Source organism: Aspergillus luchuensis, chromosome 1 (assembly GCF_016861625.1).
Source record: "Aspergillus luchuensis IFO 4308 DNA, chromosome 1, nearly complete sequence".
In the NCBI taxonomy this organism is placed as follows: Eukaryota; Fungi; Ascomycota; class Eurotiomycetes; order Eurotiales; family Aspergillaceae; genus Aspergillus; species Aspergillus luchuensis.
Window position 1 is genome coordinate 5365126 of NC_054849.1, and position 258219 is coordinate 5623344.

At 50.7% G+C, this 258219-nt stretch overlaps 87 protein-coding genes across 87 annotated transcripts; 42 read left to right on the top strand and 45 right to left on the bottom strand.

Moving 5' to 3' along the window:
* Positions 1–6468: 6468 nt before the first annotated feature.
* Positions 6469–6807, top strand: AKAW2_11807S (uncharacterized protein; the record flags this gene model as incomplete). The annotated part of the gene is made up of 1 exon (XM_041684332.1): positions 6469–6807. One exon carries the CDS (start codon positions 6469–6471, stop codon positions 6805–6807), a length of 339 nt encoding a protein of 112 aa, XP_041538527.1.
* Positions 6808–6830: 23 nt separating this feature from the next.
* Positions 6831–7788, top strand: sod1 (superoxide dismutase SOD1; the record flags this gene model as incomplete). Its single annotated transcript, XM_041684333.1, has 4 exons — positions 6831–6843; positions 7201–7532; positions 7598–7694; positions 7766–7788. 4 exons carry the CDS (start codon positions 6831–6833, stop codon positions 7786–7788), a joined length of 465 nt encoding a protein of 154 aa, XP_041538528.1.
* A 906-nt stretch (positions 7789–8694) lies between these two features.
* AKAW2_11809S (putative transcription factor (Snd1/p100)) lies at positions 8695–11569 on the top strand (the record flags this gene model as incomplete). Its single annotated transcript, XM_041684334.1, has 2 exons — positions 8695–8832; positions 9056–11569. 2 exons carry the CDS (start codon positions 8695–8697, stop codon positions 11567–11569), a joined length of 2652 nt encoding a protein of 883 aa, XP_041538529.1.
* A 590-nt stretch (positions 11570–12159) lies between these two features.
* Positions 12160–13645, top strand: AKAW2_11810S (SEC14 family lipid-binding protein; the record flags this gene model as incomplete). Its single annotated transcript, XM_041684336.1, has 4 exons — positions 12160–12422; positions 12508–12649; positions 12706–13083; positions 13142–13645. 4 exons carry the CDS (start codon positions 12160–12162, stop codon positions 13643–13645), a joined length of 1287 nt encoding a protein of 428 aa, XP_041538530.1.
* A 986-nt stretch (positions 13646–14631) lies between these two features.
* AKAW2_11811A (uncharacterized protein) lies at positions 14632–17618 on the bottom strand (the record flags this gene model as incomplete). Its single annotated transcript, XM_041684337.1, has 3 exons — positions 14632–14673; positions 14758–17002; positions 17065–17618. 3 exons carry the CDS (start codon positions 17616–17618, stop codon positions 14632–14634), a joined length of 2841 nt encoding a protein of 946 aa, XP_041538531.1.
* A 453-nt stretch (positions 17619–18071) lies between these two features.
* On the bottom strand, positions 18072–19568 carry AKAW2_11812A (DUF1479 domain-containing protein; the record flags this gene model as incomplete). Its single annotated transcript, XM_041684338.1, has 2 exons — positions 18072–19241; positions 19299–19568. 2 exons carry the CDS (start codon positions 19566–19568, stop codon positions 18072–18074), a joined length of 1440 nt encoding a protein of 479 aa, XP_041538532.1.
* Positions 19569–20305: 737 nt separating this feature from the next.
* On the top strand, positions 20306–21425 carry AKAW2_11813S (putative short chain dehydrogenase/reductase family oxidoreductase; the record flags this gene model as incomplete). Its single annotated transcript, XM_041684339.1, has 3 exons — positions 20306–20357; positions 20416–20663; positions 20766–21425. The coding sequence occupies 3 exons, from the start codon at positions 20306–20308 to the stop codon at positions 21423–21425; spliced, it is 960 nt and encodes a 319-aa protein (XP_041538533.1).
* Positions 21426–21554: 129 nt separating this feature from the next.
* Positions 21555–22886, bottom strand: AKAW2_11814A (uncharacterized protein; the record flags this gene model as incomplete). Its single annotated transcript, XM_041684340.1, has 1 exon — positions 21555–22886. The coding sequence occupies one exon, from the start codon at positions 22884–22886 to the stop codon at positions 21555–21557; it is 1332 nt and encodes a 443-aa protein (XP_041538534.1).
* A 1154-nt stretch (positions 22887–24040) lies between these two features.
* Positions 24041–25820, top strand: AKAW2_11815S (putative amino acid transporter; the record flags this gene model as incomplete). The annotated part of the gene is made up of 5 exons (XM_041684341.1): positions 24041–24096; positions 24175–24257; positions 24331–24685; positions 24736–24964; positions 25032–25820. 5 exons carry the CDS (start codon positions 24041–24043, stop codon positions 25818–25820), a joined length of 1512 nt encoding a protein of 503 aa, XP_041538535.1.
* Positions 25821–26685: 865 nt separating this feature from the next.
* Positions 26686–27658, bottom strand: AKAW2_11816A (Bax inhibitor-1 family protein; the record flags this gene model as incomplete). Its single annotated transcript, XM_041684342.1, has 3 exons — positions 26686–27280; positions 27355–27425; positions 27506–27658. 3 exons carry the CDS (start codon positions 27656–27658, stop codon positions 26686–26688), a joined length of 819 nt encoding a protein of 272 aa, XP_041538536.1.
* A 493-nt stretch (positions 27659–28151) lies between these two features.
* AKAW2_11817A (uncharacterized protein) lies at positions 28152–31465 on the bottom strand (the record flags this gene model as incomplete). The annotated part of the gene is made up of 7 exons (XM_041684343.1): positions 28152–29099; positions 29152–29241; positions 29292–29465; positions 29512–29655; positions 29704–31218; positions 31320–31374; positions 31452–31465. 7 exons carry the CDS (start codon positions 31463–31465, stop codon positions 28152–28154), a joined length of 2940 nt encoding a protein of 979 aa, XP_041538537.1.
* A 1254-nt stretch (positions 31466–32719) lies between these two features.
* Positions 32720–33311, bottom strand: AKAW2_11818A (DUF3759 domain-containing protein; the record flags this gene model as incomplete). Its single annotated transcript, XM_041684344.1, has 3 exons — positions 32720–32964; positions 33035–33163; positions 33296–33311. The coding sequence occupies 3 exons, from the start codon at positions 33309–33311 to the stop codon at positions 32720–32722; spliced, it is 390 nt and encodes a 129-aa protein (XP_041538538.1).
* A 699-nt stretch (positions 33312–34010) lies between these two features.
* On the bottom strand, positions 34011–34235 carry AKAW2_11819A (uncharacterized protein; the record flags this gene model as incomplete). Its single annotated transcript, XM_041684345.1, has 1 exon — positions 34011–34235. One exon carries the CDS (start codon positions 34233–34235, stop codon positions 34011–34013), a length of 225 nt encoding a protein of 74 aa, XP_041538539.1.
* Positions 34236–36304: 2069 nt separating this feature from the next.
* AKAW2_11820S (alpha/beta hydrolase) lies at positions 36305–37090 on the top strand (the record flags this gene model as incomplete). The annotated part of the gene is made up of 1 exon (XM_041684347.1): positions 36305–37090. The coding sequence occupies one exon, from the start codon at positions 36305–36307 to the stop codon at positions 37088–37090; it is 786 nt and encodes a 261-aa protein (XP_041538540.1).
* Positions 37091–37194: 104 nt separating this feature from the next.
* Positions 37195–39174, bottom strand: AKAW2_11821A (uncharacterized protein; the record flags this gene model as incomplete). The annotated part of the gene is made up of 3 exons (XM_041684348.1): positions 37195–38536; positions 38598–38733; positions 38808–39174. The coding sequence occupies 3 exons, from the start codon at positions 39172–39174 to the stop codon at positions 37195–37197; spliced, it is 1845 nt and encodes a 614-aa protein (XP_041538541.1).
* Positions 39175–39687: 513 nt separating this feature from the next.
* On the bottom strand, positions 39688–41623 carry CNA1 (3',5'-cyclic-nucleotide phosphodiesterase (PDEase) (3':5'-CNP); the record flags this gene model as incomplete). The annotated part of the gene is made up of 5 exons (XM_041684349.1): positions 39688–39751; positions 39802–40712; positions 40768–41025; positions 41084–41415; positions 41506–41623. 5 exons carry the CDS (start codon positions 41621–41623, stop codon positions 39688–39690), a joined length of 1683 nt encoding a protein of 560 aa, XP_041538542.1.
* An 809-nt stretch (positions 41624–42432) lies between these two features.
* AKAW2_11823S (uncharacterized protein) lies at positions 42433–43026 on the top strand (the record flags this gene model as incomplete). The annotated part of the gene is made up of 2 exons (XM_041684350.1): positions 42433–42448; positions 42503–43026. The coding sequence occupies 2 exons, from the start codon at positions 42433–42435 to the stop codon at positions 43024–43026; spliced, it is 540 nt and encodes a 179-aa protein (XP_041538543.1).
* A 595-nt stretch (positions 43027–43621) lies between these two features.
* AKAW2_11824S (Voldacs domain-containing protein) lies at positions 43622–44649 on the top strand (the record flags this gene model as incomplete). The annotated part of the gene is made up of 2 exons (XM_041684351.1): positions 43622–43896; positions 43989–44649. 2 exons carry the CDS (start codon positions 43622–43624, stop codon positions 44647–44649), a joined length of 936 nt encoding a protein of 311 aa, XP_041538544.1.
* Positions 44650–44981: 332 nt separating this feature from the next.
* Positions 44982–47528, bottom strand: AKAW2_11825A (uncharacterized protein; the record flags this gene model as incomplete). Its single annotated transcript, XM_041684352.1, has 1 exon — positions 44982–47528. The coding sequence occupies one exon, from the start codon at positions 47526–47528 to the stop codon at positions 44982–44984; it is 2547 nt and encodes an 848-aa protein (XP_041538545.1).
* Positions 47529–49137: 1609 nt separating this feature from the next.
* LXR3 (putative carbonyl reductase) lies at positions 49138–50137 on the top strand (the record flags this gene model as incomplete). The annotated part of the gene is made up of 3 exons (XM_041684353.1): positions 49138–49387; positions 49451–49834; positions 49890–50137. The coding sequence occupies 3 exons, from the start codon at positions 49138–49140 to the stop codon at positions 50135–50137; spliced, it is 882 nt and encodes a 293-aa protein (XP_041538546.1).
* A 1539-nt stretch (positions 50138–51676) lies between these two features.
* On the top strand, positions 51677–52302 carry AKAW2_11827S (uncharacterized protein; the record flags this gene model as incomplete). Its single annotated transcript, XM_041684354.1, has 2 exons — positions 51677–51828; positions 51894–52302. The coding sequence occupies 2 exons, from the start codon at positions 51677–51679 to the stop codon at positions 52300–52302; spliced, it is 561 nt and encodes a 186-aa protein (XP_041538547.1).
* A 1095-nt stretch (positions 52303–53397) lies between these two features.
* Positions 53398–54714, top strand: AKAW2_11828S (uncharacterized protein; the record flags this gene model as incomplete). The annotated part of the gene is made up of 1 exon (XM_041684355.1): positions 53398–54714. The coding sequence occupies one exon, from the start codon at positions 53398–53400 to the stop codon at positions 54712–54714; it is 1317 nt and encodes a 438-aa protein (XP_041538548.1).
* Positions 54715–55121: 407 nt separating this feature from the next.
* AKAW2_11829A (RNA dependent RNA polymerase) lies at positions 55122–59042 on the bottom strand (the record flags this gene model as incomplete). Its single annotated transcript, XM_041684356.1, has 1 exon — positions 55122–59042. One exon carries the CDS (start codon positions 59040–59042, stop codon positions 55122–55124), a length of 3921 nt encoding a protein of 1306 aa, XP_041538549.1.
* Positions 59043–59931: 889 nt separating this feature from the next.
* AKAW2_11830A (putative amino acid permease) lies at positions 59932–61803 on the bottom strand (the record flags this gene model as incomplete). Its single annotated transcript, XM_041684358.1, has 5 exons — positions 59932–61219; positions 61282–61439; positions 61486–61492; positions 61543–61600; positions 61656–61803. 5 exons carry the CDS (start codon positions 61801–61803, stop codon positions 59932–59934), a joined length of 1659 nt encoding a protein of 552 aa, XP_041538550.1.
* A 587-nt stretch (positions 61804–62390) lies between these two features.
* AKAW2_11831A (aromatic alcohol reductase) lies at positions 62391–63668 on the bottom strand (the record flags this gene model as incomplete). Its single annotated transcript, XM_041684359.1, has 4 exons — positions 62391–62771; positions 62828–63154; positions 63215–63499; positions 63582–63668. 4 exons carry the CDS (start codon positions 63666–63668, stop codon positions 62391–62393), a joined length of 1080 nt encoding a protein of 359 aa, XP_041538551.1.
* A 6391-nt stretch (positions 63669–70059) lies between these two features.
* AKAW2_11832S (putative MFS allantoate transporter) lies at positions 70060–72194 on the top strand (the record flags this gene model as incomplete). Its single annotated transcript, XM_041684360.1, has 11 exons — positions 70060–70311; positions 70373–70486; positions 70537–70570; positions 70621–70651; positions 70704–70970; positions 71028–71245; positions 71302–71390; positions 71439–71679; positions 71758–71851; positions 71907–72104; positions 72176–72194. 11 exons carry the CDS (start codon positions 70060–70062, stop codon positions 72192–72194), a joined length of 1557 nt encoding a protein of 518 aa, XP_041538552.1.
* A 389-nt stretch (positions 72195–72583) lies between these two features.
* On the bottom strand, positions 72584–73480 carry AKAW2_11833A (mitochondrial 54S ribosomal protein bL19m; the record flags this gene model as incomplete). Its single annotated transcript, XM_041684361.1, has 3 exons — positions 72584–72692; positions 72781–73156; positions 73264–73480. 3 exons carry the CDS (start codon positions 73478–73480, stop codon positions 72584–72586), a joined length of 702 nt encoding a protein of 233 aa, XP_041538553.1.
* Positions 73481–73810: 330 nt separating this feature from the next.
* On the top strand, positions 73811–74971 carry AKAW2_11835S (uncharacterized protein; the record flags this gene model as incomplete). Its single annotated transcript, XM_041684362.1, has 2 exons — positions 73811–73913; positions 73989–74971. 2 exons carry the CDS (start codon positions 73811–73813, stop codon positions 74969–74971), a joined length of 1086 nt encoding a protein of 361 aa, XP_041538554.1.
* A 291-nt stretch (positions 74972–75262) lies between these two features.
* Positions 75263–77119, bottom strand: AKAW2_11834A (uncharacterized protein; the record flags this gene model as incomplete). Its single annotated transcript, XM_041684363.1, has 4 exons — positions 75263–75358; positions 75411–76079; positions 76134–76522; positions 76579–77119. The coding sequence occupies 4 exons, from the start codon at positions 77117–77119 to the stop codon at positions 75263–75265; spliced, it is 1695 nt and encodes a 564-aa protein (XP_041538555.1).
* A 612-nt stretch (positions 77120–77731) lies between these two features.
* On the top strand, positions 77732–78682 carry AKAW2_11836S (uncharacterized protein; the record flags this gene model as incomplete). Its single annotated transcript, XM_041684364.1, has 2 exons — positions 77732–77952; positions 78019–78682. 2 exons carry the CDS (start codon positions 77732–77734, stop codon positions 78680–78682), a joined length of 885 nt encoding a protein of 294 aa, XP_041538556.1.
* Positions 78683–79179: 497 nt separating this feature from the next.
* On the top strand, positions 79180–82251 carry AKAW2_11837S (Hid1 family protein; the record flags this gene model as incomplete). The annotated part of the gene is made up of 8 exons (XM_041684365.1): positions 79180–79275; positions 79345–79963; positions 80013–80110; positions 80170–80412; positions 80466–80819; positions 80871–81114; positions 81162–81676; positions 81739–82251. The coding sequence occupies 8 exons, from the start codon at positions 79180–79182 to the stop codon at positions 82249–82251; spliced, it is 2682 nt and encodes an 893-aa protein (XP_041538557.1).
* A 656-nt stretch (positions 82252–82907) lies between these two features.
* On the top strand, positions 82908–84222 carry AKAW2_11838S (uncharacterized protein; the record flags this gene model as incomplete). Its single annotated transcript, XM_041684366.1, has 6 exons — positions 82908–83069; positions 83200–83219; positions 83288–83319; positions 83380–83441; positions 83497–83621; positions 83682–84222. The coding sequence occupies 6 exons, from the start codon at positions 82908–82910 to the stop codon at positions 84220–84222; spliced, it is 942 nt and encodes a 313-aa protein (XP_041538558.1).
* An 836-nt stretch (positions 84223–85058) lies between these two features.
* AKAW2_11839S (H3 histone acetyltransferase RTT109) lies at positions 85059–86744 on the top strand (the record flags this gene model as incomplete). Its single annotated transcript, XM_041684367.1, has 1 exon — positions 85059–86744. The coding sequence occupies one exon, from the start codon at positions 85059–85061 to the stop codon at positions 86742–86744; it is 1686 nt and encodes a 561-aa protein (XP_041538559.1).
* A 706-nt stretch (positions 86745–87450) lies between these two features.
* AKAW2_11840S (putative ceramide glucosyltransferase) lies at positions 87451–89209 on the top strand (the record flags this gene model as incomplete). The annotated part of the gene is made up of 2 exons (XM_041684369.1): positions 87451–87599; positions 87685–89209. 2 exons carry the CDS (start codon positions 87451–87453, stop codon positions 89207–89209), a joined length of 1674 nt encoding a protein of 557 aa, XP_041538560.1.
* A 164-nt stretch (positions 89210–89373) lies between these two features.
* On the bottom strand, positions 89374–90167 carry AKAW2_11841A (uncharacterized protein; the record flags this gene model as incomplete). Its single annotated transcript, XM_041684370.1, has 2 exons — positions 89374–89819; positions 89954–90167. 2 exons carry the CDS (start codon positions 90165–90167, stop codon positions 89374–89376), a joined length of 660 nt encoding a protein of 219 aa, XP_041538561.1.
* Positions 90168–90994: 827 nt separating this feature from the next.
* AKAW2_11842A (WW domain-containing protein) lies at positions 90995–91876 on the bottom strand (the record flags this gene model as incomplete). Its single annotated transcript, XM_041684371.1, has 1 exon — positions 90995–91876. One exon carries the CDS (start codon positions 91874–91876, stop codon positions 90995–90997), a length of 882 nt encoding a protein of 293 aa, XP_041538562.1.
* A 3219-nt stretch (positions 91877–95095) lies between these two features.
* On the top strand, positions 95096–95994 carry AKAW2_11843S (hydrophobin family protein; the record flags this gene model as incomplete). Its single annotated transcript, XM_041684372.1, has 3 exons — positions 95096–95750; positions 95800–95888; positions 95938–95994. The coding sequence occupies 3 exons, from the start codon at positions 95096–95098 to the stop codon at positions 95992–95994; spliced, it is 801 nt and encodes a 266-aa protein (XP_041538563.1).
* Positions 95995–97497: 1503 nt separating this feature from the next.
* AKAW2_11844A (uncharacterized protein) lies at positions 97498–98748 on the bottom strand (the record flags this gene model as incomplete). The annotated part of the gene is made up of 1 exon (XM_041684373.1): positions 97498–98748. One exon carries the CDS (start codon positions 98746–98748, stop codon positions 97498–97500), a length of 1251 nt encoding a protein of 416 aa, XP_041538564.1.
* An 898-nt stretch (positions 98749–99646) lies between these two features.
* On the bottom strand, positions 99647–100801 carry AKAW2_11845A (NAD(P)H-dependent flavin oxidoreductase; the record flags this gene model as incomplete). The annotated part of the gene is made up of 4 exons (XM_041684374.1): positions 99647–99790; positions 99840–100568; positions 100628–100710; positions 100759–100801. The coding sequence occupies 4 exons, from the start codon at positions 100799–100801 to the stop codon at positions 99647–99649; spliced, it is 999 nt and encodes a 332-aa protein (XP_041538565.1).
* A 908-nt stretch (positions 100802–101709) lies between these two features.
* trm61 (tRNA 1-methyladenosine methyltransferase subunit GCD14) lies at positions 101710–103251 on the top strand (the record flags this gene model as incomplete). The annotated part of the gene is made up of 1 exon (XM_041684375.1): positions 101710–103251. One exon carries the CDS (start codon positions 101710–101712, stop codon positions 103249–103251), a length of 1542 nt encoding a protein of 513 aa, XP_041538566.1.
* A 621-nt stretch (positions 103252–103872) lies between these two features.
* On the bottom strand, positions 103873–106634 carry AKAW2_11846A (UBA/TS-N domain protein; the record flags this gene model as incomplete). Its single annotated transcript, XM_041684376.1, has 2 exons — positions 103873–103974; positions 104043–106634. 2 exons carry the CDS (start codon positions 106632–106634, stop codon positions 103873–103875), a joined length of 2694 nt encoding a protein of 897 aa, XP_041538567.1.
* A 6973-nt stretch (positions 106635–113607) lies between these two features.
* On the top strand, positions 113608–115330 carry AKAW2_11848S (URC4/urg3 family protein; the record flags this gene model as incomplete). Its single annotated transcript, XM_041684377.1, has 3 exons — positions 113608–114529; positions 114586–115178; positions 115247–115330. The coding sequence occupies 3 exons, from the start codon at positions 113608–113610 to the stop codon at positions 115328–115330; spliced, it is 1599 nt and encodes a 532-aa protein (XP_041538568.1).
* Positions 115331–116309: 979 nt separating this feature from the next.
* GTR1 (Rag GTPase GTR1) lies at positions 116310–117385 on the top strand (the record flags this gene model as incomplete). The annotated part of the gene is made up of 2 exons (XM_041684378.1): positions 116310–116503; positions 116578–117385. 2 exons carry the CDS (start codon positions 116310–116312, stop codon positions 117383–117385), a joined length of 1002 nt encoding a protein of 333 aa, XP_041538569.1.
* A 226-nt stretch (positions 117386–117611) lies between these two features.
* Positions 117612–118151, top strand: AKAW2_11850S (uncharacterized protein; the record flags this gene model as incomplete). The annotated part of the gene is made up of 1 exon (XM_041684380.1): positions 117612–118151. The coding sequence occupies one exon, from the start codon at positions 117612–117614 to the stop codon at positions 118149–118151; it is 540 nt and encodes a 179-aa protein (XP_041538570.1).
* A 404-nt stretch (positions 118152–118555) lies between these two features.
* APM1 (AP-1 complex subunit mu) lies at positions 118556–120414 on the bottom strand (the record flags this gene model as incomplete). Its single annotated transcript, XM_041684381.1, has 6 exons — positions 118556–118636; positions 118774–119145; positions 119219–119708; positions 119773–120002; positions 120172–120300; positions 120376–120414. 6 exons carry the CDS (start codon positions 120412–120414, stop codon positions 118556–118558), a joined length of 1341 nt encoding a protein of 446 aa, XP_041538571.1.
* A 1173-nt stretch (positions 120415–121587) lies between these two features.
* On the bottom strand, positions 121588–122556 carry AKAW2_11852A (mitochondrial 54S ribosomal protein mL57; the record flags this gene model as incomplete). The annotated part of the gene is made up of 3 exons (XM_041684382.1): positions 121588–121743; positions 121866–122098; positions 122169–122556. The coding sequence occupies 3 exons, from the start codon at positions 122554–122556 to the stop codon at positions 121588–121590; spliced, it is 777 nt and encodes a 258-aa protein (XP_041538572.1).
* Positions 122557–123830: 1274 nt separating this feature from the next.
* On the bottom strand, positions 123831–124196 carry AKAW2_11853A (uncharacterized protein; the record flags this gene model as incomplete). The annotated part of the gene is made up of 1 exon (XM_041684383.1): positions 123831–124196. The coding sequence occupies one exon, from the start codon at positions 124194–124196 to the stop codon at positions 123831–123833; it is 366 nt and encodes a 121-aa protein (XP_041538573.1).
* A 2098-nt stretch (positions 124197–126294) lies between these two features.
* On the bottom strand, positions 126295–127056 carry AKAW2_11854A (succinate dehydrogenase cytochrome b560 subunit; the record flags this gene model as incomplete). The annotated part of the gene is made up of 3 exons (XM_041684384.1): positions 126295–126730; positions 126867–126957; positions 127017–127056. 3 exons carry the CDS (start codon positions 127054–127056, stop codon positions 126295–126297), a joined length of 567 nt encoding a protein of 188 aa, XP_041538574.1.
* Positions 127057–129078: 2022 nt separating this feature from the next.
* AKAW2_11855S (transaldolase family protein) lies at positions 129079–130531 on the top strand (the record flags this gene model as incomplete). Its single annotated transcript, XM_041684385.1, has 7 exons — positions 129079–129151; positions 129204–129247; positions 129309–129437; positions 129509–129617; positions 129698–129929; positions 130010–130352; positions 130469–130531. The coding sequence occupies 7 exons, from the start codon at positions 129079–129081 to the stop codon at positions 130529–130531; spliced, it is 993 nt and encodes a 330-aa protein (XP_041538575.1).
* A 732-nt stretch (positions 130532–131263) lies between these two features.
* LOS1 (Ran GTPase-binding protein LOS1) lies at positions 131264–134695 on the bottom strand (the record flags this gene model as incomplete). Its single annotated transcript, XM_041684386.1, has 4 exons — positions 131264–131290; positions 131346–131800; positions 131848–134446; positions 134684–134695. The coding sequence occupies 4 exons, from the start codon at positions 134693–134695 to the stop codon at positions 131264–131266; spliced, it is 3093 nt and encodes a 1030-aa protein (XP_041538576.1).
* Positions 134696–135298: 603 nt separating this feature from the next.
* AKAW2_11857A (xylulokinase) lies at positions 135299–137077 on the bottom strand (the record flags this gene model as incomplete). Its single annotated transcript, XM_041684387.1, has 2 exons — positions 135299–136513; positions 136583–137077. The coding sequence occupies 2 exons, from the start codon at positions 137075–137077 to the stop codon at positions 135299–135301; spliced, it is 1710 nt and encodes a 569-aa protein (XP_041538577.1).
* Positions 137078–138104: 1027 nt separating this feature from the next.
* On the bottom strand, positions 138105–139851 carry AKAW2_11858A (cation diffusion facilitator family transporter; the record flags this gene model as incomplete). The annotated part of the gene is made up of 2 exons (XM_041684388.1): positions 138105–138730; positions 138798–139851. The coding sequence occupies 2 exons, from the start codon at positions 139849–139851 to the stop codon at positions 138105–138107; spliced, it is 1680 nt and encodes a 559-aa protein (XP_041538578.1).
* A 929-nt stretch (positions 139852–140780) lies between these two features.
* AKAW2_11859S (uncharacterized protein) lies at positions 140781–141957 on the top strand (the record flags this gene model as incomplete). Its single annotated transcript, XM_041684389.1, has 3 exons — positions 140781–141198; positions 141251–141363; positions 141421–141957. 3 exons carry the CDS (start codon positions 140781–140783, stop codon positions 141955–141957), a joined length of 1068 nt encoding a protein of 355 aa, XP_041538579.1.
* Positions 141958–142887: 930 nt separating this feature from the next.
* On the bottom strand, positions 142888–144283 carry AKAW2_11860A (F-box protein; the record flags this gene model as incomplete). The annotated part of the gene is made up of 4 exons (XM_041684391.1): positions 142888–142950; positions 143017–143804; positions 143858–144148; positions 144199–144283. The coding sequence occupies 4 exons, from the start codon at positions 144281–144283 to the stop codon at positions 142888–142890; spliced, it is 1227 nt and encodes a 408-aa protein (XP_041538580.1).
* An 814-nt stretch (positions 144284–145097) lies between these two features.
* AKAW2_11861A (uncharacterized protein) lies at positions 145098–146957 on the bottom strand (the record flags this gene model as incomplete). The annotated part of the gene is made up of 1 exon (XM_041684392.1): positions 145098–146957. The coding sequence occupies one exon, from the start codon at positions 146955–146957 to the stop codon at positions 145098–145100; it is 1860 nt and encodes a 619-aa protein (XP_041538581.1).
* A 1218-nt stretch (positions 146958–148175) lies between these two features.
* AKAW2_11862S (CCCH zinc finger DNA binding protein) lies at positions 148176–149725 on the top strand (the record flags this gene model as incomplete). The annotated part of the gene is made up of 5 exons (XM_041684393.1): positions 148176–148253; positions 148309–148425; positions 148478–148525; positions 148572–148869; positions 148920–149725. 5 exons carry the CDS (start codon positions 148176–148178, stop codon positions 149723–149725), a joined length of 1347 nt encoding a protein of 448 aa, XP_041538582.1.
* Positions 149726–149982: 257 nt separating this feature from the next.
* Positions 149983–151140, bottom strand: AKAW2_11863A (S-formylglutathione hydrolase; the record flags this gene model as incomplete). Its single annotated transcript, XM_041684394.1, has 4 exons — positions 149983–150168; positions 150265–150459; positions 150544–150764; positions 150876–151140. The coding sequence occupies 4 exons, from the start codon at positions 151138–151140 to the stop codon at positions 149983–149985; spliced, it is 867 nt and encodes a 288-aa protein (XP_041538583.1).
* A 347-nt stretch (positions 151141–151487) lies between these two features.
* Positions 151488–157733, bottom strand: AKAW2_11864A (C50 family peptidase; the record flags this gene model as incomplete). The annotated part of the gene is made up of 1 exon (XM_041684395.1): positions 151488–157733. The coding sequence occupies one exon, from the start codon at positions 157731–157733 to the stop codon at positions 151488–151490; it is 6246 nt and encodes a 2081-aa protein (XP_041538584.1).
* Positions 157734–158052: 319 nt separating this feature from the next.
* On the top strand, positions 158053–158790 carry AKAW2_11865S (DUF5321 domain-containing protein; the record flags this gene model as incomplete). The annotated part of the gene is made up of 1 exon (XM_041684396.1): positions 158053–158790. The coding sequence occupies one exon, from the start codon at positions 158053–158055 to the stop codon at positions 158788–158790; it is 738 nt and encodes a 245-aa protein (XP_041538585.1).
* A 924-nt stretch (positions 158791–159714) lies between these two features.
* AGC1 (citrin) lies at positions 159715–161715 on the bottom strand (the record flags this gene model as incomplete). Its single annotated transcript, XM_041684397.1, has 3 exons — positions 159715–160265; positions 160326–160488; positions 160558–161715. The coding sequence occupies 3 exons, from the start codon at positions 161713–161715 to the stop codon at positions 159715–159717; spliced, it is 1872 nt and encodes a 623-aa protein (XP_041538586.1).
* Positions 161716–165748: 4033 nt separating this feature from the next.
* Positions 165749–166857, bottom strand: AKAW2_11867A (phosphatase PAP2 family protein; the record flags this gene model as incomplete). Its single annotated transcript, XM_041684398.1, has 3 exons — positions 165749–166450; positions 166518–166750; positions 166824–166857. 3 exons carry the CDS (start codon positions 166855–166857, stop codon positions 165749–165751), a joined length of 969 nt encoding a protein of 322 aa, XP_041538587.1.
* Positions 166858–169952: 3095 nt separating this feature from the next.
* AKAW2_11868S (DUF3433 domain-containing protein) lies at positions 169953–173577 on the top strand (the record flags this gene model as incomplete). The annotated part of the gene is made up of 2 exons (XM_041684399.1): positions 169953–171675; positions 171746–173577. The coding sequence occupies 2 exons, from the start codon at positions 169953–169955 to the stop codon at positions 173575–173577; spliced, it is 3555 nt and encodes a 1184-aa protein (XP_041538588.1).
* A 1245-nt stretch (positions 173578–174822) lies between these two features.
* On the top strand, positions 174823–175185 carry AKAW2_11869S (uncharacterized protein; the record flags this gene model as incomplete). The annotated part of the gene is made up of 1 exon (XM_041684400.1): positions 174823–175185. The coding sequence occupies one exon, from the start codon at positions 174823–174825 to the stop codon at positions 175183–175185; it is 363 nt and encodes a 120-aa protein (XP_041538589.1).
* Positions 175186–175793: 608 nt separating this feature from the next.
* AKAW2_11870S (N(6)-L-threonylcarbamoyladenine synthase family protein) lies at positions 175794–177269 on the top strand (the record flags this gene model as incomplete). The annotated part of the gene is made up of 2 exons (XM_041684402.1): positions 175794–175909; positions 175976–177269. 2 exons carry the CDS (start codon positions 175794–175796, stop codon positions 177267–177269), a joined length of 1410 nt encoding a protein of 469 aa, XP_041538590.1.
* Positions 177270–177725: 456 nt separating this feature from the next.
* AKAW2_11871A (uncharacterized protein) lies at positions 177726–178455 on the bottom strand (the record flags this gene model as incomplete). The annotated part of the gene is made up of 5 exons (XM_041684403.1): positions 177726–177817; positions 177895–177969; positions 178045–178053; positions 178121–178329; positions 178433–178455. 5 exons carry the CDS (start codon positions 178453–178455, stop codon positions 177726–177728), a joined length of 408 nt encoding a protein of 135 aa, XP_041538591.1.
* A 524-nt stretch (positions 178456–178979) lies between these two features.
* Positions 178980–182565, top strand: NTO1 (putative PHD finger domain protein; the record flags this gene model as incomplete). The annotated part of the gene is made up of 2 exons (XM_041684404.1): positions 178980–181435; positions 181485–182565. 2 exons carry the CDS (start codon positions 178980–178982, stop codon positions 182563–182565), a joined length of 3537 nt encoding a protein of 1178 aa, XP_041538592.1.
* Positions 182566–183288: 723 nt separating this feature from the next.
* Positions 183289–184469, top strand: AKAW2_11873S (RNA recognition motif domain-containing protein; the record flags this gene model as incomplete). Its single annotated transcript, XM_041684405.1, has 4 exons — positions 183289–183328; positions 183415–183514; positions 183600–183946; positions 184012–184469. The coding sequence occupies 4 exons, from the start codon at positions 183289–183291 to the stop codon at positions 184467–184469; spliced, it is 945 nt and encodes a 314-aa protein (XP_041538593.1).
* Positions 184470–186499: 2030 nt separating this feature from the next.
* Positions 186500–187087, bottom strand: SDC1 (COMPASS (complex proteins associated with Set1p) component; the record flags this gene model as incomplete). Its single annotated transcript, XM_041684406.1, has 2 exons — positions 186500–186835; positions 187070–187087. 2 exons carry the CDS (start codon positions 187085–187087, stop codon positions 186500–186502), a joined length of 354 nt encoding a protein of 117 aa, XP_041538594.1.
* A 296-nt stretch (positions 187088–187383) lies between these two features.
* Positions 187384–189985, top strand: AKAW2_11875S (fanconi-associated nuclease 1; the record flags this gene model as incomplete). The annotated part of the gene is made up of 2 exons (XM_041684407.1): positions 187384–187886; positions 187936–189985. 2 exons carry the CDS (start codon positions 187384–187386, stop codon positions 189983–189985), a joined length of 2553 nt encoding a protein of 850 aa, XP_041538595.1.
* A 245-nt stretch (positions 189986–190230) lies between these two features.
* RPS13 (40S ribosomal protein uS15) lies at positions 190231–191350 on the bottom strand (the record flags this gene model as incomplete). Its single annotated transcript, XM_041684408.1, has 4 exons — positions 190231–190404; positions 190468–190514; positions 191044–191076; positions 191149–191350. 4 exons carry the CDS (start codon positions 191348–191350, stop codon positions 190231–190233), a joined length of 456 nt encoding a protein of 151 aa, XP_041538596.1.
* Positions 191351–197862: 6512 nt separating this feature from the next.
* On the top strand, positions 197863–199606 carry gprM (the record flags this gene model as incomplete). Its single annotated transcript, XM_041684409.1, has 4 exons — positions 197863–197938; positions 198006–198322; positions 198375–198513; positions 198570–199606. The coding sequence occupies 4 exons, from the start codon at positions 197863–197865 to the stop codon at positions 199604–199606; spliced, it is 1569 nt and encodes a 522-aa protein (XP_041538597.1).
* A 3575-nt stretch (positions 199607–203181) lies between these two features.
* AKAW2_11878A (splicing factor u2af large subunit) lies at positions 203182–205214 on the bottom strand (the record flags this gene model as incomplete). The annotated part of the gene is made up of 7 exons (XM_041684410.1): positions 203182–203208; positions 203261–203472; positions 203519–203780; positions 203827–204440; positions 204494–205040; positions 205098–205123; positions 205187–205214. 7 exons carry the CDS (start codon positions 205212–205214, stop codon positions 203182–203184), a joined length of 1716 nt encoding a protein of 571 aa, XP_041538598.1.
* A 369-nt stretch (positions 205215–205583) lies between these two features.
* OGG1 (8-oxoguanine glycosylase OGG1) lies at positions 205584–206977 on the top strand (the record flags this gene model as incomplete). Its single annotated transcript, XM_041684411.1, has 3 exons — positions 205584–205678; positions 205752–206494; positions 206559–206977. 3 exons carry the CDS (start codon positions 205584–205586, stop codon positions 206975–206977), a joined length of 1257 nt encoding a protein of 418 aa, XP_041538599.1.
* A 2250-nt stretch (positions 206978–209227) lies between these two features.
* On the bottom strand, positions 209228–211934 carry AKAW2_11880A (uncharacterized protein; the record flags this gene model as incomplete). The annotated part of the gene is made up of 6 exons (XM_041684413.1): positions 209228–210051; positions 210110–210738; positions 210795–211365; positions 211435–211644; positions 211721–211749; positions 211915–211934. 6 exons carry the CDS (start codon positions 211932–211934, stop codon positions 209228–209230), a joined length of 2283 nt encoding a protein of 760 aa, XP_041538600.1.
* A 2062-nt stretch (positions 211935–213996) lies between these two features.
* On the bottom strand, positions 213997–217749 carry AKAW2_11881A (putative cellular morphogenesis protein (Rax2); the record flags this gene model as incomplete). Its single annotated transcript, XM_041684414.1, has 3 exons — positions 213997–214232; positions 214290–216542; positions 216597–217749. The coding sequence occupies 3 exons, from the start codon at positions 217747–217749 to the stop codon at positions 213997–213999; spliced, it is 3642 nt and encodes a 1213-aa protein (XP_041538601.1).
* Positions 217750–220760: 3011 nt separating this feature from the next.
* POB3 (FACT complex subunit POB3) lies at positions 220761–222896 on the top strand (the record flags this gene model as incomplete). Its single annotated transcript, XM_041684415.1, has 8 exons — positions 220761–220762; positions 220818–221040; positions 221118–221647; positions 221697–221936; positions 221988–222119; positions 222175–222408; positions 222462–222534; positions 222600–222896. Coding segments are annotated over 8 exons (1731 nt in total).
* Positions 222897–226167: 3271 nt separating this feature from the next.
* On the top strand, positions 226168–227863 carry aspB (septin AspB; the record flags this gene model as incomplete). Its single annotated transcript, XM_041684416.1, has 3 exons — positions 226168–226639; positions 226702–227168; positions 227228–227863. The coding sequence occupies 3 exons, from the start codon at positions 226168–226170 to the stop codon at positions 227861–227863; spliced, it is 1575 nt and encodes a 524-aa protein (XP_041538603.1).
* A 1704-nt stretch (positions 227864–229567) lies between these two features.
* AKAW2_11884S (uncharacterized protein) lies at positions 229568–230709 on the top strand (the record flags this gene model as incomplete). The annotated part of the gene is made up of 4 exons (XM_041684417.1): positions 229568–229635; positions 229694–229711; positions 229882–230105; positions 230159–230709. 4 exons carry the CDS (start codon positions 229568–229570, stop codon positions 230707–230709), a joined length of 861 nt encoding a protein of 286 aa, XP_041538604.1.
* A 908-nt stretch (positions 230710–231617) lies between these two features.
* AKAW2_11885S (putative mitochondrial carrier protein) lies at positions 231618–233039 on the top strand (the record flags this gene model as incomplete). Its single annotated transcript, XM_041684418.1, has 3 exons — positions 231618–231839; positions 231937–232234; positions 232291–233039. The coding sequence occupies 3 exons, from the start codon at positions 231618–231620 to the stop codon at positions 233037–233039; spliced, it is 1269 nt and encodes a 422-aa protein (XP_041538605.1).
* Positions 233040–233962: 923 nt separating this feature from the next.
* On the top strand, positions 233963–235170 carry AKAW2_11886S (uncharacterized protein; the record flags this gene model as incomplete). The annotated part of the gene is made up of 3 exons (XM_041684419.1): positions 233963–234042; positions 234144–234383; positions 234459–235170. 3 exons carry the CDS (start codon positions 233963–233965, stop codon positions 235168–235170), a joined length of 1032 nt encoding a protein of 343 aa, XP_041538606.1.
* Positions 235171–235490: 320 nt separating this feature from the next.
* On the bottom strand, positions 235491–236710 carry AKAW2_11887A (thiamine diphosphokinase; the record flags this gene model as incomplete). Its single annotated transcript, XM_041684420.1, has 3 exons — positions 235491–236225; positions 236423–236502; positions 236572–236710. The coding sequence occupies 3 exons, from the start codon at positions 236708–236710 to the stop codon at positions 235491–235493; spliced, it is 954 nt and encodes a 317-aa protein (XP_041538607.1).
* A 418-nt stretch (positions 236711–237128) lies between these two features.
* AKAW2_11888A (ankyrin repeat domain-containing protein) lies at positions 237129–237952 on the bottom strand (the record flags this gene model as incomplete). Its single annotated transcript, XM_041684421.1, has 2 exons — positions 237129–237868; positions 237922–237952. 2 exons carry the CDS (start codon positions 237950–237952, stop codon positions 237129–237131), a joined length of 771 nt encoding a protein of 256 aa, XP_041538608.1.
* A 501-nt stretch (positions 237953–238453) lies between these two features.
* Positions 238454–239541, top strand: MIA40 (coiled-coil-helix-coiled-coil-helix domain-containing protein; the record flags this gene model as incomplete). The annotated part of the gene is made up of 3 exons (XM_041684422.1): positions 238454–238655; positions 238801–239179; positions 239250–239541. 3 exons carry the CDS (start codon positions 238454–238456, stop codon positions 239539–239541), a joined length of 873 nt encoding a protein of 290 aa, XP_041538609.1.
* A 1244-nt stretch (positions 239542–240785) lies between these two features.
* On the bottom strand, positions 240786–244739 carry AKAW2_11890A (regulator of nonsense transcripts 2; the record flags this gene model as incomplete). Its single annotated transcript, XM_041684424.1, has 9 exons — positions 240786–240892; positions 240945–241089; positions 241137–241442; positions 241492–241767; positions 241814–241971; positions 242018–242309; positions 242365–244463; positions 244594–244638; positions 244721–244739. The coding sequence occupies 9 exons, from the start codon at positions 244737–244739 to the stop codon at positions 240786–240788; spliced, it is 3447 nt and encodes a 1148-aa protein (XP_041538610.1).
* A 541-nt stretch (positions 244740–245280) lies between these two features.
* Positions 245281–245589, bottom strand: AKAW2_11891A (uncharacterized protein; the record flags this gene model as incomplete). The annotated part of the gene is made up of 1 exon (XM_041684425.1): positions 245281–245589. The coding sequence occupies one exon, from the start codon at positions 245587–245589 to the stop codon at positions 245281–245283; it is 309 nt and encodes a 102-aa protein (XP_041538611.1).
* Positions 245590–246694: 1105 nt separating this feature from the next.
* Positions 246695–248277, bottom strand: fhdA (putative transcription factor Tos4; the record flags this gene model as incomplete). The annotated part of the gene is made up of 2 exons (XM_041684426.1): positions 246695–246721; positions 246769–248277. The coding sequence occupies 2 exons, from the start codon at positions 248275–248277 to the stop codon at positions 246695–246697; spliced, it is 1536 nt and encodes a 511-aa protein (XP_041538612.1).
* A 3327-nt stretch (positions 248278–251604) lies between these two features.
* On the bottom strand, positions 251605–253018 carry sun1 (SUN family protein UTH1; the record flags this gene model as incomplete). Its single annotated transcript, XM_041684427.1, has 3 exons — positions 251605–251646; positions 251721–252100; positions 252163–253018. The coding sequence occupies 3 exons, from the start codon at positions 253016–253018 to the stop codon at positions 251605–251607; spliced, it is 1278 nt and encodes a 425-aa protein (XP_041538613.1).
* Positions 253019–258219: the final 5201 nt, after the last annotated feature.

The following is a 258219-nucleotide window of genomic DNA, read 5'->3' on the forward strand; positions in this document are numbered from 1 at the left end:
CGTTGAGTCGACTATCTCCTCTTTGCTATTAAGAAGCAATAATAAAAAGAACAACCATCGGTTGATCCCAACTCGTCACTGACATTATCCGGATGATTATACTCATCATAACATCACACTTTCGAACATTGATCAGAGTTATAAGAACGAGATAATGATAGGGATAAATTCGCGACCAATAATTGTGGCAGATCGAATATGGCCGCGTTCTGAGCGAGCTGGACATGCAATAACAAGCATTTGCTGCTGCAAGCTCTGTCAAGAGATCATAATGTGATTATCATATTGATAACCCATATACCGGACTGATCAAAGGATAGAGCGATAGTCGCGACCCAATCTTTTTAGTTGATTGGGATTTTCGCATGATAGAAAACAAACACCATCCATGTTTTTTGAACTGCCAGTAAGCAGCAGCAATAATAATAGGGACAACACTTTAGTGGGAAGTCCGCCACGGATAATAATGTGATTATCACAAGTGATAACCCATATACCAGTCCAGTGCCTTTTTGCTCGCTCGCCTTATCCTCTGGGAAGCTTCGAAGAATGTTGGCAGGAGCCACGGTGTTTCAAGTACCAAATCATTGAAATAAGAGGTATCGAGACCACAGTAGATGATACAACAGTTGACGCTCAATCTTTGTAGTTGATTGAGTCTTAAGGCGAGTTTGACCCTCTCCTTTTCATTGCTTCAGTAAGATGCAGCAGTAACGGCAAGGTCAACCATCAATGGCTTAAACACCACCCCAGATAATAATGTGACTTTCATAATTATGAGCATCCCGGACCATGGACGGGAACGAGGTATTGAGGTCGTAAGAGATAAGAGTGACACTCGCGACCCAGTTTTTGTGATCGAGTAAGCCTTCTTGGAAGATAGAAAACAAAACCAACTCTTCTTCCTTCGCTGCTGGTGAGAAGCAGCAGCAGTAGTAAGAACAAACATCCGTTGCCCCGAGCTTTATTCTAGGCGATAATGCGCCGTGATCATCTCCATGCCCAATCGTCGACAGAGAAGCAGATGTAAATAAGAGGGTAAACGAAGTCAATTGAATCTTCCCGGCAGTCAGTTAGTTCAAGAGATCGTTTTCTCCTTGCCTTGATTGTTCGTAAGCAGCAGTAATAATAAGGACGACCAGTTTCCTCGTCTGATTCTCTGGTAAGTGCCATGTATAATGATATGACTATTATCAGGATAAGCGTCCACATAACACTCCCGACCGAGAAGTATCATCGTAGGATCGCTATCACGGCGTAATGTGAGTAGTTGATTGATCCTTTCGCGCTGCAAGTGAGCTCGACCTTTCTCTCATTCTTAGCAATAAGTGAAGGAGCCATGGACTGCTTCAGACGCTTGCGAGGTAACGTGCCGCAAGTATTAATGTGATTGTCATTGGTCCGTCGACAGATAGGCAGATAGAGATCATATGGGTGGCAATGTAGTTAAGAGGATCTTCTCTTGCATACGCATTTTCAACAGCTCTGTATATGCAACCTGCATGACGATTGTAGTGCCGTCATGCATGTTTTGAAGAATGACCGTGTACTTGGACTTTCTTACTATTAGGAGATAGCTCTTCAATAGACCACTTATTTTGTTTGTGTCGCTGAGAACATCAAAACAGAGAGAAGAAGGTTGTCCCATCGATCGAGCAAGTGATACATTCATCGTTCGTCGTATCATCGAAACCGATTAAATGTATAGTTCCCGATGGCTCGAGGTTTCGATGGTAAGCACCAAGATCGATCTTATGTAGAAAAGTTGAGCACGGTGCGATTTCCCGTGAACGATTGATCCTTTCAGGTGCTAGAAGCCCATCTAAGGATGATTTTCCTCGATGTTATTAGTTCGATAGTAAGCGTGTGACCATTCCACCCATCAAGTTCTGTTGGTTGAGGATAGTAGTTGATAACGATGTGGTTTCCATATGAGTAAGAAGCGCAGCATATACTCGACAGAGAATGGGCTATGCGATCGATCGGGCTGGTCATCTGAAGTGTCCGGTAGTCTATCTAGTCTTCTGACTTCTCTCCTTCTGAATTACCTCGATCAGTTTGCTCCGCACTCGAGGCACAATCATCTGTGTACACGCCTGTGCTTGCTTGTGAGCTTACCGCCCGCTCAGTCGCAGACGACATCACTGTCAACAGAGACGGGATGTCTGTTAAGCGTTCCTTCTCTTGTTATCATAATATTAAAAACTGAGCAATGACAAGCTCTCTGGGATAGTATCAACAAGGCCGACCGAAGAATGTGAGCTGAGACTGGCCGATCTGCAGATCTGAGGTCTCAAAGGTAAGCGTAGGATCATCCCACTCATCAGGTTGAGATCATCTTGTTGAGCGTTATCGAGAATATTGACTTCCCATGGAGCTCTGGGGTCGAAACTCGGGACTGTCTTTGATAATTTATGAGAGTCAGGCTACTCGAACGATGGAGCAATAGATCGTTTGGAGGATTTAATACCTGGTCTTCCTCATCGTGTGGGGGTTCGGGAGAAAGCATGACCATTCCATCTCATTATTAGGTTATTCAGGATAGTCGAGAATGGTGTAGCTTTCCATAAGGTGTAAAGTGCATTGCCTTTCACGAAGCTCTGCGGTTTGTTCGATCGACGTATACGTTGAAGTAGATCCTCGATGGTCTAATGGTCGCGATCGAAGTACTCTGTACTCGTGCAAGAACCGACGATGTGCAGAATTGCTCGCTCCAAGCATGTTCACATGAACTCTTGTTAGGGCTAGTCATGAGCCGAGAAGGTTCAGGCAAAAGATATAGCTGAGATTGCCCTGCAACGAGACAAACCAGCGATACTTCCTTGGCTATTGAGGTTCAATAGTAAGCGTATAGTCCTTCTTCCATCGAGTCCACTGCCATGCCCCCAGTTTGCCACATACCTAAGCTTCTGTTAACTCATTGTAATGTCCATCCTGAAGATTGGCAGCGATGCGGTAGTTTTGAGATGCGAACGCGTGGCAGAGTTACTAGGTTCTTCAGTATATTAGAATCCAGTGTCACCCCCCCAGAAAAGTACGAAGTACATACCAAACATGATCGATAGAGTATTTGAGTCATGGACTGATTGGCCATTCCAATACCAATAAGCGTTCTCTGAATGATACCTTTCAGTCTCTGGGATTGGGTGTTTCAAAGATAAACCCAGAGCTATGCCTTTGCGTCCACAGTCGCTTCGTGTACTGTGACTTGTATTTGTGAGATCTGAGGGTGTTCGTTTTCCGTAAGGTTAACGCGATGTGATGCAGCAATCATTTATCTTTGAGTGAATATTCAAGGCACTGTCAGGGACATTCTATCAGTTAATCCGATTCTAAGAGCAACCGAACATCAGTTGATAGATGGAACTCCCGATTGATCCTTCGGAGTATGATATTTCCTCTTTGGTGGAAGAAAGAGTGAGTATTGTAACTTCTCTCACCCAGTGTTCTGTTCTTCGTTCAAAGTCCAAGGAGAAGGCCATACTGACTAGGATAGCTGTAGTGAGATGAAGAAAAAGAAAAATGATGGGTTGAGATATTCTGTGAGCGCTTTCTCCTGCTCTGGTAAGACACGCTGCGAAGGAGATTGTGTAGTATCCAGTGTAAAGTACTCGAGAAACTGGCGATTTCAAGTTGTTGTGGGATCCATCATACCCCCGTTCCCTGTATCACCGAATATTTACCTCACCATCGCCTGCAGGTGCGTATCTTTGATGAGGTTTCGATGATACTTCTGTGAGATGATAAGAAAGATTATCCCACTTTGTATAGTATCGTCTGTTTCCTTTCAGATATTGATAGTAAGGTCCATCAGTGACAAGTTTGCTAGCACCAGAAACGCAATCTAGTAACAAAGGCCGATAGATAGACAACTGAGGTATAAAAGATAAAGCTCTAGTGTTGTAGTAGCTGTGGGTCACTTTGGTTGCCCAGGCGAGTCGATAAGAGCCCATTTAGTTCTCAGGATGTTGGGAAGGCGAGCTAATGTGCCAGTGAAGTGTTCGTTGGCATTTGAGCATCGGCGATTCGCTTGATCGGTGTATGCCTCAGAGTGTCACAGAGTGCAGCAAGCACATTATACAGTTCCCCTAGCTTATGGCGAATATCCATCGTGTAATGCATCTGAGATATTTCAGCCCACCTGTCCGCCAGTCGAGCGAGTTCAGAGACAAGCACCATGGCCGTGCTTAGTCTCTTTCAAACATGTTCGACTGATTCCAAAAAAGGAGGGTGTCTCTAGAGCTGTGGAACTCCTTTCTTATTTGCAGTCCTTGGCTGCTGACTTTGTTTGGAGCCATTTGAGTAATCTGAGCTCTAGCGGTTAGTGATAGCTCTGTAGATAGAAGACTCTCGGAATAAACCCCAGTAGCCGGATTGCTAAACTAAAGAATGAGATCTGGAGGATGTCTCTTCAACATACCGTACAACGTCATGGATACTACCCTGTTAATCTCTCCCTGTACGTCAGACGGAGAAATTAAAGCGTCGAGATTTATAGGCAGATATAGCGAGTCTCTTTTCGAATTCGAGTATGGACCGGATAGAGTAATACCTGTTGCCGAAGACTCTCTGTCATCTTCATTTTTGGTTGCTTTCGGAGGACATCATAAATAGGCCCCCGAGTTTCTTCTTCTACCTTCGACCGAGCTTTCTGCTTGAGATTTTCGTTCGCGGATGTTTCAGGGCACAAGGCCTTGCACCAGATAATCGGTGGATGTGACCATCATCTGAGTATGATAGACCAGGTAATCGGTCGATAATGAAAAATATTATATAAGTATAATAGAAGATTGTTATATATAATCGTCTGATGATTAGATGATAGAGAGAAGAGGAAAAGGAGAGAGCTGGGTGGAAGGAGAACGGGATTTATATAGCCCAGCAGAAAGCCAACAAGTGAACGCTCATATCTCAAAATTCCAAGGATTCAACATAAAAGGTGAACGAAAGGAGTGAACGGTAAGCAATATTTGAGTTAGTAGATCCTTTTGAAGCACTCGTTGAATATCAAGATGCTCTCGTGCACTGGGATGCGTGCACTGAGATGCATTCAACGGTTGGGCTTGATCAAGCCGCAATTGCCCTAACTTTGGAGGTAGTGAACGGCGTGTAAGAATCAAAGCATGAGAATAACAGGTTCAAAGGATTCTACTTCGGGAAACGAGCGGGTCATACACGATCATGACCGTCATAGCGAGTTAGGGTTGCGAGCTTGGATAACTGGACGGTGCCGGGTGACTATCTGTGAACCTGGAACGCCTGATAGAAGCACATAACGTTAGACTGCTAATTACCCTGGAACATTGTGCTTTACCTTATACTAGGTAATGACTTGGCTTAATGAGAATTTTACTAATATGTTCGAGGATCAGGCGAATTCTTCAAATAGAAATCCTACAGGAAAGACTCTCGGATCTTGCGGGTGATCAAAAACCTTCATATTCTCTGCCGTAACGGCTATTGTACTCAAAGAATTCGGCCTATTGCCATAACATACGCCGAGTGAACGGGACCAGGGCCTCACGGAGGTTGCACCACGCACCCTAAATGGCTTAAAAGGCAGGTACCTAGGCAAGTCCATTCGGACACAGTCCTTGGGGCATTGACGATCATTGGTTTTCGATGTTTGTAGCATCCTTTGACCTCCGGCTATCACAGAGCATATGAAGATTATTTACACCGATGGGATCGAAGCTGGTTGGAACGTCCTTCAAAGTAGGAACGACGGAGCAATGCTATGAATGAAGCCCCGGACATGATAGTATTCTCGTTGTGATCTAAAAAGGTCGCTGAAGAGCGATGCTTAGGTAGCGGCACCATGAGAGATGCCCATAATGTGCAGACTTCGAGCATCTACAGTATGAGATTTGTCCATTACGTTGTCAGCATGGGCAGAGGTTTATGAAAAGACCGTTGTAGCTTTTTGTAGATTTATGCCGAACTCTTACGCGAGGTCAGTACTATCGGGAGAGCTGTATTGGGACTACCTACCGCAAGCGGATAGCTTCAAGCGTCTTGATTTAGTAATGACCTACACGTAATGATACACAGTATTCCACGACAGCAACTCCGTAGTCCGGTAAACATTCCCAAGATAAGGACAAGCATAAGCGAATGACAAGAGCGATGAGGTGATTTGTGATAGTGGTGGTGGAAGTAGGGAGTTACGAGTAACGCGAGAAATAATACACACGGCAAGTGGGGTTTGCGTGATACAGATCGATACTTACTTTACCTTACCTTAGTTATCTGCACCTTCCGCTGCAGTTCGTTGCAACCCGCGGGAAAGGTCCAGGGTCTTGACAACAAAGTGAAAAGTACACAGTAGCATTCTGGAGGTGATCTGTTCCCCTCTTTCCCCATCCACGAGACAACTGAGCCTCGGAGAAAGCTTTCTCATTTACCCCCGAGTAACCTCAATGATACACCAATCATAATGTACAGAAGCAGTCTGGACCCGACCTGCTTATGAATCGCGGAAGGAAAAGCTACTGTGGTGCCCCCCCAAAGCTGGTTCGGGAAGGTGGAATACAGCAGCAAAACGTCATTCCGAAGAACCCCGCCAGGTGGGGGTTTTTTGGTGAGCTTCCGATGGAGGGAAAGACCGACATTGGAAGCCCATCGAATCCACTGGGGAGCAACGAGCGAGGCACTCTGACTGATTCGGTGTCCGCTGCTGCTCCTGCTGCTGCTGCTGCTGTTCTGTTGGGTCGCTCATTATTTACCCCTCGTTCTCTTCTTCCTTCTCCTCTTTCCCTCCCCATCATCCTCTCCAAAATCTTGAATTTACCCCTAGGTCCAAGGTAATCCAATCTTCAAAAACCGTCAAAATGGTCAAGGCTGGTAGGTACCTGCACTTTTCTTCAGCCCTTTTGGTTTTCCTATCCTGCTATTGGCCTTAACCCCCTCCACGGATCCACGATCGACCGTGGCCGGGGGACCTTGAGTGAGCAGATTTGAGCACCTTGCGATCCCTCCTGCACCTATCACGATCTGGGGACCCTGTTTGCCAGCCCAGCAAGCTCAGGGGGATTCGGTGACATCTGCCAGCTCATTCGTCCCCGTCAGCTGGAGCTTTGTTTTATCTTTCGTATTAATAGTACCACAATCAAACTCTGGTTGATGGCCAGTGATCGCTGGATCTCGTGGTTCTGGAAGGTTTCCATCGATGAAAATCATGGGCTGACATCCATCTCTTAGTCGCTGTTATCCGTGGAGACTCCAAGGTCTCCGGCACTGTCACTTTTGAGCAGGCCAACGAGAACACCCCCACCACCATCTCCTGGAACATCACTGGTCACGACGCCAACGCTGAGCGTGGCTTCCACGTCCACCAGTTCGGTGACAACACCAACGGCTGCACCTCCGCTGGTCCTCACTTCAACCCCTTCGGCAAGACCCACGGTGCTCCCGAGGACGACGAGCGTCACGTTGGTGACCTTGGCAACTTCAAGACCGATGCCGAGGGTAACGCCGTTGGCTCCAAGCAGGACAAGCTGGTGAAGCTCATCGGTGCCGAGAGCGTCCTGGGCGTACGTTTTCATCCCTGCCCTTCTTCCTGGCTGTTTCTGTAAAGATGCTAATGCAATGCATACAGCGGACCCTGGTCGTCCACGCTGGTACTGATGACCTCGGCCGTGGTGGCAACGAGGAGTCCAAGAAGACCGGTAACGCTGGTCCTCGTCCCGCCTGCGGTAAGCATGTCCCTACCAAGATACCCCTTCTCACTGAAATCAACATTGTTTACTGATCTCGTCTGTCACAGGTGTCATCGGCATTGCCGCTTAAGTGCCTAAATCAGTCTCCAAAGCTGTTCGACTAGGATGTGAAGGGCTAGAACAGAATGAGTAGTCTGCCATTATCTTGTCGACAACAGGAATAAAATGAATGCACGAATGACTTGATGCCAACTGTTATGATAACCGGCATTTCTGCCAGACTGTATCGAAGCGCTGATTACCTCTGCTGTGGGTAGTACAGAATGTAACAATTTCACTGGAAGAATTAGCTTTCTACTTTGACGTCCAAGTAGTACATGTCAAGATGCACAGTCTCATCATCGTCTCCTTTGTGGTTGTACTCGTTGCGGCCTAGGGTGATTCTAGCGCTTACAGCTACATACTTGGTGTCACGGAACACATGGACTAGAGGCGAGCCAACAGACATGCCCAAGTTTAATCAATTAGCACAGCGCTCGTCGCCAGAAACATTGAGTAGACAATTGTTTATGCTGCAGCTCAATTTAGGCAGTTGGTGAAGCATCTTTGGTGAAGTGGTTTTTCCTGCAGTGACGGAGATCCAGGGAAGCTTGTAGTTCAGTAAATGTGGTCGTGAAAGAGTCACTGATTATAGAAAGATTCACTCTTCTTGATCACTGGGATTCAAAAGCTAAACTATGATGATATGCAGACAACGGTGCGGATAGTTGCAGGAGCGAAGCTCTGTCGAGGCCGGAGTCGAACTCCCCCACAAAAGTCAGGTGCCCGCCCGAGCGCGATTGGCCGCTCGGACTGCTGTACCTGGCCTCAATGGAAGTAGTCCGACTGTCTTCTTCTCCCTTTCCCCTATCATTCATTCGGTCTTTTTTTCTTGTCCCCTTCTCATAATTCATTACTTACACCCCTTTCTCCTTAATTGCTTCTGCCTCTTTAACCCCGTCTCGTCAATTTCTGGTCTCGCCTGTCGCTTGCCAGCATGCCTCTGGAAGCCCGCGTGAAATCTGTCCTGTCCGGCGACACGGTGGTGCTGTCGCATATCAACAACCCAGGCCAGGAACGTATCCTCAGTCTTGCATATGTCTCCGCGCCGAGGCTACGCAGAGAGGGAGATGAGGTGAGTTCGTTATTATTCGTGTCTTCCAATACAATGTCAATGCGCGGTACAACCGTTTCTTTTCTGCCTGGATAGGTGGCCTCTACATTGGGGACAATTGGCTGCATTCCTTCCGAAATCTAACATTCTTGACTGGGTTGGACTCGACCTTGTCTTGTTTAAATTAGCACCGCTTAATTTATTTATCAACAACTTGCTAACTTCCGCTGTTCTCTTTCTGCAGCCGTACGGCTTCCATTCCCGAGAGTTTCTCCGCGAGCTCCTAGTCGGAAAAGTCGTACAATTTCAAATCCTGTACACCATCCCTACCGGTGCTAAGCGCGACTACGGTACAATCAAACTCCCGACCTTCGACGTCTCCCTCCCCGACATCAGCGTCCAGGAAGGATGGACTCGCGTCCGCGAAGAGGCTGGCAAGCGCAGCGACGAGTCTGAAGAGACTGTGGCGTACCTGCAACGACTCCGTGCATTGGAGGAGCATGCCCAGACGGAGGGCAAGGGAACATGGGCAGGCACAGAGAGTGGTCGCACAGAGACCACTTATGAGCTGTCTGACCCTAAGGCGCTGGTTGACGAATGGAAGGATAAGCACTTGGAAGGTATCGTCGAGAGGGTTCTGAACGGCGACCGCCTGATCGTCCGTTTGCTCCTCTCTTCGGAGGAACACCTGCAGGTTGTCGCTGCCATGGCGGGTGTTCGTGCCCCAGCAGCCAAGCGAGTGACGGCTGACGGCAAGGAACAGCCTGCAGAGCCGTATGGAGACGAAGCATTCCAGTTCGTCGAATCGAGGATTCTGCAGCGCAAGGTCCAGGTGAATCTTCTGGGCGTCACCCCTCAGGGTCAACTGATTGCTAGTGTTCTCCACCCGAACGGCAATGTTGCCAAGTTCCTGCTGGAAGCTGGTCTGGCTCGTTGCCACGATCATCACTCCGCCCTGCTTGGTACTGAGATGGCAGCTTTCCGCCGTGCGGAGAAAGTAGCCAAGGACGCCAGAGTGGGCATCTTCACTGGTCTAGTTGCTCCCAAGGGTCCTGCTGGCGGGGCCGAGGACTACGTTGTTGGCCGCGTGCTGAACGCAGACACGCTCTTTATTCGCAACAAGGCCGGTCAGGAGAAGAAGATCCAGCTCAGCAGTGTCAGGCAACCGAAGCCGTCTGATCCCAAGCAGGCTCCTTTTGCCGCCGATGCTAAGGAGTTTGTGCGCAAGAGACTCATTGGAAAGCACGTCAAGGTCACTATTAACGGCAAGAAGCCCGCTACGGAGGGATACGAGGAGAGGGAGGTTGCCACCGTTGTTCAAGGAAACACCAACATCGCTCTGGCCCTTGTCCAGGCGGGTTACGCTTCCGTCATCCGTCACCGCCAGGATGACGAGGACCGGTCTCCTGAGTATGACAACCTCATGCTTGCTGAAGCAGAGGCCCAGGCCGAAGGCAAGGGCATGTGGGCTGCCAAGCCCCCCAAGCCCAAGCAGTACCAGGATTACTCGGAAAGCGTTCAGAAGGCCAAGATGGAAGTTTCCATTCTCCAGCGCCAGAAGCGTGTGCCGGCTATTGTCGACTTTGTCAAGTCGGGATCTCGATTCACCGTTCTGGTTCCTCGTGAGAACGCCAAGTTGACTCTTGTCTTGTCGGGTATCCGCGCTCCCCGGTCTGCCCGTAACCCCGGTGAGGCATCCGAGCCTTGCGGCCAGGAGGCTCACGATCTTGCGAACAAGCGCTGCATGCAGCGTGATGTTGAGATCGACGTGGAGACCATTGACAAGGTCGGTGGATTCATTGGTACTCTGTATGTGAACAAGGAGAACTTCACCAAGGTCCTCCTTGAGGAGGGACTTGCTACTGTTCACGCTTACTCTGCTGAGCAGTCTGGTCATGCTACTGAATACTTTGCTGCGGAGCAAAGGGCTAAGGAGGCCCGCAAGGGTCTCTGGCATGACTGGGACCCTAGCAAGGACATCGTTGAAGATGAGGAGGAGCCTGCCAACAGCAACAACAACACTGACACCGAGGTTGCCCAGCGTCGCAAGGACTACCGCGATGTGATGGTCACCTATGTCGACCCTACTACTGGCCGCGTTAAGGTCCAGCAGATTGGCACAGGCACCTCTGCCTTGACGGAGTTGATGAGTGCTTTCCGTTCGTTCCACCTCAACAAGGCCAACGACACTCCGCTCCCTGGACCTCCCAAGGCGGGCGACTTCGTCGCCGCCAAGTTCACCGAGGACAACGAGTGGTACCGCGCTAAGGTCCGTCGCAATGACCGTGAAAACCAGCAGGCTGAGGTTGTTTACATTGACTTCGGTAACTCGGAGGTCCTGCCCTGGTCCCGTCTCCGGCCCTTGAGCCAGCCGCAGTTCTCCGTTCAGAAGCTTCGCGCCCAGGCGGCTGATGCGGTGCTCTCCTTTGTCCAGTTCCCTGGTGCCGAAGATTACCTGCAAGATGCAGTCAGCTTCTTCGAAGACCAAGTCTACAACCGTGAGCTTGTTGCCAACGTCGACTACGTGTCTCCAGACGGAACCCTGCACGTCACTTTGCTGGACCCTACCGAGTCCAAGAACCTGGATCACAGTATCAATGCCGACATTGTTCGTGAGGGTTTGGCCATGGTGCCCAGGAAGCTGAAGGCCTGGGAGCGGGCCGCTACTGAGACAGTGTCCCACCTCCGCAGCGTAGAAGAGGAGGCGAAGCAGGAACGACGGGGTATGTGGGAGTATGGCGACCTGACCGAGGACTAAATGTTACACTCATAGTGTTGTGTTTGGAGTGGTGGAAGAAGTCTGTACAATTATCCACATGGCGCTTTATGTCGATTCCCATGAGCGACGCAATTAGTGGCTTTGGGCATTCTTACATTGGCAGCTTTTAAGAGCTGTGCTACATTAGTCTAGGATTTCTCAAATATGTTTTTCTGAATAAGGATACCAAAAGTTGGATCTTTGGCAACGTTCCTGTTTTTTTGTGCTCTGCATAACTCTGTGCATAGATGACATAAGCGGATGTTATCTCCGCGACTGTCCGATGCGGCGAACTGCCTTTCCCGACTTTGCAGCGTCAGCCCAATTTTCTTGTCCTTTATGCCATATCCCCGCCATTCCCCTCGTGTTTGCGGCTTTCGCTCATTGTTGGACTATTTGTGATTAAAATCCGACGTAGCCGGCGCCTGCTCGACTTGAAACAAGGCCTCGTGACGGGCTTGAGACATAAGACTATAACCGACTTCCGCCGACGCCGAGCTCAGCTCGTCCAAGGACCCGCTTCATCTTCAATACTTCCTCCTTTGCAATCGCCCAATCCAAAGCACACCCAATCTCCTTAATCCAGCACAATGCCTTTCTGGGGAACGAAGTCCTCTCAACCTGCGGCGGAGAGCGACGCCAAATCTACGCATGATGCGACCGATCCTATCAACGATCCCGTTGCGTCGGCCTCGCAGGCGGCTGGCACGGCGTGGCTCGCTGGCCATCTCCACCACCTGACTGATGACCAGGAGAAGAAGCTGGAAGAGTTCAAGAAAATGTGTGAGGAGAAGGGTTACTACAAGCCGGAACGGGATGGAGAGAAGGCCAGCCATGATGATGCGACGATGCTGTACGTCTATTCGCGCTTCGTCTGCATAGACCTCGTCACGCTCGATGAACACGCATTGGAGAGGAGCTAATGATTATTACTTTAGGCGCTTCCTTCGCGCGCGCAAGTTCGACGTTGACGGCGCTTGGGGCCAGTTTAAGGACACCGAGGATTGGCGCCGGGATAATGCCATTGAGTCGCTTTACGAGAACATTGATGTGGACTCCTACGATGCTGCCCGGCGAATGGTTCGTGAGCTGATCTATATGTGTATGGCGATGGTCGCTAATGTGTTCCTGTCTAGTATCCCCAATGGACCGGTCGTCGAGACCGCCGCGGTATTCCCGTCTACGTTTTTGAGATCAAGCATCTAAACAGCAAGAACATGGCTGCATACAACGAGACCATGTCCTCTTCAGCCACGGCCGAAACGCACCAGTCCTCCACGGTCCCGCAGCGTCTTCTGCGTTTGTTTGCTCTCTACGAGAACCTCCTCAACTTCGTCATGCCTCTGTGCTCGAAGCTTCCTCGTCCTAACCCCGAAACTCCCATTGTCACCTCTACCAACATTGTGGATGTTAGTGGCGTTGGGCTCAAGCAATTCTGGAACCTGAAGGGCCACATGCAGGATGCTAGTGTTTTGGCTACTGCTCACTACCCGGAGACCTTGGACCGGATCTTTGTGAGTCCACCGCCTCCCTTCATCATTGATGAACCCGGCTAACCAGCTATCCTCGAAGATTATCGGTGCTCCTTCTTTCTTCCCTACAGTCTGGGGTTGGATTAAGCGCTGGTTTGACCCTGGAACCACTTCGAAGATCTTCATCCTCTCCGCCGCCGAAGTAAAGCCCACCCTGACAGCCTTCATGGACCCGTCCAGCATCCCCAAGCAGTACGGTGGTGACTTGGACTGGCAGTGGGGCGACATGCCTTATCTCGACGATGAGGCCCGCAAGGTCATCGGGGCCCTGGAAACTCCTCCCGCCGAGGGAGAGACCAAGCCCGATTTCATCAAGGGCCCAGTTCTGTTCAAGGACGACCACGTCCAAGTCCTCGGAAAGGTGAACGGCGAGAGCCGCAAATCCAACATCCCTGTTGGCGCAACTCCTGCTCAATCAAACACTACCTCCCCAGTGCAGGTCGAAAAGCCCACCGAGCAGGAGCAGACCAGCGAGAACGAGAAAATCCCCCTGCAAGAACCGGCTCCCGCATCGGAAACTGAGACGCAAACAGTGACTGCATAAGTCATACGTTCCTAATCTCTTCCTTCCACACTTTTCACTGATTTTTACTTCCCTTTCTTCGTCGAAGGTACTACTAATAGAACCCAACGCACGGCGCCAGCGGTTATCTCATTACCCTCTTCTCCCACAAGCTACACTACTGTTCTAGATAATATACCACTTTCCTACCATTGGTTTTCCTCTTCACATATTGTATTGTCCTTTCCCGGGCTTGAACAAGCATCATCATTGTCTTATATACTACTTTTCTTTTTCCATATTGTCATTTTCAGGATCTGTCATAGGTGTGACTTGGGTGTGTGCGCAGCAACCGTCATCATCATAGAAAGATGCATCTCTTTTTTCGGGTTATATTTAGATAATCATGGTCATTTTCAATACTTCTTCTAAAGTTTCTGCCAGTTGGCTTTTTTTTACTACTGTTCCGGGTTTCTTGACCAGAAGAAATCGCGTCGCATTAGTACTACTACATCACATTGAGGTGAACTTGGTTCAGGTTTGGTTTGCGGGTTCAATATATATATATATATATATTTCCCGCTGGGAAAGTTCTCGATCTACCTTCTTCGGGCTGATTTATAAGTGTATTAAGGTAGTAATGTTAAAGTGCCATATCATATAGTCTGTTCAGGCTCAGTACTGAACTCCAGTAGTACTATTGGTTAGTAGTTAGTAGTATACGGTGCGTTCCAATTGTATTGAATTTCAATCCATTTCTTACTAATGATGAGATGGATGAAAATTTGAATGAGATCATTATAGTAGTTCCTGGTAATGAATACTAAGAATAGAAATACTATAACTGTATATATGTTATATTACGTCTTTACATCGTATCGTATATCTAAAGTATAGTAGTAGGTAAAGGCAAGTAGGTAGGTGAGCAGCTCCATCTACTACCACCCCCAATTCCAGCCTATCCCATCCTAACGTTTCGCTATAATACATCAATCGCAACGCAACTCAAAACTAAATCAGACTAGTGTTTATGTAGATTTCCAGATCATGTTGATCTGCTTTCTCTTGACCTGTTCAACGATATCTCAGTTAGCCAGCTGTTTACTAGTCATGGAATACAGATAATCATGGGTAAGCTGAGGGGTGGAACGTACCATCGGAGCCAAAACAATCACACCAGCCGTCAACGCCACAATAGTCAAGACTAGTTGCAACTTGGAGAATCCCTTGCCTAGGACATCGAATGCCTGGCTGGGGGTTGCTCGCGTAGCGAAGATGTCTCCGCCAAAGGCGAAGATCAGACTAGTACTTTCGAGCAGCGTCGGGGCGGAAAGGACGCTCTTGATACCGGCAACGTCTCGGGAATGCGTGTGGTACCATTTGCCATCGAACTCGAGGAAGGGGTTGTACTTGAAGAGACCCTCTTCGGCTTCGGTGGAGGTGGGGTCCCGGCCGACAGGACGGCGGGGGTCAAGGACGGGACGGGGAATGCCGATAATGGCGTTGGAAGAGGGAAGGGTGCAGAGGAGTTGGCGAGTGGTGATGCCCTGGCGGGTCTGAGTGACGGCCATGTGAGAGATGGGTTCCGGGATGATGAAGGCTTGCGAGATCACATGGGGCAGAGGGAGGTCACTGATGCTGGAGTAGTTGGAGGCTGCGTCCAGCGGGCCACGGTCGTTAGGAACGGGAGACTCGTATAGCTCGGAGATCACCAGCTGGTAGCCCTTGGCACTGGAAGGGTCGACAGCGTCTGCCCAGAAGGAGTAGGCGAACCAGTTCTCCGAGACAACGGAGGAAATAGGCTTTGTGGGGTCGACTCCTTGGTGTGTGCTGGAGTGGAGGATCTTGCCGGAGATGGCATCAAGGAGATAGAAGGTAGCAGAGCTCTCACCCACGGCGGTGATGAGGGCGAGGTTGGGGTTTAGGTACTTGTAGAGAACAGACCGGTTGCCCAAAACTTTACCGATAGAGGCAACGGGATCGTGGGAGGGCCGCGCGGTGGCGTGGATGATCTTCTCGCCTGAGGTGGGCAGGAACTGCCAGACAGGATGCTTGTTATCGCGAGCAGCCCATCCGAGGACACGGCCATCATCGCTAAGCGTTATGAAGAAACCCGGCCCATCAATAGACTCCAAGGGTGTACCATTGTCCTTAATGCCGACGGTACGGGGAGCGGTGCCATCGTGGGCGACGGCAACCGAGCGGATCTTTGCAGTGCCGGGGGTGCGTGCCAGAATCTCGCCAGATGAAGTATCTAGAGTGACAGAGCTGCCATCATCGACATACACCGTAGCAGTGCCAGGATGGGCCAGAATAGCCTTCACATTCCACGAGTCCGCTTCCGCAGCCTTGACCTTCCAAGACACGGCGCCGTGCTTGGCGGCATCAAGGGCGTAGACTCTTCCGTTCTCTGTGGCCACAATAACAGACTTGACAATACCAAAACTATCGAGGTTGGAGACCTCATCGGTCAAGATACTGGTCAAAATGCGCTTGGGCAGCCCCTTCAGCCACCCGGGAAGATGCTGAAGGTCTCTGGCGTGACGCTTAACGCGGTGCACGTAGGCCCCGTAAAGGCTTTCGTGACCCTCAACTTCCAGTTGATGAGCCAGATCCTCCTGAACGGCCTCCTGGACCCAAGTAGCGGCCAGAGCACCCGACAGAGCTTCATATCTAGTCCATTCGGTCTGGCCATTGCGAATCAATTGCCAGTCGCCAGATTCCAAGGCAGCGGCCGTCCGAACAGCAACGCTCTTATCCTTGGCAACGACCTCCGATACAGAATGCAAAGCTTGCTCCATAGGGGGAGCTTGGTGGACCCATCTTCCCAATACTCCATGAGAGACAGAAGAAACGACAGTGGTCTCAGACTGAGTGATGCGGGTGAAGTAGACGTTGGCATCCTTGTTGCTCGTCGAGAAAACGGACCATCCCTGCAAGCGAGGAAGTTCGTAGGCCTTGGTTACCGAAGCGGACTTCAAGTCGACGTGATAAACTTCCGCCCAAGTGGTAGACTCCGTCTCGTAGTGCACCAGGAAATGCGGCAGCGACTCGAGCTTCTTGGGAGCATGAACCGTGATAGAGCTGACACTCTCACCACTTGTATTTTCAATATCGAACGAGTGTACCTGCTTCGTACCGATGACGTTGACCTTGAGCGTTTTGGTTGACTGATCCGCCCAAACAATCATGGGTGCGGCAGTGTTCGCACCCACGAAGAGGACGGAGTTGGTGCTAGACAAGTCGCTTTCCGAGCTCAGAATATGCTGTCGAGTTTGGCGACCGGTCAAGGGATCCAAAGAAGTAACCTTGATTCTGTATCCTTTCCGGGAGGAGGGCTGCAGAGCGACGTAGAAGACCTCGGTGGCCGATGACGACAATTGGAGGGGAATATCGCCGCTACCGGGAAAAGTGTCAGCGATGAAAGCTCCAACAGAAGTCAATTTCAAGTATAACCGTACCTTTCGTCCAAGTGCTCCCACTTCGTCCGACCCGAATCTCCATCCAGCCTTCGGACAACGCCAGCCTTTCCGCTCCAAAGCGCCACAGTGTCTTTGGTCGACGGAGCCGCACTGGCATCCTCCAGCTCCAAAAGCTCGAGATCAGCGAGCACTTCGCCCTCAAACCAGTTTTCCCAGATCAGTTTGCCATCCAGAGCAGTCCACGAAGAAATGTAATCGCCTAGCGCGCTGACCAGAGCGTTTGTGCCTTCGGAGGCGCGGAGAAGACCGTGGGGATTGCTTTCAGCAGCGGGCACATCAGATCGCGAGAGGTTCTGTCTCCAGACAAGAGAGCCGTCCCTAGGATTCACAGCACCGAGCAGCGACTTTTCCGAAAGAGTGTAGAGTAAGGAGGCATTGGAGGAAGCGGACGGTTTGAGGAAGAAGGTCGATTGGGAAGTGGGAAAGCCGAGCAGCGCGTGATGGTAGTCAACATGGTTGACCTCGTCCCGGTAGATGGCCAGGGACGAGGGAACGCACGAGGCGAGCAAGAGAAGCGTCGCCTGTAGCCACATGGTTATGACTGATGTTTCCGGTCGGGCATTGGAGGGCGACAGAGGAGAGAGGTAGCTGGGACGAGATGGAGGCCGACTAACGATAAGCTGCGGATCATCGATGACGGGCGGTGATGTATCATCGGGCAGAATCCCTTTCCCCCCGGTTTGTCTCCACTACAGCTTCAGCTTCTTGCTCGATTGCACTTCTACCAATTCTTCATTACCAAGAACAGCTTGTACGACATTATACTGATGGGTGCTACTATGGCTGAAATTGACGTGACTATGTGTCAATCAATTGAAGTGCGACACATGTCCTCTACCTAATTTTGATCGTTGTTTACGAGCAAGGTCCTTCAAGCTGCTACCAGAACGGTGATATAGTCCGAATTCTTAATATACATTTTGATGCTATTCTATGTACAAATACAATCTGGCGGATTGAAGTAATGCTTATCATATCCAAGAATCTCATGCTTGCCCGAAGCAGGTCTTGTTGGCAGCTCTGACAACCGCCTTCTCTCCCTCAGTCATGTCGTCGGTAATTTCCCATGGCTGACTTCCCATACCCATGGCGCGCAGGCCCTCTGCATCAACCGAGCTCCAGTCAAGTGCTCCCTGGAAACCGATCTCACCGGGTCCACCAGCGCCTGGGAAATCCCAAGGCGGGGAGTAAGCAAGCGCAGCCTGGCGCTGCTTGAGCAGGTAGTTCACGTTCATCTCGCACATAGGCGTGGCAGGGATGTAGAGAACGCTGGAGTCTCCCTTGCCGCGATGTTCCTTATCGACGGAGTGCAAGGAATCGCAGTGCCAGGCAACGTAGTCACCAGGTTCCACCTCAGGGACGGACACCATGGTGGTTTCCAGGTCCAGGTGAGGATGCGTGACGGGGTTGTATTCCTGGCATGTTCCGGGTACGGCACCAGGGAATGTGTTATCCAGCAACGGCTGCGAGGAGACTGGGTCGAAGAAAGGTCGGAGGATAGTGTAAGCGGTACTCTGAATGACCATGGGGCAAACATGCAGCGAGCCTTCGCCGGGAGCTGTGTTGGACATGGACAGCCATCCTTGGAAGAATCTCAGCATGGAGCAGGAACCAGCGCCGTTATACATGTCCATGTTGGCCGAGACACGGTGCTTGGCGTCCCATGGGTCGTATTCCTCCCATTTGCCCTCTAGAATTTTGGAGTAGACTCGGGAGTATTCAGGATCCTCCCAGCGCTCCAATGATCCACCGTCAATATGAGGGCCAAGGGTGAATTTTGCGTCGCCAGGTTGCCTGATGCGGAGTCTGTCTGCGTAGGTCAAAGGATTCCGAGTCGAGATCGGAGTGTTGGGATCGGACGAGTGCCAAAGGCGCTGCAGGAATCGCTGGGTACCGAGCATGCTCGGATGTGCTCGGGCCTCTGCTTGGGATGGAGTCCAGTACAGCTCATAGACTGCTGGGGAGTCGGGGGGGAAGGCCTTCACGCGCTCTTGGTTGGCAGCAGCATAGTCCTTGATCCTCTCCTTCCAGTCGAGGGCTTTCTCTCGAGGCACCACGTTTCTGATGACCACGGTACCTCTGTGACGGATCTCCGCAAGGAGATGGTCTGGGACAGTGCCATTGACGACGTCGGAGTATTGCACCGATGGGATGATCTGGACATTCGGTTAGTGACACTCCTCATACATATAGAAGATGCCATGGGAACTTACATCGCTTCCTTTGGTCTTGATCTTGTGCACTTCCTCTTCCAAGCTGGGAAGGAGTCGCTCCCAACTGTCCTTCAGAGCCTTTTCATTCTTTTCAAAGTATTTCAGCTTCAGATCCCTGAACCGCGGGGGTAGTGGCTCTGGCTTGTAGTCTGGTCTCAAACTTGGGAAGACGCTGGAAATATCGCCCGCGGCCTTGGTCATCGACGACGCTGAAGTCGACGTGGACGCGGCGCGGGCGGCCGTTTTTGAGAGAAATTTAGACATAGACATGATATCTATCTTTCCAATATGAACTGGGAATCTGGATTTTTCTGATCACTGGCAGACAGGACCTCTTGCGATTGATATACCTGCAGCTGGGGGCGGAATATTGTCGGGAAACCATATTCAGTAGTCGGCCCGAATACCATATACGGAAGTTCCCCGCCTCCCCCCGCAAAAGCGGCAACAAGAAAATGCGGGAATGTTGCTCTTTGCAGGATCCACATTGCCCCGGAATGAACTATTGCCTTCACTTGAGGTTGTCTCATACGTATTTCAGAGGCGAAAAATTGAAGGAAGCTGGGATTTATAGGTCATGGCTCGGGGATAAAGTTCAGACTAGCCATCGTACTTACCGATAAATAATTGATACGAAGGCACCCTCCATAGCAGGCCCGCTGCAAACCGCCCTTGCACGTCCTGCACAGAAAGCAGTGGATCAGGTCTCGCTGCCAATGACTTCAAGCGAGCTGATCGGCACTTTCACCGAGGGGAGCACCCCGAGAGACAGCGGTCAGATAGGAGTTGATGACTTGTCCTCGGTCTTGTTCCGGGTTTCTACCACCTTTAGGGCTCTCGTCCTCGGTCTAGTGATACAGCGACATGCCCATGGGGTAGGCCTGGGTCCCGTATCGAACCCCTCCGGAACAGTTATAATGTAGCACAGGGCCACTCGGCAGAAAGCCACCTAAACCACCAAACCACACTTGCCATTGCATCTCCCTGGGCCTCAATCACGCTTTAGAATGTCCTTCGCCGTTCAAGGCCGAGCTGCTATCGTGACGGGGGCAGGTTCAGGTTCGTCACGCATGGTATTCAGCCGATAAGCAAACCTCACTCTAAGTTGTAATTGTAGGAATTAACCTGTGCTTCGCCAAACTTCTCCTCGAACATGGATGCAATGTCCTGTTCGCCGATCTAGCTCTACGTCCAGAGGCAAAGACGCTAGTGGATCAATACTCAGCGAAGGGGAAGACGCCACGAGCCGTCTTCCAGCGGACCGATGTGACCGATTGGCAACAGCTCGAGCGCATGTTCGAGGTAGCAGAGCAGGAATTTGGAGAGCTCGATATTGTGTGTCCTGGCGCAGGTATCTTTGAACCGGTATAGTTTCCCTACCCACTGATACCAGTGTTATGCATCACGCAAGGGGTAGTAGTATGCTGCAGGCACGTTCAGTTGCTCACGCCCGATTTTACCTCACAGCACTGGACCAACTTCTGGCGTCCTCCGGGAACCCCTGAAAGCCGTGACCCGCGGTATGGAGGCCGCTATGCCCTCCTCGATATCAATCTCACGCATCCGATTCGTACGACACAGCTAGCCATTGCCCATTTTCTACGCCATGGGAACAAGCAGCGACGCAAGCACATCGTCCACATCTCCAGTATTGCCGGCCAGAACCCCAACTTCATCGCCCCGATTTATGTTGCCACGAAACACGGCATCAATGGTTTGGTACGGTCGTTGGCTGGCCTGGACCAGGAGTGCGGAATCCGTATCACAGCTGTTGCGCCGGGAGTTATCAAGACGCCGTTGTGGACGGACCATCCTGAAAAGCTCAAGGTAGTGAATGAAGGGGCGGATGCATGGGTAACTCCAGAAGAAGTAGCACAGGTCATGCTGGCGCTTATCCAACAGGACAAGGTGAGCGGTATCATTGGGGATCAGAGTGGTCGTGGTCCCCAGTACCCAGTCAGTGGTGGAACTATCCTGGAGGTCTCCAAGACAGTTCGGGCAGTAGAGCCTTTCAATGATGCTGGGCCTGGAGATCGTCCAGGAAATACGGTCTCCGATAACAGTGCAGTGATTAACGAGACACTTGGTCTGCTGTCGCAGCCTGGATGGGGAGTGCCCAAGTTGTAGATAGATGGAGATAGAAATAATACTAATACTACTTTGGCTTTCAAGATGCTGAAGGCTTAAGCATTCCGAAAACGAATGACCATTATCTACTCAAAATAGGTTATATAAGCCAGCTTCGCGTAGCTTCAACTACTGGAATCGAGCAGGTGGCGGCCATATCCCATCTCTGTCCTCCCTAAATTTCGCATTGACGGCCGCATGCAACCTGGTCAGCTCCGAGGTATGTCGATAGGGCTTCCGTCTCGCCTCGCCCTGGAGATCGCGCTGTACCAACCGCGCAAACAATGTCGGGGCGATATGCTTGATGTCGACTTTTAGGGGTTGTAAAGCCTCGGACTGAGCTCCAGTCGCAGCTCCAGTCCCGCTCCCAGTCCCGCTTCCCATCTTAATTTCTGGCTCTGGCTCTGGCTCTGGCTCTGGCTCTCTCTTTGCCTCTGACTGGGGTTCAGGCTCAGCTAACCAGATATACGGCCGTGTTGTTTCACGCGAGCGGAAAGCCTCGTCATTCACATAGAGGAAAGCATCACGTCGAAAGCCAGCAGGAATCTCGCCGTTTGGGAGCATTGTGCTGAACCTGCGCCGTAGTGCACTAGGGTCCATACTGTTATTCCGAGTACTACCTGGAACAGCCACCCAGTGCAATGCGAACCGGTCTCTCGTCTCGTTCTTAATCAACCTCGCTGAATAGTGTAGTCCATGGGAAACAGCCGTTCCGATTAGGGATTTATATTCTGGAAGGCGCCCTTCTTCTTCCTCCTCCTCCTCCTCCTCCTCCTCCTCCTCCTCCTCCTCCTCCTCCTCCTCCTCTTCTTCTTCTTCTTCTTTCGGGTAGAATACCACGAGACCAAAGCGACCACCTGCTTCACCAAGGCCAGATTCACAACCAGGAACAGAATCACGCGCTGAAGCTGAACTGGATTGCAGTACATGCTCCTGCCAGGGAACCTTCAAGGCAAACAGAATATTCCTAATGTCATCATCATTCAACGCGTTGGCCGCCGCCAATTCCACCTTTCGCCATCGCTGCAGAACCCTGTGCGCCACCTCCATAGCAGCCCGAATATCGTCTGTCCTCGCCGCTACTATAGCTCGAGCCTTAAGGTCCCTATCTTCGGGAGAAAGGCGCGCCACCTCGGACAGGATACGGCCCGATTGTCCCTCGACTACGCCGGTCGTTAAGAGACTGGCTTCCTCATGGCTTAGGCCGAGGCTGCTAAGTGGGATGTCATTGCCGGTGTTATTGCTGCTATTGATGGCTTTGGCAATTAGTTCGCCCATGGACAAGCCGCAGGCATTTCGACAGAGGGTGTCTTCCTCGTCTGGTGGGGGGCGGTAGGTGATGAGTCGACGTTCTTGATCTGTTAGTGAGGAGGGATTGGATATGGCGCGGCTGTAGAGGGTGCGTGTTGATTCATCTAGGACTAGAGGGGTGGTATCTCCAGCATTGATGGGAAGCCACATTATGTTGACAACTGATTATGTGATGATCTAGAAAGAAGAGGGTTATTGTGTGCAGAGATTTGGTTGTAGCAGAGTTAGACGGCTGTTGTCTCAAGCAGCATGGATAGTTTAACTTAAAATAGCCCTCATAGTAACAACTTATACCCCTATCAGATTTTAATTCATAGGGGTAAATTATAGACTTTGTAATCACCAAATTGAGATAGATTTAGTGCCCAAATGGTAGATACTAGATGAACGGGATAGAGCGCATAATACAATTCCAGAGGTCAAACGAATACATGTCATGCAAGCACGAGAAGTATTGATACCTATGCTTACTCCGTTAGTTAACTAATTAGTTACGGTGTGGCTGGGTTGGGTGACTCAGGCGAGATTCAGCCAAATATGGAAATTCTTTCCAGTCTCATCCTGTCGCCAGCTAGGAAAGATAATATTACGTATTACTGGGTCAAGGCAGGCTGGCACTCTGCAGATTGCGCGAGGGCACTAAGGAATGGTGTATGACCTGTGCTTCAGCCTGGAGTAGTAGTACTCCACTCACTGTCTCAGTAAGTACATGACCTGGCTTACTGTCCTTACCACAGCAGCAATTCTGTAAGCTTTTAAGCAACAAAACAATGCTTCAGTACCAGCCTTCTTCTCACCTTGATTATGGGCTTCTGATAACATTGCATGATACTACCAAGTAGACAACTAGTAGACAATAGGAAGGTGTAGTCGTGACAATCTGGGGAAAAGAAGTGAAGCCACCAATGGCGGAGGGCGATTAAGGGACTGACTAACCAAGACTCTCCACCGCCTCCGCTCCTTCGGCGGCATTTGGATTGCGCTGTTCATTCCCTTTCCCTTTTCCTTCTTCTTATCTCCGGATGTCTTTCCCTTCTCCAACCCCTCTTTTTTCTTAATTTCTCCTTTAATTCTCCCTCTCCAACTAACTTCTTCGTTGATTTGATTTCCGTTCCTTACCGTCTTCCGAGCACATCTCCCGCTGCACCGCTGGTTCGAGTGAACTTCAACCGACTATGGTTGGTTGATCACCCGCAATCTTTTGTCGTGTGGCCACCTTCAATCCTTATCTACCGCCTCCAAAAGAACTACTCCTACCACCTCCTCAACACAACTCGACTCTTCCTCCCACTTACTTCCTCACGATGATGGACGACGAAGCTTCCGTCGGGATTGGCTCCCCTCGAGCCGGTTCTCGAAGGTAACCTATAACACCTCCAATTCGGAGTACTTCCCCTGCTCTCAAGCCTTATCGCTGACAGGTACCCATCGGTCGCAGACACGGCGGCAAAGGGAAACGAAGCATCGGACATCATGGCGATGCCAGCTGGGTCAGCTGTGTGATCAACTTGGTCAACACAAGTGAGTCAGGCCGGATATCATATACCTTCACTCCGCAATCGTTACTGACTCATGCTCTGTCCTTGTCTGTTAGTTATCGGTGCCGGTGTTATGGCCATGCCGCTAGCCATCTCTCACATGGGAATCGTCCTCGGTGTCTTTGTGATTCTGTGGTCAGGAATGACCGCAGGTTTCGGTCTATATCTCCAGTCTTTATGTGCCCGATATCTCGAACGAGGCACTGCATCCTTCTTCGCCTTATCCCAGATCACCTATCCTAATATCGCTGTCATCTTCGATGCCGCCATTGCGGTCAAATGCTTCGGAGTCGGTATCAGCTACCTCATCATCATTGGCGATCTGATGCCGGGCGTGGTTCAAGGATTCGTTGGAGGTGCTCCCGACTATGACTTTTTGGTGGACCGGCATTTCTGGGTAACGGCCTTCATGTACGCTGACTACGGCATTGAGTGCGTCGGACAGTGCTAACTAGTTTCAGGCTCATCGTTATCCCTCTCTCATACCTCCGTCGCTTGGATTCGCTCAAATACACAAGTATTGCAGCTCTGGTCTCGATGGCCTATTTGGTGGTATTGGTCGTATACCACTTTGTGAAAGGGGACACCATGGAGGACCGTGGTCCGGTTCGAGTGATTCACTGGGCAGGCCCTGTGCCTACCCTCAGCAGTCTGCCTGTCATTGTTTTCGCGTTTACATGCCATCAGAACGTATGTTCCCGAGACCCACAACCCAAATCTTCACTTCCATGGTTCATTGCTCTGACGTGCACCCCAGATGTTCTCAATTTTGAACGAGATCGGCAACAACAGCCATTTCCGAACCACCGGTGTTGTCCTGGCCAGTATCGGTAGTTCTGCCGCCACATACATTCTTGTCGCTATCACTGGGTACCTCTCCTTTGGAAACAGTGTCGGCGGAAATATCGTGAGCATGTACCCACCGGGTCTTTGGGCTACGATTGGCCGCGCTGCTATCGTCATGCTTGTCATGTTCTCGTATCCTCTTCAGTGCCACCCGTGCCGGGCCTCCGTTGACGCAGTGCTGCGCTGGAGGCCCAAGTCCTCGTCCAATAGCGACACCTCCCCTCATCGGAACCCTCTTCTGGGCCAGAGGGGCGGCCGAACTGCGGAGCCGATGAGTGACCTCCGATTCTCGATCATTACGACTACCATCCTTGTACTGAGCTACATTGTGGCCATGACTGTGTCTTCTTTGGAAGCTGTTCTTGCCTATGTCGGCAGCACAGGAAGCACCAGCATTAGTTTTATCCTCCCGGGATTATTCTACTACAAGATCTCCTCTCCCGACTCGCCCCACCACCAGCGTCTGATGAAAGAAGACGACGAAGCAGCGGAAGGTATGCTGTCCGACGATAGCAACGACGAAGATGGAGAAGAGAGCGTGCAGGCACGCCCCCTAACCGACAGCGGCATCCTCCGCCGAGGAAAACGCCACTGGCGCCGAACCCTACTACGAAAGTTGAGTTTGGCACTCGTAGTATACGGAGTGGTGGTTATGGTCGTATGCCTGATCACGAACTCTGTTTTCATTGCTTCTCACTAGACGGGTTTTGGTTTGGTTTTGGATGCGGGGAAGGTGAAAAAAGATCTGGATGCGTTCCATTTCCGTCCATTAGCTTTTTGGCCCTCGTGTGAGGTGACCTTTTCCGCTTTCCTACTAAATTTAGACACTCCCTACCAATCTTCTTTTCTTAGGTTTATTTCTTTGTTTCTTGCATCTATTGGTTTCCTTTCGGGTTTGCGATCTAGATCTGGGCTCTTTTCATCCTACGGTTACAATGTTGGGGTTTCTGCACGCTATACCATTGCACCGGCGTTGGGGTTCGTGTTTGGTCCGGTTAGATCAACATCTTAAACATTGGAATATATTTCTCAATCTAATTGATGCCTTTACTTTCTTACCAATCCAGCTCTCTTACTTTTGGCCTGATCTTGTTAGCTGGTCTTGGTTCAGTTAAGTTACTACGTCCTATGAACCTGGTTTCTTGCTTTCCATAGACAGATACTCCGGTTCAGATAAATACAGAACTTATTGAAGTCGATCTACTAACCATAAAATACTACTTATACAAGCCAGGATGTCTTATCACAGGTCATTGCAACGATAGAATGGATGTAAATAAACAGGCTTGTCTGAACGAGTGAAGAGAAGTAAACAAAAAGACAACACAACCAAAACTAATCGATGAGTACAGTATCATTAGGCAATACAAGCAAGTCAGGTGAGGTATTTTATCACCGCATGAAACGTAGAAGGAAGTCCAGTCCATCTCACGGTCACTCACTGCAATTCCTCAACCACCACCACCACTACCAGCAAGTAGCACAATCTGTATCATGGCAAACTTACCCCCACTACCACCTGTCCTTCCTTCAACCCATCAAAATAACAACCAGGTCATCCCAACCTAGTTATTATTCTGACTATTCAGAATCCTCAAAATCGCCAAAAACAGATTCAAGATATCCAAGTACAGCGAAATGCTCGCGGCAATCTCCTCCTCAACATGGTAATGTCTCATCACCAACTGCGTATCAACAAGAATATACGCAGAGAAGATCAATGCCGCCAGGCCCCCATAAATCAGCTCGACGGTGCTATTGGCAGGGAAAAACACGGCCACGAAGCCAAACAAGATCAAGAACCACAGGCCACCGAAGAGGTAGGGCATCCAGTTAGTGAAGTCGTACTTGGTCTGGCAGGCGAAGAGGGTGAGAGCGACGAAGAGACCGAGGGTGAGGATGAGGGCTTGGATGACGAGACGGGCGTCGTAGAAGGAAGTCACGACGCTGATGGAGTAGGCTTCGAGGAGGGTGAATCCGGATAGGAAGAGGAGGTTGGCCGGGTAGGATTTGCGCTTCCAGTAGGTGACGAGCATGAAGCCTAGGGCGCCGAAGACAGAGACCATCATGAGCCAGAAGTTGGATTGGATCCAGAGGCGGTAGCTGGGGGAGAAGAAGGAGATGGAGCTGAGGATGGTGGTGAGGAGGAGTTGGGCCGTTCTGTTTGTGATTACTCTCTTGTCAGTTTCTTCTGATGCTATTCTTGATTATTGCTTTCTCGGGGTGGTGCTTACAAGATGGAATAGACCTTCCGGATGAACTGCATGCGGATGGGCAAGGTGCCCTCTGCGACGGTGCCGCCGAACTAATCATTCACATTTGTTAGTTGTTTTTGTTCCTCCCAGATGATGCAAGCTTCTTTGTTGAGAGTGGTGGTGTATGTACCTTGAAATCATCAGGAACATTGTCGTCCTCGCTGCGTGGCGCTGCTTGCGAGTAGTCGGCCGTTGCCTGATAAGACGGCGGGGGTTGAGGATAGGCGCGCTCCTCGAAGGAGTCGCGCTGCGGAGCAGGCTCGTATCTGGTGTTAGCTGCCATTTGCAACTGTGATGAGTTCAGTTGTCTCTGACGTTGTCAGACTAGTCGTATGGATGGAATGAGTTGATGGGACAGTCTGTCATATTAGAAAGTAGGATAGACTAATCGGGGAAAGGAAGGAGAGGAGAGAGGGCCGAGAACCGCTGCGGCGCCGCGGCTCAACGGCGCTCCGGGGCAGGTGACGTCGGTGGTGTCACCTGATGGTGTTAGTGCCTTAGGCAGAGATTTACTCTCGCCATCTAGTATGTTCTAGTAGTATGCATGAGATTCACTACGTTTACACCATCAAATTGGTCTATACTACATGACATGTGAGTGCTTGATTACGGAAGAAGCTTTTAGGCTCGAAGTATTCCTATAATGCTCCATTGACTCCAATCATATGCCTCTATTATGTTAGTATGTATCATATCTATCGTAATAAGTATATATATGCCATCAAAAAGAAATCGTAAAGCAAGTTGTCACGCATTAGTCACCGTCTGCTTCCCCTCTAGTTCCGCTCCTCGTGGAACGGAAGCTCTTCCATTATCACATCATCATCCAAGGACGCTCTGCCGTCGTGGTATTCATCGTCAGTGGAGTCATCCGGGGTATCCTCTGAGCCACGGAGTGGCTGATCGCCTGGATCTTGGCCCGGACGCTTCTTCCGCTGAAAGTCCTGTGCATGCGCCGAAGCCAGCAATGAGCCGACACGGGAGAGGCCGCGATTGCGGACCGACATGCCTGGAGTGGACGGGGTGCCGTGCTCCACATCGTGTGCTTGCGGTTGCTGCTCTTCCAGGGGCACACCATCTGCTTGTTGGTCAACCTGCGCTGGCGGGAGGGAGACCTGGTATGGCAGAGGCACATCCCTGGACGCCCGGAACAGCAGGACGTTGGTGCAGTGCTCATTCTCCACACGGAAGATCGTCCAGATACCTCGTCGGCAGACTTCTGACAGCGCCACGAAGAAGCTGAGTAACGCGGAGTGCTGCATATCCCTCGTGAAGATGGCATAGAAGATCCAGTTGAATCGCACGATGACGTCGATGACCATCGCAACATAGTATACCCATGCTTGACGGAACGCCAGGACATCGCGCAGCAACGGGCGCTTGGCGTAGGCGTTCCCCAAACTCCAATCCATGACAAGGTCCCAAACCGACACATACACGGCGTTGAGCAGCGCAAAGGTGATGAACGTAGCCTGGAAGCGTTCCGCTTTATCAATGCGGTACAAGCTCAGAGTGACATAGTATAGAATGGTGAACGTGTATTTGCCAAAATTCAGCAAATGCGGGAAGACGTTCCTCGTATCTGCGTAACGTCGCAGACACTGCAGAGCTCTCCAGATGCCCGGTAGGCAGGTAAAGAACCCAAGCAGCCTGGAATGCGAAGAATTGCACTGGGGAGGGTTGCCCCAATAATGTGCATAGAGACAAAAGAATAACTCGATATTCTAGCAGACATCAGCCACAGCACGTTATTCGTACGACAACCGGGTTACTCACACCCATGGCGTATGTCTGGGAGCAATACATGTCTCCCAGAAAGAAATCACGGAATTCAACAGGATAGAACCCTGCCAGAAGTAGACGCCACTAGATTCGTTAGCAGTGGCTTAGGGCCCGCTATGGACGGCTTCACTCACATTAGAATATGCCCACCATTTGCGGCTGCGGTGGTACAGTGTCCGCACGGGTAGGAAAAGAAGGACCGTGGTCAAGCCGACAAGGACAACAGGCCAATAAATATACATGCTATTAACTGACATGAAATTGAGCCACATGCAGAGGCCCAGCAGAAAGAAGAAAAACGACGGCAGCTGTTACAGTCAGACACAATCAAAAAATCACGATAAAGCACCATACCTCAGTAAGCTGACGCCAATCTAATGCATGCCTGGTATCATATTCAAACACAAAGACGTAGTTGATCTTGGCCCGAGTCCAGACCATACAGTCTAGGCAAAACAATAGGAAATGAAGTACAACGAGGAAATAGCCCCCATATATCTGCGCACAGTTAGCTAACAGCAGGCACTCAGAACGATGAATACTGACCTGAAGCAAGTAGCTTGTATGAGTCTTTAGTTCACCATCCCGATCATGAAGGTTCTGCACTGCATATACTAATGACTGAGCACTAAACAGGACACCACCCATCAAGAGCACACCGGCACGGAACGTGCACGGAGAATAATCGCCGGATTTATTGATAGTGTGGCGCAATTTTGAAGCGGCGATCTTGCGGTTGCCGCGCTCGAAGTAACGAGCGTACAGGTCTTCTGCAGCAGACAGCAAATTCTCAGTGACCTCGCTTTGAACGAACCACGACTTGTTGACTTTCTCAGACATGTATCTCTGCGCAGGACGCGCATTAGTAGTCTTGTCATATTTCTTGTTGATCTTACGGAAGGCAGTCCTGTTCAGGTAGGCGTACGCCTTGAGCAGCTCCACACCGCGGTAGTATTCCTGAAGCGCGTGCTTCAGCTTCCTTTTAGCGGAGCGGTAGGAGACATCGCTGTTGGTCGGGTCCTCGGGCCGACGGATGAAATCGCGACGCGACACTGTATGGTCGGGATCCTGTCCTTGTAAGGCTGCTGAAGGGGTGCCCAACTCTGCAAGGGCTTTAGAGTTCTTCCCGAAATGACGTCCAGTGAGAGCGCCGCGTATGCCGAAGCCAGCGAGGCCACCTAGGGGGCCGAATGCATGAGACTTTGGCATTCCTTCTTTCTCTGGCCGGGCCAACTTGGCACCTAGAACTTCCTGTGTGCGTTGGTCCCGCATGATATGCAGCTGATGACGAAGCACCTTGAGGCGTTCTGCGGCCTCCTCTTCCTTCATCTGATAGAAAGATTCTATCTTGGTCAACTCGTTATCCAAGAAGGCGAAGAACTCGTCCTGGCGCTTCTCGAACTCAGATGATCCATCCGCTCCACGCTTCTCGGGGGAATCCCAGTCCGGATAGGACAGGACGCGCTGGAGCAACGATCCTCTCCGGTTTGGAGGGCCTGGGGTTGCATTCCGCTTATGATCCTTCTGGGGCGTCGCAGGACTCCGCTGAACTATGCCCTTGGTCGCAGTTCGTGTGCTCGCATGTCGCGACATCACCGGCGACGGTGTCTCAGGTACACTGGTCTGCTCCGCATCCCTCTCCGACGAGTAGTCATTATGCTTTGGGTCGATCGCGGGATCTGGCAGTCGAAGGGAGGCGACATCCGATGATGCAGCGTTCAGCGGTGGAGAGGGAACGATACTTCCGTAGCTTCCAATGACGCCTGAAAACCTAGAGCCGGGTACACGCAGGGGCTGACGCTCGCTGCGGCTAGAGCCCGAGCGCGGTGAGCGTGGCGTAGGACCACTGCTTCTTATAGGGGTGGAAGGAATGTGGGAGGGATCATTGGCATCGAGTCTGCTACTGGAGCGTCGGAATGGGGACGGACCATCAGAACCAGCAGGACGGTCATCTTGGTCGTCATGCGCGGAAGCATTGTGTTGTTGAAGAGAGGGGTGACTGGGGCTTCGAGAGGTTTTTTGGAGAGCGCGAGAAATCGCTTTGACTTTCTTCTTGCCGGTCTAGAAGGTTTAAAAAAAGCAAGAGACCCGTTAGCATCCAAATTGTAGCTTGAATCAAAAGAAAAAAGGAAAAAGCGTCAGTACGGCAACGATATACTGACCTTATAATCTAGATATTTGGCACGCCACTCTGGAACCAGTTGCTGTTCCAGCTCCCTAATTTCAGCACGAACAGCTGGTTATTCTGGATTCTCAAACACAAGCTTCAGGTAGTTGAAAGGAATGAAACTAACTTGGCGAATTTCATCGTGAGCAAATGGAGCTATAGCCGGGCATGATACTAAACGCAAACGAGCAAACGGCGGGCACGAGAGTATATAGCAGAAGCAACGATCGCATTGGCGACGAGTCACGGCGAGAAAATGACAACTGGAGCTAGTAGTAGTAGTATCAAGACATATATAGTTAAACAGGCAAACGAAGGACGAGAGAAACTTTCAGCTCCCGTAGGAGCAGCCGACGCCTCGAAAACTTTCTTTTTGCTGCTCTTCTTTTCCTGATCGAATCAAGCGACCCAATAGTCTGGAACCGGGACGGTCATTATTATCTCGATTACGAGCCGGACCAACAGGAGGAAGAGGAGAAAGAGCCAACCAAGACAGGGCACACAAGGGGCAAGAAGCGAAGGGAACTGGGATGAACTTCCCAATCGACGCAGGAAAACCTTGAGATACGATTGAACTCGTCATCGTGCGAGACAAGCCAGCCAGCCGATTCATGCCATTTCCATTTGGTCAATCAGGCCCCAAATCGGACTGCGCGCGCATCTGATAGGCTGCGATGGCTGCACGTGCTGCATGCGATGAGCTCATTTGCTCGCCGCCGGATTAATCTGCCTATTGGAGTTTGGTTTCAGGATGAACCCGGTTCCGATGTGAGTGAAAGAGGTAAAGTAGGGCCAGACCGCCTTTCGCCGCCCCCTCCCAAGGCAATCCCGAGGTTTGATGTTTAATGTTTGCTCGTTGTTCCGTGGATAACCTGCCCGGCTTGGGTAATTACCCCTGTTGAGGTGGGCGACTTGCCTGGTTCGCGATACTGAATTGTTGATGTTGATGTTAATGATGTTAGCTGACATTAAACATTGTCTTACAACTTCTGAAGCCCATGTGGGTGATGCGCCCGTCGCCTTCCCGTACACCTTGCATCTATGCGTCCAAAACAGACCCTTGCGCCCACCGTCAACGCATGGATAATCCGCGAGCTTTCCTGAACGGGTGGAATCCTGCATATTCGTCTCCGGGGCAAGATCTCCATGATTCTACTGTTTGTTTGGTATGGATTACGAAGCGCAAGATAAGCGTTTGTTTCACATTTGAGATAATAAATAATTCATTTGGATATCTTGGTTTATTAGATAAGAATACATGCAGGGGAGGCCGTGTGTTACCAGCGCTCTCAATCCATGATCATATTCGTTTCATTTCCACCATCCATCTTCGTATCAACCCCTGATGATAGGGCCCAAATCCAGTTGGTTTCCCATCACACACAAAGAGGCTTCTTACCAGCCACCACGGCGGCCCTCGAAGCGGTCAGGGGGAGGGAAGCGGCCGGGGTCGAACTCGGGGGCACCGTGTCCGCGCTCGTAGTGCTCCTCATACATGTGGTGAGCGTTCTTCTTGGCGTGCTCGCGGGCCTTGATCTTGTCGACCTCGTCCATGCCCTTAGTCTCGGCGAGCTTGTCGACCTCAGCGCCAACAACGGCGGCGAGGGCCTCCTTGGCGAAAGCGTGGCTGACGGTCTTTCCTGTAGGTCAGAAGTGGTTAGCATGGCAAACTTCACGTGGCTGAAATGGCTCTGAATGGGGTATGCATACCCTGCTTGCGCTGGTGGTCCTCCCAGGCCTTCATGCCAGCGAAGGAAGCGGCACCGGCAAGGAGCTCGTGGGACAGGTGACCCTCGTGCTTGTTCTCGTACACCTGACGGTGAGCGTCGTCGGATTGATCTAAAGATCCATGTTAGTTACTGAAGGCCCTGATAAACGTCGTATCGGTGAAGGCACGAGGCCAATGACCAGACAGGGGAACCCTGTCAGGCCAGATGGAAAGGTGAAAGTGTAAGAAAGTATGTAACTTACCCCAGCCCCAGGCCATGATGATTGATGTATGAAGTAGTAAAGGGTTTTAGGTAGAGTAGAAAGTAGAGTGTTTGATGGGAGAGAGAAGAGAAGGTCTCGATGGGAGGGGACAGAGCATCTTATATATGTGCTGCCTAGACAACCCTACTCAGCATCTTCAGCTCTCTTGGGGCGCCCCTCCATCGACCACCCTCAGAGTGCCCCACCGTCTAATCTCACGGAAATGCATCGAAAGTCTTGAGGGGCGTCGGATAAAGAACAACATGGTTCGCTCCCGACTGTGAAAGGGTGGATCGAGGGGAAGATCACATCCAGTGAAGGGAATGGACACAGGCCAGCTGAAACTGCGCAAAGGAGGCAGCGCTTCGAGGGGATAGATGGATCGGGATTTGATTGGAACAGATCATCGCTTAGACGCTACGAGACCGAATAATTGAGCGGTAGTGAGGGCGAGAAGCACCCAGCCACAGCCTCGTGGAGCGATGTGATGGGCACGGAATTGTCCAGGAGGGGCAGTCGAGGGGTAAGTTACTAGCCTCAATAAGTTGAAACATCAGGTTCCAATCATGTAAGAGGAATCGTGTATCTCCGGTTGGGGATCCGTGGTCACGTTTGGGTGAGCATCGATCCTGTGCCCCTCTTTGTCAATTCTTACGGCCGAGGCAGCGAATGTCTGCACCGCGTACAGGCTACAATGGCGATAGGCTACCACCATCTATCTAGTGAAATGTTCCTGCTGTCGTTTTGGGGGCCATGCAGACGCCCTTGCGTGTTCTCCTGCAGTCCAGTTGGAGTCCTCATGGCCGGGAGTAACGACCATCCGGATCATCGCCTGAGCAAGAGTGCGTACGTACGCGTCCAGGGTCGGAACCACGATGTTATTGCTGGGCGACTGGGTCGAGATGGGGATCTCCTCAGCCTTAAGTCTGGGCGAATCCATTTTGGCCCATTTAGCGCCGCAGCCACAGTTTGCCCAGGCTTGGCGGGCGCATGATGAGCCGGTCGACCCGGTCAGCTTCTCGTCTTGGTGAGGCTTGTCTGAATATCAGGTGGAGGGTGAGTGATTCCCCCGCCTTTTGGGTGATATCTCTAAGTCTATCGACGGAGTATCGGGGTAAAGCTGTCACAGACAAGTGTCAGGGACTTAGTCTCAAACACTTTCAGCCGGCTAGAGAGCCTCCAACTTCACACCTAAAACTGGGATTCTATTTTGGGTCTCGGACAATCGGGCGAGTGGGCAAAAAGTGGTGGAATCGGTGGAATTCCCCCCACTGCCATTGCCCGATCTGGTCATTTCCTCAATAGTGCGAAAAGTAATGCCCCTCACTGTGGCGCAGTTTCATCCCACCGCGTGGTGGCGGTGTGTGGCTTGGCTAGATACCATCTGTCTTTTCTCCAAAATATTTACTCTGTACTAATAATATCCCTCAATTAATGGCATCCGCCTGCCGAGAATATTATGTCGTCATAGTCGGTGATGTGCTGTTTCACTTAGCGCTTGAGGCATTCGGTGAGTGTACTCCGTAGTCAACTTGAAAAGTATGCTATTCATTGCCTCATTTGCGTGATATCTTCGGCTCCGGGAAAGTGGTCATCCGGCAATAAATATACTTTCAACATGTGAAGTTTATGTCCTCCAATGATGTGCATATGTTGCGTGACAGGACACACTTGAATCTGGCATATGCAATAATGCTGTGCATGCATTTAATACTATAGACATGGTCTGGAATAACTGTCAGTGAGGGTGGGATTTACTCAGAAGTATGTCTTTCCAAACCGCTGCCTTACATGGCCTGATCGACTATACTCAGCCTGTCTTTTCCATAGCTTTTGAGTTAAATGAACAATTGATAGCCTGCGATGATTTCCGATACATACAAGAGAGTATTAGAATAATAACCATGGAATATTGCGAATTTATGACACTCATTGCAGTTTCAATTATACTATCTCAGTATTCAATCGATACTAGGAATATTGACAGTGCAACCTGTTATTGATATCAAAATTGACCAAAGCATAGTATATGATACTACTATCCGCGACTGCAGTAGTGTAAGTGCTATACTACTGTTACTAAAGAGCACCCAAGTCCATGCTTATCATGGCAACATGCTCATCTCCATTCCTAGTCGTTGCATACCTAACCAAATCTTGTAGTATTCCTCCAGTACTTTCGGTTTGGCTCCTAAAGAGCCTTTATTGACAGCCGCCAGAGAATTGGCAAATTAAAGGAGAACATAGCGTGAAGAGGAAGTTAAAGAGCTGGGGATGCAGATTGAAAAGGACAAGACATAAAGAAGATCAACATCTGGATGCCTGAAGGATGCCACCTAAATGTGTAGGCAGTGACCATGTCAAGTAATTCTGGACACTGATCTTAGTACAGCAGCCCTGTTCTCTTGAAGGATATTATTAAGGTGACGGGCCTAGTTACATCTCATGGCTGTGTTTTAGTCCAGTGATCAAGTTTATGAGTTGTACACACAAACAAGGATGCAATAGATATAGACAAGCCAAGGAAATTAGGATGACAAAGTAAACACTCATATTGAGTCATTTAAATGTGCATAAACGCTCAATTTAAGCCTGCACACTTGCGTCTTCGTAGACCCTAGTTAATACAATCAATTGGACCAACAAACTGTCCCTGACGCACTAGTCCCAAACAGGCAACTAACTGCTTGAGCTTCAAAACTTCAACCAACAACCTTCTATCAGACTTCTACATTATCACCTCTCTTGAACCACTCTGAAATCTACACGCAAACCACATATAATACACAGGATACCCTAAAGCTGCCTCATTATATCCTCCACGAAGTATCCACAACAACCACAACCACAACCACAACCACAACCACAACCACAAATACAACAACACCGAACCAACCCCGCCAACCTCACTACATCGGTATACCACCACCACCACCACAACATCACACCAACTACGACCACCTCCCCCTCTCTAAAGCCAAACGCCAAACTACCCAACTCCAATCCAAAATGCCACCCACCCCCCCTACCCCCTCCCACTTCCCCCCGCACCTAACCCTAACCATCACGCCCCCCTCATCCACCTCCACCTCCCCAAACACCTCCCCCAACATCCTTCTCCTCCTCCACGGCCTCGGCGACACAAGCCAAAACCTCACAACATTAGCCCGCGCCCTCAACCTGCCCGAAACCACCGTCCTAACGCTCCAAGCCCCCAGCCCGCTCCCCTTCGACCTGGGCGGCTTCCACTGGGGCGACGACATCGCATTCAGCCCAGCAGGGGACCTAGACATGGACGCCGGATTCACGCGCTCCACGAATACCATAATCAAGGAGGTGATTATCGACACATTGCTGAAGAAGTGCGGGTACCGGGGTAGGGATATTGTGGTGTTTGGGATCGGGCAGGGCGGGATGGTGGGGTTGGAGGTTGCTAGGCATTTCAAGAACTCCTCGGAAGGAAAGGTGGATGAGGAGGAGCTGGGAGGTGTGGTGTCGATTGGGGCGCCGGTGGGGTTATCTGGAAAGGCACCTGCGACTGGCAGTGGGAAGAGTAGGACGCCGGTTTTGATTGTTGCGGGCAAGGAAGATGGAGGGGAGAGGAGTACGGCGGTTACTGCGGCTGGGGTGAGGAGGACGAAGGAGTGGTTTGAGTTTGTGGAGGTGAGTAGGTATAAGAGGCGTGGGGATGGGATGCCGAGGAATGCGGAGGAGATGAGGCCTGTGATGGAGTTTTTGGCCAGGAGGTTGAGGAGTTATAAGGGGGTGCCGGAGGGGAGTGTTGAACTTAGTTGAATAGTTAGGTGAATATGGGGTGGAAGATGTGTTGTATGGATGTGGAAGGTGGATGATGAGTCTATTGTACATGACATGCTTCAAACTAGATACCTATCTGCTGGCTAGTTGACCTCCTCCAGAGCTGTGCGTGCGCGCTCAATCGTCTCTCTGGCGTCCTTCTCCGCCGTCACTTCTTCGACTTGTCGGCCACCCTCGCGGGCGGTCTCGCGCAGCTGCGTCTCGGTCTCCAGCAGCGCGGTGCGGCCGTCTTCGCGTACCTCGTTCTCAAACCAGTGTCGCGCGGACTCCCATTTGCGCTGCTGGTTGCGCAGCGAGTAGATCAGTCCGATAGCGGCCATCGTGCAGGTCTCGTAGATGGTGGCAGTCGGCAGCGAAACGTAGGTTAGCGCCGACAATGCCGAGGTCAAGGTGGTCGTGGACATGCTGAAGAAGACCAGACGCTGCGCCAATGCCTGCAGCGACGGCACTGTCGTCTCCATGAGCCGGCGACGACTAGTCGCAATCTGCGCTGGCCAGGACGTCTGCTCCTCTTGCATGGGAGTCGCATCGGTCAGCCCGGCCTGCTGGAACCGGCCGGCAGTCCAGATAACCTCCTTCTCGGCCTGGCGCAGATACTTACGGTCCAGGATTTCCGACGTGATCATCCCCACGTCGTCCACATGCCAGAACAGCTTCCACCACGCCAATCCCCGCCATGGCTTGCTGGCGAACCCTTCCTCGAGCGAGCTGCGGAGCTCCGTGTGCCCGCGCTCCGCCCACTCGGACACAGACCGCTCAAGCACATCGCGAGTCTCCCACGACACAGCGCCGCTTTCTTGCTCCAGCAGCTTCCTCTTCTCGGCAGCGGCGGCACCCGCTTCCGCAGCATCCAGAAGAGACGTGATCAACGTCCGCAAGGACGGATCCAGCGTCCCTTCCTCAGCTCGCAGCGAAGACAACCAGTCCACCACCGGCTGCACACCACTGCTGTTCCAGCCGCGTTCGTAGAGAGAAGCATTCTGCACCGACTCGCGGAACTTCGCCAATGCCTCATCCGCCTTGTCGATATCCACAAACGCAACCCGGCCATCGTACTTCTGTGGCTCCGTGACCGCCAGCTCAATAGCCCCAAAGACCGACACAGCTTCCTTCTTCAAGTCCGACCGCGCCATCAACCCGCTATACGCCAGGAAACCATCGACACCGCTACCGCACACGATGCTGCGATGCACGGGATACCGCACCATATTATGCCGGCCAGAATGCGACGTGCGGATCGTAACTGTAGGCACGAGGAAGGTGTCAGCCGTAAATGGGTGAGACTGAGTAGCGTCCGCGACGCCTGCCGACTCGGCACCAAGTGTCGTAACGAGAATTTCCAGATTGCCCTTTTTCAGGATGGGCGAGGGCACCGAGATCGTAGGGAGGAGATCGTTGGGGATTGTTTCGGAGACTTCGCCGTACCTGCACATAACTTAGCGCCTGCTACCCATCATACTATGCGTGTCTGTAAATGTAGACCTACCGAATCAGCAATCCCCTCTCCGTATCCTCACCATACGCATCCAACGCATCCTCCCAGCTCTCCCTCGAATTCAACGGGTCCGCCAACAGCAACCGAACGAGTCTGCGCGCCGCAGTCGCATCATTCAGACCCAGAACTGCCCCGATTATTAGCATTATCCCAACCAACGGTAACATCATTCACCGAAGAAGAGAGAAGAGGAAGACCTACCAGCAACTCGAACAACCGGCTTCTCACTCTCCAATCCCCTCAACGCAAGCTGCAACCGACTCAAGTTCACCTGTTCCGGCGCAACATCCTTGACCCGGTTCAGAGCTTCATGTAAATCCTTCAATCGGGGAGGGATATGTCTTGTGTGGACAACGGATGTGGTCGCAATGCCGCTACGCTGCAAGGATGCCCATGATTGTTGTTGATGTTGTTGCTGTGGTAATTGTAGTCGGGTTCGACGCGAGGAAAGGGAGCGGCGCCAGGTGGAACAGGACGGGCAGTAGAAGACTGATGAGGAGGATGAAGAGGAGGAGTCTTGAATCTGCGACAGGCTCTTGGAGAGCGTGCCACGGAGTTTGGGAGGCATTGACTGCGTGTTTGGTGAAGAGGGATGGGATGGGGGAGGAAGTGGTGGAGGATGTAGGCAGGGCCGGTCGGAGATTCTGGCGCGGGACTTTCGGCGGTCTTGGCGGAGCGTAGCTTATACCTTAGTTTATTATAAGAGTAGGCTATGGAGTCTGGGGTAACAATAATCGACGGTAATCAATTGACTATTTTAATAAACTAGCCTGTACAATACGAACAGCTCAATTCATGGTGTATCGATTCATCAACTCATGGTCGAGTCGTCACGGACGCTCGATTGCTGTGCAGGAATTACACAAAGCCCCCCGTCCACCTCTCCATTATGCAATACAGTAATCTTTCGCGACAAAGTATGGGAGCTACTCATTGCAACTGTCACCACGTTGACGTTTTTGAGGTGACAGTAAATAGTCCAACCATACACGGAGTAGTTCATACCCCGAATTGCAGTACCTCTGCATGCCGCTTCAAAAGATGCTGGTTCAGATGGAACACCCACTTACTTCCTAATCGCTCATGCTTCTCGAGAATCCCGAGTAGCATCCCTTTGTCGCCGAGTCTTGCCCGATCCCGCCGACCTGAAACTCGTTAGTATGATGGTCCGGAACGATCATTCTGCTTCACTTACATGCTAATCCGCCTGGCCACAGTCGCCAGCCCGGCGTCGTTCTCTGCCTCATGATGCGCCCGCTCAAAGGCAATGCGTCTGTCTTCTTCGCTGCGCCGGATGACCTCTTCCTGCGACGGGGGCAGACGTTCGTTTTGCAGATCGACCTTGCGAGCATCTTCGAAGTTGGTGATGGCCTGCTTGATACCCTCCGCTCCCAGCATCAGAGTACCCGCTGGGAGACGACCTCCCGCAGCGGTCTTGAGTTCGGTGACCCGCTCGGACTCTTCACGCAATACCTGGAACACACGCGACAGACGTCCAATGGCAAGAATCTTGTTCTTGATCGCACGTCGCTTGAACTCGCTGCTCTCGACATCCATCGCCGCAGGAGGAGAGGGGGGTGCGGCGGTGGGCGAGACCGATGTGGGGGTATCATCTTCAAGCTCCTCCTTGGAGCAGGTGTTGAGAATGGCAATAAGCATGTCCGTAATCTTCTCACCGACGAAGGGAAGCGACCAGGTGAAGACGTCCATGAAGTTGGGGAGCCAGTACGGGTGAGGCGTGCAGTTAAACTGTCGGATATTCATGACGTTGTTCTCGTATTTCAGGACGGCGGCCTTGTTGTTGTAGACATCCAGGTAGTTGGGAGCACTGAAGATGGTCATGACACTGGGGAAACCGGTCGTACGTGTCTTGCGGTACATGCGGTAACCGGCATCCTGTGCCTCGTGCGCCCGAATGATGGAGAGAAGATTGTTCTTTTCGAGGAAGGCGCACGCCGCGGGGTATGAGAAGAAATACGAGCATCCACGGACGCTGTTGTGGATGAAGTAGTCACCAGTCTTCTCCTGCCCAAAGTCTTCCAGAGGATCGGCCCAGAGGATGTCGCACATCAGGCCATGAGTCGGAGGCTCCCTAAAGCGATCAATCTGTCGCCAAGTTAGCCAGCAGTCCACCAGATTTAGTGTTCAGCCCATAGCATACCGCTTTGATATCTTCCAGAGTGTGCAGCTCGGGACTGAGACCTCCGTGGATACAGAGGAACTGCTTGTTCATGACCGCCGCCAGCGGCAAGGAGCAAAACGATTCGATGCATGCCTCGTAGATGCGCTCGCTGTATTTGTGTTTGCACTCAAGCTTGAAAGTGAAGTAGTCCGTCAAATGCCGACATTCGTGGTTACCCCGCAGGAGCCAGAGCGTATTCGGATACCAGATCTTGAGAGCCCAGAGATACAGGACACACTGTAGCACGCGAGTCAGTGGGTGTGGCAATAACCAGACAGCTTGCGATCACACGAACCTCAATACTGAAGTAACCTCTGTCCACATAGTCACCGAGGAAGAGATAGCGCGTCTCGGAAGGATCTCCGCCGACCTCGAAGAGCTTCATTAAATCGTAATATTGTCCGTGAACATCACCGCACACGGTGATGGGCGCATCCATTTCCAGCAGGTTGGGTTCAGCCCTGAGGAGCTGAGTACCGGCCTGTATAATCCATAGTGCCTGATCTTCAGTGAGACGACCTTCGCGGTAGAAGTGCTGCTTGAGGAACTGCAGGTTGGGCTTAGAAGGGTCTTCACGAGACCAGAACAGGTCGTCCGGCGGGGTGTTCAACGCCGGCGCTTGCACCTCTGAAAGATCATAGAGTGATTAGGAGAGCGCACATCCAGATAATTTAAGTAGAGGAAGGGAAGAGAGAGAAAAAGACATTGTGGCGTTACCTTTAATTACTCGCTCCATGGTCGACACCTGAGTGCCATCTTCCATAACATGTAACGTAAAGTCGATCTCCGGGACCGGCTTTTTATCCGTCACCGCACGCGCGATAGTGCGATCCATGGTGACTTAAGTGATAGGGAAGACGTAGATCTTGGATCTGGGGAAATCGCAAGAACGTCGTGCCCCGGGGGGTTGCGAGGAGGCGAAGAAAAGGGGAAAGACACCAGCGCGGAGGCCAGTTGTTGGTGGGGGGTTAAGCGGCGGCGGGATTGGATTTCACACGCGAGACAGGCGGAGATCGCGAGGACTGGCCGTTGTAAGGAACAAGCTGGACGGGAGGTCACCAAGAATTCCTACGAAGTGGCGATTCCGAGGATGACAAGGGGGAGGGGAGCGAAATAGGGTTGGGAAAAATTGAGGCTAAAGCGTGGGTCAGGGACAAGGCGAGAGGGACGAGCGAAGAGTGAGGGAAGATGGAGAGAGGCGCCGGGCAGTGCAACCCGAATAGGAGAGATGGTCGGCCTTCCAGCTCGATATCGTCAAGGCTGGAGAATACTAAGAGGCTGAAAAAAGACTGCCTGACCACCTTTTTTCTGCAGAGAACCACTAGTACAGATGATTCGGAAGAATAAGCCAATTATCGGGTAAGATACAAGCTACTAGGTAATTAGTTCCCCCTCTTCGTGTTGAGAGTATCATTCAATCTAATCTCTTTCTCTTCATTGCAAGAAAGAGAGTTTCACTCGACGTCAGACCAACCGTAATTACGGTAATTCTCAGCTGGCGGATCAATCCCGCTTCGTTACAGTCCCTGTAATTAATTACGCCGTCCGCGGGGAACCTGATTCATCCATCATTGATTACTTTTGTTTCCTCTCTGTCTAGCTTATCAGTTCCTACAATTTACAGCATACTACCCATCACTCATCATGTATGAATCCTATCGTCAGTACCCTCCTTCTTCTTCTTCTGTCTTGACACATCACTGACTCACGACAGGCCCTCATCCCCTACTGGCTCAGGTCCCCTTGACCGTTTCCCCCTTCATCAACCTCCCCACTTCCGTCACTCTTCCCTACACCTACAAGTCCGTTCCCTCGACCATCCCCCCTTCAGTAACAGTCGACCCAAGTAACCCCGATGTCAAACCCCGCTACGTGGTTTCATCCAGTGGCGAGCATGCCGCCTCTCCAGAAGAGATTCTAGCTTCCTGCAACGCCCTCGAGCAGCACCTGAACAAGACACGCGCCGACGCCGAGAAAGCAATCCGGGGCTGGGAGGACTCAATCACCCAGCGCGACCTCGCAGAGAAGCGACGTGTGGCTCCCGGATGGCTTGACAGAGATGAGAAACTACTTCAACCGAGCAACTCGGCCGCTGGCCCTAGAGGACATAGCCAATCTCAACCCAGTCTATTGGACAGCTCGTTCTCCGACCCCAGTGCGGCCGCATTACCCTCCATGGTACCGCGAGACGAAGGCGAAGAACTGGACAGAGCATTTGGCGGGCTGGACGTGAAATGAGAGCGGCGCGAACATGTTCTGAAGTACAATATACCGGGATAGCTTGGGTGAAGGCCATAAACCGCGCCATGGCCGCTGAAACCGCTGCAGGTGGATGCTATGGGCCCTTGCTTTGGCGGGGATAGTAGCGCACTTCCTTCGTCGCAAGCCACGATAAAGTTCAAGCTTGTGCGCACCGTATTCTGCAAAAGATCACCAGTGCAGGGCGCTCTGCATCTGAACCAGCTGAACCACGGCAGTGCGCGACCTGCGCCAACGAGAGCACAGCCATATAACCATCTGGTACCGCCGAGCAACTAGCTCAAACAATCTCCTAAGAAACAAATCTAGCATCAATCATAATACTATCATACATTCCCATTAACTTCCACAAGAGTGCACCTAATCAAATTATGAAACGACGTAGAAACCAACCGTGGTAGACAGAACCCCACCCGCCCGGCGGATATCAACTGCCATCAACCAGCAGCTACTGATAATCTAGCTTTTGCTCCGCCCGCAAAGCTCCATCCATCATCTCATTTTCCCACCCTTCACCACCAACCACACTTCCTCAACCTCCCACCTCGAAAACAACCAAATCCAAACCCTCAAAATGGAATCCATCACCGCACCCCCCGACACAACAACCTACATCCCCCTCGCCGAGCACCAATCCCGCACCCCAAGCTCCTTCCACTCCGGTCCTCCAATCCTCTACTCGCAGCACCAAAACTGCAAACTCGTGCTCCTGGAGCGCGAAGCCCTCGCAGTCCCAGCACTAGGCGCTCTGCGCGATGCCTCCACTGCAAACGGCACCACCGAAGAAGACGAAGCAGCGGAAGACAAAGAGATCGTCATCACCGGCGTGAACGTATGGGTTACGTCTGAGTGAGTAGCCTGGCCCTCCTCCATCCATAACGCAATACAATAACCAAAGAGAAAGCAAAACCATTACTAACGAGAATGAATCAACCAACTAGGAAATTCCTCCTCCACAACCCCACAACCAACACCGGTCTCTCAATCCCCTACCCCTCTATCTCCCTGCACGCCATCCAGCGCCTGCAGCTCCCCAACACCGAACCCCAAGCCCAGGTTCAAGGCCTATACATGCAAATCGCCAACCCAACGACCTCCACCTACTCCTCCGCCGACGACGAAGAAGACGCCCTTACTGTAACAGTTGTGCCCGAGACGCCCGCTCAAGAATCTTTTACCCCCGCCGCCGCCGAGGAAGGAGACGAAAAGCCCGAAACCCCTACCCAGACCCTCTACGCTGCTGTGTCGGCGTGCTCGAATCTGCATCCGGATCCGGTGGAGCCGGGCGATGAGGACGAGGATGATTACGAAGGAGAAGGAGGAGCGTTTCAGTCTGGGTTAGTGTCGATGGGGAGCGCGGAGGGTGGATTGCCGCCGCCGGTGGAGGGGAGTTCGGGGTGGATTACGGCGGAGAATATGCATGAGTTCTTTGATGAGGAGGGAAATTGGATTGCTGGTGGGGAGGAGCCCACGTTGCCTTTGGGGCCTGGGGCGGGGACGGTGAGGCAGAGGGAGGAAGAGGAGGGGGAGGGGGTGGATGGGGAAGAGGGTGTTAATGGGGATGGTAGCGGGGAGGAGACGAAGTGGAGGAGGACGGATTAGATTGTTTTATTGGTCTATCCAGCAACTCTTCTTGGTCTCTGCTTGTGTACTATCTCTACTACTTAAACCGATGGCGTGTGTGTGTGTTGTGGAATACATTTTGTAATGATAGATGCTACTTAGTTACTTGTTATGAAACGGATCAATTGCCAAGTACTACTTGTAGAAGTCTATTGACCATCATCTTTAGATTAATTTTTTATTAATCCTACCTATTACCTACGTTCATCTTTACAGTGGAGGGTAGACACGCCCGCACGCTAGCCAAGCAAAGGAAACAAGAGAAAACAATCAACGCCGCTGCCAACTATCAGTCCATCCATGCGCCTGCCCTATTCTTTCAGGAACCCATCTCCATCATACAAGCTTCCCGGCGTGGCAGCCCCAATTCCCAGTCCGACAGGCTTTTTCGTCGGAGTACGAAATCCTTGTCGGGAACTGCCAGGGCCGGGCTTCAATCGGTGGCTCTTTGCCCGTCCAACTTGGGCTGAAGGTTCGCTGGGCGAAGTAACTGAAGAATTTCTGGGACCCTTGCCCTTGGGTTCCGAAGCCCGGTCTTCCCAGATGGGAACTATGATGCCGCTATTCGCAGTTGGCGGTTTTGGCACAGCGGCCGCTGGCCGCCAGAGCTGCGCCTGAGAATAGCTGATTGGAGAAACAATGTGATGCGGACTACCCTGGTACCGCGGGGCCACCATGTTCTTGGGGTCGTTCTTCGGACGCAATGGTGATTCGGCGGTATTGCGTACCGGTTCCTTGCCCATACTGGGACCGCGCGAATGACGCATCGGCGGACTTGACTGCGTCATGGCATTATCATCGAGAGGGTTCAGTGAGCGGAAGCTGCCGCGTGCTGTTGACCGTGGTGGAGGTTGACGCGGTCCCTTGACGGCTGTACGGCGCGGACTGCCAGGGTTCGAGGAGTTTTCGAACCCCGTCGGCGAGCTGTTGTAATGCGGAATTATCCAGACCGGACTGTTCTTTTCCGGAGATGGCGTAGTCGACAGGTTGGTATCAATCCTGGGGGGCGGTAGAGTCGTCACAATATCGGGCAATGACTTCTCCATGTCCATGATACTCAGAGTATGATCCCCGACATCAGTAGGTGAGTTCACCTTGAGCTTCGGCGGTCCTCCCTGTGAGGGTTCATCTGGAATCTCCGTAACTCGCGAGTTTTCCTTCTGTTGCTCATCATAGCTGGCCCGACTCACTGTAAGGCCTGAACCGTTGGACTGAACTGAAATGTGGGAGATTGATGAATTGGGAACTTGTGCCCGGCTGGTATCAATTTCGTCGGTCTCCTCCGGCTCCTCGGCTGTAGGCGAGAAGACTGGGCCACCAAACGTGATTGGAGGATGTATCGAGATCCGAACGCAGTTCTGCCGCCGATGGCCTTTGCGGGTGCTACTGCTCCCTTTGAGTGCAGAGGGCAGAGGGGGTCTAAGATGACTGTTCGGGCCTAGCAGAGGACCATCCGGAATCCCAGTGGTACTAGGCTTCAATCGGGTGTCAGTGCTCGAGGCAGAATTGCTGATCACGTTGTAAAATGGATCGAGCTCGTTCTTCTGATCACCATACATCGAACGGCGTTGCATTTGACTGAAATGTGGCACTAAGGCTCCATTGGGTACTGGATTGAGGGAAGGCGGGCGGCTCAGATCCAGAGGCTTCACCCACAGGGATGAGTCTCGCTTGGCCTTGATTTCAGACAGAGACTCGGTTCGTCGTGGCGGTGGACTGACGCGTTCCGTCGAATGATTCGGGCTCCGTGTGGTCAAGCTTCGACGCGGAGAAGAGCGAGGTGATTCAAGTCTCCTGGCTTCCCACGCGGTGCCAGAATTTGACGGGAAGACGAATTGAGATGGTACGACTGGAGCTGGCCCAAGGCCTCTTCGATCATATTCCATCCGTCCAACGTCGTTGGCATCAAACGGGGCGAATGTGGGACATGGAGGCAAAGCGGGCGATGTGAAAGTACTGTCGACATTTGTCGACGTTCTTCTGCTGTCCTCCAGAATGGAGCTGTCTGCGGTTTCGAGACTCAGCGAAGAGAGACAAGTTGAGTCATTCCTTGACAAACGGAAGCGGTTTGGCGGATAGGCACACGGTGGTGGAGGTACAGGTTGCTCGGGCGCAGACCCGGCCGTTTGAGCAGTGATGCTTCCCCCACGTACCCGACCATTGGATGGGTTGCAACCGTCTTGTTTATCCTCCATGAGCGGGTACAGGCTGCCGGACCGCTCCCTATGATGCTTCAATGGCCATGTCCCCGAGCTTGGTCGGCTCGTGAGACTTGCCTTCAATTGCTCTTCTTCTCGGTCTGGGGTATGCCGCGGTGTGGTCTCCGTTGCTAGCTCGAACGCACCCTCGACAGCAGAGTTCGGTACGTTATCGTCAATTCCAGATACTGTCGGTGAAGCCGATTGCCGCTTCTCTGAATGCTCCGTCAGTGGAGACAGTGAGCTGAGTCGTTGTGGTCCTAGGAGGTGTCGTGACAACCGCGCAGAGCGGCTTGAAAGAGACCGGGATAGTGAACGACGCATGTCACGGGCTTTCTCGTCCAAGGGAGATGACGTGTCGGAGTCCGTAGGGGATAGAATGAGGCTCTCGCGAGATGAAAGGACTCCCCACTCAGACGGCTTTCCATATGGGAGCTGTCCATACTGTCGTAGTGCGGTGCCCTCCTCCCGCGAGAGTTCTGTCAGCGTCTCCCCCTGGTATTGTTGTAGAGCAAATCCATCCTGCTTCGCGTTTGCCACCGCCAGCGACAGGCGATCCTGACGGACTCTTATCCAAATGACCGTGCCAACTATCGCAGACACAATAAAGACGACGGAGCAGCTCACGGCTATCGCTATTAAGGTGGTCAATGGCGGCATTGTCGTTTCCTCCTGCTCTCGGTGCCAGAGCTGGCAGAACCTGGTTCCTTTAGACTTTGAGTAGATGCGTTAACCCATACACTCGAGCTGGTACTTGTCCCAGTGTCTATACCAATTCCGCGATGGTTCCGGACGGCATTCAACGGCGCCGAAGACCAGGCAAGAGTAGCAACTACTAGCCACGGAAACGCCAGCACAAGGATAATCAGAAAACAGAGAGATCCATGATGGATGGGAGGAAGCGCGCTCGTGAGGGAGCGTTGCGTTTGTTATGGCAGCCGGCTGGGGCATGGGAATGTTGGTAGCATTATTGTCGGCTCGCGAGGAATGCTGCGATGTCAACCAACCATCCTCCCCAGCGAGCCATTGACTGGCGATAGGGAGCCTTCATCAAACTGAAGCTCGGTCCCAGAATTCCTGTAATGTCCCAATTTAGAAGATAAGTCGAGAATAGACCATCGCCAAGATGCTAGCAGATCTACAGGAGGCCGCAGAGTTTCCACTGATAACTAGAAGAATGTTAGCGAAACAGTCAAGAATTGAGCACCCCTGGAGCTCGTGGAACATGGTAGATTCCAACGACTCCCTCTTCTTGGAGACCGTGATCGTGCAAGCTACTTTCGCTCACACTGTTAGTTTTCAACAGCAAACTACTACTTTGTAAAGGACTGTACGTCCTGGGTATAAGGAATCTAGTAATCCTTCTTGGCATGCCATAAGGCGCCGCATGCAGACTCAAGTCTGAAAAAAACCACGAGTAAGTATATCATAGAAGGCATGAAACACCTGCATTAGCAACGCAGCTCCCTGCGCGTGTCTTTCCTTCTTCCCAGCTTCGCGTGGTAAAAGCGCAAGTGGAGGTGGAAGTGGAGATTTCCGGGAAACCCCAATCGGGCAGGGCAGCCGCTGTCACGGGGGGTTGCGGGACGGAAATACGACGAGTCCGGATCCGCCGGCCTCTCGGATTGGGAGAACCAGACGAGGTTGATCAACTCCGAACTTACTCAGTGTTCAGGTCTCGTGTCTCCTGATATTTCCGAGGTCATCGTCTGATTGAGGCCGTCAGATGCCAGAGGGTCCCCGATCCCGATACCGATGGGGACTTCGGTGAGATAAAGAAAGCAAGCGAAAGCTGCAGAAGCAGGGCATGGGGCGCCTGTCGTCAACCCACGCCCGGATACCCCCAGCCTGGGACCTTTTCACCCGCCTTGGAGACTATGGGACCGCTTAGCGTTATTAGAACCCACCAGACGAGAAAGCTGGATGGAGTGAGCGTGGCCAGTCGGGGCAACTAGACTTATCCTCGATAGCCAACCCCAAACTCTGAATAATGCGAACTCCAGAGTAGGAGCCAACCATCTGCATAGAGGGGGGCAATGGCCCAGTCAACCCCTCACCGGCGCGGGGGGCTCCTAGTGGGCTTGCTGTCCTAATAGTGTTTACGTTGCTGGCCGTAGTGGTGTGTATATTTAAGCTCCAATCTACGATATAAAGCTGCCCGCCATCTGGCTAGGCCGTCTCACATCTTCACTTCGTTCTTTCCTAACTCTCCTGCGTATCCTCGAGAATCCCCTCTCTTTACACCCCTTCTCCACCCATAGATCCGATCATGGCTGCCAGCCCTCAGAAAGATGGACACTTTGTCCATGACAACACTACAGCTCCCGCCCACCCCGGCTTGCTGAGCATGTTCTCACTGAAGGGCAAGACTGCCATCGTTACAGGCGCCGGTGCTGGCATCGGTCTTGCCGTAGCTAGTGGCCTGGCTGAAGCCGGTGCAAATGTGGCCATGTGGTATAGCAGCAACCCTAGCTGCATCGAGCGGGCCGCGGAGATTGCTTCCAAGTATGGTGTTCAGGGTCAGTAGCTCAGACCATTTTCCCCACTTACCGCCTGGCATACTTTACTAATGCTCATTCCAGCCCAGGCGTACAAGGTCGAAATCACCAAGCCCGAAGCCGTGCAGGAGGCCGTTGACCAGGTTGTGAAAGACTTCAACGGCCGACTGGACGTTTTCATTGCCAATGCCGGTGTTCCCTGGACTAAGGGTCCCATGGTTGACGGTCCGCTGGACCACTACCAGAATGTGGTCGATGTCGATCTGAACGGTACCTTTTACTGCGCCAGGGCGGCAGCAACCCACTGGAGGAGACAGAAGGAGGAGGGTACCGATATCAACGGTAACGCACTTAACAACTTCACCTATGGCAGCTTTGTGGCCACCGCTTCCATGAGCGGTCACATTGTCAACTTCCCTCAGATGCAGGCAGCATACAATGCCTCCAAAGCGGCCGTTATCCATCTCTGTAAGTGAAGCGGCCTTGGAGAAATAGACTTGCATCGTACTAATTCCCAATGCAGGCAGGTCGCTGGCTGTTGAGTGGGTCAGATTCGCACGTGCCAACACCGTCTCCCCAGGATACATTGCCACAGAGATCTCGAACTTTATCCCAACTGAGACCAAGACCGTCTGGAAGGATAAGATCCCCATGGGTCGCGAGGGAACACCCGAGGAGCTGAAGGGCGCGTATCTGTACCTGGCATCGGATGCATCCAGCTACACTACTGGAGCAGACATTGTGGTTGACGGCGGCTACTGCGCCCCATAAGCTTTTGATGATATAGATGGCACCTTATGATCTGTACATTTGAACTTGCAGCGATACATACATATGAAAGATATTATTACACGATAGACGAAATGAACGACTGGACTTCTTCGCGATCAAGCCCGTTCGTGGCGCTTCTAGATACAACCACACCCGGTCAGGGCCAAGGAACCAGGCCAACCACTTCCAGCCAACCACTACCATAGATCCCTGCAGGAGTCGTGGCTTGCAGGTTGCAGGACATCAATATTCGGGATCGGCAGTGACGTAGGTCCACGATCGCGTGAGATGCCCCAGAGTAGATCGCAGTAATGTGACCACTTCTCACAACACGTGTTGGGTATTTGTTTTATCCCATAGCCACAAGAAGTGCAAACAATCAAGCTCAACTAGTAGAATCAGAAGAAGATGGTCCCTCCTGTACCTTTTCCACCACCCACTTCACCACTGAATCCACCACCCCATCAACCCATTCCCCTTCATCTTCATCTCCATACACAGAATAACAGTCCTCTTCCATTTCTGGAATCAATGGAAAGGGCGGCTCCATGACCTCCGGGTATATGACAGATGTATCCGGGTCAAAGTATCTCGAGAGAGGGGTTGCGGGGGGAGCAACATGGCCATTGGTGGTGAAATGGTGATCACTGCAGTAAGACGGTGTGTTCATGTTAGTCATCTTTCAGTTTTATGTCATTGTGCGTGGGATGTATTCCTCAAGGCTTGATGTGCTTGGTAAGTTCAGTAGGAAGGGTGAGATTTCGTGTAAGCAGTGGTAGAGTTGATTTGGTTGGTCGAGAAATGTGGGGGGTGTACAGCTACTTAGTAAGTAGTAGTACTGGTAGTATACATACCGGTGAAGGTGATCCAGTTCGACTTCGTGTTGGTAAACGGGGAGGCGGGAGTAATTCGGAGTAGTATATTTCCGCAATATAGAACGAATGCCCTTGCGGTGCTGAATGAGGAGGAAGAGGAGGGAGAGAATGAGACAGGTTGTTGGGAAGAGAGGGATCATGTTGATGGGGTATGTAGATGTTTCTTCTCCTGTTCCTTAGGCAGGAATCTGTTAGTGTCGAGGAGGAGGTTTTAACTAAGTGATGTGGATATATTACTACCATCTCAACAAACCAAACAGTCATTAACAACATCATTTTAACAGTGAATATTCCTTTCTGATAGTTGTTATTTATTGGTTTTTCCATCAGTTCTCGTCTGATCGAAATTAATTGAACCGGATCGTTAGTCCGAAGTGGTTATCAAGACTGACGCATCACTTCAGTCATGTCAGTCATGCCAGACATCCATAATCTAGAAGGTTTCAATAATCATTCCCACACTTCATTTTCTTGTCTACTATCCCCCGTTACTACATAATCCCAAGAAAGAGGAAATAAAAACCATGGCCGAACTCCCACTCTATGCTTCTCTAAGAGAAGAGCTGACTTCACCACCGAAGACGTCAATCCAAATCATAGGATCACATCTCACAGACGAACAGGCCAAGGAAATTGACTTTGATCTCTGGGTTGACTGTCGAAGATGGTTGGACTCAAGTCGATTAAAGCATCAACTAATACTGAAGAATTATGTCACACCTGGCAAAACCCATCCAAGAGCCAGGACAATCCCGAAGATATGCTGGAAAGATGGCTGAACTACTGGTTGAATGACTGTGCAGAAACAGACAAAAGGTAGTATTTATCTGCTCCTTCCCCTTGGTCCTCCCTATCTTATACTGATAATATGTTGTATCCAGCTGGACACTGCAGAAGTCAGTATCTTTCGCGCAGGAGGAGCTCGGCGCGATGAAATTCCGCATACTACTCCTGGCACGGGAAGCCTATTATCGGGGCTCACTTGAAGTGATTTTACATGCGCCCTCTTCTGAGCCCGATTATAATCCTCTGGGTTACGACAGCGCAGACAATGCACGGCTTCAGGTTGAATGGAGTTTTGAGTGCCCTTTCATGCCCACAGACCACAACTCGAATTCCATACTTCAGTATGCAATGCAACAGCGGAAGGAGGGCTGGGTGGATCTGAACGGACCAAAGCCCCTTTATGGGCAGTTCATGCGTCGAAGACCGCCCGCTTATGATAGTGCGGATGACAGCACAGTCAGAGATAGACTATTCTGGCTGTGGGGCTGTGATGGTCCGCCATAAATAGGATAAGTGGGCTTTTTTGATAGCTATTAGCCAGCATTGACGGTCTATTAAAATATTGATTGTTGTAATCCGGGGTCTTGTTTCTGATCTAAAATCTTGTGTATACATTTTCTGAGATGTCCTGCAGCACTACTGCGAGAACAGAGCTCCGTACGGCAGTTGGCTGTACATTACGCTTGCTATGTGAAAAAGAGAGCGTTAAAAAGAGGGTCGGCATGGCATTGCTAATGTAGCATACAGTCAGTTATACACCCGGTTCTAGAGTAGAATACAATATTATTGTTCATGTACTTTGATAGTTATATCATGTGACCACATAGGTGATACCAACTATTCAACCAAGAAATTCACTGAGAATCAGGCAAACCATGCGTGTTCCCAATATTTTTATTCTAGTAATTATCCATCCCAGAATCCCAGGGTAATGGGGTACTTCCTTCAAGTTTTCTCAGTCCTAAACCTTGCAAACTATAAAGGGCGATCACGACCGGCATCTACAGATATGTATTTCCATCACTACTATGTACCTACTACTTTTACTACTACTACTAGTAAGCAGCAACAGCCCTCACCTGACGCCCCCCAACCCGGATCACTTGACTCCCCTACAAAGTATGAACCCAAACCAGCTGAGTCCGTCCCAATCCCCATGATCTCCCTCTCTCATTCCTCTGATTTCGTCACTTTCATCACTCTACTAAAACCGAATACAGGATCCCCTCTTATCATCCTCCAATGACCCCATCACATTCATCTCAGCTCCGACATCATGCGCCCGGCCCCGGAAACCATATCTTACTACCAATATATACAAATGGAACAACCACCCATTCTTTCATCACTCAAGTATGAGGATATTCCGTCATGAAACAATGCGGCACTTGCCGATAATGGATTGTCGAGAATCATTGTATACTCTGTACTATATATTCTTGTTATGCCCTTGAGAAGATGGCATAGTAAGCTCGAAGCTATTTTTGTTCTGGATACTCTTCTCAACTCTCCCCTCTATACCACCATATATGGAACTAGTCTAGCACACCTCCCCTCCACCACACCCAACTGCTACTATCAGATCCAATATCGGAACCTATGATCCAAATGTACCAACCAACATCATGCCTCATGCTACACATCATCCTCCCCATGATGGAGAGGATATGGCAATGGTACGTTTCTCTGACTCTCATCCCCGATCCTCATCCTCTCGCACCCACACACACAACCAAACCAATCCCTTTCAAACCATCCCACACAGAAAGAGTTGAAGAGAAAACCATCCACAAAAAAGAACAACCAAAACCAAACCCCCAAAAGACTCTGAATTTGTCCCTGAGAGAACAAAAACAGAATGCCTCCCTCCAAGAAGCCCTCTCCTGTACCAGCTGCACAATCACCCGCATCCCCAAGGACATCTACTACGATGATCGCATAAAAGGCATCTACGATGCCTCCCGCGATCCACCGTTCCTGACCCCAGGCCTCACCACCACAGAAGAAGACAAGGAAATCCCACCCGACGAAATACCCCCAGCCCCCCAAGAAGGCAAAGGTAATAATAAACAAGAGCCATCACCCACATACACCCACCTCCTCACACCCACCCAAGAACAATCCTACAACACCCAACTCCAAATCTACCTCAGCCACGACCCGACAAACGACCACAAGTTCGCCAAATACCTCGTGGACTACCACATCCACATACATTACCTTTTGCGTCGCAGCATGCTAGGTCTCTGTCGGGACGTGACCGATCTATACGAAATGAAAGATTGGATGAAGAGGATGATGCATCCTGCCAATCATGAGGATGATGTGAGAGTATCTGTCAGTCCTACTGGCATTTACACCCCCCAGCCACAACTCGGACCGTCTCAAAATCTCTACTCCCTGAGAAGTCAGAATTACCGCAAGCGTCACAACCGACACCATCAATCCTACCAATCTCCCTTCTACCAACCACCCCAGAGACAACAACACCTCCCTCGCTCATCACTCTCATCCTCCGTCTCATCATCAACAGAGGATGACCGCCCAAGCGACTGGCCAGGCGACTCGAACAGACAAATGAAATATCAAGTGAAACTATGGGATAAAGGCGCAAGAATGAGGAGGAAGCGCTATAAGGAGAGCCAAGCCCGGTGGGCGGTTATACAAGAGGAGAGGGCCCGACAACGGGAGATGATGATGATGATGATGCGGAGTAGGAGGAATTTGCCTAGAAATACTAATGCGCGTATGAAAGGGGGTAGCGCTGGTGGTGGGGGTGGTGGTGTCAAAGTGAGGCTGTATTGCTCGACGCAGGTAGCAGGTGTTGGAGGTGATGGGTTATACTATGATGGGAAGAGGAGGTTTCTGAGGGAGGTGGAGGTCGAGGAGATGGCATTTGGGGAGGTTATTAGATGACTAGGAGCAATGAATTGGATATATGGAATAATGAGCTGTCTATCCTCCGGTAAAGTGTAGTACTTTTTTTCAGTTTCTTCTCAATCTCCTTTCTAAATTGCATGTGGTAAGTCAGGGATGAAAGTGGAATGTAGGCGAGTGACCATCCATTCTTGAAGCCGGATGGGATGGAATGTGAGCAAACCGGAAGCAATCAATAATGGTGCACCACCACTGCTTGACATGTGAGAGATACCGTAACCGTGTGTCTTTACTGTGTTCAACTGCACAAACGCAATCTATCTTCATAGCATGATTCATACTCTCAATATCCTATCATTAAAATCCGCCTAATATCCAAGTCATAATATGTCGTATCCAAACTCATAATATGTCCCCACAACGAGAACCCACCCCAAACCAAGAATTCACTCCACAGACAAGCAATCATCCGGGTCAAAGTACCCGCCTGACGACCGCATCCCAAAATGCATCGCTTCAATCGCCTCGTGCCCCTCATATTCATCTTCCCCATCTAGCCTCTCTTCACCTTCCTCGACCACATCCTGTGCGGTAAGCTGAGCGACCACCTTCTGATTGACGCGGTAGCAAGAAAGAATCTCCGATGTCACGGATCGTGCCGGTAGGGTGCTCGATTTGATCTGGCAGAGGACCTCGCCAAAGGCATGCATGACGAAGCTGGCGCGCGGATATTCGTTATATGTGTAAGACGCAAGGACCCGAAGCCATTCGTCACGGCAGTGCTGCCACACCAGTATCAAAGGGTGATCGCCTTCCGGGGGAGGAATGGATCTGGCCTCTCCTGCAGCGTCCAGCGCGTGAGGGGAGAACGAGTCCTGACTTCGGGAAATAGCCGTGTTCCATTGGATGTAGAGTTTTCTGATCTTATCTCTCATGCCCTTGGCGGCTGCGAATAATTGTCCGCGTTGGCCTTCGTTCTTGATCTTTTCGCGGATCGTACGCCAGGGCCGTGTCAGGTCTTCGTCTTTGCTGAAGGATGCCTCCTCTTCTGGGAATTCTGCCTCGAGCTTGGTAAGCATCTTGTCTCGCTCCTGCGTGGCGACTTCGAACCGGAGATAATCGATGATGTTGGATTTCTTGGGTCTCCGGCGGGGGTTCTTGTATGCGGGGAGTTCGCGTGCCCGGGGGCTGATCTTCTTGCGGTATTGCCGCCATGCTTGTTCGGATAGGTGGACTCCTGCTTTGCGGCCGTCGACTAGGTGACTGAGGAGACAGGCGAGTTCCTTCGCTTTGTCTGAGTCGATTGACTCCTCATCGTAGGCGATCATCTCATGCTCCACGGTACAGCGACCTAGGTTTGACAGGGTCAAATTGAAGGTGAATGAGCTCTGGAGGAACTCATCCATGGATTGGATGTCTTTCATGTCTACAGCGTACTTGGTAAGTCCGTAATGCTCTGGCGGAAACTCTGTATCTGGCAAGCCGGAATTGTAAAAGTTTCGAACGATGTTCTGATCCCAGCAGATCCAAGGAGTATCGCCATCGTAGTCACCACCAGAGAGCATATGTGCCAACGGTATGTTGCCAACACTGGGAAAGACAATTACGTCTTTGAAATGTCGTAGCTCTTGCTTCCACACGGCCGTCCGGCGTTGGATATCAGAGGGCAGATGGGCGGGCAGACGGCCGACGAGGACGTCAATGCCATCTAGTAGGATATCTTCAAATTGCCCCTTTCCATCGCGCCAGACGTTCGAAAAGCCGAAATGAACCTCATCCTCCTTCAAGACTCCGTATGGGTCAGCAATGCAGAAAGCGTATGTTGAGAGGGGAACTTCAATGCGAAGTTCGTCCACATGCCGCTTCAGAAGTTCTCGCAGGCACTTCCCTAATCGCTTACGGAGGAAATGGAAGCTCCGAGGGCAGAAGCCAGCTTCAGTAAGGCGGATTATGAACTCGGCATCATTGCTCATCCAATTTTCGAAACGCCAGGTCCTCTGAGACACCCGTCCAAAGCCATCATCCCCCGACGGGCGGATTTTCTGCACTAGGCTCCGGCAGAGCACTGCGCTGTCGGATTCGAGAACGTCCGCAAATTCCTGATATAACGATTGAATCCCTAATCGAGTGAGATCTGCGAGATGCCCCCTAATGTGCCCACCGTGATCCAATATGTTCAAAAGCTGTATAGTCTGATTTACGGGATGCAAAGGTTTAGACCATTTAACAACCTCAAAGGTAAGTTTCTCATCGTCTACCGACCCATCCCACTCGTGAGGATGCGGCCTTATCTTCAACTGCGAGTCGGATATTTGGATCCATACGTCATCGTCAGCTGTGACGTGAGATCGATGTTTGTCGACCATCCATAACCCTTTCGCACCTGCTATTCTACCCTGGAAGGCGCTTGGGGTGTATCCCGTCAGTCCCAATGAATCACAAATCTGATTGGCCAAGCTTCTAGACATCAGAGCGCAACCATCGTTCATGACAGGTTTGGATACATCTGGTAATGGTAGAACTTGCCGTGGATGTAGGACCACTGTAGCGTATGTTTTCGAGAGAGCCAATGAGAAGCGTTGAAACAATTTGCAGTTGGTTTGCATGAGGTTTTCTTCTCGAGGCATGTGCCAATCAATCAACGCATCTAGACTCATTGGAGTGCGGTTGCTACTGTCTTGATGGGGAGGTGCAACAAGAGGGACAGGGGAACTATGGTCAAAATCAATCCCATCGATTGCAAAGAAGTCGATTCGAAATTTGGGATCATCTGCTTTGCGTTTCGACTTGACCTCATCCACAAAAAAAGGCCTCCACGTCCTCCCTAAGCATTGATGAGCATTCTGCGTTAGCCATAAACCCAGGGTTTCTCGCAGGAGTGTAGGCTGTAAGGGGAACCGGAGATGCGATGGAGGCCGCGCCGGAGCTGGCACTGTCAGACTGAGAAATCTATCAGATCCAAATCGCCGGTGAAAGCGACAGGTCCGTTCAGTCTTCAATGGATTCAATCTTAACTTCAAGACCCCTTCTTCGGACCACTCCAAATCCCCAGTTAGTACGACAACTTCTGAATGTTTGTCAGTCTTGAACTTCCCAGTAGCTGCATCCCAAGCCTTGCGAGAGGACTTTTCGGGGAGCCGTTTCCCTTCCCGCTGACTATGCCCCTCTATCCAGCGCCAGAAATCATCAAGCGTCTTGAAAGAGATGTTGGGACCAACCAACATGCGGTCCAAGGATACACCCCACTCTCTAGCCACTCTCTCGAGTTCATATCTATATCGAAGCGTGACGGAACTTGGGTATTGATGATCGTGCGAGAATGGTCCGAATTGGAGAAGGCCTGTCATAATGCGCCCTTCAATTGATTCGCGAGGCTCCTGGCAAGCGAGTTGCTCTAAACTCTGTATTTCAGCAAGGTTTGTTGCTGTTGTTTGCTCACTCAGATGATGCCCCACTACAGAGTCCTCGTACATGGGTTCAGTTTCCAACATTGACTCATCGACTTCAGTGGTGCTCGACGTGAACGAGGTCTCGTAGGGAGCAGTAGTCGAATAAAGAAAGCTGGAAGAAGTATCAGCTACAGTGCTGAAGCTAAAATTCGCCCGATCGTTGGAGGTTGGTGTTGCATCATAACGCTGGAAACTGTCGGAACCCCTCAGGCGTTCCACGAATTTGGAGGGTTTATCGTTGTCGGTTTTCTTGGGGCTTTTGAATATATTAATTGGAACTGTGACATTTGATGGCTGGAAGGCCGGAAATCCGGCTCTGGTGACGTTTCCAATGGGAAGATCACAAGCGTCTTCCTTGGATATAGGCGATTGCGGCCTGTCTGGATCCTTGACCGGAGAGTTGGGAGCCGTGTGGAATTCCTCTTCCACAGAAAGCCTTCTCTTGAGCGAGTTTTCTGGTGGCGCAGGAGGCTCTTCTACCAGTTCGTCGACCTTCCTGGGAGCTGGAAAGGAGCCATTAAGCAGGTAGAGTTCGTCATTGATCAATCTTTCGAGATATCGTTGGCGCTCCTCCTTTGCAATAGTACTGCTCCCATTGCTGATAAAGATATCTCTCGAGGTGTTCGCGAATGAGCCTGGTATATGTCCCCATTGACCATCCCCAGCAGATAGCACCGTTGATTGGGAGACAATCCACTCCTCGAAGTCATTGAAGATCCGGTTCAAGTCCACCTTGCGGTTGAAGTATAGCACTCTGATCCGGCCATAAAGGCTCCAGCCAAGTGACTTATCATCCTTGCCAATAGATGGAGAGAATAAGAGGGGATTTGGGATGTCCAGATCGAATTGCTCGTTTATCGAATCGATCAACTTGTTCAATTCCTGACCAGTTCTGACTGGGGTACGGGGGAAAGTCATCTCGTGGTATAGATGGACAGGCGACGGGGTTCTTTCCCAATGCACGGGCAGTTTCTGAATTTTTACGTTGCAAACAAGCGATGCCTACCTCTCCTATCCAAAGCTCTGATTGAGTCTCCCCTGCAGTGTCCTGACGGAATGGGAAGCATACAAACAAATGATTGGCTCAATATATTAAAAGGGGTTTGATCTCAGCATCATGCACATAAAATGCATTGCCTTTCTGGTCAAAGGAGGGAAACTAGACTGATGCTGTTTAGAAATAGGGGTCGCAGAGGTTGAGACGAGGGACAGGGAGGGGCACGCACAACGGATGGAGATGCAGAAGAGAAAGAAAGAGGGCGAGGTGTTGAGCCCACACTAAGTAACAACATCCATGACAGCTCCCCCACCCCAGCAAATCATGACTGAATGTTTGGCGCCGATACCGCTAATCCTTGTGTGCTACAGCCTTATTAGTACTTATTTATACATCTACAAGGCTGGGAGCCTGATTCTGGTGATCCAGTAAGAGTGCTTGACAGCAACCGTGATTGTTATGATGATTCGAGGATGTCTCAATTTGACCGCGCACTTCTGACTCTATTCCAGGCCGTGATTGTATTTGTCGGTTGCCGTGTAAACGGACCCAGTAACAGTCCCCACTCCTTGCCCGATCAGAATGACAAACAATGAACTGGAGAAAAGAAAGCGAAAAGGAACATCTATCGCACCAAATCGGCCGCCGACGGATTCCACAGTGAATGCAATGGGGCGGTTATTTCGTTTGTAACAATGTGTATGGGGTTTCGCTCCACAACATAGACCCCCCCAGTTGCTTGGACATGATCTGTTGGGATCAGCAGCGGCACCAAGAGGAACTGTCCAGACTAAAGAGATCCTGATCGGTCTACGTCCGGAGCGATGGGACTGAATCGGGCCCTTCTTGTCCCACGGTATTCCCATCTGCGGAGTGCGGCTCTGGTATGGGTGTCAAGGATCCCATATCAACATCCTGTGGTTGTACATGCTTGCTTTTGGTGCCGATCTTATATCCAATCACGAGCGTGATATAGAGTGGAATGCCTATGTAGGAGGTCACAAATGCCATGCTGCGATCGATCCCTTTGGGGTAATATTCTGGGTCGACAAAGTCGAGCCCACGTATGACCGTAACAAAGACGCATACTACCAGTGCAACCCACGATCCGAACAGCCCAAGGGGCGCTCTGAAGGACAAGACCTCATCAGTGATCTTTTGAGCCTTTCTTGCTCGAATGAAAGAGAAATGGATCACGAGAATTGAAGCCCACGTCAGGATACTGAACATGGAAACCAGGTTGACCGAGTATTCAAACAGTCTCTTAGAGCCACTGGAGATATTCAGGTACGCCAAACACGCCAAAGCAGAGCATGTACCCAACGAATAGATGGGGGTTCCTCGCCTATTAGTACGGCACAGGAAGAAAGGGGCATTCTTGTCCAATGAAAGACCCTGTAGTGTTACGCTTGCCATTTGTAGAGCCTGGTTTGCAGCCGATAGCACGAATAGCAAAAGACAGGCGTTCAGGATGTGAGGAATTACCGAAGGGCCGGCTGATTGAGCAACAGCTACGAAGGCCGAGGCTGTCCGATGCTGGGGCGTATTGTGGGAAAATGCTAGCATGTGGGTGTCATGGGGAACAAGTATTCCCAAGAGCGTTATGTTGACAATGTTGAACACCAAGATGCGATAAAAGGTCACCTTGATCGCCCGACCTGCCGCTTTTCGGGGGTTTGGTGTGCGCAGGATTGTCATTCCCATCAACTCACTTCCAAGATAGGCGAGCGTAGCGGATGGGACTGTTCTGCAAATAGCACGGACGGTACCTGCCACGGCGCCTCCTGCTCCACTAGCAAATGCCCCAGGGTCTCTCCAGTAGCGAAAGCCTTTCATATCGCGATCTGGTCCCCCTCCAAGTGCAAGGACAATGGATAGAGCCATAAGCCCTGACATCACCAGTACCTTGAAGAATGACAAAATGACTTCGTACTTTCCCAGATATCGACCGCACATGGAATTGGCGGCTATGATGACCCCTAAAAAGGCTGTAGTCCAAAAAGCTGAGTATTTCGCTTCGTTATCTTGCCAGTACGCTATCAGCAACTCTCCTGCTGCCAGCTGGTTGGGGATGACGACCATGAACTTGAACCAGTATCTATCATTCTGTGGTTATTGCATGTTGGAGGTAGAGATCCAATCCCATACAAGGCGGCTTACATCCATCCCAGAGTGAACCCAAGCGCAGGATCACAGAGCCTAGTTGCATGGTCCGTCATGGATGGCTCAGGAGACCACGAGGCCACCTCACCTAGAGCGCAGAGAACCAAGTAGACAACTATCCCAACACCTGTATAGGAGATCAAAATCGATGCAGGCTAACCGTATTAGTAACAGTAGGTTGAAGAAGAGCGAGACGCTTACACCTGCTCTATTTCAAGTGTTAATTGTGGCTTTCGAGTTTGGGGATTGTTCTCTTACTTGGACAGTGCATTCCCCGCGCAGATCGTCAACCCTGTATTGATAGCACCGCCAATAGCTTGGAAGACGAAAGATCAGTTAGAAGTCTAAATATTTTTAATCGGAATACTGACCAACCATGGTTATCTGTTGGGGCTTCAAGACACCGTAGGAAGCCGCTGAAAGCCCATCCTGGCTAGGAGGGTGTGTTGAAAAAGCGTAGTGTTCATTCGTGGGGATAATTCTTTCAGATCCCTGTACTCCCTGGCTTGGTTGAGGCATGCTCACTTCGTGAGACGAGCATCTAGCTGAACACGCCATTAAATTGCAGATTCAGAATTTAGAGCAGTGGGAAAGTAGACAGCTCAGCTGAAATGGAAGGCGTGCACACGGAAGGAGCATGTCCCGGGAGCCATATGCGTGCTTTTCCGCATACACTCAGTAATTAGTTACTTAAAAGGGTAACGTGAGACGGAATTGTGGATCACGTCTTAGGTTGGATTGAAATGGCATGGGTATAAGTAGAAGTAAGTTCTGGCTTAAACGGAAAGATATCGTCCCATCAAGGCTGAAAGCCCCTCAGATACATTGGTAAATCAAAGAAATGAGTGGTGAGTCCTACACACTCAAGACGACCATAAACCATCATAAATACAAAAACGCCGGTCTAGAGCCCCCAGGGAATAGAAAAAGAAAACGGAAAATAAGCCGTTCGTGTAAGCGGAATAAGGCAGAGAAGAGAATGAAGCCATCATCGCATGGCGTGGCTTCGACAGATTGGTGTCATATACACATCGCGCCGGGTCCCAGGAGGCACGTCTAGCGTCGCCTCAAAATCCTTTTGCTGGAAAGTAAAATGCATATCCTGATTACCTCGACATGTAGAGGGAGTCGCTAGATTCCGTTCTTGGGAATATCCGGGTGTAAAGCGAGTCGCTCGATTCAGTCCGAGGGAACATCCGTTGGTGAGCCTTGGAGATTACCCGGTCGGTGTAGACACCCTTGGCCGTGCCTCGGACAACTTCCTCAAGATATTCCCGGAAGTCGTGAGGAGCGAAGTCGGGATAAAGGTCCTTGGAGGTCAAGTAGCCCAAGTACTTGGCGTACTCAGGATTGTTGTCGCCGCGGACACCCCATGACAGTTGGTTTTCGGCCAGGTATCGGGGAATGAACTTGACAGGATCGAAGGGATAGGTCTCACTGGACTGCCGAGCTGCAAGCACCCTTGTGTAGATAGTCTCTTCAGGGATCTGTGACAGATGAGGTCAGCTTACACCCAACAACCGCAGCGAGTCACTGTACTTACATAATTCCTTTGGATCTTTTCCTCGCTGATCTCCTCCAGAAGGTCATAAATCTGATTCTGTGTAAGGACCGTGTTGTAGGCGAAAACCATCTTGTTCAGTGTCCGGTCATCAACAATGATCTTGGCGACGTAGCGTCCAATGTCTCGAAGGTCCGTTAGGGCAAGAGGTGTGTTGCCATCACCGACTATTTCGTTGTTCGCCGTAGTCATGGCATAGTCGGTCCTTCCGGAACCGAGGCGGGGGTAAGAAAGCTGGTACCACCAACCGATGTCAATGATGGTGTAAGGAAGTCGGAGCTGTTTGATGTGGTTGTACACTGTTTCTTTCTGGAGGAGAAGTCAGCTGATGATCCACGGAAGGTATGGTGTGCGGCGGCGGCGACTTACCTCGTCCCTCAACCACATGATTCCACCAGGTGGTGCCACAGTGATGAAGCCACATGGGATGAATCGTTGAACTCCAGCACTCTTTGCAGCCTTAGCGAGAGGGATTTGGTCCTGCTGTTCCGCAGGACCGACACAGCTGACAACGACATCGATTCCCGTCAACACGTCGGCGAGAGACTCCTCAGGGCCCTTGAGATCGCCCTTGCGAATCTGTACGCCTCGCTCTTGGAGGGCTACGATGGCAGGCTTTTGAACCGACCGGGGACGGACGAGAGCATGAACTTCCTATATTAATGAGAAGCAGTGCAGAGGTTAGTCTTGAGCTCAGAGATGAGAGAAGATACAAGGAGAGCAGGGGGGTTCTTACAAAGCCGGGATTCTCAAGCAGTCCGTTCGCGATGGAGCCGCCCGTTTCGCCCGCAGCCCCGACCAGCAGAACTCTAGTTCGCGACATGATGGTTGCAGAAAGTGGCAATGATTCGTAGGGAGGGATACTGATCGTTCGAGGTAATGCAAGTTTGTTGGTTGGGAGGGTTGGGAGGGGGGTGGAAGGGATTTATCAAAAGGCGAAGAATTCAGGTTTTGTCTCCCTGCCGTTTCCCAAGTATGTATTTTTGACGTTAACGTTTCCAGGCCAAATGGAGGGTCATTCGACGTTATAAAGGCCAGCGTCCCACTGGAGGATGGTCACTACCCACTTTTTTTCTTATCCAGAAGTGGCCAGGGGTGGGTCGATTGTGGATGTTAAGCTCCCTAAGATACGTGCCCCCCTTGAAGGTGTGTGGAATCGGCTGGAGAAGGGAAGGGCGGCTGTCCTCCGTTCGTAGGCAGGCTGTCTGTCCTCCGGGGGACCCCATCATGCGTCATCGTATCTTGAATGCTACGATCGGTGCGAGTGCTCAGCACTGAGGGTCTTCTAGACCACACAATGGTGGGCTTTGTCTACCATGAAAATGATTTTTTTATTTCGCTGGAAGGAAACATACTTTGTAATAATTACATTTTTCTGTTTCCCTTTTTTGTCCTCGCGACCTGCAAGACCTTCACACTAACAGTATTGCTAGTACTAGTCGGAACATCGGCCCCAAAGAGGCGTTACTCTCTGCTGCGGCCCGGTGGCTCGGGAGTCAAACACCCAAAGGGAATTACGTCACTCGCCATTGCCCTGCCCGGGAAGCCGTAAGGCAAGTGACGATACTGGGGTTTCATGACCACTTTTGCCCGCGGCGGTTTTTGTTGCTTGGTGTCTCAGACCATTTCGAGCAAACACCACCATCATCTCCTCTATGATTCAGTCCTACCATCATCGTACCATGGCAGTGGATATCGAGTGCAGACGGTCACCCCTCCCCGTGTATCCTGGAGTCATTTCTCGCCCTGCTCGATCAATTCACTGGAAGCCACGTTATACCCATAACTCTGACCCCTTCATGGACTTTTGCAATTTTTCCTTTTTCTTTTTCTTTTTACCTGCGTAGAATGCGGGGAGTGGAGGGTCGGTTCCCCTCACAATCTCAGCATCAATCAGGTTGCATATTACTGCGTTTACTGCTTTACATAACCACCCCCCACGTCAGTGATCTTCGGATCTGCGTGGCGGCTTCATATTCATGACCATTTGCAACTCTGGGAGCATGACGACATGTGGCATCCCTCCTCTGGACCGATCATTGCCATTGGCGGAATGAGCATTTGGTCCCATGGTTACACGCATGGTCCGCCAGGTAAAGAACTACCGCCCAGTGCGTTGGAATCGGTTGTGGAGGCTAGAAAACGAGAACTTGCAACTTGAACAGCCTTGAACCTTTTTGCGCCATGACCGGGTGGTAGAGAAGTAAGGCAATAGCCGTTTATGCCACTGACCGGATCTTTGACTGCCCCTCACAATTTGTGAGCTTGCTTCCGGCGGATGACCTGGTGTTGACTGTCATCTGGAAAGATCCGATGCACACCACCTTTTCATCCACTTCTCGAATTTACATATTCGTAGACACTAGTTCATGCTTGCGGGGTCCAGGACAGATTCACCTTGCTGCAGACCATCCCGTCTCGCCGAATCTGACCTTCCGGATAAGGGCCGCGACATCCACTCATTTATCGTCGACTTGGGCTACCTGGAACTTCTTGGTTGCATTGTTGGCTACGCTCATTCCCTAGTCATATTGCCAGGAAAATCCGGGGTTTCGAGACGTGAGTAGATAAGCGTTCCCTTGCCGTGCCTGGCATCGGATCGGATAGCCACTCAAATTTAAAGTTGTGAATACTGGCTTGCTTCCCTACTAAGTTTATCGACAGCTAGCTACAAGGCCAATGATCTCTCGAGACTAGCGGCTTGCATCTTGAAATGAGACATCCCAAATTGACTGTCATGATGGACTACGGAAGTCTTTGACATTACAATCGCTGGATCAGAACGGCGTCCCACGCAATGAAACCAAATGTCGGAGCAATTGATCTTCACAGCACTCCATATCGAGTATTATTTAAACGAAAGGCAGGTTCCCCGAATTGAAGGTGCAAGCCGTACCCTTAGGATACGCTAGAAACCGCAGCCTGGTCGGCCAGTAGGCTGCCCATGCCTGCCTAGCGGTCGCACTACTGCAGTCATTCAACGATAATGGGCCAATGGATTGAAACGAGGCGAAGTGGATCAACCACTAGAGAACAAACCGCGCTGGACTAGCCGCGATCAAGCACGGCGAAGGATCGTGACTATTTATTGCCGAGTGATTTCTGGGGGAATTCCAGGCGGTTGTTGGGGCATGTGAGAATTTCAGACCCTCGTCTTCTGGCTCGATCTGCAGGTCCGTCACGGCCCTTTCCGCCAATTGCAACCAGGGCCGTCCGTACACCCGCAGCAGGCTGAGACGATGGTGCTATTCGACGGTGGGAAGTCGGTGTGAGAGTCAGGGAGAGAGGGTGTGTCCAGGGCCTCCTCTCCGGGAATTCTCTCTGCGGGTATTGGAGGAGGCGGGCAGGAGAGCTCCGAAGGCATGCAGCTAAACGGGAAATGGGTTAGCAACAAACCCCCACTTCTTCGGTGGTGGTCCAGTCTGAGCCTGGTGCCCCATAGCGTCCTTTTTCTCCAAACGGTGGGGTATGGAAATTGCGGGCAGAATGCTGAGAGGGAGGGTGTCGTGGGAACTGGAAATGTGGGTGAAAAGCATTTCAATGTAACCATGATCATGTTTCTCTCAGGGTTACGCTTTTTCCTTTTTTTTTTCACTTCCGCCGATGGTTGGAGGCGGAAGGTTGGCCTGTCCCAAAACGGCCACATGCCTTGAGGTCAATTACTGACTTACTTGCATTATTATATTGTTATTGGTCCCAGCGGAGTAGCATCAGATATTGGCAAACCCGTCAGAATCCAACGGGCGCACAATGGTGCCATGATTGCCATGATTGTTGGTTTTCCTCTACACCACGGCTACAAAAAGTTTAACGACCACCATTATCATGATTCATCTGAACGATCTCGACCATCATACTAAATGACTCTATCTGTCAGACGCGGTAGACAAGTGTGACCAGCTGATGACCTTAGTGGGGAGATTGATCATTCATCAATCAATCAATTCCTGCCAGGGAGCATGTGATTGGAGAGCGAGGAGTCTGTTCTCATCATCCCAGAGCTCCCAACGCAACCATTCCGCGTCCTTCAATTCGATTGATGTCGACAATTCCCTGTCTATACTAATCTCTTTAGCTCAACAATCCAACGAATGGTATACCATACCACTCCCGTCTGCAGATGGATTGGAACCTCGTCAGCAATGAAACCGCCGTCTGCTTGTATGGTCGCTTGGCAGTCGTTCGTCTATCCTACTCGATAACAAAAGCCACGCAGATTGGCGGCATTCCCGACCGCGCTGCTCTCGGACAATTACCTGTTACCGCACACCACCCCCTCCAACCACTCTTGGAGGGATGTTGAGCTCAGGTACAATTCCCTGGTCACCAGGGGAGATTGCTCAAATATCCGATCCATCTTGCCATCGTCCGGCCTCTGAACCAAGAACTCGGCAGTAAGACCTTGGTCTTGTCTTTATCCGGATGGTCTAACGGGAGACATCGGAAGCCCTGATCGCTTTTATTGTGCCTCCTTGGCGGTTACTGGACAGCCCTTGAATACGTCGACTCTAGGTTTCAATCGAAGCGCAATATACATCCAGGACTAACTCATACTACCGTGTACCCCTAAATGCTCATGGTGCACCTCTGCTAGGTATAATTCACATATAGCCTGCCTTTGCAAGGTTTTTCATGCGATTACTAAAACCACACTTCGGTTTGGGTGTATACGTGTGTGAATGTTCGTGTCATAACAATAATGATGGGCAATCTCATTGTAATTAGAATAATACAGTTACTATGTCAGACTATTCTTATGTTATAGATCTCTTGGGCCATCTATACATATCTTTGGATAAACCCAACAACTAACAGCATAAAAGCTAAGCACAGCAAACGGACTGTCAGATAATAAATTAGACTATGCTCAAGTCACTTGATGGGAAATAGCGGAATGATTGACAATTGTCCGCCCTTCAGTGCTTCCCAGCACCTTGATGCGGTCGTCACAACATGCCAGCATCATCACCCAACGGCCGGTTATTCGACGGTCTAAATCCTATCTCAACTACCATTGCACAGTTTTATGTTGGCGTCGACACTAGCCCCAACGACAAGTTACATTCTACCCCGGTGACCTCGCAGATCTCAGTGAAGAGCTTTGCTAGTGGACAGCTACGCAGGACCCATGCCATATAGTGGTCGATTTTGATTTAAGCTTCTTATTTCCGGCCCTACCTAAGCTATTAGACGACAAAGCTTATGGCTACTGGATCAGTTGAGTATCAAGCCGGGTGTTCACTTCGCTTTTCGTGCCCGGGTACTATTGGGCTCATTATGAACCATCTACCGACCCCTGTGCCTTTAGCAGCGACACCGGGCGGTTGGTTAACAGACAGTTAAACGACCAACGAAATGCCATTAACTAGACCGAAGGAGCATACGGCATACGGAATTCTAATCATTCAGGCGTTGCCTGCTACAATATAGGAACCACGTGTAACCATAAGAGTGGTCGTGAAAGCCTTCAATTTCAAGCTACTTGTCCTTCGTTGTTGCTAACGGCCATCTGGTACTCGTTGGTGGGACTACATGGCTGATAGCATTAGATAGGTCGGATTGCACGGAGATCATGATCTAGCTTATCGATCCTTCTAAGATAAAGTGAGATATTGATTAATGCGAACTAATGGCACGGTCTAGAAGCTTTGGGTGGGATCTCGCCTAACGAGCTAGTCATCGTCGGCTAGACTAGCAACCCCCGGTGTGTTTGGATAGTTTCAATTCGTCAGTTGCGGACCATGCCGGATGATAGGGGTATGGCATTCCGCTTATACCTCTTGTGTATGATGTCCATTCATCTGGGCCAATTACTCGAGGATGGGATAAATAGGTTAACATATAGGCACCGGCAGTGTGAGGTGCCCTGTACTTTTTCTCTCATGACCGTCCTATATCTGGCTGATGATCTGGCTATGGTTATCAAAAGCGTAGGTTCCTGAAAACGCCCATGATAGTAATATGGTCTTGATACATCCCCTTGCGAGTAAGGCACATCATCATGGTTCTAAGCTCCCCAACGGGGTCGTAGTTCCCTTATATGGCATGATCAGGATCAGCTGTGAAGTCGGGTTTCCTAATGGGGTGTAGCGTCTTCCTTCACAGTCCTCCGATTCTAGTAGTCTACAGACTACCTTCTCCATAGCATCAGATTCCAGCCCATTGTTTCCATTATCCATTATGCTGGTTCCTGGCCGTGAAGTAACCGCATTTACAGCACATTATCAAGCCTGATGGATCCCCCCCTCTCCTCCCTTCTCCCTCAGGCCTCATGACTTCTGCTGAGCGGACTTGCTCCGACGCCATGACGCCCTTTTTCAACCAGCTATGCCGGCTAAACAACCTCAGATGAACGTGCTAGATGTCTGGTTGCTAATGCCATATATGCGAAGTTCACATCCAGGTCCATCAAGTAACATCATGATAAGCATGAATGCAGATCAGAATCAGCATACAGTGGATTGATCGACTACTTATCAAGATTGATGGTGCTAGTACGTAGTAATGTGGGTAGAACTGGGAACTGGGGATACCCCGGATCGACGACCCCCACGCGGGGTCACCTCCACTTCTCCGCTTCATACTTAAAGTCTAGCACTATGAGGCATGCTCGAAGACATCATGCCTCGGGAACTCTATAGTTAATCCGCCTACCAGGTTTACATCCGTCTAAAGCCTGAAGCAGATCGTCATCAACACTTGTTCTGATCGGCTTTTCTCCGATACTTCTTGCCCCCCTATCGTCCAATCAAGGGCGCCAGATACAAGCTATACCCCGGATCATCAATGACGGTGAAGAGTATGTGGCTTGGTTTGCGTCGGGATATGCCGTGCTGGTCGGTACTCAAGGCCTGGAGACGAGATAAAGAATGTTTCTCTCGTCCAGACAGCTTCTGAGACCCCCACGTTGACACAAAACCCCTCCAATGATTGGTAGATGCCCATACCTTGGAAGCTAACATCCAGGACCGGGGCTGATGTGAAGGACAAAGCTCCTACTAGCGTTGAATATGAAGCAGGGGCCTTGTAGACATTATAACCCATCCTGTCTTCCGGGTCGCCCTTCATTTCATCCAGACTGAACCTTAAGCTCGAAAGTCTCTAGGTCAGCATCGATACAGCAACATAACTTCCGCGTTAGGGAATTCATGATTACTTCCGCTAGCTTCATCAATCATTAATATCATACAGATCCTATCACCCTAGCTACCAATATGGCGGAGATATCGCAGTCCAAACCAGAAATCGCTCATGAGGAAAATATAGGCCATCCTGCAAACAATCATGAAACAGACTGGGTTAAGAAGCAGACGTCTGATGGCGATGTTGCTATGACGCTTATTACGGACCCGGATGCGCTTGATGAGCCTGTTGATCCGGCAGAAGTAAGGAAGATACTGTGGAAGATCGATTTCATGATCCTTCCATATCTGGCAGTTTGCTATGCATTCTTCTACATTGACAAGGTACGCGGCTCCACTTTCCTTGCGATCTATTCTTGCGGCGGCTAATTGTAATTTGCGATAGACAACCCTGAGTTACGCGGCAATCTTTGGGATTGAGGAAGACCTCAACCTCCATGGCACACAATATAGCTGGCTATCGAGTATTTTCTACTTTGGGTTTCTGGCCTGGGCATTTGTGAGTTGTATCATCTATAATATGAGATCCAAATGCTAAAATTCTACTAGCCCACCAACTTCCTTTTGCAACGCTTACCAATTGGTAAGAGCGTCGTTTTCTGTAATGAGGTACGGGCTAACTGTGCCATCTAGGAAAGTATCTTGGTGCCAATATATTCCTGTGGTATGTCAGTAAACGGGCCGATGTTTTCGAAGAATATGCTAATCTTATGAAGGGGAGTATTCCTCATCATACAGGCAGCATGTCATAATTTCACCACGCTCGCTGTGCTGCGAGCCCTAGGTGGTGCAGCAGAGGCATGCGCGGACCCAGCTTTCATGCTCATCACTGGTATGTGGTATACGCGACGTGAACAGCCGGTACGCTTAGGTTTATGGTACACTGCCAATGGTTTGGGGATCGCGCTTGGTGGTCTTCTGGGCTACGGAATAGGTAATATCAGAGGCGCCCTTCCGTCGTGGAAGTACGAGTTCATCGTAATGTATGGATGTTTCTAAAACGTATGGTCCTTACCACAATGCTAACTTGTCTTCGTCAGTGGCTCTCTTTGTGCAGCCTGGGGAATCGTTATGTTCATTCTCCTGCCGGACTCGCCAGTTACTGCGCCGCTTCTCACCAAGCGGCAGCGCCGAATTGCCATCGAAAGAGTGAGGGAAAACCAGACGGGTATTGAAAACAAGCATATCAAGCCACACCAGATTTGGGAAGCTTTTACGGACTACAAGCTCTACATCTTCTTTTTACTGGGTGTATCTTGTGAGTGACGACTTTGTAGCATACAAAAGTTGGTAACGCTAATTTCCCATTAACAGGCAACATTCCCAACGGTGGTATCTCGAACTTTGGAACTATTATCATTCAAGGTTTCGGTTTCTCGACGCTCGTGACAACCTTGATGCAGGTATGGAAGTCTTCAAAGAGACGTTTTACCTGAACACTAACAGCATAGATCCCTTACGGAGCGATTATCGCACTCTCCATCCTCCTCTGCGTGTACCTCAATGACCGCTTCGAAAACAGGCGTTGCGTCTTCATCGTGATCTTCCTCCTCCCGAACATTGCAGGAGCCTTCGGGCTACGCTTCGTCCCACCGCATGTCAAAGTCGGTCGCTTGATTTGCTACTACTTGACCGGGCCATACAATGCTGCCTTCGTGCTGATTCTCAGTATGCAAATCGCAAACACAGCCGGTACATTACCCTACCCCTCCCCTCCCCTCCTCTTCCTCCTACTCTATCAAAGATATAATCAGGCCTAACGCTGCACAGGACACACGAAAAAGGTCGTTACCAACGCAGTCCTCTTCCTAGGTTACTGTACCGGTAACATAGCAGGACCTTTCTTTTACAAGGAGAGCCAAAAGTAAGCTTTCCGCTGACCATTGTAATGGATACCACTAAAAGAATTGGGATAACAGGCCAACCTATGATCTGGGAATCTGGTCAATGATCGTCTGCCACCTTGTCGAAGTCGTGCTTATTACGGCTCTCGGTCTTCTGCTTCGCTGGGAGAACAAACGCCGTGACCGAATCCAGTCCCAGTTGGCTGGTGGTTTGGAAGGAAGAGATTTAGATTCCACAGCATTTCTGGATTTGACGGACAGGGAGAATCTCAAGTATGCCATGCCTTTCCTCGCTGTCAGGGTCTGCCATTGTATATGTGATGCTAACTGCTGCCTTTTGATAGCTTCCGATATATTTACTAGCTTCTTTCTGCAACGCGTTCTTTCTTTTGGCAGTTCGTTCTGTCTGGAAATCTTATTTCCAGCAAGCCGTTGATCGGTATATCCTGGCGCAACATGGAATTAGAGCTTTCACCAAGCTCGCTAGAGATTCATATAGCGAGTCTCGAACCTTAGGCTAAACAATGGTAGACGATATGGGTAACAGGAAGGTCTACATGTCCCAATTCATTATCTTTCTCTTCACATGCCTCTCGCCTAGATATCATGATCTGCAACAAACGTCTCAAGAACCATCCTTATCCGCCCAAAAAGTAAAACCGGGACTGAAATTCAATATACACACATATGCTAGTAATAATACACATTCATTCGCGCCAAATATACCCAAGTCCAAACTATGCTGACCGAGTCTACCGTCTCTTCGTCTGGCCACCGCCCCTCTTGCCAGTAAGCGATCTCTTCTGTCGGAGGTAGTTGGCAACGAGGTTCTCGACGCTGCCCATATCGTGCTTGGGCTTCCTATAAACCCGAAGAGTAGATCTCGTTAGCATTCCCAAACCCAAAAACCAACTATTCACACAAGATGAAAAATGAAGAAAATACGCACCTCATGTAATACAACCTCGCGCGTCTCTTCCTCTTCTCCGCCCTCTGGACAATCTCCACACTCTCAACATTAGGACTGAACACCTTAATCGACATCTCAACTCCAACTCTCGTCAACTGGTTGCGCAACAAGAACGACGTATCAACACCGCGCAACCGAATGCTCAAACACACACCGGAGAACGGATCTCCATTCTTGAACGTCACCCGCAGGATATCGCCGACCTTGACACTGCGAGGACTCCGTCTGTAGTCGAAAAGAGCGCGGCGCTCGCCCGTGGGATCCAGCTGCGCCAATTGGGCCTCTTGCACGGCGTTCACGGGGTCCTTGCACTGAGGGGCGGGCGGAGGAGGAGGGATCTTGCGTTCTTTGCGCTCTGTATTTCCGTTTCATCAAACACATGTTAGATATATGATTCCGCATTGGTAAATCCGGGACGCAAGTCCAAGCAATGAATGGAAAAGAAGATTGTTCAATCCATACCAGGATTCGGCCGCATACGAAGCGGTAATTGACGAAGGAACTGCTCCGGCAGGTTCTTAGGAAGAGGCTTGGGCTCAGGTTTCGCGGAGTAGACGGTGCTGAGCGCACGGCGACCGATCTGGTTGTTGACGGTAGTGGTGGACGACAGCGACTGGGGCTTCAGGAGGAGGGAGCGGAAGCAGCCCAGCTGCTGCAGGATCGGGGAAGAAGACGCCATGGCTTGTTCCCTGGGTGCAATTCGACCACCTTGGCGTTTTGAGGAAGCAAGACACAGGCTTAATTGTGATGCTTAGGGAACTTGGGAGGGCGGATCGAGAAATTCGGACCGGCAGAATTTCCGCCAAGCCGCGAGTTGCCTGTTTGGGCCATCAGTCCCAGATTCGACGCTCGGGAACTTTTCTGCCGCCAAATAACTAATCTATCTACTTGCTCGACCCCGGTGGTTTTGTTTTTTTCGAGCGATTGAGTGAGAAGGTTTCCTCCGGACTGTTGTCTTCTTCTTCTTTTCTTTGTGGTCCGTTGAATATATAGTTCCTCCCACATAACGATGGCGCAAAACGCCGTGGGAAGGCTCTTCCGCAGCCAGAATTCCACGACTCTGCGTCAATCCATTGGGTCGCTCACACAGACGCGCAATGCTTCTAGAAATGGTATGTATTGTGTCTGATTTATATATGGCTTCGACTTGAGCAAGATGGAGGAAACTAACGGACCACCCTCCATAGCCGTCCCTACCTTCCAACAAACCTCATCCCCGGAGCTGGACCAAGCCCTCACCCGGTTCCGCGAAGAGCTCTTCATACCCTTCGGTCTCGGCCAGGACCAACGACGTCTCATGTTCCGCCAGAAGTATGCCGACCGACTGGAGCAAGAGCCCGTGACGGCCAACATAAGCGAGGACGAAGACTTCCTCCTGCGCCCGATGGACCCGCAATCACGACCGACGCTCAAAGAAGCCGCGGAGGTGATCAGCCTGATGCAGAGCAAGAATGACTGGAAGAACCTGGTGCCGTTCCTTTCGGGACTACAGATGGCCAAGCGGCACTTGAAGCCTAACCGGTTGGAGTGGCTGGTGCGGAAGGCGGGCGAACACAATGCGGTGAACTTCGTGGTGGAAGCCGCGAAGCAGGCGGACAGGACGGGCGTGAAGCTGAATGAGGTCGGGATTGTGCAGCGGTTGTTCTTTGAACTGCATCGCAAGGCTCAGAAGGCGGAGTTCCAGGGCCCGGAGGTTACGAAGGCGTTCAATTTGGCGACGCAGTTGGTTGGGTTGATGGAGCGGCCGCCGCATGTTCAGCATGATGTGATGGTTGATCCCAAGAGGAAGCCGTTTGTGGCGGGGACGTTGTTGGAGTTGAGTGCTGCTAGGGCGCTGAGTGAGTTCGAGGGTAAGGATCAGGGTGGTCTGGTGCGCATCTACAGTAGTCGGGTGCTGGGATGCTGGAAGATGGGTAACTTTGCTAGTGATGTCCAGGATTGGCGCGCTGTGGATAAGATGCTGCAGGAGAATGTGCCGATCTATAATGGTATGAAGCTTGCGCTGAAGGTGCAGGGCATTGCCAATGACAAGACGGTTGCTCCGGGCCTGAAGAACCGGCTGAATGAGCTGGGTCAGTTGATCGCCAAGCAGAAGAAGAGCGCTCTTGAGGAGATTCAGAAGAACCCTTCGCTGGGTCTGGCGCAGGCTCAGCTCCTTCATGAGAACTAGAGCCGGTGTCTTCTACATTTTGCCATTTTCAGCTGATTTTATCTTTTACTGTATATTACCATTTTGGATCGTTCGGAGCTGTATCTGTATTTGAAGATAGATGCCATTTCCTTTCATTCTTTCTGAGACAAACTAAGCTGTGCTTGCTAAGGTTCAATTGTTATGATGCAGGTGATGAGGTGATTTGCTGATGGGTTGTTTCAGGGATGAAAGGGTTGACAACAAGGAAGAAAAAAAAGAAAAGAACCCGGAATATATGCTCAAACGCTCATGACTTGCTTGTCAAGCGGACTAGGGAAGGAGTTCAAAGGTGTTATCATCGCGAATGCGAGCACGTCCTTCCAAGGTGGTCTTGCGAGAGATGACAGAAGGACCGGATACGGTGATCTAAGGAAATGGTAAGTGGATGAAAAAGGTGCATGACTGTTGGCTGGCTTACCTGGCCCTCTTGTTTTGCCTCATCGCCCGAGCCACCGGTCAACACAACTTCAACACTGCTCAGAGGCGCACCAAAGTGGCTCGAGCCTTGGAAGCGGCGATAGTCGAAAATATTGGTCTGGAAAACAGCACCAGCAACCCCGGGACCGGTCAAAGCGTACACCACGCGTGCTCCGGTGAGGATACGCAAGTCTGCGAGTTGCTCATAGTCCAGCTGAGCCTCACGGCCGGCATTAACACGGTGCGAAATGCACAGCAGACGCAGCTTATCAAGCGAGAGTTCGGCGGTAGGCCCGACGTTGGCCACCTGGTTCAGCAAACCGTGCGAGGGCATGTAGCCGGAGTCCAGGCTTCGCACCTGAATCCAGCGAGAAAAGAGAGAAACAAACCCGGAATGCGGCTTCATGAACTTGCTGTGGTATTCAGACATGGTGCGCGACGAAGCAATAATGACTGTTGGGGACAATCCAACAGTGGCGAGAGCAAAGTCAACGCTCTCTCCAGCAACAGAATTGAGGGCAACGGACGCATTCGAGTACAGTGCAGCCATGACTTGGCACAGAGGGTATGACCGTGAGAGGGAATCAATCGAGAGAACCAGATCGTTGGGGTTGAGCCGCTGAGGACGAGGGAGGGAAAACATAATTCCAGCAATACCCGCAATCAGGTTCTATTCCATGTTAACGCTCGATCGAGCCGGATGTGTTGACACAAGATTGCCTACCTCTGATTGATATTCGATGAACTCGCCTGCGGACGACTTGGAAGGCCAAACAGTGGTGAGGGAAGGCGCCGGAGTACTGGGGTCCCAGCTGGGAACATCAAGACCGGTAAGGTCCTTCTTTTCTTCAACCAGCTCGTGCCAGACACGAACCTCCAGAGTACCCTTGACATCTTCGGGGACATCGTTCCAGTCCATGTGTCTGCTTCCGAGCTTTGCAACCCAGATCACCTGCGAGAGCTGATCATTACCCTTGGCGACGAGAGATAGGTCAAGAGCGCCGGCCTCCGCGATAAGAGCCTCCGCTCCAGACTCCTTCAGAAGACTTGAAAGAGAGTCGGCGTCCAAGTTGTGGGGGATGATGATAGTCTTGAGACCGTAGAAAGCGCCCGCTAGAGACCTCGTCAGCAACGGATAGAGCCAGTGGACAGATGAAGGATTTTCGAACCGAAGATAGAAGCCAGAAGCTCAACCGAGTCTGTCAGACAGACGGCGACCGTGTTCACCTTGGAGGACTGCAAACGACTTCCAATGACATTGATTTCTTGGGTAACTTGCTCCAAGGAATGCTCGATTGCTTTCCTGCCGAGCACAGTATAGATTTTTCCTTGTTTACCAGAGCCCTTGCCGTCCTCTCCCACTGCACCCCGCACGGCGGCCTTCCAGATGTCGCGCAGATCACCCTTGCGACCGCTTGTCCATCTCGGAGCGCCGGGGTCCTTGACGTTGAGTCCGGATCGGAGGGGGAAACCGTGCGGAGTCTCGAGACTGCGGTATTGAGCAGTTTCACCGGGCTGTCGTACGGGAAAAGCGGTCGACTGGCGAGCGAGTAGAAAAGGGTGAATATCGGAATCTTTTGAAGTGACGAAGGAGAAGACGAGGAAGGCGACAATGCCGCCCGCGATCAAAGTAGTGTAGATGTTCCAGTCAGCCAGGAGCTCTGCCGCAAAGGCATCGAGCTTGGCCACGATGGACGGATTGGAGTCCATTATGGAGAGAGCGAGTGTATCTAGTGTGTAGTGTTAAGCATCCATGCACGAATTGAAAGAAAGAAATGCTTCTTCTTTAATGGATCGAGTGTGAATGAGGGAAGAGTGAGTGACGTGAGGGGGCTGAGCCGGGGCTGAGGCTAATGGCTTATGGAAGAATGGCTATGATGCCAGATGTGGGGAGCCGCGGCGCCTAAGCTGACTAGTGCCGCTGAAAGCTCCGGATTTGGGTTGGCTGAAAACTTCGCGCCAAAGGCGCTTGTGGTTGCCAGTGACCCTTACCGGCGCACTTATCATCAAAACAATCAGTCGCTGCCCCGTTCACATTCACTCTGTCCCGACTCCTGCCTGCCCCTCCCCTGTGACCATGATCCTGTCGGGACCCTCATTGTAATCCGTCAACCAGAGATCCCATAGTCACCGATGTGGTAGGACACGCGTATTTCCAATTTGCAATTGATTCAACTACAGGTAAGTCCAACGGCAATTTTCCTATTTCAGGTAAGTGATCATGCTCCTCCTTTGCCCATCTCTGCAACAAGATGCCATACTGACACGGTGTAGTGTCATCTTCATCCAAGCGTACACTATCCCCATCTTAAATATAAATCAATGGCGTCCCCTGCCCCTCCTTCTACCCCGAAAGCTGCATCTGCACCTGCAGCGACGCCTGATGGCTCTCAGACGCCTGGGAAGTGGCGTCATCCTCATCTGAACGAGGTCGTCCGTCGACAGAATGCTGGTACATTCGGAGATCGCAATATAAATAGGCTTGTGTGGAACACAGCCGCTTTGTTTGCGACATGGGTGTTTGGAGACACCATCAAGTCATAGTGAGTGCTGCTAGCAGGCGCATCCGGTGTGCGGTTCCAGGGGCCTTCTAACCAGCGTCGCAACAGTTTGCTTTGGCTTCAGAAAATTGGCTCGGTCTCTACATACCCCGATCTTTCATTGCTAGTCCTACGAGTCATCTTTGCTCTGAACATCCTGGTTGCATTGTACCCGCTTTTCCGCCCGAAGGACAACTTCTCCGATATTCCATTGACCCCTACACAACGCTCGCTTTTGGGACTGGATCCCTCTGCCACACAGTCGTTTACTCCGGGCACGACGTACGTTACTCCGCCTAGGTACCGACTTTCTGCGTCTCGGAACGCCAGTCCAGCTAGCAGATCCGGTTCCCCCTTGTCAGCAAGCGCTGGCGCTTCCGGGCACAGGCTATCGTCAGGACCTTCTTTCTCGCCCTCTCCGAGCCCGTTATTGCACAAAGTGGTCACAAATGGTAGCAAGGAAAGCGGGCGGAGGCCGAGCTTTGGATCTTCGTCTCCGCTCGGGCGCAGCTCATCCTTTTCGCCTTTCAAAGAATCTTCTTTTAAGGAGTCTACGTTCAAAGACTCTACATCCACATTCAGAGAATCGACCATGTCGACATTTTCCGGTATGTCCAGCATTGCGCCCGCGACTCCTTCACCGGTGGGTGGCAAGCGTGTGAGCCTGGGTTTGAGCAACAAGTGGCTGTATGAGCGGAGCCGGCGCCTGTCAGCAAGCAATGGTAGCCTTTGATTTGGACCAGATTATTGGTCTTGTTTTTGGTCTCAGGGAAGAATAAGAGACGATTTATGTAAACTCGTGTGTTTTCTAGCGGGGTGCTTCGGAAATACCTTTTTAGGCCGTATTTTGTTATGATGTTGCATGTTGCATGATGTACTTTTAGAAAGGGTCCGTTTCCTAAGAATAATCTCGAATAATCTCCGAGAGACTGCCACTCGATCGCGGCGTACTTTCAAATAGGAGACGGTGTGTTAGATTCAGCTGAGGTTCGTTCCCCAGTCGATCCTCCGGGTCTCCGCGGGCCTAGTTCCCGCTTCCAAGGCATTGACCCCAAGACCGCCAACATGCCACAAGTTCATTCATTCACACGCGGCCTCAAACTATTGGGCTTACGTCCCAAGCAAATCACCCTCGAGGATCACCCTCGTACCGGACATTCTTCCTGAGATCCTAGTGCTGCTTTACTGCATGAGGTCAATAATTCCGTGATCTTCGCTGGAGACTTCACCATGGGAGCTTCGGAGTCCAAGCTCGTCTTCAAGCAGGGCATCTTCCGTCTTTCAGAGGAGAAGGACATTCCTGCGGATGATCCCTATTGGGCCAGGGTTTGCCTTCCTTTTCCTTGCTCCAGCTTTTCTGTGACGCCGAAGTGGCTTACTGACCGATTCGTGTAGTTCTGGGAGCTCCCAGAGTCCTCAGAGGACGTCTTCAGCCTGTTCACACCTGCCGATATACGACGAACTCGCGATCATGCCTTATCCAACTTTGAAACTCTCTTGCTCTCAGTCACCTCACGTCTCACCGTATTAAAAAATCATCCATCTTTTCCTGACCCCGAACTCGCCCCCGACCGCGATGCGCTCAATTGTATCCGCATCCTCACCCGCCTCCTTCCCTTTGTCTACGAGGCTGAACACCTAGAGGAATGGGAGGAGAAATTTTTCTGGGCTCGTCGCAAGAAGAGGACCAGAGAGGCGCAGGTGGCTGCGGAAGTACTTTTCGATGAAGCGCAGGCGGAGGACCCAGACCAGACAGCCCCGCGATCGACGGGTTTTGAAGATGCGAAACCTTTAGCTGAGGAGTTGATCGACAATCTGCTGGAGCTTCTTTTCTACACCAACTTCACGATCCCACCGCTGCCCACCGCGAAGACCAAAGTGTCGTACTCAATCTGGCAGAGTGGTGTGGGTTGCAATACGTCAATGGGATCTACAAAAGAGCTGGAGAACAACCGCTGCGAGATCCTACGGTTATTGCTTACCTTGACGGGGAAAGCGATGTACATGCCGTCTAGTGAGTTATCGTCTTCGCTTTGCTGGGAGCTACTTGCTGACTATCGAAGGTCTACTTCCTGTGCAAGGCGTCAAGGCTATCACGTACATGACGACTTGCTCGGACAAGCAGGTGGTTTTAACTCTACTTTGCTCACTACTAAACACTGTACGTTCTGATAACACGCGGTTGTAAGGGTGTGGGTGGTGCTAACGAAGCTACGACAGGCTATCAAGTACAATCCTGCTTCATGGAGGGTGCCCTATGATCATGTTGTCTGGAAAGACCCCAAGCAGATATTGGTCATCTATTGTCTGCAGTTTCTCCTCGTGCTCCTTCTATATCCAGTACCAGAAGATGGTCGCGGAGCGCCGCCGAAAAACTATTATCGGCACTACTTTGGCAGATTACATCGGCCGCAAGACTTCCAATTCCTCACTGATGGCATGACCCGAATCTTGAATCAGCCGGTCAGTTTGCCCCTATCTCTACCCAGTTTCTCTGCTAACTCGCTAGTGAACAGATGCAAGCGACCAACTCTTATCTTCCGGGTAGCCAAAGATCGGTCAAATGGGCTCCTGAGATGCTCGTCTTATTCTGGGAGGCGTTGCAATGCAACAAGCGATTCCGGTCCTTCATCATCGACTCGAACCGCTCGCACGACTTTGTCATTCTCTGTATATTTTATGCTATCGAGTATAAATCCGACCCTTCTAAGCAGGGCGTGGTTAGAATGTGCATCTTCATCATGCAGACAATGAGCGTGGAACCCAATTTTGGCCAGAGCTTAAACACAAAGTTCGAGGCTCAAGAGACTCTCCCTCAGAGCATCCGTATTCCTGGCTTCCGGGGATCCTATGCTGATTTTTTGATCATGGTTTGTCGCTCACGGTTCGAAAACTAGTGGCATGAACTGACAGTGGTGTAGTCCATTCACACTTTGATCACTGCCAGCAAAGGAAAGCTGAACACAGTATACCCTGCGCTTCTTGCTATCATCAACAACATTGCCCCGCATGTCGAACATCTTTCTCCAAGCTCGTGCTCGAAGTTGCTGCAGCTCTTCTCATCCATGTCAGCGCCCAGCTTCCTTCTGGCTAACGAGACGAATCACTCCCTTCTTTCCTCGGTCCTCGAGTCTATCAACTCAATCCTCGAACATCAATTTACCAGTAGGTCATTTGTTGCAACCTCTGAGACAACATGCTAACTCGCTTAGAAAATCCTTTCCTGGTATATGCTATTCTAAAGTATAGAAAGCGTTTTGAGGCAGTGCGAGAATTCACTCTGGAGAGCGGGCAACAAGAGATAGAACGCCAGAATGAGCGAAGAAAGTCTTCAAGCGGTTCGCATGAATTTGTGTGCAGTCCCGTTCTTTCTCCCACTGAGGAAGAACCTCCGGTGCCTTCAGACACGCGGTCTCCATTGGGCCGCATACCAGAAGAGAATAGTCCTTTTGCCATTGGCGGAGACGAGGATTCGGATGATGAAGGAGAGGGACGCGACACACCGGCGCAGGATTCGCCATCAGTACAGACTTCTCGTCGACCATCGATTTCCTCTGTCATTGAAGAAAGCGTTCCCCTTCAGCTGCGCGGCATGTCTGAGAAGGCACGAGGCAAGATGCCTGCTGGACAGCCGTCCTTCTCGCGACAGAACAGCATGACTAGCCAGATTAGTCTTTCGGCGGCGTTTCCGACATCTTCCAGTGGTTTCACGCCGACTACAGCATGGGTAAGTGCCTCTCGTTACCTCAATTCCCGTATTACACCACTAACAGTGAATTCTTTTTGTAGCTCGAATCCTGGTTGGCCGAACTGCCACTTCATACCATTCTCACGATAGTCTCCGCCATTGCTCCTCACGTCCCTGAGGCTGCATTCCGATCCGCTTCAAGCCCTGAAGCTCGAACCTTGATTAGCAACCTCCCGTCCTTCTTGGAAGATCCCGCAATCCATACGATTGTTTCGGAGCCATCGCCGGTCCGCGTCCACTCGTTTGAGTGGTCCGCCCTTTCAATGGGCTGGTACGAATCTCTGCTCTGGGGATTCATCTTCTCGAGCGAAATGGTGGTTGGCACCGCCTCGGGCGCTACGCCGGGCACGGTTGGAGTTTGGAATGGAACCAATATCAAGCTGTTCAAGGTCCAGGAGGCGGCAGCGCAAGGGCCCACGTTACTTGCGCCCAAGGGAGCTGTGGATGCCGTAGGAAGCAACTTGGTTCAACGCATCGGGAACCTGAGCTTCCGGCGGAGCAGCACACAGGAGTCTCAAACTAGCTCTCGGCCGCCGTCGATTCGGGAGGTGTGAGGCTGCTATGCCGGACTTCTGGCAGCTTTGGTTTGCTGGGCTATGGTTCGTGTCATTACTTATGTTAGCTTTTCTTCTAATGATTCTTATGTTTGAATGATACCTTCCCGGCGTCTCGCAGATGGGCTGGTTTGTGTGCGGTTCATTTTACTTTAGAAAGCCAGCGTGAGGTGGAAGTTCATTTGTCCTTTCGCTTTGTATGTATGTTGTTGTAGTATCAAGTAACTTGTTCATGTCGAATTGAATGCTATTTTGAGACATTTCAACTGTAGTCAGGCATGACCTGGTCCACTGCCACCGCTCCCTACCACCACCTTTTACACCTGCCAACCAGACAACTATTATCTTGAGATCCAGGTGGATCGAATACGTACATTCAACCCTCTGTCTTAAAATAGAAGCTATCAATTTGCGCCGTTAAGATCTCGGTGGTTGCTCGTGTTTTCCACCTACATCCCATGGGAGTCACTGGCCGCCACGTGAGGCCGCGATTGGCTGACCTCCCTTTATTTGTCTCTCATCCTCAGCAACAACGAAAGAGACCGACTCCGACATCTTAGGAATTATTCTTATTATTTGTTCATTGTCATCTTGAATAACGACTATCCTTTTTACTTGTACTCATTGACTTGGTACTCTACAACCCTCTCTAGACCATGGTACACACCCGATCGCTTGCTGTCGCGGCGTCCGCGTTCCTGCTCGGCGATCCGAGACTGGCCGCCGGAGGATCCACGGAGCTCCAAAGCGTATTGAAGAACACGCATGGCAGCAATGATTATGGCTATCCCACGGATTTTACTAGGGGTATAATGCCTGTGAGTACTCCCTTGGATGGTGGGGTATCAGCTTGAAAAATGATGCTGTTCCTACTTCAATCATGATATTTCTTTCATATGATTTGTTCTTTCATATAATTTGAGTTGAAGCTTACTGCCCCATTATCAGATCCCAGTTCACTCGCATAAGTAAGTTCATTGCCTAATAGTAGTTTTACAAGTCCCATATCGTGACCCTTGGCTAATCTCTATGACAGTGACTATTGGAGAGATATACCTTTCTACACTGGTAGGCACGGCACTGTTAGCATAGCCAATGAGCATAGCTAACCGATTACTTCTACTAAAGGCCTATCCAAAGGATGCATTTCTACAGAAGCCGACGTATGGCTATATAACGACACCCTCTATGTCAGTCTACACGTATATCCCCTGCTCATGAACCGACTTTAACAGAGCAATACAGGTTGGCCACGACGAATCCTCCCTGACGAAAGACCGGACCCTTGAATCCCTCTACATTAACCCAATCCTGGATGTGCTTAAACTCCAGAATCCCAGTAGCCCATTCGTAACAACCCCAACCAACAAGTAAGTCACCTATAACACCTTTCACTCCATCCAGAAGCAGGCAATTAACAGCACCAACAGCGGCGTCTTCGACACCTCCACTTCCCAAACACTCTACTTCTTCATCGACCTCAAAACCTCCGGCCCGGAGACCCTCAATGCCGTGATCTCCGCTCTCCAACCTCTCCGCGACCAGGGCTACCTCACCACTCTTAAGGACAACAGCACTATCACCACTGGCCCCGTCACCGTCATTGGCACCGGCAACACCCCGCTCGACATGGTCGGGCCCGTCGCAGACCGGGACTACTTCTACGATGCGCCACTCGAGGCACTAGCTGAACCTGAGTACGCCGATATCACGGATCTCATTTCGCCCATAGCATCGACGAATTTCGCAGCTGCCGTGGGACCCGTCAAGGGTGAGAAGCTCAGCGATAAACAGATCAAGGCGCTGAGGGAGCAGATTCAGACTGCGGAGGAGAGGGGCATTGGTGCTAGGTATTGGGGCACGCCGTATTATCCGATCCGGACTAGAAATTTTGTCTGGAGGACGCTGTTGGAGGAGGGGGTTGGGTTGTTGAATGCGGATGATTTGGATGCTGTGGTGGAGTATTTTTGAGTGGATTTGTTGCTTGGTATAGTTACTGTGTAGTTAGGGTTGGGTTGTAGGCTTAGACTGAAGATGATGTTATCAAATATTGGGCAGATACTACTATTAACAGAGAAGAAGGTACAGATAAGGGCTACGACCGTGACTATCATTCCTATTGCTAGGGAATAGCAAGCTTCCTGTTCAAGCGACGGTTAATGCTTTTTACATGAATGAGATTACTACCATAGTACTACTTTGTTCATAGTTGGGGATCTTGACTTTGACTTGCATGACGAGAGTAGGGCACAGATTGGGGTATTGTGTCGTTCTGCAGAGTGTGACTTGAGGCCATTGCTTCCTATGGTGACAATCGTTACCCGACACTTTAATGCAGTGGATGGTGTGAAGTATATACCGAATGTATCTCATTCCCCTCGTATTTTATCAGTGGTAGATAATGGGGTGCTTCCAAGTCTCTATAGATATAGTGGTTCTTGTGCGGATCCTTGGTAGAGGCAGTATGTTAATCCGGGAGCAGCGCAGTAGTGAATACACTTGATCGAACAACGACTGACTTTTTCACTGACTTTTAGAGGGTAACAACATCTAGTACTTCTTATCATATTATAAAGCTATCCAATTGATCAATTTAAACAAGTGTAAGCAGCACATTGCAGACGCGGGGATTGCAAAGAAAGGCCGTCAGACTACCGGCACGTGATCGCCCGTGAAATGGAACGCGTCTGAGGGGGGGGAAAAAAGGAACAAGAAGGAAAGAAAGAAAGAAAAAAGCACTTGGAGAACGCCACAGGCGCTCGCTGGACAAATCCACTGGCCTTCATCCGCGGAAGCCACCATCCGCGATGTCTCAGGTTGATGTAGAATTGGGCGAACTGCTGGCCGAAGGGCTGCCGGTCCCCGTCCAGCTCACCATTCGCCATGTCTCCTCGACTCCCTCCCCTTCAACCGCGCTCTTCGCCGCGCCTCCCGGGGAGACGCCAGAACCGACCTTTTGCGAAAACCACTTTCTGTCGGCCTCGGTCAATTTAGAGGAGAAAGATGGCGCGGAGGTGATTGTCTTTGGCATGGAGGTGCTGGTGTACAGCACGGCGCACCTGACTACCATCTTCGTTTCCAAGGCCGACTCCACCGGCTACCTTCATCTCCTGCCCAATGCGCCCAAGGTTTCCATTCTGCGGCGCATCTCTCACACCTTTCTCTCCTTTTTGGTCAAAACTCATCAGAGACCGGGTGTCAGACTGCTAGTCTCGCTATTTGCCCGGGCGCAAAACCAGTATCTCTTCCCCGGCAGCATTGACAACCCCCAGAAGCATGTCCTAGATGACCGCGGCCTGATCAAATGGTGGTGTCGCGTCGTCGACCCCATCTTGCGCGAGTATGAGCCGGAGTCCGGTTCGCAGGATAAAGGGGCCCAGGACCATCAGACGGAGTCGGCCAAAAGCTCAGCAACCGCGTTCCTGATCGTCCCGGGATGTGATCGGTTCGAAACCAGGGGCTTCTTTCCTCCTTTGGCCAAATCGGACGACAAGGACCGTCCAAGATGGCTCACTAGCTATCCTGTGCACCAATTGTGTGACAATCCCAAGGCACCCCCGCGTTGCTTGGTTCCCCGGTTTCCGGATGACCCCAAAACACGCTTCTTGGAGGACTTGGATGATGAGCTTCCGAAGCAGGAAGCGGAGGGTGTAGTATCCGCAGAAAGTGCTGGTCAGTGGCGAAGCGTCAGGTCTCTGGACCAGTTCTGGGAGATGATGTCGTTCCGACAAGAATGCTCGGCTGGACGACTGGTTGGGTTCTTGTGGCTTGTTATCAATCCTCCGGGACTCGTGAACTCGGTACAGATGACCAGTTCTCGGTCTGTCCTTGGCGACTCCAAGAGCTTGACGGACCATGTGTCCCAGGTGATGTCTGGCGAAAGTGTGACAAGTACAAAGCCGGCTAGTGATGCTGCATCCACTCCAGAGCATCCTACGACAACAGACCATGATAAACAACTGTCATCAGACCCTACGGGTGGATCTACTTCTATTTCAGCACCCCAGCCAGCTGCTATACCATCTGAAGCTAAAACCCAGGCCCCGCAGCCCTCGGATGCAGATGCCTTTCATTGGCCTGAAGCTGGGCGAGGACATGCGGTTCTGAGTGAAGCAGACTACAAAACGGCGATCAACTTCCTGCTCGATCAAGATTTTGATACTGTGGAGGCCTCAATTGCTAGCACAAAGGCATGGGGTGAAAAGGTAGCCTCCCTCGCAGATCAACTCTGGGTTGGACAGCTGGTGGTGGGACAAAACACGAAGGATGAATCTTCCCAGAAACCTGTGGAGGTGAACACGCTCATGACCACCGGACTTGTTCGCAAGCGCAAGAAGCCCGATGCCGAGGTTGAGCAGAACAGCAAAACTGCTGATGAGGATGGTAATGCTGGAGCATCAACCCCGGCTCCTCCGGCATCTTCTGGGTCGGATCCATCGCCGGCTGTCAACGTTCTCCAAGCCAACTTGATCCGGAAGAAGAAGAAGACGTAAACAGACCCTACTCGTGTCGGTTTGGCTAGTTTTCTAATTGTATTCTTTTGGGGTCACCGACGAGCTCATGTAAATTGCATATGCGGAGTCGAAATTGGGTAGGCATTTGGCGATGGATGGATTTGCATTTTGTATAATAGGACAATATTTGGGAATTTCATTTTATATCATATTTACTTATTTACTGATCATATGACCGGTTGAACACTCTTCCGACAGGTTCGATGGAATAGATAATTAAGCGTGGAGCCACGGCATCCAAGCAGGCAGTGAAATATAATGTTTTATAGTAGAACTGTGCCTGAGGCCGCGGAGGAGGCAGTGCGGCTGCATCCGAGCATCCGCCGGTTTCAAACTAAACCAACTAAAGATGAACAGCGCAAAACCTCGCCGGTGAAACCCACCAGCAGCGCCCGAGCCAACCATCCGCTGGATCCGACTGGAACACTAGTGTCCTTCGGCTCGACGGTTCATTGCTTGTCTACCGTCTGTCTGTCGCTGCAGCTTGACGGTTTGCGTGGCCGTCGCTCCCCAGTCGAGGAAAAAAAGCAACGAATACGACTTGTGGCCCCGACCGCATTTCCCTCGTTCTCTCCACTTCGTCTTTCGTCTCACTGCCTGCTGGCTTGTCTACGTCTTTCCCTAGAATGTCCTCATCGTCCTGTTCTGCCTACTGCCAGATCTCCGCCTCTCGCTGTGTCCGCCTATGTTAGAGCCTCAGTCGCGGTCGCAACCCCCCGATGCTGAACCAGCCATCAACCATGGCGGTTGGCAGTGGGCTGTCGCGGCCGGTTGGGTGGGATTGATTTGGTATACCGTCGTGGTGGCTGTCTGCATGCTGGGTTACTTACAGCTGTAACTCTACCTTTTTTGTTTCTCTCCAACCCATCTTGATCAGGCTTGGCATCTTTGCTGACTTTCCACCTGTTATTCCCATCAGATGGCGCTTTTATTTGAGGAAACCCCGGAAATCTTCATCCGCATCGGCTTCGAACGCCCCCCACGTCACCGCGATCCGACCGGTGAAGGGTCTCGAGCCCCATCTCTACGAGTGCCTGGCTTCGACTTTTCGACAGGACTACCCTCGCGATAAGCTGACCGTTTGCTTCTGCGTGTCCTCCCGCAGTGATCCTGCCTATCCTATCCTTCAGAAACTGGTGTCGGACTTTTCGCAGTTTGATGTACGACTTTACGTCGAAGACGATGACCCGTTACTCCAGCCGGGCCACGTCCCCGCCTACGACTTGGGGCCCAACCCCAAGATTCGGAACATGAGTCGTGCCTACCGTGAAGCCAAAGGGGATATTGTCTGGATTATCGACTGCAACGCGTGGGTAGGCAGGGGGGTCTGTGGACGCATGGTGGACAAGCTATGCGGGACTGGTGCCGACTCGACAAAGAGATACAAGTTCGTGCACCACTTGCCAGTTGCAGTGGACATGACGGGAACCGCTGGCCTCAAGGAGGAGCAGGAAGCGCTGTTGGAGGCTCACACGAACCGGAACGACAGTCGCGACAGCAGCGAGACCACCATGGTCATGGACCACGGGGCTGGTATGCTGGCGACCGGTGGTGGCCGCTTGGAAGAACTGTTCCTGTCGTCCTCGCATGCGAAAATGTACACTGCCATCAACACCGTCTTGATCGCGCCATGCATCGTGGGCAAGTCGAACATGTTTCGCCGCTCGCATCTCGACTACCTCACTGCGCCGTCTCCGGCAGATCCTCACCGGCGGAACGCGGGCATCGACTACTTCTCCGACAACATCTGTGAAGACCACCTGATCGGAGACCTGCTTTGGAGAAAACAGGTCCGCGGGGAGAAAGAGCAAGGAGAGCGCTGGGGCAAACACGCCCTGGTGTTCGGAGATCTGGCTTTCCAGCCCGTCGCCAACATGAGCGTGCAGGCGTACGTGGCTCGCCGAGTGCGATGGCTACGCGTGCGCAAGTTCACCGTGGTCCTCGCGACGCTGGTCGAGCCAGGCACTGAGTCAATTCTGTGCTCATGCTACGGAGCATGGGGTGTCACGACAGCTCTGGCGCAGTACCTCGGAGAACAAGGGTATGCCATTGCTGAGGCACTATCCACCTGGACTGCATTCTGGGGCTTCTTTTGCCTGAGCATAGTGACATGGATTCTCATTGACTGGACCGTGTACATCATGCTGCACAGCGGCAAAACGGTGGAGTTGGACGAAGACACGCCGTCGTTCGCGCGGCCGCCCCGAGGCGTAACGCGGCGGCCCTTCCGGGCGTGGTTCACGGCCTGGCTGGGCCGGGAGATGCTGGCGTTTCCGATCTGGCTGTGGGCAGTGTATGGCGGCGTGACGGTGATCTGGCGGGATCGACAGTTCCGCGTGGGTTTGGATATGAAAGTGCGGGAGATTGGAGGAGATTCTCTCGCAGTGAAGGGGACATCATCTTCACGATCCAGCTCGTCATCATCTAAAGCCCGACGAGACTAACCTCATACCACTTACTGTATACAATATTTGTAAACTAGAAGAAAGACCAGACCACGAAAGACCAAGAGCGCAATGAACTTTTATGTATGATGCAAGTCTATACTATACCAAAGAACGAACCTCCTCCACCTATCATCATCATGACTATATATCGTAAACAGAAATTAATTCGTCGTATCCATCTTCTCCCCCTCCTCCTTCTCATCCTTATCTTTACTAGCAGCCTTCTCCAACGACTCCGCCGCCTTCTCCGAACTCAACAACCACTCGACAACCTGTCTCCCCCTCGTCATCTCCCCAGCATCCTGTTTCTGCTCTCCACCCTCGCCACCAATCTCCACCTCAACCTCCTCATCCTCGTCCTCCCCTCCATCCTCCTGAGTCTTCCAATCCGCCCGCTCCGCCAAAAACACCGCATCCAGCCCCGCATCATTCTTCACCCCGACATCCGCGCCCGCCTCTACCAGCGCCTTCACACACTCCAGATGCGTGTTCAGCGCCGCCCAGTGCAAAGGCGTGTTTCCTGAGTAGTTCCGGTGGTTGAGGACTTTGGTGATTTCTGGTCGGCTGGGGAGGGTGGTTAGGGTGGTGAGGAGGTAGGTGAGGATTTCTATACACATTCACATATTAGTATATGGGTGTGTGTGTGTGTGTGTGTGTGTGTGTGTGTGTGTGTGTCGCAGACGCAATTATATATATCCCGGGGAAAAGGAGGGAAGGGGATGGATGGATGGATGGACGTACCTAGGTTCCCATTCGCAGCAGGGTAATGCAACAGACTCGACCCACTTCCACCTTCTTCTTGAGGAGCCGTGTCGATTGCTGCGGCGATAATGTGTGCCGGGGTCGTGGAGGTCTGGGTTGCTAGGGTGGTTAGGTCCGTTTGCAGGTCTTGGAGCTCGCCGGCGCGCGCGGAGTAGATTAGGTCGTCGATTGTGTCGGGGGTTAGGGTGACCATTTTGGATGGGTTTTGTTGGTGTTGATGTCGATGTGGTTTGGGGGGTTTGGAGTTGCGGTAGGGGTATCTTGTGTTTTAGTGTGTCTGGTTTGTGTTAGCTTTGGATCCATGTGGGAGTTTGGAGTTTGTGGTGTTGAAGTGGATGCATGGATGGAGGGGTACTTGATATTAGTTGATATCGTGCGGCCATTCTCTTTCTTCATAGATAGAGGGTACAAAAACCGTTGAATGGAACAAGCGTTCTGTCCGTGAGAATTGACATCACAGCGCTATTCTTCAACACACCATCGTGTTTGTGTATAAGCGCTGATCTCTTCTTCTTCTCCATCTTCTGCTGCAAAAAAAAGTATTGCCCCTCATCACATGAATTGCCCCTCCATTAAGATTGAAACAGGCTCAAGAAAAGAAAACGAACTGCTAACGCAGAGAACAAGAAGGAAAGGTCAGTCTTACCTTCAGCGATATGCGTGAATCGTCAAGCGTCTATGCTGCTGTCTTTTCGTGGTCGAGACAATACTAATGTCTGCGGAGAACTTTGATGATGCCCGGTCAGGTGACCAGGTGGATCTCACCCATCTTTATCCATCTTTATCCATCTCTTATCGCAAAAACTACTACAAAGTATACAGTGGAAGCAATTACTAGGTTAGCTGTTGTAAAATGCAATATACTATACATTCCGCTCTATCATGCACCCATAACTACATCAACGCCATGCATCCTCAATAAGCATACAACAAACAGAAATAGGTATCTCAAGTAGAAAAGCAAAGTAAGACGTGCGCTCGCTCAATCGAGCAGCACCAGCACCAGCACCAGCACCAGCTTCAATCCCTCAACCACGCCCGTCTCTTTTCCTCCTTTTTCTCCCTCCTCTTCTCCTTAAACATCTTCAGCTCCTTCTTAGTTAACTTCTTCGCACTCCGTTCCGCCCGCAGACTCCGCCCATCATGACTATTCGCCGCCGCATCCACATCAAAGAATGCATACATCTGTCGGTGCGACTTATTCTCATCATTGTGGTACTCTGTATTCTGCGACGCTGCCTGCCACCGCCCCGTAAACCGGTTGAACGCGCCCACCGCCACATATGCCTGTTCCGGGTCCAGCGCCCCTCCCCCCGCAGCGACCTGATTGGGCTGCTCGTACTGCTGCGCATAAGGCGCCGTAGGATCGTAATCACCATGAATGGCGGGATTGTAGCCACCTACCACAGCGGTGGGCGCAGCAGCAGAGGAGGAGGGACCGGCGGCGGTGTCTGCATCCTCCGCGACGGTGTTGTCATCCGCCTTAGCTGTCGCGTCCGGTACCCGCGGGTTCTCCCATTGCGAGATACCCGTGAAGCGATTGTAGAAGTAATAGGCTTGGGCGGTGGGGTCCCAGACGGGTTCCCATCCGTCGTCTTTATTATCATTATCCCCTGGGGGTACTTCGTTGGGGAGCGGCGGGGGAACCTCGTCCGGTAACGGGGGTGCGGCTTCTGATTCTGTTGCTGCTGCTGCTGCTGCTGCCTCCTCTGGTTCTTCTCCTGGTTCCTTGTCGCTGTTTTGTTCTATTTCTTCTCTTTCCTTGGCTTCAGGGCCGGGTGTTGTTGTCTCCTCCGCGGACGGGGTCTTCTCCTCGTGCTGCTGCGATTCTCGGGTCTCCGGGACCTGGGGCGGAGATCCCGCCGCGGATGGGCTGTCGTCGGTCGAAGGATTCGCGGACATCTCTCCTGCGATTAGCTAATTCCCTCTTGCTAGCTGAGCGGTGTTTGCGGGTTTGGATTGCAGAAGCGCAGAGGTCAACGGTCCTCTGGGTGCTTGGGGTTCTTTCACTGCTTCATTCGATGGGTTTATAATATGAATCCGGAAGGTTGGATTTGCGGTATGACTAAGCTGGGTTGCTGAAGGTAGTTAGTCTAACCTGTTTGGGTTAGATGTCTCTATAAGGTCATGTGATACTCGGTATGTGATTGGATGGGGCGGAGGTAGATTCACTTGGTTGAAGAAGTAGTGTGATTGATTGTCGCTATCTATATGTAGAGTTCTTGTAGCATTTAGAATAATCTGATGAGTAGAGCTAATGGATGTAGCTATGAGAAATAAGATACTAAAATCAGTAGCGCTCCATGTACGCTTTACTAGGGCTTACTTCATGTCAATGTACCGGGTATTGCCAGCGATATATATTTCTAGTTCGCATTATGCTGAGTTCATATCACTACTACTAGTAGTAGTACTACATCAATAATCTCAAAATAGTAAGTACCTAGTGCTAGCGTTCAATAGCATTGACTAGTGACTACAGAGCCATTGAATAGGCAATAACCGGATAGCTGAACTCATAGAACGCAATGTTGTACCACTTCACAGGTATATTCCAGTTGGTCCATCGACATAAAATAGCAACTACTTACAGTGATATGAATATACAGATCTAAAGCCCGGAGTAATGCAATGTAGAAATGGCATTGTTACTGTCACTTAGGCAGAAATTTCAAGTACAGCCTACACCTATCATTATCATTATTGGGGAGATACTAGTTGTTGAGCTACATAGACCGCTTCTTGATATCTGCTATTGTAAGATATTCACAAACCCGAATAGTAACTGCACTCGCTGATTGAAATGTAGATACAGTTCTTATCAGATATGCCACAATGAGCTCCGAACTAACTAATCTCTACGGAAATGTGTCGCAACGAGGCTAAGTAACACCTAATCACCACCACTACGATGAAAATATAACTTAATACCCACCAAACTACACCACTTAAAGTTACCTGTATACCTCAGGCACTGCAAGCTATAACCCGAAAACCCCCGACCAGCAAGTGCCGATCACATCCTATACCGGACCAGAGCAGGGAGGTGGCCGGGTAGGGATCGAATCAAGGGATACACACGGACTACTGTAATTATGCGAAAGGCAAGGCTTTCTTCCAAGAACGGGAGCTAGATATCCTTGGAAGATTTAGCTTTACTACAAGGTTAACTTCCCTAACAATAGGCTTTATTAAGGAGAATGAATATGAATGTTGAGTTTAACCCGGTCAAGGCCGAGATCTCCAAATATCTTGTTGGAATGGGTTCTATTTGGTTTATGTGGGGGGGCTGGTAAGTTGTGCATGCGAGATGCAATGCATGATGGCGTGGCTTTGAGGCGATCTTGCAGGGAACCGTGGCACGAGGTTATTACTTGGATGGATGTATGTAGCATGTACGATCGAAAAGTATGAATGCATTAGAGAATGGTTTAGGGTGAGGCGATGCTGCATTAAGGTACTCTTGGTGCGGTGGAGAGTAGAAAATGTAGTTCTATAATTATGAATCTAGAGTGGGTTGCCCTGGTAGACTTGGTGTTTAGGGTCCACGTAGTATTGCCGTATCAGGATGTTTGTATGCTGGTGTTGGTGTTGTTATTTGCTTCAGATTAGGGCATGGTGGATGGTCTACATGCTTATATTAGTTCATATTGTACGAACTATGTGTTACTGAGAAATGGACTCATACTATTGACTACGCATAGATACTAATAAAGGAAGTAAGTGAATTGGAAGCTAGTATTGATAGTAACAGTTTGATCGATTTACCTGATATATACTAGTACTACCACAAGCAGTGGAGAGCATGATATAGTATATATATATATATATTACCGGTCAAGTAGGAATGCCCTAGTAATAGTGCTACTAGCGCTAGTCAATGTGTGTAGTGACCGCTTACTTGCAACTATCTACGGTCCTTAATCAGGGAAAGATTACAGGTTTTCTTTTGCATTGGACAGGTGGCTATCTAATTACAGTAATGAAGCTAGTGACCTTGTAGATACAACCCGATGCTCCAGATGCTAATGTTTCATGTTACACAAACACCAAAGGCGAGATGCAGCTTCACGTGGAACAAATTGGCGAGCCGGTCCAGGCAGCAAGGCCGCCACGTGCCCCGGGAAAGAGGCATCATCCGAGCTTCCTCCTGCAACTTCCCCAGCAACCTCGCAACCGCAATGATCTACGCACCAAACAACACACAATACCCCCGAAGGTAGTGCCTCGAACGTCGCATACCTATGTTTCCGATGCATGTTAACCCGGAATGGCTTCCCGACTATAGTGTAACAATGCTCCTCACCGTAGGATGGATGCCGTCCTCGTCACCTGTTTCAGACCCATCGAATAACCATACCAGCTTCAAGGGCTTCCTGATAGCTAACAAGGAACTAGGAACCTACAGTAGGCACTTCCAAGGGACCAGACCCCAGCTGCTCAGATTACAGAGGAGGCAAGATGCCTAGAAACAAAATTGGAATTCGGAGATTAACAGGGATTCATTGGACACCCCTTGCTGGCTCTGAGTCCTGGGGAGGAAATTTCCGTTGCCACTTACACTCCGTAGTTGGGGTGGCTTGAGAGAAAGATCTTCTGTCAAGAATCCCTTGCAGAGGAGCACATACCATTGCATATGCTCTGTGAGCTTACGAGTGTTCTTGCAGTCACTTGCATACCGCACGAGCTGTGAGGTGGGACAACATTGCACGGGCCTAGTCATAGCACGGTGGCTAGGTGTGCCGATTAAGATGAAGCAATATGGGAAGAAGCGAATTCGGGCACTTTGTGGCGCATCAAAGAGTAAATCTTGGACGAGGGATTTCCGGTATGGCTGTGGAATCAACTCCCAGCCATACATACATGAGTCTGAATCGCCGAATAGGCTAGCCGCCCGAGGCGCATACATGAGGATCTGCAGGGAAAGCGAGGAGGAATGAGACCTTGGCTAGCCTGCAATGCACCCCAGTCATGCTATCTCACGGTATGCGGAAACAGCATTGATGCCGGGCATGCACGACTTGGACCAGGGGGTCGATCCATGCCAACTGCTTAGGGAGCCCGACTCTGTTGAGCTACAATGACAGCTATTGGGGCATAGGAGGTCAGGAACGAGAAGGGATGTCCTTGCATCTCGCATTCCACAAGGGGAAGCAGGTCGAGTGTGTGTATGTGCGGATGGATGGCTTCCGCAGGCATAACACTCATCTTACAGCGTCTTGGCTAGGAGCTCGAGGCCTCCACCAAAATCTATATAAGGGTGTTCGAAGTCGCCCGGAAATCAATTCTCTTCATCAGCATCAATCACATTCGTTGATTAGCCTTCTTTCTCTCTCTTACAGTCCAGTCTTTCCAGACAAGCGCTCTTTTACAAGCAACTCCGAGTTTCAACTCTCGTTCAATTCCAAACCCACCGTCACAATGAAGTTCTCCATCACTGCTGCTGTTCTTGCTTTCGCTGCCACCGTTGTCGCCATGCCCGGTGGTTCTCCTTCCTCCGTGGATGGTAACGGCCCCGGCAACGCCAACGGTGCTGGCAACAAGGGCAACAGCGACGTTCGCTTCCCCGTCCCCGGCGACATGACTGTCAAGCAGGCCGAAGACAAGTGCGGTGACCAGGCTCAACTGTCCTGCTGCAACAAGGCCACCTACGCTGGTGACAGCACCAACGTTGACAGCGGTCTCCTCGCTGGTACCCTGTCCAACCTCATTGGTACTGGATCCGGCTCCGAGGGTCTTGGTCTCTTCCAGGAGTGCTCCAAGCTCCCTCTCCAGAGTAAGTTTCTCACAACAATAACATCAATCACCAAAGCTAATGATCACAGTCCCCATCATCGGGATCGCCGTCCAGGACATCATCAGCAAGCAGTGCCAGCAGAACATTGCTTGCTGCCAGTCGTCTCCCGCTACCACCGTGAGTATCTCCAAATACCAAGTACATCATCAAAAACTAACTGGAACAGGACGACGACCTCATCGGCCTTGGTCTTCCCTGCATTGCCCTCGGCTCCCTCGTTTAAGCTGCTTTTGGGCGAGCTTATGCTTGGGCTTGGCTACGCTTCTCAACGGAATCGTTTGTGGTTGGACCTTGGATTTAGTACTTGGCTTTCGGGCCCGAGAAACATCATGGACTGACCGTGTGCGAGAAACTTGGTGGCGTGTGGCACCTCGGAGAAAGACTGTTCTGTTTGTTTGTACTGCATTTCGTGCATTTGCCGGTGCTTTTGGGCGCTGGTCTCGTTGCATAGAAACTTAATTGCATTAGACTCTGTCTATATTCTTTCCAGTGCTTCCACAGTAACTAGTAACCATTGTAGAACCTCAACCACCGACGATAGTAAACCTTAGTCTCTATTATCCGAAAATACCGCTCTCCGTCCTCACCACAACAGTCGCTTTACTTGTTCACAAAAGAATTCCCCTCACAACCGAACTGTAGACATCATGCGATATTCCATGAACTGATGCCAGCCAAAATGCGAAGCACAATTTCCCTTGACACATGGTATCCAAAGGATAGTAAACCGGCAACCAACAGATATATCCAGGTTACATAAGACCAGTGCGGAGTAATCTCAATAACACTGGCCTTCTCCAGCCACAAATATGAATCTCATCCCGCTCGCTGCCCGCTTGAGTGCTAAACAGCTATGTTCAAGACGTATGATTCCCCTGAGTAGGTGGTGTGTGGAATGCTACATCTATCTCTTTGCAATTATCAACTCACAACTCACTGACCCTGTCTTAGACAGCCACATAATACTTAGATTGATTATTTTTCTACTTCCTTGTCTCTTTCTCCTCCCTCAAGTGGAGATAGAACATGGTGAGTGGGACTGAACCTCGTGTCATACATGGATAGATGTTTACTTTCACCAGAATCTAATACTGTCTCTATTTACTAATCAAAAGTAAAAGGTATGTTCCTTCAATAACATTAGCATTATGCTCTGCATAGGTTAGTTATGTAGTGGGGTTTGTATGTATGTGTATGTATGATCCACCCATCCATCCATCCATCCATCCAATACCACCGATTCAGCGTATCTTACACCATTATCACCGCTATCATAGATTCCTCCACGTATCGTACCATCCTGAGAAGAGACAAAGAAAGAAAATAAGAAGAAAGAGAGAAAGTAACCAGGCCGGTCAGGCTAGTAGTGATACACACATCCACTCCCATCGGATCCTCCTACTTCAGTTGCTCTTCAGAGGGTGTAGATAGTGGCATCCCACGGGATAGAACCATCCACTCCTCAAATAAGATAGAGAAAAAGAAAGGAACAAGAAGACAAGAGAAATAAGAAACAAGAAGACAAGAAAAGAGAAGGTTAGAGAGAAAAACAAAGAAAATACAGAAGAAAAGAAAGAATCCCAATCAAATGAAACAGTCAACCCAAGCCAAATCAGTCACAATCACCGCATCAAAAACAGACCTTAAAACACCCACGAAACCCTCCGATATGGACCATACACACCAACAAAATACAAGCCTTGAACCGGTACACCTAACTCCGTCGCTACTGAAAAAGAGTCTGGCTGTTGCGGTTAGTATTGTTGCTGTGCTTCTCCTCCGAGTCACCGTCGTGAATACCGGCCCATTTGCACGGCAGGAGAGGGAAGACAGCGGTGCCCATTCGGCGTTGCTTCTTCGTAGGGCTTGAGCTGAGGCTTCCCAAGCTAGTTCCTGAAGCAGGTGGCGCGGATGACGAGACCTGGGCTGGGTCGGGGAGGGGTCTGCTGTTGGGTCTGAGGACGGGGGATTTGGGAGGCGGGGTGGGCGGGCGGATGGACGTGGAGGAGACGGATGAGACGTAAGAATGGTGTGGTGACTCGTTCGTAGGAGATGCGCGAAGAGGGGATTTGGGAGGAATGGCGAATTTGAGGTTAGATAGTTTGGGGGCTGCGGCGACAGCTGCGGCGGTGGATTGGAGAAGGTTGAAAAGCTCGTTCATCGATTTGCGCTGGCTGAGACGCCAGGTTGAGGTGGGCTTGGTAGGCTTGGTGGTGGCAGTCTCCAAGTCGTGCTCTTCCTCTGTCTTTACTTTCTCGTCTGTCACTCCAGCGTGGTTTATGTCCGCATCCTGCTTGTCCTCTTCTTCAACATCCTCGGGAATGTCCTCAATGATACGGCTCTTGATCTCTGGCAATTTGGCTGCTGCGCTGGGAGGCACGTCCATGCTGGCAGGACGAGGCTTTTTGTCTGGGCTGCGGGGAATGCGGCGGCTAGACAGCTCAAGATCAATGTCGTCTTTACTCTTAGGCGACAGATGGGCTTTTGGAGGGAGAGGTTCTTCAGTCTGAGGCCCGACCTTCATGTCAATGACTCGAGAGGTCTTTTCAGAGCTGGAATCGACGTCAGTGTCATCGTCTGAGAGCGTGCCGGTCTGCTTCGCAGCGGTATCATCTTGGACGCCTTGTGGCTGCTTCTCATCCGGGTCGTCCAGCGTTGAGCACTCTGAGTCCGCAGGATTGACGAGACGGATGGACGGTGTCATCTGTGGGGTCTTGGTGACAGCATCTTGAGGTTGGTCTGGCAGAGCTGATAATTCGGTTGTTTCGTGGTGGTGCTTCTCGTGCTCATAGGCCGGGAAGGGCTCAGTAGGCTGCGCAAGTTCTGAGATACCTGCACATGTCCAAGAGGCATGGTAATCCTGCCGTCGCTGACGGCGGAGCTTCCGTGCCTGCAAGCAGGGTAGGAAAATGGAAGATAGGCACTTCATCTTGCGTGAACGCTGCATGAGGGATGAGTTGAGGATTGAGTTTGTCATGATGCTTGTGTTGTCAATTTATAGCGGCGTGAACCGTGGTGATGTTGTTCTCGTCGTCGGGGCGATAGTAACAGTTGCTCCCGGCGATTGATGCGGGGGATTTTATTGAATCTTTGAGATTAAGGACGCGGGGGTCTGCCACTGGCACTGCAGTTCACGGTAGGTTCGTGGATCGTGATGGTTCAGGGCACATCAAGTGAGTTTGGTCGTGCGTGATGCTGATGATCGCACCTAATCTCCCACGGGATAGAGGATGTGAAGTGTAGATTGAACCCAGATTAGACTCTGTCCGCCAGCAAACTTCGGTAGGCACTTCGAGTCAACAAGCAAATAGTCCATCTCTGCAAGGAGTGACCAAAGGGAAGATTAGGACGCAAGGACGGCCATCCACATCTTCGTTGCTCTCGCACTCTGAAAGCCTCTGTGAGCATCCTCTGCTCGGCAATGGTTTGCAAACTCTGGTATAGAAGCTCGTATTGCTACAGTCTATTTCCATGCAAGCCATATGCGGATCCCAATATCTGAAGCCTCAGTGGCGGTAAGGACCAGTATTGGCGAAGTCAGGTTGCAGTGGGAGATGCATCCATTGTGACGCCAGCATATCCAGTGGGAGTCATTATGACCATGTGTAACCGCCACGAGAGTATTCTCGTTTGGACCAAGAAATGATCTGGTCATCGTGCAGCTCCGCATGTGTTCTTTCCCCAGAAGTACTTGTGTTTCCCTCGTTCATCCCTTGGTGGTGGAAATCTCCGCAAGGGATGGCTATTTATGCATTTGACGGGTCGCTACAGTCGTTGCCTTTACACAATCACTTCTATTCCTTGCTTAGTCTGTAATTAAATTCACAAGTGTACGCTCCAATCATGTTACCGGGTATCGACTCCATCCACATCCTCTACAGCTTGCTGGGGATGGTTGCCGTGTGCAACGACCTGGAGCGGTCCAGCGCCTCGACGGCTTCCTTCTCAATCCGCTGAAGAAGCTCAGCGCAAGTTGGAATATCGTGGATCAGACCAATGACTTGACCGGCAGTCCAGACCTGTTTTCGTTAGCAAGTAGCCAGACCAATCGGAATAGGAGTAACATACTCCATAGTCAATATCGCCATTCAAGAAAACCTCTCTGCCGCGTTTGCCACTGACGAAGGGCGCGATGTCGCTGAACTCGCCCGACTTGCTTTCCTTCTCCACCTTCAGAGCCTCCTTGGCCACCTTGTTTCCATACAGGCGAGTGGTGTTCTTCCACCGTCTCATGACCAGAGCCGTCTGTGTCTCATCCGACTTGACAATTGCCTGCTTGACGTTGTTGTGAATGGGTGCTTCAATGGTGCACATGAACCGAGTACCCATGTTGATACCCTCGGCTCCAAGAGCCAGAGCAGCAGCCAGCCCCTGACCATCAGCAAATCCACCAGATGCAATAAACGGAGTCTTCAGCTCCTGTCGCGCGCGACTAAGGAGAATGAAGTTGGTGATGTCGGTTTCGCCGACGTGGCCAGCGCATTCGAATCCGTCAATGGACAGGAAGTCGACTCCCAGCTTCACCGCAGACTTGGCATGACGGATGGTCGTGCATTTGTGAAGAATGGTGGTGTTGGCCTTCTTGAGTTTTTCAATCACTGGGCCTGGATTATTTCCCGCTGTCTCGACAATCTTAATGCCTTCGTCGATCACCACCTGGGCATAGGCGCCGTAGTCTGGGGGAACGAGAGCGGGGAGGAGGGTGATGTTGACGGCGAAGGGCTTCTTAGTCATGGTCTTGCACTTTCGGATCTCTTTGCGAAGGTCTTCTGGGGTTGGTTGAGTAAGGGCCGTGAGCTGAGCTGTTAGCATTCTGAATCCTCTGTTTCCCAGGCTTATCTCAAGACTGTACGTACAATACCCAGTCCACCAGCGTTACTGACGGCAGCAGCAAGCTCTGCATAACCCACCCATTGCATACCTCCCTGTACGACCGGGACTGCACATTATCAGCAGGCTGTTAAGACCAATGTATAAGCCCTCGTACCTGAGATGCCCAGGGCTCTTGTCAGAGCAGTGTTGAAAGGCATGGTGTCGGTGCCTTGAATCTAGGGGTCGGGGCGGTAACTTTCTCGGCAGTTGACCAATAGAGGCGAACGGAGAAGACAAGAAGATTTGAATGAAACAGGCTCAGATGTATGATCTTATGCGTCTCTGATTCTACTTAAAGACGACAGACAGTAGTTGGAGACCAAATATGGGGAAGGCTAGGTAAACCCCCGTAAATAGTAATCAACGGTTTGCCGCGGCCGCTGCTGTGGGGAAGCCCGAGTTGCCGAGGTTCAAGCCAGAGGGTTATCTGCGTCTGGACAATCTAGGAAGGGGAAGTGTTTGATGGCAGCACAGCAAAGAAAGAAGATTGAATCACCAACTGCTGGATAGGTTGGTTATCTCTTCAGTCTTCATGTAAGATGTAAGGAAAGTTGTACTCCTTTGCTAGGTACCGGTGACTTCTTTGTCGCCTCCATTGCTGACCGGCTACATGCATGTGATGACGGGGAAATTCACGAGTCACACATCAGCTGAGAGGCGAGGGTGTTGCAGAAGACAATCTGAACTTCATTTTAGAATTACCTCGCACACTGAAGCATAGTTTAAGTATGGCTTGATAGAACAAATTGGGCCGATCTCTAGAGTAAATCGGAGCATTAGTTATCTGCTTGAGAGTCAATTTCAATACTGCCGCCCGTTATCTTGATGCTCATCAAACTGGCCAATCAGAAGCAGGGAACTAACCCCAAATCGATAGCACGTGTCACTAGCCCTATGCCCTACCAGTGTGCCAAGATAGGTCTAGCGCAGAGGATGTTCTGCATGGAAGAGGAAAGTGACGCCGCATTGAAAGCTTCAAGTCGAATGCTGCAGCTTTGCTTTTGCGCGGGGAATTGGCTCGCGTCGCTCAATTCATAGCCCGAAACAGCAGATTGCATACACAACCATGCCGTCGCCATTCCTTACCCCCGGCTCCCATTCGCGCCTTGATCAGCTCGCCCTCCTTCACCTCCGTCGCGACCAGGCCATTCCGACTGTCCTCCGCCTTCAAGATGACCAAGACGCTGGCTACAAAGAGGGCAAGGTAGAGACCACGCGATTCGGCTCCTTCCCCCACACCACTCTCGTTGACCAACCATGGGGAGCGCAAATCGGCGCCTCCAAAGTCGACACGGGATCGCGACGAGGCCGCGGACCCCAGAAGAAGAACCAAAAGCTCAAGCGGAAAGTAGACGAGATCGACTCGGCCACTCCTGTCGAGGGCGATAACACATCGTCTCCCAAGGCTGCTGTCGCTGCATCCAGTGGTTTCCTCCACCTGGTCTACCCCACTCCCGAACTATGGACGACATCTCTTCCCCATCGCACTCAGGTCGTCTACACCCCGGACTACAGCTACATCCTCCACCGTCTGCGCGCTCGCCCCGGAAGCACCGTCATCGAAGCAGGAGCAGGCAGTGGATCTTTCACGCACGCGGCTGTTCGAGCGGCCTTCAACGGATACCCCACCGACGACTCGCCCGCGACGAAGAAGAGAAGACTCGGCAAGGTCTGCAGTTTCGAGTACCACGAGCAGCGCGCAGAGAAAGTGCGCCAGGAGCTACACGAACACGGTTTGGATGGACTAGTCGAAGTGACGCATCGCGATGTCTACAAGGACGGTTTCCTGCTCGGCGATCCCAAGACCGGCAAGTCTCCCAAGGCCAATGCAATCTTCCTGGACCTGCCTGCTCCCTGGCTTGCTCTGAAGCATCTGGTCCGCCACCCTGCCGACGGTGGAGAATCTCCGCTCGACCCCGATTCCCCAGTGTACCTCTGCACATTCTCGCCCTGCCTAGAGCAAGTCCAACGAACCATCAGCACCCTCCGTCAGCTCTCCTGGCTCTCCATATCCATGGTGGAGGTAAACCACCACCGCATCGAAGTGAAGCGGGAAAAGACTGGTCTGGAGTACGAGCGCGTCCGCGGCGCAGTAGTCTTCCCGAAGGACGTCGACGAGGCAGTCACCAAGATGCGCCAAGTCGAAGAACATTCCCGGAAATATCGTGAGATGATGCACCAGCTAGACGACGAGGAGAACGGCACGCCTGCGGCCAAGCCCGAGATCAAGAAAGAGCAAGAAGCTAAGACCGAAGAAGAGGAAACCCCCGCCCAACAACCCACCTCGACTATTCCACCTTACAAGCAAGGCCGCTTGGTCCACCGCTCCGAGCAGGACCTGAAAACGCACACATCCTACTTGGTATTCGCTGTTCTTCCACGTGACTGGACTGAGGAAGACGAGCAGAAATGTCGCGAGAAATGGCCTTCGCATCAAGTCGACTTGACTCAGCCGGAGAAGCCTAAAGGGAGAAAACAGCTCAAGAGGGAGCGGAAGGAGCGGGAAGAGGAGGAGCAGAAGAAGCAACAGCAACAACAACAACCACAAGGGGAATCGACAGCACCCGTAGCACAAGAGCAACCAGCTGCCCCTGTGCAGGCTGAGTAGAGCTTATTACGTTATTTTGTAATCTGAGTTAGATTAGATAAAAGTATTACTTAGCGTGTTCAGGATAAATACTACATCATTTTGTACTCTACTTCTTACCTTCTCTACTATTTGCATGCAATAGAGATATAAACATGAAGTTCGACAGTCCAATAGTAACGGGGGTGCTCAATTGTCTCGTGTCGATGGGAGGCCGAAACATGACAGCACTTAACTAGTACGAATTTATTCGGCCAATAGGTCAACATATACGTAGCATCCAAGATAGAAGGGTTTGCGTCGGTTGATTTTCTTTTCATTGGCAGTAACTGTCAGGTAGGCAGAAATGGTAGGTAGGTAGGCAGGCAGGTAGGTATAAGTCTATATATGTACAAACATAGTATGTGCGCAAGAAGATCGAAAATATGACAAATGCACGTGCAAAAGCATAGATGATGACCTCATAAGCAGAATGGGTTGTGGAATGAATAAAGCCACGCCAAGAATGCATGCATGGGTCAGAAGGTCGCAAAGATGAAGATTGGAATAGAATGGCGAGTTAGGATGGCGTAGCAAAACGACGTGGCATGATAATCGAGAAAGGAGTCGAAGGAAAAGAGTAGGAATGGATCATGGAAGTCTCTAAAGGTTGTTTTCCTTCTTGAACTTGTCCCATGCATCGTTTAGAGCGCCGAATACGGCACCGGCGATCATGCGTTGCTCGGTGGTGGCGTTTGTGGGGATCTGGTTGATGATGGGTTAGACAGTCAAGCCTCTTATATATCTTGGTGATGGAGGGCAATAATGCATACCTTGTCCGGGTGTACCTTGGATATTCCCTTCATGTACTGAATCTTCACCTTGTTGGGGATGATCAGTTCGGACATGTTGACCTTCTTCCACCCGGCTTCCGGCCAGAGGACGGTATCCAAGCTGCCCAACAGGGCTCGCAGGTTGTCTTGTTTCCCATTCTTCCACGCTGCCAATCGTGCATCTACACTTTCGGAGAGCGCGAACTTCTCTTCATCTGCACGCTCTGCTGCTTGGTTGGCCTCCCGCAGGCGGTTGACCGCCTCGAAAGAAGTGCCAGATGAAGAGCCCTGAATATCACCTAGAGCAGAGGCCTTCTTCGGAGCGGGGGCAGGAGGACGTCTTGCAGGGGCTGCTGGTTTCGGGGCGGGTTTGTTGATACCGGCCGCTTTCTCGCATCGGTTGCGGCCCTGGATACTGGTGCTGCCACCATGGCCATTCTCCACGGCCAACTTCCACGCCTGAGCGGCGTCCGCCCATCGCTCCAATTGCTCCAGGGCTTCGGCCTTACGCATCAATGCCTTGCCGAAGAAATCCTTCATTGGCTTAGTGGGCTCTCCATTGAGGAGGTCGATGCTCTCGCCTTCTCCCTTCAAAGGACCGATGACCTCCAGCATAGTGTCCGCATCGCTAATTGCCGCCTTGGGATCGCCAGTTTTCAGCGCAGTCATGGCGCGATTGCTGCGAATAATGATCGTGATAGGGTGCTTGTTTGGCAGCGGTGTGAGTGCCGCTGTAAAAGCCTCGTGTGCAGCGGCGTAGTCGCCCCTCTTATAGGCCTCGGCTGCTAGTTCACGCTGCCGATGCAAAGAGGAGAGGACGTCTTGAGCGACTGGCGGAACAGCACGGGGCGGAGCCTTGGGCCTTGAAGGTAGAGCGGTGGATGGTGTTGGTCTCCTTGGTGGTTGTGCTGGTGCAGGTGAGGGCTTCGGCCGCTGGACAGGCGCTGGCGCAGAACTCTCAAACAAGTCGACATTAGGTTCCGCGGCAGGCGATGGGGCAACGGGGCGTTTTCTTCGCGCAGGACTGACATATGCTTGCGCTGACTGCTCCTCCAAAGCTGTTTTCGTTAACCGGGATCTAGGGTCTCTAGTCTCTGCTCTTGGCTGCTGTTGCATAAAGGCGGGTTGTTGCATACGCCGCTCGCTAGCTGGAGACGGCTGGTGTCTAGCACCATTGCTGCTTGGACGAGATGCAGGCCCGTCGGCGGACCGCATAGCATTGCGAGACGGACGAGGAGGACCGCCTGACTCTAATAGGAGCGCCTCGTCTGTCATTAATTCAGGTCGGGCTTGGGGCTGACTAGCACCGTGAGAACGATCACGGGACGGGGGCTCTTCATGCGAAGCGGCATCTCTCAACCAGCGAGGCTGGTTTGAATCGTGATCAGCATTGAGCTCCTGTACCACTTGCTGCATTTTCTTGCTGCCAGTCTTCCACAGAGAGTTCGCGGTCTTGAGCAGGTTGTTTCCAAATGTCGCCGCAAGCTGTGACGGATCCTTCTCTGCCGGCGAAGAGGTTCGATTATTGCTGCGTGACCGCTCCTGCTGCATCCATGAAGGTGCGTCACGCCCAGGCCTTTCACTGCGATCGCGACTTCTGCTCGGTTGCTCGGTGAACCGTTCATCCGGAGTTGGTCGATTTTTCGACTTTTGGCGTGATTCTTCATGCGCTTGGGTGAGTAGTAAGCTAACAGCAGCCTGGACATCAGTGCCGGATTGTGTCATTCGTAAAGCCTGACTGGATTTGTCTGCAGGGAAGCCCATATCAACAAGCTCTGCAATTGCCCTATCCACTCCATTAGACGGCCTAGGGGGCGGCGGGTTGTTTTCTCTTTCAACGGGGGTAGGTGATTTCGCAGCAGGAGGCTCTGGTCGGGGGATTTCAGATACAGGCTTGCCCAGCAAGCCAAGAAAGTCATCGTCATCATCAGCCTGCGCGGGCCGTGGAGGTTGTGCGGGCTTGGACTTCAGCTGGTTAAGGCCGAAGGGGTCATCGTCATCAGGAAAAGACATCGAATCGGTTTGCTGCGGCAGACCTGCATTGCTTGGTGTTGCCTGCACCGAGCTTAATTGTTGCGGCGAAGGACTGGGGCTAGGCACCGGAAAGTTCGTCGATGCGTCTACTGGCGCAGACGCATTGAAGGCGGCCAGGAGGTCGTCCTCGTCGGTCGATGTGACACTCTGCTGAGCAGGAGTACCAGAAGTGGGAAACCCGTTATTACTCCTGCCCTTTTCTAAGCTATCCCAGAAATGAGTGTTTTGCCCTCCATATTGCGATTCGAAACGCGATCTGTTCTCCGCCTCCTTCCTAGCTCTCTCCTGCTCTAGCTTCTTCTGCTGCTCGAGTAATGTAAGGTTCTTGTTGGCATTGGATGAGTTGAAGGAGACAAGGTTTGCAAAGCTGTCCTTGTCCGGCGTTGCGGACTTTGAGGGAGCATTGGATGGGCCAGAGGAGCCAGAGAGGGGCGTGGAACGGCCAGAAGTATCACTCTGCCTAACGGTCGGGAATAATAGGCCTGTGTTCATCGGCGGGGGTTTGCGAGTATCATTCGATGAGCTGGAGGTCCAGCTCAGACCGTTTAGGTCGTCCATTGTGATTATAGTGGTGTGAAAAGTATTAGTGGGGTATGGTCTGGAGGGATCGTATTAGGATTGAAGCCGTATGCGGAGGATGTGAGGATGCCATGATCTAGATTAGCTCACCATCAACGGTCACCGGGCAGCGGAGTGAGTGGATCCGGTCGAGAGGTTGAGGATTGAATTCACAGAAGATGCGGCTTGATTGCAGTATGAGGAGATGCCCTTCAAAGAATCATTCTGCCAACTAGCAAAAGTCAAAGGGGGATTGATGAGCCCGCCAACTGTTGTTTCATCAGTCGGCACTACTATTCCCCTAAAGATGGAGGGCCGCGACCGTCGCGGTGGCTGAGGACTGCCGATGGGGCATAAGGTGTGGCGGTGCAATTCAACACGTGAGAGGCTGAGGGGAGTAAGGCACGTGCACCCAGCCCCCTGTAGCTGAGTCATCCTTTCGGACGACAAAATGACTGGAACCTGTCCTTTTGCCTTGCCTGGCAGCCTAACAAAACTTAGTACAACGTAGATAGTATCTGGGTCGGGTTCAGTTATCCACCGCACAGTGGACCCAAATCTAGACTGTTAACCTGATGTGATTACTATCATCCCAGCCCTCGGCGGCCGAATGAGATGGACGATGCGCATCTCCAAGCTGGCCTGTGAGCACTAGACTAGTACTTTTGAAGAAGATTGAGTGGCACACCAGTCCTTGAAGACAAGGCACTACGGATGTCTCACAGTGCTATTCTAGCCAAGCAATGTGGTGTGGTCTTAATGCTCAAGGCAGATGAATTACAGTGCGTAAATTCGACGATTTAGCTTTCAAGCTCGAGTCTCTTGCTAGCTAGTCATTACTTTTGCCTCTGCCTCCTCGCTTCTCTTGACGCCCCGTCTACAGGCTGTAGATCGGCTGGCTCCTGTGGGCACCAATGTCAGTCAGCTTTGCACACGGATCCATACTGGATACGCGGCAATTCTCTATGGGGATGTGGACACGATGGCCAGTGATTACTGCGTAGCGACCACTAACCGCACAGGAAGTTTTTAGGCTTCCGAGGTTTGTCCATGGTAGTGACTGGACCGGGCGCTCTGGGAGAATGGGGCCCGGTGGCTCTTCGGAGGGTGGCTGCCAACGACGAAATTGAAAGGCGAGACTTCTCAGTGCTAAGCGAGCGGTACGGAGAATCGAGGCTCAAGAATGGTAGTTAAATGCGAGTAAGGAAACTCCGAAGGATGATGGGCCTGACAATCTGAAGAGCAGTTTCATGATAATTAGTTGCTACTTCCAGGGAATGGTGTAAACAGACCAAGGTCATCCTAGGCCCCGCACCGGAAAACAGGTCCTTGACAGAGCCTTTATCTTTGTAAAAAAAGAAAAACTTTCGCGGGTGATATCGAAAGGGTTCCTACAGTAGTGGGATCAGGGCAGCCACGGTGTTCACCAATTGGCGAAACAATTAGTTACTTTACGGCAACCAGCCATGTCAGCACTCAACAAGCGTCTAGGAATCCCCGACGGGATGAAATCCATTTCCCACTACCAATCGTTGTGGATGACAGCGGGGGCCTGACAGGGATGCGCGATAGCGTCAAGGGAGCATCGGGAATTATTCCAATACCGACTAAGCGGGGTGTCAGGACGGAACAGGCGATCATCATGTCTGACAGGAAGGAAAGACAGGTGGTCTTATTGTCTGAATTAGAGTCAGCCATCACTCGGGTATAGTAGTGGTCTCGCACAACATGACCTTGAGGCACATAATCCCCTCCGGTAATATGTTCAAGGAATCTCTGGGAAGACTAATCGACGACCATAACGAATGTTGCAAGTAGTGATACTAACCAACAGCTGTTGTTCATTGAGAGCAACGCACTCATGTAAACGCAAGAGGGGCCACACGGAATCTCCGCTGGATGTTAATGTTGGTGGCGGAAATTCGGGGGAAATGAATGGTGCGGTACTGGTAGGGCGGGTGGTCCGTAGGCAAAGATGACAAGATTAGTCGCACTAAGGAGTCATGTCAGTCGCTTCAACTAGCATCGGGTCTCTTACCAGTAGCCGCCGTTGAGATTACGGGCCAATTTGTTGGACCTCTCCAGACCCAATTGTAAGAGCTCGGATTACTCCGGGTCTTTCTGTCTCCTGACGAAGTTAAAACACTCGCGATGGATGAGTGAGATCTTGCTCTCTTCAGATGTGGTTATATCACAATGGTCATGTTGTCAATGCCTCGATTACGCCGCGAAATTAAAATACCCGGAACGTTAAACCTGAAACCCGGGCGACCCAGCAGTATGGCCAGGGCCGTGTTTTCCGCGTTAGCGGGTACGCCAGTGCATTGACATTTGTCATTTTTGGAGGGGAAGGTGGGAGGGGCTTGCAGCAACTGTGCATATCGACTAATACAAGGGTTTTCGTTCCTATCCTCCCAAAAGTACAGGGTGCGCGGAGTCGTTCGGATATAATCTTCCCAAATACACACAAGCTTCTCCAATTAGCATTATCAGTATCATACGATATTATTTCCTAGTACCGAGCAGTACTCTGAAAATGCCTATGGCTAGTAAGCACACCTTGCCTATATCGGAGGAACCCCAAAAGTTTGGCGACACTTCCCACTTACTGTATCCTAAGTTGGCATCAGTGCTTTCCTGAACGACACATGCAGCTCTCGCGATAATAACTCTCCTCTGCTCTGGATCCACTCCAACCGTGAAATGTAATATTCATTATCAATAGCAAGGCCATTGGGGGCCACAATGACCTGAATGGGACAGTCATAAGATCAGGTAATATACCTACAAGGCTTCGACTACTCTGGGGTTCGCCTAGCTGCAGAGTTCATCAACCAGAGAACCCCAGTACATGTGCCAGTCGCCAGCTGCTGTTCTTTGCCGTCTGAAACGGTAACAGTAACAGTAATTTTAAATGACGCCACGGTATATACCATACCTTAGTATAAGGGCAATCTTACTCAAGCCAGACACGGTCGCTCTTGACAACATCCTCTACTGAATGACCGCAGATGCGCGACACTCGGGGATACGGAGGCTTTTGTAGGGCCAAGAAGCCGAACTCTAAGAGGATTCTTCCGGCTGAACTCAAATTACAAATGGTGGTGTGAGCCACATCTCCGCCCTGCTACTTCTTCACGAGAGAGTACGATAAAAGATCGACTCGAAGGAATATGTGAGGATCCTGAGGAATTAACACTTGCAGTCCAATACTATTCATTTCTTCTCACGCGACACCATGGGCATGATCGACAAATCTATGCCTATATTCAGCACGCACCCAAGAGCTGTCAAAGGAAGTATCTAGGCGGTAGGACTACTATATTCCAAATAGTAGTAGCATGTAGATGATGTTTGTAGTTGAGCCCAGTCCATGTCTCATAGGAATGTTTCACTTGCTTTCTGAAAAGCTCCATAGATCTAAGAAGGTATTCAAACCGGCTGCTGCTTCCTGTTCTGTAGGGTGTCCATCGACTGTGTAAAGGCATCCGAGCCCAGTCAGTCTTCTCCATCATCGGATTTCACTACCTACTGCTGTCAATGATCATCATCCCGCTCTGCACAATTCCATTAGGGTTGTCGGAAAGTGGGCTCAACACGAGCGCGAAGCTCAAGAAACATTATCCCGCCCTAGCGCCCTCGCATCCGACCAATGTGTTCTACAAAAGCAAAGATGACATGCGGGTACGTAGCTATAAAAAAGCAACCTATAGGAATTGGGCTGCAAAGCTCATCGGACATGGCCCATGTGAAAACGCTGTGTTGGTAAAACCAACCTGTTACGGACGACCTGGAGGTTTAGTATTTTCACACTGATGAAACGTATCGCAGACCTGCGGCACTTCCTGGCCATGGTACCCTTTTGCGATCGTCTCCAACCCAGCTAATATTACATTCTGCACCTGACATGCTTCAGAGGAACTAGAAATTATTTTCCGTCAACTTATTCGCTACTAGTTCGAATATTCTGGTGTGGACGATCCTGCCGGATTGAGATCGACACGGCAATAGTTGCGTGCCCGCGTACGATTCAAACCAAGGTCCACTTGAACCATAAATGCGCGTATCGGCAACTTCCCTTCCTCTCGGGAGTCGCACACTTGATGGAAATAGGGTTGCCGATCTCACAAAGGGCCAATTCTTCGCATACTGCTGGCTCTGCTCTATTCTTGCACAATTGCGAATGCCGGATGTTGTGGGTGGTAGTAGGTGCCGAGACAAAGTCCGGTCAACCGCAGCACGATTGGCACTATTAGGTGATTTTCTACCTGAAGCATGATCGGCCTTCGGCTCGTGTTGGGATCTTCAGTTCTCTAGTTATGCACTATAGGGTCACCAACAGTCATAACGCCCCAGCTACAATCTGACTATCACATCTGTTGGAAAAGGCACGAGACGGTTATCTGACAGAAACAGTCATACTGTCATTGACCACTACCTTGTACATCTCATTTATTATTCAAACTATATGCTTCACGACACCCAATTCCACTGTTGTGGCGCAGCAGTAAGTAGACTGACTATACTTTACTAACACTTTCCATACTTAGCACCTATACGTGGCATCGAACAATAAGCCAAATATAGCAATCACCAGGGCAATTGACAATGTGAAGACCATCTACACTCTAGTTTCAATCGCCTCTCCGTCTCTCTACGAATTTGCCACCGCCTGTGGATCGGGATTGCGTTAGCAAAGCAGAACGATATGGAGGCAAGGCTGCAGCAAGGCTAGTTCCTCCTGAAGTGAAACATGGACATGTACGTATAAGGTAGGCTATGCCGCGGCTATAGTCAATATGGGGTGATAGTAGCTAGATAGACGCGGCATAAGCTCACCACCCCTGAAGTAAAAAGGAATCACGAGTTACACGCCATAAGATCGGAGATATTCCCCAGATAAGCGGGAGCATCGCACTATAGCAGCCAACATTGCGCCTGGGCAGTGACTATTGGCCCTGCACACCATTACCACGATTGTGCCGAGTATCAGTGCACTTCGATAGAAGATAGCTAGCTAGGAGTGGACATTGAAGAAGGTGGAGAGCTTGACTGATACCCGCTGCTGACCTAGGTCGCCAAGGGGGGGGGGTTGGCACTCGGTCAATCATTCACAAATGTGGATGAGGTATAACCTATCTATCTACCTGGAGCCTTCATTAGCATTGATTCGAGTCATATCTTGGTTTCCTCTTCCCCTCTATCTTTGGACTACAGGTGAAGGAGCCATGGTTCCATGGGAGGGACATGTCCCGATTCGGTGAAGTGCTGGAGGCGCAGAGTGACTAACAGCCTGCTAGATCCGCCGTGTCGGGGCGAGGAGAGGGGGGGGGGGGAAGCAAATGAACCTGGTACGTATAGCCTTGTGCGCAGGCTTGTCTGTGCTCCCCTGTACTCCTCTTTTTTCTTTTTTGGTCCTCGCTAATTTAACCTATTTTTCCATTGGTTCCATCGATCTGGACACAGCATCCCTTGGTCGGCCGTAGCTAGCACCGAGGAGGAAGTTGATGGGTGATGGAGTTTAGGGGGAGGTGCTAAAGTAGTCGTCGTCCAAGACCCGTTGGAACTGCTCCATTCTGGGAAATTTGCACTTTACCAGACACGGGGCCAGTTATGGGCTCCCTCCCCCACCATCACCGGGACCAGGTACCGGTCTGGTACCGTGCGGTACGTATGGTAATGCGCGCGTATGGATGGGTCGGGTTGGGTTTATCATGCATGCACCATCATGCACCTACATACTTAGGGCACATCAGACATTGACTAGTTAGATGTATCTATCTTCCACTCTTCCAACTGGTCTGATATTCTCTGACCTCATCACTGGCGTCGGGTCGATTGCGCCGCGGTCTGAATACTCCGCGGTAGTCTTGGTCCCTTGGCCCTGAGTTTGGCCCTTCTCCCCAAGGGACGGACGGACTGCCCTAACTACCTAGGCATGGGATGGTCGAACTCTGTAAGCCTATCTGTACCTTTTTTGGAATCATTTGCTTTAGAGCAATATGTTGCCAGTTATACATATTTACTATTGGCCCCATGTCGTTCTTCTGTCTCCTGTTACTTTGTACCTGACAGGGACTACTTACCTACTTTACTACCCAGTAAATACCAGGTACTGGTGGAAAGTTAAGTTCTTTTCAACCGACTACATTTCCAGTAGTGTTCACGACCGTGGGAACGGTAAACAATGGTACGAATCGGTTCCTATCAGAACGCTAAATCGGCCAACCCGCCATGCACCCTTTTTAACATCGAACTGGAGCCTTTCCGACAAGACCTCTGCCCCCCTCAAGCTCTCCACCTCCCGACTCCGAGGGCTCGACTAGTTCACTGGGTGTATGCTCCGTGAAGGTCCAGTGGCTACGGACCACTCCTTTTCGCTCCAATGATGTCTTGCTAGTTGGGCTACTAACTCCTAACCTTTCCTAACTCCTCCTAAGCTCACTCGGCCGCCCCGCCCCGTATTATTCCTGTTATTATTATTTCTCGTCCTTATTATTAGTATTATTTGTCCCTCCATGCTGTAAAGAAAAAAAAAAAGTTTTAAGCCCAAAGGAATTGAAAAGGCCCCAAAAAATTACAGAAGGTAGATGGAAAAAAAAAATAATAATAATAAAACAAAGAGAAAATTAAAAAAAGAGTCAGAAGAGTCAGACTAAAGAGTCAAAACCGAAAGTCACCACCCACCAGGGCCTCTTCTCTTCTTTTTCTTCTTCGAGTCTCCCGCAACTGCCGCAGATCACCATCCTTTTATGTACCTTTTCCCCTCTGGTGTCCATTTTTCCGGTCTGCTTTCTTCTGGCACCAGGGCCTCTCATCTGTCTTTCTTTTTTTCCTTTCCCTTCCCTCCTCGAGTGTTCCACCTCACTGTCAATCCCCTGGCACGAACAAGTGTTCTTTCTTCCCCCTGAGTGCTAGGGAGCGTTTGTTGTGTTTCACCCTCCGTCTCTACTATTGACCCCTCCCCATCACCATGGGTCTCTTTAAGCGCAAAGACTCTAAGAACTCGATTCAAAGCGAGAAGGAGGATTTCGACTCGACCGTAACCGTCAACAGCGCTCGTACCTCCAATGCATCATTGAGATCGCCCGGTTATAAAGGAAGTGGGCTGCCTGCCTCCATCCCAGAACTACCCATTGCCAAACCACCTGATTCGGCCCTCGATCCAGCGGCCTACCTGCGGAGTATCCATGCTGTCCGTGAGCGCTGTAGCCTTGTTTTGAACAAGGCCAAGAGAAATAGACTCAACCACTTTGATGTGGATATGGGCAAATTCATGGCCACTGCATCTTACATTGTCTCCATTATCAAGGTACTTTCTATATGCTGCAGCCATCTCGGCCAAAGGATTAGCCCAGTCCCTCTATTCCGTCTCAGGTTTGCTAATCAAAGCTATCGTTTGCAGAGAGATTATGGCCCGGACTACGACTCCATTCCTCCTCATGGCCGTTGGCAACACTTCGACGTGGGTGGACGACCCCGCGTCAACCAATTGCTCCAGTCCTGGCCCAGTACCATTGATGCGCAGGAGCGTACCCGGCGATTGATCGACCTTTTCGTTGTTTCCGTCCTTCTCGATGCTGGTGCAGGTACCAGGTGGTCATACAAGTCGAAGGAGTCCGGCAAGTTCTATTCGCGGAGCGAGGGTCTGGCCGTGGCAACCTTGGAAATGTTTAAGAGTGGTATGTTTAGCAGCGATCCGACGGAGCCTTGTCAAGTGGATGGGGCAGGCCTGAAGAAGATCACGGTCGAAGTACTCGCAAAGGGATTGCAACACTCCGAAACCAACCCCTTGGCGGGAATTGAAGGCCGAGCTGGTCTTCTGATCCGACTTTCCGAGGCCCTGAACAACCAAGATTTCTTTGGGGTAGATGCTAGGCCAGGCAACATGCTCGGTAAGGCTTTATTCGATGAAGGGTCGCTGGGATCTCGACTAACATAACATCGTTAGACTACCTCCTTTCTCATCCGTCTACACTTGCTTCGTCGGTTCCGATTGTGCCTATCACCACGCTCTGGAGTGTCCTTATGGATGGATTGTCTCCGATCTGGCCGCCGTCCCGCACCCAGATTGATGGGCTATCTATCGGAGACGCCTGGCCGTGCTCCGATCTCCCCAAGTCTCCCCCTGCGAAACCCTGGGAGAGCATCGTCCCATTCCACAAGCTTACGCAGTGGCTGTGCTACTCTATCATGGTGCCCATGTCGAAGCTGATGAAGATCCATTTCGCCGGCAGTGAACTGCTCACGGGTCTACCCGAATACCGGAACGGTGGTTTGCTGATTGACATGGGTCTGTTGACTCTGAAGGAACACGATTTGGAGCGGGGTATTGCCGCCTACAAGGAGAATGCGCAGATCAAGGGCCAACCCAACGTGGAAGTTGTACCACTGTTCTCCACGGATGACGACGTTGTCGTTGAATGGCGGGCTGTGACCGTTGGGTTCCTGGATGAGCTACTGGATGAAGTGAACGGTCAGCTTGGACTGACGGGAGACGATCAGTTGACCCTTGCACAAATGCTTGAGGCTGGATCCTGGAAGGTATGTGATATTTTATCCCTGCACTCATTGTTTTACGTGGGCAACATTTGCTGATGCAGAAGTAATAGGGTGGCCGTGAGATTGCCGAAGTGTCGAGACCCAACACGAAAGAACCTCCGATCATGATCCGTTCCGATGGCACTGTTTTCTAATGATCGCATATCTGTTGATGTTTTGGATACCTGACACCGCCAGTCGACGCCCGTTCCACGGCTGGTGGTCGTGCTTACGACTTTGATGACCGGATGTTTATGCGTCTTACTACTTTCGTGCCCATCGCCTGTGGCTCCCCCTTTTTTTCTGTTCGTTTTGTACAAGGTCTCTGCTGCGGCACCTGGCCGACTTTATACCTAATTTCTTCTGTAGGATCATCGTGAAGAGATGATCGTCTACCTTTCCTGTACACAGTTCCTTGGGCCCTTTTTACCTTCTTGCCTATATTTGGATGGAAATGTGATCATAAAAGTTTACCTGGCTGGGATTAGTCTTTCCGCCAGCAGTCTCAATCCTGACTATTTTCCTTGGAAAAGGAATTATTATGGGGATAGTGTCTTTGCTAGTTTGATAATGTTTTGGTTCTAGTCAATCCACTATAGATGAAGTGGAGCCTGATGATTGGCAAACACCCCTTCCGTGCAGAAAGTCTAATAACAATGGAGGCACATGGGAGGAATGTGGATGAACGCCACCTCCGTGGGACGAATTTCAAGGCAGGGGGAAGGAGATGGATAGTTCGGTGAGAGGGACAATACATTACTCGCATTACTGACCGTGCACTCTGCATCCCATCCAACCTTCAATGTCAGCAGCCCTGGGTGGACCGTGCGCTCTCCACGTGATGGGACCCCGGAATATTATTAATCCCGGGAAGAAGCTCATGCAATGACGCCCGGAAGGCTGGTCATCCGGCTGCTGCTGCTCCTTCTGTCCAACCAACCACCCTCGCCCATTCATTGCCTGTGGAGATCGTTCCCTCCCTCGACTTGCAGGGTCCTACTGCATCCCATGGGCTGGAGGTATTTATGCGGATGCTAAATCCCACATCTCTTCACGGTTGCCATCCATCTGAACGATCACCAGCCCCGTAAAGTGCGGGGTACGGTTAACGGATAGCTCCGGGGAACTGCCACAATGGATATGCGCAAGAAGAAGAGAAAGGTCCTCTTGATGGGCAAAAGTGGATCTGGAAAATCGTCGATGCGCTCAATCATCTTCAGCAATTATGTTGCGAAAGATGTCCGGCGCCTGGGTGCTACCATTGATGTCGAGCACAGCCATGTCAAGTTCATGGGAAACCTCACGCTGAACCTCTGGGATTGCGGAGGGTAAGTCGCAGTCTCAGGCAATTTCTCGAATCATTGCAGTGTCTAACCCAACATGCTTTTTTACCATGAAACAGACAGGATGCATTCATGGAAACATATCTCGCGTCTCAGCGAGGGAACATCTTCTCCGACGTCGCGGTCCTGATCTACGTCTTCGACATTGAATCCCGCGAGGTCGAGCGCGATCTTGACACCTACAACGCCATCATCAACGCCCTGAAAGAATACAGTCCCAATGCCTACGTGTTCTGCCTTGTACATAAACTGGATCTCATCCAAGCCGAGCACCGCCAACGCATCTACGAAGAACGGTCCGCCTTAATTCGCAGTCGTTCGGAGCATTTCAGTATCGACACCTTTGGCAGTAGTATATGGGATCAATCGCTCTACAAAGCGTGGGCCGGCATTGTCCACAAGCTTATTCCAAACTTGACTGTCATCGAGCGCTTCCTGCAAGCCTTCTCCAAGCGAATTGATGCCGAAGAAGTCATCTTGTTCGAACGGTCAACCTTCCTCACCGTAACTTCCGTTTCCTCAGAAGTAGGCGACTTGAACCCCATTTATGATCGCCATGAACGACTCTCCAACATCATGAAAGCCTTCAAGCACTGTGCGGCGCGGAACACCCACACAACCCCTGCATCTGCCGGGTTCGTCGTCATGCATACGAAGACTCCGCAATTCAACGTCTTCCTCGGCCGCTTCACGGACAATACATACATTTTTCTGGTTGTACCGCCGGGCGAGGCAGCCTACAATTGTGCTGTCCTAAACACCATGCTAGCTCGAGAGGGCTTCTCCAAAGCCGCCGCTACCGGTCACGGGGACGGATTTCCCCTCCCTGCGGCTGAATCCCCGGACAACAGCAACGGGACCCATTGATTTGACTCCTCGACCGGCCGCCACCGGCCATCCCTCAAATCAGCCAAGCACTCCACCAAATATAAAAGAGAAAACGGACCCGTACGCCTTATGACGAAAAAGAAACGCAAAACAGCATCTCACTTCACTGCGACCAACGAACCAGTCACCTATTAGCCAGCGTCGTTTACACGGCATTCAAACCTACGAAAGCTATGAGCAGAAGAAATGTGTGAGTAAGTACGTAATGCAAAACCAAAACAAATCTGTTTTATTCAAAGACAAAGATACCCTACTTAGCATGCATGGCATTCTATATGTATGTATACTGTTCTTTCTTCTTTCTCTCGCACTTTCAGACTCTCCATATCATATCATATCATACCATAATCCTCTCATCTGGATCCATACTTTTACTACTATGTGTAACATGCCAATTGACTATGTTTCTGGTCCTTATGTTCCACGGCTGGTAAAAAAAAAGTTATTGTCTTCATTTCCTTATGACTGTCTCCACTCACTCACTCACCTGCTCATTGATGTACTTGCTTCTCACAAATATTTCTCAGTCCATATCTATTGGTTCTATATTACATGGTCATTGCGTGTGTATGTTGGAAAAAAGAAGACGATGAAGAAAGAGGAAGAGGAAGAAAACAATGATGGAAAGGGATTGTGCCATACATTTGATGATCAAGAAACCGCGGAATTAAAAATGCGATATGTTATAACCGATTACTACCATACTTCCATTGAACCAATTGATTCCAGTACTGTGATCTCCTAGACATTAACAGTACTCACTAAGTGCGTAGCGGTACGGTAAGGCAATGGCGAGGTTTCTGTGGCATATCATGTCACGTTCACGTTGCCTGAGGCCAAGAGAGAAGAACTACTTTCTGCAACATTCCTACTACTACTACTACTACTACTACTACTACTACTACTACTACTACTACTACTACTACTACTACTACTACTACTACTACTACTACTATCAAATTGCCCGATGTATCATGTGCCAGTGAACCAATCTGTACAAGGAGTACACTCCATCAATAGACAAATGATGCATCCATGCTTGATGCATTAAAAAAAAAAAAGGAAAGGGGGAAAGAAAGTATACCTATTGAATGGAAACTAGAGAAGAAAAGATATAGAAAGAAAGAAAGAAAGAAGAAACGCTTTACATCATTGTACATCTGGCATGCGGACAGCAATGTCGCCTGATTGTGTTATATATCGCACCCATGGGAGGGAGGGGTATTGTAGCTGCATTCATCGGGTCATTCGTTAGCATTCATTCATGCATTCATTCAATTGCATTGTGCTTGTGTGACGAGACTGCTAATCCGACTGATGGTGGTGGTGGGGGAGTCACGAGAGCTGACATGGGGATATGGACATACCTTAGGTTCCGTGATCTTCAAGTACCGGACTTGGATACCGCTAGTAGTGAAGTAAGGGATTTCGAATTTGACGTTGATCGGCCGCTTTGCCTTGCCCTGCCCGGTTCCACCCATGCTACCTCCGAAACCACCGGTCATGCCACCACCGTGCTCGTCGTCGCCCTTTACGGACGGCAGACCCAGCTCTGCGCGCATGAGGAACTCCTTGCCTCCGCCGAACTGCTTGATCTTCCAGATGATGGCGGACTTCTCGGGCGCGTAGTGCACGGTTCCGATGTTGGTGCGGAAACGGGGTGAGTCGGCGTCTTCCGGGACTGGGACGAGAATTTCTACGTTGTTGGCAGTGCTGCGGCGCTTGAATTGGGCCTTGGCCTGTTCGGGTGAGATGGTGTTAGCTTGGTCATTTTGTTTCTCTTGAGTAGCAAAGGCGGGGTGTTGGCCGTACCTTCAACATGTACTCCATGCGTGATCCAGAGTGCGATTCCACCAGACATTCCACCCAAATCAGAGGCTTGACTTGGGTGTTCAACCGGTAGCTCATCAGCTCGAATTCGCCATCCGGGGGAATGAAGCTGATGGTGCGGTCATTCTCGAACCGAGAAAGACGGACACACTGGTGGAACTTGACGTCCTCCATCTCGACCGCCTTTCCTCTCGTTGCGCGACCCGTGGTCTCGAACATCACCTTGTCGTTCAAACCCAGACGAAGTTCCGGCATACCACTCAGATAACACTTCATCTTGATAGCTCCGAGAATCTCCGATCGCAACACGTTACCAGACGCGGACACGAGGAGGTTAAGGGACTCCACAACATCAAGGAAGACTTCGTTCTTGCGGTACCGGATACCCTCACTTCGCCATGACACGGCATTGGTGACAGCAATGGGTGGTCGGGCCTGGATCTCCAGCTTGTGTGATTCTTGGGTAATATATCTGCCATGGACTTGTCAGCTGTGATCCTCCACCGCTTATAGTCGCATAGACGGGCCCATCTTACTCTTGCAATATCTTGCTCTCCGTCGTCTGCGGGTAGCCAAAGTCCATCATCTCATCGAGCAATTCATAAATGATGACAAAGTTATCGCGGATACTCTCCTCCTCCAGTACCTTGAAGTATTCCGTGAATACCTCCACGATCTTGTGTAGGAAAAGGAGGATCTCGGTGGCATTGGTGTTCTTCTTAGTCAGGGCAAGAATGTAAAGGTTGCTGTGACGGATGTAGAGGTACTAGACAAGATTATATTCTCAGCAATTGACCTCCATGATTCTGTGTTCCTTTCTGAGGATGCGCGCAGGGCTGATGTGGGAGATGGTAGACACAGCGGGTTGCGGGGAACGGCGGGGGGTAGATGCAGGTGCGCCGCCGCAGCCACAAGTCGGAGACACAGATACGTACGTTAATTCCTTCGTGGGAAAAGCACGGAGCCACGGCGGAGCTCTCTTCTTCGGCGTCACTGAGGAGGATGGGGAATTTCTCGACGGCGGACATGGGGATGTCTCCGCGGTAGTTTCGGGCTAGAAGGGTCTAAATAAACGGTCAGGTTCCAGGGGATCACGGCGGAATTGTTCGTGACAGCGCAACCTCCACGGGGGTTCATACCTTGCCCTTGAGATCGAGAAAGAAGATGGCCGACGCCATCGCGAGGGTATTCGAAGGGAGGTCGTGGGTGGAAAAGTGAAGTGGAGGTTAAATGGCGCGAGGATCGAGGAGGTGAGTCGGGCAGGTACTGGAGGACTAAATGGGCGGGAGGCTCCTGGGCGAGATTCAACGGGAGAGGCCAGCGAAACCACTAGTTCAACATGCTGGACTTGCGGGGAGGTAGCTGTGGACTCTAATTTAGCTCAAAAGCACTTTCAACCTGGGGAATCTATAAAAACCAGAGCCGGAGAACTCACAGGAAGCTGCAGAAGGAGGAGGTCTTGGCCGACGTGCCTGCGATGAAGCTGGAATGGAACGAATATCATGCAAGACTAAGACAGACTTGAACTGATGATGCGGCCATCGGGGATGCTCTGCCTTTCCGCGTGGTATTGTTTCGTACACAATACACCGCCAGACAAAGAGCTTGTGGCGGGGTAAGTTACCATAATCTGGTCACATTAGTGTATTAAGTGTATCAATGCCTCAGGGGTCTCTAATCAGAGCGCTAAACCTATTCGAGAGATCCGGCCAGTCCAGATCTCCACTAGACCTGATGAAGCCTAGCGCTGGTCACGCGCGCAGAATATATTTCGGCCGTCGCAAGCGAATTCTCTTCCTCTTCTTTTCTTTTCTTTCTTTGTACCATACGCCCTTCCTAGACAGTGCAAGGCAGCTCAAATTGCTTTTTTGTGATTTCTGGGTTCTTCCGTGACATTCTGTCGTGGAGTTCCTGGTTTCTCATTGCTGACTTTGCGATACAAAGGTGCGAAGACTAGGCATCGTGTATTCGAGGGTTCCATAAGAGCTGGCCGGGTATTTTGCTTACTGTTACCCGGGCGGTGTCAGAGGAACCGTACATACTTTTGGATATCTACTTTATTTGTTCAGAAAATTTGATTGGCATGCCATGTGAACCGAATTCTAAAGATCCCATAGACGTACAAGTGTAGTAGATGTTAGAGAGAAGACAGAACTTCCGGTGGTATTTGCAGTCACTATATAAGACAAGTCGTAGATAAAAATACATAATATATGGCGGATGAAGAAAAGCCCCAACACATACACAGAACATCCAGGGCACAAAGAAAACAAGGGGAAGGGGAAAAGAGAAAAGGAAGTAACGCCTTGAAAATGCACCTGCGGCCATTTCCCATGAATCAATCACCCAACTCAAGCCGCGATCTTAAATCCCAGAGGTGCTAATATGCGCTCACGGGCCACCTTGTTCGCAACAGCATTGCCCTTCTCCAGGGAGATGGCACCGATCACAGCGTACATTGTGTGGGCGAGAACGAGGTCCATTCCAGAGCTTTCGAGGTTGTTGGGCTACACGTAAACACACCGCTGTTAGCAGGGGATTCAATTGACTGACTGGCGAGACGATATCAAAAAGCCAGCAGCGCAAGGCGTTCGAATATCGTTTCAATGCATGGGACTCCTAGACTCACCTTCCGAGGGCACCATCTCACAACTCTCTGCATGTCATACTTGTGAGCCAATTCCGACAGCTTCGTCTTGCTCGTAAGGAAGCTCTTCGTGTTGTAGTCGAGGTTGTCCAGGCTATCCAAAGCCGGGTGAGTGAAGGGGACCCGGCCATACGCATCGGGGGTGGCAGATTTAGCAGCGTTGCTAGGACTCTGAACCAGAGCCAACGAAGCCTGCAGCTGAACAATACGCTTGCCTGTGTACAACCCCATCCGGATTAGTATCCAATCCTGTTACCATTCATTGCAGAGCAACATTTGACATACCCAGGAAGGCCAAACGGTCATTGAAACCTCTCCGGCCCTGATCGAAACTCTTGTGTGTCACTGCGAGCCACTTGGTCTCCTCCGAGAGCATCTTGTCACCGTCGTTTCCGAGCATGAGGATGTAGAACCGGTCCAGAACCTTGGGGTCAGAGTTCACGGGGAACTCGGGGCGGTTGGAGTTGAGTCTCAAGGAGAACGGCGCTTTGGCACGAGGCGGCGTGTACGACCACCGGGGCTTGTCCGCATGGTTAACTGCTGCATCTTCGGTGGCCGTCGAGAGTCCTCGCCGCGGAAGGAGACCGGCTGCGATCGAGTTGGGACGAGCGAGGGAGCGGCATGCGGAGCAGGAAGCGGTCCTGACCGCGCGAGTCGATAGTACGGAAGCCATTGGAGAGAGGAAGGGCCGGAATCCGGAGTGGTGGGTGAGAGGGAGGAGGTCGCCAGGCCGGGTCTTTTTCCACGATCGATGGCGGCCATCAATGATAATAATTCCTTTGGAGGAGGAAGAATTCGGAGACGTGGCGCTAGTCCCGATCGGGATAGCCGCTCAGTTCTCCGGCTCGCCCGCCAAATCTGTACTTTCAAACAATGGATAGAGAGCCACCCTATGAAACCAACCTTTATATCAATTCATGACAATTATTTCAGTACCATTAATTGTGTTTTAATGATCAGTACCTTTGCCTACCAGTTACTACTCGGAGCCCATCCCCATTCTATCCGGTGCGCTCGAGCCATCAACACCTGAGCCGTATGGATCTAGAACAAGAGCATCGCTTCACAAAACTTGGAATCGGTGGTAATGTGTAGGCTAATTGTTGTACGGCCGGCCTATGCAACTACTTCACATATTATTCAAGACTAACTCAGTTGTCGATGACGAGTGTCGCGAGGAGACACGGAAAAATACATGCCACCAACTGCCAAACTTGACTCCCGCATTGACTTCCCCAAGAGCAACAGTATGCACTATAAGGCAAAAGGCAAGGATGCACCATAGAACCAAGTGAGCAAGACTCTTGGAGGACAAGGCGTGCCTCACGGGAAGCGCGCCAGCCTAAAGCATATTTGCCGTCTGGGCTCCCGTTGTACAGCTCGCGGGAACCAGCCAGAAAAGTACGAAATGACTAACAGTTTCCATAATGCTTCTATTCAGAAAGGAGCCGCTGATCTGTAGGTACCTGGCCATAACCTGCGGCGCGGGATTCCACACCGCAAAGTTGAGCGGCCACTAGTTTCCCTTCATATCCTTGTCAGCATGTGTGACATGCAAGCACTGGAGACCCGGCCGATGGTACTTATGTGCAATTGTTGTAGCACTCGTGTCCCGCCATTCCCCGATTATTGTGTGCATCATGTCGCTCAAAACTGTGGTATGTCTAAGCGTAGAATCAGCTCATGCTCCATTCGGCAGTTGTTCCATGAGCCCAGTCGCCACCGCAGTGTTGAAGTATGAGACTGTATTAGCGAAATCAGGACAGGTGGTGACCATCTCATATTGCTTCAGTACCATAGTGGCATGTGAATTAAAGATGGCTTAAGATTTAGGTACGGATCACACCTCTGGAACGTGGTAATGAGGGTCATCGCAAGCCGGCCATGTACCTACCGTCTGACATCCATGCCTTATCCTGTGGACTTCGCATGGGATTAGGGCTGGAATTAGAACAAACACAGCAATTCCTTTTTCATGCGAAATGGGGTTGAGGAACCCTTTGCTCTCGAATCTTTCCGAATAAGGTGGTTCAGACCCTTATGCTCACTCTTTTGAGAACCTAGCCTGTTGCTGCGTTTAACCACAAGCCTTCTATTGTGTCTAGAGTGGCATTGTGCAAGGATAGTACGTGTCAATTGCGGCAAGACGCCAGTTACTAAGGCAATGCACTGTGCCTCAGTGCGTCGCTTTGCGGTCGTCGGCAGAAATACGTTGCGCATCCGATTCGACGCACTGCTTGCCGCGGGGAGGCAGTCCAATGCAGTCCCTGCAACAAACAGGGCTACTTCCCCGCTTTCCTGAATCTTCAACATTCTTGGAGTGGCACAAGGCTCAGAAATTAGTCCACGTGCTTACTGCAGTGTGCCTTGTATTCCACTTCCATAACCTGGACTCTTCCGTATCTTTGCTGGCTACCACTCCATTTCATTTGTTGACCGCTCGTTTAAGGATCTTTTGAGCTCGCCAGCCCCGGCTATCGTTCAGGATGGATTGGCTAGGAGTACCCAGAATGGCTAATGGGGAACGAGGGCAAAGTAGGAATGATCGAGGGGCAGGCGATACATGTAAACTGCACAATGTCGGCACTTAGGTCCTGTTCGTTCTCAGTACACTGTCTTTATCAGCTGAGTAGTCCAGTGTGTTAGTAAATCTGCTTGGACGGATGGCCTCCGCGTTTGATCATTTGCACCAAACAATAGTATCCGTGGTCTCGGATATCAGCAGATAATGCTGCTTGGTTTTCACGGTGCAATATCAAACAACCATCCGTGATCTCCCAAGGTACTTGGAATCAGAGCTGCAATGAATAAACACTGTAGACGATGACGGATAAGATTACCCAACAGAGGATCGCCGTGATGAGAGTCGGCGGGTGGCAGCTCCCGTTTAACAATTTAGTGGGGCACAGTATATCATGAAAGTCCGGGCATAGAAGTCCTGCATCCGTTATCGAATGTAGTGGACCGAGAAGTTTTAGTCTTCCGTACGCTCGGGGATTGCAGCCTGGAGTCTCCAGCCGTCGGGTAACCAGCAAGAAATATGTCTTCTGTGAGATCACGCTACGTACCAGAATTCGTCAGGTCGTGCTCAAGAAGGCAAAATATGGAGCAATTGGTCAAAACATACAACGTAGCGTACGCTGTTTAACATGACATACCACCAAACATCCGTCGGGCCCTTGCAGAAACGGCAAAAATCCCATCGAGATCCGGCGATAGCCATGAAGATCACCGTTAGACCATCGGAAGTGTCATATCCACGCGGTTCCTCACTGTTGGTAGAACGTTGATCGGTATGGCGGTGTACAACTCAGAGGCATCCTTCGGACCCATTGCTGGGTTCTGGGGCTAGTATTTAATGCGGGATGTTAGCCAACTCACACCAAGAGAAACAGCTCATATTCTACCCCGTTGTCATCTGCTCCTTCATTGATCTTGCGGCATATCACCAAATCCTTCATACTTAGAGTCACACAACTGCACCACCTTATACCTTTATCAGAACAGCCGCTGCTAAGATTGTCTTGCCAATTGACCTCCATGTTTACTGAACGAAGATATTGCGTCATGTATCGCGCCCATTTCGATTTCATACTTGAGGACATCCCTCAGCCAATCTGGAGTAGCTGCGAGGATGTCGCACCAATTCCCTATTCGGTGCATGATCCACCCTCGCCGGGCCCTATACCTCCTAATCCGCCCCCGAGCCCTGCATGATCATCGATTGTTCAAGACTGGTTCTTTTCAAAGGACAGCACAAACTAGTAGAGAAGGTAAGTTTATAACCAATAATCTACCCCGCGATGCTGAGTACGTTCTGACAAATCTGCAATAGAACGTGATGGGAAGGGAATGAAATTTCCAGTGCACTATTGATTCATAATCTTGACATCATTGAAAGGCGAATGCAAGAAAGGGAGACTATCCTTGAGACATGTCAACTGCCAGGCTCTCGAGCCAAAGTCATGGGGGAAACGGACATAGAGGCGTGGCGGATTGCTTTTATTTTTGTCCTTTGATTTGAGGAGTTCACGGAGTAGATTGCACACTAGACAATGATACGGCCAGTTTCTGCATGAGAGCCATAACAGTCATGACCTGATTGCATAGATCTCCAAACTCATGGCTTTAGGACATACCTATCGACAAGTACCTTCCGTGGAATCAAGGCCATCGCTCCGCCTTCCCCTCCAGGCGGTTGTAGGGGGGTCACGGCTAAGGCATTAGTCTTTGTTTCAAAATCCCCTACATGCCGACAAATTCCACGGCTAGGACAGTGAGACGAAGCTCAGAGTTTGCGGTGAAAAATGTAAAGTTTAATCCAAAAACAGTCGTCAATTGACTGGTATAAAATATATTGCACGAAAACAATTTTAAAACACAACAGGAATCAGAGGTATGTCACAATAGTTCACAGGAAAGCAAGAATGAGAGCGCTAAGAGTACTCAGACCAACCACAGTCCAGCCGGACTTGATGACCTGAGGGTTGGTAAGACCAGCACCAGTATCCCAAATCAGGTGGCGCACTCCGTTCATGCAGTGGTAGGTGAAAGGCAGGGCCATGGTAGTCTTCAGGGCAACCTTGGCGACAACAGGGAGAGCGGCGAAAGCGGCGGCAGCGGAGGCAGAGCCCAGGTCCCAACCGAGCATGGGAGAGGCGAGGTAGGCAGAGGCATAGAGGTAGAGACTTCCGGACAGCGCAATACCGGTGATACGGTGGATACTACTGCCGATCCATGTGATCTGGGGACGGTAGATGCTAAGGTGGGGAGAGACGGGGCGGTTGAGACGCTGCTGGGCGAGAAGCTTGGTAGGGTCGGAGGAGTTGGAGGAGGTAGCAGCGTGTCTGCACGACAACGTTAGCAATCCATGTTCCGCCTCCACTTAGCGACATTCGCTTCATGACGTCGAATTCGATATCGCGAAACCCCTCCCAAGTCGATAGTCGCATCTGAGTATCCCAATCACGCATAGTAGCTCACCTAGTCTGAACGGCTCTTCCGAGAGCAACAGCAGCCGGAGAGACCGAGTTCATCAAAGACCAACGCAGGGCGTAGGGCTGCTGGACGGCAACTGCAACATTTGAGGTCAGTGTCGCGCGATTAGCTGAAGAGGATGAAGTAGGTACGTACGCCGCCGCAGCGATTGCTGAGCAACCTTCTGAGAGAGCATGATGAAATTGATAACCTCAAGAAATAGTGAGAGGCTGATTCGGGCACACGAAGCTGACCGTCGTCGTCGTAGTCGTCCAAGAAGAAAGTAGCCTCGAACTGCCGACTCGCTCGTAACGCTTCGGAATCACGGGACGGACAACCTCGGGTTCACCTCCCAGTCACGGGACTTCACCCGATGCCCCGAAATCAGCCAATGAGCAGCCCTGCATTACCACTCGGAAGATCCATCTTCCATCTACTCACCGCCCGTAGTTCCGGCTTTTCGACTTTTGTGTGTTTCTCCCGTCGCTTTCTCTTCCTCTTCTTCTTTTTCTTCTCTCCCAAGGGTCTCCGCCCACGTTGTCTACCATTCGGGATGATGTCGACGTGCTTAGCAGGGCCTCACTGGTTCGGCATTCTGTCGTGACCGCCGAGGTCATATGAGATACCTGAGAAGGAGCTGTCCCGTCGTTAATCGCCCATTCTTCTCTATCCTATGAGATGGAAGGGTTTCATATCAGGGTTACATGATTTTAGGATTCGCTAAGAATTCGCGTAGAACTAGCATTTTAGGCCTGGTGTAGAGCAAGCATCGTAGCTGTCGCTGAGTTTTGGGATATTATCCACTTACACGACGGGGTTCGATACTCCTGCTACACTGCTTGTTCAATGACTGCTGCTGCCGTCTCGGCTCGATATTCGCAGCGATGCTTTGGCAAATAAAACCTTTAGCCTCTGTTTCCAATGCAGACATCCAAACATAAATGCGGTGTGGTGCAGGTGCAGAATAAGGCTTGCCAAACAAAAGCCCTTCAGTTAGTGGGAGAGCTCATCTGATAAGCGAGGGAAGGCCAGTCAATAATTAGTTGAAGGCCATAGGGTGCTCAGCAGGCCCATCCATAAGCTCATCACAGCAATCCGCAAAATCTATTACTACGTTCAATATACAGAAACTCTCGATCTCATAATTAAGATATTGACAGCGCTACTGGTACTAACTTATCAAGCTTATCAAATGTCTTCACAACGGGGCCTGATGTTCAGACCGGTAGTGGCCAAGAGACTAGATGTCTAATATATATCAAGTGCTGGGAACTTGAAATATATCTTACTACAAAGACAACGTAGTACTTATTTTCTGGGTCTGCATCAACATGATAGCAGTGGATCTCATTGTTACTGTAGGAGTGTTTGCTTCATAGTCATAGTCGATGCTCGTCTCATTAACTGGACTTCCAGTCACTGTCCATAACTAAACCCCAAGTAGCATGCAAGAAGTCTTCTTAAAGCCGGGGCAAGTGCGGGGAGACTCCCGCAGCAATAGTGATTATGGCACGCTAAACTCTGATAACCACAACTAGTCTACAACTCTACATTGCAATGCAGTTCATTTTTCGGGGCATTAACGATATTGGTCGTCAAGATCTCATGCTCTAGGAACTATTGGGGTGTTGTATGGACAAGGGAAATAACGTGTTGTGCTCCTACTGTTGTCAACTAGTATATCTATAGACAGTAAGCTACAGCCGACCACCACCAATTTGCAAGTAATCCTGGCGATCGATATGCTCGCAAATCATGTAGTGCTGGTGTACACATTAAACTCACTACCTGTGTACCTTCCATGGCACTTGGCTGACAACTGTCGATCAATATGTCTATTCCGGAGCTTAACCTCGCCTTACTCAACATGACAGGAGGCTAGTCAGTGATGTATCCTACGGACATGCTCCGTAGACATCGGTATTCTCTCCCGACCAACCCTCCGACCAAGAAGGTCGGGGAAAAGAGACTCTCGGCCCGAAAGCGTCCAAGGAATCAATAGTATAAAGAAACTACTATTTAGGCTAAATATATGAGATGGCATGAGGGGAGGTTTACGAGGCATGCTTATCTGATCTTCCCCTCCTCTCTCCTCCATGCTCAACCCTTCTAGTTCGTATTTCAATAGATCACTTCAACTCTCCAATACCAAGATATCATAGCTTCATCATCCAAATCACCAGTCCATAATCCACCATCAGACAGTACAGCAACCACCATGACTATCCAAACTGGACTCGACTACATCCGCTCTCGCTCCATTGTCGACTGCGACACCATGGACGAGCAAGGCACGTACTTAGTTCCATGCACCTCTTATCATCTACTAACATACAAGGACAGTTGCCAAAACCCTTGGTCCTTTCCACGACTGCACCTCCAACCAGGTATACACCTACTAACCATTCCACTCACCCCATCCTTACCACCCGGCTAACATCACCACAGGCAATAGCCTACAACGAACTCACCAAGCCCCAACATGCCGAGCTGCTCCAATCCTCTCTCACCAAAGCCAAAGCTCTCATCCACGAATACCCCGGTCTCACCATCGAAGAACTCGCCATCGAGATAGCAGTGCGTACACCCTCCCTTCTCCTTCCCAAAACCTTCAACTCACCACAACTACTATATATAACTTGACCTAGATGATATCCCTCTCCCTAAGAATCGCTCCCCACATAACCGGTCACATCCACATCCAAACCAACCCCTACTATTCCTACTCCACCGAAAAGACCATCGTCAACGCCCTCCGTACGTCCATCCATCCCCTCTACATACACCCAACAGAAACATACCACCACTAACCCCACCCCCCCAAACCAATAAAACAGGCATAGTCAAGCTAACCCACCACCTATCCCCCACCCACCCCCAATCCCGCATCTGCATCAAAATCCCCAGCACCTGGGAAGGTCTCAAAGCATGCCAAGTCCTCGAACAAGCCGGGGTACGAACCCTCGCCACCACCCTCTTCACCATGCCTCAAGCCATCCTAGCAGCAGAAGTAGGATGCACGTACATAGCACCATACGTGAACCAACTGCGAGTGCATTTTGAGCCGGGGTATACACACTCCCTATTACCCTCCACTCCCCCCATAAACCCACACAACTATATTCAGTAGTACTAAATGAAACTTATAGCTTCAAAGACCCCTCCCCCCTCCTACACTTCAGCGCCCTAGTCCAGAAATACTACGCCTCCATCGGATCCCAAACACAGGTATTACCCGCTAGTTTGACGTCCACGAACGAGATCTTCGCCTTGGCGGGCGTGCAGCATATCACGATTGCTCCTGGGTTGTTGGAGGAGTTGGCGAAGCCGTTGTTGGAGGGGAAAGTACCTGTGGAATCGTTGTTTGATTCTCCTGCTGTGGTGGAGGGGGCTGTGCCTGGGAAGGAAGTGTCGTATGTGGGTGATGAGGCGGGGTATCGGATTGCGTTTACGAGGGATGCGAATGGGTTGAGTGAGGAGAAGTTGACTCAGGTGAGTTTGGTTATATTTTTCATTGTTAGGTTGAGGGGATGAGGTGGTTGGGTTATTGATGATGATGATGATGATGATGATGATGATGATGCTAATGGGGTTATACTACTGTCTAGGCTGTGAATATTTTCTGTGATATGCAGGATAAGTTGGTTCAGGTATTCAAGGGGTTGAATTGAGTAAGAGGTGGCAGTGAGATACTACTATCTACTAGCTATGTATGTCATTGAGATTAGGTTGATAGGATACTCTACAATCAATCAGACCAAACATACATCTATCTATCCTAATAACCTTTGTTCTCTTCTACCTACCTATCTACCTACCTACTCTTCCACCACACAATCCCCTCACCCGCTTTTTAACCAACCAAATCAATCGAATCAACTTTCTAGGTACTTAATAACGATCTAGCCAGCCCACCAACCAACCAACCAACCAGCAACCCACCCTCAAAAAAGCAATGGAGAGCAAGCAAAGCAAAGCAGCATACAGGCACGCAAACGGACTTGGGAGTCTGGGTCTGAAAACGCCTGCTCATGCAATATGAAATGCCATGCCAAAATGGATATAGGAAAAGGGGCAAGAAGAGGAAAAGAAACACTATATACCTTTTTTTTTATCATCCTTAATTCCGAAACAGAACAGACAAAGGCCGCATACAAATAGTTTCAAGCAGAATGGAAAGCAGACAGATGGACATATGGATAGAGAGATAGAGGACAGGAGTTGTATGTGTGTGGGTGTCGGCGATAAGAGCTTCAGTGTGTGTGTGTGGGTGAATGTTTTGTAAATGGTCACATGAGAACATCAGTCATCAAACCAAACCGTGGGGGAATCTAGGACTGAAACAAATGATCGGATGGGTAAAACAAATGAAAATGTTAAGATGAGATAAAAAGACCACAACATCATGCGCTCAATCGCTGGATAAAGGACTGTCGAGGACGTCAGCAAGTTTAGTGCGTTAAGTATATGGTTAGAATCACATACCGGGAAGAACTGCCGGAATCCCTTCATGTCCAGCCGGCCCAATGCTCCCACAAACTCCTCCACCAAGTCCGCTCCCATTCCCATTCCTGGCAACTCGCGATCCCGCAAGTACTGGAGGTACTCCATTCCTGTCTTGGCGTATATCGTGCGCTGCAGACCTCCTGCTTCGGCGAGGACCTGCTTGGCCTGTGCATCCTTCGAGTTGAAGGACGGGGTTGCGGGGAGCGCCCAGCACAGAGGCGACAGCCGGGTGATCATGAACTGACCAAATCCTGGCAGTGCTTGTTGCTGGGCTGCCGCGCCATTCGCACCCTCCGGCGCAATGTCGGGCCCGCCCCAAGAGCTGCCCATCTTCGACAAGACCGAAAACGCCATCTTAGCAGTAGTGAAGTCCTCAATGTCCTTGGCGAAATGCTCGATAGTACCGATGACCGTTTCGAACATGGGTTGGTTCCCTAGTGTCGTTAGCTTTGATTAGAGTATCGAAATCAACCAAACTTACGCTCGCTAATAATAACGGCCCCAAGCTCGTTGTTCAGGACCGCCAGCAGGAAGTTGAGGTATTCCCGCTTCAGCTCGGCCAGTTGGACCTCGTCATCAGTGCCGGTCGGGGCGTCTGCAATGCCAGAGAACACCCGCTGCAGGAATGGGGTCAACAGCGCATCTAGGATAGAGTAGATCTCCGCCTTAAAACCGAAGATGACTTGATCCAGCAGTCGCAGGAACAGAGCCATCTCATCACGGGAGGACGTCTGTGTGAGCAGACCGTCAATCCACCGCGGCAGCTGGGGCAGGATGCGGGATCCCAGAACGCCAATAAGGCGCGAGAATGCAAACCGAGCAGCTGTTCTGACATTGAAGGATGTCTTTAGCGACTCCAGCGCGACGAGAGTAGCCTCGGAGACCTGCATGAACGCCTCCGAGACTTCAGGTGCAGGCAACGAAGCGGGGGAGCTGGTTCCCGGCATCCAGTCGGAGAAGCCTCTGGCAAGCGTACCCAGTGCCATGATATCGTGGTGTATCTGCAGCAAAGCCCGCTCATCATTGGCCTTAGCCGGGGCCAGGTTCTTCTCCATATCCATGAAGACGGGGTTCAACACAGACTGTGCGTAGAGGACCTGCTTGTCAGCGGGAACAGTCGGGGTGGAGCAGATGATGCCCACGGCCTCGAACAGGTACAGCTGGCTGTTAAAGACAGCATCGGCCGACCCCTCGTGGTCCTCTGAGGACATCTCATCTCCATCCGAGCCTTCAGTCGGCAACTCAGCGTTGATCACGAGCAAGTCGCCCAACGCCTCGACGACGGTCTGCGCCACATTTCCAACATGGGTTCTGAGTTGCTTCACCAAGCGCTGGAAAAGGTACCATGACCGTGTCTTCACCTTCTTGACCGGGTGATGAACGAGTTGGAGGAAGCTCTCCAGCACGGTCGGAATCAGATGGGTGTGATACTGGAAGAAGGAGCTGTAGCGAACACAAATCTCCATGTACTGCAACTGGGTGGCTGGGTGGGTGAAAGACCGGATGTCTGACTCGACCATCTTCAACATCATACCGACCAACCTCTCCGCGGCCGCGTTGTTAGGGACCCCCTTGTTGTACAAGCTGCCAGCCCTGACGGCAACCTCGCCGAACAGGAACATCTCGTGGAGAGCCAGGTCCAAGTCCCGCCAGTCGAGCTGAGCTCCCGATTGACGCAAGCTCTCGAATGTGTTTCCCACAACCTCCGAGACAGCCTCCATGCAGAGCTGCTCGTTGACGCTTGCGACGATCTGCTGCAGCACGCCCAGGCGCTTCCGAAGTTCTTGAAATTCCGCCTCGTCTGTCTGATCGTCTTCGTCACCCCAGGATGAGGTCTCATCGTAGCGCATCTTGGCGATGATGGCTTTCAGAATGGGGAGCAGGATGGATGAATGTTGTTCGGCCAGGGCAGGGTTGACCTTGGCGATCTTCCGCAGATAGGACAGGAGGTCGCTCACGCAGGGGATCACAGTCGAGCAGACTTCATCGTATTCATCGGAGAAGTATCTCAGGATATGCGGCAGGAAGGCCTGTAGCAGACCGGTGGCTTTGGCATTGCATTCGGCCGTGACAGTGTCCTGCTCCAAAGCCCGTACGATATCAATGACGGTAATGTTGACCAACTTGGCCACCGTTTCCGCCAGGTCAGTATCGTACTTGAAGGTAAACCTGTTATCATGAAGAGGGGGGCTGTTCGAGAGCTGAGTAACAATAGTGTCGAGATTGAGGAAAAGAATCATGTCCATTTTATCTTCTGGCTTCATCTTCTTGCCGATAATTTCCGTGAAGACGTCAACCGCCGCATCGCGCACCTTCTCTTCTCCTTCTCGGAGCTCCGCCTTCTGCGCTCGACCGAGCTGCTGGAACAAAAGGTCCAGCATGGTCTGGTTCACCACAAGACCGATATCGATCCAGCTGACCCAGCTGCCGACCGCCCTCAGGGACATCTCGACGATCGTATCATTTCCGTCCCGCCATTCGGACAAGATCTGCTGCCACGAGTTGGCGATTTTCTGCATGTCGCGCGAGCGAATCAAATCCTTGAGCAGGTTGGCCTTGTCCTGCTCGGGGCGGGACCGAGACACAAGCACGTCACCAATTTCCTCATGGATCGCATTGATGACACGCAGGTAGAAGACAACGCCGAGCGGGTTGTCGTGGCTCGTGCTGGCCGAACTCTTGTATGTGAGGCTGAGGAGGTCGTCGAAGAAAGTCTCCCAGCCATTGCCGTAGAGAGCTGAGAAGAGGAAGGTGATGGTCTGGGCGATCTTGTTTTGGATACTGGTCGGATCGGGGGTAACGTTATCCTGACCGTACACCTGGCGGAGATAGGCCATCAGGCCGTCCCGGACATAGCCCAACGCCTGGGGGTCAATGAAACCCGCCTGGGCCGCACTGTTGACCACTTCCAACGCCACATGCCGTATGATTTCGGAGTATTGCGGAGTCTTAGTGAAAAGGGTAAGGCAGACCTGCCATCCGGAGGGGTCGGTGCGGAGTTGGTTCAGGTAGTCGAAGGCCTGAGCCTTAAGAGTTTGGTCGGAGGTTGGGTTCCCGGCGATTTCAATGGCATTTAGTACCTACACGGGGGGGAGAGGGTCAACGAGAGGTCGACGGAGGGGGAGACATGGGAATGAGGGGAAATATGAGAGGGGGGGAGAGGGGATATAAGAAAGGGGAGGGGGGGTTAAGGATGGAGGGGAAGAGAGATCGGTGGTGGGGTGTGGGCTGAACAGAAAAAGAAAAAAAGCGAGCAAAGGTAAAAGAAGACAAAGACCAAAAGAGGGTCAATGTATAGACTAGGGACTGCAGCTTACCTGCTCTTCCATCTTCGACCAGCCGGGCTGCCTTCAGAGTCGCAGGACTCGGAAAGCAATGAGGGTGAGGGGGAGGGATCAAGGAACGATGGAGGTGGTTGTTCGGTCAAAATGCAGATGGCGGCGGAGAGTCATAGCAGAACAGAACTAGTCGCAGAGGCCAGCCTATTGAGCCATCACTAGTGCGTTGGAGCAAGTGGATTCTTTCTTCGGCGTCAGACCCAGTCACCTGGGGAAGCGAGAAACCGCAAATTCTGCTCACCGGACGAGTCGTACAATAGCTCGTCAGCAAAGGGGGCTTGTGGACTGTGATTTTCAAGAAAACAGTGATTGCTCTCGTGCCGATGACGTGCCGCCGGAAGGAAACAAAAAAGAGAAAGAAATCTTTCGTGCCTGAGTTTGTGTGGCCGCTGTTCCGCCCCAAAACGGCAACGGGCGGCGTGCCGTTGCTGCCTGATCATTCAGGCATATTGTCAAGATATAGTTACCCTTATGTCTACCCAACTATATGCCTTAATTTACTGATCGCTCGATACATTGCATTACATTGCAAAATCATAACTCTACCATTATTAGTTTAAGCGGTCCATATCCCACTCAGCTGCATCCTCGCGCTCAGTGCTTCCCTTCCTGGCGCAGCACCTCGTTCTCCATTTTCTCAAAGCCCTCTACAGCCTGGCCGTAGCGCTCAAACACTCCAGGCTGGTAACCATCCGCGATCTTTTCAATGAACTCCTCCTCATGCCACCGTTTTCCAATCAAGTCTTCGAAAGTCTGTCCCTCAGCTCGCTCCATGGCCCAAACCGCCTTATACGCCGCACCCAGCGCACAGGCGTTGTCGCCAATCTCCAGCTTATACACTCCCTCACTACCACCCAAGATCTCTCCAGCAACTTTAGCAATGGCCTTGTTCTTCGATCCACCGCCAACCAAGTACACCCGACGTGGTTGCGCGGGGATGCCCTCACCAGGGCTCTGAGTAAGGCCACGAGACCGCAGACGCAATGACAGCATCTGGCTCTCGACAATGGCGCGAGCCTCATCAAGAGTATCCCAGCCGCCATTCGAGGGCTGCAGGCTGCCGTCCTTAGGGTCATAATCGAAGCGCCACTGACCCGAGCGCAGGTTCGGCACAATCTCTGGACGAGGGAAAAACAGACCCAGCTTCATTGGGTCGGAGTCAGCCTTTTGGCCCATGGGCGGGGTCTCCAGTGTAATCTTGTCGAAGTTGGCCCATGAAGTAGACGGCTTCTCGCCCAGCTTTTCGTTAACTGCATCCCGGACCAACTCGCGGGCCAGTCCACCGTTCTTATAACAAAGCATGAACATGTACAGACCCGCAGTGGTGGGGTGGTTGAAGAAGTGAGTGGCCGGGTCAGGCTTATAGCTGGGCGTGGACATGAGGAAGGTGGTCGAAGTGCCCAGAGATACCATAGCATCGGAGGCTCGTAGGGGCAGAGCAAGGATGGTGGCAGGGTTGTCACCAGTGGCGGGAATGATCGTACAGTCGGGGCTGAAGCCGTAGCGTTCCACATAGTACCGATCAATTGGGCCGAGATGGATGCCTCCATCTTCGAAAACCTCGCCCAGCTTGCGTTTCAGGTCATCAACGCCCGATGAGCCGGCGCAGAGCTGTAGAAGCTTCTCATCATAGGCACCCTTCTTGATGTTCCAAAGGTTCATGCCGCAGACATCGGAGATGTCCATCGGTGCAATGTGACCCAAGAAAAGGGACGCAATGAACGAGGATACCAGCGAGATCCGCGACGTCTTCTTGTACACATCAGGGTATTTCCTCTGGAAACGCATAATCTGCGGACCTGTGAATCTCTACGAACAATTAGCAATTGCCAAAACCCCTCTACACTCATGTAGACTATTGCGGGGGTGGATACTCACATGGTGTGCCTTGCTTCCCGTAGCCAAGGCCAGCTCGCTCTGGCCACCCAGAGCGGCATCAAACTCATCACACTCCTTTTGAGTGCTCGAGTCCTGCCAGTTAGGACTGAACGGGTGCGAGAACGCCCCGTCCAACTGCTCCTCAAGCGTCTTGCTTGCATCCAACTCCTTCAACAGCTTCTCCGCATTTTCTCCCCAGTATACACTTCCGTGCTGCTGTCCCGCGCCACTGATGCCCTTGATCTGGCTAAAGTCCAAGCCTTGTTTACGCAGCCCGTCTAGGACGCCATCCAGGGCCTGCAGCCACAGGGCCACGGGGGCAAAGACCTCATGTTCGGCTTCGTTGGTGAGAACACCCTTTTTGATGGGAAAGCCGCGGGAGTCGGCGTCGAAGTCAAATTTGGAGACATAGACGACCTTGAGGTCGGAATTGACGACGAGACCCTTGAGCTGTTGGGTAGAGAGGTCGAAGCCGATGTATAGAGGGCCTTGCATGGTGAGTGCGGCCCGGGGGGGATGATGACGTATGGGTGGAAGTGGGATGGCAATTCAACGGAAGGGAGGGAAGAAGAGATAAGGTAGAGTGGAGAGGTTTCAATTGAAATGGAAGAATCCAGAAGAATCAAATTCTAGAAAGCAAGTATGATTTTACGTGAAGCTAATGAAAGAAGAGAGGAGTGGAAAAGAGAACAATTGCAAACGCAATGAAGTCAACACACCGATGGATGATTTATCCCTTGAGCTCCCGCCAGCCTGGCAGCTGGTCGGCAAAATCCGACCAACAGGAAGGCAATTGGCATGTCGGCGTGCCAGAGAGCAGATCCCATGACTGATCGTGCCCGACCTCGTCTTTTTTACCGACGTGGGCGCTGCTTACTGAGTGATTCTCATTCTTCTTGTGCTTTTTGGTACGCGTGGGGTTCACGATAAGAAGATATTGATTTAACCTGCGACCCCCCACCGCCGCCGGGAATTTACCCGGTTAATTACTAGTGAGAGGAAGGGAGGCCACTTTGGACTCAAGTGATCGTGCTGAATGACCACCATCGTGGGTCTAGATCCTCAGAGTCAGTCCAAAAGTCCCTTCTGCAGACTTTTTTCTAGGATCCTTTACAGGGAAAAGTTAGACTAGTGCTGGACTACGACCAACTGGCTAGGGCCTGCGGCTAAAGTGAAGATCCCGCGGATCGCCTCATGGGATCGAGTTCAGTGCGTTCTGGTACATTCATCCAGACCGAATAGATACACAGTTATCATAGATAATACAATCCCTTCTATTTTGATTTCAAAATCCCACTCCTTGTCTCCCTCTCTACTTCCACCTGGGATCGCCTATCAACCTTCTATTCTATCCAACTGGCTAGTACTCCACGGCAGCAGACGGGATGTTGGATGTCCCCCCACTATCCATCCTCGGGTATCATCGAATTGGGGGTGCAGAACGCTAGTGAACGACTGACACATGGAGCGGACAGATCTGATATTGCCAACCCATGCTATTCATAGGGACAGAACCTGACCTTCAGCGGGTTTTGCGGGGTTCATGGTCATGTTCATGGTCATGGTCATGCTCATCCTCCTCGCCATCCTCTGGCTCAGGACGCGCACGAGAAGTGACATCCGCAGGGATGAACTCCTCCGTGAAAGTCAGCTCCTCGTGCTCCAAGGGAATAAACCGAACCTTGAGACGCTTGACTCCACGCACGCCTTCACCGACCGCAGTGCGGATGGACTCCTCGACCTGCCGGGTTCGGCTGACAGACCACGCGCCTGGCACAGCGATCTCGACATCCATCAGATAGTTCTGTCCGGACTTCATGCCCTGCACATCACGGACCTTGATGGCATCGCCGCCCTCCAATTTCGCCAGCATCTTAGCCGCGGCTTTCTGTACAGATTCCTTGATGTCGTCGTCAACGTTCGTATCAGCGAGCTCCAGCAGCGACGTCTTGGTATTTCCCCATCCCGCCTTGATGACCATCAGCGAAATCAACAGTCCACCCACAGGGTCCAGCCAGGATGCATCTTGAAAGAGATAGGTGCCGCCAATCGTAAAGAGAGCGACGATACTGGTCAGGGAGTCGATGCGGTGGTGGATGGCGTTGGAGGCTAGTACCGAGGATTTGCGTTCCGTAGCAACTTTCATCGCTGTCGGGGAAAGGAGCCGTCAGCATCGCAGTTAGTGTTAGGGCAGGGGGTTTCTCAAGGTACTCACTAGCATGATATAACCACTCCTTCACCACGATGGACCCCGCAGCAAGCCATGCGGCATGAATGCTCGGTCCCATTGCCTCAACGCCGTGGCTATGCGAGTGACCGTGTCCCAGGGCGCCTACATGCGCGATCGCTTCCGCGGCCTGGGGGTAGAACTGATCCAGCAGAACCTGGCCGGAATTGAGGCCCATAAACACACCTCCGCAAAGCAACAGCCCGCTAACCCCTAATGCTCCGATGCTTTCGATCTTGCCGTAACCATTAGGGAATCGCTCGCTCGGCGGCTTGAGCGACCAGGCGACCGTGCCTAATGTCAGGAAATCGGAAACTAGATCGGTAAGGGCGTGGTAGGCGTCGGCGATGAGAGCTTGGGAATGGAACACGTAGCCGCCGATGAACTTCCCGATGGCCATGGCGAGGTTAGCGACCAGGCCAAGTCGAGTAATTCGCACACCAGCATCATGTTTATCAGTAGAAGTAAGGTAGACGTTTCCGTGATGGTGATGGTGGTGGTGGTGGCCACCATGGCCACCGTGGTCTCTGGATTGGGTGGTCATTGGAGGTAGGGTCACGGAGGTAGCGGAGGTGGCTGCGGCGATGGAAGGGACTAGAGTCGGACGTGTGACGGGACAGAGCAAAGCATTGGAGGAGGAGACAACCGGAGAATGAGAGGAGGAGACACTAGGGTTCTTATGGCGCAGACGCGAGAGCGAGGACGAGGACGAGACTCGCAGCTGAAGAGCCCTGGGGAGAAGAACAATGCCGGATCGTCTCCCAAAGGCACAGGCCGGCCGTGATAGCGGAGGATGGGCCCTGCACCACAAGGGCTGCGTCAGCATCCTCGTAGTGGCTTGTCTAATGGACCAGGTTCTGGCTGCAATTATATTATTTTGGGTTGAAAATACACGGAGAGGAGCCCGGACTGAAACAGCAGCTCCATGGTGGTGCAGTGGATTGTTTGAAGAGAAGAGGAGTAGCCGGAAAGCCTGATTGTCATTGCGAGTCACTCCGTCATGGCTTGTCGGTCGAATCTCCGGCTGAGGCGATGCCGACATGCGCTGACGATTTCGGCCCCGGAGTTGATCCACTGATCGCTTTCTCGATAACAATCTTCCCCCAATTCCGGCGGCTATGATTAGCAGAACCCTGCCATTCTCGCTGACAGACGAACTGCACACACGAGACCAATAACCTCCCAGGTAATGCAATCTCGATAATGCTGGACCTTTCTGTCCGATCTAGAGCGCTGTCTCCCTCCGTGACCTTTTCGCTCTCTCCGCCGATCCCTTCCCTCTTTACCCCTAAGAAGCAACGCAATCTCTGCTTGGCAACTCCTCCAGCTGCGTCACCGGATGCTTGTCATGATCCAGAGCCCCTCTTCGAACCGGAGACAAATATCTGCGTTTGAGGCATCCATCGATTGTCGGTTGGCGGAATTCTAGTGCCGAACGAAGGAGAAGCGGCGTCTTGGCGGGGATCAATCTTTAACAGAAGCTCCGCAACGGACGCTGACTTGCCGAACAGTTAGATTGCGTGCTTGTTAAGCTTAATAGTCCGTAGTATTCCACTAGAAGAGGTTCAGCGTATCAAAATATTAGCTCACAAAGTAGACCGATCAAGTCCACTGCCAAGTTTATGATGGCTCGGATAGACCACACCAGTTGTTTTTAGGTTGGCTTGGGCCAGATCTTGAACACGAGCTGGATGCTGAGTCTTGATTATTCGCAAATGGGAAGGCTGCCATTGCACTGCTTGCAAACCATTCCTTTGATGATATACTCTGACTGGACACGATTCTCGTGACTCGATAGTCATCAGAGCATCATTCACCGTTAAGCTTTGCTCAGCCTTACAGGCTGATGTCAAGTAGCCTTCGTAGAAGACAAGGCTGTCAGAAGAGCAGATATATAGACCGAACCAGACACGAAAACAAGTCCATCATCAGGACAACCCAATATATGACACTGCAGATCTTGTTAGCACGATGGCCTATCGCCAGCGACGTTTCTCCATGTTCCTGCGCCGTCCCTTCAAAGAAATTACCCAAAATACCTCAGTCCCTCATCCAGACTTATTCAAGACCTTAGGTATCGGATCAAATGATACTCAAAGAGGCAACGCAGACCTCCCAACGATCGGGGAATGTGCCGTCCATCTCGAACTGCTCGAAGTATTCCGTAACCTGCGTATCCAGATCATCCAGTCGAAGGAGTTAGTCCGCGTATTCCGTCTCGATTCGAGCCGATTATGGATATCGAAACATCGTAGAGAAACGAAGAGGACGGAAAAGTGGCATCGGTTCGTGTCGCTTGCTGTTGAGAGATTTCAGGTCTGGATCCGTGCAGCGGAGAAGCAGCTTGAGCGTGATGGAAACAACAAAACGCTTATACTTCCGCCTGCTGGTAAGTTTCACTGTATAGCTGTATGGACTTAGCCAGTGACTGAAGTCGTCAGACATACTTATGGTTTGGCACGCATTCCTGCTCAATCCATCCGATTACCAGGAATTCTGTACAAGCCGTCAGCTTGATCGAATTCAGGAACTGCCTTTCCCATGGGTTGTTATAGTAGGTTTGCACCATGGATTGATATACACCGCACACTAATCAACTATTACATGGCAGCACGACTGCATCAACCCAACCAACTGGTCATATACCCTCCCCAGCCCAAACAAACAATGGCTCAAATCTACAGCAAGCATAACAGCAGACCCTCTTGTCAGTCTCACAGACACCATTAGCGAAACCCAGTCCACGCCAGACCAACCAAACCAAGAAAAACATCCATCAATCTCCCCCGAAAACGAAGCCCTTCTACACAACGTCCTCCGCCAAATGAAGTTCATCGACCAGATGCACGACTGTCTATGGATCTCTTATCCTGACGCCGAAGACATACTAGAGACTGCTCGAAAACGCTACAACAACTTCGTCGAGTTATTTCGTCTTCATCCCGGCGTTATGCTCGTTCCAACGTTGGATATAGATCTAGTCTGGCATACGCATTTGTGTAGTGCGGCACGGTACAGGGAATTCATGATGGTGAGGGTGGGGCGGTTTATCAACCATGACGATAAGTTGGGGAAGGGTGCGCTGGATGATGGATTTGACAGGACGAAGGAGCTGTATGAGGAACTGGAGAGTCGTGGGGGGGCTTAGATGTGAGTGATTATTTTGGTGCTATGTTGTAATATGAATAATGTGGGAAGATCGCAGAAATGATAGAGTGCTGGTCTGGATTATTTGTACTATTCTAGATACTCCTTGTTGGACTGATTTTCAGAGCCTGGAACAAGTGGATGGAAGATGTGTGCTATGGTCTGCACACTTGGTTCGTGTCTTCGAATTATGTGATAGTATCCGAGTCATTAGTAGTATCTAGATACAGTGAAAAGTGATCCATGGACAGATAGGGTTTACTTCAGTAGAAACGACAAAAAGGAAACTTAATAGGATTTGTTAAACCCGCTAGCAAAACAGCTTTGCAGGCTTTGGTCAAGGTCAAGATCTCTAGGCTCCATCCTGTCAGCTATCACTTTCCCCTAGATTGCCGTAGATAACCCCAATAGACTGAATACCACTGTAGAGTTCAAGCCGAAAGTAGAAGCCTTTGATATAACAATTTTCTGGGGTTTCGAGATTTCGACTGCGGTACTCCTCCTCCGATACTGAGGATAAGGAAGAGCATTGCCGGCCCCAGTTGGTCTTGAGCTACTCACAATGAGCCGATGAAGTAAGATTGGCAAACAAAAGTAGATTTACTTACTTTAAGTAGCGGAAAATCGTAGAATGGATGCATGCGAACAACAACCCCCGCAAGAAACTCATCCGGTCCGTCTATTGGTAAATAGTCCTTCTCGCCTATGTCATCACCAACGATGCTTGTCCCCGACGAGTCATGTACAGCGACACCATGGATCTCATCTATTTCGCTGTAGATTGTGACTCCCGAGAGATCCTCTGTTATCCACAGAGCCTCGACGGTGAAATTCCCAATTCCAGACACGAGTTTTTCCTCCCAGTGAGGGTACAGCGGAAAGTAATAGTTCTCATCAATATGACTCTTCCAGAATGCGTTGCTATTCCGCACTAGAAGGGTTTCCTCAAAAGAAGGGGTTGTGTCGGAGCACCACCCAATATGTCTGAATTTGACTGCCTGCGTGTTATCATTAACTTTGGTACCCAATCAGTAGTTATGCTTCAGTAAGGAACACATACGTCTCGCACAATCCTAAGCCTCCCTTCTCGTCTCCTTATACTAAATCCTTCCCAGCATTGATATCTTTTCGGTTCCTCAAAGCTCCACGCTGAATGACCGAACTTCAAGCTCCTAATACCAAAAGCGTCCGCCAGGAAACAGACAACGTCAACCAGGGTGGAAAGAATCTCGACTCGAGAGACTAGCTTGGAGTGGTGACCAACGTGTTGATGAGTGCTTCTTGTCAGAAAGTCAATTCCGCAAACGTAAACATGCTCCTTGATTCTAATCCCATAGACCGTAATTACTTTGAGATCAGTCGGCAAGTCTGCGAAAGAAATCCATAATCCGTAAGCATGGTTGACCAATGTCTTCGTAGCCCTTATCTCCACGGTTGGCGGTGTCGATTCTGTAGCAATGTAGCGTATTAACTTGCTCAATACTCCTATCCTAGACACTACCTCCCATCTCAGATCGAGTCCTTCATTGCGTGATTTGGGAAACCTAAGAGAAAGAACAAGCAGCAGTCGGCGCTTGGATATACCTTCGTTATCAGCGGGAATGCACCGGTAGAACTGGCGTGGTTTTGTGCGCATAACCGAATCCCCATAATTCAGCGCAATCTTGCTGGCGCAAAACAGCCGAATCAGATCCGTAGGTGGAAGGTAATCTAGGATCATGGTCAAAATTTCAAGGGGAAGTTCAAGCAATTGTGAATCACAGCGAGCAGAGTCTGTCTCCATGTACGGCCCAGTGCAACGTGTTGCAAGGTCAGAGGGTATAATAGCAGCATGTGGATCGAGGCAACCTGGGAAGTGATATCAGTATGGTTCGAAATATTCGTTGTAGGATATGTCATACTACGCAGCTTCATTTGTGCGTGGTCCCCAAAATTTCTTTGTCTATCTGGCTGTAAGGCCTGACACAATCGAGATAATTGTTCAACTTCTATCTGCGATGCAGTTCGCTCAAGCAGAACTTGATAGCAGGAGGAATGAATGAGGAAGCAATCCGTCGATGTGTAGGAAGGCCAAGTAAACACTTCAGTTCTTTCCGGTTGATCTTCATCTTCATCGAAAATTATGTCTTGGTAATCCTCGGAATCGTTGTAATACAGATGACCAAGGTAAAGCTTGCCATCCTCATGGCACACTAGATGGGATTGGTTAACACTGACAAGCCCGGAGAAGAGTAAAGTTTACCTATTGTAAAATCCTTCGACCACTCTGCCTCACCCAGCCAGCCAGAGCAGAGCAAGCAACACGATAAAGCCACGAAAACCGACATAAGGTATTTGAGTTATTAGAATGAGCTTTACACTCGAGTAGATAGTAACACTGAAGCTAGTATGAAGGTCAAGCTATAAACAAAGTTTTGCGAAACAGTACGTACTACTGCTAAGTAGAGTAGTGAAGTGGAGCAGCAATGAAAGTCTACTGACGTGTGACCAACACAGTAGCAGTGAATGCACTCCGCTAAGATAGAGTAGTATATTCCAACCTTGCTGATCAGGATTCTAGATGCTGTTGCTTTGCATAATTTAAACCGGGCCAACGTCCATGAGTAGTCTATAAGCATCATGCATTTAGTAAATCCAATATTCAGTTACAAGGCTCGATAGAGTGGTATAATATCACTTGCGCGCTGGAACTCACTGTCGCTGTTGCTGATGCTATTGGTGGTAATCGCACTGGCATCCGCATCAGTCCCTAGGGCACATACCACTCTATTGAGCCTTGTAATCCAGAGTCTCAGTTCGCTCATCTGGTCACTGAGGTGCGAAAGCTTGACTTGACCTTCACGTCATTACATCTCGTGTGGACAACTGATATGATGTGGACCGTGCAACGTCCCTCGATTTGGTCTTTGATTTTATCTTTGATAGTTGGAGAAGAGACATGCCTGTCAGCATCACTGGAACAACACCGCAGTCACAAATGCAGAGAAGAGAAATGTCGCAAAATGTGGAAAATCTGCCAAACTGGCGATCACGGCGATTCAGGGGTATACGCCATCTGTGCCAAATGCCACGACCACCCAGCTGGCGGCCCAGATGGTTTTCTTGAATGCATTGAACTCACGGTTTGAGTATTCAGTAGCGCTATTCAAGCTCCTCAAGCCAGAGTTGAACGTGTGTTTTCCTCAAACTATTCTGCATCTCTACGTCCGATTCCTCATCGTCTGGAGCCTCCTCGTCATCAGTACCTTCCATATCGAACCAGAAAAGCTGATACATAGGTCTTTCGCTGCTAGGGTAACCTGTGGATCTCAACCATCTGAATATACCACGTGTAGCGCCTTCGGAAAGCGACTGTGAGAAGAAGTTATATGTATAGTCTTCAAGAACCGGAGAGTCTCTGTTATGGAGGTATTGCGATTTTTTGTCTGTCGGCTGGCTAGTTTGTTCTCTTGTGTTTTTTATTGAACGATTGTCCGTCAAAATCCATTCCCAAGAGTCGTATTCCAGGTAATGCCCGGTACACCAAGCATGTTCAAAGACTGATAACTCTGTTTCGCTGAGATGGGTAGCCCCAAAGGGCTTCCAGGGCCAGATTGGAGGTCGATCGTGACTTTCAAAGGCTGTAATGAAGAGTAACCGACACTCATCATCGCGATGTATATAATCGCCATCGATGGATTCTATTTCTGAGGACAAGAAAGACTGACTTGTTTCGGTCCAGGCAGACGCAGGAAGATCCACAGCCGTCATGCCTGCTCGTACGTCGCGCAAGATAGATTTTGCCAAGTCTGTGAGAAGGGCACCGAGCCAGAGAATACCGATTCGAGGTTGCCGATTTATCAGAAACGCGGCCTTTGAATTGCTCTTCGAAGATATTGAATCGAGAATTGCGAAGGCTGGGTTCAGCCACGCACTCACAAGGTTACACTCGATATCTTTATTGAAGAAGGTGCTGCACAGTATCGAGCGTAGACCCCATACATTGGAACTCAATGTCATGTACTTGGCAAGCAATTGGCCGTGCTCTTTGAGGAGTTCCTGAATGGGAACAGTGGACCCGCCATCACCCTCTTTTGACTTCAGTCGGGAACTTTCTTTAGGGAAAGGGAGTGCGATTGTTCCTCCCCTCATGAATGGGATATAAAGTACCCCGGCAAGGGCGACTGAGCACTGGGCGTAAAGACGATGGTGTACACAGAAGCGTCGTAGATATTCAAGAGCGGTCCATGAATCTGGTGGGTCTGCCCTAGTATTCAGGAAGCCCTTGGTGGTTACTATCAATCCAGCGCCAGTGGCAGACAGCGACCACGGCGACAAATATTCATGGCCATTGTACTTGGTGGTCGCATCCCAGCAACTGTCAGAGCACAAGACCGCACGCCACCAGGAAACTTCCTCCGCGCAAGCATCGTCACCGATATCAATCTGAATCATATGTTGCTTGTTTGAGTGTACTGGGCCTTCACAACTCGGCGGGGAGTAGCTCATCTGACATTCGTGATCACGCGAACGTCCGAGCAACTCAACCCATCGGGCGGACAATATGTAGGCCCATGCAAGATAAAGAACTGATAGATAGTTTCCTTCGTCATAGTCCGATAGTCCATGGACTCCAGGCCAGTGTGAAAAGGGAGAGTCTGTTGACAATCTCACACTCACTTTATGGCCAACAGCTAATAGAAGCTGTTTGGAGAGAACCCTAGGCGGTAGATCACATTTGCCTGTAGAGGTTCTCCACGTTGACTGTGCGTTAACGACAAGACTACCTTTCCCTTGTGTCGATTGTTTCTCCTCGCAAGCGAACGCGATCTTCTCGTCAGAGGCAGCGGCGCTACCACCAAGGAAAGGCGGGGTCTGGCAGACAAGTGATCCCAAGTCTATTGCGTGCTGTGGGAATGGATGACCTTCATCCTCACTAGCTAGATAGGAGGACCACGTTCGAAAGCTTTCCTGGAGGACATGATTGAATATATCATCAGCCGGGCGCACAGCATCGCCCATGATCCACACCTTCACGGAGAAAGAATTTTAAACAGAAAGAACCTTCGCGGTTGGTTGATTCGATATCAATTATGGGAATGAGAAGACGTGAGTAAAAGGTCCCGATTCCACGATGATTTCCCTCTCGTCTTCAGCTAAGTATCAACGGAAGGGAGAAAGAGGTGCTGTTGCCAGTAAGGGAGAATTATATAAGCACGCATGCTGCGTACACATTCAATTTGAGAGTGAAAAATGTATAATACAAGTATAACTGCCTGAGGCTGGTAGTCATGCTTCTCACTTGTCGGAGTAGTCATCACTACTATTGTATCTTATCTCTCGTGACACTTTCAAGCTTCCGCTAATCATCTATCCCAACCACCAAGACATTTCTATCTTTAGAAACAATGTTCGGCCTTAAATGGATTTTAGGACACGGCAGAAGATAACTCTAAAATTGGTCGATCATGAGATCTGCTGTTGGAAACATTGACTGGAAGGAACAGAGCCACGTCCTTTGACACTCCGGACAATGTTGCGCGCCAAACCAACAGAATGAAGCAAGAACTTATGATTTGGGACTAAAGCGCAACATCTCCCTTTACCAGTAAATATTCCAACATCACAAACGCAGGCGGTTCCAAGCGGGTGGAACATGTCTGGGTCCTTGCTGTGATGGCGGATGGGGGTGCCTGGGGCCAGCCAATGCCAACCCGTCAATCTAGCGCCAGCTGTGCGTGCCTCGTCTCTCTGGCGTCTCTCCCCTCTTCCCCTCTCCATAGCGGCAACCACTTGATATCACATCTCCTCTCACGCTATCTTCTCTAGCGCAGCTTCCATGCAGTGTCATTGCTCATCACACTGGGCGTCTGTCGGGTCGGCCAAGTCCAACCCATGGCGTATACTAACCGCTGCACTTTTCCAGCACGACACGCTGGAATCTCAGCACAGCTGATCCGTTGGAATCAGGGTAACCACACAGGACTTATTGGCTAACAATGTTTCATGGGGTGATTCCAAGTCGCGACATTCGTGGTGTCTCCCGAGAACCATGGCCTCGAAAGGTGCTTCATTGATAGGCCCCAGTTACCTGCTGCCTCCAGCCATACAATATAAATATCCAGCCATCGACATGATCCGGAGCCTGCTTCTCTGCCTGTTCAATCTTATCATTCAAGAACAATCTTCAGTTCCGGTGTACATACTTTGGTATATACATCGTGTTCATAAGTCGTCATAATGATCGACCTCCTAGAAGTGAAAAGACGCTACGAAGCCGTGCTGGCAGTTGAAGATAGCAGAGACAAAATTCTTCAGGTACTCTCCTTCACAGCATAACGCATATTCAATTAATTAACCTCTTCTTCGACAGAATCTCTTTGCCCAAGTTGAAAGCCTGCAAAGGGCTCTTCAAAACACGCTTGGTGATGCCAAGTTCCAGGAATTGAAGAAGTATAAAACAGAGTATGATGATTTGCGGCTTGACCAGGTATTACTTTTATTCTAGTGTCTCGCTTCTATAGGCTTATACAGATCCGCAGTCCAAGTTAAGTTTTGTTTCCGTACTTGTCGACGGTGACTGCATGAATGTAAGTAAGCGTCCGACTGTTGTCTCGTCCTATACTGACAACTTAGTTCAACGATAGTCTCATCCGACAAGGCTACAACGGTGGACGCAAGGCTGCCATGCTCCTCCGAAAGTCCGTCGAGCGTCACATTCGTGATATCGACCCCCAGGCCAGCCCAAACATTCAGTACCGCATCCGAGTGTACGCCAACGTTCCGGGTCTGATGAAGACGTACCGGGAAGCACACATCTTGCGTTCCAATGAAGCGCTAGATCCATTCATTCGGGGGTTCAATATGGAGAACAGCCTGTGTGATTTCATCGATGCTGGTAACGGCAAGGAATGTTCAGACGTTAAGATACGGGGTACGTTGGCCTCTTTACCAACTTAGGGCATGTACTAACCACCGTCATAGCAACATTCGAACAAGACATTCTAGACGTCCACTGCCGTCGCATCATCTTCTGTGGCTCGACCGATAATGGCTACGCACGCATCCTCGGCTCCCACCAAGGGTCCAACCGCATCTCGCTCATCCAGGGAGCACCCTTCGCCTGGGAAATGGAGCAGCTAGCAAGCGAGTTCCAAACTACATCCTTCCCGGAGGTCTTCCGATCCACGAAGCTACCCTCCCGAGCATCATCCTTCAGCGCATTCAAAACCGCATCCGCCAACTCATCACCCAGCAGCTCTCCAACCAGCCTCAGCACGCCCTCAACGCCAAAACGCAACTACGCCACGATTGCCAAGTCGAACCTTCAAGCGACATCCCCCACCAGAACAAACAGATCCAAACGATCGAAAATCTCAGTCATAACATTCGATATCTCCCCCTCATACGACACCCACATTCAATTTAACACAGTGCAGCTTAACAGCCAGAGCCAACGGGTTGATCCGCCACCCCGGGCCAGCAGCAGAGAGAACTTTGAAAGATTACGAAGATCAAAGTACTGCAGTAGATATCATATCCTGGGAGAGTGTCCTCTTGGCGATGAGTGCGGACACAGACACGGACGCCGACTCGGATCTAGGGATGTTCATGACCTCTGGTGCGTTACTCGGACGTGCGTCTGTCCGAATGATATCTGGTGTACGGATCCCAAGTGTATTTGTGGACATCAGTGTCCGTGGGAGAATCAGCAGGGACATTGCAGTGCAGACTGCAAGTTTCCCGAGTCTATGCATGGGGTGGATAAGTCGGTTGCGGTGATTTTGTAGTAGCTTGATTATTTTTGTGAGAATGTATTTTCTTGAACCCATGTTATATACACCATCATCACATCATTATATTCCTTATTATATCCATTCCCCCACTAACTGAATCTATAACGACGCTCTAGCCTGACGATCGCTTTACCACTATCAGAACAGTCACATGAATTTTGCATAATATCTTTTGTTTTTACAAATAATAGACACTCCAGTCTAGTCACAAATTGAAATGGGAAAAAAAGAGAAGAGAGAGAAAGAACCCACTAAGCAAACAAAAACTTCGCCGCATGTTCCACATGATCATCCGAGAACGTCGCCATAGTATAATAACTGTGATCGTAATCAGGCTGGTACCGAATCGTCACACCCTCCACACCAGCCTCCTTGGCAGCTTTCTCGAAGTTCTCGGGAAGAAGTTGGCCCTGCTTGTAGAAGTTGTCTCCGGTGCCCTGTACACACACACACACAATCATCAGTATACATCTCAAAATCCAACCTAAAAAGAAGAGAAATAAAGGGAGGAGGTGGGAAGGGTGTGAACATACAACATCAATCAAAACATCCAACCTGCCACCCTTCCACTTCTTCAACAATTCCGTAGCATCATGCTCCTTCCACTTCTCCTGCTGATCTTCACCAAAGTATCCCGAAAAGGCCTTTTGTCCCCACGGGCAGTTAATCGGGTTGGTGATGGGCGCGAACGCAGACACGGACTTGTATTTGCCGGGGTTGCGGAGGAACTAACCCCCAATATTATTAACTTATATATTCCCAACATCATCATAGATAGATAAAAGGTAGAAAGGTAGAAGGTATATACGTACCAAAGTCAAAGCACCATGTCCACCCATACTATGACCCGTAATACTCACCCGCTCACTATCCAATTGCGGGAAGGCAGCAAACACCGTCGCGGGCAATTCCTCCGTGATGTACGTGTACATGTTATATCCGTTATCGTAGGGCGGCTTGGTCGCGTCGACGTAGAAGCCGGCGCCAGTGCCGAAGTCGTAGCTGTCGGCTTCGCCGGGGATGTTGAGGCCGCCTATGTTCATTCCATCAATCATCCATACATTAGCATTATCACAACAAATAGAGGATAAATATGACTATGACTGAATATTGAAGTAAAGAGGTTGTAGAATAGGGAACATACGAGGACTCGTATCAGGGTACAACACAGCAATACCCTTCTTACTGGCACCGTGCTGGAAGAAGCCCTTCTCGGAGCAGTTCTCGGCGGTGCAGGTCAAACCCGAGAGGTAGATCAGGACGGGGACCTTGGCGGAGGGGTTCTGGTAGGCTTGAGGAGGTAGGTAGAGGTTGAAGCCCATTTCACATTTGGTGGATGTGGCGGCGTGGGTGAGCTTGAGGAGCTTGCCGCCGAAGGAGGCGATGGTGGCTTTTGTTGTGACGGACATGGTTGTATATGTATGTGTATACCTTTGGGTGTTGTGGATGGGGTAGAGATGGTGATAGGAAGGAAGGGAAAGAAAGGGTGGATGGTTTACTTATATCAACAATTGATGAGGGGAAATATCGGATGAGGGGAAAATGAGGGGCGGTGGATCCGTCAAAACTCCGGAAATTTTTGCCGTTTGAAGTTATCGACGCTATCCCGGATTTATCATCGAGACAATCTAGATGGTTGAATAGATAATATGTATGAACTGTAGAATTAAACTAACTACCTTGCCATGCTATGCCATAGGTATCATATTCCCTTCCCAAAAGGTAAAGAACGCCAATGCTTATCCATCTCCAATAATTACGCCAAAAACACCGCAGGGATGCCGTAGATCACCGGCGCCGCTCCGTTCAAGTACCTCAACACACAGGCCTGCCGCGACTGGCAAACCGCATCATCCAAGGCCACTGCCTGCTCACGTCCACCGACAAGGCCCCATTTCTCCAGCGTGCTCTTGGCAAACCGGTCAATGTCCTTGTCTGTCACATCCCAGAGAGTGGCCACCAAGGCCGGGCTCCCCGCATGCAAGTAGTTCATCGGCGTGCCGTACGGCTCGTACTCGCCGGCTTCCGTCAGAGCACCGCTGCTGCAACCCATCAGGAATGTGATTGCGCATCGGTCAAGACGCTTGATCGTCCGCGCCCGACAGTACTGTGCGCCACTGCCGTGCCCGAAATAAAGGAACACGTCGTTCGACTCTAATCCGTTCTTGAACTCTTCCTCTGTAGGCTCCCGGTTGGCCACTCCGCTCCACCCCTCCAGCTTCAATAAGTCCTTCTCGAAGGTGCCCTGCGTGGTTTGGAGGTCACCGGTGGGGTTGAGGAAATATGTGCCATTCTTGCGGTTGATCGTAAAACCAGCCTTGCCTTCTGCACCTTCGTCGCGGAATCGCACAATTCGGTCGCGAAGACATTCCAAGGAGGGCACCCGGCACACCGGGAATCCCTGGAGACACGGAAGGGACTCCCACGGGAACATATGCAAGGACTTGTCCAACACCAGAACAGTCCGGTTGGGTGAAGGGTTGCCCTGCTCTTTCCGGACTTGCTCGTGATACCCCCTCAGAGAGTCAAGGGTTTCCACAACCATCATGTCAAAATCAATTTCATCATATGCGTTGCGCTCACCCTGAAATTGCAAGATATCAACAACGAAGTAGAGAAGGTCCATCAACGTTTCTTCGGGGTCTTCTTGGTCATCCAGGTCCTTGACACCAATGAACAGTTCAAGCACATTCGGATGAAGTGTCAACCGCGGACTAGCTGCACGACCGCCCTTGCGGCGCGAGGGCAGATGCTTGTCCAGGATGTTATGGAATGCATCTGCAAATCGTGCAAGCGAACGAGTCTCGTGAGGAACCGGCGAGAATATTCCGCGGAATCCACCGAACCAGACAGTCTCGATATGTTGCAGAAGAGCTTCCATCCGACGGTCCAGTGCTTCCCGGTTCTTCCACCAGTCCTTTTTCATCTGCCGGTCGGTTTGGTGCTTAGCTGCATGCGCACTTTCGTTGGCCAGTCGAATCAGCTCCTGCATATCTCCCTTTCCATCCTCGAATGTGTATTGCTCCTCCTCATCCTCCGAACTGCCACGCTTGAGAGGCAAACGCAACAAGAACGGCGAACGACCCTTTTGCAACCGAGAGACCACAAACTCGGTACGGTCAGTGCTCAAGGACAAAGAAAGGACGTTCCAGTTCTCCGGAAGAATATCAACATATTCTTCGGTAAAACGGGAGCAGAGATCCTCTTCCGGTACCATTGCAGATTCAGCAGTCGGCCAAAGCAGGGGATCGCAGTAATCCGCAAGTTGTTTGTCAAGAGTGATGGCAGCATGCTCCCGTGTAAACGCACCAATGCGGCCAACCTCGTTCACATTTGCTGGTGACTGAGAGAGCGAAACGAGGCTATCAAGTGCTGTGACATGGGTCAACATGGAGATACGGCTCATCAAGCGAGAGGCGGCATGGCTGTCAAGGGTTGATCCGAGGGTTGTGGCAAGCGGAAAGATGGTATTCAGACTCTCGCTCGCTTTGGCGAGCATTACAGAAAAGTCCTCTGTCGGCTTAGGCGTCTTAGAACGTGTACCTCTCGTAGCCGTCTTTGTTGGCGCTCGTGTCCTGCGAGTCGCAGTTGTTTTACCGCTGCTGGTCTGGCTCACCGTCTTACTTGGCGACTGGAGTGATGGCAGGGAGATGGTCGATTCGGGGAGCACACAGTACACTGCATGAGTGGCGAAGTTCCGAATGGCATCAGCGAGTAGATGCTCACTTTCGCCAATGTGCAGGGAGATCTGACTGTCTCTAGAAGTGGCAAACTTGCGTGCATCCTCCAGCAAGCTGGATGCCTTTTCAAAGTCCCGTAGCGAACGTAAGCATGCTGCCTGCTGCCGAAGAATGTCGCTCCGCAAATGAAGAAGTGACGTCGAATCTGTCTCTGTCGATTCGGAGCCGGCGCTTGACGTCTTGGGCGCACTTGTAGTTGCTGCACGAGTTCTGCGGGTCGTAGTCGCCGCCCGTTGCCTCGTCTTCCTAGCAGTGCCTTGGACCTGTAGCTTTTTCATCTTGTCATTAAGTTCCGCTACATCCGAGAGAACGTCCAATGACTCAGAAGCGCCACACTCAGCCATGAGCCTGTCGGCTTCGAGGAGAGCACGGTGTTCATCGCGGTAACGACCCTGTGCTCTATGCAGAGAAGCAAGGCCGATCTGCAATGAAACAAGCTCAATGCTGTTGTCGAGCTGCTTGGACAAGGATTCAGCCGCTGCAAGAAGCTCCTGTCCTTCCTTCATATGTCCACCATAGATCCAGTGCGAGCCAAGCTGCGCTTGTGACGCGATCAAGCGAACGTTGGCGTTAAGTGTTTTGTTAATCTTCAGCGCTTGCTCTCCGTAGTAGATGGCGTCCTGGAATAAGCCGTGATGGGCGGAAAGGCTCGAAAGATTCAATAGAGCCATGTGATGTGAACCAATATGAGGCCAAAACGGGGCACCTTGTGAGTACACGGCCAGGGTTGCGTTCGCTTGCGAGACCTCGAGTTTCGCCATTCCTTCAACCACAGTTTCCAGCTCAGAGTTTTCGGCTGATTGAGCGATCTTGTCTTGTTTTCTCTGCGCAAGCTTTTCGATCTTAGCCCAAATCCTGCAATTCAGCCTAACAGACAGTTTGCCGAAAAACAGAGCATCATTGATTGAGCCCTGAGCGAAAGAGAGTCGGGAGCTCATGAATGCCGCGTCGGCCACCAACCTCTCCCACATAAGCTTCGACAATACCGAGCAGGCGTTGAGATCTTCCTTCTTCTGGTTCTTCTCATACAGAGTTCGGGCTGCTGAAAGTGTACTCGCTGCTTTCTGGATCTCACCAACTTCGAGAAGGTAGCCCACGCGAGCTAGCTTGTGTGAAAGCGTTGCCAAACAAGAGATGTCGCGCTGACTGAGATATTGATCCGCTCGGTTCAATAGTTCGTCCGCCTTCGTACAGTATCCAAGGCGACTGTATTGGAGTGCCAGTCGTGAAAGAACGATGACCGCTTCCGAGAAATCGCTAGATCCGCGAAGCTCAGTCACTCGTAAAACAAGTTCGAGCGTCGAGAGCTGCAACTTCCATAGCCCATGAATTTCGGTATAGTCGACGATAGCTTTCATCTGTAGCAAGAAGTGATCAACGTCGCCAACGCTTAAAACTACCGAGTCCCAGTCATTGCACTCTCGCATCATCAGATTCCACCAACTTAGCACACTCTCCAAATCCTTTGGCTGAAGAGTGCCTTCATGCAGTCCTAGCGTAAGCCGGACGGAATTCTGAATGTGTCCTGCAAGAGGAAAGAGGTCTGAATCGTCACCGAGTTCTTCCATATCAAGATCGCTTGAACCAGCCTCAATGACATTCTGTAGTATAGCAGAATCCAGGGAGCCCGGGTATTCAAGGGAAAAGCGCAAGGTGGTAAGCACGACCCGCAATCGCCGGAGTGGATGGGCTTCTGGGGAGTATAGTTCGAAAAGCTTGGTCAAGAGCAGACCGAATGTAGACCGGAACGAGTTATCGAGTGTAGAAGCCGAGGCCAAGTCCGTCATGATACCTAACTGCCATTCGATAAGATGCCCACGCTGGAGATGGGTCAGATTGTCATCGTCGAAGACGCCATTCTCTTTTGTCGACTTCCTTCTCAGGTTCATCTTCAGAAAAGCATAGAGAACACGGCCAAGCATGAAACCACCGCTCTTGGGATCCTGGCACATCCGATGGGGGAAGCACCCTTCTGTAATAGAGAGGACTTGGTCGAGTGTGCCGGTCAATAGATGTTCCTCGATCGATTGCTGAAAGGCTTGCTCCGCCTCACGGCCAGCATTAGCTTCCAAGTAAAGATGCGCGAGCTTCTCGTATTTGAGAGGCGTGAATCCCGCAACCTTCTGAGCCGGCGAGCAATTCGACAGGAGCGTCGCAGACTGCTTCAGCACAGGCACAAGTTCGCGAACTCCTTTGCCAGACTCCCTTTCCTTAATGTACCGAGACCAAAAGAGATTTGACAGCTTCACGAAGCAGATACCGATGCTCTCGGCAATAGAATCGGACGCTTCTCCCGCTGACTCCATCGTCATCAGCAGGCGTTGGCTATCTATCAATGTTGACTGCATTTCCTCCCATGGCGGTCTCTGTGACAAGATAGATAGCTTTCCAATGGCGTTGACAGAATCGATAGCTGCAAGTGCAATATTCCGAACTGCAACAACACGCTTCTGAAATGGTTCGATTTCCTTTCCTTCGTCTTCGGCAGGTTTGCGCCCAACATATCGTCGCAGAAACCTAACGAAACCGTTCAAATATCCGTAGATGCGATAAGAGACATCGTCATCGTCTTTCTTGGGGCCTTTTTCCCTCGAAGCGATGTCTCCAAAAAGACCCATGGCTAGTTTCTTCAGTTTGGCTGCTTCAACCAATAATTCGTCAAGATCGTTCGCGCTACCTTTAAGTGGCATACATAGAACATTGGTAGCTTCCTTGATTGCCTTTGCCAGTCCGGAAGAATACTTCGTAGCCTGCTTCAACGCTTGAACATGCAATGATGCAATCTTACAGCGGACGGTAGCCAGAGAGAGACATTGTCCGTCAGAGAGAGGGGTCAGAGTTTCCGTGTACAATTGTAAGGCTTCGTCGAGGCATCCCGCTTCCTGAGCGAGCTGGCCCAGGATTGTCGCAATTTTCGCCACAGAGATGTTATCGTTCATGCTGGGTGAGGAACGTTTTTGAACACCGGTAAAAGTCGATTGCAGTCGAACGATGGTCTTGTAGGTGGAAGCAAATTCGGATTTCGTAATGCCTTTGCTCTGATGAGCATAGCTAGCGACGTACCGTGCCAAGGGATCCCACATCTCCTTAGCATCATCACATACATGCCCCGAGGTCTTCCAGGACATGCAACGGATCTCGAGTGATAGGAGTTGAAGGGTTAACGATGTAGTCGGCTTTAGTTTGTTCGTTGAAGATTGTTGTGTGCTGGAGGATAGGGATAGTACTGTATTAGACAATAATTGGAGCTGCATTGCGGCCTTGTCCTTGGTAAGAGCTCCTGCTTCTAGAGCAGCCAGAGTCACATTTGCCGGGCTACTCGGGTCCGATAATTGCAAGGATGGAGTCGCGTTCTGAACAGTGGCGGCCTTCTTTTCGGACGAGATAAGACGAAGCGCATTCGACTGGTATGACACTATGAGGCCATACAGAGAGCCCGCATGGCTGATGTTGGAAAAGGTTAGAAGATCAGACATCCGTTCCTTGGTTGTTTCGCCTTCCTGTTCTACCGGGCTCCCTTTCCGGCTTGAGCCTTTACTTCCACCACTGACTTTGCTATCGAGGTATTGTTGGATCCTTCTCTTTAGTGCTCTGAGCTCCTTGTAGGCTAAGTCACCCAGGCCCAAAGAGAGAAACCTTCCGGCCAGAATGCATGCACCTTGTTCGAGTTGAACGTTGGGTGTCCCGTTCTCCTGATCGGTCTTCAGTGTCCTTAAGCATGACAACGACATAGCCGCGCACTCAGCCACCGCTAGTATTCCGTTGTCTGTTTTTGTTGTTGCACTCTGTAGGGACATTTTTGACTTTCTGGGGGATTTCACGACACGGGTGGGAGAGGGTGATCCGCGAGGGGTACTAGTCGCGGAGGATCGAGCATCATCGCGTTTCGTCGACTGCAGCTTCACTGCTTCTGAAAGTGTTTTTAACGTCGAGTTAAAGATCTCTGTAGCGAGAACAAGCTTCTCCTGGTTCGATAAACGCGCCGCATCCTGATCGACCACTGTGCTCAAAGCCGCTTCGGCCGCAGAGACCGTCGTCCGCGATCCTCTAGTTGTTTTTGTTCGACTCGTAGTGGACGATGCTTTCGTCGTCCGGCCTACCCGCTTCACTGTCGCACTTTCGATATCTGGGGATGCTTTCGACGAACCGCGGAGTAATGTTTGGAGGGATGAGACGGTGCCATTAGAGCATGTGGAAGTTGAGCGGACGGCCTGCTTCACCGATTCTACAGGAGAACCGGGGAGTAGCGTCGAGACCGTCATGGTTGGCGGAGTTTGAACGTAGACAGTGCAGCAGTCACTGGCAATTGAAGGTCGTGGGGGTTCGTTCGAGCCATGCCTTCGATGTGATCATGACAGCCGGGCGGGAGCCAAGCAAAGGCGCGCGTTGTCGCAGCAACCACTCGGCGCCTAATCCCAAACCGGACTAGTGTAATCTGGCTCTGAATCTCCGATTGCCTCAGGCCGAACTCTGCGGCAGATAATTGTGTGCCACAGCAAGTGTACAGACACCCCAGTGAGCAGCTTTGAGAGCATCTCGACGTCGCAATTCGACACAGTCCCCAGGACGGAGCTCTTCATTATGAACTCAGCACGAATCTCTCTCCGGCATCTGGCCCAAGTGGTCCCAACCCTCCGACCTGCCGGCGCTTTCCACATTCCAACAACTCAATTACAGTATCGTCTACAGTCCACTTCTTCCAAAGCGATACCCAGATTCGCTCAAACGTCACTATGGACATCAATGATTCCCAAATTTATCCGGAACCGCGGCGCAAAGGAAACCAAGCCGTATAAGCCGAAGTCCAAAGAATGGAACCCCGCAAGTTTCTACATCATCATCTTCATCCTGATCGGATCCCAGGCCATCCGGATGATCGCGTTGAAGAACGACTATGCAGCGTACACACGATCAACAGATGCGAAGATTAGGCTTCTTCGGGAGGTCATAGAGAGGGTGAATAATGGGGAGAAGGTCGATGTGGAGAAACTGCTGGGCACAGGAGATGAGGCGAAGGAAAGAGAATGGGAGGAAGGTCAGTGCTTGCTTGATCTTGATTTACCGTTTTACCATACTGAGGATCCTGCTTTTACTGACTTGGGGGTCTTGTCTGATATAGTACTACGCGAGATCGAAGCAGAAGATTCATTATGGCATCGCAAGGCGGCCGCGTCGGAAGCTCAGCAAGAGCAGGTCGAGGAGCCAAAACAATCGATTATGAAGTCAATTATTAAAGATCCTGCTGTACCTGCAGAGGGACCTCAGGATAAAGGCTTACCTGCGGATAGCCCGTCAAAGAAGAAGCTCAACTTCTTTTAAACAAGCGTGCGTCTATTGATGGCCAGCATCCCCACACGGACTTACACCCGAGGCTACTATCGAGATGCATTTCCCGAATGATGAGAACGAACCGTGCTTATACGCCGGACAAAGTTCCGTAGGTGGTTGCTGTCAGGGGTGCAGAAACAGCTCAGGATATGGTCCTCAATCATTCCCAAATCCGGAAGGAGCGAAGAGCAGATGACAATATCTGACAGGCCATACATAGTCCTCGTTTGCTTGGGCGTGGCCATCATCTGATTTTACTTTGCATAAATACGCTTTGTTCCCTCTCCTACTCTTCAATTGATACCCACATAGCTTTCCAATGTATCCCAAATCATGTACTTTTTGTGGGAGGCATTTTGGACAGGTCTTATATTTGTATTATAAATTCTTATAAGGTGAAAAGACACTATTACACTCTTGACCAAAAAGTCACGAAAGCGAACTGTAGGAATGGATGTGGAAATGATGTAGAAACCTCTGAACAGCAGTCTACAGGAGTTTCAAAGACCAAACATTGACTGAACCATGTGCTAACGACATTCAGATTTAATCAACAGTGCTGGTACAGCAGCATGTAATGATGTCCTCGACCTTGGATATCTGAGACAATATCTGCAAGAATATATATCAAACTAGGGTGGCCCCGGAACAGCTTCAATCGGGCCTTTAATGAAACGAATCACAACTGTTCATCCTGAAACTTCTAACTGCTTTTGGTACATGTGCAAATGCAAATCGCGTCTGTGTAGTACATAGAAACGGAGGTCACAGGGAAGTCTTTGCTCCAAGCCAGAAATCTAAGAACCAAGGAAAACGAGTTGGGTAGTATGACATGAAAAGATATTTCCATTTAAACAAAGGAAACAAAAGGAAAGAGAAACCAATTCGTCGCTATGAAAACATGAAGATGCTTATCTATTGCTTGGACTGCTGAAGGAACTTAGGCCAACGGTCCGCCGAGGGGATCGGAACGCGGCCAATGTTTTGATCCAAATCCAGGATCAGCTTGAGGGCGTTCCTGGATCTGAGGTATGGCAGAGGAGCCTTGGCAGTCTGCAGGCCGACGCCAGGTTCGATTTGTCCCGCCGGGGTAACTTCCGGTTCAGACCCGGGCATAGGAAGCATCTTCTGCAGGACCTCATAGGCGGCAAGTGTGAAACCGAACTGTGGGGATGAACGAATGATACGAGCCGGGCCTCCCTTGAAGAAAGCCTTGAATCCTTCATCCCTCCAAACAGTGGCCGCGCAGTGACGCAGTCCGGTGTACTTGACCTCACCCTTGCGGGCTTCGACCTGCAGACGGGTCTTGATCACGTCACATGGGGTAGTAAGATAGGCTGCGGGCATACCAGCAATAGCACCTGCAGTGAGCAATTGCACAACGCCGAGCTTGTGAGTGGGCGACTCGCCGAAGAAGTCGGACTTCAGGTGCGCATAAGTAGGGAAGTAGATGGCGGAGAACGGGACTGGCAGGTAAACAATTAGAAGGGTTCTAGCAACTAAACAACGGGGCGCGAATCACTTACCATCACGGAGCAGACAGGCACTTGCTCCCTTGTACAGACCCATCAAACCCAGGTTCTTGACGATCCAGAGGGCAGAGCGGCGAGGAGCACCCTCAACAGACTTTGCGATCTCACCCTGGACTTGGAGACGAATCTTGACAATCTCCAGAGGGTTGGTGAAGATCTAAAACGGGGTTGCAGTTAGCGTATTGAGCCTCATCAATGCATTAGAATCACTGTCAGGATAACTTACAACTTGACAAGCTCCGGCAGTACCACCGGCCAGGATCTCGTGACCAGTCCAGATCTTTCCGTTCTCCTTGTTGGTGAAGTGCCCACGCACAAGGTCGTTCACAGTGAGCTTAATAGCCTTCTCGGGGGCGACACCGATCAATTGAGGGACGACACCAGAGTACAAGCCGGTAAAACCCTCGTTACGGATCACTTTCCTGAAGCAATCCAGCGAGTTGTTGTAAAGTCTCTCTCCGACGCGAGTTGAGCGCTGGTTCTGCATACGGGTCTTCACAAGATCAATAGGGTACACCATGAAGGCTCCGAAAGCACCTGCAAGACTGCCCAGGGCGAAATGGTGGACGGACTCCAACACGCTGTACAGCACCGACTTGGACTTCTCGGCAACCTGGTGCGCCTTATCCGACGCAGCTTGTCCAGCAACTGCGAGGGGCATACGCCACGATGCGTCAATGACCTTGGCGAAATCCTTCTGCGAAAGTCTTCCAGAGGGAGCATCCAATCCAGCGAAGTGGAAGAGGATGTCGGCCTCCATGGGGGTGAAAAGGGAGAACCGGGTAACACGAGCGGCAGCATTCAAGAAATCCGCGCGCGTGATCTTGCCATCGTCGCTGTGCTGGGCCGCCTCACGCACAATAACATCAATGATATCCATCTCACGCATAATGTTCTGGAAGGCACGGACGGTGGCATAGGAGATCTTGGTACCGGCGGAGATGTTGCACAGACTGGGGAGGTTTTCCAAGACGTAGTCGGACAGCTTGTGCTTCGAGGTCTCGAGGATGATGCGCTGGAAGTCTTCGGGCTCGATGTAGCCATCACCGTCCTTGTCAAAAGCGTGGAAGGCTTGCCTAATGCGTTCTCCCTGCAGACCGCGAAGCATCTGGGAGAATTGAGGGTACGTCATGTCGTGTCGGCGCTTTGTCTTTCCAGTGTAAAGGGAAGCCCATTCTGAGTTCCAATCGAACGGGATGCTGTCGCTGCTCTTGCTCAGGTTGCACACTTCCTTGAAGGTGTCCCATTTCACGGTGCCCGTTCCTTCCGTGTCGAACAATCTAAAAGCGATCTCGTATTCCGCGTCGGGTTTGTCCAGCAGGTTCTCGAAAGTCGTCCAGTCGGCAAGGCTGACTTTGCCGGATCTGCGCCTGTCGGCGACCATGAACAGAACGCCATAGTGCTCGCGTTTAATTTTGTGCTATTGTGAAAAAAGGTACCGACATGCATTAGCCAAGCAGGAACCCTTGCGAATCGTATGACACATACAGCACAATCTGGGGGATGAGCGGCAAGGATCAGGGTGACTCACGTAGTCTTCATATTTGGGAGCGATGGCATTGACGAAGTCCTCCTGGCTCATGTAGAGCTCTCCCGTCTCCTCGTCTTTGCGTGCATGGCGCAGGAAATTGCTTTTGATCTGCTGCGATGGCTGGGGCTCCTGGGAGGTGCCCACCAAGGATTCCTTGACTGCGTCCTTCACACTAGCCATGGTGTAAAATACAGCAATCTATGAACAAACGCCAAAGATGACAGATGCAATTCCAAAAGAAACCCAACGGAGCGACAAAAGAACGGAAAGGAAACCACGCGAATTAGGCAAGCGAGGGGAGGAGCGGGATTAAGAAGGGGTTGGGGATAAGAGGAGGGAGTGGAGAAGGGGGATTAAGACAAAAATAACGGGGGAGCGAAAGTGCTTTGCGCCTGAGCGATAATCGATCGATCAATAATAATATTTTAATTTCCGGGGGTGGGCAGAGTGAATCATACACTGACAGCTGTGAGCTGCGCAGAAAAAATATGGGGCCCAGCAGTAAGTAAAGAAGGCAAGAACCTGACTTTTACAGGATTTTAATTGACTATTTGCGGTTTTAACTAATTTTTTCGTTTTGCTTTTTTTGGTCAATTATGTTACCCTTTTTTTTTTTCACATTCATCAGCACAAGCAAGCCTCACCTGGACAAACGGATAAAAAGTGACTTTTTATTTTTATTTTTTCCAATTTGCCTGATGACCTTGGGGCTGAGAGGGCGAATCAACCAGCAACATCGGGCGATCTCACCGCCCCTGGCTGGCATGCATGTTGTTATCTAATTAACCGCTCCGGTGAGGCCTTTTCCTATGCTTATGGCCTTATGCATCGGAGTTGGCCCCGAACCCTGGTCAAGTGCGGCTTCCTGGCTTATTTAACTCCGCACGCAAGACCCTCACTCCCCTCACAGGGCATTTCATATACACGTCTTGATGCTGTGAGATCGCGAAGTGGAACAACATATCTATCATGAGAGACCATTTTCATATGAATCAAACTTTTTTTAAGAAATTTCTCCTGTCCGAAAGCTAGTTCTCCCGAAACAATGGAAAGCCACGCTGACCCAAGGGACACACCCTCGATCCACGCCCCCTCACGGATCACGGATTTCGCCATGGACGACCAACTTCTCTCGGCGTGCCACGGTAACTCCGGAACTTTGGCCACCTTCGATAAATATGATAACCAACCACTGGGTCCCCCTTAAAGCCAGACAACCAGGATCTGAAGCACTCTCCCACTTCCCTCCCAAGAGTAGCGAATCCCGTTATCTAACGGAGTAGGGTGGTCAAGATGCATCGCAATTCTTCAGCGAGAGTAGCGAGCCCATAGCAACTTGGAGTATGCGACCCCTCTATCGGCGTTCATCTGCCACCAAGACGCGGCATGCGACCCGATCTCGGAGAACCACCATCAACGTACAGCTGAGGGTCAGACCGGATTTGGGTTTCCAGGTGAACAGCAACCGCACATCGACGAGTGATACTGTGTAGTAATGCAAGGCTTCCGCGCTTCACATGACATCGCCGTCTGACACACAAGAATTGGAGTCTTTCTCCCCGTCTCGGGCCGATTCATTTGGCTTACCCGCGAATGAGATGAGCTGCTTCCACGAGATGCGTCTCCGGCTCGGTGGGGACTCCGGGACAAGCAGGAGGAACTAAATAGACTAGGAGTTGATAGTCTATTCATCTTACCTAAGGATTAGACCTTCCCCATATTCATGGGCGTGTCTATCCCCCAACTAAACGAGCCCCGAACCTGGAGAACCCCGGGGAGGCTTGATTCCACTGTGGCTCAGCAGGTCGTCAAAGCGCATGTATATACGGGGAGCCGCAGGTTCTGTGCGCCAGAAAGACACAAAGGAATGCACAGGTGATACTCGTAGACGAAACCCGGAGAGGAAGGTTGTACCGAAATCCCCCGGAAGAAGAACACCTAAGCATGGCCTCTAGCCTAAGGCACCAGGGGGGAAAAGGGTAAAAGACACGGGACCATAATTTCTCCGAGAGAAGACACGGCGCCACTCCACCTGGCATTACCAGGTCTCGGCCTCGGCCTTGCTCCGACCTGCACTTCTTCTCCGAATAGCTGTTCTCTCACGCGATCAGGAGGGATCTCTCCCAAGATGGGCATGAGTACGGAGTAGATAGGCAGCCCTTTCACCGAGAACTACATAGTCCTACACAGGATTAGCCATGTCAGTCGATATCTATTCATCAAGTAAATGCAACTACTTCTACTAGTTCTAAAACTCCTTGCTACAATAGATGCTCAAAAGTCTCGGGACAACCCCCCAAATCACACCAAAACTCATCTATTTTAAATCTATTTATCTCAACAAATTTATATGGTATAGTGGATTTTAAAATTAATAATATTATATTTAAATATTAAAAGATAAATACTCTACCAAAATTTTTTTTCTTATAATCTTTTATGTGAAACTGTACAGATTTAAATATAATTAAAATTAAAGAATTATATATTTTGTATGGGAACCCGTACAAAATTTTCTAGAAAAAAAATAGATTTCTATATCTATATTTTTAAAAAACCACGAAATGATCAATTTTAGGTTTTATAAAAAATAATATATATAAAAGATATTTAAAATTGATTAGAAAGTAATATAAAAATATAAAAAAAATATTATATCATATAAATTTCTTAATATATTTGCGTCGAAAAAAATAGTAAAGATTTTAATTTATTATAGATTATTTCGTGAATAATAAATATTATTTCTTATTTATTATATTTATATATAGAAATGATAATTATTTATATATACTCAGGATTAGAGACTTATATCTCATCTTTTGAGAGAGTTATTTGTGTTAGAAATTAAAGAAATTTTGAGTGTCCCGAGACTTTTGAGTATATAGTGTATATCCAATACACACCGAGCCCTGTTTTAGTCTCCACATGTTTCTAGTACTATCATAAGTTGTTTATTCCTCTAACTTACCGTTTTTACTACTAGAAGTGACTAGCACCTACAAACAAAAACAAACATGTTCAATACGCATCATAGTGCGATTACTATCCGTAGTAACCTGCATAATATATGCTCTCACTTTCCCCAACGAAAGGCTATTCCATACATAATATTGGATGATTATTATCAACGCTATGTACTTCCTAGTATCAATGCTATTATTTATGTCATTTATACTACGACTTCCTGACTGTTCATAGACCTTCAGAACGAAGGTTATATGATTTTCATCTCACGCATATTTATTTACTACGTACGTACTTCTATTGAAGATCTCCACGATGGCCCACACCTGCTAAATGTATTCGTAGCACACTACCAGAAGTAAGGACTAATATCAATGAAGGGGGACTGAAATTTGATTAAGGGTAGAGGGAAAGGAAATAAATAGTCCACACTCTCACAATGGCTCCTCAATCATCGATGGCATACAATAAAACAAAAAAGAAAATATAACTATCATTTCTCTACTTCATAGTCCCCAGATCCTCTGCCTGTTCACCGGTATACATGATCTGTTTTTACTTCTGGTCAATACGTAGCACTGGTTGACTTCGTTCGTAGATAAGCGGACACCGGTGTAGCTACTTTGACACATTTGCTCACCCCTAAGCAATTAGGTCAAAAAGGCTACATGAGGGAGTTGACTCGCTGGTGTTATCTATTCTCGGGGAGCTTGAAAGGTTTAAACTGAGTTTGCCTGTACGATACGGTTGACAAGACAGACACTCTGCCTGTGTACATACGCGATCCAAGTGTAGGTTGATTAACGATGACTATGTACTCTCCACCGAAGAATATCAACTCAAGTAAGAATAACGATATAGATATTCTAGCTCCAAGTTCCCAAGACTGTATACCGGCAGGCTAGGCACTTCTGGCGACCTAGGGTTTCTCTATACGCAACAACCTGAAGAGTGTTCTTTCCACAGGAAGAAGATATAACATGACGGCGTTAAATCTAAATGCCGTGAGCGTCACACATGCACCGACGACAGCATCTAGGATAAAATGATTGGCCGTCGCAACGATAGTAAGTCCCATGAGCATGGGCCAGATGGGTGCCACAGCTCGAAGGTACCAATGAGGACTGAACTTCAGCAGGCAGAGCGCAATGAACATCGAGTTGCCGAAGTGGAGCGAGGGCATCGCTGCAATTGTGAGCTGGAATTTGTTCTGCGTCCAGGCTGAGCCGCCTGCATTGCTGTGCAGAACGTCGATGAAGCCGTACTCCTCTGGCAGCAGGCGAGGTGGCATGCACCTCCACAAGGTAAGGATGGTGAAGGCAATGACGTTCTCGAACGCCAGTGTACGCCTGATTGCTTGATACTTGTCTCGTTGGATGCAGGTATAGCAGTAGACGATGAATATCACACCGAGGACAATGTGTGAATAGTATACTCGAGCCAGGAATCCCATGAGCCATGGCTTCTGCTCAAGCACATATCTTTGTACGGATAGCTCGACATCAAGGTGAAGGAAGTGCTCGAACGAGAGGATGGAAAGGGCATGGCGCTCAGCGGTGTCGAAAATAGCCTCATGGCCACTGATCATCCTAGCGGAAAACGCCCGTAAACCTTGATAAATCTATCCACACAGTCAGCAATGCGTGGTACTACAGGAAATATGCCTTGGGCATCAAGATGTGTCTCACCCAATATGTGAGTAGCCAATACCATATTTCCAACAAGAAGGGGAATTTGGCAAGGATCCGTGATTGTATGGTTCGGCGGTTTCGAATTATGCGCTCATCAGAGTCCTCATCGTTTGGCTTTATGTCCACTGGAGGAGCTTCCAGCAGTGGTGACTCGACGTCCGGCGTAGCGAGGAGCTTAGCGTTCTTGCGCCGATTGATGAGTGCTCCTGCGGTGAAGGCGGCGACAATCGCTACAGCAGGACGTGACCATGAGTATGCTTCTTCGGATGATGCGGATTTGCGAGTAGCAGGGATATAACTTACCCGCAGGCTCTAGAATGTTCTTCACCGCGCCCATTTGTGATGTTCAAGGTATGGAAACCAGGATTAGGTCATGTACACCGGTGGTCGAGTTTACCCTGCACTGCAGGCGGAAGCTTCGCATACACTGGAACTTATCGATGAGCCCAGCAAATGGAATTGATGTGTTGTCTCGAGCCTGACACCAGAGGATCTGCCTTGTCTGAAGTCTTGCAACAAGATCCCGGGAAGCCAGTCGGAGAAAAAGGAGAAAGGGGAGCCAAGGTGACAACGAAGAATTGAGTTGAGAAGTTGTCGTCATCCGTGGCTGCCATACTTCCGTGGATACCTGGCGCCTGGTGGGGTTTGGCGTGTTTGCATGGTCGACGTGCCAGGGCCCTACAAAAAAAAAAAAAAACAGGGCAGGCAGGCAGGTGAGTTTGACTAGTCTGCTAGGTTAGGCAGACCCATCACTCTGTCCAGCAACCATCAACGCTCTAACGATTTCCAAGAAGTTATGGAGAAACTCCTATCTACTTATGGACCACACCGAGGTAGGTCACACGCGGTATTACCTCTTTTGAGAGCCACTCTGGTCTGGGCCCGAATTTAGCGGCGGCTCATCCAGGATCCATCGTATCCGAAGGGAACCGATGGCCGGATCGGGCTGCCACTGCTCTGCTTCGTTTCAAGCCACCATGGCGGGTAAGGCTGGAGTTCAACCGTTGCAGAAGTCGTATCCAAATTAGCTACAGGTACGGAGTACATTAAGTGAGATGGTGATCATAGTAGTACGGGCAGTGACGCCCAGAGTGCCAAGTGCATCTCGATCGCGCTTTATTGGTTCCTACCACGCACTAATTCCTTCGACCGAAAGCTTCGCCGATCTACACTGACAACAACTCTTTTCCTCCTCAATGTTTGTATTCTTTAATTGCTTTATTTACCTTTTGCCATCACTCAACAACATCAACAATGAGAATTTGTAGTCCATAAATGCGTGTGGTACAGTGGAGAGTTTGTTCATCTTTTTCATGCTTGCCGATCGGAGCCATCTTAGCGTCACTAAGTACTGGCTACGAGTCATACCTCGAATCTGTATATTGGCCCCTTTCTGTACAACACCCATTAAGCTCTCATGTTATGATGTAGCATAAATTGCAGTATACTTGGACTGCAAAGTATAATTTATGCCAATATACTGCATTTTGTTTATAAGGTAGACAGCATAAGTAATGAAGAGTTCTACTAGTCCTCTGGGTTAAGCCAACCCGAGCACTACGAACAACCTAGGCTTTCTGAATCATAATCCTCTTATCGATACATCCCGCATATCCAAACAATTGTCTTAGTCTTTCTTAAGGCAAGTCCCAGAATTCAAGCTACTGTCAGATGAAACTCTTGCTGATGATTCTCATGATGAAAAAGGGGTTCGGCCGTAGACCCTGAGATCCCCACCAGATATACTCGTCACCAAGGGTTCCGTTGATAAGATCTAATAACAAAGGACTCTGCCATCCCATCACTTATCAGAAGAGTGCGCAGGCTATATACTAAACCTTATATGGCCCCTCATATATTACTAGCTTGAGAACATGGCTTTGATATCACTTATATCCGTCATCTGTGTTTAGCACCAAGTATATTTTCTATTGTTGTAGGATTTCCCATAGCATGTAATGAGTTAAGTGCTCACACAAGTTTATGAGAGCACAGCGCATAGAAATACTCTCATGAACACTCTGAATAGTATTGACAAACAAATTTCTGGGTTATCATCCTCTCTATCTACTACAAGTACCTTCTTGCAAGTACGAGCGTGAAGTGGCAGGTTGGCTGATCGCAGAACCACTCAACATCCAGCGATATGGGTACGACTCACAGCTTGTACTCAGATTGTGCAAGGTTTTCTAATAGGCTGTAAGCTGAGGTTCAATGCAGAATATTTAAGGTTATCAGTAGATGGGCGAATGGCATGCTGACAGACCTTGCTGCCTTGCTGCTCAGTTTATAAGTTTAGGCCCATAGCGTGCTGTTACCGTCAAATCTAGACAGGAAAGAGAAAGCTGTGATCTTACTGTTCCTCTATGCAAAGACTTTTTAGGTAGGTTAATATATCTAGATGCGTAAAAGAAGATAACCAGGTCGCTGGGAAGAAACAGGGACGGTTCTCGGTGGGGCACCAGGGCGGCTAAAAATACCAAGCCTTGGAGCGCTACCAAAGAGATTCGTCATTTCTCCCTCGCCAAGTTTCGGCCATGGCAAGTGTCCTCCACCAGTCCACCATCACTCAAGTGTTCCTCCCCATTGTTAGTCTTGAAGGTCTGAACCCTTTGCAGCACCCTTTTGCGACCACCATCATGCAATCTATTGACCGTCGATCATGCCCATTCCTGGATATCCTCCAGGGCTGTCACAGTCACAGTGATCAACCAGGGCCATGACCTACTAATACTGATTGGGCTGAGAGTACACCGAGATGCAGACTGCTGACGGCAGAAGGGAAAGACTGACCCGTGAACCACAACACTCATCCCGCGTCGAAAGGGGACTAGAAGACCTAGCCAGATTTCCTGCTGCAAATGCAGTGGATCGTAAGGCGAGGTTGGTGGCCTTTTTACAGGCTGCGAAGGGGATCGCATCACCAGTCAACCCCCTCTCCTCCAAGTCTCTAAGTGGGCGCTCCACCCGGAACACGTACCAATAGGCCCCAGTGCAATAAATTAATCCCAAACGGGCCAAGCTGCCCACCCCCCAAACTGGCTATTTTTCTAAAATGGTTTTGGCGCCGGGGCTCGTCGCCTTCCAAAGCACCACGACCCGGTTCGTTTCTTATCTCATTCCTCATCGACTCTCCTCCCGCCCAGCCCGGATCCTCGCGCAACCAGCCGCATCATCGGAAAAAGAGGACCCTGAATACCGCTTTTCTTCCATCACACTGTGTCGACAGGTCAATCAGCTGCGATATCCGTCGATGGGCAACCCTGAAGTGACCTTTTTGTGCCTCCCCAATTCTCGAGCGCCTCACTCCTGAACACTTCCTCCAGCCATGTCGAATCGCGGTTGAATGCGGTGACTGGTTTTTGATACCAGCTATTTCCCTCCGGTGATCTATGCTAGGCAACTTTGACAGATGTGAAGGACCGAGGAACGATGACAACAGAGCTTACCCGCGATGCTCCTCAGATCCGGACTTCAGGATGGCTTCCGCGGACCTTGCGCCGACGATACTTGATTCCGTTGGCCTGCCTCATGTTCTTCATGCTGTTGGTGACTGAGTTTCTTCGACAACTGGGCAACAATGAAGGCAGCCTCAGTCTCTTTACCTCGACTGACCAACTCACCGACACCCGGAAATTCGCCTACACCTACGTTCCCACCATCCTGAGCATGGTTATCGCAGTCTTATGGTCCCTCGTTGAATATGATGCTCTTCGGCTCGAACCGTACTTCCAACTATCAAGACCCCAAGGGGCTCCGGCTGATGTGCTTCTTCTCAACTACGAATTCGGTCACTATACAACCGCGCCATTCTTTGCTATGAGGAACCGCCATTGGCTTGCGGTCTGTATCTCAATCCTGAGTATCCTCCTGCAATTGGTATTCCCGTCGTTGCAAAGTAGTCTATTCAACATGGATGATGCTACCGTCTACAAGAATCAGCACCTTCAAACATGGCCGACTATCGTGAACCTCGAAGAGCAGGAATCCTTGGTGGATAACATCATCCAGAACACGACCAGCATTCGAGACCATCGGGACCTGTCTTATAGTCAGCCGGAATCGAGCAAGTACGCCATGGCACCGGTGGCTATACCATTAGATGTTCAATACGACACCAAAATGTGGGAACTCACACAATCCATCTACTGGACAGAGTTATCCTGTACTGAGATCGACGTGGAAGATGCCGTAACCGTTGATGTATCCTCCAATACTTCTTCATTCGGTATCGGATCTCCCACTAGACAACCCTTGATTTGGAACCTCTACGACGTGTCAACAACCGATAATTGCACCCTGGAACTCAGCGAGGAAATCACCATACCGCCGACAAACTCATCTGTGCAGATTTCACACTGGCAGCCGAACGCATCCACGACTAGTATTACCAAGCAGTGTGCTTCTTTCGACCTAATCGGACTGACGGTGGACGTTAGTCTCAACAAATCCAGTGAACTTGATCGTCAGAAATCCGACTATTCGAGCTCTGATTACATCCATCAGGTCAATGGATTTGGCTGCAAGCTTGTCTATCTGACCTCGGAAGCTGGCATCTCAGTGCAAGTAAATGGTTCGCTTTCAATCGTTGATCTGCATCCGAACTCGACTACAGAGGTCTCAAGAGCTTCTCTTAATACTACCCACTTCAAAAGCATAATCTTGCAAGAGGTGGCCTCCACCAATGGCACTTCCACGTTCAATAAAAAGCCAGTGAGGCCATCCACACTTCATCGCGATCTTATCTCGAAGCTGGAAACTAGCGTTCAAGGCGCTTTTGTACCGTTGATGAACAGGATCTTCGATCTCACCAGTCAGTCACACTATGTGCAAGCTTCTCATGTGACACATCAGATGGCCATCATTGTTGGCCCGGTACAGTCCTTCTTCTCCGAGGCAATCCTTCTGTTTGGATTGGTAATGGTTTTGTATTTGGCCTACACCTACCCAAATCGCCCGAATATGCTTCGAAGTGACCCGGCTTCTATCGCATCCATGTGTGGTATCATGGCCGATGTCATTGATGCTTCGTGTCTGTCTCACTTGAACCTAGATCAGTTGTCAACCAGACAGTTGAGGACCATTCTCAAGAACTATACTTGCCGCTGGCAGCAAGCTTCTGACCCTCCCCGTATCTGTATTGAGCCATCTGCTGGTAAGTCTCGCACTAATTGTGATTTGCCTCGGTTAGGGCCTCATAGAGCAGACATGTTGACACTGTTCAGTTCCTCGGTCTCAAAGGCAGATCTTCCAAGGCAAACCCGATCCAAGACCTCATTTCCTCCTTATACCAATTTTCGCTCTTGAAATATTCCTCTTCATAGCGGTATTTGCAGGTATTGTGACGATATTCGTGGTGTGTGCCAAGGATGGGGCATTCCATGCATTGACATATCTCAACTCCGACAGTCTGGCGGCGTTGTTCCAATTCATCCCGTCTGCACTCGCTTCCATTATCAGGGCATTATGCCTCTCAATATACCGATACCTGAGCGTCCTGGAACCATGGTCTGTTCTTCAGGCAGGGGGCGCATCCGCTGCGTCTTCCCTACTTCTCGAGTACGGGTCATTGAATCCTATTGCTTCACTCTTTAAGTGGTTCAGTTACCGCCACTTCTTGCTGGGACTCGTAGGAGTGGCCTGTATGTTCAATACCGCAATGAGCATATTAGCCAGCGGGCTTTTTCGGCACGAGCTTGGTCCGACGAGGGCGGATGCTGATATGAAGTCCAACTACAGCTATGCGTCAATCGCCATAAGACAAGCCTCGCCAATAGGCCCCGAACTTGACACCATTAAGAGCAGCATCTACAGCGGTACCTCGGTGCTCGCTTGGACCACATCCAGCTATTCATTTCTCCCTGCATGGACGGACACATCGTCCGAATGGCTCGTTGGGGGCACCATTCGGGGCGTTGGTGCCGATTTAGTATGCAAGCAGCTTTCGATCGCCGACAGCTATTCCGAGGACCCGGTAACAAATGTAGCCAGTTGGCAATACTCGCCTTTCAACGAATCAGATACGGTGTGCCAAATAGACACAATCCAAGACACTGAGGCTAGCCAAGTAAACAGTTTGACGGTTCGCTTCTTCGCTTCACCGACATTTGCACAATCAAGTGGCTGTCAGAAGCCTGCTGTCGTCGTGGTTGCCTACCCCAGCGGAGGTGGCTATCTACAAACCACACCCGATACCGCAGTCGCGTTGTATTGCGAATCCCTCTTCATTATGCAGAATTTCTCTGTTGGTTTCAACTCTGATGGGTACATACAGTACCATGTTCCTCTCAATGGCACCTTTGTGACAGACGATGCGATTCTACGCAACGGGACGACAAACCTGGCCAACTACAACCTCAGGCTATCAAACCCTCTAAGCGTCACATACAATGGCTCGTATCTAGAAACCAACAATGCAAGCAGCACTGATTGGTTTGGCACCCTCACGGCAAATCTCTACCGCATTCTGGACACCAATACAAGTGTCATTACCGCAAATGTTCTCGAATCCGCCACCCGCAATGTCTACCGGTCAATCTTTGCAACTGATCTATCGCTTGAGCGGGATGCTTACTTCCAACTTCAAGACCACCCTGCTCGGATCAGCGATGGTATTATCTACAACATGTCATGGGCGGTGGTCCCATCGTTTGCATCATTCATGTATGTTCTAATCATAGTGGTCTTTGATGGGTGCGTTGTCGCCTCGGTTTTCCTTACCAGGAGAGGTCGTTTCAAATTTCCTCGCATCCCACGGTCCATCGGCTCTATCATCCCGTGGGTCATTCACGGACAAGTTCTGAACGATTTCAAGGGAACATACGCTTGGAGTGAAGGCGATCGAGAGAAACACTTTGTCGATCTGGACAAACGATACAAACTTAATCGACACGAAACGGCCGATGGACAATGGAAGTACGTTTTGGATGAAGACAACTCTCGCCGCGACAGTGAATCCTCTACCATCGAGTTACAGCCGATTACTCCGGTGCCGAAAAATCGGTTCCGAACTCTGCTGCGAAGGGTGACTTCTGATGACAGAAATCAAAACGGATGATGACCCTCTTGGCTTGGTTGTTTCAATCATTTCCGACATCTTAGCGGCTTCTTTGAAATCGCCATCGAATTGGAAAAAGGGTTTCAATCAAATTACAAAACCGATTGATCTCAGCACACGCAAGAGTTTCTACACCAGGCGGTCCGGACCTCGAGGCAGCCTGAACCCTTCCTGGAGCCACCCCGCCATTGATGCCTTGGCTTCCCCCAACCATCCTACCATTGTCATCATGGAATTTGATAATGGGAAAGACCGGGCTCGCTTGAAACCTTGACTTAGGCTCTGGGAGCCATTCCAGAGCCACAATCACTCGTATTGGCTGGTTGGCACGATCGTCAACACTCTGGCAAGCCGGCATCTTGCTCTTTCCATCTAAAATGGCACAGAAGGTCATTGGGATACGAACGATGAGAACCAATGGTTCGGTCGTGGGGTGTGATGTCGGTGTGCCTATATGCAAGTGCCGTCAATGTCCCACACGCTCGCCCATGTGTGCTCCGAAGCCCACGGCAAACAACCATCTTATTCGGCACTTCAAACTCTGCAGAATGCTTGTCCATTTCATGGTGAGGGGAGCTTCCGATCGTCGACTGCGGGAAATTGTGAAGATGCCGGGTGGTCGACGAGGGGATGGCGGCCGGCAGCCAATGGTTAGTGTTCATCACATTCTAAGCGCCGGGCAGCTGCACGAAAAGGCACAAGTCACCCCTTCATCACACCTAGTCTCGAGGTCCCTGCTGAGCGACAACGAATCATGGAGTATGGATGAGTGCAAAGCGTCACCTCCTGACCCAAAGTTTCTTAAAATAGGTTGCCATCCATCGCCAGGTCAACCCCTCGCCTTCGCCCTCCCCACCACCAGGGTTTCTCCCCAGCAATGAAGGTCGAACAACTATATAGCCGCCCAGCTAGCCCGGGGATTAAGGGTTCTTCCTCTTTTCTTGACACACAATTTGTTTTGGGCTTTGCTGGGTTTCTGTTTTCGTTCTATTTTCATCCTTGAGTAGTTCGTTTGGCTGGTCCAGGCGACTATCTGTTTTCAGCTTCCTGTTTGGCACGTCATCGAGTAATAATAGTATCATTTACACGCCTGCCTCATTGGAAACACTCTGTTGATCAAAGTGGTTTTCCTTGATAATCTTGTGCTGCTGCTCCTTGCGCCTATTCTCTACTTGTTTCTTCCACCCAGAGAACAAGATATCTTTTGCATTCAATCATCTTTCCAACCCATCAGTGTCAGTCAAAATGATCGCTCGCAACGCAAGACCGAAGCTTTCACTGTGCACCTCCGCTGCGCAAAATACTTCTCGTCAGCCTCTGTCCCTCAAGTCTCCCAGCGCCATACCGCGCACTCCGATTTCCCCTGCGAGCCCGAGTGCAAAGCGGTTCTCGTCTTTCCAAGTACCAAGCTACGCCTACACCAACTCGTGTTCGTCCAAGAGTATCCTCAAGAAACATTCTAGCGCCTCGAGTCACGCAGAAAAGCGGATTCAGTTCAAGGGCACTCCCACTGTCCACTGTGTCACACCCATCGAGAATCCCGAGGAGTACTATGGCACTTACACCAAGTTGTCGCGCGAGGAGCGACGTTGGACTGTTCGTGAATGAAGACGAGGCTGATATCGCTACAACCAACACTACGGCCAAAAGCAGATCGGCGGGATGCTGGGCCAGGAATCCGAAGAGCCTTTTGATGCGCCACGGTTTCTGTGCCCTCCCCGCTCCGACTCGGTTATGATAAGTCGATCCGGCAACTGGAGCGCAACGACAATTCGGGGTATGTCTGGCGGCGCCGCCGGGGCATTGGATGTCCTTGAGTGCAGCGGAAACACTGGGATGGATGCATTTGGTGGATTGAGAATAGACTCAGCGTGTATATGATACCTGTTATGTTCATGATGTGATGATACGGTCCGGCGTTTTGTACTTAGCATAGGGCCTATCTTGGGCTGCCCCAATGACGATCGTTATGGCTCCATAGTGTTCAGTGCTAGCAGTAAATAAGTAGACCTACTTATGCTGAAATTTCGCCAACGGTGATCCTAGCCCCATCAGACCGACCGTAGCGATTTATAGTAACAGCGGCGGCGGCCCCGGGTTTCGATGGCCCGTGCGTGGAGAATCCCGATACGATAGTCTTTAGTTTTCCCGCCGACAAGCCAGACCCAGAAAGCTTGCCTCAGCCTTTCCTTCGCTTGTCCTTCAAATCCTCTCCAATGTTGAGCAGAGTTTCCACCTCAGCATTACGCAAAGGCTTGTGTACTGCTCCGAGGTGGAGTCTTCTACCTCGAAGCCGCCGCGGGCTGCTCACACTTGCCATCGAAACGTCCTGGTGCGTCTAATCTAATCCGCCCGAACACTTGCGCGACAGCATAGCTAATTGTTCCGATCTATCCAGCGACGACACATCGGTAGCCATCGTCGAGAAGGAATCCAATGCCGTTCAAATACACTTTCTCGACAAGGTGACCTGCGACACCAGCGCATACCAGGGTATCCACCCGGTCGTGGCTCTCGAATCCCACCAAGAGAATATCGCAAGTCTCGTCCATAAAGCACTCGCCCACCTACCCGTCGCGAAGCACGAAAAGCACCAAACGATAAATGTCTCGAGTGATTCGCAATCGCGCAGGAAACCCGACTTCGTATGCGCCACTAGGGGACCGGGGTTCCGCTCGAACCTCTTCGTCGGGCTAGATACAGGAAAGGCGCTGTCCGTCGCATGGCAGGTGCCGTTCGTCGGAGTCCATCATATGCAGGCTCATCTGTTGACTCCTCGTCTTGTATCGTGCATGAACCGTGGCCAGGCCCAAGATAACAGCCAGGATGTCGCGGCGTCGCAGCAACCCATCACTCCCGAGTTTCCCTTCCTCTCCATCCTCGCCTCCGGCGGCCATACAATGCTAGTCAAATCCTCCTCCATAACCGATCACGAAATCATGGCATCAACAGTGGACCGAGCCCTCGGAGAGGCTTTGGACAAAGCCTCCCGCGAAATCATCCCTCCCTACCTCCTCCAGACGTCAAAGAGCACCATGTACGGGAAATTGTTAGAACAATTCGCCTTCCCGAACGGCAAAGCCGACTACGCCGACTATCAAGCCCCCAAATCCCGCCACGACGAACTCCTCCCACGCAAAAGCGAAATTCCCTGGGGCTGGTCTTTCGTAGAGCCGTGGGCCCATAGCCGTCAACTGCAATATAGCTTCTGCTTCATAGGCAGTACGCTGGCGAGGATATTCTCGGCTCGCGAGGCGGCCGGTCAAACGATCAGTCATGAGGAGCGGATAGCTCTGGCTCGGGAGGCAATGCGGACTAGCTTCGAGCATCTGGCGTCGCGCACTATCATGGCGTTGGAAAGTCTTGCTAAGCAAGGGCCGGAGAAAGAGGTCAAGACTCTTGTTGTTAGTGGTGGCGTTGCGGCAAACCAGTACCTTATGACTGTGTTGCGCTCGTGGCTGGATGCCCGCGGGTTCGGGCACGTTGGTCTGGTTGCTCCCCCGCCGTACTTGTGTACGGATAATGCTGCTATGATTGCTTGGGCGGGTATGGAGATGTTTGAGGCGGGCTGGCGCACGAATCTTACCTCTCGGGCTATTAGGAAGTGGTCGCTGGATCCGCGAGAGGAGGGAGATGGTGGTGTCCTTGGGCCTTTTGGGTGGGAGAGAGCTGAAGATCATTTTGTACAATAGGTAGATTTTGGGGATGATGCTGTTACCACTTCACTCTGCTTCGAGTGTGTATTTTTATGAGCTGTATATAGATCACAATCCATGTATCACCACTACTAGTGAGCTTTACTGGCGACTACCTACAACTCGAGGATTCCGTATAATCATGTACATTTCATTCCATGTCATATGAACTAGTAATTCGCAAGCCATGCGAAAGGCGCTACCTTAACACAAGACACACATGATGCAAATCCGATCTGCTCAAGACAGCACCAGTATGTCTGTGATGAGACCGTTATTCCAATCCCCGGTTTCTAGAGGTGACAGCTTATCAGCCTATCACCAATGGTGAAAGCTCATCTCCACACCCCACCAGCAGCGACAAGCATTTCGGGCTCTTCAGATCTCCCGACCCTCGCCCGAAGTTTCCAGCATCGGTCGACTTTGTACAGTTATTTCAACCTTCAATCTCTATCAACCACCTGCAACAGTGCCACCCTGCTGCAGCGCCGTCACTTGCTTCCGAAGCTCGAGGAAGAAATCCTTGCCGTTTGCCATTTGATTGGCTGTATATGTTGTTGTTCGAGTTAGGTCATTGATCGTATGTTTCGTGCTGTTGTTTCCTGGGGATGTGGTCACGTACGTTTTGCGCCCCAGGGTCCGCTCGCGCGGTTGTTCACGTCCTTTCCTTGTGGTTTGTAGTAGTAAGGTCTCGGTTCTGGAAGAGGAGATGAGGGTTAGCGATAGGTAATCGTAGGTATTGGTTTCGGATAAGCTGTGATGGTATACGCACCTCCCGGTCCTAAAGTGCAGCGCAAGCTGTGTGTTAGCTGGTGCCAATTTTCGCGTAGAAGCTGGCCTAAACTTACCCTTTCTCAGAGCTCCCTTCGCCTCCGCGGCATTGAAGCCTCGCACGGGGACATGCTGCTCCTGCTGCGGCCCGGAAGCGAACTGGTCACGCGAATCTCCCCAATTATTCTGTCCTCCCCGAGACCCACCATGCGCGCTCATGGTGCGGGCGTTGGAGTGTCTTTGCGCCGAGTGGCGGTTCTGGTCGTATGGGCGACCTCCGCGCCATCTAGAATGCATACCCACGGGTGGGTTGTTGTTAGTCTAGAGATCTGGGGAGCATAGTAGTAATTCAGTCCCCAAAAAAAAAAAGAGTGGGTGGTTAAACTTACCGCTCTTCACCGGGGCCACTCATTCTGTTAACTATCTAACCAGTAGACGGTAAACAGAACAACGAAGTGGGCTTTGTGAATGGGGAGAGAGAGCTCTTGGGAAGTAAGTAATCAAGAGGGGACGGAACTGACAGACACTGGAAGGTCGGCGGGAAGCAGCGCGAATGTGGAGAGCGGCTTGAGACTCTCCGCCTTTGGGGCCCGACGGCCAGCCAAGCGGGTTGCTTTGCTTATCATAAGCACAGCATCTGGTCAACTTCCCGCTCTCTCGCGGCCTGCGCGTCTTCCCCCCTCTTCTATTGTCGCCCACATTCACTGTCGAGTACTGTCTTTTCCGACCTTGGCGGCTTGGAGGAGTCATGCTCTGTCTATTTCCGATCGTTTGACTCCCATTTTCTACCTGCTTTACGGCGCGACGTGCGTTTTGTCTGGAATCCTAGAACGTGCGGCTGAGCGGCACCGCTCGGCGTCGCTCTATCACCAACTCCTTTCTAGCTGAACTTCCTATCCGTCTCTGTTCGCGCTTATTCCCGCCTTGTTTGAAACTATGGCGCCCCTCTCATGGCCCAAGAGCCACCGCTCGCCCAGCAGACCCTCCCGATCCCAGACTAGAGTGACCTTGAAACCTCCCTCGAGCTCCGATTCATCGGTGACCAACGAAGGCCCTCCTCTTAAGAAGCGAAAGTATGTCCCTGGCGGACCGGGTGGTGGTGGGAGATACATCGAGCTGGAGGTGAAGGATACGCCGAAACCCAAGCCGTCTCCAGCAGTCAGGCGTAATTCTTCCAACTCTCGTGGTCGCAATGGCCCAGTTCCACTTCCAGAGTCAGCACCTCAACCTCAGCCTGTACAACTGCCTCCGCCGCCGCCACCTCCTGTCCCGACTACGCCTCCCTCCGCGCGTCTGAGAAGAGAGAAGAGTCAGAACCGGGGCCGTTTCGGGTCGTCGACGGCGGCTGCCCTTGCTCTACAACAAGGGGATGGTTACAAGCCGCGAGAGGAGCGTGGTTGGGAGGAATTCCATCCGGATCTTGATATTGATGCGAAATTTGCGGTCTTCGATGCAGAAGAAGTGGATCGCCCACCTCCCACATCATCGATTGCTCATATCCTGTCGCCAAACGGCCTCGATAAGACGAATGAGAAGGATCCAATAGCAGAGCTGATTCGCGCGCATACGAATGGCTCGTCACCAACCCCTATCAAGCGCCGACCAGGTCGCCCTCCTCGTCGACCTGAGGCCATCCTGAATGCCTTGGGCATCACACATCAACAGAAGAACGTTCCACCTCCAGGCCCGAATCCCCGCGAGAGGCTGACGTTGCCGAAGCCCTCGTTCCGCATACGCGACCCGTTCACTTTCTATGACCAACCTGGAGTGGGTCAGCAGAACTATGTTGATCGCACTATGGCGAGTGTAGGGTATCAAGAAAGCGACCTATTCCTCCGCCATGACCGTCGGTTGATCCGCATGACAGAAGGTGCCCAGGAAGATGATCTGGATCCGGCGAACCCTGTCACTTCAGAAGGTGAGGTCAATGCTGCCGTTGGCCGGGTGGAATATGATATGGATGAGCAAGATGAGAAGTGGCTGGAGGAATATAATGCGAAAAGAAGGGAGGACCAGCTGGAGCCGATCAAGCCGGCGGTCTTTGAGATCACCATGACCAAAATCGAGAAGGAGTGGCACGTCTTAGAGAAGCGTATACCGAAGCCTAATCCCAAGCCTCCCCAGACGCAACGGCCCCGTTCGAGCTCTGCCGCGGCGGTAAATGGTGAAACTGCGCCGGGTGAGGAACAGGACAGCAAATGTGCTATTTGCGACGATGGTGACTGCGAGAATTCCAACGCTATTGTTTTCTGCGATGGTTGTGATTTGGCAGTCCATCAGGAATGTTACGGAGTGCCGTTCATCCCGGAGGGACAATGGCTATGTCGCAAGTGTCAGCTGATTGGAAGGGGGTCTGTCAACTGCATCTTCTGTCCAAATACCGAAGGTGCCTTCAAGCAGACTACCTCCTCGAAGTGGTCTCATCTCCTGTGTGCGATCTGGATTCCTGAGGTCTCTATTGGTAATCCTTCTCTTATGGAACCGATCACGGATGTGGAGAAAGTGCCTCGCAGTCGCTGGAAGCTTCACTGCTACATTTGTCGCCAGAGGATGGGGGCCTCTATACAGTGCAGTAACAAGAATTGCTTCGTCGCGTTCCATGTTACCTGCGCACGGAGGGCTCAGCTTTACCTGAAGATGAAGTCAGGACATGGAACCCCGGCGGTCATGGACTCCCATCTACTCAAGGCTTTCTGTGACAAGCATGTACCACCTGAATGGCGCAGAGAGCATGGGACAGATGTTGCTACAGCTGAGGCAATAGAATACTACAGGACTACAATGCAAGGCCGCCGATGGGGAGACAGCCAGGCGGCGGCTCTTTCCTTGGAGCCTACACACCCTCTTGGTTGCGACCACGGGGATGAGGACGGACATCGCATGCATACACCACGTATTACCTTGACTGTTGGCGGCAATAAGCGGAAGCGACCGACTGTACCCAAGACTATTTGGAAGTTACCGTCCGGGGCCCCTGTGATTCCTCAGGTTGTGCTTAACTCGGTCGTGGCCTCACTGCAGCGCTTCGGGGTTCGCCAAAGAAAACAGTATGCTGAGGATGCTTGCAAATACTGGACGCTGAAACGAGAAGCCAGGCGGGGAGCCGCCCTGCTGAAACGTTTGCAACTCCAGCTGGAAACCTTCTCGTCCATGGAGATGACAAGGAGGGACTATGTTGCTATGGGAGTCCCTGGGAGCAAGAGACTACAAAGACGTATTGAGTTTGGTGAGAGGCTCTATCATGATTTGGATCGATTGAGGATGCTGTGTGATGAAGTGAAGAAGCGCGAGAGGGAGAAGTTAAAGGACGTGGAGACGCTTAAAAGCATTGTTGACACTGTCTACTTCCCGATCTTCCCTCTGCTCTGGCCAATATTCGAGAAAGCTCAAGTGTAAGCATGATTCTTCTACTTCACCTCACGTGGTCTAACATCGCCGCAGGCTTGATGGCAAAGGTATCTTTCGACAGGGCCTGGCGTCTATTCGAACTAAGCTGCAAGAACGGTTCTATCCGTCGGTCGCTACCTTCTCTGCTGACCTGGCTCATGTCTTCACTACGGAGATTGGAGTCCAACCGGCTGGAGATACGGCTGAGCTTCAGATGCAGATTAGTGGTCGTGCACCGGAACTCAGTCTAGAGCAACGCGAGAAGAGAAAGCTTGCCAAGCGGATAATCAAGGCCATTCAGCCTTCTCTAGAAGATGCGATCAGGAAGGAGAGCGAATTAAACCGCAAGCCGTTTGAACAGGAGCTCAAGGAGCTCGATCTCATGCTAGAGAATAGTGTCATGTCCAGGCGGGGCTCCGAAGTTGATGCGCCAGAAACAGTTAACGATGAACAAGCATTTGCGGTATCAAATGGTACAGAGCAGAAGGTTGAGGAAATGGACGTGCTTGCTAAATCTGAGCCTGAAGATAGTGCTGGTGTTGCTGACGTGCCTGGGAACACAGCTACAACAGCTGAGCCTAGTGCGGCCGAGTCCCAACCGGCAGAGGCATCTACCGAGCCTCAAGTACAGCAGGACACGAACATGGAGGATGCACCCGCTGATATGCAGGATACAGAGCCTCAAAGTGCAGATGTGGCGCCCACAGTTGTACAGCCTACAATTGAAAATCAACCATCTATCCCTGATCGAAACGGAAATCTGGAGAAAGAAAGTGTTGAGCCATCCAAGCCGCCAGTGGAGACCCAAAATGGGCCGTTGACACCCCCACCCAGTTTCAAAGGTGATCAACAATACCCGTTGGCGCAAGGAGGCATCCAGTGGTATATGCAACCGTTCGATCCCATTGGTACCACCATCCACGAGGAGCGGTGGACCGGGCGAGATGTGATGCGAGGGATGAGCGAGGAGCTCAGTGAGCTAGACGAGGAGGAACTAAAAGACCTGGTTGAAGATGAAGAGCTGGAAGGACAGATGGTCAATGGATCGAACGAAGCAGCAAATGGAGGCGATGCACCGACGCAACAGAGCGTTAAGGTACATCGAACTCGACGACGCTGGCGCGGATTCAGGTAGTTAGACGTACAGATGGCGGAGATATCATCATTGGTTTTGAGCGAACATTCCCTACCCACCTACACATCATTTCTTTCTTTGCGTTACCCGGATTTCCCCTTTCTGCATGTTTGCTTTTCTTTCCTTGACTCCCTACTACTGCTGCTGTTGCTGCTGAGGGAAACAAACATAGGCTGGCCAGGCGTTGGGTAGGTCAGAAACTGGGAATTTGGTGGATTAGAACAGTAGCCATTCTCAGGTAATGAACTTTACAGAATGTAATCATGTCAATTCGCATTAAATGTGCATACTATTGTAGAGATAAATAGCCTTACTCCATAGTGTGGAACAGTATTGAATGGCTGGTATGGAGAACGGCCTTGGCACGACGGCAGAGCCGCGGGCGGTCCAGAATGGCTTATGGAAGACTCGCCGCGCTCGACTTTCTTTCCCGGTTTCTCCCCCTTCTTTCATCATCACCACCGATTTCCATCTCTTCCTCCATCCATCCTTTTTGCCTTCCTCCCTTATCCCCCTTCTTCTCCTCTTCTTTCTAATCTCTCGGAAATCAGAGCCATCTTAGCTTCCTGGCTTTCTGATATCCGCGTCGGATAGCTATCGGGTTCGGTTGTTGAATTTTTCTGCCTCTCACTAGCACTTTCCTCGGTCTGCGTCGCGCGCGCGCCTTCTCATCCCTTTTCACCTCACTCAGCTCTCTCATTCGTCTTTTCGATTTCCGTCATTATGGCTACAGAGTACGATAACGAAAACGGTCGCTACGACGGTATGTCAACCGGTCATCTTGCCTCGCCAGCTCAGCTGATCTCCCCGGTAACATCATCACAACAATGCTGACTTGCTGCTGCTCAGACGAGCCCCGTTTCGCTCGCGACCGCAGCGCATCTCCTCGCGATGAGCCTCGTGCTGATCGCACCCGTAGCCGTTCTCCCAACGGTCGCGTCGATGATCGGTATGTTTACGTGCAGAGCTGGCTAGCTAGCTAGCTAGCCGTCCCCCACACACCAGCCAGACTGACTGGAGCTTCTTTCTAATAGCGCCCCCATTGATCCCCGCAAGAATCTCGATGACGAGGAGGGTGCTATCAACACTGGATCCAACCTGTTCGTCACTGGTATCCACCCCCGTCTGACCGAGTCGGATATTTCGCGTCTGTTCGAGAAGTACGGTGATGTCGAGAACTGCTCGATCATGGTCGACCCCCACACCAAGGAGTCTCGTGGATTCGGTTTCGTCAAGATGGTTACTGCCGAGCAGGCCGATGCCGCTAAGGAGGGTCTCCAGGGCGAGGTCATTGAAGGCCGCACTCTGAGCATCGAGAAGGCTCGCCGTAGCCGTCCCAGAACCCCGACTCCCGGAAAGTACTTTGGTCCTCCCAAGCGTGGTTAGTTATTGTCCAGACTCCCTCTGTATATTGATATGTGGCTTATGCGTGTTCAATTTTGTTAGATTTCCGTGGAGGTCACCGTGGCGGCCGTGGCGATCGCTATGATGATCGTCGTGGTCCTTATGGTGGTAGCTGGCGCCGTGGTGACGACTACCGCTATGGCCGCTATGACTCCTACAGCGACCGCCGCGACTATGGTGGTCGTGACTACCGTGACTACGGTGGCCGCCGTGACTACCGTGATGACTATGGTTACCGCGGTGGTGGCAGCAGCGGTGGCATTGATCGCTATGCTTCCGGTGGCCGCGAGGACCGTTACAGCCGCGACGACCGTCGTGACGACCGCCGTGAGGAGCGTCGTGGCGGCAGCGGTGGTGGCTACTATGACCGCGATGCTAACCCCCCGAGTTACGGCTCCGCAGCTCCTGCTCGTGATGCCTACGCAGGCGGCGGCGGTAGCAGCGCTGGCGGTGGCGGCCGTTCCTATGACCCCCGTGACGACCGTTACAGCACTAGGTAGGTGAAGATTTGACTGATCTGGACGGTCGGAACAGGGCCCAGAGCACGTAACCTCGTCCAGTGATGGGTCCGTTTAGCCTCCGCGCTTCTTTCATTTTTTTCTCCCCACACCTTTTGTTTTCTGTGACATTCCCTTACTTACCCTATGTCCTGGAATGGTTTTTAATTCCCAATACCCCCATTCGAATGGAATTGCGCTCAACGGGCTACGGTGGGGCGTCATCTGTTGTCTTGTCGAAAATGGAGAGAAGAAGTCTTCATCGCATACACATGTCATCCGGCGAAACCGACATGTCACCGTTTATGCGACCAGTCGATCTTCGAAAGAGAAAAGAAAAACCAAGGGAAAAAATAAGAAGAAAAAAAGAAAAGGAGAATCCTATGTGGTGTCGTCGGCACTCCTCACACGCTGATGTTTTCTTTTGTTAAATTCGCTCGCAACACCGGAATATTTGGCGGCATGGGAAAGAACAAGAACTTTAACGTTGTAATTCCTCGGATTGTCAGATGGGTTCAGCACACTGCTACATTTCACTCTTCAACCCTTCCGGAAACTTGGTCGTTATCTCGCTAGTCAGCTGTTCGCCTTTGTTTGCGTCTTTGCGTCTTATACAACTCATCTTAACGTAACGACTTTCGATTGTATTCGGCCAGAAGCTTCCATAAATCTGCTCAGCCTGCAGAGGCTATTGCTTACGCCCTGGATCCCGCTCTCTGTACCCGGCGGTCTGCAGGGAGGTCGACCAGTGTCGCGCGGCACCAGTTCGCCATAGCGTTTGCGTTGTAGTATCGCCAGGGGAAGAAGAAGTCCAATTTTCGCAATAGAGCCAATCCGATGGCAGCAGCAAACAAGTGGACCCTGTAATTCCGGGCGTCGGTACTTTTTTTCCCCCGGTGCGATCGATAATCCGGCCATATGGAAGGGGGTGGGAATTGAGGTAGGTTCGATCGGTCTGAGACTGATTGGAAACATGAATATCAGAATGCTACTATGCTCTGATTGACCTAGGTTGAGAGCAGGGGACATCTACGGGTGTCTCTTGTCCTTATTTCTTCTTTTTATTTCCTCTCCATCTTTTTTTCCACCATCATCTCATAATGGCTAACTGCAGGGCAGCATGCTTGATATCTGTTGTTACATAGATATTTCCGTTGCGTTTGGGGCTAGGGAATAAATTCGTTCTGTTTCAGATTGGTTCTCGCTGTGCTCCCTTGTAGCATTCCGTACCTTACATAAAGAATTTGAACCCTCGTTTGGGGCGTAGAGAGAATATAGACGTGTAAGCAAGAGTCTTATCCGATGTCTAGTATCTAGGTAACATGCAGTCTCCAGTGACCGCCCTACCCACAAGCAAACCCGTGCCTAATATTTCCAAGACAACAGATATCTAGCCACGAAGCTAATCGTACATTTCCATCCAAATCATATCCTCATAGCCGCATTATCTCCACCCCATTGAGCCAAATAGATAGCACCATACAATCGAGGATACACTCACTCACTGCCCCAAGAAATGAGAACCCATAGCTAGCGAGCAAGCAACTCTCCCGTATGTCAAAGCTATCCAAAACCCAACGATTCAGTCTATCTGTGTGGGGGTGCGTCTCAGACTGAACGACTGGCGTAGACTAGACCAGATCAGCATCCATCCATCATCTCCTCCTTGTTGCTCTTATGTAGATGAGATGAACCTTGAAAGTAGTCGCTTCACGTACAGCAGCACATATTGATGTTTTTATGTTTGCGTCCACTGAAATCTGAGCCAGCCTTTATTCCACCATAGATAGTATGGGATGGTGTATGAGCTCGTTGATCGTCTCGTGTAACACATCACGGATCAGCACCAATGGTCGATTGGTACAAGAACGTTTACTCCGGAGTCTTCGAAACACCCTGCTGTTCGATTTCATTGCTCTTCTGGATGAGGTATTCGCCGAGGACGCGGAGGGGGTTGGGTGGTCTATCATCATGATGTTATAGACACCGTTAGCTCGCATCCTTACTAGATTCTTCACTTGGATAAGATACAATCAGAAGGTATCATGGTATACGCACTGCTCCTTCGCAACGACCGTCATCCCATCAAGAAGATGCGGCACAATCTTCTCATTCATGTATCTTCTAATCGGGGCGCCGCCGGGACGCACTTGGGTGGTGGTGGTGGCGGAGGGAGTTGCAGCGGCGGAGTCGGCACCGGGGGTGTTTGCAGCGGAGTCGGAAGCCATGATTTTGTCTTTTTCGGGGTTAAGATGTGGGTGTGGTTGTGGTTGTTGGTTTTGGGGAGGGAAGGGAGTGGTGGTAGTAGAAGTAGTAGATGGTGGTGGAGGATTAAGTTGAGGTTGGGGTTCGGATGTTGTTGCTGTTGCCTGCTGGAGGAGGAGACAATTTTAGTGAATGCTTGAAAGTGGCTAAACAATGAGAAAAATGGAATTGTAAATGTCAATTGAGGTGCATTTGGTTAATGGGGACAAAATTAAGAAATTCAAGACAGAAGTAAAACAAAAGCGGAGCAAGTTGTTGCAACTGCTCCGCCTGTGGGGATCGCGACGGAGAGTTGTACTGTGCTGTGTGGTTTCTGGCAGTTCTGGGTTGTTTCTTACCGCGTTGTCGTCGGCCATGGTTTTATATTTTGTCTAGAATTTGATATGCTTGTAACTCCGATATGATATTTGAGAGATATGGGATTATATTCGATGAAATTGGCCCTGCTGACTGCATGTGCTTCATCTTGTGCTTCGCAACATCAGCATCAGTGCAAACAGTGCAAAGTAGACATGATGCTTGTCCGAATCGGGTTATAGTGGTCAGGTGACTTCGTGTCTTTCCGCGTCACGTTCTTTCCTTGTAACGAAGATGCCGATGGAGAGGCTATCATTGCAGACTATGTGGTAGTAACTGCTGCTCGGGCTGCAGCATGTCCCTGCTGCACTACTGGGACACTCTTCGTCCTTCCGCAAAGCGCAGGAAAACCACCAAGGAAGAGACTGACACCGGCGATGAGAAAGACACTCCCGACTCGTCTGATAGTCCGCTGATAAAGTCCTCTGAAACAGCGCTGCCGGAGCGACTAGATTACAATCCAATTCCTGTTGAAGCTGGGTTTGGGGCCGCTGGAGATGACTCCGAAGTACCACCAAACAGCCAAACCGAACTCGAGTCCTCCCTGCCTGCCATCCAGGCAGACAATCGCGCAATCGAGGAATATGAAGCTTCGCGCGCAGCTGACGACGAGAACGAGCCGGATCTCCGGCAGAGACTGAGGGATGGTACATGGCGGAAGGGTCGGAGTTCTATCTACGTGGATGCGTTCAATCTGGCACTGGAGACTGTGCTGGATGAGGAGGCGCATCTCTTTGATAAGGCGGAGATGGAAGTGTTCAGGCAGTGGCGAGAACTGGACTATGAGTCTCAGTATTTGTATGTCTACCTGGGTCATACCTGTTAGATACTGAAGCTGACTGTATAGGTATGTGCGTCTATTCCTCCGCAAGACCTCTGCCTGGCACCGCGTTAATCGGCTAGGCTACTACTCGGATATTGCAGACATGTCTCGAGTAGTAGCTGAACTGCGCCGCGCTCGCAATCTTCCATCGACATCTGAGGATGGGAATTCCACAGATGGCACCGTCCCTGTCGATACGAGCTCCGTCTTAGGTCAAGATGGCGAGTTCAAATTCGCCGAGGAAATGGATCAGATAACCACGCTGGAAGAAGCGTCCTCGCTCTTATTACTCGACGAGTTGAAAACGCTTGCCAGAGACGCCAAAGTAACGGGAAAGAGCAAGAAAGAGCTCGTAAACGCTCTACAACGATCAAGTCAGAAACAGACGGGCCTCGATTGGAACAGTAAATCCAACGGCAACAACAGACACGACCACTTCATCCAGAAGATCCTCGACTACACCGGCGACTGCATCCGACTGGCCTCCGGCCCTCGTGCGCTATTCGAACGAGTCCATCTAGTCTTCTACCGGTCCACCGAATGGACCGAGAAATCACTCACTACCATCATCTTAGCCAAGATCTCCCGCAGAAACTTCCCAGAATACGTAGTCTGTCGAACCAACTCCATCTTCCCCTCGCGGGAGATCCTCCTAGAATTCGAATCCGCCCTGCGCACTCAATACCAAATCGACAACCTCCTCGAGTTCAACGGCACTCCCACCGTCGAACTGCTAACCCAGGTCAAAGACCTCGCCTACAAAGTCTATCCCCGGTGGAAAACCCTCCTCCACCAGGAACAACAAAAAGAAGACACCATCTACGATTACAATGAAGGTGCCTACCTCCGCCGTTTCTCCCCAGCATGGGTATACACTCGCATCATCCACAAAGGCCTCCACCCCCTAGGCCGCTTCAAAGAGCACGAAGAGGAGCACCGTCTCCTCTCCGAACTCCTAGCCCAGCGCCTCTTCCACGCCGCCCGCCGCGGCGCATGGTACCAGCGCAAAGCCCTCCTCGAAGAACACTACCTCTGGGCATTGAAACCCTCCGAAGGACGCACCGAAGAAGCCCAACGCAAACACTGGCGCCGCGTCGCCCTCCAAACCTGTGAAACAGGCCTGCAGGACCCAGACTGCCATCTCATCTACCACTATGACCTCCAAAAACGAATCACCAAGCTCGAAAGAGCCCTCAAGGTCGTGAAACGCGAACAGCACGACTTCGGGCACGTCAGACTAGCCAAACCCGCAGAACGCACGATCGAAGGTATCCAGATCGAGCGTGATGAGCCAACCCAAACCCAACCCTCAACTCCAGCTGACACCACCACCACCACCACCACCACCCCTACTATCACCACCTCCTCCAAACGCGGCCGCCCCACCATCTGGCTCGACCCCCGCGACGGCGGGGAATGCCGCGTTGAAAGCATGTGCCTAAGCTGGTACCGAGATCGTGGCTGGAAGGGTTACCACTCCGAAGGAGGCATCATCAGAACCCTGTTCACCTACCTCTTCTACGACATCCTCTACACCTACGTCCCCAACGTCTTCCAAACGCCCTTCCAAACCAGCCCGCTCGATCTCCACACCGACGCCTTCTACCCGACCCGTCTCTCACAGATAAACCACCGGCTGGTGGAAATCACCAACGGCGAGTCGGAGCGGCTGATTCGCGCTGTCTACGCGGATCAATCCCCGCGCCAGACGTGCGCGATTGGCCTCGATTGGTCCTTTGAGTTGGATGATTTGGTTCAGATCGTTAGATGTTTTCCGGGGGAGGCCCTCGCGGCTGTTTGTAAGGTCGTTGCCCAGGAGTATCAGGCTCGTGGGGGTGGGGTGCCGGATTTGTTGGTTTGGAGGGTGTATGATGGGGAGGAGGGTAGGAGTGATGGTGATGGTGATGGTAATGGTAAGGGGAAAGAAGGGTACGGAGAGGTGATGTTCGTGGAAGTCAAGTCGGCGAATGATCGGTTAAGTGATTCGCAGAGATTATGGATTCATGTTCTGGCGAGTGCAGGGGTGAGGGTGGAGGTTTGCAACGTTGTTGCTAAGGAGGTTATACGGTCGTGACATATATGATATATATGTACAGTGCTGCGTATATATACTACGTATTATAGAAGATGGGAAAGATACATCCACTACAGTTGAAACATCTACGATAATTAAAAAAAGAAAGATAGGTGTGTGGTCATAAATTTTTATTTCATGACTATCGACGGAATCAACCCTTTCCAGATCGACCCAATCAACCACAACGACAGCCACTTCACCACAACAACTTCTAACCCCGCACAAAGAAGATGTGCACGCGCTTAAGCGACGAGGGTGGAAGCAGTGGCGGACTCGTAACGCCAGGTGGGGGGGAGGACACCGACGGACTTGTAGTAACGAGACAGACGGTGGATACGAGACTCGATGAGAATCAGGCGGAACTTGCTGTCCTTGTCCTTGCGGTTACGCTCAAGGTGCTTGCGGACGGCGACGGCCTAAACCAATATTTATTAGTATCTCATTTGAATGGTTGGATAGGGGGATGGGGGTTGGCATACCTTCTTGATGAGGTGGTACAGGTCCTCGGGGAGCTCGGGGGCAAGGCCTGTTGTAAAATCACTCTGTCAGCCTGTGGTTTGACCAAGCAGAGGCATACGGGATCACGCAAAAGAAAACTACCCAACTTCCCAACTGCATTTCTGCGAGTTGGGGACGTTTGGAGTTTGACTTCTGGTGCCCTCCAGTTTTATGGACATATTGTGGTATGTGTGTGGTGTACAGATGGTGGGAGGCAGAGAGAGAGAGCCGGGATTGCTGCGATTGCGATTGCGAGACTGTGGTTGTAGGTTTTCGAGTGTGCCATGTCGATACGGAGTAGAGTCCGAGAACAATTCCGGGTATGTTTCAACCTCATTCTCTTGTCCCTCTTCTTCTTCACTTTCGTGCAGAATATATATCGTATCGGTTGTCCATCAATAACTCGAATCGAATCGCCGGATATATTCCAATCCGGGTCCCTGGCTGCTGCTGCTGCTGCTCTGCTCGCGCCCATTCCTGCCATGTTCACATCCACAAACATGCTCATGCAACTGGTGCGACTGGTGAAAGGGAATAATTTGTCGGTGATGTCGTACCGTTGGACTTCAAGATACGGAGGATCTTGTTACCTATTCACATTTCATATATTAGTATCCTTTCCAACCCTCGCTTGTCGAATCCAGAGGGAAAGGGGCTCTTACCAGTGACAGTCTTGACCTGGGCAACACCGTGGCTGTCACGGAGGACAACACCGATCTGGGAGGGGGTAGCACCCTTCTTGGCGAGCTTGCAGATCTGCTCAACAACCTGCTCGGTGGAAGCCTTGAACCAGCTCGGGGGAGTGCGAGAGTAGGGGAGAGCGGAGGACGAAATGCCCTTTCCCTTAGAGTGAAGGCGACCCATTTTGATTGATTGGTGGTGTTGACGGGGGGTGGTTGTCGAACGGGTTGTGAGTGAGCTGGTCGAATATCGAAAAGTTCGAGGAGGACGAGGTTATTTTTTCGTTGGGTGGATTTTGCGATCGTGGGTCACGTGGGATCCAGATTTGCTGGTATTGTTGTGGGTATGGTCATGTGATGTGGGAGTTGGGTTCGCTTATTTTTTTCTTTCCCGGAGCTTTTTAAGCTCCGTTTTGACTTTCTTTGAGTCTTGGGATTTTGTTTCTTGGGGTATGCCCGCGAGCTGCTTTGAGCTGCTGCAGAGTTTATGGTGCTCTGATCTCTTCGATTTCGGCTATATAGTGATCAACTAATTGATACAGCTACATTGCTGGCAAATTTGACGTTCAGGTTAGTTTTTACTCCTATGTTTTTTTGCCCTCTGCTCTGCTTTACAGGATGAAACACACCTTACTTTTTATTTTTCTGGTACCTCTTATGTCAGAGATAGGCTTCGGTCTATCTCGATGATCTAAATGGACTTCTGATATCCTTTCAATTCGCAAAATGTTATGTCATGGGAGTTGAGACGCATCGTGCTAACTCGCATCAAGATAGGTTGCCAATTTTTGAATCGAGGGTATTCTGGTGTTGAGAGATGGGCTTTATAGTCATATATCAATGAATTCATATTATTCAACAGAACTACGGCATTTTCCCTGCTCGTGCAGATCATGGAGTCGCGCGATCCCATATTGTAAATGTACAGGAATGTAGAGGATTGGCCAGACAATGTCTGGAGCATGCAGGCCGACGGGATATCTGCCACTGCTATCGCTGAGAGTCCTGTCGTGTTGAAGCTTTATATTACTGGATACTGCGATGGCATCGGCAATGCATTCTACACGATAAGCCATTTCAGGGTCGCAAAGACTGCTTGAAGAGAGTCACGCAGCCTCGTCGTGTCGTAAAGCTCTGCATCCATCGTCCAGCAGACAAGTCATCATAGCTGCACATCTCCATCAGTGTCAAGCAAATGCAAGCAGTATCACACCGCAACGAGGCATCGCTTTCAAGACATCCTCGTGCATCCGCTTTAGCATCGCAACTCTCTCCCCACATACTGTTATCGGGTTCCTGGATTTTCCAGTGTTTTCCGCGCGACGCCCTGGAAAATTCGACGACATAGTGTGATTTGTCCATCAAGATTCCAAATCAACTCACATAGACGCGCAGACGGACGAACCATGGTCTACTCTGCGACGTGCATCAAGTGTTGCTGCGAACCTCCTGTAGCCAGATAGGTAGTCATGATGCGATTTGTCTGTCTATCTGGTTGTCTGCCTCGTGCAGCAACTCCGAAACAACAGTAGACCCGCATAAGCGTAAGCGTAAGCCCTAGCCAACTAGCTACACGGTAATATTCTGTGTGCATATTTGAAGCCAAGAAGACCATTCGCTTGGGCATGGAAGCCTGCGTTGTGGATTGGCGATGTGTCATATCCTAGCAGCAGTAGCAATAGTGGGCTGTGGATACCAGCCGTTGGTAGTGATGGTTGAGTCACTGAAAGGCTTCATTCAAACCCACCTGATGTGACCGCCAGTTGTGGAGCATAAAAGCAGTCAAGTGGGTATGCAGCAACACGTTTGTGTTCGAAACGAGGAGAATAAGATCGAATCGTACTTTGTTTGTACGATAGAAGCGGCCATCTTCCGTGTTGTGCGAGATCAGTAAGACAATACTCTGTACACCGTAAGTACTCCATAGACTGGAGAATATGCAAGTCTAGACCAGGGACCATAAACTTGGAGGCGATCCAGGTCCATGATTCGACCACTCCATGAGCTGTGCGTTGACGTCTGATCCCAGTGATCGCCAAATCAGACGGTCGAGTGCGACCGGCTCCAGGGCACGGCGCGGAGAGGGGCAAGTGCAAGGGCAAGCTGAGCCCCGTATGTATCACCATTCAGCAATGAGAGATCCATAGCATTAGACGGAGAGGTGAGATCGTGGGTACCGCAAGTGAGCGTCGGTCTCCACGCGTTGTGACCGGTCAGCTGGTGATGAGCCTATGATCGCCCCCGTCACCGTCACTGCTGGATGGCAGCGACTGATTGGCTTGCCCCGTTCATCCACAAGTGATGGCGCAGTTGCACGGGCTAGATACTTTGTGCGGGATCTGAGATGGATCGCTGGGATATGCTGGGGGGCGAGAGTGAGAATTGCCTCTTGCGGCATCCGAGTCCCGATGTGCGCCATGTCTTTGCCTTTATCGCATGACCTGTTGGGATTTCACGGTCGCTGCTGTTCTGCGGGCTGATTTGCCCCGCTAGTAGAGCTGACCTTATACAAAGGTACACCAGTCAAAACTCGAGAGTGAGAGGTAGCACAGACATCACAGATAGCTGAAAGGATGTCCAACGGACGACCAGTTGGATGATTGATTTCCCTCCCAATTTGCTGATTCGTCTCCTGTCAACTGGCTTGGCGGCGAGGTTTTGTTCTGACAGCCCTATGAGCTATAGTGCAGGTAGTCCCGGCTTACTATTGGATTCCTTCCGGGGGAATAGTATCCAAACATAATAAGCAAATGGGAGAATTTGAATTCTCTTCGTCAGGGGTACAAAGGGATCTCTTCTTGCGTGCATCTCGTATTGTTTGTTGCTTATTGTGTGTCTGTAGATACTAGTAGTGATCGTCTCATTAGTATATCAAAGTCACCAGGGGGTAAGGGACTAACCATCAGAAATTTCCATAGTCTGTACTTTAGTTGTTTCACTAGCAATGTATTGCTTTTGCTGCCACCATACGTATGTAAAAGTACTGCGTAGGCCAGAAAAACTCCTTGATTATGCTACATAGTTTGTAATAGATAGCTGCCAGACCTGCATGGCACTGCCCACTAGTCTATGGCAGACCAGAAATCACTCATGCAAACCTACCAACTACCAAGATAGCGACATACTTTCCAGGAGATGAATTTGAATTCAATAGCAAAAACCCGATTGGGAAAGTCTAATCAGGAATCCGCGGAAAAGACACGAAGTATACTCTGGATGGAAAGTTCCACGACGAAGCTTCGATACGAGAATCGATGGCGTCTGCAAAGACATCGAGATACTTCCCGTGCAACTCTGGTTAAGCTATAACTTAGTATCGACAGAGTTAAGTTAATCTCTCGTATTGCGGGATGCGCGGGAGCAATGCCGATGGACGGGATGGAGGCATAATTGGAGACTGACAGTTTCATCCACCCGGCAAAACTTAGTCAGTGCTATGGAGTACCTAATTACTTAGTTAGTTGGTAGCTATTCTAGACTCGGGTAGAGGGCAAGATAGCCAAGCGAAACACCTTGTCGCAAAAGGCCCCATCCAAGTGGGAATTTGAAAAACTTTGTAATCCAGCTAAGTCATGTACATTTAACTCAAGACTAGAAGCCGCGAAGAGAATGTGGCAAATGTTTATTTCCTATGATTGCCAAAGCCATTTATAGAAATTCTCCACGTGTGGTTACGTCTGTCATGTCGTGGTGTACGGAGTAGATGGTGAGGACTATGGAGTAAGCCAGCTAGCTGACCATCTCGTGGTCGGTGTTTGAGATAGAGATACACGAGTCCATAGGCTGAACGAACAATGGGATTGTGAGAAGAAGCGAAATCGACAAAAATCTAGCACCCGCCCGTAAATTCCACTGATAGATTGAAGATCGGTATATACCCAGTCCTGCATCAAACAGCTGGCTCGCTCTCTGTCCACATTACCCAATGAGGGAAATAATCATACCCGCTTCTCAAAAGCTTGGTCTACCGAATCTCGCTACCCAGTTTCCAATGTTCCCAAGGTTCTTCCTGAGGAGTGATAGCTAAACACTACCGCAGTCGATCAATGCTGATGTGCAAAACCCACTTCTATCAACCGGAACTAGGCTAGAGGAACGTCAATCCATACTGGATCACGCAAAAGCTCCAGGCAGCTAAGAAGGGGAAGCTAAACTAGTTTACCAGGCTTCGGTGCCGGGCGTGGATGCCCTAAATTTAGCCGGACGAGGGAAGGTCCCCTTCGGTAGACTTCAACTACCGTGAATTGCTTAACGAACAAGAAGAAGGTTGGTGTCGATCAGGCCCGCGGCAAATTCCCGCACAACGGGATATCTAGACCATCTGTTTAGCGATGAGGGTTTGTTGGGGATGATGAACCTGCACTAACTGGTCCCGATATGCGGCTACGGCAGACTGGATGCAGGTCCGTGTGGCAGTTCGAGGAATGGATGCAACCTCGATGGCGATGGACACAAGTCCAGCGGTCGCGGCACGATGTAGTATTACTAGACGAGTCGGTTGGTCCATGCGCCCGCCGCCACTGGGGCATCGATCTAGATTCTACACGGTATGTGGAGGGGTTTTTGCAATTGATGCCCGTGCCGATGACGATGGCAGTGCGACAGAGGCGTCGTTGTTGAGTTGCATTACTCCTGTGCTTACGTGCTGGGTTGCTGAAAGTACTTTACTTGGCTGATGATTGTGTTCAGGAGTGGACCTTTTTGTCCCTGAAGTCCGTGGCTACACGGTCAGGGGCACAGATGGCAGATCTCCTTTGTTTTGAGTCACACCAGGTATCAGATGGCTCAAGATTGAGAGACCAGGGGGAAAGCAAAAAAAAAACAACCAAGATAACTGCAACATAGCACAGAGTGAATCCTGGGAGTTATGTAACGTGACCACAGAAAGACCATTCAATTCCCATGGAACCACTATCGAGTCAAAACCCGGCTATGGGGGGTTTAGAGTCTCGTGGCAGGTCGACCCTCACCCAGGGGCAAGGGCTACTGGCCTACTGCAGACTACGATGGATACAGGCAGTAATCGTCGCGACACTCGTGCGAAGCCGGTCGAACTCAAAACGACCAGGATGAGTCTTCTAGTGGCTGGGAAGGTTGCTGGTTCGGGTATGGTGGAGGTTGATCGAAGTGCCTTTCCACCCCTGCCTGCATACGAAGCCCCTCCGACGCACTAAGCAGAGGCACTCACTGTAAGGTACGCGGATGGTTGCTGAGGTTTTTTCCCTCCTGCAGGCTGTTGGCCAGTCCAAGAAATCCTAAATTTTTACCTCCCGAGGGATTGTGGGAATGAAATCCTTAACATTGGCCAATAATCATCCTGCGGTAGGGACGATGTGATGTGCTCCATAATATACGAGATATGAAAATTTCGTAGAGCAACTCCTGCCCGAAAATGGGGACGCAGTCAGATCCCCATTATTGCAGCAAAAGACTGGATAATAATGGGATTGTTATCGTGCCCTAAACCAGCACACGCAGGAAGAGGCGGCGGATAACTTGTCAACTAACGTTTAGGATGGCTTGCCCCCTCAAAAAAGATAGCCTAGACTAGTGAGTTTCATACCCCGAGAGGAATCAATGGCTCACTATCTCATCACTAAGAGAATTATGGAAGCCTCCCCCGAAAGATCCATGGATGGCTGGGTGGGTCTCCCCTCTTCCAGCAGCAACTAAGTAGCCGACTCCGTAAGGAAGCAGTATCTAAACGAAAAGGCCCAGCAAAAAGCTACGGCGCAGGTCCAGTCGGTATTTCGACGGCCAATCAGCAAGACGAAACCACTCCGATCCATGCAGATGCAGGCATCGCCAATTTACCCAAAGGCGTTAGAATCCTGGCGTCGAAGCCAGTGTCAACCAACGTCCGCAGCGACGGCATCTGATTCCCCGCTCGTGGTCTTTTGCCCTACCACCGTCTCCCAGGCCTCTCGTTCGTTCGTTTCCTTCCTCTCCTGATTCCACCTGGTCCCCGATGCTACTCACTAGCTCACTTTCCTTTTTGATTTTATTATTGGTTTTTCGATTTTCTGTACTGCCTCTGCGCCTCCCAGTCAATTGGAACCCCGACGGAACTTGGGACTCGCTCGCTCTGTCTCTCTTTGCCCAGAATGGGCGTTGTCGCACGAAGCCAGTCGAATGGATTGCAGCGACTCCACCAAGCCCATCAATGCCCCTGGTGCCAAACCTTACCGTAGTCTCTCTCTCGCCGTTCCGAGCCATGGAGGGGAATTCCACCGTCTATCATCAGAACCCAATGAGCGACGTCCCAGACCATGGCGACGCTGCGCTGCTCTTGTGTGAACGGACCTCCTATCAGTCCATGACCATTGCCCCAACCAATCCTCTAGTGGTACCCAGAACGGTACCATCTTTCTGGTCGTCGGTACATCATCCATTGCCCTAGCTCGTAGTTAGTATATCTGATCAGCCTTCCCACCCCCCCATGTCCGTCCGCGCCCACCTGCCTCTTGCTCCCCTCTCTTCCTACTAGTATCATGCAATAAATCACAAGGCTGTCTGTTCGATCGATATCAATCGTTCCACGGCCGTGAGCCTCTTGCGCGGGGTAACCACGCCTGGCACAGTCACTAGTACAGTATAATCGATAATCCCGCCACTCGTTTGCCCCCGAGGGACAGGACATGACCCTCTCCGGGCCTCTATCGCATCCGTCGCATATTCACGAAGATTCCTACCACTATGGCCAACGAAACATTGTCTGGATATTGTCCGACTCCTTTCCTCCAGGAGTCACTGTTCCCGTCGAAAGGTGGATGTACGCTATCCCCTGCTAGTGTGGACCCAATTGCCGGTGACAGAACTGATCGTGTGCTTCGTTGCAGTCATTGATGGACGGTTTTGTGAGGAGCTTACCACAGAGCATGGCAAGGTCTCTTGCTGTCTTCCATGCCCATTGGCAGAATGGACCTATGGCGAAAGTAAGTCCACTGCTACCTGCTGCCAGTGTTCGAGAATCTTAGCTCACAAGAATCTGTCGCATCCAGAATTGATCTCCCAAACCAAGGTCGCCAGTTGGCTTGGTGTCGCTACATTGCCCCTGTGCATCTTCCTCCTGGTATCATTCGCCGTGCTGCCCCCGAAATGGACGCATCGTCATTACTTGAGCATCTGCTTCACCCTGGGAATCTGCTGTATGGAGGTGGGTAGACTGCCATCGCCAATCAACTGCCCTGTATTGACTCGATTCCCAGATCGCCTTCATCATCCCGCTAGGAGTCAAGCCGGAGCAATGCTACAACCAAATCACCCCCAATGACATGCACACCGACTTGTCATGCGCGTTTACCGGGGCCCTGCTCCTCTTCGGAGGCTGGGTATGCGTCGTATTCAGTATGCCTCCACACCGTCCACCACCAGCAGCAACAACCACTAACCAGCGACTACAGGTTTCATCCGCACACTAGCCTTCCACCTCCAAGTCTGCTGGGAGATCATGCTCGGCCCGAAATTCATGTGGACAGCACTCATCCTAAGCTGGGGTATCCCCGCCGTCGGCCTGACTGAGATGCTCATTTTGACTGGAGTATCCTACCGCTTCGGCACCGTCTGCCACATCAACGTCCACGACAGCAACAGAGACTACTGGGCGCCCGTCGTCGCATTCGGCGGAGCATCCCTCTTCCTCCAATTCGCCACCCTCGTGTACTGCATCTACATCTACATCAAATCCATCTATGACGAGGAAACCTCCACCACCAGCTCCGGTCTCCCTTCCTACTCCGCCAGCGTCCGCACTGTCACAGCCCGTCAAGCCTACCGTCGCGTCCGCCGCGTCCTGCAACTCCAATGGCGCGGTGTCGCCCTGGTCCTCGTCATCTTGACCAACGTCATCTTCTTCGCCGTCGTCTTCATCAAGATGGATAACCATCTCACCTCCACCGTCGCTAATATGAAACTCGCCACCCCCTGGCTCACCTGTCTTGTCGAAACTCAAGGCAACATCCAGAAATGTTACAGTGAAGCCGAAGCTATCGTCCCGAACAAAGCTACCCTCCTCGCTGTCCTGATTTTACTGGCGACGGTCGGCTTCTGGAACTTCGTCCTCTACGCCCGTCCTTCTATCTTCGTCGGTTGGGCCGAATTCTTCAAAGCCCGCGTTGCGAAACCCAATGAGTTCGTCTCTGTTGATGCGCGCAGAGGAACGCCAGATCCTCGCGCTTACGAGATGATCTCCGGATCGAGTCTGCCCCCGTATAAGACCCCTGAGCCAGTGGTGCGGTCCCCGAGTCCCGCACGGACGATGGGTGCCCGTAGTCCAGAGGCAAAGGGAGGACAGCATTATGGCCGTGAGGCCCGCTATGTACGGCCCTCGATGAGTTTCTCGTCTCCGAGACCGCCCAGCGCAACGCCGAATGGCGGGGAACGTGAATGGGATCCAGAAGCTACATTTGCTAAGAGCCATTCACAGAAGGGGTCGATATGATGCAGTGGGATTGGCGTTTGTAACATGGTTTGGTTAGGTTTCTTTGTTAGCATGGGGCGCATGGAAAAGCCGCTCTATATTATTATTATTGTGTGATGTGAGACTACTACTAACTGTTTACGGCTGGATTTGATGTTTTTATATACCCTGATGCATTGATGTTTGCATGTATACAATACCCTTAGAAGAAGAAGGAAGAAAAAGAAGAAATGAATCATTACACATACATCAATTCCTTCCACATTCTATGACTCTTACAGTAGGAGAGTAATTAGTAACCATTCCTGCAATACCACTACGGTAGTACAACGATGGAAGACAACCCCGGTCCACCCCCAAACCTTAACTTTCCCCAACGGTCTCGCAGTCTGTCAGTCAGCAAACTCAGCATAACGAAATCCTTTCGGCTAACTAACTACAAAGTAACTAGTTATATCTGAATCCCCCGCAGGGCTAATACTAATGCTAGTAAATTACTTACTGCCAGTGACAAGCGGAGATGGCACCACCGCCACCACTAAATTCTTTTCTTTTCTCTTCTCTCCTCCGGTCTAGAATCTCTTGGCCTTCTTTCCCCCTCTTTTCTCTAGCGTAGCATTGTTCGAGTGACATGACATGACTGACATGACTATCTTTCTCCTTTTTGGTCGAACTCAATTAGTATGAGTTCGCCCTTTGCTTTTGCACGCTTCCTTTCACTTGGAGGAGTTGGATCATCGGATCATCGCTGTGAGTATCCGTTCTTGTCCTGTGTATGTATGGCACAGACACGGTCACAACGGATGTTAGGATCGGGATTGTGATTGTGATTGATGAAAGCCGAGGCAGGAATGCACAAGCACACAGTTATCATCATCCTCGGAGTTTATTAGTTTGTTAAGGTAAGTTGAGGTAGTTGATGGCATAGCACGGCTCACTCCGGCATCGGATGGATGGATGGATATAAACCCTGTTGGTTATACTAAACCGATTAGGTAGTCAGCCCCGTGTGAGGTGGCTGTAGGGTTGACTGTCTGGTTTTTTTTCGTTCTGAATTATGCTTTTCATTCAAGATTTGAAATTCAATCAATATGTAAGTGTCTGGAACGTAGATTCAGGCACCGGGTTCAGGTAGTAGCTGTGGTGTACATGTTACGTTATGTTCAATTAGGTATGTTGACTGTATTCCATTGGGTTAGTTAGTAGCTGCAAGTGAAGACACATGTGCTTACTGCTTACTGCTTACTGACCTGCATACGGAGAATATATAACAATGCTCAATATAGTATCTCCCCCGCGGGGAACTGTGGCCAGACTATTCTCTAATTTATTTTACTAGGAGGTACTAAACGGAGTACTCCATTCCAGCCGAGCAAGGGCAGTAAGTAGGGTAGCGGGTGTGAGATCCTTCCCTGACGCACAGACCTCGTGTATATTAAGCCGAGGAGTAGAACTACTAGTTAACTACGAAGTACTCGGTGGTAGTGATTCATCAGTTGAGGGATTATTATGACAGGAGTAGTGCTTATCAATCTTTATGAGTAGTACTAGTATTTAGTACTGTGTGATTGAGTTATGAGTGTAGTTAAAAATGACTAATGTAAGTTATACATGTGTGGGGGGACTAATAGCACTATGTGTATACCCACTATACATTCAAGTATCTACAAAGTAGTTATAGAGTCAACGGTGCATACCTTCCGAGAAACTAATTACTCGCTTCTTTGCTAGAACCCAGGCTAACCATCGGGGACCAGAGTGATCATCCTTCGGGGTTCAATCGACTAGGAAATCGATCGTCCTCGGGTTCTGCATGTTTTGCCGTGTGGGAACGTGTCTGTGCCGAGGGACACTGGCACTTAACTGTTCGTAGTACTAGTAGCGGAATATGTGATTGGGTTCGGCAAGTGGTTCATTGCATGCTTAGTATCGCTTGGTTAATGGGGGTGGTTCTCGAACATAAATGAAGAATAATGGTTGATTTTCCAATAAGTCTGATATTGGCAGTAGCTGCTTACTAGGTAAAGTACCACTTTTATCTGGTATAAGATCTCTTAGTAGTAACTACTATAGTGTATATGAAGGACATTCTACTAACCCTACCTGGAAATCGACTCATAGGCTCATACTAGTAATCAATATAGCCGGGTCCTACTTATTTCATGCCACAGCAAATATATAGTCACTTAGACACTGTATTGTTTATCCAAACTACTATCGCCTCATCTCACGATTCTAGGGCAAGCCATCAAACCATCTATTATAGTCTCACACCAACCAACCATAATCGCAATCCAAGCATCATGGTGACAATCAAGGCAATGCACGAATCCAAGCTTCTTTCAGTACAACTGAACCATCTGGACTCATAAACAGTGATCTTATCTGAATAACCATCCTGCGGATCAGCAGTATCATAACAAGCAATCTTCTCCAACCGATCATTGAAAGTAATGATATAAAGACTGTTCAGCCCAGGAGAGTCGACAATACTTGTATCTTGATCGACCATGATACTCTCACATTCCCAACTTGTTTATGTTAGCCACATTGCACGATCAATCCAACCTCCTGGTATACTTACTGCGTATAAGGTAGCATCGCACAACCATCAGGAGACCTTGTCTGTCCTGCTGGATGCTTAGATATGATTACATTTGAACAATTGCTGTTGACTTACAAGTCAGGCTGAGATTGGTTGGGACTATTAGCGGCCGTACTTCGCGGGGGATTTCCGACACTGTCTCCTTCGTGATACATGTCTTCGCGGAGGGTAACCTGCATATATTGTTATCATTAGGGTATGGATTTATCGGATATAGTATTAGTAGCTGGGGGAGTCTGTGCCCATGGCAATTGGCAGCAAACCGAGTAAAGAGACGATAGCCTGAGCGAGGTGGACCATCTTGGCTGCTACTCGTCGTTCAAGTCAAGGAGTGATACGTGTGCATTAACAGCTGGAGGTAATTGAAGTAGTAGAGAGTGCAATGGAGCTGAAAGAGATAGCTTGCGGCTTACTACAAAGTTGGTAGTCGAAAACGAACCTGTTTATATGACAAATTTGAGAGGCTTAGAATGTTGGATTTATAAGAATATGAACAACAAGCTTGTTCTACTAACAAAACAGTGAAATGCTCCTGACCGTTGTGTAACATGCCTCCTACTTGTCGCTTCAGCTGCGCCCCGAGATATGCTTCTTTACGGTGTAGATATGTACTACCAGTAGACGGAGTCGAGATTGTGATAGTGTTTTCATACTATAGAAGTAACTCAGCAAGATGTGGCATGGGATGCATCGGATGACCTTCAGTGGTATTGGACAAGTAATGCCTCCAAATCATTACTACAAGCATGTCAGATCCAAGTTCATTCGCTATGATACATCGTAACCCCTACACAGTACTAGAAAGCGCATCGCAACCACCGCTGTCCCCCATCTCCAGTAAATTTAACTTCCAGTACAGATTGTTGCATCGTCTGCCCCAGGCATCGTCGGCCTTGAATCAATTACGCGTCATGAAGTGGCAATGAAAGATAACAAAGGAAATAGAGTGATATAAAGAAATGGGATATGTGTATAGACCATCCATCCTACATTACCATGCGTTGACGTCGAAGTTTTCCTGCACGGGTTAGCAAGGTAATAAAACCATTGACTCAATAGGTTGGTCTTACCTCGGAAAAGTAGGTTGTAACCACAGTCCGGTCCGAGAACTTCCTGCCCGCAAGCGCCTTCAGGGCATTCGTCGTCGACTCCACCGTGTCGAACTTGACAAAGATCTTGCCCACTCCTGGCGACTGTCGGCTGCCGCCTGTCGGACGGGGTACCTTCAGCTCAACTACAGTGCCGTACTTGGAGCATTCGTCGCGTACGTCATCGCAGATTTCTATCCCATTAGTCAAAAGCTTCTTGCATGTATCAGGCAAGCTTACCTTCGTAATCCTCAGGGTCCATCAACTCCTCCGGTGTCACCATGTTGAGCAACTGCAACACGCGGCTGGTCTCCAGGTCCTGGGACGTCGTCTTGGCGAACATCGACATCGCGTTGACGCCCATGTCGAGGCCGGCAGCTTGTGTCATTCCGATACTGGCGCGCACAACCTTGAGGTGTCTATCGCCCAGCTCCATTCCATTGAGACCTTCCACCGCAATGGTTGTTGCTGAGGGATCGGCATACTCGCAGAACGCAATGCCCTGTTCATGTCAGTACACTTCCTCGAGCCATTTGATAAGTACCTACCCTAGACTCCTCCGTAGAACTGTCCTTCACCAAAACAAACGACTTGAGCTCTCCGAAAGACTTGAGAAGCATCGTCACAGGCTCTTCGGGGATGTAGTGGGGAATGTTGGACACGCAGATCTTGTTGGGAGAGTCAGGAACCTCATTCAACAACACGCCTTCCTGGTATTCCTGCTCTGCTCCGCCAGGGACAATGTAATCCTTGGGTCGCCGCACTTCCAGGCCCTGAGCGGCCCCATTAGCGGCCCCGTTGCCAGCAGCTTCGTGCTCCTCCATCGCTATTCCGTCAAACGCAAGCGCAACTGTAGCGTCATTGGGCGACTTGAATTCGAGCAGGGCGAACGAGTGGTCCTGGGCCACCTGGGCCGAAATGCAAGGATCCACGCTCTCGATAACGTTGAGGCCATTGAGCTGGACGTTGAAGAAGGCCAAAAGGGTCTCGCCGGTGACAGTCTGGGGAATGTTGTAGACAAAAAGACGCTTGGCCTGGCGAGAGTTGGAAGGCTTGAGGGTAGATGTGTCCGCGTTGCCGCCGGCGGGCTGGTTCATGAAAGCTTGAAGGCGGCTGGGGTCCATCGGCTGCTGTCGGGGGGCTCCAGGGAGAGGGAACATGCCTGCAAAGTAACTACATTAGACCATATAGATAACAACGAAAGATCGATCTCACCTGACAGCTTCGCCTGCTCGGCAGTAACATTCTCGTAGCCCGGAGGTTTGATATCCCACTGCGTCAGGCGACGTTTCCGATCCAGCACCGACACGATATCTGTGAGATCGGGTGTAGCCTCCCTCTTTCGAGGAGGTGACGCACTCCGTCTGCGCTCCCCTCGCTCGCCACGGTCGCGATCTCCACGTCCACCACGCTCTGCACGCTCTCCACGCTCACGCTCGCGGTCTCCCCTGCCTTCCCGTCGGGGTCTATCCTCGAACAGATCTCTGTCTCCCCTTTCGCGGCGGGAGGGTCTATCTTCGTATTCTCTGCGGCGGCGATCACCGCGATCCCCACGGTCACCGCGATCCCGATCCCATTCCCGGTCGTCTCTGCGGCTAGAATAACGGTCCTCGCGTTCTCTGGCGCGGTAGTCACGGCTGGACGAATACGAATCTACCTCATATTCGCGTCGGGAGCTTCTGGAACTGTAGTGGGGGGATCTCGAACGTCTTCTCTCTCCTCTCTCTGCTCTGTCGCCGCCGCGCTCGCGACGCTCTTCGCGCTATCGTTCACTTCAGTTAGCTCCGGGCAGATACACCCTTGTTTGATTTTCACTCACGTAGTAGTCCCTAGGGCGACCAGAATCTGTGAAATAGTTATCAGCCACTATACGCGGCAGTAAAGTGATATGGTGAAGATAAAGCTCACCTCTGGACGTGTACGTATCGCCGTTCATTCTGAAAGCTCCGGCAATATTTCTTTGGCTCTTATTTTCCCGTTTCACGTGGCGAAAGGGATGGACAGCGAATAATTATCGGAGAGAGGTCCAACACGATCAGACACTCCGAAAGGCAAGCTCGATGGCACCGAAGGATGGAAGCAGGGTGATCGGGGAGAAAGTAAGAGCTGCGCTGGAGGGAAAACTCGCAGGTGACGATCGGCGACACTCCCGTCCGAATTGGTTAGCGCCTCTGGTCTGCGGAGTCCTGACCGCCTGCTGTGTCGGCCAATCTTCCTGGCAGAATCAACTTTATCGCGATTATCGTCGCCTTTCACATTCGCCTTCCTCAGCGACGGGCAGGTAATTGCTCAATTCACTTCAATCATGACTGTCGGCGCCTTTTCAGAATGGCGCAAGTTGCCCGTGAGTCTCAATGAACTCTGCATCAATACCACCCTTCGCTGTGGTCAATCTTTCCGGTAACTAAAACCGCAAGTACCCTCCTCGTCTTCCCCGACGTTCAGTCTAACAAGGTCTCCATATCATCTACAGATGGCACAATGTCCCCGACACAGACGAATGGCGCTGCGTCCTCCACGGCCGTCTCCTCTCTCTAAAACAAGACCCAACCCACCTCTACTACCGAACCTACCGCACCACCCAATCCCCCAAACCCAAAAACAATGACGACGACACCACCCTCTCCCTCTTAACCCATTACTTCAACCTCTCCGCCAATCTCACCTCCCTCTACACCGAGTGGTCCGCCCAAGACCCCAACTTCCGCAAAAAAGCCCCCCAATTCACCGGCATCCGCATCCTGCGCCAAGACGCCTGGGAAGCCCTGATCTCCTTCATCTGCAGCAGCAACAACAACATTGCGCGCATCTCGCAGATGGTCGAGAAGCTCTGCCTTAACTACGGCCCCTTCATTGCATCTATCAATGGTCGCGCCTACCACGGCTTCCCGGCCCCGGATGCCCTCACCGCTACCGACGTAGAGGGTAAGCTGCGCGGCTTGGGGTTCGGGTACCGCGCCAAGTATATCTATCAGACGGCGGTGATGGTGGCCAAGGAGCGGGAGGCCGGGTGGTTGGATTCGCTATGTAACCCGGAGTGTCCGGCTTGGAGGGTGGAAGCTGCGCCGGCGGGTGAGATGAAACCCGAGGGGAGAGAGGGGTATCGCGAGGCACATGAGAAATTGCTTGAGTTGCAGGGGGTTGGACCTAAGGTTGCGGATTGTGTGTGCTTGATGGGGTTGGGATGGGGAGAGGCGGTTCCGGTTGATACGCATGGTTTGTTACCTCGGTTGCTCCGTCTGTCATGTCATGGTTGGATTGCTAATGGTGTGTGGCTTAGTCTGGCAGATCGCGCAGAGAGACTACAAGTTCGGAAAGGGGGGGAATAAGTCCTTGACGAAGGTTACTTATGATGCTGTGGGAAACCACTTCCGCAAGCTCTGGGGCAAAGAAGCGGGGTGGGCGCATAGTGTGCTGTTCACGGCGGATCTGAGGACATTCTCGGATCGGTTGGCTGCGACTACATCGAAGAAGGTGGATGTGAAGGTAGAAAAGGATGACAAGGAGGGTGTCGAGGTGGAGACGAAGGTCACTACAGCTATAGCTGTACCAAGTAAGAGACCTGCAGATGATGAGAAAGTGAAGGTCGAGAAAGAAGATGATGACGAGACCATGGAAAAGGAGAAGCTGAACACCATCGTACAAGCTTCGCAAACAACGACAACAAGGAGGATGTCGAAGCGACTTCGGAAGAATTAATTATACCCTGTATATTACCTTTCTATAATTGATCATATCTTAGACCTATCTTTGTGCCTTGGTACCAATAGCATAACAAGACCCCTCCCCCCAAAATCCTGATCTCATTATACATACTACGTATGTCTTAAACCCACCCCATTCAAATGAGACAATATCAACCAAGTCCACCTCAAGGCAACAGGAGTATCTACAGTACGTACTATCCAACCCCATTGTCTCAAAACAACTCTCATATACCCCTCACCAATAGTGAGCGAAACGAACCCATCAGGATCATCAAGCAACCACCCGAACCGAATTCTTGATTTCTTGGGCTAACAACATACTAAAGTAGGGTAGAGTGTACGAATCACGTAGCAAAATACCTACCTGCTACTCCTCCTTCGGGTTACTCCTTTGGGCTAACCGACAAGGCCAGCCCGGGGTTTATTATATGTACTAGATAGGTATGTATTGCGGTGGTGTCGGTGTCTATCCCGTATCGGGAAATCTAATCACTAGTACTTCGTTTTTCAACTACGGAGTAACAGTAAGGTAGTTATTAGTAGTACTATGAAGTACTAAGTAGTAGTCCAGTTTAGCTAAAGTATGGTAGGGTAAGGTAGGGTAGGGTAGGATCATCCCGCTCACCCGAAAGCAACCAGCATTCATCAACTTGGCCTACCGAGCAAAAGTAAAGTAGATAGGCTAAAAGTGTGCAGAATCAAATTAATATCGCACCTGCTGCAGAATTACCAAGGTATCAGTATTGTTCATTATCCAGTAAGGCAAGTAGGCCAACTAGCAGCTCTACCAAGCTACACTAAGCCAGCAACCTACTCCACAAGGCCAGCGAATCAATCCCCTTGACACAGGTAACCAAGCCAGCTACTAGCCTTAGCCGGTCGGAAGACTTTCCTGCACGCCGGGTATAATCGGTGATATTTCTTTACTTGGTAGTTGGATCGTGACGATATCAACAAGAGCAATGCAATTTCTACTGTGTAGGATGGAGTACGAGTAGGTAGATCAATGAGTAGGGTTTGCGGTGAGAATCGGGATGGTCGGAAGGGTGTGGGAGTGTGTGTGCCTGTTCCACACCTTTCACTTGTGTATCTATCTGCAAGTTGATGGGCGGAGGAGGAAGAGGGGAAAAAGTGGGTTCAGGGCCGCAACGCAACCAAGGAACAAGACGAAGATCATTCACGATGATGACGATGGATGTCTGAACTTTGAATTAAGAGCAAAGAAAGAAGAGGGTCGCGGGGCAAATTGGTGGTCGGTTAACCTTCCGCGGCGGCCATGGCGATCATCATCAACAGGCTTGAAGGTGTTGCCGATAATGTGTGCAGAAATTCAGAAGCAGAGAGTCCACATCTGCTAGGCTGCTAGCATGATGAGTTGATGAACGGGGGATGTGGATGGTTGGGATGTCGCTTGTTTTCGGATCTCCAGTTTTCGAGGGGTATGAAGCTCCAATGATGTGGTGTGATGGAGAGGGAGAGCTACTGCGAAGAGGAAAGTGAGTTGACTCCATCAGGAGGCGGGAAGCTGAACGGCGGCACGTGCATCCCGATGTTGCAGCTGCCAGAAGTGGAAGGTGCAGGCAACTCTGCCGAGTGCTTGACGGCGAATCAATTCCCAGACGCAAATTTCGAGGCTCAGGGCCCTCGGCCTCTTTCTTAGCTGCTTTTCTTCTGCTGCCCACTTCTGCGCTCGAGCTTCTTCCCGTCTTCTTACTCCTAGGCTCACTGCGCCTTATGGGCTAGAGGGGTCATATTGTCTCGATGGCTACTCAGTACTAACCGCCAACATGTGGCATGGAAACAAAGTCATGATACAAGAGGGAAAGCACAGATCCACGATCGAAAAGAAGTGATGGTAGTGAGAGGCACCTCGTTCTTGCCTCCTGGCATTAGCATTCATGCAGATTCTGGGTACAACAGTACGGGTTCAAAGCACAAAACACATTGGTATCATTAAAATCAACAGGCTGATTCTCAAAACAGATGCACATATATGCAACCCATTCCGGGTTGGCCTGCCCGGAACAAGCTGAAAAGCTTTTCAGGTCCTAGGCGGCGGTCGATGTAGCAGGTCCGTATATTTACAAGTCCCGCTGGCGTCGACTTGACTCGGTCCACCTGAGTGGACGGCGATGGCGAGAATCGCGAGGCCCGAAGCAAGTATGTCTAGGTGTGCTCATAACTCGGTGAAACGAAAGTTCTTTGAGACGAGCACCAATCAAGGCATTTTGCCTTCGAGGCTTCATGGGACGCTCGCATTCGCAGGATCCTCGTTCCAGCCCCATTCTCTGAGCAACTGATTCACACGGTACTCGGTTGCCCAGCCGAGTTCCGTTTCGATTCCGTGAAGCAAAGCAAGGACCGTCCGCCGTTCTCCGGGTTCCGTCAGGCACTGACCACTAACAAACAGCGGCTGGAGGGAATTGATGCGGACCGCGCCGGTTGGACAAGCCAGCGCAATCCCCACAATTTCTCGGCTGTGAAATCGAATATCACTCTCGATGGAGCGATATGAATTAAGTCTATCAGCAATGGTGCTCCTTCTGCTGGTGGACTCATGCGGCTTATTTATGAGAAGAAGGATACGAGCCATATGGTAATGCTGCATCGCCGAGGAGCACAGAGGTAGGCTATACCATACCTCGGACAGCGAGCCAGCGTCAAACTTCGGGTTGTCCCTGTTTTGAGGTAATTTGGAAAGCTCAACCCGGGCACAAGGCTGGAATGTCTCAGGAAGTCCATTATACCAGGCATCGAGTTCGGCTTCCAGGCGGTACCATCGCTCCAGCAATACCTGCTGTGAAAGGCCCAGAGGACCCGCCCCTAACGATCCAGGGTGGCCCAACTGGACATTATCACCGGCGTTGATAAAGTTAACAATCTTTGAGAGAATCCAAACTAAGCCATTCGAAACAAGATCTTCCTTGATGGGTTCTTCATCGTCTGGATAGCCCATCGCGGTCGCATTACTGGAGCGTACAAAGCCCATATTGTCGATCTGGAGACCCGCCTCAGTCCACAAGACCAGATCGTCGGTGTTTAACCTTGTCTGGCTCTCATTGATGACTATCGAACCCAGTTAGCACCTTGAAGGGAGGTTATTACAAGTCATGTATGCACTCACAGGCAGCTAGGTAGTCTTGTCGTGCAAAGTTCCAGAAGGTCGCCTTTCTCGCCTTCGAGAGCCCCGAGACCTTGGTTTGCTGCAACGCTGTTCCCCCGGGGGAATGGCGCTGTTCGACTGGCATCATTCCCACCTCCGCTACATCCAACAAAGACTTCACGCCGCTCAGATGGCGATTCCACGCCGGACCTGTGGCATCTAGAAATTCATATACAGATAGTATAGCTGTGGCGGCAAGGATTTCATCCGAATGGACCCCCTTGGAGAACCGACTGTCCGAGTAACGTCGCCTGCGTTTGCGAGGGTTTTCTTGATCTTCGCACAGCTCAGCAGCCTGCCACTGTCCAAACGCCTCTGGGGTACTCAGCGGTGGAGGCCCTTTATCAGGCTGCAGTTCTTTCATTAGGAGTTGAATGGCCTTTTCATAATACTTGGCGCCAGACCAGGACCAATCTACGTTGTTGGCGAGATGCCTAGTATACACACCACCGGTCGACACTTGTGTTCCTTTTATGCGGCCTAGTTGCTTCGCAGCATACGCACAGGCGGCGTATTTCAGCAAAGGATTTCGGAGAGCCCTGACCGGGACAGACGATGCGAAATAGGTTCCTAAATCGAACAAATCCATCCTATCATCCATCCAATTAACGATGTCCAGCCGGGTGGTGGTGGTTCAGTGACCTACCAAAGTCCTGGTGCCTCTGAAAAATGTCTCAAGAGATATGCAACCTCGTGGTCTGTTTCTGCTGGCGCATCCGACTTCGACTCGGCAGACGTGGTTCGCGGCAGTGCTGGCCTGGCGGTCAATGATGAGCTCCTACGCTCGGGTGGGTGCTGAAGATTGGGATCCACAGGTGGTGACCGTGATTGTGAAGGATTAAGAAGGAAGTTGATATTATTATTATGGGTATTGGTGGAGGATATCGAGAGAGAAGGAGAGATTTGAGGTGCGATGACGCCGCGCACCTGGCTTGGAGTGTCTGAGGATGCTGTAGATGGGACATTATTAAAGGGTACGCTGTGGTCTGTTGATGGGATGGACTGTTGGTCAATGCTCAAGGGAGGATAAGAAAGGCGATCGTTGGCTGCCACTGTGGAAAGAGTCTCTAAGCCATGGGTTTCGCCGTCAGTGGACGACGTGCGCTGGGCACTCCAGGCACGCGCATGAGAGTTCGCGGCCAGAATGGCAGCTTCGGACTCTCCCAGTGCAGCTTCAAGGTCCTCCGCATAGGGATCCGAGTTATCGACGAAGATGACTACAGGTTAAGGCAGAGCACCTGTCAGCCCAACGGGACTCTCAGCGAGGATGTTCGGCGGGTCCATACCATGTTTGGGGATGTCGAGCCAGACACTGTCCTTGTCAAAGGTATTCTTATACGAGTAGAAGCCCTTCAGCGTGCCACGTCCGGTGGAGGCATCGCTCAGATCCTTGTTCATCGAGGCATTTTGCTGATGGCGAAAGACGATCCCCTCGCTGGGGCGACAGACCCTGCCGCCTTTACGACACTGCGAGCATTCGGGTTTCTGCTCGTCACCTAGACCCAACAGCTTTTCTTAATATCTGTAACTTTCTGCCCAGCGCAGGGATGATAAGCAAGGTTGTAGACCTACATTTAAGTTTCCGGGTACGACACGTCAGGCTGCGGAGGGTGTGGCAGAGGGCCAAACAGTCAGTGTCTGGATGATATGACAGAAGCAGAAGGACAAGGTGATTGTTGCTAGGAGGTTCGGGGGGCGGGTGTTCCCGATCTTCCAACATATGACATGGGGAGGGAGTAGTAGTGATGTCTGGATCTTGGACGTACCAGCCTGTGCGGGATCGCATACCGGTAGGGACCGCTGGCAGGTGAGCTGCAGCATCCGAAAGAGCTCAGTGGGGAACCGACAACAACACAGCTCTTAGGGAGGGAAGGATATGAGTGAGTGAGTGAGAGAGAGGTGTGAGCAAAGGCGAGGTCAGCCAGCGAGACTGGCCCGAAAGCGCCCTAAAGGTCGACTAGGCCCGACAACCGAGGCGGAGAGCGATTATCTGGGGAGAAAAAGAGAAGAGAGGGAAGGGCGCGAGTGAGAAAGAGACGAAGGGAGGCCGAAGGAGGCTGAACGGGAGACGATCGCAAGGCAATACAAAAGAGGCGCAAAAAGGAGAAGCGCAGGAAAAAGACAGCTACGAAGCTCACTGCATCGGCTTATTCTGCCCTTTCTCTTCTTCTTTCTTTCTTTCTTTCCCTTTTTTTCCCATGGACCAACAGAGCGGGACGGGGGAAAGAGAAAAGCAAGCAAGTAGCAAGTAACGAGTAGGCGGGCGAAAAAGAAAAGCGGGGGGACTTAGCAGTGTCAGTCTTACTACTAGCAGACTAGTGGTTAGTTCCAGCTGGAGAACTCCAAAGTTGCCCTTCCTTCTGTTTGGGGGAGACAGAGTCTGGCCCAATTCCGTTGCCCGCAGTTTTGTTGCTCCGGTTGTCTCTTGCGGGGAAAATTCCCAAAAGTGCCTCATGTGATCAACTAACTCCTTAGCTAACAGATATCAGTCTCTGACTCGCTTGCTTGTCCAGAATATTTAGTGTTCCATACTTTTTGTCTCTATTTTCCCTTTAAAATCTCTTTCCTCTCACGCGATCATCTTGATTTCCTTATGTGGGATGCTGACTGGCACCTTCCCTCCCCCCGCTTTTTATTCCCCCATCCTTCTTCTTCTTCTCGCTTAACCAGCACAGTAAGTGACACTCACACTGACATGATCAACAATATAAAGTTAGTTAGATAGATAGATAGATACTTGTCGCTACGCTAAGAAGTACCTAAAAATTAGACAGCTAAATCCCCAGAATCGTACTACTGTAGATAACTAGATAAACTACTAGTAGCAGCAAGTTTGTCCGATCGTTCTTTCCCGTTCCCGTTCCCCCACCAATCACGTTTTAGTTCGGATTTCCTTGAACCTAAGACTATCCACTGTAGTATCATATGATAGGCTTGCTATTAATATAGCAGTACGTACATCGATAGGAAAATTAATTTGAAGATGGAAAGACAGACAAAAGGAGACACATGTCAGTTATTGAGGATTCTTATTTTCTTTTCCTTTTTACGACGGACATGGATTAAATTTATCAGAGTTTGATTCTATTGAACGCCCGAAGAAGTAAACATAACTCTACTAGTGAAGAATTGAAGAGGTCTATAACTATCTACTTACTACTAACTCTGCATGACACCTGCAGGGCGGGAAATTATTGAGCTACTCAACAGCTAACGGAATACCTAATTATGAGACATGTAGATACTACCCCCTACTAAAGCGATGTTGAAATTGTCAATGCACAAAAATGTTGTTCATTACCGCGGACTCGCGCGGATTAACTTATCTTATGTATGTACATGTCCATCCGGTAACATGACATCCACGGCTCAGAAGATGAGGGGGAATGAAAGGCAGGTCGCTCACACTCCGGTCCATAGGACAAAGTGTGAGTGTATGGTACAATAGATACGGAAACAAGATCACACTCGACAACGACGACAATCACAACAACTATAACATGGCAAGGATTGGAAGGGACCACGATGTGGGTCCAGATTGAATTGAACATGCATGCGCACAGTGCATGCGCAGGCAGATGGGACATAAGCAAGATTTCAAGCAGAGAATAACATTGAGGACAAAAAAGACAAACAACCTCCTTGAAGTGCCAGGAGGTCGATAAACATCATGAATCAAGAATAAAAATGAATCGGGTATATGATGGATTGTTTCCCAAGAACGCCGTTCGAGGTATCAGATGAGACTGGAATCAACATGGTGGTAGATGGTGTGTCAGATTATATGGTCGTTCTGCTTTTCAGCAAGGTATTGCATCCGGGGCAGCCGAAATGCCCCTCCCTCCAACTTAGATGGCTGGTGCACCCGGGTTCGGTTGCTTGATTGAGTTGAAGAGGTACTCCGGAGGAAGCCTCCGCATGTTGGAAGGACGGTCCATTCCGACTCCTTGAGGAGCCCGCATGTAACCTTGACGACGGCGTTGGATCTTGTTGAAGATGATACCGGCGATGACGATCAAGAAAACACAGCCAAGAGCGCAACAGAACGAGATGAGAACGACAATGCCGTTGGACAGGTGCTTGCCTGGTTGATACGTTAGAATTCGATACTACAGTCAATTAGATGAGAAGAAAGACATACCTCCGCTTGTGTAAGGGTTCGAATTCGCGAAAAACATGCGAGCAACGCTGCCTGGCTGGCCGTCAGAGGTGGAAGACAGCATGAAAGGTATCATTGTTGTCCCGTTGTATAGGGCCGCGGAGGCGTTTCCAAAGTCCGGCAGCTGGAGCCGACCAGTGACCAGAAGCATCTGGTCATCGTTCAGGTTGCTCACATCATCGTGATTCTTGTTGATGGGAAGAACCTCAAGCCCACGGATTTCTGTTTCGTCATCGAACATGTTCCTCACGAAACTGAAGCTAGAACCGTCATAGGCGGCAAGGAAGCTGGAGCCGTTGGCATACACGCCCGCAAGCCAAAACTTGGACACCGCGGTGTTAGCCGGGGTGAAGGCAGTGATGCTTCCAGGAATGTCAGAGGTCGAAGCCCCTTCGAAAGTCTGCCAACTCTGTTTCTTGACGGTATAGGTCGCGACTACGGACTGGTTCCCGTCGATGTTGAGATCTCCAATTGCCAACAGTTCCTTACTGTTGAGCCACTTGAGCGCCAGCACAGTTCCATTCAGACTCGCGCCTGGCCTATTCCACTGCCGGTCTTCTGTGTCCCAGTAGCAAACACCCGGGCAGGGCAGAGCCCCCGCGCTTTGAAAGTTCCCTGCAACATAGATGTGCTTTGAGTTGGGACGGGCAGCAATGGCATTCACCGTCACATCGTCGCCAAGGAAGCGGGGTGGCTGGTGCTGGGAAAACGTGTTGTTTTCCATACTGTAAACCACCAGACCGTTCAATGTCGAACCACTGACGCTTCCAGTAACATTTCCACCTGCGTAGAGAACGTTGTCTGAGATTGCCAACGCCAAGAAGGTGGAGTTGCTGTCAATGCCTGCACCTAGACCACGGATGGTGGCGGCATTGCCATCAAGTATGGCGAGGTTATTGATCGCAGACCCGTTGGTCGCATTAGTAGTGAAGTGGCCACCTAAAATCGTGAGGTTGTTGCTCGAGCTCGTATCAAAAAGACCTGTGTAGGTCTGACCGCTTGTGTTGAAATCCGTCAGCAGAGGCTCCAGACCCAGCTCGTTGTCGTAGAGAAGAGCAACAGCGCCGGCCGCAGCAAGACCACCGGAAGAAAGACTACCGGCAAGTATAGTTGCATTGTCTGCCTCGGCAAAGGCTGACAGTTGTCCAGCAAACTCGTATTGGCTGACGTTGAGGTTCTGAAGCCAGTTGTTGCGCGAAGGAACCCAGACGGCAAATCCAGAGACGTTGGTTGCTGGGCTGTCATCAAAGGCTAGCAGCTGATCGAAGTTGCCACTAATAACAATGATCGTCTCGTTAAGATCCAAGGAGACATTGAGCTTGAGAGCAAGGACATCGCTAACAGGACCATTGACACCGGCGCCCAATGCCGACCACGTCTTCGAGTCGAAAGAATACGCTGCGACGTAACTCAGGCCATCGTTTCCACCACTATATGTATCAGTGAAATTTCCACCGACATAAAGGTTGTCGCCCAGCACCGCCATGCTAGCCACTTCGGAGTTCAATCCACCCTTGGGCATTGCTGTCGCATTTCCATCCTGTTCAAAGTACATGATGTTCTCGATATTGGAGCTCGAGAAATTACCACCGACGTATACGATCTTATCATGGCTGGCCAGGGCGTTGACAGAAGCTCCATCTTCGAGTGCCAAGCCTGCCTGATCGATCGCGGAAGCCGTGACATTGGTGCTGTCATCCGATGGATTGTAGTCAAAAAGGCCATTCAAATTATCACTCGAATTGCCTGACACCGAGTTTGCCACGAACTGAACCAGTGAGGCTACCACAGTGACATTGTTGCCTTGGCCGGTTGTCGGAGTCAACTTGACACGGGGACGGAAAGAATCATCGCTGGCATCCACATGGCCGGTATAGATGGTGTCGTACTTCTCATACAAATTGGTTTGGTAGATAAGCGTTTGGACAGGTTCATCGGTATCACTGGTAGGGGTAACTGTCACATTGACGATGCCACGGGAATCACAGGTACTATCCTGCTCACAACCGGGGGTGTACAGCTTGATTGAGTAGTTTCCGGAAAGCTTGACATCGGGTTCAAACACCACTGAAGCACTGGTTGCATTTGACTCTGTCACCTGCGTGGTCAAGTATTCAGACGAGCTCTGGCCGGACGGTGCGACAGACCACGACCCTGTGCGAGTTGACTTTGACGGATAATCGGAACCAGAACAGGTCGGTTCGTTGAAAGCATTCATGGCGTATGCATAAATGTCTGACAGCCATTAGATTTCACGTTCACTGTAAGGAAAAAGAGATGGTAACTCACTGGTCTCGAACATTTCGATCCCGTTCAGACCGGCACCCTTGCCGTACCAGTCCTGGATCTCGATCTGAAATCCGCTCATGCCAACACTGTTGACGAAACGGAACTCGCGATACTTCTCCGATGTGCTGTTTGAAAGGGAGCAAGACTGATCGCAGTGGACGTCCTTGCCGGTGTCGGGGTCGGTATATGTCAAGTTCATAATTCCATTGTCCGGAAGTCTTCTGAACAGGAACGTTTTGGTGCCGCGTCCCTCATAATGAGTGTTGTACAATCGGAATTTCGTAGGGTAATATTCGAATCCCATCATGGCGCGCCAGTACCCGGGGGAATAATCCGCTAACAGCCAAGTCTTGCCTTCGCCATCGTCGCCGCTCGTCTGACATATAATGTTACTAGGACTGATATAGCCGCTTGTCGAGGATTCTGCGTCGGAAGTAATCGTGGCATTCTGAAGGTTGATCACCTGCAGCCCTTTCTCGGATGACGTAGAATTGCCGGTGCCGTCAAAAGAACCGCCCCAAATGATATGGCCATTGCTGTCTTTCAAGATCGAGTTGACGGGCCCGTTGAGGCCTCCAAACGTCAAATTCGACCAGCCTTCATCTCCGACCCAGGCCACGGCGTTCGTGATGTTGTAGTATGTGAAGTTTCCTCCGACATAAACACTGTTCGTTTCCTGGTCGCAGAGTAATGCCGATACCGAGCCCGACAGACCTGACAATGCTGTCACCTTGTTCGAGTCCGGATTGTACAGCGCGACACCTTCCGAGTCGACGCCTCCCAAACTGGTGAAGTTGCCTCCGACAAAAATACCCGAGAACGTTCCGTCTTTCTTCGTGAAAGGGCACATCGCACGGATATGGGCGTTGGACGACTCGAGTGACGTGAGGATTCCGTTCGGGAGAGGGGTGAGAAGGGATTGCGCGTTATCATTTTCGGTCGCGGTATCGGACTGTTCGGTGTATTGATAGAGGGAAATGGCATCGAAGTCTCCTGTGAAAGCGATTTGGCCTAATGGCGACAGATCTAATTCGGGCTCTGAGACGGATTGAAAGGTGAGTGCGTAAGCGGGGGTCGACTGGAGAAAATAGCCAAGGCGGAGGACAGTCGACAAGCCAGCCGTCGCAGGCCCAAACAGTGAGGGTGCCCTCATTGTTCAGGTTCGCGACGACAGGCCAAAGAAAGGTTGAAGGCCAGGGATTGATTGAAGAAAGGGAATTGGAAAACAAATTGCCTGAACCCGAGTAAGGCGGTTGAAAGAGATCTGGATAGATTGATCAAAAAGAAACGACTGTGGTTTTTCCTAATAGGAGGCTGAGCTACCAGCACGAGGAACACGAGAAAAGGAGTGGTCGGGCCCAGAAAACATTAATAGACGAAGGTGTAGAAGAACAAAAAAAGAAAGGAACGAAAATAGAGATAAGGAACGAATGTGATCTCAGGCAGAGATAGCCCGATAGTACAAGAATGGCCACAGCCAGGTGAAAATTAATTAATTAACGAATGACTGGGAGAAGAAGTTGGATGGAGCGAACGAGTGACATGGCCGGCAGGGGCTTGTTTGTTCCCAGAGAAGTTGCTGGTAGTCTAGTAAGTTACTTAGTAGTTGGTTTTTCAGGTACCATCATTTCCCGCCCGGTCATTGCCCATTTGGCTGCGTTCCGGGTTCCACCAGCTGCGCAGTCAGCAGCTCTCGATGGCTCGTTGGTGAGGGGCCCTCGGGATGCTCATCGGCCCGGCAGGTGAAACGCAACATTACTCGCTCGCTAGAGGGCCCATTGTTGCGTATGAGCCACGGAATGGAGCTACTCTTACTTGGGGAGCCAGTTTTGTGTCCACCGACCGCAGAGTGGGGGCGCGCCCTCAATTACGGGCTTCATTCCATTTCCTGTACTATCGAAGTGGTCACATCATTATTGGTATTTGCATACCCTTCAACTCTCCGATCAGGTTGGAAAATATGCTAATGGAAGGGCTCTAGACTACTGCCATCAGGAAAGAGGCTGGTTTGATCATCCACGCAGGATCACTACTTGCGCCTCCGAATGAGAGACACCTTGCAGCCGGTGGGATTCCTATTATTAGGTGATCTTCTCCATTCACCCCACCCCTAGTATTGGACGCCGTCACAGCGACAGTAATGACGGGCAGCATCGGGAGACTGGGAGAAAGTTAAACATTCTAGAGGTCTTCATTTCACAAACGTCAGCCCAGGATCAATGCATTCCACCATATTGAAATCGTCCTTACTGGCGGTGTACTATGCAGCTAGAGTCGCATGAACAGGTTACAGAAGTCTAATTCTATCTACCCACCGCAGGAGCTACATTAGGTTTATCTAACACGATACACCTACATGCAGCTACATCGTGTTTATTCTGATCTGCTCTGTACTAGACTCAATCCTTCTTATTATCGCCTGGAGGCAGCCGTCTCATATGCTCAGGTATAGAGTCACGAGTTTTGGGCACTCACCGACAGTATTCATCTCATTCCCTCGAACCATAATCAAAGCTGCATCAGGTGTTATTAGTGCTTAGCCCCCAGGATTTCTGCATAGTATTAGATATCACACCCGTCACAGACAGTGCTGTGTGGGTTGACCTTTCTGTCTTTGCTACGGGGATGGATTCGTGATATCCTTTTTTGTAGGATTCCAGAACAGTAGTTGTTTGTTTCTTCGATGTACTCCGTACTTATATTTTGCTTTAGACCTTGATATAAACCATACACACGGGGAGCTCTCTCTATCAAATGTAAATGCCATCCTGTTCATGTACATGCCTTGCCAAGAGCAATCGTGGCCTCCTATAGTGACAAGTCAGATGAACCCTGTCGTTGCCAGCATGCATTGGATATGTAAGATTTGTATCCCGAGAATGAATAGAACACTGCAAGTAAGAGCCCAGTTGTCAGTCAGGCAATCTTCTGGAGACGGAAGCAATAAGGCCGTCTTTATCCATCTGGTCCTCGGCATACAACAAGTGCACGCGAGGTTTTCAACAGAACTAGAGTCCCCAGGCCACATATACGCAGAAAGCACCATGGCTAGGCCAAGCTTGGTCAGGAATGAAATGTATCCAGAATCTTCCAGAAACCATGAATGCTCAGATTGTGAAATGGCTCGGATTACCGGAGATGCCCAGTCATTAACTGTCACTCGCGGCACATCATCTGACATATGAAGTAGACGGTTGATCTGCATGGTCTCCATTAGAGAATTTATTGACGTAGTTGCACTGACGTTGGATATAGTTCTCTTGTTTTTCTAGACTACCAACTGCTCGCTCTTGGCTGTGGGCTCATGGCTGGTTCTGACTATGGGGTTGATTGATAATTGGTCTAGTAACTATTCATTAATCGCGTTATTTTAAACGGGTGCTTGGTTCTCGACGCTTGTTCGCTTCTAGAAAATATTTCTATATACCAGAGTCATTTAGTAGTTTTCTGGCTTGTAATTCTTCGGCGGAGATATGCTGCTGGAATAGTAGTAGCAATAACTTCAATGTACGTTATGTGGAAGTATTAGCCGAAATATATAGATCCGAACAACACTCCACAAGTCGTACTACGGGCAACGAAGTCAAGGTGATGCCAACATGAGTGTGTGGGAATGTGCCCTAACTACTAAAAGTAACACTACAAGTGATAAACTAGTACTAATATAAATGTATCACTACCGAGCACCCCTCGTCTCAATATGTTGAGTGACATAGATCAAACCCATGCTAGCAGTATCGGACAGTAACAACCCTGTTTCTGAGGTCTACCTCCTGAAGTGGTGAGCAAGCAAACTGATCTTGATTTAAATAATATGAGTATTCTTCAGTGTTATGACAACCACCTCACTTGAGATTAGGCGACCAGACATCTTGACCGTGGTTGACTGTTACTGCCTCAGGCACCAAATACTAAACCAATTCTGCAGAAGTGGTGCCAGGAACTTGCCGCACCGCGTAAGAGGCATAGCCGCGCGCAACGCGAGACTCCAGGAAAAAGGATATCGGAGCTCAGTATCGGAAGTAGCTCAAACACCTTATCTGCAAAAAGCACACTCAACCCACCAACCACTCTATTGGAATTTGTCGCCGCTTTGAGGGCAACTGATTCGACTCTTTCAATACCCATTACGCTTATTGTGACACCCTTGAGGGCTCCTCCAAAATGTGAGCGTCTTCACCTATCATCGCCGGCTACGGGGCTAATTACTCTTTCTTCTAGGGAGAGCTTCGATAACATCTATCTCGACCTCTCGAAGCAGCATGGAAAGTGCAAGCTGGCGGAATCTGGCTTAGGATGGAAGCCTTCCGGTGGAGGCGAAACGTTCACTCTTGACAGCAGCAATATCGGCGCAGCCCAATGGAGTCGAGCAGCAAAGGGATATGAGCTGAAAATCTTGTCGCGCTCCTCGGGAGTCATCCAGCTTGATGGATTTGACCAGGAGGTATGTCCGGGAATAAGTCTGAGTGATGTCAATATGAGAGAAGAGGCTGTTCTAATCTTTGCCGCCGTGGACGCTAGGACTTCGAGCGATTGAGCAAAGCCTTCAAGATCTGGTACGGTATCAACATGGAAAGCCGAGAGCACGCTCTTCGTGGATGGAACTGGGGCAAGGCAGAATTCACCAAAGCAGAACTATCCTTCAACGTGCAGAACCGACCGGCATTCGAAATCCCCTACTCCGAGATATCGAACACGAACCTTGCCGGAAAGAATGAAGTCGCCGTGGAGTTTGCTCTTGGTGGCGAGGGTAACGAGCCCGCCAAACCGGCTGGTAGCACGAAGAACCGTGGTCGCAAGGCCGCTTCGGGTCCGGACGAACTTGTTGAGATGCGATTCTACATCCCAGGAACGGCCGTGAAGACGGAGAAGGGTATCAAGGAGGAAAATGCGGAGAACCCGGACGAAGAGAACGGAGCCGAGGAAGAAGAGGGCGAAGAGCAGAATGCAGCAAACTTGTTCTACGAGATGCTCATGGATAAGGCGGAGATTGGAGATGTGGCAGGCGACACATTCGCTACTTTCTTGGATGTCCTGCATCTTACACCCAGGTGCGTATCACCCAGACGATATCTTGGATGTGTGTTAACGAAATTGCAGAGGTCGGTTCGATATCGACATGTACGAATCATCCTTTCGGTTACGCGGTAAAACCTACGACTACAAGATTCAATACGCTTCTATCAAGAAGTTCTTCCTGCTTCCGAAGAACGATGACACACATACATTGATCGTTCTGGGTCTTGATCCCCCGCTACGACAAGGCCAGACTCGCTACCCATTCTTGGTAATGCAGCTGAAGTTGGACGAGGAAATCAGCTTGGAGCTCAACATGACAGAGTGAGTACAGCAGATGAATCAGTGGATCGCATACAGCTGACAATCTATCAGTGAACTCTTGGAAACTCGCTACAAGGACAAGTTGGAGCCCCGCTACGAGGAACCCATCCACCAGGTGGTCACGAAGATCTTCCGTGGCCTGTCAGGCAAGAAGGTCATCATGCCGTCGAAGGACTTTGTCAGGTCAGTGAAACGGTATCCCATGTTAGCTTATGCTCTACTTACTGACATCCTACAGCCATCACGGTCACAGTGGAGTCAAGTGCTCCATCAAGGCGAACGAGGGTCTCCTCTACTTCTTGGATAAGAGCTTGATTTTCGTCCCCAAGCCTGCCACTTACATCCAGATTGAGAACATTGCGATCATCACCATGTCTCGTGTGGGTGGTGCCATCTCGGCCAGCAGAACATTTGATATCACAGTTAGCTTGAAGGCTGGCCTGGGAGAACACCAATTCAGCAACATCAACCGGTATGTGGATCTCTATAACGCTCAAATATTTAGCAGAGGCTAACATTCCCTAGCGAGGAGCAACAACCCCTCGAGGAATTCTTCAAGGCGAAGAACATTCGCTTCAAGAACGAAATGTCCGACGATGTATGTGTAACCTTGCAAATTCCTCATCCATTCGCGTGTTCATCATCACTAACCTCCCTGACTAGGCCTCGGCTCTCATTGCGGCAGCTCTTGACAATGACGACATGGGCTCCAGCGACGACGAAGGCGTCCGGGCTGACCGCGGCTCGGCCGATGAAGACGAAGAATCCATTGACGAGGACTTCCAGGCTGAGTCTGATTCTGACGTCGCGGAAGAATACGACTCCGCGCACGAGAGCAGCGGCAGTGCCAGTGACGCCGAGATGGGTGATGCATCTGATGGAGAAGACGATGACGAGGATGAGCCCATGTCAGAGGCGGAGGGAGCGCGGCCGAAGAAGAAGACGAAGGTTGGAAAATAATTTTAACGTCTTAAGCCCGTTGCTTGTATTTTTTTTCTCCCGACCGCGTCCCCTATTGTTATGATGATTATCGCATAATGAACCGGGCTCATCTATCTGGATGACTTTTAGCATAGTCCTTCTGCCGCTCTTGCTCTGTACTTGGATTTTTGACATCCCTGTAAATGTATACTAAAATGTGGCACACATAAAGGACTGTTGACCAACTGAACACACCATAGTTAGCTAACTAGGAAATCCCGTCCACCACCATAGCAAGTAGTACCACACCACCATACTGTACCCAAAACATCACAACAAAACAAGACACGTCCAACAGCCCTCCAACATGATTCCCTCCTAAAGTTTGCTTATTGGCAACACTATCGATTATCACCTGCATGTCATGTGCATAACATGTCATAAACCAGGACGCGACGCCGATCCATGTTCGTTTCGTCCGTCCGTTCGTTCGTTCGTATCCATATGGGATCTACGATCATAGAACGAGAACCCTCCCCAGCCAAACCTTCTGTACAGTAAGTGGGGGGAAATGGATTCGACTTGTAACATCCTCAATCATGAATACGTGCCTCAATATAGGATATATCACATGCCATTATTGTATCCCTATCCCTACTGGGGGGTCATTACTATACTAGTACTACTAGTAGTAGTAGTAGTTGGGGTTAAGCGAGCTGCACTAATTAAGTAATACTGTACGTAGTAGTAGTATTTACTGTAGTTGCTGCATGTATGTATGTATGTATGTATGTTTGTTTACTGCAGGATGAAATATGCCCGATTGCCATGGTTATTTCAAACCTGTCTTGCATGTTGGGTGGTTACGATAGGTTCGGATGTTGATGTGCGGTGTAGGGGGGTGTTTGTTGTGTGTGAGGCAGAGGCAGGAGTAGGTGTGTGTAAGTAAGTAACTGTGTAGCCTCATGATTTACTCCGAGTCGGGTTTCTGGCTCCCTTGCTCTGTGCACTGGTTCGATCATGGGCGATGCAGGGTTGGTGGTGGTGGTGTTTCATTGGGTTTGGGTTATTTATAGAAGGATAGGGTGGTTTAATTAGATAGAAAGTAGATACTGGAAGCAGGTAGGTGAGTGATATCTTGTTTTGGGGAGAGGGTGAATCCCAGAGAAGGAAATACTTATACAACCCCCCTTTTGATGGAAGTAACATTTTGGACGTAAATTCGGAGAGAGATGAATGAAATTCGGATCGACTGGACTCAAATACTTTCTCTTTCGTAGTAGTGCTAGAACCAACCGGCAAGTTCCTATGGTGTGACGCCTGCTTCCAGACCGTTGGGCGAAGCAGCAATGATTGGCTGAGGAAGGAAAAGCCTTGACTGCAACTTACGGCATAGGATGTTATTCCGGCCCCGACACAACAGAGTCAGTGTCCATTATGGGTATTAGTCGGTGGTATTCTTCCTCCCCCTGACTGCTTGCCGTCCCGCCCGTTACGCGGTTACGCATGGAAATACAGACTAGCCTGCTTTTGCTTTGCTCCTCCCGAAGGAGAGAAGGTGTTGTCCCGTGCGGTGCCAGCAACCTTTTCTTTTCCTGCCGGTTCCATAGCTTACCTACCAGCTGCTTCTTACGCCCGATTATCTGTATGTCGTTCAAGACAGGTGGGTTGGGCTTGCGTATAAATGGCCATCGGATGATACTTGCAGGTCCCAGATGATTCGCACCGTCCTTCCAACTAATAATAGCCCACCCGCAGCGGATCTGTCTTGGAAAGCAAACCTGGGAGTGATTGCCGTCGACCCAAGGTCCGGTAGATTGAGCACTGTGCAGGACACACGGGTCAGGAGTTCAATTTATCAGGCCTTCCTGATTGTACAGCTCCAAAACCTCGCCCTCCCAAAGTGGAATTCTCCCCATTCCCGGATGCACATCCTATTAGATAGTAGATAGTCAATGGTTCCAGGGTTGGTTGGTTGGTTGGATTCGTTCCCCACGATCTTACTGACTTCGTACTGTAGTACACCTGACCCCCCCGGGGAGAATGGTTTCGCATCTCTTATTAAGCTAGTGGTGTCCAAAAGATCTCGAGGGACTTTAAGTTTGACTTTGGGGGATTTTCTTATTGCTTTTTCGTTATGGACATGTCCGGTTAAGAAAAAAAAATAATCACTGGCTCTGTTGCTAAGGTAGGAGGTAAGTACAGTAGTGACAGTTAAAATACTCCAGGGTGATTAGTTCGCAATGAAGTTCCGAGTAAAATAATGATGACCATGGAGCCGTTGTAATTCGGAATGTCGCGGTTCTAGATAGGTGTGGGAGGGTGTAAACAATAGGTAACGCTGGGAAAGAAACTCCAATTGATCATAGATAGAGAGGATGAAAAAGTGTCATATTTAAAAACCAAACGGTGTGCAATCAAACCGTCCATTGGGGAAATAAAATAAAAGTGGGCGACAGGACAGCAGGACTAAAAGGATTGATTAACTAGTTAGCCTGCCTTCCCATACAGTCAGTCAGTAGTAAGTTAGGTTAGTTTAGTTTGGAGCAAAGTAGAGAGAAGAGAAACCAGAGCCCCCCTTTCTTTCTCGGACAGGGCCACCAAACAGTCTGGCTCCAACGACTAAACCACACCCCCATCACTCCGCAGGTCCCAATCGCTCTCCCTCTTTCCCCTGTTCCCTCAGTACGTATTCACTTCTCTCTTTCATCGTCCTTTTCATTTCTTCTCCCCGACTTTTGTTTTTTTCCTGTTTCGTTTCGCATCATCTCCTCCACACCCTGCTTTTTTAGCTGTGTTTTTGAGATCCTCCTTGGGTTCCAGCTATAATCCCATCCCCTTGGCTCGTTATTGAACTGAACCTCACCCTTTTACCGGTGAATAATAGTATCCAGGTACGCAGGCTGGCTCCTCTATTTTCTGGCCCCCCTCCCCTCCTCCCTACCTTCTCTTCTGCATCCCCACGGACCATACGTGGAATACGGTTATCCTCCACGTTGCTGCTTCGATTATTGCGGCTTCCAGACCTTCCCCTTGACTGCTTCCTGCAAGGACTTTGTCGCTAACGAAGAAGGTACTACCTATTCAGGGGAACTTCCTCATCGACGCTCGCTACTACTTGCTTCCTCTACGCTCGCTTCCCATATTACCTGCACACCCTTCACTTCCACAATGGGTAAGCTTGTCGCCCTGTACCCTTCCTTTCCTCATCAACCTGCGATTTGAAAGAAACCACCCCCCCTTTTCTACCTGCCACCAATTCTCCCTATCGTGTCCGAAACCCGGCATCCTAGCGCGTTGTGATACCACCATGGCACGTTCCAGGAACCGAAGTGCGGATGGTCGCTCTCAAGGAGATTCGGAAGCTCCTCCAAGCTTCCTCCAGAAGGGCTCGCAGAGACCGAAGCGCCATTCGTTTTCGCCTGCCCTCGATCGCTTGTCTTCCGAAAGTGAACGACAGGATGATGAACCAGTTGCTGACTCTGCTTCGCACAATGTAGCTACACCACCCCCTGCACCGGTTGCCAATGGCACGCCCGTTTCGTCCTCTCCCCCCAGCAGCAAGCCCAGTTCGCCCTTCGTTGAGCGCAGTAACCCAATGGGCGCGGGAAACGCTCAGACCGTGAGCTCCAAGGACCCCAAGGCTGTTGCTCAAGCTGCTACGGATATGAAGAATGTTGTTCGCCGGAAGCTGACCGGCTACGTTGGTTTTGCCAACCTGCCCAACCAATGGCACCGTAAGAGTGTCCGCAAGGGATTCAACTTCAACGTGATGGTTGTTGGTAAGTGCCCAACAGGCGGAACCACGCATGGCTGCAATTTGTTCAATCTAATACACCACTAGGTGAGTCCGGCCTCGGAAAGTCGACTCTCGTGAACACACTCTTCAACGCCTCGCTCTACCCTCCTAAGGAACGCACCGGCCCCAGCCACGATATCATCCCCAAGACCGTTTCTATCCAATCTATCAGCTCCGATATTGAAGAGAACGGTGTCCGTCTCCGCCTGACCGTGGTGGACACCCCCGGATTCGGTGATTTTGTTAACAACGACGACTCGTGGCGCCCGATTGTGGAGAACATCGAACAGAGATACGATGCCTACCTGGAGGCCGAGAACAAGGTCAACAGAACCAACATTGTCGACAACCGCATCCACGCTTGCGTCTACTTCATCCAGCCCACTGGCCACTCCCTGAAGCCCCTCGATATCGAAGTCATGCGCAGGTTGCACACCAAGGTCAACCTGATCCCTGTGATCGCCAAGGCTGACACCTTGACGGACGAGGAGATTGTGGACTTCAAGAAGAGGGTAGGTTGACCCCTAGTTCCATTCCTATTTGTATAGTATGCTGATGCAATCACTCTCAGATCTTGGCCGATATCCAGCACCACTCCATTCAGATCTTCGAAGGCCCCCGCTATGAGCTTGACGACGAGGAGACTATTGCCGAGAACCAGGAGATCATGTCCAAGGTCCCGTTCGCTGTCGTTGGTGCCAACTCCGAGGTCACGACCCCTGATGGCCGGAAAGTGCGCGGTAGAAGCTACCCTTGGGGTATCATCGAAGTCGACAACGAGGAACACTGCGACTTTGTCAAGCTGCGCCAGATGCTGATCCGCACCCACATGGAGGAGCTCAAGGAACACACCAACAACTCTCTGTACGAGAACTACCGCTCCGACAAGCTTACCCAGATGGGCGTGGCCCAGGACCCAAGCGTCTTCAAGGAGGTCAACCCCGCTGTCAAGCAGGAGGAGGAGCGTGCCCTCCACGAGCAGAAGCTCGCCAAGATGGAGGCCGAGATGAAGATGGTCTTCCAACAGAAGGTCGCAGAGAAGGAGAGCAAGCTGAAACAGAGCGAAGACGAACTATACGCCCGACATCGCGAGATGAAGGACCAACTGGAACGGCAACGTATGGAGCTGGACGAGAAGAAGGCGCGCCTCGAAAGTGGGAGGCCAATCGAAAAGGAGCCGAAGCGAAAGGGATTCTCGCTTCGTTAGACGCACGCACGCATGACTGGTACCCCGATGCCTTTGCCAAGGGACTTACATCAAGGACCACCGAGGTTACGGATGGTCGTCGGAGGCACTCAGGTGGTTTTATGTTGATTTCTCCACGACTCCCGATTGACCGCACGCTCTTTCTAACCCGCCGCCTCTTTTCTCTTGTGTTTATTTGTTCTCACCCCCACACTCCCTCAAACCTCTACTTTTCTCGTATCTGCTTCCAGTAATGACTCTATTATCGACCGGGTGGACCGCAGAAGAAAAGACAGCCTTTGTTTCTTTTTTCTCTTCTTCAGCCGAAACCAACCACCAGTTGGGGCTTGACTAGGAGATGTGGCCGGAACACCGGAGCTGAATCCAGCTTGGTGATAATGTCTGGATGCTCCCGTGCTTCTGGTCGTGGAATCGCAAGACGACGCACGGGGTGACGGCCTGGAAGACCGCTTTGGGTTCGGAATTCACTGCTTCATGTCCACCATTCGCTTCTTGTTATGTACTTTTGCCTACGCTATACCTTGTTCCCGTCCGATTTCCTATTCCCCGTTGTGGCCTGGTACTCCTACTTTTTATTTCGTCTTCGGTACACTTTTTATTTTTTTTTTGCCTCTTTTACACCATTTTAGTGAGATCACCCACCCCTGACCATCTTTGTATTTTCTGGACGTTTTTCCTTGTTCCTCTGCTGTTTCTGTGCGCTAGTTGTCAATCTGAAGTGTTATTGAAGAGCGAACGATACGATAATGGAAGCGGGAGGTGTATGAGCGAAGAAAGCAAGACGAAGCTGGAGGTGCTTCGGGCGGTTGTGATGTATTGTTCCATGGCCAGCTGGGTGCGACAGCAGCAGAGCTCATTCGACGAAAGGCGTATTCAGTAAGAAGCGTGTAGGGTGGATATATGCCTACTGTGACATAGTAATTTCAATCCAAAACAATCGAGCAGTATCCAGCTTAACACCAAGAAATGTGGGTGGGGCAGCTTTGTCGCTCACGATGACTCTCCAATTCTATTCGTATCAAAAATAGGCTATCAGAGTATCGTCTGTAGTTGCTCATGGTTTTGGATACCCCTGGATGCTTCTTTAGGGAATCGATTTTGCTAGGCATAAAAGCCCTCAGTGACCGGAAGACCCATTCAGTAAATGCAATCAATAATCCGGATACCTACTAACCAACAATTACCCAGAATCGATTTGCACACGACATGGGGAAGAGCTCGCCTGGATCATGACATCGATAAGCTTTTTTCCACCGACGGTTGTGTTGCATCATTGCGGGCGGGCGACGTCACGGGAGTGCGGCTGATGCTCGAACGAACCAGTTGACCGAGGGAGACTAGGCTGAGTAGGACTAAAAGTAGTACGTAGTAGCTTCTTCCCTCAGCTGGCACACTTACTCTCTCCAACTTGCACCAGAACCGCCGTTCGTTCCCTTCAAGGCCAAAACCCACCGCTGTCCCCGCCCAGCCTCCCTTCCCAAGTGGATATCCATCTGCTTCCACCGCTCAATTAGTTTCCCCGATATTCTTTCTTCGTTCCTTCTCCTCCTTTTCCCTTTCCCTCCTCATCTACTATTGCTGTTGGCTGCTCCATTGCCGCACCGCCGTTCCACTCCCCGGTATCTCGGCCCTTTCTTACTACTAACCAACGACCCTCCCTACATTCCTGCTTCTTCATCCGACTTCCCGAGACAAGCGATCGCAATGGCCCCTGCTCCGCCCGCTAATCTGCCTCTGCCTGAGAGACTCAAGGCTCTGGCTCAAACACTGCAGTATGTGTCGCATGTCCCGGAACTGACGGCTGGTACTGACGAGGTCTCCCCTACTTAGATTTGCTTGGTTCGCTGGGTAGGTTATAGCTCCGTCCTATTTCGCACCGTCTGTTCTTTTTGGCGACGTTTCATCATACAACAAGACCACGGTCTTGGGCCTGGCCAGCAGGACTTGCCTACCGCACCATCCCTCACCACTTCTCGCTTCGAACGGTCGGACCGAGCATATTCGCTAACGCATCATAGGCATGTGACGCTTCTCCTTTCGGTTTTCCGCTATGTTTTGTCCTACATCACGTTCAACTACTACTCCTCGTCGGCGCAGGTAGCCTACCGCCTTGCGTTTGTTTCCGCTGCCGCGACATACGGAATTGTGGTGTACAAGGGACACATTGCCCGTGGCCGTCTCCAGGGCAGTGTTCCCAACATTGCGCTGAAGCTGGCTGGTGATGAAAATGTTCAGTACCTCGGTAGGTGATGGCGATCAAATAGCGAAGACAATGATACTGATAAGCGTAACTAGGTATGGCTTTGGTCTGGCTCTACTCGCGCCAGATCCCGTTGGCCCTGCTTCCTTTCAGCGTCTACTCCATCTTCCATGTTGCGACTTACACTCGTGCCCACCTGATTCCCACCATTCAGGGTCCCGCCCCTGGTGCCCCGGCCTCTCCCGCTTCTCCTAGCGGTCCTAAGCCCGCCGCCAGACCTTCTCCCTTGGCCGATACCATTGGACGGTTCGTCAAGCAGTACTATGACGCCAGCATGCACCTAGTCGCACAGCTGGAGATGTCTCTCCTCTTCCGCTTGGCCGTCGGCATCCTCACCTTCTCCAAGGGTAGCTTTGTGCTGTTCTTCTTCTACCTGGCCTTCTTCCGCGCCAGATACTCCCAGAGCTCCTTTGTGCAGCAGGCGGTCCGCCACTTCATCGCGAGAGTCGATGCTTCGGTTTCCCACCAGAGCACCCCCCCGGCGGTTCGCCAGGGTTGGGAGTCCTTCAAGGCTGCCGTGGGCCAGGCCTACGAGGCTACGGATCTCAACCGTATGAGCTCCGGTGCTGCGAAGAAGCCCCAATAGAGGGCCGTCAGGATTGGTTCAGGACGTTCAGGATTACAACGGAATTGGTGAACTGCCCCGTGAATCTACGTGCATAAGATTTTTTGGGAGCCGTTTGTTCTGGACACCGATTATTGAGACTGATGTGCCAGTAATGAATCTCCATGGCCAGCGATGTCGCCCTGGCCGAGGAGCACGGCCCTTTGATGAACAATGAAGGTTGTGAATAGTGGAGGCGAGACGAAGCGAGATTTGGGAGTAGCATCCGGGATGGTACTTTTAATTGCTCAGGGGGAGAACGCGGAGGAAGGTTACGTGAAATGTCTCAGCAAGTTTTTTTTCTGTCCTTGAATACGTCTCATTGTTATATATTCCAATGCGACAGTATAGTGTTAGTGGCTGTCGTACTCTGCCTTCCCACTGGATTATGAGGGATTAGTAGGATCGGAAGTAGCCTATGGAGAGCGTCGGCGTCCGGCGGGTCCGATTAGACTTCCGATCGAGCGCGGAATTGTGATGCAGTGGCCACGGCTCAGTCAGCGCGTAAGCAACGCAGCGATAGGCGGATTGCCCGGCGGAAGCTTTAAGAGACAGATGCCTGAGGCTGCCATTCTAACTCGGACGGCGGAGAAAACAGGAAACCGACCGAAATTTTGGGGCCTCCCGGACGCTGGCGATGATGCCCGAAAGATCTTTTTTATCATCGAGAGGTGCGATGCTCCCAACTCCCCTCTCCCGACCAGTGTTGGCAACATAAATTCCCCCGGAATCCACCTTTTCTCCCGCCTTGCTCTACGCCCAGTTCCTCTCGACTGTCATCCCATTCTTGTCCGGGGTGGCGTCCTTCCGTTAAACCACAGTCGCTCGCCGCATCCCAACCCCCGTGGTCTGGTCCGCACCACGATCCGGTGGGTTGCGGTATCCTTGCAATGAGCTTGACCTCGCGCGTCTTGGGCCTGTTCACGACGACAGAGACACCGTCTACCGATCCCCCTTCTCCTGCGTCGGCCTCTCAGTTCCCCAACGTTGCTCCCGCTACCAGCGACCATGTCTTTCATTCCGCCGGTCCGATAAGCGCATCCAGCGACCATAATGCTCAGAAGGCTACGTCCCTTGCGGACGAGGAGGAGCCTCGGCCTCCCTATCTACATGTATGTTTGTTGGTCTCGTGGAGTTGCGACTGTTTGACAAGCTTTGTCTTGATTGCATACAACCTCAGCTGTATTCTGACCATTGTTGCTTGGATAGGCTATGCTGGCTGGAGGTACCGGTGGTACCTGCGGTGACATGCTCATGCATTCGTTAGATACAGTGAAGACTCGACAGCAAGGCGATCCCCACTTCCCTCCGAAATATACCTCTATGACCTCGTCGTATGCTACCATCTATCGACAAGAGGGTTTCTTCCGTGGTCTGTACGGTGGTGTGACGCCGGCGCTGTTTGGGTCTTTCCCTGGAACGGTCATCTTCTTTGGTGTCTACGAGTTCACCAAGCGGAAGATGATCGACTCTGGGATCAACCCCAATATTGCGTACCTGTCTGGAGGTAAGGGTGTTTGTTGCTTCGCCATGGGTGGGCGATACTAATTCGGTTGCCGCTAGGTTTCTTCGCCGATTTGGCTGCCTCCATTGTATACGTTCCCTCCGAGGTTTTGAAGACGCGGCTGCAGCTGCAGGGACGCTACAACAACCCGCATTTTAACTCGGGATACAACTACCGCTCGACCACCGATGCTCTACGCACGATTGTTCGCCAGGAGGGTTTCTCTGCCCTCTTCTACGGCTATCGGGCGACCATCTATCGTGACCTTCCCTTCTCGGCCCTGCAGTTCGCATTCTACGAGCAAGAACAACGGTTGGCGAAGGAATGGGTGGGCTCGCGAGACATTGGACTGCCTTTGGAAATTATGACTGCAGTTACGGCTGGTGGAATGGCAGGTGTGATGACTTGCCCGATGGACGTTGTCAAGACGCGGATCCAGACGCAGCAGAACCCGGAAAGCTTGAGCTCGACCAAGTCGGCGGGTGAACCTGCGTCGACGAAGGAGAGCCCGCGCCAGCATACGTCATCGCACACGACGTCCACCCTGCGCACCCACTCGCGACCCATCTCGACGTCTGGAGCATCGACGTCGGTCGCGCCGCCCGGGGCTCCCCGTCTGGATACCTCGTCTTTCTTCACTGGCTTGAAGATGATCTACCAGACCGAGGGCATTGCGGGGTGGTTCCGCGGAGTCGGACCCCGCGGAGTGTGGACCAGTATTCAAAGTGGAACAATGCTGGTCATGTACCAGTACCTTTTGAAGAAACTGGAAGCTTACCAGGGGGTGGATGATCTGAGCCCTTTGTGAGGGTAAGCTTTTAACTTGCATTGAAGATTTGACATCTGCGATCCGATAGTGAGATTACTATCGACGGGTGTCTGGGACACACGGTGGGGTGTCCGCTGTAGATAAAAAGAAAAGAGCGCACCACAACCGGAGCATGAGCATGAGCATGAGCATTATAGACGGCTATGTTGGAAGGGGTGACCGGACGGGAGTGGTATGATTTTTACTTTGTTCTTTCTTCTTTTTCTTTCTTTTCGGCTTCTTGTCTTCTAATTATTGGATTCCCATTCCCCTCCCGTCGTTTTCCCCGCATGTTGAGAGCTTGCATGATTGCATGATCGGGTGGTTGTGGTTCAGGGCGCGCATTTTGTTTATAGGAGGAAGGACATCATCTCATGTACGGATACTTTTACATTGATAGACATTAGACAAGGGCTGGTAATGAAGCATTGTATATTATTCTTCAAGAGAGAGAAGAGAGTTTTGAGTAGAACCAGAGTTAATTCCTAGCAACAACAACAATAACAAAGCGATCGACAAAGAGAAACCCGCCAGTTGCCGAGGGGCGCGAGAAGAGAAAAAGTAAACAAAAGCCGGATGCGGTCAGAGCAGCAGCCGGACTGGATTGGCTCCTCCGCCGCTGTGACCTCACGAGATGCTCGCTGAACTGCGACTGATTCACTTCCCTCTCTTAGTCTGGCTCTGGTTACTACTCGCTGGTACTACTACTACTCCTCTCCTGTTCGCCTGTCTCTTGTTTACTACCTTACCTTGTTTACCTTTCCCACCACTACTACTACTACTTACTTCCTTCTTTCTCCCTCCCTATCTTTCCCTATCTATATACCCTTATACTATCTACCCACACCCACCTATCTTTATCCCTTGCACTTGTGCCACTGGTCGCATGGTCTTACGTGGACCCCGTACCCGCGCGAATCGTCATGCCTACCGGATTGCCTTATTTGCAGAAACTGCGCAAGCCCCAACTTGCAGAATGGGCTGAGCTCACTGACCTCCAGGAGTAAGCAGCTCCCCATGTCCATAATGACTGGCGCTGCGCTGTGGGCGCGCGCGCACACACACACACCCTCTCTCTCCCTCTCTCTTCTAACAAAGCAATAGCTATGAGGACCTCACCAAACCAGACCTCGCTGCCGCTCTGGACAGCCATCTCCAAGCCAATGAGTCCATCTTCAAAACCGACGCGCGTCTGGCCGATTACTACCGGCGACTGTCGCAATCCCCGCGCGTGTACTCCCCCACCAAGAGAGCCCCTAAGGTTGAAGTCTCTCCAACGCCGGATGAAGCTCCTCGATCTGTGCGCCGGAGACAGGTGAAGGCCAAGGTGGAGCGCGAGCCTACGTATGATACCCCGCGCACGATAACTCCTCACTGTCGCGACTGTTTTTTGGCCTCAATTCCGCTAACTTCCCACAGAGAAGAATCTGAGCCCCAGACCCCCGGACAGGTGGTGGGCGTGCAGCCGCCAACGATGTCATCGTTGGTGTCGGAGCTACCGCCCTCGCCGGCCGTGGTTACCGACGTGATTGATCGCCAGACAGCCGCGTGGGGCAAGTCCGTTAGCGAACTGTGGTCGGAAACGGGTGTGCACGAGCGTACCGAGTCGCTCCGCTCCAACCTTAGCAGCGTTAAGGCCTTTGGCACGTTGATATTATCGGTCGAAGCCCTGAACGTGTTGCGCGCTGTTGTGCCCTGGAATTACGTGGGCACTGTTCCTATGCCCCCGTGGACGCATCTCTCGGACTTGAAGATCGCCATTCCGGACATTTTCATTCTGGTCGAGGGGCATTTCTGGGCTGTCGTCTCGCTGTGGGCGTTGATTAGTGCGGCGCTGCCCTTTACTGTCGCGTACTTTTTCAATCTGAGCTTGCAGGCTGCGCAGGCTGGGTCGCAGGTTCGTCGCGGTCGCGCTGGTGTGCATGCGAGCTTCGATCCGCTGAGCTTCTATATTGCCAAGGCGGTTATCACGTATTTGGTCTACACGGAGCAGTTCACCTTCTGGGGTGCTTATCAGGGGTTGACGATTGATCGGTTGGAGGGGTCTGTTCCTTGGGGGTTGAATGGGGCGTTGGCGGGGAGTGCTATTGGAGTGATTGGGACTCTGTACGAGGCGATTCTGAGGAAGTGATGTATAGTTGGCAGCGGCAGTGGTGAGTGGACAGAGTACAGATGATGAGGGTTAGAGGTGTGATTGGGGTGTTTGACTGATTATTTTTGACTTTTGGCTTCGTTTTGGTCACTTCCATCTACGTTATCCTTGGTTGTTTTTCGGTCAGGGCGTATCAGCGGACTGGACTGCTGTTACTGCTATGCTTTGAGGGCGATGGGCGCTGTAGTATTGCTTGATATGTTTTAAGTCTAAATGTTAGGATGAATGAATACCAACATCTATACCGCCATCCACTAACCCAACAAACATATCCAACCTATCCAACCACATAAAATAGTCTAAGATGATGATGAACGTTTAAACCTCCCCGCCAACTCCACCGTAAACAACACCGCTCCCCCAGCACTAACCTCCACCTCCTCCGCCCGAATATGATTACTCGTACTAATCTGGCCCCCGATCTCCGTTTCCCAGGATTCCACATCCCACTGGAACCCCTTCGTCGTGATCCTCTCCGGTCCAGAGAGTGGAATAATGCCCACGTTTTCTTCCAGGAGATACTCTTCTTCTTCTTCTTTCCTTTCCCCGGAGGTAGTAGAGATAGCTAGATCAGCCCTCTTTACCCCAGGAGTACGAATCACATTCTTCCCCGGATGTAGGATAAACGTGATACTTTCTTCCGAGACGAGATATAATGCGCCCTCGTTCCCATTTCCCCTTCCTTCCTTCATATTTCCTCCGGAAGAAGAGGAAGAAGAAGAGGAAGACGGGATGGTAGAGTTAGAATACAAATGATGTATCTGTGAGAATGCCTGATCGACGCGGCCGCCGAGACCGCCGAGGATTAGTATTGACAAGCTATCACTTTCTTTGTATTCTTGGGGGGTGGTGGATGATGATGATGATGATGAGGATAAGATTTCGGCAGTGTTGGCGCGAATATACCGCAATGCTTTGGTGAAATCGGTGCTGTAGTCGTCGTGGTGGTAGATCACGTTTACCCCGTGCGACTCGTAGTGGGCTTTTATTGTTGGGTGGATGGAGTCCAGGTCGCCGATTATGGTGGTGGGGTGCTGTTCCATACATATTAATATCGTGTAGAGAGTGAGAGAGGTATTGATGTTATGGGTGGAGAGAAGTAGTATAGTGTAGTACTATCTTCCTATACAAAGGATATTTGCATGCATATAGATAGCGTATATATAGCATATATACTAACTAGTATATAGCATGGATATGAACATGGGTATGAAAGGGTATATATACATACATCTACATCCTCTCTCCCCCGCGCTTTCATCATCTCGTAAAAGTGGTTGGCGCCACCGTCGGCGCAGACGGTTGTTAGTGCTATCTTTTATTCAGTATACGGTTTTCTGTATAGGGTTTTATATAGAGTGTATGGATATGGGGGCATACCATGCTGTTGTAGAACATCATATGCTCTCTCGTTGATTGGATGGTTGAGGATGAGCAGGGCGTAGGGACTCGAGGGAAGGCCTTCTTCCGTTCGGAAGAATTGGGTTGGGTCCCAGGTCATTAGCCTTGTAGTTGCCATGGATCGCTGGGTGGGAATATGAGTGAGTAGTTTTAATAGTAAGATATATGCAGATGAATAGATTTTACTATGTTAGTAGTAGGTAGTTATGTTACTAGGAAGTGGAAGATAAGATATGGTGGGGTTGAGAGGGAGGGGTGTGTTTTGGGTCCCGCGAAAATTTGGTAGAGTTCGGTGATAACAACTTTCCCCGTCCATAAGAGTGTCCTTGGGGTTCTGATGCTCACATAGTTTCTTGATTAATAGATTAGATATTAAATGGGCACGCGATTACTACTACCCCTCAGTGATCTTCTATCATGGATGACTAAATACTTTCAGAGAGGGTATTGGTGGTGGCATATCATTCAGTCATAGCATCATCAACTACTTACAAGTAGTAGTATATGTGAGAAGAAGATTGAATATAAATATTCCATCAATACTCACACTCCTCCAACCTCATCATTATCTCCAAATGTCCATACTCTGCCGCCCACACAAACGGCGTCTTCATAAACGAATCCACCGAATGCGCATTTACCTCCTCGCGATCCAACAGCAACTCCACAATCCTCTTACTCCCGGCCTCTGCCGCATAAGACAGTGGTGATCGCGCCGTCTCATCACTCCACTCCGCATCAACATCCTCATCCGCCAGCAACAACCGCACAATCGCCTCATTCCGATACTCTGCTGCATACGATAGTGCTGTTCGCCGGAAAATATCCACTTCATTTGGCCGGACATTCCTGTTCGCCAGCAAGATCTTCACTAATCCCTCGTCCTGCTTCTTAGCTGCCCACACCAGCGGCGTGAAGTAGAAGTAGTCCAGCATGTAGCTGTTGAAATCGCCCCGCTCCAGCAGCAGCTTGACAAGCCAGTGGTTCCCGTATTGGGCTGCGCATACTAAGGGGATCTTCCAGTTGTTGTTCTGCACGTTGACGTCTAGGTCTTTCTTGGAGAAGAGAGCCCGCGCGAGTTGTCGCGATGGACCTTGGTCTTTGGCCAGGATATGCAGGAGAGTGTCCCCGTTGGCTTCCCGCGTCATGAGCTGCTTGGAGGAGAGTCGGTGGATGAGCTCGGGGGCGGAGAAGAGGAGCATGTATTGCTCGACTGGTCTGCAGAGACCGAAGAGGAGGAGCAGGATCTCCAGTGGGACTTGACTGGGGATGCTGACTGTGAAGCATTAGTTGATGTGCAGATGTATATCAACCATGTGGAGTCCTTACCAGGTGCCATCATCTTCTGTCCAGTATACATCTTGTCTTGTGTACTGTGTAACCTGGATATAGTCAAGATTATAGATCGGACTGCAGACCGGAGTAGACAATGAACTTCAGCAGACTCAATACATACCCTCCGGGGCCACCTTTCTTATCTACATGATTTCAGCTCACTACTCGGTATAACCAGATGACACTAAAATGAGGAGAATCATCCCATCCATGCAATTCAGCACTGGCAGCACCAACAGCGTATCGCGCCCCCCTCTGATTGGTCAATTCGGGGCGGACCAGCAGAACAGCCCAAACAGGCAAGAACATCCCTGCCTGAGGCATCCAGCGTCAAATCGAGGTGGTGGAATTGGTTTGCATCTCCATCTCCATCTCTCATCCCCGTCCACCTCCATCCACTCCCATCCGTCGGTTTCCCGCCCAATTCATGCCGCTCGCCTCGCGGTGATCCCCCCTCCTCTTCCTCTCCTCTTTATCATCACCTCCCTTAATTGTCAATCCCAACTTCCCCCCACTCTCACCCGCCATGTTTCGCTCCGCACCTCGAGCTATCCTCCGCGCACCGGCTGTCGCAGTCCGTGGCCCGGCTGCCAGACGATTGATAAGCACCAACACACCCGCCGACTCCAAGCCGAGGAGTTGGAAGAACACCGCTGCCCGCTTGGGTCTGGCCATTGGCGCTGTCTACTACTACAACACGAGCCCCTACTTCGCTCAAACCCCGTCCTGTACGTTGTTGCCGTTGCCCGTTGCCGCTGGGTTTTTTCCCACCGCATGCATGGCGGTTCGCCGTCATGCCTCGGAAGGACGAAAGAAATCCATCACATCACCCACCCCCTCCCATCAGGCCAGTTCAGCTAGCTAATGATGCAGTCTCTCTTCTCTCGCAATCTAACTCCGATTCCGCCGAGGCCGAATCTTCTCTCACCATCGACTCCATCAAGCCCAAGATCCGCGAACAGAAGCAGAAGAAGCCTGCTCCCGCTCCCACTCCTGCTGCCCCCGAAGTCCCTCAAGATGATGCGCAACAACCCTCCCCCGAAGCTGCTTCGATGAAGTCCCCCGAGGAGCTCGAGGCCGAGGCCGGCCAGGAAGGCGCCTTCAACCCCGAGACCGGCGAGATCAACTGGGACTGCCCTTGTCTGGGCGGTATGGCTCACGGACCTTGCGGTGAGGAGTTCAAGGCTGCTTTTAGCTGCTTCGTGTACTCCTCTGAGGAGCCTAAGGGTATTGACTGCATTGAGAAGTTCAAGTACGTATAACTCATCTCCGAACCATAAGCATGGAATGCATTACTAATGCGGGGAACCACTACTCAACAGGGGCATGCAAGACTGCTTCAGACTACACCCCGACGTGTACGGCGCTGAACTCGAAGATGACGAGGAGGCTGCTGCTGCCGCCGTTGCCGCTCCCACTCCCGAGGCCGGTGACGAGCAGCCCGTGACGGCCGCTCAGATCGAAGCTGCCTCTCACCCCGAGGAGAAGCGCGCCCATGCACAGGAGATCAACGCCCAGACGAAACAGGAACTCGCCGAGAAGGGTGAGCTGGCTGAGGCGGAGACCTTGGTGCCCAAGGCGGCTCATGATGCTGTTCCCCAGACGGAGAAATAAGCAAATGAATATACCATATGGCAGAGCTTGGAAGATGCAGCATTGGAATATCGAAGAACAGGAAGCATAAATGACTTGAATAAATAGAGAAGAATGTTGGGGAGATGTATAAGATCGGGCAAGCCAGTGTATTACTATATGCATGCATGATTTCTTTTTTTCAGCTCATATTTATACCCGCTCGTCCACTCAGTCTCGTCGTCTTCCCATTTTCTTCGTTCATTTTATTCTCCGTTACTCTGTTCGTGATATCCTCCTGCTCTTCTTTCCCTCTTCTTATTTGTCTCTGTCTCCGTTTCGATCTCCAGTCTGGCTGACTCTTCTCATTGATTGATCTATCAGCATCTCCGACCCTCTCTATATCCACTTTACCTTTTACCTTTTTCTTTTGAGTCACACTGTATCTAAGTAACTGCCCCTGCGCTGCACCTGCACCTGTACTTGTACCTTTTCTTTTCCATGTTTAGCATCCCGGTCCAAAAGAGAGGGGAGAGGGAGAGCGAAGTAGATTGAATAGACATAGATGATTTCATTTCCATTGCAGTATCTTTAGCCCCTTTTATTGAAGCAGCAAACGTGGTTCTTTGAAAAAGTAGAATACATTCTGATTCGATATGAGATGATTTCTAATTTAACTGGCTGTAGGATGGCTCATGCGAGTGAGTGATTGTGTAATAGCATGTTGCGTTTCCAGGGCAGTAAGTAGGAGAGGTCACGTCTCATCACATCACGTCTATCTCCTTCTGCGCTACCCAGCTGGAGTTAGCCAGTTGGAGGAGATTAGTAGAAGAAGCAGGGAGTAGGACGGAATATAATCATGCCGTGCCCAGGGAGCTTCTTCTATCTCCCTATAACAAACCACTGCGCAGTTGTTCTGTGTCGGGAGGAACCACACACAAAGTAAGGAATGATCACTGTGTTGAACAGATGATCTGTTTGCTATGCTTGGGAATGCATGCGACATACCCATTCACTTCCACATCACATCGCCGATGTATCAATAACCGAGTGGTTGGTTGACTGTCAGACAAAGCCTTGTCTGCACATGATCAGGCTGAAACCATGCACACGAGGTAAACAAGTGTGCGTTTGTGACAAGTTGTTAAACAATCAACCCACTGACTGATGGGACGACTGACGCGAAAAGCGTAATAGTCAAAGACTAGTCCGAACAGCGCACTGCTGGTCTTTTCTCTAGTTCATGAATGTATACCATGACTGTTAGTTTCCATCGAACGCATCATCTACCAGTTTACGTCGCTCAGTTGGAGTTTCCGGGATCGGAAAGCCGCCCTGGCCGCGCTTGATTTGTCCATTCTGGTGTCGCGATGGGGGGAACGCTTCTCTGCGGCTGCAACACTGTCAGTGTATTGATTACACTTGAAATACTGCAAATAACGTACCATCAGTGTTGGTCTCCGCTTCATTGGTCATTTCGTAGTTGAGGACCAGGTTCTTGATCCGTTGCTGTTCCTCGCGGTCGGCTTGCTGCTGGCTTCGCATTGCCACGGCGAAGCTGGAGTCGGAGGGCAGGTCGATCGTGCGGGTCTGCATGGTTAGTCATGAGCCTTGCAAGAACTAGATGGAGAACCTACCTGCTGCTTGTTCCCCTTCTTCGTCATCAATGAGAACGCCATGGTGTTGTTCGTGGGCTTGGGTGCCTCTGGCGGGGGCGTCTCAAGCGCTGCCTCACGTCCAGACCGCTTCATCGGCAAAGGTATGTCAAACACACCCTTGCGTTCGAATTTCCGGGATTCCATGCTCTCCGCCATCATCTTCTCGAATTCGCGGTCAAATTCGGCTTCCGCTTCTGGGTCGCGTTCCTCTTCCTGTCGAGTCACGAAGATCTCTTCGTCTTCAGACTCACTGTCGCCGTTTTGTTCGGCGTTCGGACCGGACACCTGTTGATACGTTAGTAGATAATCGCAATCTTAACGTCGGTCAACGAACCTCAGCCTCGTCGCTCGACTCCTGGTCCTCTTCCTCGAGCATTACGTCCTCCTCCAGACCCTCGTCTGACGAGCTGCTCTCCGCATCGTCCTCATCAGGCTCAGCGGGTCTCTCTGCATCCTGCGTCTTGAAGTTCTGCGCCACAGCTTCGCTGAAGATCTGAGTAGCCTCGGCCAGATCAGCTGCTAGCTTCCATTGAGGACGAGTCATGGAGAAGGTATCCTGGACTAGAAAATCAACGTCCATTGGCAGGGGATCCTTCGTATGCATGTAGTACTGTTTTAATTAGCCTCGAATTTCTTGCGGGCAGTGGCAAAAATACCTGGAAGAAGGTCAAGAAGAAGTCAAGCTTCTTTTTGGCCGAGCCCCGATCAAAGCAGTGGCCGCAGGTGTCGAGAAGAGTGCAGACCAGACGGACACGGAAGAAGTCATCAGGCAGGTCAAGCGGGTTGATCCTTCCAGGCATGGGCGTACCACCCTCTGAGAGCTGTTAATGACGTTTCGCGGACGGTGTCGACTCACTCACCATGACCAAAAGTAATTATGCGATACAAGGTGTCAAAGATCACCGGCGAGTCAATCATCTTGTAGTTGTAGAGCTCTCCGAGGTACTTGACTTCAGCGATTCGCTTCTGATTGAACTTGAAATCGTTCTGCTCCAGACCCAGCGTGATCTGCTCGAGGATGTTGTCCACAACGCCGATGACGAAATCCTGGTGATATCTATAAAGGGCACTGACGAGGATCGCGAGAAGGTGGATGTTGCCATATTTGACCTTCACCGGTTTGCTGAAGACGCGCTCCAAAATATCGACCACCTATCACGCAGTTAGTATGATCTTCGTACACCGCATCGCTTCATGCTGTACTTACATCTTGTTCCTCCCAATGAAGCTTGCGGATCGACTTCAAAATCTTGGTGTAGTTGCGCTTGTTCATATCCAGGTAGACCAGTCTCCGAATGTAAGACTCCATAGGGGTGCGCTCCTTCTGCTGAATGGCAGGTCGCGGTGGCGGATCAACGTAGTAGACTGCATTCTCAATGATCATCCGTTCCTGCTGACCCAGATGCTGGACAGTCTTCTTCCTTCCTAGAGTCTCCAGGAAGGAAGCCATCCTCGGGGACGTGTCAGGGTTCCGAAGCAGATAGCGTCCACAGTTCTCTAGGAGATGCCCGATGATCTCAATGTTCATGCGCGAAAAGTCATCCAGTGAAACCTTGAAGCAGTGGAAGATGATATGCTCCGGAACTACACCAAACTTGGTCAGTTCGGCCAAATAACGGACATTGCTCATCCGAACCTGGCCCAGGAACTCCTTTGACTTCCGGCGCTGGAGGCTTCGGAACTCCTCATCCAGATAGTTGGTGATTCCCTGGGGAATATCAGGCATGTACTGTCCTAGCGTTGCAACCAGACGAGAGTACAAAGGAAGAAGATCGATGCGGCCCTTGGGGACATCGGAAACTGCCTTGATGAGCCTGTTACGAGACGCCTTTGAGTTCAGGAAGCAGAAGTCTAGCGCCAGCTGGTCAACCTGGTCCTTAGTCTGCAGATCGGGCAGCTTAGCCAGAAGCGCATCCACCTGGGCGCCGACAGTCTTGCTTGCGATAGCAGTAGACTGGTCATCGGCATCTGCTGCAGCCTTCTCCTCGGCTGACTGCGCTTGACCAGCTTCAGTCTTCTCCGTTTCTGTGCCGTCTTCTTCTTTCTTCTTTCCGGCCTCATCCTCCGCCTTCTTCTTCTTGCCATCCTCCAACAGTACAGCCGGCACTTTACCCTTAAGATCGACCAGATTCTCGTAGAAGCGCCGTTCCTCTTCGTCTTCCCAGATACCGGCGCCCTCTCCTTGGCCACGCAAGTACTCGCTAGCCTTCACCAGGCCGATACCACCGCCCGCTCCAGCATCAGCGGCTTCCTTCTCGGCCAAAGCTGGCATTTCCACGCCCAGAACCTCACACAGGACCTGAGTGTTGGTAACCAGTTTCTCCAGTGACTTCGTCTGCTTCTCAAAGTTGGCCTGGCGGTCTTCGAAGATTTCGCCACTCTTCACGTATGCTTCGGCATTGCGACGGCTCTGGGCGGCCAACGCTCTCTGATCGCGAACAACATGTGTCTTGACATCCTCCAGGTATCGATTCAGGATATGCTTGAACCGAAGCTGAGTCTTCTCCGAAGTGAGCGGCGGGTCATCACCCTCCGGGGCTGTTGTTGCATCCGCCTCCACATCGCCATTAACAGTAGTTGTAGCACCATCAGCCTCGACAGTCTTCCTACCCTCCTCGACCATCTTCACGCCCAGCACATCCCAACTGAAGCTCTTAACAAACAGCACAGCCAGTGGCAAATTTGAATGGTCGCGATCATGTCCAAGCAGGTCCTTCAACACCTCCAAAGGAAACGGCTCGGGCTCCCTCTCACCATCTTTACCAGCAGACGGCGGCGCTCTTCTCACCGGCCCATCTGTCGCCTTTCCGCCAATACCAACAACTCCATCCTTGCCCTTCGCGCCCACATCATCCGGCTTCTCAATATCATCCAGTGTCTTCAACACCCCCACCAGCCACAACTCCGTAACAACCCTCAACAACACCCGATGGCGAGACAACCGTTCCTTTTCCTCGCGCTCGCGCAACTCCTGGCTGAGCGCCTTCAGCTGTCCTCTATCCGGGGTACTCAGGCCCCGCCCTAGCAGCCATCCGATCTGGCGGGTGAATTCGGCAGGTCCGAAGCGCTGGTGCAAGGCACTAGTGATTTCGACACCTGTAGCAATTTCGCCGGGCGATTTGAGCTTGCAGAGACCTTCATAGCAGGCGGAGATAATTTCCGACAGGTATTTGTGCAGCGAGAGGGTGCGGATATCGGTTAGGAAGGTTTGTTGGGCAGCGGCGTTGATTCCGGTGCGGAGGCGCTTGATGAAAGCGGTATTCTTTTTCAAGGCCGAATCGAGGGATTTGCTGACCGGAAAGACATCTGTTGCATCAAGCGATCAGTTAGTTAGTTAGGTAGTTACAATAACTTCATGTGGTTCCGATGCCGGATCATGTTCATGTAACGGCGTAGTGGGTTGAATTGATGAGGAGGGGGGAGGGGTTTTCTTTACCACTCTCGCCGGCCCATACTCTCTCATTTTGGAGGCGGAGATCCCCTGTAGACAGAAGGAATAAGTTAGCGAACCCAAGTTGGGGGGAAATTTGGTGACATGTGGTGTGGAGTGGGATTGGACATACGCTTCCTCTGACGATCCATTGCTTGCCGCGGTGTGCGGTGGTGGTGCAGCAGCAGCAATCAGCGCGTGGGTTGATCTCAACTGTCCGGGGAACCTTTCAAAGAGTGGGAAAGGAAAGCGCATGAGTGACTTGAACGCCACATTGGTGAAGCGGGCAGGAGACAAGTGACGCGCAAGGTGTCTCGGGCGTCAAGGGGAGGTGGAGAGAGGGGGAGGCAAGCCTTGGAAGTGGCTGACGGAAGTTGAAGTGAAGCGCAGCTGGGAAAGTGAAGAAGAAGTGGGCCGAAGGCGGAGTTCGTCATTACCCCAATAGTAAGTACTTACTACGCTGCGATAGACTCCAATAACTACTTTTTTTTCAAGAATTAGTTGCTTCTTCTTGTTGGCACTGCCCCATCAAATTTATATTACTGATCCCATCTCCCTAATAGAATTCACTCGTACGGAATAACCCCATAAACCTCACATTCACATCAAACATTAACCACAAACCACCACATTCTCATTCAAATTCCCATCCATTCCTACCTTCAACCACAAATTACCATCACAGAGAATATCCTACTCATCCCCCATCACACCCCCATCATGTCCTCTCACCTCCGAAAATCCCATCTCCCTCCCCTCCGTCTCCAACAACCGCGCCTGCAACGCATGCTTCCGATCCTCCTCACTCCAACTATAATGCCGTACCACGGGCGGCTTGATACTCCTGCCTAGGATGCGACTGCTGGGATCTTCTTGCTCTCTTTCGGGACTGCTTTGTGTGTGCAGTGGTGCGTCTGCGTCTGCGTCGTTTGGTTGGTGTTGATGAGTGCGGGGGAGGGTGGTTGATTCGGTGGTGGGGATGATTCGTGGGTTTGGGGACATATTGAATGTTGATGAGTGGTTTGGTTAAGAGGGTGTATTGATTGGATTGGATTGGATTGGATTAGACTGAGACGTGTGTTGTAGGTAGGTAGGTAGGTAGGTAGGTAGGTAGAAAGATATAGGTAGGTTGTAGACTGGTTTAGTGTGCTACCTAGCGATGTAGTAAGAGGTCAAGTACTTGGTCTGGATGTTGGGAGAAGTGAAGGAGGGATGAAGTGTTGGGATGAATACGGATCTACTGGCTTAATATGCCTGCCTGCCTGTCTTCTTCCAGTAGATAGTATACCGTGTATCTCGGATGGAATCGTGGCGATACGATGTGGGCTGACGTCTAAACCATGGCCAAGAATGATCCAGATCCGGCTAGGATTGGACAGGAACGAAGCCTGGACAGTGCTACTGCACGACGCGGCCGGATAGTTGATGGTGGTGTTGTGCTTGGACCTGAAGTCATTGGGACATCATCTATGGCGCAGGCACGTGATGCCAGCTGCGGTGGAAACCAATGATCGTCCCATGTTCCTGGCTTCAAGTCTACTGTGAACGATGTAAGAGGCTTGCATCTGAACATAACTAAAACGCTTTTGTTTCCCTAAGAAACTGTGATAACATACAGGTCATGAGGGTTGGGTTGGGTTGGTTGAGGGTCCAGGGCTGCTGGGCATCTTGCCAACAGCGCACTGGGAGACAATGTTGAAGGAAATTTTCAGACGCGGATTCGTTGACGGACGTCACACAAGACACGGGTAGGTCTTGAGCGCCCACAGAAATAGCAAGGTCTACACCATGAGGCATGGACAGAGACCCTGACTCGTAATGGTCAATGCTGCCACAAAAGGAAACACAGTAGACATCGCACGTGGACAAAACAATACATCTGGCTTGGGGGACCGTTAACAGAACGCAACAAAGGAAAGAAACCCACATCATCATACACCTTCATACAGCAACAAAAAAATCGACAGGGTATGCCCACGCCACGCTATGCGAGTCCTTGAAGAAAGATAGGAAGAAAGAAAAGAAAAGGGGAACGTTGCAAATATGTACTCAGAATCCAAGAAGGTCGTGTCAAGATATTAGCAGGGATCGAATGACTTTTTATTGTTTATTTGGGTTTGCGCCAGAAGTATTGCTGCGAAGGTCAGTTATATGTTACTGTTTAAGTGGGGATAAACGTACCTTGTGCTGCTTGCGGCAGTTGCGGAGGCCCGGCTTCCTGAGATCATGCACAACCGCCTCGCGTCGCATATCGTCCTCGTCAAAGTCAGGAATGTAATAGTACTCGGCTTCCAGAGGCTTTCCTGCGGCATCCTTTCCCTCCCGTGCCACCTTTCCAATGCACTTGGTCGTGTCCAGGATGGCACGGATCTCTTCTTTCGTGGGGCCCTCTTTGTGATGGCCGTCCCGTCTCCACAAGGACGGTGGGAGGTTGTTCAAGATTGTCGAAAATGGCGTGGAGGAGAGCCGAGAGAACGCCAATTGGTTGGCGGCATGGTTCTGAACCCGTTCAAAGCTCTCGCTCAACGGCTCCAGCTTGGTTACTGTGCTCTCCGTCGACTCAACGGCCTTGGAGGGTTGTCCCGGGGACTTGGTAGGCTGGACAACCTGGTTGCGGGGTCGTGCAGGACGGAGTGGTGACTCATCTGCAGTGAATGAGGCCATCCGAGGGAGTAGATTGTCGCCAAAGGGTCCAAAGGAATGAACAATGGGGTCATTTTCTTCATCATGGTCTGAGAAGTCATCTTGCTTGCTCAGCTCACTCAACTCGCTAGACTGCGAGCTCTGCAGAATGTCACTAGCGATGGACGACGAGTTCTGATCTGCATCAGCAGTGCTGTTGCGACGGCTAGGTGAAGCCTCGTCTTCGTATACGACCACGGAATTCCGCGAGCGTGTCGGGGTATATATGGGCGACGATGGGGGCACCAGAGACTTGACCGCAGGGGACGGCGAGACGGGAGACGCCAAGCGCTGACGTTCCACATTGGGGCTTTCGTGAATACTCCGACGGGATTGTGCTTTACGTTTGGGTGTAGTCTCCTCCCATGTCTGCTCGGAATCCGTCGAGGCATAATCTTTTCGGTCACTTTGAGGCCATTGGACCAGCACGCGGGCGTCATGAACATCGATCATGATGTCAGCATCCTTGATATCCGAAGTAAACGTCTTTCCCTTGGCCAAGTCATATGTTTTCCCCTGACAATGCAACTTAATCCCGTTCCATCCCATGCACATGATCTCCACTCTATCAGGGTCAAAGGGATTAGCTGCGGGCTTGTAAGTAGCCTTGACATGCACCCTCGATATCATACGGTTGGCCGCGAGCTGATGATGGCACGAGGCACTGGACCTTCCCATCAGGACGGGCTCCCCGCTCTCGGGAAGCGTTATGGTAGGGACAGCAGACAGAGGGGTTCGTTCGGAGCTGGACGAAGTAAACGTACGCCGTGAGGCCGTTCGCGGCAGGGCCATTCTCGGGGGGGAGGAGGACAAGATATGGGTCGACGAGGTCGGCACCGGCGTAGGGTAAGTCGAGACAATGCCATGATTGTCGCGTGCTACACGCTTCTGTGGACGAGGAAGTGAGGGAGAGGAGCTCAATGGCTCAAAGGCAGGCAATAGGGCCGCGGGACGCTTCACACCTGCCACCGGAGCAGCCAAACTGCTCCTTGGAGGCGAAGACTCCATGATGTTATTAATTCGAAGTTAAGGCCGTCTGGTCGTGAACCACGACCCGGACACGCTCGTATACCACTCGAACAACGGCAGGAGGGGTGGACGAGGATTAAAAAAGGTCAATTGAGGCTTTCGTCGCGTCGAGGAAGAAAAGGTTGGGGGAGGAATGTCTAATTCTATGGGGTGGGAGTCAATTCACGAGACTCGGGGTCCCGAAGGAAAGAGAGAGAGAGAGAGAGAAAGACAAGATGAAGCGTGTCAAGGATGACAAAGGGAAGGAACTTTGAGGCTTCACCCCCCAAGACGAGGGCCAGGAGGTTGGGGAAGTACGAAACTGGGTACGAACAGGCAAAAAACGAGAAACATTGAAGAAAAGGGTGAAAGGATGGTGTGTGGTGGAATGCCTGCCGGAACGGAGCGTCTCGTCCAGCGCGGAAATGCACGCTTACAACCCGAGACGCGTTCGATAGGCGCCGACGAGGGTCGAGAGCTCCACCACTAAGCTCGCGCAGCCTCGCAACTTGGACCGTCCGAAACTATGCAATGCACTGCTGACTTGGGTGGAAGGGAAGTTTGCCAAAATATGCCAGGCTCCGGTTGCTTACAGGTGTGAAAAAAAGGTAAATCAACCCTGGCGGCTCCCTGAGTTCCAGCACTCCCCTGCGTGTCAAACGGAGGGAGGAGAGGTGGCTAGTCTATAATCTCGGTATACACAACCCTCGACACCCCAGGCAGGAACGAGGCGCGTCTCCGCGTCTAGGAGTCATGTGCTCCGCGTTTTCTGGTTCGGGCCCCGTGATGGCGCGCCTGATCACGTGGTGCTGGGCACCCAGCCTCGGCCAATGAGCAGTCGAGGCCTTACCCAAAATAGTAAAGCCATGTGCCCGTTGCAGGGATTTCGTACAGATCGTGACTTGCTATCCCCATCTGGACTAGTGCGTGCGACGTGAACAGTCCTCAAATGGGGTGGATGACTTCAACTGCCCCTGATGGTATCCTCCAGAATACTACCTACGCGGGCTCGAACTTGGTAAATGGTCTCATCATCGGGCCAGGTACGGGCCCGGAAAATACACCCGGCAAGATGAAACCCTCTTTAGGGTGTGATAGAAGTCACAACGTGTAGTCCAATCGCCGGTTCCATGGCATCATCACCCCTCATTGCGGTAAGTATATACTTAGTAGCAGTAGTAGTAGTACCCTTCCCGAACAAACTGTCGCAATTGCGCCCCCAATCCACCATAACAGTTGGTCTCTGTTACTTAACTCTCACTTTACAATGTAACATCAATGATACAATCCATTAGTCAGGAAATGAGGACAATGGCTACTTAAGTGGCGATCGAAACAGCTTAACCCACTAGAGAACTTCAAAGAACCATGATGAATACTAATTATTGATATGACGGACCTGAAATGTTAAACCCCAGCCCACTTCTGACATGCCACACATCACCGGTGACAGAACCCTGAAGAACTCACCGACCGATCGGGGGCTCCACTTATGCACATTCCAAGGTCACCGATATCTGATAGATAGAGTCATCCCGCGGGTGCCGACCACCACTGCCTACCCGACCACCCCAATCAACGCGTTCCGACCAATCTGACCCTGCTGCCGATTTGCACACAACGCGTTTCATTTCTTTAAAAATCAAGCATTTATCGATATATCATATAAATTTGTATGTAGAATGATGCTATTCAGGATAAATATTGAAGATCAGGATCCCTGAGCGGATCGTACGAGGGATCCTGAGCAGGATGCTGCATATGGGCCAATCCTAATCGAACGAGGTCTTCTTCGTAGCGCCACTAACTACTGATTCAGTTGTTGTATTGGGATCCCGAAGAAATCAGACCTGGATAACCAGGAACGCTGTACGCAGGTGTGGAAGGAGGCACAAAAGGTGCTATTCAAGGTCTTCCTAAGACGTCACTCTCTAGCTGTGTAAAGCGGCCAGGTGAGCGGGTGTGTAGGAATTCTGTATAGGTTGACTAGGCAGTTGACTGTATAGTAACGGTGTAGCCTTTGGAACGGGAGTAGAAGTTATAATTTGATGCTGTATAGGTTGAAGAGGTGGTCAACTAGGTGTTTACCTGAGTACCTCTCGCTTCAGAACAGGTGTAGGAACGGGTGTAGAAACACGTGTAGGAACTGCAACGAAACGACGCTTTCTGGTAGGCGCTGTAGGTGTATCTTGATCTGTATCTGCGTGTTGCTTTGAGGCCTCAGATGCTGCTGTTTTCGTGTGTTGTTTTGCTTCTTCTTCTGCCTTCTTCTTTAGATAGGTAGAATGGGCCTTATCTGCCTCCTCACGGGTTAAAATCTTGCCTCCTGTTCGTATAAAGGTGAAGATATATCATATTCAGAGGTATAAGGGATCTCTTGACGCGTAGGGGTCCTAGGAGGAGGCACTGGCGAGGAAGTTCGGTAGAGATCTTTTTTATTGTTTATTTTTAAACGCCTCTAGATATCATGATATTCGAAGTTAGTAGTGATATCTAGACATTGAATGGAGTCAAATACCGCTGAATTAGGCAATCAATGGTAAGATTAGTGGTGGTGGTGGTGGTGGTGATGGTGATGGTAGTCAGATTGGTTGGAACGCGTTGGTTGGGGTGGTCGGGTAGGCAGTGGTGGTCGGCACCCGCGGGATGACTCTAGATGGACACATCAGACCGTGCATGACGCAGGTGGATGCCGCCCTGGAATGCACCTCCACCGCCTCCCGAGCACTCTATCGAAGGATAATCTACATACCAGCCCTGACACACCTGCTTTCATTTAAACTCAGGAGGCTGGGGGTGGGACCCGCCAGGTTTCGGAGGGCCGCCCTTCTTAAAAAGCTAGTTGTCGCCCTACGCGGTCACAAATACGGCGTCCATGCACCCAGATGGTATCAGACCGGTACAGAAAGAATTAAAACCATCTTAAATCAATTGACATAAACAAAACTACTATACAAGGCATTGCTAACTTATAACATGACGAGCAAATCTGGCTGCTCACGGGGGGGAATAAGGTAGAGAAGTGCGGCTGAAAAGGACGGAAATCAGTGTTACTTTGCAGTAGAGAAGGTAAGGTCTAACCACAATCGTCTCCATCAAGGGAATGGCGACGCGACATATGTGACAGGTGCTATATTTTCCAAGCCACATAGGACAATATAGTAAGATACAGAGAAGAAAGCAACCGCACTGGACAGAGAATCATGAACAGAATGAACAGAGGCATGAAAGTTCTTCTATTTGCGAGCCGACGGGGTTCGATTCAGATTAGCGGATGCGAACCGAATCGTACGGCGACGGCGGGTGGGTGTCGGGCCCTCGACTATCTTAGTAGAAGACATAGGTGGCGGAGCCGGAGAGAACCTCAACCTGTAGGTGAATGATGATCAGCAAAAGATCCCAGCAAAAAAAGAAATGAGAGGAAATGAATGCAGGTCACTTACAGTGCAACCGGAGTCGTTGGAGCCAGACTCGGAGTAGAAGGTACCATCCTCGTACTTGCAAGAACCGCTGAGGTTGTCACCCTCGATCTTCACGTTGAAGTCAAGCTTGGTGGTGGTGGTAGGGCTGTTCTGGAACAGAGAAAGCCACTTGCCATCGTTGTAACCGACACCAAGGTTGATAGGAGCCCAGTTGCCGATAGGAGAGCTGCCGTTACCCCACTGGCAACCAGTCTCGGTGGAAACACCCTTGGGGTTAACGTAGTACTGAGCGGAAGTGGTCTGGTTCTCCCACTTGTAGTAGGTGGCGCCGTTGGGGCAAGTCAGGGGGTGGAGCTCGCTGTTGGCAGAGACAGCGAGAGGGATGGTCTCGGATTCGGTACCTGTATACATGATTAATGCCTTTGTTTTGACCCACATGTCGGAAGGGAAGTTCAATGCTTACCAGGGTAGTCGGTACGGCAAACAGCGACCTCCTCGCTCATGGTGTTCTTCACGTGGACACCTCCGACACCCTCAATGCAAAGCTTCTTGGACAGAGACTTGTTGGTAAGGTGGAGCTTGCCGTTCTTGCACTCAATACCACCAACGGACTGGCCGGTAGAACCCTGGGTACTGGGCCACTGGGACTTCTGGTATCCGGCAGGGCAGGCATAGGAGCACATGGCTCCGGAAATGCAGGAATCGCCGGTGACACCGGTAACGATGCTGTCGACAATCTCGTCGACGATGGTCACGTACTGGATACCGGACCAACCGCCAAGGCCAAGGTAGTCGAGGGCAACGGCACCGTATTCAGAGGGGAAGGTGTCGCAGTCAAGCTCGCCATCAGGGAACTCCTTGTCCACACCGGTGGCAGAGGAGGAGCTGCTGCTAGAGCTGCTGGCGGAGGAGCTGGAGGAGGCAGCGGCGTACGAGCTGCTGGTCTTGGTGCTGCTGGAGCTGGAGCTGGAGCTCGACGAGTGCTTGACGGCGACCTCGATGAACTCAGCAGCAGCCTGGACGGAAGCCGTGGGAGTCGGGCTGGTGGTGCTCGAAGCCACAGTAGAAGAAGAGGACTCGCAAACATCCGCAGGCACGTTGCCAGAGAACTTCAAAGTTCCCTTGCGGATACCAGCGCAGGCCTCCTCATAGGTAATGACCTTGCCGTCGAGAACGAAGGTGGTGACGGTAGGACCGGGCACCGTGACGACCTCGGCGTCGGGGGAGCGCTTGTGGTGATGGCGGTGCTGGTGGTGGTGCTGAGCGGACACCAGGGTACCGGCGGTAGCCAGGGTGAGGGCGACAGTATTGAACTTCATCGTGTCGGTTATTTAATTCGCACGGGGTCGCAAGCTGTTCAGTGTTGCGTCAGAATGTGGATCTAATCTATATAAACCACGGGATCCCATATTAGCATGCGCTCAACCTCCATTGACCACAAGCCGGTCTGTTCGATACTAGGCACTAGCCATGTATGTGCTTGCATTCTTCACTGCGAAATGCAAGAGAACGAAGAGCTGCACTGCTATTGTATGTGATCCCGGGTGTTTCGCGGAGGTGCACATGATAGGAGACATACCAAATTCACAGCAAGCCAGTCGCGCGCTTCTTGCAAAAAATCTGTACACGAATCGAAGTCCTCGTGGGGCAGGGGTTGCTAAAAGTCTGGCAGAGACAAAGCAAGTTGCCTAGAATAGAGTATGAGAGTTAAAGAGTGAAAGAGAAGAGAGAAACAGGTTCCCAAAAGAGCGTACGAGAGAGAAGCTAGTTCTCTCAGGTCGGATAGGAAATCTCGCGAAGGATAGCAGGCGAAGGGCCGAAGATGAAACGCTCTGGGGGGGGGGGGGGTGAAGGGAGGCAAGAAAATGTGGAGGGGGATCTCGAGGGAGAAAAGGGAAATCGGGAGGGAGATGAAGGAGTAAGTAAAGGTTTAGTTCGCGCCGTGGACCAGGGGGGGGGGAGAGGGAGTGAGTGGGCGAGAGGCGATAGACTAGCTTAGTGTGGATGTGGGCAGGAGGGACAAGGAAGGCGTGCGCTGACCTTTTTTTTCCAGGGGGTGAACCAAAGGAACCAAGAAAGAGAGTGTGAGAAAGTAAGTGAGAGGAAGAGAGAGAGCGTGGCACTTGGACCGAATGAGTGGATGGTTGACCAAAAAAGAATAAATTCACAGGTAGGGAAATAATGGGAATACTAATAAAATAACAAAAATAATCATAATAAATCATCAGGGGGGCCCACAGCCCGAAGGCTCAAGACATCGGGTTGAGTTAGTGTGGGCTGTTAGCCTTTTAGCGTTGGAAATTAGCTTGTTACAGTTGTCCGTATCTGTAGTATCTGCGCGGTATTGTCCTCTTCTCCTTTCGGGGGTGGGCAATATTAATCCCTATTTTTGTGTCAAGCTACGGAGTATAAAAAACATTAATGATTGTCGCAGGACGGTAACTCTACTCCTGATGAGAAAATCAGGGACGGACGGGTATGGAGTACTACTATTATGGGACGAGAGCGCGGGAAAGGGTATGAAAGAATCTATCTACGGGCACGGTTTTGAAAAGGGGCGAGAATACTTCTGTAGTAAGAGAGAGAGAGAGAGAGAGAGAGAGATCACTGACAAAAGGATCTCAGACCCGTTTTTTCTTTTCCCTACCGTTGTGATGGTCAGGCGATGGACAGGGGGGCGCGGCACTGGAGAAAGAAGGCCAAGAAACCACCGGGGTTAAAATAAAAAAAGTCAACATGGACGGCGCAACGTGACTCGTGAGAATCGCTGAGAATTGCAGCTGTGGGTGGAGACAAGTGGATAGAATAGACAGGAACCGCCTGGGCTCTGGAACACTGGGCCAGCAAGCCAGCAGCCTTGGGGCTTTTCTGGGCCACGGCGGTGATTTTCCCCTTTGAAACCCTTACGTTTTTTTCATCTTCTGCTGGTTTCTCTTTCTTTTTTTGTGTTTTGGGGCCTTCCTGTTCCTGAAAGTGAGCTTGGCGTTTACCGAAATTACTGTGTCTCGCTGACCACGCATAACCGGCTCTCGGGCACCAGCCGGTGGGCCATCAAACCTTCTCCCCGGTCAGGTACACCAATCATCGGGTCCTGTGCTGCCGAACCATTGCCACAATTTGGCCTACCAGGGAATGTCTCATGTCGGATCTCAATGTTGGCCTGCAGTAGGGGGAGGACTGTAAGTAATATTAGCAGTTGAGCACTCACCTACTATCTACCAGTAGTCTTCGACTGAGTCTGCTCACTGTTCCAGTCGGATTTGACGGGCGGTAAAGATATTTTCAGCCCCGAAACCATGATCCAGCCTACTTTGTACTTCCCTCATCAAGTGTTCCATAAGTACACCTTTGTTGGTTGAATGGAACGGGGCCAATTCATCAATCAATCAATCAATCTGGCTGACACATCTCCCCGGCGGAGTGCGGGAATTCCCTCCATCTGATTCTGATGTCACCGATTCCCCTCATGTTCGAGCAATTAGGCGAAGTGGCTGCCTAATTTATGATCATTCGTTCTATCCGTTGCTGCGTCGTCAATGTTCTCATCATATACCCCCCGCCTGCGACGACATACTTACAGAAAGGATACAGGCCATTACTTACAAACGATTTTCTCGGCCTGGTGCCCACTTTTTATAGTAGTAATAGACAGTGCAGTGCACATCATGCAGAACAATATTAAGAGTGTCTCTCACTTCCCTACCTACGATCTGGCCTGGAACAGGTAACTTCTCTTACGGCCTGGTTTCCACCGACTAGAGCCCGTTGCGGAGCACGCAGACGTTAATCTCAACTTGCAGAATGACTATCTGAGACCCTGGCTTCGTCCGGACTGGTTGCTCATCCCACATGTCGTCATTTCAATACAAGAAACCTTTCAGAGATGTTTTCACGATGCCGTTGACTTGATCAGTACTTAGTATTAAGTAGTAAGTAGTTGGTTGTTGGTATATCATTGGCTATTGGCTTTAATTAGAGACAATACCGCCTCTTGAGGAAAGAGGAAGCCGAGCGCTATCCAATACACTACACGTCTCAATTACATAGCGTCCTGGAACAACTGTCTATCTACACAATACCACTACTATCAACAACGATGCGGTATCTCGCAGCCTTGTGTTCATTGGTTGTCCGACCACGGGTACATACGCAGGTACAGAGTACACCTGGTCCAAACGGATATCTTCCTGCATCGACGTGGCAAGGTACCCTCGACAAGGCGACGCTACCTGACATGGCTAGGTGTCTATCGGTATTATATGCAACAATCGCGGAATCTTTCAACCGAATCTCATTGGTAGCGCCCCTCTTGTATTCTTCGCGACTTGACACATGTTTACAATATCTTTGATGGGTTCGGCGTTGGTAGCAGTGTATCTCAGGCGCCAAAGATCCCACCCACATAGATATCTGCCGAGAGTTATCGGAGGATTTCGAACATCTATCCCCGCCCTACCGGGATTCTCTTCACCACTGTTTGACTGGTCGTTAGCTTGACACGCAGATCCCTCGATGAATGTGTTGGTTATCTGTTCAAGTGTGACACTCGTTGTTTGGTCCAATTTGGCCTCCGGCAACGATATCTGGCCCATGCAGGCGATGCCGAGTCGTGTCAGCCTGTACTACGGCCTCTAAGGAATCTAGTGTCTTCAAACGCCCAGGTCTTTTCCTCCATCGGCGTTGCGATAGAGTAACCACCAACCTTGCCGATTCCGCTCCACGCCAGTGATAATTGCCATCGCATATTCTTCGTCTGAGTTTGCTTGGTATTAATCAGAATTTCGCCAACAGACTGGTCGGGTATGCTGCGATGTTGTCGTGGGGTTTCGGTGCTGCGCCCAACCAGACAGCATTGTTGTTGTCGCCCAGCTATTGTACAAGTCCTACCTGGCCAAGACTGTCATTAAACCTAGCGTCCAGCTAATTGGTTGTGGAGGGGATATCCCTATTTACATGGATTCCTTTGCGTTGAGGCACCTCAGGCACCAAACAGTAATACGAGAGAGCAGCCTATGAGACCAAGAAAGCAGGCAAGGATCTCCTGGATTGACACCACCAGCCTCTTTCCAAAGGTCCTTTCAGGCTTTCAGCCCCTCAGCCCCCGGGCCAAGTCTTCTTCCTGGTCACTGCGCCCGCAACCAAGGGGTTCTGGAGTCTGACGGACCCTTTTGCGATAGATTACTATTGGACCCCTGACTGAGACTGCACCGGTAGATACCATAGTGGTAATCATACCGTATGAGCGGTGACGGTGTCTACTAGTACTCCATACTGACCAACCAACTAAATAACTACACTAACCACTCCAACTACTCCGTATTAAGCCAGTGATGGATCCGCCCCATCCCATCCATGCTTATCGCCGCATAAAGTGAAAAGAGACACAGCGCGAAAAACGTGAATCTCGTCCGATGGCGTCCTGGTCCAAAAGCTTGGCAACTGGAGACTCCAACCCCCAATGCGGCCAAGACCGACTCATTAGCACCGGTTAACACGGAGCTCACAACAAAAGGGAGAAGCGCGGTAGTTACTGGCTGCTGGTTTGCTTGCGCGGCTTGTATCCGCCGTTTACGTACTCAGTTGATGCTAAGTGCCTGCGAAGAAGCCTATCTATCGGATATGCCTATCACTTCAACCAATCTGATAGTAGTCATCGCTGCTTCTCCGCATTCTGGATGGGTGAACCGAGGAGGGGATCGGAGCGCTCAATTAAATTAGATGGAGTGGGTGGTGCGGTGCCTTTCTGCATGTTCAACTGCTCGATAAACAATCACCAGAATTATTTGGCCGCCTATAGTGGGGACAAGAAGCTTTTGGACCTTACATGATTGATCGTTCTTCCTGAGCCAGTCCGGAGAGTTGGAACGTTCTTGAATGGACAAGTCCACGGGTGAAGCTCAGTCACTACGCCCAACTCGGTATCTCGACGACAGCTCACAACTTATTTCCACGCATCCGCCTCGCCCGTGTCTCCTCCCGTGGACTAATAGTCTCCTCCCACCCGCCATATTGACATTCGACTATTGAATTCTTATATCGAACTAATCTCCCAACGCATCAGCTATTGACGTGTCCCTGTCCAAAATTTGGTACCAGAGATGATGCTGTATTGGGGTGTTCTACCAATGATTCGCCGACTTGAGGATCTCTTTCTTCCGATTAGTCACTTGACGTCGGGACTGCGGACGTCTATGGGATGCGCGCTGAACGGAGTAACAGCAAGCAACTAAAGCCGGAAGTGTTTCAGACACCGATGTCTTTGTCCTATCATTGTGCAGCTGTACCTGAGCCATCCCAAGTTCCGTTACTTTCTCCGCTATTCCACTAGATTTTATCCGTCGGAGACAGTTGGAGCAATTGTCTGGTTTCCGCCCCGTCCAGCCGAATTGAATAGTTAGCTTGGAGCAAAGAATATCGGTGCATCCTGTTCACCGGTCAGACGTCACGCACGGTGCCTAATTAATGAATATCGGCAGCCATCTGGAGAATCATTGACTCAAGATTGGGTTCGATACTTGCA